The 213842-nt window shown below is 37.6% G+C and overlaps 5 protein-coding genes, 1 long non-coding RNA gene and 1 other non-coding gene across 12 annotated transcripts; 3 read left to right on the forward strand and 4 right to left on the reverse strand.

Moving 5' to 3' along the window:
* Positions 1-25342: 25342 nt before the first annotated feature.
* LOC120426258 (Bardet-Biedl syndrome 1 protein homolog) lies at positions 25343-27661 on the reverse strand. Its single transcript, XM_039590998.2, has 4 exons — positions 27467-27661; positions 27056-27324; positions 25536-26998; positions 25343-25475 (listed from the first exon to the last, which is right to left on the reverse strand). Exons 1-4 carry the CDS (start codon positions 27475-27477, stop codon positions 25407-25409), a joined length of 1812 nt encoding a protein of 603 aa, XP_039446932.2. The 5' UTR covers positions 27478-27661; the 3' UTR covers positions 25343-25406.
* Positions 27662-35946: 8285 nt separating this feature from the next.
* LOC120426394 (acyl-CoA-binding protein homolog) lies at positions 35947-43364 on the forward strand. The gene is made up of 3 exons (XM_039591153.2): positions 35947-35985; positions 42618-42663; positions 42981-43364. The coding sequence occupies exons 2-3, from the start codon at positions 42649-42651 to the stop codon at positions 43227-43229; spliced, it is 264 nt and encodes an 87-aa protein (XP_039447087.1). The 5' UTR covers positions 35947-35985; positions 42618-42648; the 3' UTR covers positions 43230-43364.
* An 8036-nt stretch (positions 43365-51400) lies between these two features.
* On the forward strand, positions 51401-89017 carry LOC120425899 (protein melted). Its single transcript, XM_039590519.2, has 6 exons — positions 51401-51681; positions 75560-76049; positions 81032-81280; positions 81341-83896; positions 83956-84138; positions 88208-89017. The coding sequence occupies exons 2-6, from the start codon at positions 75945-75947 to the stop codon at positions 88280-88282; spliced, it is 3168 nt and encodes a 1055-aa protein (XP_039446453.1). The 5' UTR covers positions 51401-51681; positions 75560-75944; the 3' UTR covers positions 88283-89017.
* Positions 89018-89862: 845 nt separating this feature from the next.
* Positions 89863-91128, reverse strand: LOC120426117 (uncharacterized). The gene is made up of 2 exons (XM_039590821.2): positions 90489-91128; positions 89863-90427 (listed from the first exon to the last, which is right to left on the reverse strand). Exons 1-2 carry the CDS (start codon positions 91038-91040, stop codon positions 89957-89959), a joined length of 1023 nt encoding a protein of 340 aa, XP_039446755.1. The 5' UTR covers positions 91041-91128; the 3' UTR covers positions 89863-89956.
* Positions 91129-92969: 1841 nt separating this feature from the next.
* Positions 92970-198518, reverse strand: LOC120425745 (talin-2). 6 transcript variants are annotated; one of them, XM_039590390.2, is made up of 12 exons: positions 198383-198518; positions 166886-167161; positions 130999-131864; positions 119461-119964; positions 119305-119396; positions 118613-118701; positions 117447-118110; positions 113354-117388; positions 113027-113217; positions 107888-108532; positions 100861-102041; positions 92970-94427 (listed from the first exon to the last, which is right to left on the reverse strand). In XM_039590390.2, exons 3-12 carry the CDS (start codon positions 131808-131810, stop codon positions 93983-93985), a joined length of 8658 nt encoding a protein of 2885 aa, XP_039446324.1. In that variant the 5' UTR covers positions 131811-131864; positions 166886-167161; positions 198383-198518; the 3' UTR covers positions 92970-93982. The 6 variants fall into 6 exon arrangements, with proteins under 6 accessions (XP_039446324.1, XP_039446306.1, XP_039446297.1 ...); XM_039590372.2 differs by lacking the exon at positions 198383-198518 and having other exon boundaries at positions 92970-94118; positions 166886-167116; XM_039590363.2 differs by lacking the exon at positions 198383-198518 and having other exon boundaries at positions 92970-94121; positions 166886-167116.
* LOC120425807 (uncharacterized) lies at positions 102103-106566 on the forward strand. The gene is made up of 2 exons (XR_005606598.2): positions 102103-105415; positions 105485-106566. It is a non-coding gene; the product is annotated as an uncharacterized LOC120425807 (long non-coding RNA).
* Positions 198519-212642: 14124 nt separating the features above from the next.
* Trnay-gua (transfer RNA tyrosine (anticodon GUA)) lies at positions 212643-212750 on the reverse strand. The gene is made up of 2 exons: positions 212714-212750; positions 212643-212678 (listed from the first exon to the last, which is right to left on the reverse strand). It is a non-coding gene; the product is annotated as a tRNA-Tyr (tRNA).
* Between the last annotated feature and the right edge of the window lie 1092 nt (positions 212751-213842).

Below are 213842 nucleotides of genomic sequence, written 5' to 3' on the forward strand. Positions count from 1 at the left end.
TACGGTAGTCGATTTGCGAAATCGTGGAGAACTATTCAATAGGTTCCTGAAATTATTGTTTAATCTACTGCCATATTTCAACACAACATTTTAGAACATTTGTGATGCAATCAGATTGTAATGAACAGTTTGCGAACAAGTTCCCTGCAAAAAGTATCAGTTTTGGTCAAATATCAGCAGATGCACAGTTTAAAAAAAAGCGAATTTCTTTAAATTTTCTGGATTCAAATTCCTTTCACACGATGCACACCGCCTAGTCAGATATTTGTAATGATGAAAATAGTTTGCTAAAAAAAAGGAAATAATATTTTAATTAAACTATTTGTATGATAGTTATTTAATACGAAACGAAGTTATTTAATAAGAATCATTAAAAACACTATAAGCAGTGTTTATCGTGTGAAAGGGATTAAAATATAGGAATTTCAAAGAAAGTCGCTTTTTATTTTACAAATTGTATGCATTTGCTTACAAAATTGAATAGTTATGCTTCAAAATCTGAAAAATTTTGCTCTAAAATTGTTTTTTTACATTCCAGAAATCTCCCGTTTACCATCTTTCCCTTCCCTTGCCTTGCCAAAACATTCAATCATCTATTATTTAAAAAAATATCAAATATGAACTAAATATTTACTAAACCGAAAAAAAAAATTATTTGAAAACTTGAATTAAAAAATAATCACCAATATTTAAATATTCACTTTTGGCATGGAATCGATTAGCAGCCACAAAAAAGTGAAGATTTTGTGTTTAGACCCAAATTTACGCTAATGTGTTTTTAACAGCTGATTGTTGTGCTCGAAAAATGACAAGTATTTTAGCGTTCAGTTAAATTTCAAACACTGAGTAGTTACAATGTTTCGAGTTTTACTTTTATCAAGTCATTTCCTGCTGGTCTGGTGCCAAATGGTTCCAAATGTAATTTGGCAAGTTCGACATTCAAAACCGTAATTAATCGCTTTTCTTTTCCAAAACAGCCATCGAACAGAATCGACGTGCAATCTTTTAGGCTGGATCCGTCGTGTGACACCAGTTTTATCGACTTTGGCGGTCTGCGAATTGTTCAATTGGCCGACAACCGAAAACAACTTTCCGGAAGCTTTCACTTGCAACAGACTATTGACGGAGAACACTTTTTCGTAGAATCATTTTTGGTTAGAGTCGAAGATGGTGATGACATGTTTATAAGTTCTTACGGAATCAATCTGTGTACAGACCCTTTAATGTTTGATTGGCACATGAATAACGTTGAACCACGAGTCTCCGAGTGTCCCTTACCGAATGGAACATATGTCGTTTCAGATTTAACTCTAAAAAATTCAACGCTATTGTTTATGCCCAGAAGAAAATACTACCTTAAAGTAGATCTGTATCGCGATTGGTATCGAATTTGCTATGCCACAATATATTTTAACATTGTCAATGGTGACTGATTTTTTAAGGAGAATAAAGATTTTTTTTTTTTTGGTGGAAATAAAAACTGTATGGTTCACTGGATAAAAAATATGTTCTGACATTCTCGAATAAAAAAATATATTCACAGCCTCCACATTGGGCAGCTCTCCGCCTTTTAAAACCAAATCTTTCCGTCGGCAGTTTCTTGCGTGCATTTTCAATTAGCAATTTTATGACTGTAAAAAAAACGCCAGCATCACTAGTTTTGCGGAGAAATTTGCCCCAACCCATCAACAACAACCACAAAGACGGTGACGCCGCCGTCTGTTTACGGAAATTTATTACACCACACACCTCTGAGCGGCAAGCAAGCTGGAGAGACCTTGCCTCAACAACAGTGACAATAATGCGATGCGCGAAAATTCATTTCTCTTTCGCCAAAACTGCAACACAGTGAAAAGAGCTCCGAGCTGAGACTGAGTTGTGAGTTGCAGGCAACACGTGAGAAAATCATTCCCCACTTTTCCACCCACTCACCCCGTTCACCTTTTTTTCCCACCGTGTCTCGCACTCTAGAAATTCGAACAAGCTTTCGAGCTAGAGAGTGAGGAAATATACACAACATTTACAGCAAGCAACAAGTTTCCTTCTTTTTTGAACAAAAAAAATCATAAAAAATCATGTTTTAATTTATCTTTAATTAATTTTTCATTTTTTGCCTTTTATTTATTTGTTAAAATTTTGTGTCACAGTGTTGAACCGCCTTCAACCGTAAGTCAGCAGATCTAACACGGGAACTTCTCTCCGATTCCAGTTTTCCAACTTTCCATACGAAGGTCACACAATCAGCGGGAAGTGGTTCCCTTGCCTTTCTTGGGTGGCAAATGACCGGTTTTTCGGGGGGAAACCAATAGATTATCTCACGGAAGAAATTTCACTCAAATGTGCAATATTGGCATTGCTAGGTGCAAAAGCGTGCGTGGCAAACAAGTATCTCAATTGACCTTAATGGAACTCCACTGAAGTGTGGGTGATAAAGTGTCTTGAAATGCTAGAAAAAACGCTAGCCAATTAACCCTCGATGAATTTCAAAATGCGTGAAAATGTATTTCTATACCAAATTATGATCCCAAAACAATTTTTTAATTAATTTTGGAATCTTTGATATTGTATATTGTTAGTGTGACTTTGGAAGACATGACTATGAAATACATTCTCGCTAACTTTTTCAAAAGATTTTTTTAAATGCAAAAATATACTGGAAGAATATTAAAAATACAAAAAAGTTAAAATGAGATATTCTATTGAAAGCCACATTTAGTAAAAAGTTAAAACACAAATAAATAAAAAAAATATGAAAAAGTTAAATTTAAAAAAATAAATACACAGAACAGAAGTTTTTCGAAAAAAATATAAAAATTTAAATTACTTTCAACATTGAAAAAAATAATTTAAAAAAGGATTTGAAATTGCATTTTAAACCAGTTCTACTGTTTTGCAGTTATAAATTTAAAAAGCAAGATCTACGCAAAAAAAATACAAATATATTTTCGACAGTTCACTAAAATTCCAAAGATTTTTAAACAAACTCAAACATGGTAAAAAAGATTCTAAACGCAGAGGAGATTTTGAAAAGCATTAAAAAAAAATGTCCCTTAATTTTTTGGGCCGATTTTGAAAAAACTTCGTTCAATCAGCAAGATAGCAAAAGATAAAATTTAGGAAATTTGCTTTTCATTCATAAAATATTTCAAAATTGTAAAAAAATAACATTTTTTGGATATAAATTTAAAACGCCTTTTTCTTGAAAACCACATTTTGCAGCAAAAAAATGCTATTTTTATCACGAAAAACAAAAAACGGAAATTCTAATATACGTTTTTTTTTTGGAAATTAGCTTTGTGTGGTAAAAAGAAGAAGAAATAACAATATCGTATTTTTTCTAATTCTTAAAGTTCTAATCATAGTCAACAATATTGCTGAAGACACCATATCAATCATAAAATTGCTTTCCAAGATACAATATTTTTGATTTCCACAAGTCCATTTTGTGTGACCAACTAGCAAAATTTGACTTGTATGTAAAAGCTAATGATGCAGATTGGCTTTTTTTCAGCATAGGGAATGCATGGAAAAAGTTTCATTCGGTGCAAAAAATGCAAAATTGAAAATCTCAAAAATTTGCAATATATTAAAGAATTACTCTGAAGACTTAAGGGGTTATATACGAGCAATTCCAGCCCAAAGCAGGATTTTTTTAGGTACTTTTTTCAACCCTCTCCGATTTCAATGAAACTTTGTAGACATGTTATGCTACGCTTATATAAGCCATTTTTGTGTATATGCAGCCATTTTCACTCGATAATGACATTTGAGAAGGACGTAAGTGTTTTAAATATTTTTGTAATTCGGAATTAAACCCTCTACTGCCCAATTTTTTTTCAATTTTTTTTATTTCTCCCGTGTTCAGAAGATCATTTTGAGCAACTTTTGTTCTACGAAAAACTTCACTTCTCTTGTTTTGTGTTATTCTTGTTTTATTTTTAGTATTTTAATTTTCATTTATCTTGTTTAGTTTATGTTTGTTTTTGGTAGTATTTGACCTATTCTACCACCTCCTATCATTACATTTTGGCTATCTAATTTTTTCATGTTTTTTACAGTCACTTTTTAAATTTTATGCTTTTTTGTCTCAATTTCTGCTATGAAATGGCACTATTATCATTTAAATTGTAAAAAATGCGTTAAGGCATAGTCTGGGGCACTAGAAAAATTACTGCATACTTCTTTTGACTTAAATTATAGGAAATGTTAGTAAAAAACATAGCCAAAGTTGATCCCAAAAAAAATGTCATTTTTTAAAACATTGGCAAAGTCACATAAAACAAGTAAAACTTCCAACCCATAAATTTCTGAAATTTTAAGAGTTCTTCTTTCCAATGCTTTTTAAAGAGCAAAAATTGGTTGAAAAATGGATTTTTGGCGATTTTGTAAATCGAAGCCCGTCCAAAGACGGGGTTGGGTTGTAGAGAGTTAAATATTGCTGTAGCTCTAAGCCGTTGCATCGACCAAAAAGTGGTCAGACAAACTTGTAGGAAATTTGCCGGGCTTTCCGAAAAAAATACACTGAAGGAAAAAAACACGCCATTTTTATGAGATTTTTGGTTTTAAGTTTAAAATTCAAACTTAAAGGTGAGCCCACGATTTTTTTTCTTTCAAAAATTTTGTGAAAATAGCCTAAGATGTTACGAAAAGTCTCACAAAAAATGCAGGATGGAGCAACTCACCTAAAAAAATACGAAAATCATTTACTTAAACTGTTTTTTTGAATAGTGCTCTAAACGTCAAAATTTTCAAAAACCGAATACGGTAATCGATTTTCCAGCGAATTTTACATAAAAGTTTTCATATTGACCACTATCCTAAGTCCAATCCTTGTGAAGTTACAGCGATGATATATAGCGGAATTAAAAGGAACAACTCGTCTCTTTGTATTCATAGTAATGCATTCTGCTAAAACGCTCAACCAAACCACAAGTTACAGCGGTTTTAAAAATAAAAATGTTGAAAAAAATGTTTTTTTTATGGTTTTTGACATTTTCTATATGAAAACTTGATTATTCAGTCTCTTAAATATTTTTACCGGAAAGCTCGTCCAATTTCCCATAAGATTGTCTTTGACCACATTTCAATTGGAAGTATGGGCTCACAGATATAAGCTAATTGCATTACTCATAACTGAAAACTGAATATTTTTTTCAGTGTAGTTCAGTGGATGGTAGTAACCTGGATAGTAAATTAGTTTAAATCATTAAAAAAATAGTTATTTATTTCGAAAAGCAAACAAACCTGATGAAATTGAAGGATATAGCTTTCTCAACAAACTTTGACTTTTGATAAGGTCGGGTTTGAGAGCAACAATCTAATCGTAATATCTTGTACTTCTATTGAAACGAAACCAACTAATCAATTATTTTCTCTACAAATCATCAATCGGTAACATCAGAAGCTCAAATCGAGTCCACACAACCGTTGAGCTCGATTCGCTTACTCATTCTTAAACTATGCCGCAAGTCCATCGCAATCTTTGCAACGCATGATTCGTACCGATTGGCCATTTCCCTCCCTTTTTTTTGCAGACGATCCGTTCCAGTGCAAAGCCTCAACAACAACAAAAAAGGCAGCGTCGAAAAACAGGTTAAACCAACTTTGCATTCTTTCTTCTGGGTCCACTCAATCTTGCCCAGCGTTCCGGGCATCAGGGCTGCTGTGGGCCTCCCGGTATGATGAGTCATACCCCGCGTGGTCCAGAGCACTTTCTTTAATGGCTTCATTTTACGACCTTGTTGTTGCTTTGGAATGTTTCTTGATGCCGCGCGTACGGAGTAGTTTCGATCTACGAGCAGTACGCGATGATCTACGACCTGCTGCGGACAAATTGAGGGGAACTCTCGGCGGGTAATTAAACGGCCTGGCATAATAAGAGCAAAAAAAAATCGTTTTCGTTAAGTGTTTATCTAGATTTCGATTTAGTTCCAGGTGTTTCGTTACCGCTTTCGGTAATTTATTCTTACGTGATCTATAAAAAAGCTAATTTAAATAACTGAACTCGCGATTTGGGGACGAACAACTGAAAAGAGAAACAGCAAACCGGATGATTAATCTTGTTTCAAATTTTGTCCCATTAGTACCAAATGACTCATTTCAGCTGACCATTCTGCGGATATTAGTTCGCTAAACGGATGATGCCCAATGGAGAGAAAGAAGTTGAATAATTGGCAAGGGGTTTAAGTATCTGTAAGAAACCCAGTCGTATTTGAATATGGTCAAGTCACTATGGTTATGGTTAGGCTGATGGTGAGGGAACGTGACTAGGTCATCCGCGGTGAATGTTTGAAGGTTGCTGGAGCCGGAGTTGTGGCGTGAATCGATGATGATCGGTTTCAACTTTGAGTGAGTCATTCGCAGGATTACCCGGAGGGGCTAGTTGAACGGTAGCCTTGGATGATTGAGGCAATTGACACATTCATTTCATATGTAACTTAATAGCTGAATTAACTAGTTGAACTTATGAAGAAAACATACACATTTGCATAACCCAACTTACTTAATACATTCGTACATCGTATGACCTGCCTGATTAACCTTAAATTTTCCCACACAAATCTCAACCCCCGGGGCGTTGCATTTCCTTGACATGTGACACACAGCTTTGCTAAAGATCTGCAAGACATCAAAACTCCAAAGACAAACAAATGCGGCTTGGGTAAGATTTGACCCAACAACCTGCAAGCAGGTATGCCACACACAATGAAAAATGCAACTCTTCTCCAAATGACTTAATAGCTAAAGAGAGTCTTCTGCAACACCAAACTGCTCGACTGCTGGACGCAGAAAACTACACACTTTAATAAGTTTTACCGAATTCGGTAGTTGAAAAATCGGTATATTTTAGATCGGTAATCCATCTGTCAAAATGAACAAAGTTTTACCGAATATCGGTTGTACGTAGAGCGTCCAATTTCCCGTCCCGGGAAAAAAATCTCGGGAATTCCCGAAAAAAAATATTTCCCGTTTCCCGGAAAATTTGTAAATTTCCCGGGAATTCCCAAAATTCAAGCGGAAGTACACATTTTCTTAAATTTTTGGAACCATTTTTTTGAAAATGCTCTGAAAAAATAATAAATGAGCAAACTCAACATGATTTTGTTCAATTAGGGGAAATATGCCCATTTTAAGCCTATTAAGCGGTCGTGTTTGAATGATTCTGGATAATCTGGATTGTTCCTTGAAATTCACTTAAACCAAGTACACCAACGAGTAGAGCTACTTTTTGTGAACATTTCTGTTTATTTTCACTTTTATTAAAAGTTATGCTATTCCTTTTACAAGCATTTAAAAAAAACATTTCAAAAATGCATTCTAATCAGTCGAGTGCATTGGGCCACGACCATTTTTCTTTTTTCAGCTTAGTTCTTTTTTTCTTCCAGCGCTCTTTTGGGTCTGCTTAGTGCTGCCAAAATTGATGAAATTTTAAGCAAACACTCACGAAAAGTAGCATTTATAGCGAAAGTTTCCTGGCAGCACTTGCTCACTCTAACAGGCGCTGCACCAGCATGTTGGTGGTGTTGGTGGCCACCCTTTGTTCTTTATTTGCCTTCGCTCCTCGCTCGGTTTTCTTCAGCCTTCGATTGGAATGGGTATTCAAAATTCAAACGTCAGAAGACTTAGCGCGTTTGTTTTTTTTTTATGGTGCTTGCTAACTATTTACATTTTTCGGGATTTTTTTTCAAGTGAGTGACTAACTAATGTGCAAAAGAACATGTTGCCGGTAGTTGGAAGCAATTTTTTTTATCTTAAGCGCTTTTAAATCGTTAGCGCAAGTGAAAAGATATTGATGGCGACTTTCGTTAAGCAGTTAACCTCTGATCTTGCGTGTGGATGTGTGTGCCACCAAAATGATGAGAAATGGTCTCGCAAAATAGAAATTATGATCAAAAGTGCATTGAATTTAATCTTTTAGGCCAGTAAACGGCATAAATTTGCGTGCTTACTCGAAGCGGTGCTGTTTCTGGTAAGTTGATAGCCTAAATAGTATTTTTGGAGCTTTAATCGAGAATCAAACTCTCCATGTGACGAAAATAGGTGTTTGATTAGAAAGGGTATATTTCCCCTAAATGTATGTTTGGTTTATAAATAATTAATCAGATTATCAGAGATTATGATATCAGGATTTATTTCTGATAATATTAATTTCTGAAGCAGCTGAGAACAGATCTTGCTTATTGAGTATTAAATTATTACAATTAGGTAAGCTTCTAACAGATTGATGTTATTTCATCAAAACAATATTAACTCCTTAACCCAAATTAAAATTGAGTTTTTTTTACGTTTTTGTTTACCATGATCAAATGAGATGAAAATCTAATTGGTGCAGAAAGAATTAATTCAATTGGTTGAATACCTAGTATTAAAGAAACTACAATTTTAAGTAAAAGAATTATGGAGCACTGGTGCAACTACAGGTGTAAGAGGGTAAAAGTGAAAAAATAGAAGACTTTTTGTGGAATGATGTTAATTTATCGTATAATTTAAATCATGTTGCATAATAATGAAAAATATCATTGAAAAATTACTTTAAGAGGTTCTCAAAAAATGCAAAATATATTCAAAGCTTGCTTCAAATATTTGAAAACATTGGGTTGTTTGGAGTAAAACCAACACTAAAAAGCTTTACCATTTGTTCAAGAGCTGAAACCAGTATTTGTCATGAAAAACATAATCCCTGCATGTTTATTTTTTCTCATTTCACGAAACTTGTCACAGAGGCAAGTTTAAAATACATTTTGTGATTGTGAATTATGGATTCATTTGACTCACAGTTTCTCATCAAAAAACTTTACCAAATTCGGTAAAAAAAATATTAGTGTATACCGTAAGTTTAATTAATTAACGTCAATTTGTCTCCTTTCGATAGTGGTTATCATAAGTGAGTAACTGCAGAATCTGGAACTATAATTTTTTTTGAATGTCGTATTTTGTCCACTTTTCAAACAAGATTCACCCACTGTACCCAAATAGGTTTGTCCCAAGAAAACAAACAATCGTTCCGTCAGGCTCGCCAAGATAGACCAAGTCGGATTCGGACATGGACCAAGATATTGTGCGCCCCCCAATCGCTTTGTTTTCCCACGTACTGAACCCCGTTGTTAGACAACCAACAGGTCATGTCAAGAAGGTACATGGCCGCAACCGTAAGCTGCTATCAAAGGGTTTGCAGCGTCTTTTTCTTAGAACTTGGAAGATTTTCAAAGCAAAGCTGGTACTTGATGTTAGTTCTAAACAGCGACACACGTTCTGTACACACTGACTGGATTATGCTTATCAAAAAGGAGCATAATCACGCGGAACTAAGTCAGTCACCTGGTGGACAACACTCTGGACGCAAGTCACAACATTCCTGCGCATTACGTGTCGTACTCGTTAATTAACTATCGTGTACTAAGGGCGCTTTTTAAAACAGCTAGGGTAACTGTCCTGATATCGGGCCTAGCACTACACAATATTACAATTACATCAACAAATGAGTAAATAATCATTTTTTCCAGTGTAAAACAACTTGACAGTGTAAGCTTTCTTCCGCAGACCCAACATAGGGACATCTACCCTACCACACACCAAGAGCTCCCCCCATAACAACGAAGCTTCGCACTGTAAATAGGAGCACATGCAGTTTTAATGAGCGATGATGACGGAGAAGGTGTTCGCGAAGAAGTACCACCTTCTTGGAAAGGAGATTTCCAATTCACTTTCGATTAAGCGGCAATCGGCCACGTGCGTTACGTTCGGCGTTCGATTTGGACGACAGAAGTGACCAATCGGGTTCGTGGTGGCGTTTCAGCGGTGTCTTATTGGTTATCTGGAGCCTCCATGTAAGACAGTCGACATATGTAAAACAAATTGATAGGATTCTTTGGTGAACAATCCGATTTGAGATTCGTTACACTTAAACGAAAATCTCTCAAAAATATCATTTGAATATTTAAATTTGAGTCGAACAGCTCTCAACGAGAGCGCACTCACACACGTTAACTATGCGTGCGGTACGCGACGTTGCGTCACCAATACAACTATACTTTGAGCGCGTCGCTGTTGACAGTGGCTTGCTACGTTCTCCCATAATTTGAAAGTAATCAACTGCATCAAAAGAAATTTCTTAGCAGCAGTGATTGACACTTTCTGTTATCATTCTTTTCACCTGATGAAATCGTTATCAGTGCCACCTACTCATCAATAGATACCGGGTTGAAACGTAGCTCGAAAAGCACGTGGAGAAATTCCACCGAAACAAATATTTTGATAACTCTACTCAAATATTTTGTTTACTCAATAGGAAAAAAAAAGTAGATCAAACTTTTCCCCTTCCAACCGTGTACAAAAGTCGATACGAGAAGCCAACCCTCAACATAACAGACGGCGACGACGAAACCACAAAGGTAGGACAATTCGCTGACTTGGCAAGATAAAAAAAAGCATGAATAAAAACAGGCACAACCCGCTCTCAGGCTTCATTCAAGGTCGATTGTTTGTTATTTTTTACTACAGGCAAACTCACACAAACCCCCTAACAAACACATGTGCGCTGTGAATTGAAGTGGTTCAGGCAAATAGTCCGTCAATACTGAAAACAAGTCAGGCTGCGAATCTGAATAGTTTGCAGAGTTTAGCTGTTTCTTTTGTTGTTGCTACACTACACACAACTTTATCGATATTGGGTCTTTGTTCCTCTCCCCCCCGAAGGGGTGGTGGTGGTGGGAACGCAGATGTCGAGTTGTCTGTGGTTGTTTTGCCTGCCAGCCAGCCAGGAATTTACTTCCCGGTTTGAGCGCGCGTTCGTGTCTGGCAGTGATTGGAATTCATCCACGACCTGACGACTGTTGCTGATATTGGGAGCATTTCGTTTGGGGAGGAGTTGCTACTGTCGTGGCAAGACGGTGGGCCGTAAGGAAAGAGATAATTATAATACGTACAGTTTGATATTAAATTTATATAATCAATTGCTTGCATTAAATTATGGCAACGCATTTTATACACCCACAGAAATTTAGTGTTGCTGAAATTGTCATCCTGGGGTTTCTACATCGAATGATATCCTTCCTATTAAAATATATATTTGTATATTTGAAACCAATCTGCAATCTTCACCAATACGTGCTTGATCAAAAAATTATTATTCACCGATTCAATCCTCAATCTTAATAGTTTATTGACGACTAAATTGAATTTGATTTAAACATTTAAAAATATTTAAAAAAATACCAACCAGAATTTCAATGAAAATATTTGTTGGGAATTAGATATTATTCTGATGACTCCAATAATTATGTTAATTATTTTGCTTTTGCATTATAATTTAACCTTTAAGTTAAAGGTTAACTTTAAGTTCTAGATTAAATTTTCAAAACAACCTATCCCTCATGGGTTTCCTATGCAGATAGGGCCTTTTGAAAATTTAATCGAGAGTTATAAATTTAAACCTTCAAGTAAAAGGGTGCACAGTAGGGTGACAATTAAAAAAAAATACATCAGGGATACCCTCTGATTCGATTCCTTAGGCAAAAATAAGTATCTGTGCAAATTTTGAGCCAAATCGGTAAAGGTTTAGGGGTCGTTTTTTACCGTTGAAGTTTACATGGGGAAAATCGCAAAAATGTATGCAGAAAAACATCGTTTTAATATTTTTCTGCCAGGTGGCGCGGGTCTCGCCCAAAATTTTCCAAGAGTGAGATTCTTGTAGGAAATTTAATTTCCTACAACTTTGTCGAAGGGTGCAAAACGATCCGAGTTGATCCTGATTCTCGATAATTTTTCTAGTAAAAAATATTTTCTTATGTACCGTAAAACGGGGTGACTTTGATAGCCGGGGTGACTTTGATAAGTTTGAGATTTTTTCGCAAAATGAAGAGTACAAATAAAATACGTACGGAATTGTATTGAATCATACTGACCGGGGTAGAGAAAGGTTCAAGGTACTTCTAGAAGAAGTTGTCATTAAATTTTGAATAGTTAAAAAGTTAGTTAACCATAATAAAGAAAACGTTGATGAATAGCATTATTTTCAGATTCTCAAAGTGTCATAATTTTCTCAATGAACATGATTTCAAATCGGAAAACGGAATGCATTTTCGGATTCTTCGGACAATTTTCCACTAGGAGAATGAAAACGAAGTTTGTATATAATAAATATCATGTGTTTTTGTAACATCGTTTAACAAAATCTTCATATTTATAGGCATTTTCAGTAGAACAAATTTCATTCAAAATGTGAAAACTTTTGATTCGTGCTTCAAATTCTGTTAAAAATGCAATATGAATCGATAATTTTATAAACAAAACTTTTTTTAACAAATTTTAGGCAAAATTCTGACTTTTTAACAATTTTACCTAAAATTTATATGTTTTTTGTTAAAAAGCTTAAAAACATAGTAAACTTAATATAAACATTGATTTTTTTGTTAAAAACTATATCAGCAACCTTGGCAATCGTACATTCGACGTAAAAATAACATTAGAACACCTTTAACCTGATTTTAACAACAAAAACTATGACTATCAAAGTCACCCCGGTATTCAAAATAAGAATTTTTAACGCAACTATTTTTGTAACCACTATTGAAAAAACCTTTTTTCAAAAATACTGCATGGACCTTGTGTGGCCTACCCTAGTACATGTTTCAAAAAAAAAAAAAGTCTTGAGAAAACCCTTACCAGTTGGAAAATATTCCAAACATAAATTAAAATCCTATCAATGTCACCCCGGTTTACGGTACTTCTTATATACCCCTTATATTCTTTCAAGTATATAAGCCAATTTCTTTTCATCGCATTGCTAATATTTCATCAGGATCAACTCGGATCTTCTTGCACCCTTCGACAAAGTTGCAGGAAATTAAATTTCCTACAAGAATCTCACACTTGGACAATTTTGAGCGAGACCTGCGCCACCTGCTGCCAAAATCCTGAAGCGATGTTTTTCCTCATACATTTTAGCGATTTTCCCCATATAAACTTCAACGATAAAAAGCGACCCCTTAGCCTTAACCGATTTGACTCAAAATTGGCACAGTAACTAAAGAATCGATCCAGGGGGTATCTCTTCAGATTTCCCAAAATTTTCATTTTTTCTTGTCACCCTAGTGCACAGCAACCCAGGAAGTTGCTGTCTCCTTATTCCAAAATTGTCACACTTACGGACCCAATTTTGCAACAATTAGATTGTAAACAAAGTCAAACTCCGTTGTAAATAATTTTGAAAACAGTAATTTAGGGGATGAATAAAAAATCATATCGATAGTTCCCGAAACTTTGAAGATACTAAAATGTTTGTAATAAATTGCTTGGTGCAAAAGCTCTGGTTGATGTGCACCGTTAAGAAGAAAACAATTGAAATATTATTCTCTGCGTTGTGTATAATTTGCAAACTCGCCTTCTACCATTACGGTTTTCTGAGAAAACAAAATAATCATCGGCGAGTGTGCGTAAACAAGGAAAAGCAAAGAAAATAGTAAATAAGTAATAAGATTATTCAAAGTCCCATACAAACCTTCCGATGATCGGATTATCGAAAATTCGGAAAATCGAAACTTCGTAAAATCGAAAAAAATATCGAGTGTATACAGACATTTGTTATTTTTAGGATAGAAAAATCTGTAAAATACAGGTTTTTTTTTGTATATCTGGCATGGCTGCTCACAAGCCATAGTAATGATCAAGGTAAAGTGTCTTTAATAAAACTAATAATAAAAATAGTAATGATCGCTATACCCTCTGATATTTTGGAGCAAGAATCATCAAACGATTTTTTTTTCTATCACTCATTTACATTTAAACTAAGAGCAGTGTTCATAGTTTAAGCGTATTCAATTGTTTGATTGCTAGCACAAGATTCAAATGAATTATAAATTTCCAAGCTATCACAGTGTGAATCCCCGCCCGGTCGGATTCTCTCCATCACCACGACCACGATGCTAACTTTTATCAAGCTTCTGTTTGCAAACAAACAAGTGTCCGAAAACAGACATTGTATGTGGTAGCACTCACACCGAGGTTTGTAAGAGATTACATCCGTGAAGTATGATTTTGTTAATAAAGATTGAATTACCTAAGGTTTTCTTTAAATTAATATTTTTTGTTTTTGTAATCCTGAATCATGCAAAATAAAGAAGAAAAAACTATGAAAACAATTTAGTAAAAAACAGATTACAACAAACCTTAACCTTTTAATGTACTTTGCTGAAAATCAAACACGTGATTAAGGTAGCTAACTCTGCTCTAACTCAATTTTGAATGCCATACGGTGCTATTTACTTATCAAATATTGAATTGACAAAATAAACCTAAAGCTTAAAAAACACAATAATGTGGAAGCAAACTATTTGATTTGACATTATAGAGAATTGAATTTGAGTTGTGGATCGGTATGAACAAAAAGGATTGTGAATGGAATTTATATCCCTCAATATTAGGAAATAATTTACCGACTTACATTTTTTCAGAGTTCTGATCCGTCTTTACAAGAATCCATTCAAGTTTATCACCAAAGTGGTCCGAAGAATGCAGCATCAATATCCAACCTGGGGTAACGGTGCACTCTGACATAAAATCATTCAAAACTTGCCGGAAGGCTCACACGCTGATTCACCAATTTCGTCTCACTCGATTCTTTTGAGGTCATTAACAAAAATTTCGACCGCCACACTCACGCACATGGGACACTTTGCCACTCTGCTCTGCTCTCTTTCTTTTCCACTATCTTCTTTTTTCTCTGTTTCACTCAAAACATCGACGTGGGATAAGAGGAAAATTGACGAAATTGGGTGTAATCACCAGATTACCATTCATTGGGGGATGTTTATTTATGAATTATTCACGTTTATCGGGTGCGCGGGTTTTTCCTTTGTTTTCCTCTCTGAATTATTCCTTTTGGGTCAGTTTGGCTTACAATCGATTAATCCAGTGGAATGGAGGAAAAAACTGACTTTCATTAAGGTCCCAAAATTACGCAAGGCGGGACCTTTCACCTGGGCACCGCAAAATCAATATTTCACACGACTTCCGATGAAAGTTTCTTCCTCTACCTCGGCACCTCGAAATCACACACGCACACCACTGTGAAATTTCAGGTGACAACGACGATATCGCGGAACCGACTTACAGCGCACGAAGGCACGACCGATCTGCTCAGCTTCGCGCACGAACCCAAACTGAGAGGCCCACCGACACAAAAGCTCTCGTCGCGCGGCACTTGGAGGTTGCGGAAAGAAGTGCCCAATGAAGTGAATCAAAACACACAGCCCGAGAGAAGAGCCGAAGTGTGCCGGCTTAGCGGGGAAGGGAAGTTGTGTTACTTAAATATGTTTTAACTTTAAGAAAGAATTTGATTTAAAATTTAAACTATTTTATTTTTTAATTCTTCTATTTTTTTTTATTTTAACAGCTACAGTTACTAACTCCCCTCCCCTATCGTGATATCAGTTAACTTTCGCGGCTCGCGGGAGGTTTTGTTGTGGGAAGTGCACCCATACTAACATAACAGACAAACAGCATGTTGGGACTACTACACAGCAGTGATCACAGCAGCTGGAGAGCCTGCTACTAAAGTGGTTCGGAAAAGAATCAAGCAAACAAGACACAATATTTAACGCGACAAAGCCCAAAGAATGAAATTTCCGAAGATGTCAAACTCACTGTCACACACTTTTCCTATACCTTTAACATGGGCTGTCACCATTACCTATTTTTTCAACATTTTTATTTTTAAAACCGCTGTAACTTCAAAACGATTGGTCTTCGGACAATGGTCAATATGGAGACTTTTATGTAAAATTGTCTGGAGAATCGATTCCCGTATTCGGTTTTTGAAAATTTTGACGTTTAGAGCACTTTTCAAAATCAATTTCAATAAATGATTTCTGTATTCGTGAGTCTTTTCGTAACATCTTAAGCTTAAAAATTGGACAAAAAAAAATCGCGGGCTCACCTTCAAATTTTACTTTTAAACTTAAAAATCACAAAATTTCATAAAAGTGGCGTATTTTTATCTTTCAGTGCATTTTTTTTAAGGCCCGTCAAATTTCCTACTAGTTTGTGTTTGTCCACTTTTTGATACGATGCAACGGCTTCAAGATACAGCAATATTTAAATTCCAAATAACAAAAATATTGAAAACACTTACGCCCTCCTCAAATGTCATTATCGAGTGCAACTGGCCTCATATACACAAAAATGGCTTACATAAACGTAGGATAACATGTCTACAAAGTTTCATTGAAATCGGAGAGGGTCCGGTACAACCGATTTCCTATTTGACATGGAATTGTTCAACTTGGACTTTATCAAAATTTCTCTAAAGTACTTTTTGATTGCAAATTTGATTTGACATCGAAAAATTAAGTTGAAAAATTTTTGCGACCAATATTTCGATTAAAAAAAATCAGTATTGATCAAAAAATTCGTAACTCAGTCAAAGATTTTTTGCGCATTCTGGTAATTTCTGAAAAGTAATCCCCACGGGACTGTATGGGCGTAGCCTTGGAGCACAGTGTGGAAATTAACGTTCTTAGATATTTTTGGTTGTACCGGGCAGCAATCAAATTGTCTAAGAATATTGAATTGACCATTATGGCACCCCCTACAGCGTGGTGCAGACACGTAATGCTATGCTATGCTATGCTATGCTATTCTGGTAATTTCTGAAAAGTTGGCATTTGATGTCCCCTAAAACATATCACAAAAAAAAAATCAAAATAGTGTTTTTTGCAAATCAAATTGTAGTGACAAAAAGTGAAATTAAAAATCACCAAAAATTTTTTTTAACAATGTATCATTTTTTTCAGTGCAATCCTACAACATTGCCGAAGACACCAAATCGATCAAAAAATTCCTTCAAAAGATACAGATTTTTGATTTTTCAAGCATCATTTTTGTATGGATAGCCGCCAAATGTGTATGGAAAATAGTATGGACAAGCTAATGATGTAAAATGGCTTCGGTATGCCAAAGGCACCAAAAAAGTTTCAGCCGGATTAAAAATTACAATAATTAAAATTAAAGAAAAATGACTTATTTCGTAGAGAATTGCTCAGCTTCAAAAAAAATAAACAAAATATATCAATTATTTCATTAAAATATTTATTAAAGGTTTTGGTCTCAAAATTAAAAATCTGTGAAAATTTCAAATTTATCCATAATTATTTAGTTTGCCTCCATTTGCAAATCATTTTTAAAGTTTTTGTCCCTGGAATCTGACCAATGTCGAGGGGGAGGGACTAAAAAAATTTAAATTACAAGTGTTTTAAAATGCATTTTACACCTGTCCAGTTGTTTTGCAATCATTAGTTTTCAAAATATGTAAGCACTGATGAAAAAATAATGATGAAGAAAAATACTTTTGCTGTACTTTTGGAATTTCACTTTAAAATGCAAAATATTTTAAAGCAACAACACAGAAAATGCATTTCAAATTGTTTGTAGTTGATTAGACAACGGCCTTATAAAGAAAAAAAATAAAGGGATGGGGAGAAAAAAAACTTGTAATAAAATTAAGTAAATCTTTCTCAGTTCCTGAGGGGAACACCCTTGTAGAGTATCGGGGCCGGCGCTTTGTAAAGCGGTTTCAGTGGCAATTTCATTCTCAACTTAATGTAAAAAAAAGCGCTTTACCACTAGGCTACGTGGCTCGGTCAATTAAAATTAGCATAAGGATTAACACGTTCCGACTTATTTTTTAAATTTTGACCAGAATTTTAAAATTGACAAAAAAATGAAAATAAAAACTAATGAATTCTTTGATATTTTGTCAACTTTAGGTTTTGACCTTTTTTTTACAATCTTTAAAAAAGCTTTCCTCAAGTATGACCAAATTATAACATATATAATCAAACTTCTGGAACAATACCATTCGATCAACCATTGCTCTCCACCGACGTTTTAACAAAGCTCAATCAGCATTCCACTCACGGCGCTGTCCATATACAGAGAAAGTGATTGAATTCAATTATAAATATTTCCACAGAACGCCAACCTTTGCAAAACGCGAACACACCGCCGAAGCTTGATTCCTGCTTTTCAACACAACCGCGCGTAGTGTCCAGGGAAAAGATTAGCGCTGCGCGTAAAATCTCGCTAACCTTCTCCAGCAGCAGCTGCAACCTGGCTAATTTATGACCATTTGCAGTGGGACTTGCACATTACCAGTTTGACAAAGGTGGAAGAGTCGCTTAGTCATTTGAAAATTTCGAATTATTGGAAATCTCTAGCATCACACCACAAAATTTGCACTCCGTCATCGACCATACAGATCTGCATAACATGGACACGATTACTTAGCGACTTCTATTTCCCGCAGCACTCATCTGAGTTGAGATCATTCTCGCGACATCGTTCGAGGATCAAGTTCCAGTCTCCAGAAGAACTTTTTTGCGATAGTCACGGCGATGATAATCGCAAAAGTGTCTGATTTCGTACCTCAACGCTCTGTCACTTGAGTCGTTCTTGATCATTCTGGGACGATCACCAAGCGAGTTAAGATTTCAATCTTGGGGCGTGCTTCGCGATGGGAGTAACCGCAGCCAAGTCAATGGCCTCCATTTCTGCGCTGGAGTTCTACGCTCAGTGAGTCTTGTGTTGGTGTTTGCCATCGATCAGCTCAAGTTTCTTCTGTCGAGCGATGTGTGCATACATACGAACTCATTAGCGCAAACTTGATCGTAGACTGGTATTCTAGATTCGGTGAAGTAGCGAGCAACTGAAAGTTGCAGTAAAGATGTACGATGTCTTCAATTTCGGTCTATGACCGTGACGATCAGCCGTACTGGTGGCGTTTTCACGATTGAACGGTTGTAAAAATGACGCAGATTCCGATCTTGAGTACGGAGATTCGTCAGTGTCGTGAACCCAGTGGGTCAAATCACATCATCGGTATACCAAACCGGTAATGCTCGACGATGCGGCACAGAAGCAGAATGATTCCGCGATTGTTATTTTCTAAGTAATCCCTCCTCAGAGCTGGATTGGAATGGTCTCCACAAGGCCAGACTGGAATTACCTGGTTTTGCGGCGTCACTGTCTTGGTTGAGCTGGCGGTTTGTGTAGGTGGTTGGAACATCAGCAAATTTTGTAGCAAAAACGGGTTCAACAGGCTCATCTGCATGATTTACATGTCTTTAATGAGACATCAAGCAAAACATTGACCAGCAACCAGCTGATCCAGTTCCAATCGGTGACTCCCTGAACTACCAACCTAAACGAGAGTGAAAACAGGTGATTAAGTTGACTTTCTTCATGCGCGAAACATGCGCTACTGATCGCCCGTTGATGATCAAGGTCGTACGCGACCCTTCCTCCGGTGTGACGGATTGCAAGCCTATTAATCAATATTTATGAACATCATCAGCGTGGTATCCTCAGCCATTGGCAGTACATGCACATTATCTACCAGGTACAAGTACAAACATACGTGATTTCGAGAGGCTCGACCGATAACCGCGGTGAAGAGTTGCTGGGCGCGATGTCTACTTGACTGATATGGGGGGACTTTCTTCCCGATGAGTTGCACCCCGGTAGAGAACCTGTTTTGCAGCTGTAGTCATTCTTTGAACTTCATAAACTTCAATCGAGCGGGACTGGAACGCTTACTACAGCATGACCTATACCCTTAACGTAAACGCTACCAGGGCAGACGGTAATAACAAAATTCATGCCATTTTAATAACAAATACTGTTAAAATAACATAAAGTGTTATGGAATCTTCTTGAAAAATCCATTTTTGCATAAGAGTTGAATAACAATTTGTGTTATCATAATAAAATTTGTTATTGGTCTGATATTGGTTGAAAGCCAAAACAACTTTGGAATAACAGTTTTTGTTATGGAAGAATACCTCCAACTGTTATTGGGATGATCGGATTAGTTGTTAAAATAACAAAAAAATAATAACAAAGATTTGTTCGAACAATAACATAAAATGTTATTAGTCTGGTATTACAATAACAATCCAATAAAAAAAAATCATAACGGCGAATAACAAAACTTGTTATAAATAACATAAAATGTAATTGTGCTAGTATTTTCAATCATCAAAAAATGTTATTCCAAAGTTATTTCCGTCTGCTCGGGTAGTGAGATCGCCAATTCTTTATAATAAATTTATAATATTCGAGAAATTTGAGTTCTTCCTCACTAGATAAACATTGTTTGCAGTTTCAGCCGTCAATTTCCCGCCACAGCATGTGGCATTTCCCCAGGGGGTAGCAAAGAAGCCGCCATCTTGGAAGTTCAGAAAACAAACACTGAGAATCAGTGTTATACATATTATTTTGGTAACACGAAGTGTGTTATCCGATTCGCAGAAATTTGTTGTTTGCTCGAAAAGGGCCGGTTCATTGGCTAGTGTTTTTATTTCTTCTAAATTTGGCTGAATTCTAATTACGCGCGAGGAATAAATCCGGTAGTGTTTATCTCACAAGAAAAATTGTCAGCCGTGAATATAATTTGCTTCGGTTAAATGCGAGAGATGAAGAGGAAAAATTGGGTTGATTTGAATGAGCTACTGATCTCATTGATATTCTGAATTGAATGTGGGGAAAGTGGTTCGAGGAAACTGACCAAAAAATGATCCACATGATATGAAGAAAATTGACGGAAGAAAAAACCAATAGTTTGTTTTGTTTGGCTGGATAAACAAATTAAAGTATTAAAAATAACTATCTAGTGAAGAGTATTTGCTCTGGCAAGAGAGGGATACATGTGTTGGGATTTGGAAGGCAACATGATGGAGATAGAAGCTTTCTCACTTGTGGAGGTGAGGCGTATGAACGATTAGCTGGTTCGCTGCAGTACTGGCGTGCTGGCTCTTCCAATGTTTTTTTCCTCAGAGAAGAGAAGAGAAGAGAGGAGAAGCATAAAATCACAAAGCCCCAAAATGACCGGATGACCTGCAGAACTCGGGTGAGATCTATCCTTTTTATGTTTCTAGAGTCTGACAAGCAGTGTATGAGTGTGTTTGGCTGTGTTTGTGTATGTATTGAATGGCCAAGGAAAGCAACGCCTTGTTTGTGTGTAAGAGGGCAGGATGACAGCTCGAATTCTGTGTCACCTGCCACAGTTGATTCGTGTGGTCGTTTGAATTAGAATTTGTCTGCAAGTTTACAGATATCTAGAGTCGGCTGCAAATCGCCATGACGCCTTCACATTTCGTTAAAAAATTGCGCTCTTGATTTTTTTTCCTCGCTTGGGTAGTTATTAAACATTAAGCGCGCATTTTGTTTATTGATTCGATTCCAGGGAGCAGGCCACGTGGTCACTCTGCAGGATTGATATTTTTGCATCCTATTTTTCGCATGTAGATATCCTTTTTTAGTGTATTTATTAAAAAATTAAATATGCTGATTAATCCCATTACACAAAAAAATATTTAAATGCTAACTAGTTAAATGCTTTTTGAATCGGTCGTTTTAATATAAGTTCTAACTCTCACATTTAAATAAAACAAATGAATAAATAAATATTTGATGTTCACTCCGCATTGCTGTAAGAGTTTAAATTCAAGATTCTAATTATGCGTTAAATCATCTTTAACCTCGAATTTCGCTTAAACACATAATAAATTATAGACAAATATATAAACTTCGCTTTACTCTTACAGTCGATAGCTTGAGTTTAACAGCAGACATGTTAAAACTGTGTTTAATCAGCATTGTTTTTACCTGAGAAAATGGTTAGTTTAGTATTACTACAGACAATTTAATCATGCACGGCTTCGTCGCGTTGTATCTGCCGTGACTTTAAATCGAATATATATAAATCATGCATCTTGTATACTGTACAATCATCTGTATAAGTTTAATAACCAAAAACCTAAATATACTTGACTTGCCCGCAATACCTTTCGGGGTATATCCTAGGGTTCTACCTCTCCTACTAACATTGAGTCCAAAACCTCCCTACAAACATCTATACCACTAAGGTGACGTAGGGGTCCCTGCGCACTTTAGATAGGTGTTTACTAACATTCCTTCATTTCCCCGAGGATAGCTTGGACCCGGCGTGGACCCCCTTATGCCCTGGGCTGTATTACACACTCATCAAAAGATGAAGACATGGTATCTCCCGTGTTGGATTATTGTTCCGGATGAGGGTCTAACACAACCAGACCAAACAGTGGGATAAGCGTTGTGGAGCCTTCCGGTGGTGGGGCGTCCTCCAAATGCTAATGCTAATGCTAATGCTAACACGAAGTGTGTTATCCTGGTAGAACTCAAAAGTCCCATCCCATAAATGTGTAAAAGCAAACTGAAAAATGTGTGATGCCGATTCTCAGTGTACGGCAAAAAAGGTAAACAGAAAAATCCCTTTTTTATATGAAATTTCAACCAATATTGGAATGTAATCTCGATTAATATGATAGAATTTGCCATCAGCAACACAATTCACGTGTTTTTCTTCAAAAAAATATTTTTTAAATTGCGAAAAAATTGAAAATCAAAAACCTAAACATTGATTTGTTTTGCGCTACCATTTGACAGCTAGTGCTTTTGTTGTGGGCTCTAATTTGACAACCGTACCAATGTCGACTGTTGTCAGCTTGCTTTGGTCGGAATAGAGTTGTCATCGAGCGGGACTCGAACGCTTACTACAGCATGACCTGCTCCCTTAACGTTAGCTCCAGTGAGATCGCCATTTCTTGATTTTTTTTTTAATTTAAATTTTTCCTGATTAGTTAAACATTGTTGCCAAGTAGCTTTCGGTTTAAGCCGCCGATTTCCCGCCACAGCATGTGGCATTTCCCCAACAGCGAAATTGAAAATAAACAAATTTCAAGAGAAATCATAAAACAACACAAAATTGGACCCGCAACCTGCTGCACGACATCGCGCTGCTATATCGTGACTTTTTACGACACATCTTTCACTTTCGGATGTTGGGAGACTTTACTGTCGACCTTTACCTGATGTAATGCGCACTTGCTCTGGGGACCCCTCGCAAGTGCTCGCATAATCGTGAAGAATTTGAACAGTTATGCGGCGCTATTACGTTGCCCAAAGTCTGTATCTTCAACCGCACTTTGGAGACAACTACCCGCTCATTAGAGGTGTGAGGTACGCAACATGTTGCACAAAATGTTTCTCAATTTCGGTCTCATTACAACTCGAATGACTGGAAGTGTGTACAATTTTCGCAACAAATCACTTTACGACCCTGATTGCACCCTTTCACTTTCCGGGCACTCGATTGGTGTTTGCACGTTGGCGTTGGAGATATGCTTCGAGGAAGAGGAACTCTCGAGAGGTCGAACCTCTCGGTAATCTAATCGCGTCCACTACCGGAGCGTCGTTACGCCCGTCAAGGTCAGTCAAGAAGGTGTGCGAGGCGACGTTGATAGATGATGGTCGCCAGCGTCCAGAAAACCGCGTTGATTGCACTCTTCACGGGTTTGAGGGTTGCGGTTTGGTATTGCGGGTCTAAGATCAATCGGGTACCCTGGGGGGTTGCACGCCACTCTCCGTAGTGGTTTCTATTCCACTCGGAGCAGCAATTTAGCTGGGCACCTGGTCACTTGGGTACCCTCGCGAGTTGACGTGTGCCGTGTCCATCCATCAAAAGCAGGTTTTGTTGGGGTAATTGATTTCACCCAATGGTTTAGTAAGAGCTTTGTGGTTTTACGACCCTTTAACGTGTGCAATTACGCTTTGAACAAGTTTATTTTTATTTTCTTCAATGCACAGTGGTCCGAAACCAAAATCTAGCGTGACAAAATTGATAGCGGCCACACGTTAAGATTTAGAGCTTTGGTGTCTTCGGGACAAATGATCAGGGTCGATTGGGGCATCTTTTGGTATGGTGGACATTAGGGTGGTCCAAATTTTAGGGTGGTTCAGAATTTTTATTTTGGCGGGATGACGAGATAGCGCTTTGGTGTCTTCAGAAAAGTTGTAGAGAACACTATTCTGAGCAACTTTGCTGAAGAGCACAAAGCTCTATCTTCAAACGGGAAGTTTCTAGAGCCATTTTTGTAATTTAGGTTGAAGTGTTTATGAAAAAATGAGTTTTTTGAATTTATCAACTCAGGCTTGTGTCGTAGCGAATTGAAGTCTTCTAGACATTTGTAGAGCTTATCAAAACACACATTTATTTTCCAAGAGAGCAAAAATCGGACCTTTAAAACGAAAGTTATAGCCAAAATACGACGAAAAAGACGCCATTTTGAAATGTGAATAACTCGAAAAAGTGGTAGAGTTTGACCTCTCGCTTAGAAGCATCTGAAAGTACACATTCTAAAGTACATTTGCTGAAAATATCTCGGAGGTCTTTTTTGTTAAACTTATTTAATCTCAATTTGAAAATGAGCATTTTTTAATCGTTTTTTGCCCATAACTTTTGATAGAATTGACCAAAATTCATTTTTCAAGAATAAAAATGTTCATTTTGACAAGCTCTACAATTGTCTAGAAGAACCCAAAAATATACAAAATGATCTAGTGGTTGTAAAAGAAGAAACAAGTTTTGGCGGAAATATTTCAGGAATCAACAAAATAATTAATCTTTTATTCCTGAAATATTTCAGCCAAAACTTGTTTCTTCTTTTACAACCACTAGATCATTTTGTACATTTTTGGGCCCTTCTAGACAATTGTAGAGCTTGTCAAAATGAACATTTTTATTCTTGAAAAATGAATTTTGGTCAATTCTATCAAAAGTTATGGACAAAAAACGATTTAAAAATGCTCATTTTCAAATTGAGATTAAATAAGTTTAACAAAAAAGACCTCCGAGATATTTTCAGCAAATGTACTTTAGAATGTGTACTTTCAGATGCTTCTAAGAGCGAGGTCAAACTCTACCACTTTTTCGAGTTATTCACATTTCAAAATGGCGTCTTTTTCGTCGTATTTTGGCTATAACTTTCGTTTTAAAGGTCCGATTTTTGCTCTCTTGGAAGATAAATGTGTGTTTTGATAAGCTCTACAAATGTCTAGAAGACACCAACTCGCTACGACACAAGCCTGAGTTGATAAATTCAAAAAACTCATTTTTTCATAAACACTTCAACCTAAATTACAAAAATGGCTCTAGAAACTTCCCGTTTGAAGATAGAGCTTTGTGCTCTTCAGCAAAGTTGCTCAGAATAGTGTTCTCTACAACTTTTCTCAAGACACCAAAGCGCTATCTCGTCATCCCGCCAAAGTAAAAATTCTGAACCACCCTAAAATTTGGACCACCCTAATGTCCAACATACCAAAAGATGCCCCAATTGACCCTGATCATTTGTCCCGAAGACACCAAAGCTCTAAATCTTAACGTGTGGCCGCTATCAATTTTGTCACGCTAGATTTTGGTTTCGGACCACTGTGCAATGGAGGAAGAAACTATTTGAAATGCTGTAAACGAGTCGTCATTAAGTTACTGGGTTAATAAGGCTATGATCCAACTTTATTCAGCAAAATTTTCCTACTTAAAACGAACCCAGCTGCTGCGGCTCGGGCTGCGGCATCACCACGGTCGACGCAATTAGCGGTTTGCTCTGAAACGGAAAACAATTATCAGTCCCTTGCCAAGGGCGCGCCGCCCAACCTCGACTTACATGGCCAGTTTTGAAGATCAGCACTCGGATGAACGAGTTCTCCGGGGTGAGATCTACCGGGGGTAGCCCGTCGCCGGGGTCCGTAACGACGGTGATCTTAAAGTCCAGCTTCAGCGGTGCTCCCGGCACCAACATGGGGAGTTCGAGGTAGGGTCGATCGACCTGATAGTGCCGATGATCGGCCTGGATCAGGATGTTCAAATTGGTGGCCTCTTTCCGGGCGGAGATGTTCTCCAGGACGAGGAACAGCTTGAACACCGGTCCAAGGCCGAGCACCTCGGCGGCCATTTTGATCGCGGCCAGGCCGACGTCCCCGGACATGTTGCTGTCGGCGGAGCTGATGACGTCCACGGTGGCACGGGCCGCCGTGAGGCGCATCCGCCACAGTTCCGACTGGAACGAGTTGTGGATCGTGGCGGCGTGTTCCTTCTCGCGCAAGGTTTGCTCGACGAAGATCTTGGTCTTTTTAGGGATCTGCAGATTGCCGGACGCCTCCTCGCAGGCCGTCTTGACGTCGTAGATGTTCTCCGTCGTCGGGAACTCGGCCGTCCGTTTGAGGATCTTCACGATCAGCGAACCGTCGGAAGTGACCAGGATCAGTACGTGCTCCTCCTGGCCGAGGCGGCCGAACGTGAGGGCGGACACGGTCTCCGGAGCGTAGAACTGATCGACCAGCTTCTTCTGACAGTAGAACTGGACCAGACCTCCGCGGAGCGCCACACAGACCAGATTGATGCCCAGGTGGGGCAGACACACCGGCGTCATGCAAACCGCCGGCTGGGGCAACGTTACCGACCACAGCTTCTTGCCCTTTTTCGAGTAGCAAAGCAGATAATTGTCCATGCACACCACGACAATTGTCTGATCGATCGGCAGCAGTGCCAGCCCGGCGGCCGGATTTTCCAGCTTCACGATGTGCTGCCCGACGAGCCAACCTTTGCGCAAGAGGCACAGCGAACCTTCCCGCGTCGAGATCACCAACCTGAAGTCGATGTCGTACTGGCCACTGGCCGAGATGATACTCGGAGTACCCTGAAACGAGCATACACGGGCCTGGTGAAGTACTACAAAGGCCTGGGTGTCCAGGATTAGCAACTCTCCGGACTCTGTAGCCAGGATGAGACAGGACGCCGACTTAGTCTCGTTCGAGGTCTTCTTGATCGAGGCCATAGCAGTGATGACCGACAAACGTTCCAATGTTGTATCGGCGTTTGTTTTGATGAACGAGGCTCGACTGTCCTCGGGGAGTGCACACAGTTCCTGCGATAGCTCGGTCATCCTGGATAGATCCAACGTTCTAAGGGTATCGATAAGAGCATCAACGTTTTCCGGCTTCTCAATCGGTAACTTCTTCCAGACGTCCCGTTCAAGCGGATCAATGTCCAAACCAGGGATGGTAAACTTGTAGTAAGGTTTCATATTCCGGTAGAACAGTACCGATGAAGCTATGGCCACAGCAATGACTAAAATTAAATACCCAATAAGTTACGAAATTACAACCCCAAACCCAACAAAAATACTCGGAATCCTCGGTTCCTGCTCGCTAATGTAAAAACTCTCCACGGCCGCCGGAATCCCCGGCAGATTCTGCTCGCTGGTCAAGTTCGTCCCCTTGTACACCTTCAGCTTGGGCTTGGCATCAAAGTCAAACAGCGGCACGTCGACAATCACCAGCTGGTAGTAGTTATCGTTCTTCAGGTCGCACAGCGACATACAAGCCGGCAGGGTATGCAACGCGGCCGTCCCATCGCACTGCGCGTCCAGCCACTTCTCGGTGGCTTTCGTTTTGCTGCAAAAAAGGGTTCGGTGTCATAACCGCGTTTCGCGCTGCTTTCTTCAACCCATCTGGCCGTAATTATCCCCCGCGAGAAAGCCCTCAATCCAATGCCAACCCCGTACCGGAATTGCGTAACTAATCAGATTGGGCTTACCTTAGAAACATGACGAATATCCCGGAGAGACCCTAATCCGGACAACTCGGATTCGCTGCACTTTTGCTACGGGAAAATCTTTGTCACGAATCGTTGTTGGTTGGTTGGGGATTTGTTTGAACCCGACCGGTTACCGTTGGAAACAACAACGTGACTTGGACCTGGCCAGGTGGTGCGAGGGTGGGTGCTGCGCAGAATGGGATGCGCAAAAGTTTTGCCCCTTTTTTGGCGGGAAGGTAGCGATGGGAAAACAACTCGTTTTCGAGGTGCCGACCGACAGCGCGGTGGACAAATATGGGCGATGTTGTATTTTCCACCACCCTCTCTATCTGCATAATTGTGTGCTTTTCGCTTTCTGTGAATGAAAGTGAAATGGCAGAGGATGCAGCGGAAATCGTGCGCGGGAAATAACGCTGGAAATTGGTAATGGGTGCTTTAGAATTCAGATTTTGTTGTTGTTGGAAACGTGCAAAGTATACAATTACTGACACTTTCAATGTTTATATTACATTGAATTGCATAAATATAAAAAAAATATTTTAAAACGAACATAGAAAAACGAATCATTATTTAGGATTTTTGATCTTTGAACTGCTGATTAGAAACTAAAATAACAACTAATAATTATTGATACTTCAGTTTATTGCAATACTTCGATACAAGCATAACTTAAATTTTGTTTATGGTTAAAGCCGTTGCAAATATTTTTTTGAAGTTTACGTCCCTCGACTCTGGCCAAAGTCGAGAGGGCGGGGCAGGGGTGGCAAAAAAATAAATAAATATAAAATATTAAATTTCAAGCCATGGTTTTAACATTTGAATGAAAAAAGTGTTTTAAAATGTATTTTACACCTGTCCAGATGATTTGCAATCTTTAGTTTTAAAAATATCAAAGTATTGGCGAAACATTTTTTTTGTCCAAAACTAAACTTTTTGCAGTACTGTACAACGGAACTTCACAAAATAAAATATTGTTGATCGATCTCAAATATGCTAACTATGATTTTATTTTTCCATTCAAATTTTGAAGTTTTTTGAAAAAAAAATGTTTTGTCCCCTGATTTTTCGGACTAATTTTAAAGAGGGCGACATAAACTTCAAAAATATTTGCAACGGCCTAATACAAATTTTATTAAAAGCTGTTGTCTCCCAATATTTCAATTTTTCCCCAAAAATCGGTTTTCCAATGAACTTTTTCATATTATGCTATTTTTAACATCAATGTATTGAGCATTTGTTTGATACATTTTGCTTCAAAATTTTAAAAAGAAAACTTGAAAATTAAGAATCAGTTTTCGATGGATATTTATTTTTTCCAACTTATGGGCAAATTTCAACTGTTTTTTTCTTGCAGGGTTAAAAATATTGGTTGCGAAAAAATCCACTAAATTCATCCTGTTGGCAATCTAAACAACCATATGTACAGAGAAATATTCTATAAATTTTGTCAGAAATGTTGTAAAATTTTACTTGATTATTTTTTCAAAATGTATATAAAAAATGATCTTTTAGGCCGATGCAAATATTTAAAAAAGTTTTTGTCCCTCGGCCCTGGCCGAGGTCAAGGGGGGGGGGCAAAAAAATAAAAAAAAAATAAAAAATTTAAATAACAAGCCATAGTCTTCACATTTAAATGAAAAAAGTGTTTTAGAATGCATTTTACACTAGTTCAGTTGTTTTGCAATCATTAGTTTTCAAAAAATCTAAGATCTGACAAAAACAAAAATTGCATCGAAAAAAAAATTGCATCGAAAATTTTCAAAAAATCTTAAGATTTTTTAATAAACCCAAACATGCTAAAAATGTTTTTAAACGCAGGAGAATGTATTTTAATTTGATTTCAGCTGGTTGCACTTGAATTTTCATTGAAATTTTGAAGTTTATTGTAAAAATATTTTTTTTGCCCCCTGATTTTTCGGGCCAATTTTGAAGGGGGGGGGGGGGGGTGACAAAAACTTTAAAAAATATTTGTACCAGCCTTAAAACAATGAAAAATTGAAATTAAATGCCATTAAAAAAAACCAGGGCTGTGGAGTCGGAGTCGGAGTCGGAGCCGGAGTCGGTGGAGTCGAGTCTTTTTGGGAAGCCTGGAGTCGGAGTCGGAGTCGGAGTCGTAAAAACTCGAACAGCTGGAGTCGGAGTCGGAGCCGGAGTCGGCTAAATTTTATTAGCTGGAGTCGGAGTCGGAGTCGGAGCCGAAAATTTCTGATTACCCGGAGTTGGAGTCGGAGTCGGAGTTATCTTAAATTCAACAAAAAATATGTTTATTTTTTATTTTTTTAGTATTTGCTATAAAACAGATTAATTTACAAAACTTCTTATATTTTTAATTGTTTTTTCAAGTTGCATGCGCTGCGTTGCCATTTTTATTTTTAGAGATCACTAAATGATAACCTGTTAATCAGCTCTTACCCAAGTATGTAGCATCATAATAACTCAAAAAAAAAAACAGTATTGGTTTTGTTGTCAGAAATATTTAATTGCCGATATTTATGTACCCTTTAAACACAAATTTGACCAAATTTAATCTAGTTCTTTCTGAAAAAAGTACACACACAGTCATCTTATACCCCGATAGCGAGTGTCTTGGTGGTTTTAAGTAATCCAATGCTCAGGAAAAAAGTTACGAAGTACAAAAAAAATATATATATATAAATAATAATCAATATTTATGGAAATCGAAAACAAAAAATTCACTGACAGGATAACTCTTCCAATAAATATTCAACGATCATAACAATCTATTACTTGGAAATCAACATGCGTATTTTGATTATAACTTTGTACAAAAAATTAAAAGTGTCGCGCTTAAAATATTTCAAACTGTTATCAAATATAAAAAAAATTTGCAACTAATTTTGAAAATCATCATTGAATATGTTAAATACCTATATCGATTATCTTAATGTTTACTATTTCTCTACTAAAATCTGAGAATGTTGATCCTTAGGCAAACTATTTTGATATTTTTGCAAATTATCGTTGAACAAATCTCAAGATTTCAGGATATGACATGGATTTTTGTTTTTTATCCAATTCTAAGTTTTTTCATATATTTTCATGGAGGCGCACGACCATTCATAAAGCTACGTTTTAGGTGAAGATTCAAGAAGTATCGCGTGCCTCCTTTTAAACATGGAAAAAAAAAGTCAAATAAATCCAAAATTCCGAAGTAAAATATTTTCGAGGTTACGGATATTTGAAAAGGACCCCTTAAGCGTCTTTACCACGAAGATTTTTTTTAAAGATACATTGATTTGTAATAATAAACTTCTTCAGCCTTGGCGTGATGTCCCTGCACGTCTTAAAAATTTCAACGGAGCTTTAACAAATAGTTTCGTTTAAAATTGTTATGTAAAAATACAAGGTGACTATGATAGTCACTGTGCTTCTTATAATATGTCAACTTAAAAGTGAGCAAATTGAATTTATATGTTAAATCAATCATAAAGGCCAGCTTTCTTTTAATGATCATTAAAAAATAACAATTTAATATTTTAGCTTTTGATCAATTTAATGAAAATTTGCGTTTTTTTATTTCTGTTTCAATAACGTCTAAAACTTGTAAAACTAGAAACTTTTTTCCGGTTTTTTCCACTTAAAGAGTTTTTAAATAATCCTATTTATCAATGTTTTCGAAATAATAGTAAACTAACTTTTGAAATATTTAAAAATATGTGGAGTCGGAGTCGGAGTCGGAGCCAACCATTTTTTGAAAGCTGGAGTCGGAGTCGGAGTCGGAGTCGGCTAGAGTTGGTGGGCCGGAGTTGGAGTCGGAGTCGGAGTCGGTTGGATCTGAAAGCCGGAGCCGGAGTCGGAGTCGGAGTCGGCTAATCCCAGAAAGCCGGAGTCGGAGTCGGAGTCGGAGTCGCTTGAAATATGACCCGACTCCGCAGCCCTGAAAAAAACATTTTCAAATTGAATTGCAATCAAACAATGTAATTTAATGTAAAAATGAAGAAAATAAAAAAAACGAAAAAAAAATGTTCTTGATTCATTTGTTCCGGGTTTCCCGAAATTGAAAAAAATACACATTTCAGTCTTGGTATTAAAATTAGGCTGCGAAAAGAGTGGAACAGTTGAATATAAGGTAATTGAAAGGATTTATAAATTGTATGTGGCATACATTTGACTTATTAAGAAAAATTGTTAAAATTTCAGTGTACAGATCCGTAGAATGTCAAATTTTCAATATCTTTTGAGTGTGTGGTTAAGTATATTTAAAAGATTGGGTGTCTTATTTCCGTTATTTTATAAATTATTTTAATATCGAAATAAATGTTTACAAATTGTTATTATTTCACAGGTACCGGCATCATGGACAAATCTAACGAATTGAGACAGTTGTTGAATCTTTTGTTTTATACAATGTTTCAATATTTTTGATTGATTTCGGTAAAAACAGGAACAGAACAACAAAATTAGTACACCGATTTCCAAATTTAATGCTGTAAAATCTTCTGTCCTATAGGATATTAGACAGTAGTCCTGGTTTTCCTCAGTTGGCCGGATGACTTAAATGAAGATAAACGATTATTTCTAGATTTTTTAAATAGGTCCTATAAACATATAAAACACAATAGTTTCCTTTTCAAAAAAAAAACTCTAGATTTGAAAAATATTAGTTTTACAAAAATCTAATTCTGAACGGATATAAGATTAACATTGACTAGATATCAGATAAGAGCAGTTCTCTAGGATTTCGGTCATTCGATTTTTTTGTATTTTTTAATCCGACTGAAACTTTTTTGGTGCCTTCGGTACACCCAAAGAAGCCATTTTGCATCATTAGTTTGTCCATATAATTTTCCATACACATTTGGCAGCTGTCCATACAAAAATGATGTATGAAAATTCAAAAATCTGTATCTTTTGAAGGAATTTTTTGATCGATTTGGTGTCTTCGGCAAAGTTGTAGGTATGAATACGGACTACACTGGAGAAAAATGATACACGGTAAAAAAAATGGTGATTTTTTTTATTTAACTTTTTATCACTAAAACTTGATTTGCAAAAAAAAACTATTTTTAATTTTTTTTATTTTTTGATATGTTTTAGAGGCCATCAAATGCCAACTTTTCAGAAATTTGCAGGTTGTGCAAAAAATCTTTGACCGAGTTATAAATTTTTTAATCAATACTGATTTTTTCAAAAAATCGAAATTTTGGTCGCAAGAATTTTTCAACTTAATTTTTTGATGTAAAATTGAATTTGCATTCAAAAAGTACTTTAGTGAAATTTTGATGAGGTGCACCGTTTTCAAGCTATAGCCATTTTTATGTAACTTTTTTCAAAATAGTCGCAGTTTTTCATTTTTTAAAATTAGTGCACATGTTTGTCCACTTTTGAAAAAAATATTTTTGAAAAGCTGAAAAAATTCTCTATATTTTGCTTCTTCGGACTTTGTCGATACGACCTTTAGTTGCTGAGATATTGCAATGCAAAGGTTTAAAAACAGGAAAATTGATGTTTTCTAAATCTCACCCAAAAAACCCACCATTTTTCAATGTCGATATCTCAGCAACTAATGGTCCGATTTTCAATGTTAATATATGAAACATTTGTGAAATTTTCCGATCTTTTCGAAAACAACATTTCAAAATTTTCAAATCAAGACTTACATTTCAAAAGGGCCAAACATTCAATATTACGCCCTTTTAAAATGTTAGTCTTGATTTGAAAATTTTGAAAATATTGTTTTCGAAAAGATCGGAAAATTTCACAAATGTTTCATATTTTAACATTGAAAATCGGACCATTAGTTGCTGAGATATCGACATTAGAAAATGGTGGGTTGTTTGGGTGAGACTTAGAAAACATAAATTTTCCTGTTTTTAAACCATTGCATTGCAATATCTCAGCAACTAAAGGTCGTATCAACAAAGTCCGAAGAAGCAAAATAAAGAGAATTTTCTCAGCTTTTCAAAAATATTTTTTTCAAAAGTGGGCAAACATGTGCACTAATTTAAAAAAATGAAAAACTGCGACTATTTCGAAAAAAGTTACATAAAAATGGCTATAACTTGAAAATGGTGCACTTTATCAAAATTTCACTAAAGTACTTTTTGATGGCAAATTCAATTTTACATCGAAAAATAAAGTTGAAAAAATTTTGCGACCCAGATTTCGATTTTTTGAAAAAATCAGTATTGCTTAAAAAATTCATAACTCGGTCAATGATTTTTTGCACAACCTGCAAATTTCTGAAAAGTTGGCATTTGATGTCCTCTAAAACATATCAAAAAATAAAAAAAAATTAAAATAGTGTTTTTTTCGCAAATCAAGTTTTAGTGATAAAAAGTTAATTGAAAAAATCACAAATTTTTTTTTACCGTGTATCATTTTTTTCCAGTGTAGTCCGTATCCATACCTACACTTTTGCCGAAGACACCAAATCGATCAAAAAATTCTTTCAAAAGATACAGATTTTTGAATTTTCATGCATCATTTTTGTATGGACAGCTGCCAAATTTGTATGGAAAATTATATGGACAAACTAATGATGCAAAATGGCTTCTTTGGGTATACCGAAGGCACCAAAAAAGTTTCAGTCGGATTTAAAAAATACAAAAATTAAAATTGAAGAAAAAAGACCGATTTCGTAGAGAATTGCTCATAGACAAAACATTTTTGTTAAATTTTTTTAGTCATATTAAAAGAAATAAAATTTGTTTTTCTAGATATTAAAAAAAATAAGAAGCTGCTTTTTTTTGGTGTCATCTAGTATCCTTGGAAACGAACTTGATTTTCAATATATGTGAATCAATAATTTTTTTAATTTTCATTTTTTAAAGGGTTAAAATGGATGAAAATAAACATTTTTATGCATGTTTCTATTGTGAAATTGTCTCAGAAACAAGAATATGATAAAATTATCACCAGAAAATGGGATCTAAGGGTCCCCCGAGCAAAAATTTACAACCATAAAATTAACTTAAAGTAAAAGTGTCTATTTAATATGTTAAACTGCCTTACCCAAAGCGTTCTCAGTCTCAGATTGTAGTTTCAGATGTCCCCTACAAGCTGCAGGTCGATCCGAGTTGATATCTGGATGGAACACTTTTTTATTTGAGTTTGAAAATTATGCTATTTTTTCACTAAAATGCAAATAACTCCCTTTAGATTTAACCAATTGGGATGCTTCTTCCTGCAATTTGTTGCATTTTTTAAGCCCTTTCAGATGTATTTTGAATTTTGAAATTTAATTGAATTTTGCCTAAATTATAGCCTTTTTAACATTTTTGACATTTTTGAACCTTCAAACTTTGTGTCCCGATTTGCCCCACTTCCCGATGACCTAGAGCGCTCATATTTTGGCCAGATGCTAGTTTTATGTACAAACAACCCCTAAAAATTTCAGGCAGATTGATGAGGTCGATGCGAAATGGGTATGCTTTGCTCGTGGACTCGGTCTTAATTATTTGATTTCTAGCTATAAAAACGTAACAAAGATTTAACAAACAATTTAGCATTTCAAAAATATTCAGGGATCCCGAGAATCACAAGGATTTAAAAAATAGAATCCCGTTTTTCGGTAAATTCAAAACTCATGAAAATTAGACGCCCTAGTTTCGATCAAATGAAAACAACTCTTTTTAAAATAGCTGTTTCATTATCTGTGATCCGGCTCGTGTCTGCTTAAGCATTATTGCATGCAAAAGTTTCATTTATCAGCGCTTTTCGATTGCGCCTGAATGTAGGTTCAGCATTGCTTCGAAACTTGCTACAAACGCTTGGAGTGAATTCAGTTTCTCATTAAATGACCACCCATGGACAGATTGTTTTTACGAAGAAGAAATTTAAGTCTTCTTTCATGTCAAATTATTTGAGATTTTAGTTGTAAAATTCTTCATTAATTGAATGTTAAGGAATTAAATGTTCCTTATATGCGAATGCGAATCTTACTGCATGGAAAAATTATATACAAAAACTGAATATTTGAAATTGCTTGATCACTTACAATTAAGTTTTTTAGTTGAAGGTGCTGTCGGCCAAAATTGGAAAACAGATGGTTATAACTTCTGATTCAATACAAATCGTTCGGATATATATTTGCTTAATCAATGTAACCCAAAACTAAAAATATAAATAAAACAAATTTCCAATTTGTTTAGAGATGCTTTGCTTTATTTTCTAATTAGCACTAATTCATAAAACTAACAAAAATTTCCCGTGCACGCTCGATCTAACCTTGACTGAATTGCAGTCCCCGGTTCAACGTTCTTGTATGGTGGTACCATACTAGCTGAGCGTGTGCACTAGCACAAGACAAGAACAGTCACACCGTCTTGAAACGCTCAAGTCACTAACTAAAAACAACCACCGGAACACGATTCGTTGATAACACGCACCAATACAACCGGCATTCAATCTAATCAACACAGTTTTTTTCCCCAACATCACCCGACGACGCCGGTGGAGCCGCCTGGCGGCGAGTTTCCAAACCTCGATCTTCCCCAACTTTGGCGCCTTTCCGACATCGCACTTCTCAGTCCAGTTCAGTCCACCGGTCAGTTAAGGTGCGTTTCGCGGGTTTTAATTTGGCACAGAGGTTTTGGATTAAGCTTAGCATTAGCATAAAATTGGCACAAATCTCAACAGGTCAGCCTATTGTGACGACATTGGTCTGTTTCCCACAAAGTTTGCAATTTTTGTCCATAAAACGTGGAAAACTGTGGCGCGTGGGCGCGCGCGGAAAAGCGTCCCATGGTTGGTTGCACCTTAAGCGGAGTGAAGCAAAGTGTAAATTATTTCTTTTGGTCATGGGAAAACGAACATCTGTCCAGCTAACCGTGCTGGAAAACAACTGTTCAACCAGTGACAAATCATATTTCTAAGCTTGAATTGACCTCAGTGGATCCAAAATAATTGCATAATTGCGCGCACATCAGGCGATGACTCGATGATCATCAAGGTGAAAGTAACAAATTGAGCATAAGTTCGGTAGTTGGTTTGGATTGCGGTGCCAAATTATTAATTTGAAAGTTCAATGGCTTTCTAACACGTGCACCCGAGTGTTTCGTACTGTGCGCGTGTGTGAATTGTTTATGAACCGTCATCGGCTCGTGTCGCACGCAGTCAAGAGTTTGAAATGAACTGACGATACTTAAAGCACGCGCTGAATAATATGAAAATGACCTGATGGGTTAAGAGTCCGATTAGATTTAAACTGGTTTGCCTTGCTCGTGTCAAACAGCGATTTTTTTAGCGGTTGTCAAAAGTGATTGACATGTTGCAATGTTGATGACCTCCTCACTGAGGCAATGAAATCAAGCTTAAAATCTAGAGTTTTTTTTGTTAGGTCCTATAAACATATGAAAGACAATAGTTTATTGGTCCTTTTCAAAAAAAACTCTGGAAATGAACTTTTTGTAAAGTTTCCTAGAGCCACAATCAAACTGAGCACCGACTTCTCAACTCAATCTCAATCTCAGTATTGTTTTTATCGATCATAGCAGGGTTTATTCTATTCGGCTGGAAATCTCATAAGGCCTATATTAAAACTTATAGTTTTCATACAATTTTGAATGTGACGAATGACCAATTTAGGTTTAAGTCACGTTAATAAAATAAACAACAAAATAAATTTTTGAAAAATAAATGATTTAAGACATAGTCACAGGGACGATAATCGCAAAAAAGGTGTTCAAATTATCACTCTGCACTTCACGTTGATCGTGCTATCTTGTCGCAGGTGCCTGTTTTGCAATTCTCTGCCAAGACCGAGAATGGATTTTATTAGTACTGTTTTATTTAACTCAAACATTGTGGGGGTTATTTTGTGCCATTGGTTCACCCATACAAGCCTCCATACAATTTTGACAGCTGTCCATACAAAAATGTTACGTAAATATTGGAAAATCTGTTTCTATTCAATGAATTTTCTGTCTTCGGCAAAGTTGCAGGTATTGTTGAGGACTATTCAGAAAAAATAGGCATACGGAAAAAAAATTTAAGATTTTTTAATTAACTTTTTTTTAGAAAAAACTAAATTTCCCATTATACGTATTTTTTGATATTCGAGATTTTTTGATACGTTTTAGGGAACAAAAACCCGCAACTTTTGAGCCATTCCAAGTAACATTTCAGGCTTTATCATAGCTGTTACAACCGCTATAAAACCTATCAGCCAAAACCAACATTAACACTTGTAGCCCCAATGGGGTCAAAAAAGTTGGAAATGCATTTTCACCGGCTCATACAACCATCGGAAAAAAGTTGGAAATGCCTTTTTTTATTTAACTCAACGTGAAGACTTCCATCATTGTCATGATTTTTCGTTCAAAGATATAAATTTTGCATCGCTTTCAATATTTTGGCAAAATTCCATCAACAAGTTGTTTAGACTAGTTCCCTACACATGCTGATTCCTTTTGGTAACGATTATCCCATTCCTTGCAAAGTTATGGAAATCGCCATTAATCAATGATTGCCAACTAAGACGTCAATGACTGTGCCACACAATTACATAAATTTTGAAACACAATTGATTTAGATCAAAAATTCCTTCAGTGGCTTCAAGAAAGCATCAACCGGCACATGCTGATTCCTTTTGGTGCTGAAATTCATTAATATGAATTATATACAGAATATTTTATAGTAATGATCAATTTTCTCCGAAAATGATCAACGGCTTCACCTTAAGGTAGACGCATCTGTTTTGGATCTACCTTATTGGAGGTGATTCTTGACATTCTTCCGGATCGAATGCAACAAGAATCATCCAAATCGGTTGAGTTTTCGCCGAGATACAGCCGGTTGAAGTTGCATTTCCAACTTTTTTGACCCCCTTGGTGCTTCGCGTAAGTTTTGACCCCGTTGGTGCTACAAGTGTTAAGACCACTTAGTCGTAACAAGATCCCCAGAACCCTGCTGAACCCCTCTTAAAACCCAAAAGGACCTTCGCAAAAAGGTTGTCACGGCCCATTTAAAACTTACACAGAAGTTCAAGGCTTTACAACTGAATCCTAACAAACACCTCAATGCCTTGATGAAACCTTTGTTAACCCTCTAGTGCCCAAATTTTGTTTTTCGAAAATTTTTATTTTTCCCGTGTTCAGGAAGTCATTTTGAGCAACTTTTGTTCTACAAAAAACTTAACTTATCTTGTTTTATGTTTTTCTTGTTTCATTTTTAGTATTTTAATTTGCATTTATCTTGTTTAGTTTATGTTTGTTTTTAGTAGTATTTGACCTATTCTACCACCTCCTATCATTACATTTTGCCTATCTAATTTTTTCATGTTTTTACAGTCACTTTTTCAATTTTTTGCTTGTTTTTCACATTTTCTGCTATAAAATGGCACCATTATCATTTAAATTGTAAAAAAATGCGTAGAGGCATAGTCTGGGACACTACAAAAATTACTGCATACTTCTTTTTACTTAAAATATAGGAAATGTTAGTAAAAACACAGCCAAAGTTGATCCCTAAACAAATGACATTTTTAAAAACCTTGGCAAAGTCACATAAAACAAGTAAAACTTCCAACCCATAAATTTTCTAAAATTATACGAGTTCTTCTTTCCAATGCTTTTTAAAGATCAAAAATTGGTTGAAAATTTGATTTTTAGTGATTTTTTGAATCGAAGCCCGTCTAAAGGCGGGGTTGGGTTGTAGAGGGTTAAAACCCAGTCAGGAATTATGATAAAATTACATTTCATACATTTTACATTTTACATTTCATTACACTTCAAACGTCTTATAGCAAACAGGTTTTATTCTGGCAAAAAAATAAGTCGTCGTCCTGCCAAATTATTTAATGGAGATGTTTGTCAAAAATGGCGATGATTATATGATAGATATTGGAGTAAATTAAAATAATGTCAAAGCTTATTCCTCGCGATTGGTGACTCAAATTCAGCAGCGGTTTACGTTATTTCTTTTTTTTTCTGTCAAGATGGCGGACAATCATATTCAATAAGACCACGCGTTCAGCGCCATATTTAAACATTACTATTTGGCTGCGTCAAATGCTCTTTTAGGAACTTATGGTTTTAAGTAAGTTTTTTGCATGTCTTAAGGCATTTGACAGCAACACCCTTGGTTTGAATGAAGCATGCGATACAACCATTTGACATAGCATTGTCATCTGGTTTTCAAGACTCTCTTAAAACTTTCACAAAACCTTATTAAAAGCCGGTTGGCTTTTATTTTCACCAAGTTTAATGTCCGAGGCCGAAATAAAACTATTAAGCAATCATGATGCTTCCATAAAACCTCAATAAAACTAGGTGGTGGTTAAATGGTTGATTACTTGGGGCAAAATTCTGCCTAATTTCAGCTTTTTAGTTTCCCCCTTCAATGCACATAGTTATTATTTGATCTGTAAGTGTATTAAGCAATGTTTTCAACATATCTTAGTATTTTTCTTTCGAAGCTTCTTTTGCATCCTGGCGAGCTAAAGTTTGTTCAGCCGTTCCAGAGAAAACGTATAGAATTGTTAATTAATTTATAATTATTTCAAAAACTGCTCTAAAATTTTGAGTAAAACACATTTGATTTGTTTTAGCACTATTTTCAGGGACTGCTCGGTTGTATGATTAAATGTTTATAAAAAAAAAACTTTGAATTCAGGCTCGTTTGTAATAAATAGAGGTCCCGCCCGTGTGGATCAATCGGACCGCGCACTGGACTCTCAATCCAGAGGTCGCTGGTTCGAATCCCGCGGCGGGCGCTCTAAAATTCTTTGTGTAAATATGGGTATTCGGCGCCGTCGCTCCGTGCCATACTTTCATACACTTAGGAGCCCAGGGCGGCGAAGTCCTTGTAGATAAAAAAAAGGAAGACACTAGTGGTTGGTACTAGCAATGGTGGCCGACAGCTATAAAGTCAACTTCGTTTTTGTAATAAATACATATAAAGTGTCAACATTTTAGATGAATTGCTCCTGACAAAAAATTACTCATTCCTGAAATTGTTTGTTTCAATAAAGAAAAAATGAACCAACTAGAAGTTAAATATAACCACTACCAGGCTATTTCTGCAGTTTCATCGTTGACGCATATCGTCCACATGATTTAATAACCTATCTAAAAACACAAACTTTTTGCATGATTCTCCAAACATTCTTGTAGAATACAAATAAGAAATCCTCCAAATGACGCAAGTAAGTAATGTCCACCAAACTGGAAACCTTCGCGAGCCGAGATTCCATCAAGCGTTTAGGGACAAGTACTAAGCTTGCACTTAATACACTCGCTAAGTACCTTGTCGCTGCTCTCGAAAAACCCATCACGCCTAAACTGTTGGCTAGCGTATAGTTTACCTCCACTTGCGTAACCGTATAACAGTAGGTATGTATACTTCACCTACTAATGCTGCATATTAATTGCACTTGATAATATTTTTTCATGTTTGCACAAAAGACGTTCCTCTTCACCTTGCTGATCCAAATAGCTGACAATGAGGATAAAAATGATTTAAAAAAAATGTTGTGATTATAATGTTCAATTGCTTTTTATGTTAACTTCGTATATACCTTGACTAAAAATAGGGAACAATGACCAGCAGTTGGAAAAAAAAAATATTTTGTATAAAATTTTGATAAACCTGTCGAATCCGAATTTCAACAAAAAAATCTTCAACGTTTCGTTCTGCCATGTTTTCTTCTTTAAGGTCTTATGACCCCCTTTTAAAACATTTCTTTAGCTCTCCAACATCAAACGAAATAACTTCTGTCGATATGTCAACAGCGCGGGCATTAACCTGTCATCCATGAAATGACATAGCGTCGATAACCATCGATTGCAAGTTGCGAGTGAACTTGTTGTTTTTTGTCATCGCGACCACGATTAGATATTCTAATCATTTTCCGAGCTCCATCAACTGCCAGGGCGACGGTCGCTTAGCCTGAGTTGAGCGAGTACGAAGTTCATCAAGGTTTCGCCGACGATATGAATTATGGTCAACGGAAACAAATTGGCGCTTCATCGTTGCGAAACCGTAACTTGGAGTAAATGCATTTTTTTTTTTCAATGTTTATGCAATTTTATTAGTTTGTTATTGTATATATATTTTTATTTTTATTTCTCTTATAAGATTAATTTTAAATTTTACAAACTTCTAAAACTTCACGGCATAATGACCATGTCAAACGTGATGGCAACGTGCTACTTTAGCCGGTCCAAGATTGACCATCACCGGCTTCTGAGTTGGCTTGACAGGCCAATAGGAGGTAAATAATATATAAAAAAAACGCCACAGTCTAATTACGAATGAACACACGCGTTTTCAACCTTCCATTAAGGTGCGAGTACTTGTAGCTGATAAAGTGCAGCCAGGTTGGACGGCTGGACCGAAAGTTGCCAGTTGCCAAGGTTTTGGATTCGGCACGAACCGGCACGAACATCAAAGTGTGCGGGTTGGTAACTTATGACTTTTATGGCTCACTGTTTATGATAGCATTGGATGAGTTGCTAGATTTGATCGCGATATGGATGAGTATGATTTTATATAATATTTGCCAATGTGAAAGGAAATATTGTTCGCGAAGATTTACCACTTTTTTAGGGCAAAATTATGCCATTTTCAGTGAGTTTATAGCAGTTTCTGTTTTTTTTTATTAAGGTATATGTTTCTCTTTCGAATCATGCTCATGATCCAATTTTTATTATTACCAATCGAAAAGTCAATCTTGAGAATCTTGACGGCAAAATAACATTCATGCGGGGAAACAAAAGTTTCACAGAAAAAAATCATATTCAAAGGATGTTTTCGGAATTGCATAAAATTTTGTATTTAACTCACTGCAAAACTTGATTTTATCAGCACTTTTCGTATTTATCCAATGTACGACTCATTCTGAAGAAAAACTGGTTTTCACAACTTGTTGCATAAACTAGTAAACAAGAAAAAACAAAAAAAATGGCAAATAGTAATGATAAACCAAATAAATACATAAAAATAAACATAAACTAAACATGACAAATGTAAATTCAAAAACAACAAATGAAGCAAGAAAAGCAAGAGAAGTAAAGTATTTCATATAACAAAAGTTGCTCTAAAATTGACCTCCTGAACAAGGGAAAAATAAAAAATTGGGCATTATAAGGTTAATAGTACAATGTAACAAAAGTCATCAATACAAATCAACTATAATGAATATAAATGAAAATGATTTATTGAATTTTTAATCTTTTGCTCATTCCAGCTTTAAATAGACCTCAACCCAATTATCAACCATGTCTTTGGATCAGGTAAATACACAAAAGTTCACCCAAGGATTATTTCCTCGTTCGAACTTAATTTCACCTTCCATATGGTCCGATCCATTCAAAAGTCAATTGAACAAACAGTTGCATAAGCCATTTTTATACACTAACACACCCATTATAAAATTGATAACAGTTCATCAACAAATTGGAGCACTCCGATAAGAAATTCACACCGCCGCTGAGTCAGACTCAATCTTTTCGTTTTTAAATAAAGCTTTCTGAGTGTTTGATAACACCGTCTGACTCAATTTCTGATAAGTCGTTACTAAGCAACTTTTCCCCCCTCCCAAAATTTACAGAAGTTCACCGAGTCCGCCGAGAAGGTCAAAACCTTCACGAAGCGTCCCACCGACCAGGAACTGCTGGAGCTGTACGCCCTGTTCAAGCAGGCCTCCGTCGGGGACAACACCACCGACAAGCCCGGCATGTTCGACCTGAAGGGTAAGGCCAAGTGGCAGGCGTGGACGGACAAGAAGGGAACCGGCCAGGACGCTGCCAAGGAGGCGTACATCAAGCTGGTGGAGGAGCTGAGCGCCAAGTATGCGTGATTTGCGGTGGAAGTTGCAAAGTCAATTGGGGGCATTGGCGAAGTTTGGTGACGACAGCTCTATTTAAACTTGTTAAGCGTAAGATTTTTTTGTTAACTTTCCATGAAATAAACATTTTGGTGGACATTTGAAAAATAAAACCTTTTTTTTCTATGAAAGAAACGATTAGAAATCAATTTTTGAACCAATTTTGAATCTTGAAAGTGCAATAGAAAATATTGGGTATCATAATTGTACTTGTTTTATAAGACTTTGCCAATGTTTTGAAAAATGTGTATTTATTAGGTGAATTTGGGCCGTTTTATGTTAAACTAATATTCCCTTCTGTCATGCCGGAATTAATTAGCAATAATTTTTGTTTAGATTTGTTTGAATACAATTGGTTGCAATTTAAAAATGATAAAAACAAAAAAAAAATTGATTGAAGATTGAAGACAAAGTGACTTGAAAAATAAATACAGCAAATATTTTAGCAAAGGATAATAATAATTATTGGAGTTTGTAGAACAGGTATAAAACTATCAACAGAAAACAAATGCTAAACCAGATAAATACATTTAACAACATTCAAAAACGATTGAAGAAAAACATAAAACAAAAATGGAAAGTTTTCAGTATGACAAAAGTTGCTCAAAAATACATCTAAAAAACAGGAAAAATACAAGAATAGAGAAAAAATATTTTTGATTTGATTTTTTATTGTTTGATCAGTAAATATAGATTAGCAAACTAAATTGTCAAAAAATAGAAGCACTTAGTATTAAAAATTATTATTAAAAAAATGAATTTATTTAATTATTTATTAATTAAATGTTTAAGAGCGAGTCCACGAGCAAAGCATACCCATCTCGCATCGACCTCACCAATCTGCCTGAAATTCTCAGGGGTTGTTTGTACATACAAAACTAGCATCTGGCCAAAATATGAGCATTCCAGGTCAACGGAAAGTGGGGCAAATCGGGACACAAACTTTTAATGTTCAAAAACGTCAAAAATCTTAAAAAGGCTATAACTTAGGCAAAATTCAATTTAATTTCAAAATTCAAAAAAATGCAACATAATGCAGGGAGAAGCATCCCAATTGGTTAAATTTAAAGGGAGTTATTGGTATTTAGTGAAAAAATAGCTACTAGCTAATAGTTTCTTAATTTTTTTAACTTTGATTTTTTAAAGGGTAAAAATGGATGAAAATAAACATTTTTATGCATGTTTCTATTGTAAAATTGACTCAGGAACACGAATATGATGAAATTATCACCGAAAAATTTGATCTAACCCCCGAGCAAAAATTCACAATAAAAAAATTCACAAAAAAAAGTGTATTTTTAACATGTTAAACTGCCTTACCCAAAGCGATCTCAGTCTCAGATGGTAGTCCCAGATGTCCCCTACAAGCTGCAGGTCAAACCGAGTTAATATCTGGATGGAACACTTTTTTATTTGAGTTTGAAAATTGTGCTTTTTTTTCATTAAATGCCAATTACTCCCTTTAGATTTAACCAATTGGGATGCTTTTCCCTGCATTGTGTTGCATTTTTTAAGCCCTTTCAGGTGCATTTTGAATTTTGCAATTATATTGAATTTTGCCTAAGTTATAGCCTTTTTAAGATATTTGACGTTTTTGTACCTTAAAACGTTGTGTCCCGATTTTCCCCACTTCTCGTTGACCTAGAGCACTCAAATTTTGGCCAGATTCTATTTTTGTATGTACAAACAACCCCTGAAAATTTCAGGCAGATTGGTGAGGTCCAAACGACGTCCCATACAAAGAGGTATGCCTTGTTCGTGGACTCGCTCTTAATGTGTCATTTAAAAAGCATGAGGTCAAAGGTTCAAGAAACTAACTGAATGTTGTTAAAAAATTTATCAAAAAGCCATTCTGAAATACTGGTTATAACTTTTTCCATTTTTAATTTTTTTTTTCAGACATTTGCAAACTGTGAAAAATGGTTCACAAATTAAAAACAGGCATAAAAATAGCTAATAATGCATTAAAAATTTAATACTTGTTTTTTTTTTAATATTAAGCTTAGAATTTTATTACAAAAATACTAAGCAAAGATAAGTGCTTTGAAAATACTTCAAACGAATAAAGCCTAGCATAGCATAGCATAGCATAGCATAACGGGTCTGCACCACGCTGTAGGGGGTGCCACAATGGTCAATTCAATATTCTTAGACAATTTGATTGCTGCCCGGTACATCCAAAAATATCTAAGAACGTAAATTTCCACACTGTGCTCCAAGGCTACGCCCATACAGTCCCGTGGGGATTTGGGAGGGGATGTTTTTTTGTTCACTAGTGGCAAAAGTGCAGGGAACCCATCCCAAGTAACAATTTAAGTTTTTTTACTTTCTTAAAGATAGATTCAAGTTATCTTAGCCAAAAAATATCATAAAGCCAAACTTTCTCCAGAACAACAATAAATCAGCGTTAAACCTGAGTTAAGAGCAAAGTGGACTATTTTAGGAGGTTATCAAGAGCGTTTATGCGGAGTAATTTAAAACTAAGCAACTTTGACGTTGATTTTTACAATACTCCGCAAATGCTCTTTATTGCTATTCTAAAACTTATTCTCAAGCTTCAAAAATTTATAACATCATAGAAGAGATCTTCAAGACTGTAATAAAGTGAACTTAAACTTATTTGCTCTCGTTGATGATAAAAAAGATTTGTCGAAGAAAAACCAGTTCTGAATTTTATTTCGTGAAATCTATTTAATCTTTTCGAAATTAATTCACAAATGGCCGATGAACTTAAGCTTACACCGATAATTATATTATAATAACCAAATAAATATAACTGTGACTTTACGCAGCCATTTTTATCGTAAAATTCTTGCCATAAAAATTTCACTGATCAATTTTCTTAGATACCTCGAAAAAATATGCATCGAAGGTATGAATCTTTCAAAATGACTATGATTTGAATTTTTAATGGAACAATTAATTCTACATCAGCAGAAAAATCAACATGGCTTCCGTTTTTGGGCGTTATATTTTCATGTTAATATGGCTGATCTCATCAAATCTATTCTCTCTTACTCAAAGCAGTTATTAGAGCTATGTTTCTTGAGAAGCTCTTGTTCAAGATTAAGTAAGAACATGTAGACTGCAGTAAGCTTTAATGCGGTTTTATCGCAGAGTAAAACGCGTAGTATTGCGACCGTAGCGCATGCACATATTTGTTTGCAGGAGGTAGATCCGAAAAAGATTTTTGGAAATGCTTTTTTGTCGTTAGATTAAAATAATGGTGTTAATTATTTTTATTTTTATTTATTCATTGAACGGCCGCGACTTTTGAAGAAAACACTGATCTCGCACTTGAATCTAAATGTAAGGACGAGTACTGGACACGGATTCACCGGCAGGTTGGTGTTTTGCTCGCACCTCATTCGACAGCCTTGACGAGAGCCTTGGCCACTTCAACAGCAATTCAGCCTCGGCGCGTTCCACATTAGTAGAGGCCGACGAAAGTTTGCCCTGGGCGCCGGAAAGGAGCTCGCGGCACGCACCGGCATCCAGATCCTCAACCGGGTGGGCTTCTTCGGCCAGCACCTGTCGAAAAAAAATCACAGGGTTTTCCCTTTAAAAACGTTGAAATAACGAACATTTTTAGTCACAGTAATCAACACGAAACCAATAAAAACACTAGCACTCCGCGGGACATTTTTCTCCATTCTCGAAACGCCTAATTCTGGTCCGGATGCGTCGTGCCGATTTTGCGTGTCGGAGAGGTCACTAAACTGACTAACTGTACGAATATTCAGTGATTTGACAGATCAAGTTCAAAGACTCTTGAATTATGCTTTCATTAAACGGAGAAGTTTTAGTTCAGTTTTAAGGCAGTTTTGGCAATGTAAAATGGTCTTAAAAATAACCTCTCTGGGATAACTTCAAGTCAAACAACGAAGAGTTAGAGCGTCCAATTTTCCCGGGTTTTAAATTTCCCGGGAAACGGGAAAAATATTTTTGGAATCCCGGGAATTCCCGGGATCCCGGGAAATTTTTAAATCAGTAATAATATTTGTGTTTTCATTCTATTTGTTATGGTTTCACGCTTAAAATCATAGAATTAGCTTAATAATATTAACTAGTGATAATCCACACTTCAATCTTAATTAGAAGGACTGTTTTTTAATAGCCTTAAAAAAATTAAAAATTGTTTTTTTTGTTCTTTGAGGTGTTACAATTTTTTATTCCAATATGATTATTTTTTTTTTATTTGCGAATCAAATTGCATATGTCTTTTATATTTTTTTTCTTTTATATATATTTTTATAAGACATGACTAAAACAGCTTAAAAAAATTATTTTATATGTTTAAAAAACAAAAAACGACAACAAATAAAATGATACCAGTCAATGTAAAATTTTAGATACGTTTTGGATTCATTGCTTTATATAAAATTTATTTTATAAATTATCTTCAAGTTACTACCGCCAACCAGGGGAAAATCAGGACTACAGTCTTAATAGGTACAGAAGATTTAAGAGCAATACATTTGGAAGTCGGTGTACTGATTGTTTTGCTCTGTTCCTGTTTAACCGAAGTCTTCCAAAACATTATGCATTTTTTTTACTTAAATAGCTGTCTATATTCGTTACATTTGTCTTTATTTGCCCCAGATACCGGTGTTTGATTAAAAATAATTTAATATGAGATTGTCTTTTCAAATTAAAAATCGAAAACATACGTAGATGTATCCAGTCTTTCAAAATTGAAATAAACTAAAAGAGAAAAAAAATATAGCGCTAGGCATTTTTCGGACCAGATAATTAAAATTATAATATTATAATATTTTTTCCTGAAAAGCCAAATTAATGCAGATATTTGCCGAATACAAATTTTAATTCATTTTGTCGATTACTAAGTATTCAACTATTCATCAATTTTAATGCTTCTTATCGATTACTTAGTATTCAACTGTTCTACTATTTCCACAACAAAATCTGAATTTCCAGACCAAAACATGATATATTTTTTTTCAATTTCGGGAATTCCCGGGACAAATTACAGAAAATCCCGGGATTCGGGAATTCCCGGTTTTGAAAAAATCCCGGGATTTTTGTCCCGGGAATTCCCGGGATGGACGCACTACGAAGAGTGACATAAAACTATGTGTCATGCTTCTAAAGTGCTCTTGAAGATACTTTTAAGAGATTTCTATCGTAAATCTTTAAAGTTTTGTTCAATATCATCACAACACCGAGTAGCAAATTTTAAATCTTTTATAAAACCTGCTAAGAAGTAGAAGCATTTTGCTTGTTACTTGGGATGCGACTTTTAAAAGTGAACGGAATATTTTTGGGAGGTTTGGAATGGGGGTTAGGAGAATTTCTTTGAGCCGATGAAAATGGTTGAATGCGTAATGTATTAAATGATTTGGAAGTTTGTACGGGTAAATGTGAGTCTTGAGTGTATTATATAATAAGCATGTAGTTTTATAAAAACAATAAATGAAACAAATATAATACATATAATAAATATAATAAATAAAATCAAGATGATTCCAGGAAGCTGTAAAAAATTGCAGTAATTTAAAATATGAATGCTCCAGATGGTTCCCATGCTGTTCTAGAAAGTTTCATTAATTTAAACAATTTGATCATATATGATATGAGGAGATGGTATGTTACAGGAAAGGAGAAGGATGAGGAATAATATGAACGATTATATAAATCATATAGTATGTTGATAAATTTACATGCAGACAGTAAAATTACCACAATCCCTCACCCCATACGAACAGCGACCACTTCAAACGAATAAAGCCTCTACAAATTTTAATTACAGTTAGCAAATCACAAAAAATGTGTTTTTTCTATTTTTTTTTATTTTATCCGAATTCAATGTAGCATTTTTAGGGTTATTTTTGAGCTCAACGACTTTAAAGAGACAACGTAATAATTTTTACCTGATTCGATTATCCCAATATTTGATTGTCCAAAGTAGATTTTTACGAGTTTCTTAACAACAATTAATTTAATTTATTGATTAATCAACAATTAATATATTTTTTTTAAATGTCTTTAGACCGAAAAATGAGAATAATCGATGGAAAATTAACATTTTGGTCACTTAACTATCGAATAAATAGATTTTTCAATGAAAGAAATTTAAATTGTACAAATAATAAATTATTGTATGACCCAACATCTTTGGAAACATAAAACGAAAACAATATGAAATTTGTTTTAAATGAGTGTATAAATACGACGAGTGCTGAAAATATCAAGTGTCGTAACGAACACAACATTTTTTCATATTCGGAAAATAAACTTTGTTTCTCCTTTGGATATTTAAGATAAGTGTCCAACTCCAAAACAATATCGAGAAGTATTTATTTTCGATACAAGTTTTACAAGTACAACTTTTTAGCACTGTAACGGATGCTGAGATAGTAGTTTATGCAACAAGTTGCAAAAAGAGGATTTTTTTAGCACGAGTCGTACATTTATCCAACGAGGTTCACCGAGTTGGATAAATACGAAGAGTGCTGAAAAAATCAAGTTTTGCAACGAGTTCCATAAAACATTTTTTGCAATTCCGAAAAACACCCATTGAGTGAAATTTTAAGTCAAATTTTCATGTATTTTGTCAATAAATCGTTTGAATCAAAAAAATGTTGAAAAGTTTTACTTTTCGAAACAAGTGCTGAAAAGTTCAACTTTTCAGCACCCATTTCAGTGCTGAAAAGTAGAACTTTTCAGCATTTATTTTGAAAAGTGTTGCTATTCGATTCTGTTATTTTTGGTACAGAAAAGTAGGCTATTTCGTCGTTCAAGAATGACAGGAAAAGTAAGTAGTTTCACGACGGAATTGCAAAAAGTATTTTTAAGTACTCAGTTATTCAAGAAAAAAAAGTAAGTAGTTTAACAACGAAATAAAATAAAAACAATATTTGATTGCATAAAACATATTCCTTGAAATATAAATGTATCCCCCTACACCAAAAAACGTTCGCAAATTCATTCAACTATGTCTTTCTGGTCAGCTGGCACACAGGTCACACAGGTAAACGCCCCGATGTAGACTTTCTGCTTTGCTACCCCGATAACGGTTGCACCCCGTTCAACCACGTCTGTATTTTTCGTGTTTTTATGAATGAGTACGAGCGCGCGCAATGCAACCCTCAAAAAGGAAACTGCAACTCGAGAGAGGGTGAGCGTTGCAAGCACGCACACTCATACTCTCGCAGTAGGCCATGAATGAATTAGGTTCGACACGTGTGCAACAACCCTTAGTTCTTTACGGGGGTTGCAGAGCCTACTGCTGCACGCACACTTGCTTCGTAATGAATTAATTTCGCAAATATTATGTTTATTATTTAATTTTATTGTTTTTATTTTTCATGCATATTCTTACTAGGGGAACAGCATCTAATTCTAGCGTGCCTCTAATGTTGGCAGGTCAGAACTTTGACATTCAATTAAAGCTAATTAAAAGCGTTTTCAACTGAAATCGAGTGATATCTAGCTCAATAAGAAGTGAGCAAGCAAGTTTCTATCAAAAGTTTTGCAAAATTAGTTGTTAAAATAGTAAAAATGAGCAATTTGGACGGAATTAGGAGCGAGTGCTTAACCTGCCAAACATACGAGAATTTCCCCTACTAAATCGTTTTAGACAACATTTTAATATATTTTTTTTTCAGAGGTGTATTTTAATATCAGAAAAAAAGTTGTTTCAATTTTGATTCTTTCTTCTGAAACATCTTGATTTTATTAAAGCGAGTAGAACCCCTGGCGCAACACACTTTTCTCTCATCGCGTCCATGCCATTCATACAGGTGTGCGCGACCGGTCCGCTCTCGCAAGCACGCTCTCCTCTCTCTCTCTATCCCATTCTAGTCAGGCTTCATTGACCAGCGCGCCGCCACAGACTTCGGGGGCCATTCGCAGTGCAACACTCTCTCATTCGTGCTGCCAAACTCGACCGAGTGACAGCTCACCGTCCGTCGTCGTCGCTTGCTTCGCGGGGTTGTGTCGTTCGTCGTTCGCAAATTTCGCCGTGCCTAAGTTGGTCAATTTAGGCTCAAATTTGGTCAAACTTTGGGGTTTAACAGTGAATATCGGGTGGTGAAATTGAACGAGTTAGGTTTTCTGGTGTAATCAAGTGTGTTTGGGGCTGTACGAGTGATTTCCAGTGAAAACATGGCCCAGTCCCGTTGAAAGGTGCTGCCAAAGAAGAAGAAGAATCGGTGGAGCAACAGTGTGGTGAGGTGTAAAGTTATTTCTCCAACACAAACACGAAGGAGCGTGCGGCGGCCAGCGGGTTTTTGGGGGTGCGCGTGGTGGTGTGCGTACCATCCGGACTCACCTGTCAACTTTCTATCACAACACAGCAGCAGCAGCAGCAACAACAACCTGGACGGAGAGATTCAACAAAGCTGCTTGCGTTGCTTGCTTCGATGTGTTGTTGCTGTTGCATGGCGAATCCAGATCCAGTGAAGTAAGCTTGCAACTTGTTGTTTGTGTTATGATTCAACCCGCTTTGTCACTGGTGTGGGTGTGTTTACAAATGTTTTTTTTTTTTTTGCTGTTTTCATTCTGGAAGGCTCGTGCAGGCTTGCCTTATAACTGTATTCGCCAATATCGTACTCTGCACGGAGGAGGAATTACCATGTTTACGACCTGTTAATTTTCGAGTGGTTTGGAATGTTTTGGTTTACTTGAGGGCTTTTGTTAATTTGATTTGGTTAACCGCGGTGGATTTTCTTGAAATAATTCGAACTGTCAAAAATCCACCAAAACATCTACCACATTGATCACACAAAAAACTGTGGTAGAAAAGTATCCACCGGTAGATCCTTTGGTGGATTTTTGACAGTTCGAATTATTTCAAGAAAATCCACCGCGGTTAACCGCCCTTTGGACTTGTTTTTTGAACCAGGTATGCACCGATGTCTAGGTACCGCGATCAGCGGCAGACAATCGGCAGCATTAGTGCGTTTCAAGACATTGAATCAATGTTCCTTGATTTTAAAACATTCCATAAAAAAAAAATGACTTTATTTAAAGATATTTTTTTTTAATAACTGATCTACCCAAATTCACAGACATATCTCTTAAATTAGTCTGAATGAACATAACAATATGTTCGCTCATATTTTATTTTCTGAAAAAGCTGTTGAACATTTTAATTAACGAAGAAACGCAAAAAATGTGTATTAAAAACAAGAACTAATTATTTAGCAAGAACAACGTTTTATTGCAATCTTTTTAAGCAATTAATACGTCTTGTGCCGATCTACAAATTGCTTTATACCAGATCTCTTTACACCAGGTTATTCAGATTAATTTTTTTTTTTTTTTGAAAAAGTTTAGTTTTGTTTCTTTAGGTTACCTTTTCTTTTATGTATGGTAATATTCAACAAGAGGGCAAAAGAATAGATTTCAAGCCCTTTTTTTTAATTTTGAAGCAAAGAGTATACCAAAATGCTTTCCCGAGCAGACGGAAATAACTTGGGAAGGTCAGTTTTTGATATTGTGAGAAGATCGAAATATGTTATTGGGATGATCGGATTAGTTGTTAAAATAACAAAAATCAATAACAAAGATTTGTTCGAAGAATAACTTAAACTGTTATTAAGTTGTTATTGCAATAACAAACCAATAACACAGAAGGAATCATGAAGGAATAACAAGATTTGTTATTTTGTGCGGAGAGGTGGAGCAGCATAATAACAAAAAATGTTATTGAACTGGTATGTCTCCATAACAAAAAAAGTTATTGTTTTGGTTTATTTGTAATTTGCAAATAAACCTGCAGTTGCCATAACTCCTCTGTACTAGTCAGGGCTGCAGAGTTGGGTACCTCCAAGCGACTTTGAATCTATACTTGAAGACAACTCCGACTCTGGATGCAGGATATGACGTCAACGACGACTTCAGCTCTCCAAAAATACCCGACTTCAGAGACTCCGACTCCAAGTAAAAGTTGCTGAAAATTTGCTGAATCCGATGCAGTCTCCGAGGTCTCACTCCAGCTCGAACTTCAACGTCAGCTCCGACTTCCTGGCTCTGTGAAAATAATAACAGTTTTTGTTATTCACACTTCAAAAATTCTCAATAAATAAATCAATTCCGTTAGGGAATATAACAAAATTAAAAAAAAAATGAACTCTCAAAAGTTAATTTTATCGGATTAATTTTAGCTTGAAACCCCATTTCATGGTGAAATAAATGACCCCGATGAAATTGGTCAAAATTAATTCATAGTTCTAGCCAATTTTAGTAAAATCCCTTAGGGGGTATATCAAATAATTAAAAAAATCAACTTTCAAAATTTCAACTTTTTAGAATAATTTTAGCTTAAGGACCCCATTTCATGACCAAAATAATGACCCTGACAAAATTGGTCAAAATTATCCCATAGTTCTAACCATTTTAAACAAAGTCCTTTAGGGGGTATCAAAAACCATCGGGGGAATAGTCCAAACTATATTACTACTAAAAGAGATGTAGTTACCACATACTTAACCATTATCATATAGTTACGGCACTATACAAAACCATAACGAAACTGATCGTCAAATGATGACGTTTTTATTGAAGTAAATCTAATGATTCTAACTATTTTTGAACTATTTGGGGTACAATAACCTTACACTAAACAGTTCGGATTGTTTAGACAACGTGACTCAACGAAAAAATGTACAAGTCCAAATAGTTCAAACAATTTATCAACTTTATTGAGAACAATATAGCAAAATTCCACAGATTTTAGATTTTTATAGTCAGAACCTGTAAGAACTAAAAACCTACTATAAATGCTATAGTAGAACACAATTGATGGCGGCCACATTTTTTTCGATATGTTTGTATAATCCAAATAATTTGTCAACTTACATGAAGTAAAATTACTATACACCATACTATTTTGAATTAAAAATTTCTATAAGTCCAAATAGTTCAAACAATATTTCAACAGTATGGAGTACAATTACAGTTTGTTATATAATCCAACTATATGTTAAACGATTGGTACAAAAATTTCAACTTTTATCAAGTAAATTGATCACAGTCGATTCCTCTGGATGATAGAGAACCTTCAACACCCCCACTTCTCCTCAGATTATCAGAAAACTCCCCAAAAGAAGAAAAATGTTACGAGGGCTCATGAAATTGACTTTCACTATTCCAGAAAAAGTAGGCATGCTGTTCTTACCATACACCAAAAATATGTGTACTACATGGTGGACTATTACTGTTCACTATAAAATGAGTCAATTGTTTGGACTACTTGGACTTATCGAAAAATACTTGCCCCCGAGCTTGCTCCCTTCTAACAAAACATGTCACCAAAACCACTGAAAAACCACCAACAGATATAGATCAATCGGATAAGGCGGCAGCAGTTCGGCAGCAACGTAAATAACATCACATATAATGGCGGTAAACATTCACCAACTTTCGATAGAACTTAAAAATCAAATTTGATTATATCCGAAGTAGTTATCACAACAATTGTAGGGTTCATTTTTGCGGTCTTTTTTAAAGTGTCGGCAAAGTAGTGTCGGTAAAGTAGTTTTTCAGAAACTATATAGGGAATAGTAAATTTTTTGGGCAATGACTATTTGACGTAAAATCCAAGTTTATAAAAATATTTACATATGTATGAAAACCTCATATAGTTTTCTGCCTAACAACTAATTTCTCATATAGTAAAATCGACCAAAACTATTTTGGGAATGGAATTAATGGTTTGATATATCGTACATATATAGTTGGGTTACAATTTAATGAATAGTAGAGACCATTTGATAAATAGTTGAGTAACTATTTGTCATAAAGTAGTTATATAGTTCATGACTATGCGGGATATCAAAAAATTAAAAAAATCAACTTTCAAAATTTCAACTTTTCAGAATAATTTTAGCTTAAGGACCCCATTTCATGGCCAAAATAATGACCCCGACGAAATTGGTCAAAATTATCCCATAGTTCTAACCATTTTAAACAAAGTCCTTTAGGGGGTATATCAAATAATTAGAAAAATCAACTTTTAAAATTTCAACTTTTCAGAATAATTTTAGCTTAAGGACCCCATTTCATGGCCAAAATAATGACCCAGACGAAATTGGTCAAAATTATCCCAAAGTTCTAACCATTTTAAACAAAGTCCTTTAGGGGGTATATCAAATAATTAAAAAAATCAACTTTCAAAATTTCAACTTTTTAGAATAATTTTAGCTTAAGGACCCCATTTCATGGCCAAAATAATGACCCTGACGAAATTGGTCAAAATTATCCCATAGTTCTAACCATTTTAAACAAAGTCCTTTAGGGGGTATATCAAATAATTAAAAAAATCAACTTTCAAAATTTCAACTTTTAAGAATAATTTTAGCTTAAGGACCCCATTTCATGGCCAAAATAATGACCCCAACGAAATTGGTCATAATTATCCCATAGTTCTAGCCAATTTTAGCAAAGTCCCTTAGGGAGTATATCAAATAATTAAAAAAATCAGCTTCCAAAATTTCAACTTTTTAAAATAATTTTAGCTTAAGGACCCCATTTCATGGCCAAGATAATGACCCCGACGAAATTAGACAAAATTATCCCAAAGATCTAAACATATTTAACAAAAGAAAAAATAATAACAGATTGTGTTATGGACACTTAGAAACTTTTCCATTTGTGCGATTTATGGTAATTTTATTCCTAAGTCAGTATACCGAACGAATAACAAATTTTGTTATTAGGAGATTTTTTGAAATGTATAACATTTCCTCTTATTAGCGTGTTATTAAACATTTTCAATATAATATCACTTCAATACCAAATTTTGTTATTTTATCAGAAACTGTTATTTTTTGTTCTTCTTTATGTTGAACTTCAGGATAAAATAATAACACTTTTTGTTATTTTAACAGGATTTGTTATTGAAATATTATTGATTTTGTTATTACCGTCTGCCCGGGTTATACATTATTAAAATTATGTTACTACCAAAAATTTGCAAAACTATCAATGAATTTATGAAAATATTATCCCGGTTCTGTTTCCGGTCTCAAAATTAAAAGTTTGCAAAAAGTCCTGCAGTATTATGTCTGATTTAAAATACCAAAATAAACGTTATACAATGAATAAGAAATAGTTTACGAATCAGTTTTTTAAGTTTATAAATGAAAACGTAAATTTTCGGCAATATTTTGTCGCCAGATTTTTTGGGGAATTTTTCGGGACAAAAAACTTGAAAAAAACATTAACCTCGAGGTCTGCGACCATTGCTAATTTTATTTAAAGTTTTGGCATTCCTAAATAAGGAGTCATGGTTTCAATATTATTATTTTTTCAATAATTTTTATTCAATTGTTTTGCAATCATTAGTTTAAAAAAAATCTCAGTATTGACAAAAACTTATTTCTTTGCGAAAAGAAAAGTTAAAAAAATACTTCCCCTTCAAACTCGGGAATCCCCGGAAAATTTTTGGTGAGATTAAGACATACAAAAATGCTGAAATTTGTATGACCCAATTTCACTTCCCAGACTCAATGTCACCCCTGATGACGGTAGTCTTAAATATTGGGTGGCATTTGAAGTTAAAATATTTGTTATCGATCTCCTGAACAATTTCCAACAAAATGCAATCTGAACAAGGTTTATTTGATTTAACATAACACATTTCATTCAACGTAGAACCTTATGTAGTATTGGAGTTTATTTCATCTTCAGCCAAATGAAATATAATTAGATATATAATATTGCGCCTTGCAGCGATTTCTAGAGTTTTGTGTCAATCGTGCTAGGCCTAGATTTTTTCATCACACTGCTTTACAGGACTGAGAACTGTCAACTTTGCGCACTTTGCACCTCAGTAGAGTGCTGCGGGATAATTTTCATCACAGTTGGCAAACTGATTTTCCATCACACCATCAACACTAAACAAGTGTAATGCATCGACTTCTGATCCCAATCTAGACACCAAGCTGTGGTAGCCGAGGCAGTAAGTCATTGAGATGGTCTGTTAAAGTTTCCTGGCTCGATTCTCGTAATTGGAACTTAGAGTTTTTTTTTTTTTTGACAGGTTATTTTTTTCTAATGAGCTCAAGGGCATAATTCTATCGGCCACATCGAGATGTGTTCGCTGAGTCCGTAAATGGTACCATGAATTGGCTATACAAAATAATTAATAGTTCTGGCTAAAATCAATACTTCGTAGACGTAAGAAGCCTTTACATTTTGCAGTAAAAAAAGTTGTTACCTTATTGGTGCTCGAACCGAAAGAACATATTTTTAAAAGACTTTATTGGAAAATATTACATGTATTAAATGGCATTGGTACATTGGACAAGCTCCAGGGTAGCAAAGAGTAACAAATCAACCTCTCCATCGGCGAAATTAGAGCATTCGTCCATCTCGTATTGATCGTATTGATCGGTAGCGTGAATCCCGGGCAGCTTCTCTCCGCCGCTGTCTGTCGCCTCCTCATATGAGGACCGTAGAGGACGATAACCCTCAGGCCACTGGCCTTCATCGCCATGAAGGGACCCCTCTCGGCAGCACAGGATCAGCGGGTACTGAAGACGCCTGTCCGCAACGTAGCCAGCAACGCGCGCTGGTTGTCCACCATCCGTCCGGCAAAAAGTCAAAGATCCATCGTAAGCCTCCGCAACATGCATCCTTGCATCCCGACACCGGAAACCACGATTCCGGAACAAGCCTTCGTCTCTTGAATCACTTAGCCGGTCCGTAAAACTTTCTCTGGTTTGTACGAGCCATTAGGTTCTGAACTTCCAAATATAAATAAATAAATAGCATGCCATAGCAACGGATATTTTCGTCATCACTGTGAAGAAAAATCACTGTGATGAAAAAATACTGTGATGAAAATAATTGCGCAACACTCTAGTAAAGTGCAAAATGCGCAATATTTAATTGGAATCTAAAGCTAGCTTCCTCCAAGTTTGGTCAAAATCCATCAGGGTTAAGTCCTAATGTGTCAGTTAATATGGAATAACCCACAGTCAAAATAGAGAAGACAAGTTTTTTAGTTATGCAAAAACCCATCAATGTTTTACAATTCAATTTAACTTTCGAAACTACATTACCAAAAGTGGATGTAAGTCACCTGGCAAGTGCATGTATCGATTCCCTTTAACGATACGTGATCGGAAATCGCAAATTTTCGCAATTTTCCAAACAGCAAACAAAGTTAAAAGTCAGCAGCAGCGCCCAAACCAAACCAACCGTGACGATTTCGAATTCTATTTGCACTAGTGGGTTGATCAAACAAGGGTAGATGGTGCCTTGATGGACTTGGGCAATCTATTTTTTTCCGAACGATTTTCGGCAAGGTCCAACATTGGTGTGAGCCCAACGGGATAGCAGATAACTTGGAAGCCACGGGACGACACGGATCGAATTACAAACCCCAACCAAACGAGTCTCTCTGGTCTAGCTTGAGAGAGAGTGAGCGGATCGCTAAAGGTGAAAACGTGAAGAAACTAATATTATTGATATTTTACGATGATGATTATTATAAGCCGGTTGCCGGAGGGGGTCCAGTTCGGATAAATGATAATGTGGGGGTAACAGGTGGGGTGAGGTATCCACTGGGACGGAAAAGTTTGCCCAAGATGGGACGGAAAAGGTGGATTAACCAGCATTACGAGGTTGTTCTATGCTTCAGCTAACAAGCGATATATTCAAATTTGGATGTAATGTTTGTGTAACATTTCAACGACCAATTTCGCAAAATTGACGAGCACCGCCTCAAGAAAATTCGACATAAAAGTTGAAGCTTTTAGCAACTCCCACAACGCACAAAATTCCACATTCTGCGAAATTATCTATCTGTATGGTTATGACTCTGGCCCCCCTCGGGGACTCGCATCGTTCGTTCTGAGTTCAGATTTGGCCAGAAACCGGGCCATCGTCAATGTGTCACGTCGTGTATTCATCGTCGACGTGCGGTTTCACTGACACGTTGTTGCTTTGCTTTGCTTGCAGAAGAAGAACTAGGCAGCAGAACCGACGAGACGAGACGGAGCGCGTTGCACCACCAACATGCCATAGCAGTTGAAATCGGGACAAAATGTGGGACAACCAGCTGGACCGGTTTTCCCTCCGCAGTCCTAATGCTGATTGGTTTGAGAGAGGGGGAGCTATACATTTAGGTTGATTAGGATCGGATGTGGGCTGAGACCGGGCTGGGCTGGGACCTGAGACTGCGGGGACAGATCTGGGGGTGTCCCGATTGGATTGGAAATGGGGGCTTGTTTGGAGTTTGATGGGGCCATCCGTGGCAACGTATTCACGAAAAGATGAGCCCAGCTGCATTGGTATTTCTGAATGTTTGAAATAACCATAAGCACACTCATTGCTCCGAATGAGCAACTTTTGAATATTTTGTTCAAATTCTTAGTTGACGCTGAATTCGATGCTATCGTCTTGTTGTTATCGCATGCTCTAAATAACTCAACATGAATTTCTGAGAATACAGCAAAGTCATGTGTGGTGAATTTTTGGAATCCACGTCAGTTAAACTTACTAATCAACACAACAGTTTCTGTAGGCTCTCAGCAGAGTCTAGGACGAGTTTTGTATCAATATTTTATGAGTCTGTAAAACATAGACACATCAAAGCAAAATCATGCTATTGAGCAATTCATTGAGGCTTCATCAATTGATATTTTTTTATTTTAGGTTTGGCTGAACCTTTGTGGGTATTTTCTCCATGACTAAAACAGACACCATTTAAGCAATTCGCCCGAAATTTCGGATTTGGATTTTATTTTTATTTTTTTCAATTGGCTCCACCTTTTTAGGGGACTTTCCTATGACCAAAGAAGCCAATTTGTGTTATTGGTTCACCAATACTCCACTTACTTTCTCCATTTGATTTTGATTTTCCACACAAAAATGGTACCGTAAACCGGGATTACTTTGATAGGATTTCAATTTGTTTTTGGAATATTTTCCAACAGGTAAGGTTTTTCTCAAGATTATTATTTTTAAAACATGTACTGGGGTAGGCTACACAAAGTCCATGCACTTTTTTGTAAAAAAAAGTTTTTTCAGTAGTGTTTAGAAAAATAGTTACGTTAAAAATTCCTAGTTTAAATTCCGGGGTGACTTTGATAGTCATAGTTTTTCTTGTTAAAATCATATATAAGATGTTCAAACCTTATTTGTACGTTAAATGTACCATTACTTAAGTAGCTGATATATTTTTTTAGAAAAAAAAATCAAGTTTATATTTAGCTAACTAAGTTTATAAGCTTTTTAACAAAATACATATAAATTTTAGGTAAAATTGTTAAAAAGGCGGAATTTTGCGAATTTTGTGAAATTTTTTTAAACTAGTTCTGTTTATAAAATTATCGACATATATTGCATTTTAAACTGAATTCGAAGCACGAATCACAAGTTTTCACATTTTACATGAAATTTGTTCAATTAAAATTGCCTATAAATTTTGAGATTTCTTTAAATTGTGTTTCAAAAACACACATGATTTATTATTTACAAACTTATTTCACCTTATCCTAGTAAAAAATTGTCCAAAGAATCTGAAAATGCATTCCGTTTTCCGATTCAAAATCATGTTCATTGAAAAAATCACGACACTTTGAGAAGTTTAAAATAATGACATTCTTCAACAATTATTTAACTATAGTTAACTAACTTTTTAAACTTTTCAAAATTGTATGAAAAGTTCTTCTTGAGATACTTTGAACACTTCTATATCACGGTCAGTATGATTCTAAACCATTCCGAACGTATTTTAATTCTACTCTTCATTTTGCGGAAGTATCGCAAGCCTATCAAAGTCACCCCGTTTTACGGTACGTAAAAAATCAAAAATCTGTAGGTCTATTCCCGTACTGCAGAATTCTGCAATTCTGCACAAAATCGGCAGCAGAGCGTTCCCGTACTTTACTGCAACAAAAATAATTTTTCTCTCAGGCAGAACCTCTGCAATGAGAGAGGTTGAAGTTGCAGCAAAACCGTTCCCGTACTTATCTGCAAGCTCTCTCTTCTCTTTCGTGTTGAAAAGTAACTGCAAGTTGGTGTGAGTACACGCTTACATAAAATTGGCAAGTTGGGTTAAATTAAGCATTTTATTATTATGTAGTTGTAATAAATTTTATGTTTTGAAGGGACGTTTGTATATTTGGAATTGATGGATTTTGGGGTATTTTTTTAATGTCTGGTTTTATTGAGAACTATATTTTATGTAAACGATTTCAGGCTTAGTTCATTAATGTTGGCTAATAACCCAACAAACAATTTGTATCATAAAAACAAAAAGTTTTTAAAAACTTTTAAAAGACACATTTCTTTTGAGTTTAATATATTTTTAATAAATATTTGTTTGAGAAATGATTTTTGATCTTAAATTGTTTTTGAACAGACTAAATATGTGTGTTAAAATAATAGGTAAATTTAATTGGCAAATAATAAATTGTACCTGTGATGGTGCTACCAACTTGTATTCTTAAATGAACCAAAATATTAAATGTATTTTGTTGAACTTTCAATGAAGGAATCATAAAAAAATATAAGGCTGTACCAAACAAATAATAAATATAATTGATTATATAATTTGTAATTTGTTGTTTTATTGGGTACGATAACTTGTTAGTTAAACTATGTATCAAGTCAAGGAGGGAACCAGCCAGAAATGACCATAATTTTTTTGCTGAAACATAAGTAACGTTGTTTACACATCATATTTTATATTATTTTAAATTGATTTAAATTTTATTAAAAAATATACGGTATACTTAAATTCTCAAAATTCTTAAATTCTTAAATTCTTAAATTCTTAAATTCTTAAATTCTTAAATTCTTAAATTCTTAAATTCTTAAATTCTTAAATTCTTAAATTCTTAAATTCTTAAATTCTTAAATTCTTAAATTCTTAAATTCTTAAATTCTTAAATTCTTAAATTCTTAAATTCTTAAATTCCTAAATTCTTAAATTCTTATTTTCTTATTTTCTTATTTTCTTATTTCCTTATTTTCTTATTTTCTTATATTCTAAAATTCTTAAATGCCGCCATCTTGAATAATAAAAAATACACTTATTTTGGAGTCATATTCTAGGTTAGAAATGCATATTTAGAGGATTTAGAGATTAGAAATTTTGTAAAGGTCTTCGGATAATAGAGTACAAACTGTTTCTATTTTTTATAATTTAGTTTTAATTTTTTTTATTTACAACATTTTTTTTAAATTTTTTAACCTTAAATGTTGAATTTTTGATGTTTTGAACTCTTAAATAACCAAAATTTTGTATTTTTTATTTCGAATTCAAAATATTTGAATTTTTAAGGTCTAATTTTAATATTTTCAACCTTATTTTTTAAGCTTCGAATTTGTGATTTTTTTCTGAAATAAATATTTGCATTTTAAATTTCTCAAATACCTGATTTATCTTTTTTTTAGTTTCTGAATTAACAAATATTAGTTTTTTTATATTTTCATTTATGATTTTCTAAATTTCCGAGTTTCTAAATTTTTGTGTTTCCTTATTTTTGAGTTTGTGATCCATTTACTTTCTAATATTTTTCAATTTTGCTGCGTCGCCGTTGTTCTTCCACGTAACATCCATAATTTGTCCTTAGTTATCCTTAGTAAAAAATCCTTCAAATGGTCTGCTATCAAAACATGTATTTATGATCCCTTCTATATTAAACCTTTGTTTGTAATTTTTTTAAATTATATTTGTTAAACATACCTGCAACTCTCATTTCTATTTTTTTACCTAATGTAAAAGTTTTGAATTGTTTCTAATGTATAATTTCTACCTAAGCATAAGCATCTTTTAAATAAAATGTTGAGTTGCATAAAAAATAAGTCCCCGTACCGCTTTCAATTACAATTTTTGTTAATCCCTTTTAAAAAAAAATTAGAAAAAACTTTAATACCCAATTTGAGTAAATCCACTCAACTGTGTACAATATTGCAGAAAAAGTACTGGAACGCGCTACCCAGGCAAAAGTTTTGCGGCCTCTCTCCTTGCAGAACTTCTGCAAAAGAGAGAGATGAAGAGAGCGAGCTGAAAAGTACGGGAACGTGCTGCAAAAAAGTGACTTATGCTGGCTGCAGAATTCTGCAGAAGTTGCAGAAATTTTGCAATTCTGCAGGTACGGGAATAAACCTTGTATCTTTGAAAGAATTTTCTGATCGGTTTGGTGTCTTCGGCAAAGTTGTAGGACCATTAAAAAAATACAAAAAAAAAATTGAAATTTGTTGATGTGTTTTAAGGTCTAAAACTAGTGCGTCCATCCCGGGAATTCCAGGGACAAAATTCCCGGGATTTTTCCAAAACCGGGAATTCCCGAATTCCGGGATTTTTTTTATATTTTGTCCCGGGAATTCTCGAAATTGAAAAAAAAAATCAAAATGCCTATCGCTTTTTTAAAAGACTAGGTATTATATTTACGTATATTTATTAATTTGAAGTTGAAAAAAAAACATTTATATTTCATTCAGCACCAGCATCTGGAGCAAATCAGTACAAAAGTAACGAATTAAGACAGATGTTTGAGCAATTTTTTGCATAATGTTTTGAATTTTTTTATTGATTTAGATTGAAACAATAACAGAACAAATCAATTAGTACACATTTCCAAATTTATTGCTCTAAAATCTCCTGTACCTATTCAGACTGTAGTCCAGATTTTCCGCAGTTGGCAGTAGTGACTTAAAGATAATTGTTAAATATGTTAATGTAAAACATCAGATTCTAAACTTATCAACAATTTTACATTGATCATTTTATCATTTTATCTGTTTTCGTTTCTTGTCTCTTGTGGTCGAGTCATATAAAAAAAATACAAAGGAAATATATTAATACGAAACTTATTTATTTTGAATCACATTGGAAATGTTGGTTCATTTAATATCCAAAGCACAACAAAGAACAAAAAAACTTTTTTTAATGTATTTTAATCTATTAAATAAAAAAACTACTGTCCTTGTTTGGATTGAATTGTAGATGATCACCAACTAACAGTATTGAGCGTATTCTTTGATTTTAAGCTTGAAAAACATAACAAATATGATGCAAACATAAATTTTTTGACTGTTTCAAAAATTTCCCGGGATCTCGGGGGTTCCCGGGATTCAGAAAATAATTTTTCCCGTTTCCCGGAAAAATTGGACGCCCTAGCAAAAACCTGCAACTTTAGTGCTACAAAAAAGTATGGTTTCTGAAATACAGTAAATAAAAGAAAAAGAAACAAAAAAATAAAGTTTTTTAAGTCTCATCTAAACAGCCTTTTATTTTCTAGTACCAATATCTCAGAAACTAATGTTGTAAAATAAAATAATAATATTTTTTTTATCTTTTCTCAATATTAAATTTTCTTTTGTTTATTTTTCTTTTATTATATTTTCAGGAATGGATTTTATTTAAAAAAATTAAAACCTGTAATTCTTTTGTTGAAATTATACTTCAAGTGGCAATGTCTTAAAGATGGTGCACTAGGATGTAACAAAAATGACTTTTTGGCGGGCATTCAGGGGTTTGTTCCGGTGGGCATACTGAGCCCAAATCCCAAATATGAGCTTGATTGGACGTAACAGGAGCTGGCGCTCCGCCCTTCAATTTTAAATGGGATTTAACCCGTAAAAAAAGATTTTTACAAAAATGTCACTTTTTGAGGCATTTTGGCCACTAATGCGTTTACCAAAAACATCAATGGCGTGTAGGCCAGATCCTTTCGCATCTTTTGGTACATATAACATTGAAGTTTGGAGCACCCTGGAGCTCGGTACAGACCTTCAAAGTTTGGCATTTTTTCGAAAAATCGGTCCCAGCAAAATCAAATGGCGTCTCGGGCGTCGCGAGGTGCGACGCATATCTTTTTTGCCGGGGCCAATTTTTCGAAAAAAATGCCAAACTTTGAAGGTCTGTACCGAGCTCCAGGGTGCTCCAAACTTCAATGTTATATGTACCAAAAGATGCGCAAGGATCTGGCCTACACGCCATTGATGTTTTTGGTAAACGCATTAGTGGCCAAAATGCCTCAAAAAGTGACATTTTTGTAAAAATCTTTTTTTACGGGTTAAATCCCATTTAAAATTGAAGGGCGGAGCGCCAGCTCCTGTTACGTCCAATCAAGCTCATATTTGGGATTTGGGCTCAGTATGCCCACCGGAACAAACCCCTGAATGCCCGCCAAAAAGTCATTTTTGTTACATCCTAATGGTGCACATCACTAAAAAATGTGTAAAGTACATTTTGATTGCAATTTCGTGTACATTAAAAACTGAAGTCAACTTTTTTTAGAGTAAAATTTATATTTTAAATAAAAAATTTTGTCCATGCTTTTTTATGACTTAAAAATTGTGATTTTTTGTCCCCATATCAAAAATTTCAAAAATTAAAAAAAATTACGGGATTTGGATTTTTTTTAAAGTCAATTAAAAAATCCCCAAGTTATTTTTCTTCCGTGTTCTATTTTTTTCTGAATAGTCTTCATCAATACCTACAATTCTACCGAAGACACCAAACCGATGAGAAAAATTATTCAAAAGATACAGATTTTCGAATATTTACGTATAATTTTTGTATGGACAGTTGCCAAAAAATGTATAACGCCTTGTATGGGTGAACAAATTACACAAAATGGCTTCTTTGGTCATAGGAAATGCCCTCAATAAGTTTGAGCCAATTCAAAAAATAAACAAAAGTAGTGGTATCTTAGTACTTAAAGATTCCTGAAAATGAAGCTAAATTACGATACGAAATATTAAAAAAGATAATCAAAATTCATCTAAAAGTTCTTGAAGGAATAGAAATTGGAAAAATCAATCTCTTCTTGATTATTGCATTGGCAACCATTTATATTGAAGAAAATAGCAAATTTTCATTCCTCTGCCAGCGTTTAGTTTGGCACGAAAAACACAAATAACCTATAGGAAATCTTAAAAAAAACTCTAGATTTTCTAGAATCAGTGATGATCGGAGGTAACCGGCTCCTCATTAGGAATGGTTATGCTCAAGCAAAGTCAAATCCTCTAAAGTATCACTTAGATGAAATTGTTAACAATTTCGATTGAATAACATTTTCGTTGCTATTTAGCTTTTTTTTAATAATATTTAATAAACTATTAAATAAATATGTCACAAAAGTTGAATCACCAAACAAGCTTAACCCTCTCCTTCCAGAAGCAATGACGCAATGCTGCTTCTTAAAATCTCCCACATGTAGCAATAACAGTGCCGCTATTTCATCAAGAAAAAAATAATGTCATGCCGAAAAAGCTCCATTCTGTATTCCATTCGCGCTCCTTCCAAAATTCCCCCCTCAACTCTTCTTCTATTTGGTTAATTCCATTCTGAAAACTGGAAAAGAAAAAAATAAATACCGCTCACCTCAACTCACCTGTGCATTCCCACCCTCACCCTGATCCACCAATCGCTCAATTGCGCTTGTCAAACAAATAACCAATCATTTTGGCAAACGAACAACGCGACGGATCATGGGAGTGGATACAGCTGAAGAAATTCGACAAAAGAAAAACATCAGGGAGAGTTCTCTTCTCGGAACTTTCAGCATCGCTTAGAGTGTGAGGTGACTGGTCTCGTTCGTTCTTTTCCATCTTGGAATGAATTTGACAGAAAAGGAAATTGAATTTTTATGAGCTTTTTATTATTTGATGCGATACAAATATTGTGGAAGTAATTTTTAGAAATTTGGCTTTCTTCCTTTACGTCGGAAACATTGAATCCTAAGTGGTTTAAGGTTTTTTTGAATTCGAAATTTAGTTATTAAATTGATCAATTGAGGATTCACATAGTTTCACACGTGTAAGCACAAATCACCACCCCCTAAAAAGCCCACTTTGCGTTATTTGATTGAATTATCTACTCTGCCATTATCACTGCCAGACTGTTAGGCTTCTTTTGATTTTTTTCTTCTACTCATCTCAAACGGAGAAACGCCTCAAGGACGGGCCCCAAAACAGCAGAATGTCGGGCTGTTGCGAGTGGAGTGCTTCAAATTCAATCAAAAGCGTGTATCCCATTTCACGTAATCATTTCGCTTGTTATGCTATCTTCTGAAGAGCAGCAATAAAGGGAAAATCCTATTATTTTGGAGATAGTTTTGGCGAATCTGAGGAGTGTCAGCAATACTGACAAGCTTTTTTTTACCGTTTTTAGGAAATACGTTTTTCAATATTTTTAAAGATTATTCCTTTAACATATTAACATCACAAATTAATTTCAATCAGCAAACAAGCTTAACCCTCTCTTTCCAGAAGCAGTGGCATAACTATAAATCTTCAGGTTTGAAGACACAGGTGTAGAGAAGACCAAAGTTGTTAGAAATCAATCCGTTATGCTAATGATACTGTTTCGTATCGCATCTCTAAGCCGCCGCCAGCCGCATCCCACAGTAGGGTGGTTCTGAAAAGTAGATTTTTTGTTGCGTCGAAATGTTTGTTAAGAGCAATTCGTAACGTTTTTGCAATTAGACTATTCTGTATAATTTTTAATTGAATGCATCTTTATCCATCAATGAATAGAAACCATTTAGCATCATCAGTATCCATCAAATCTGCGGATTTGCGGGGGAAAAACGATTAACTGAAAAAAATCTAGTTCAAAACGATATCGATAAACCTCGTTGGATAAGTGACTCGTGCTGAAAAGCCTTCTTTTTGCAACTTGGTCCATAAACTACTATTTCAAACTCCATTTATGTGCTTGTTTTTAGCTCTTGTTTTGAAAAGTAATACTTTTCGATACTGTTTTGAAGTTTGCAAATTGATCATTTTGGTCGATTTGGTCATTTTGATCATTTTGGTCATTTTGGTCATTTTTGTCATTTTGGTCATTTTGATCATTTTGATCATTTTGATCATTTTGATCATTTTGATCATTTTGATCATTTTGATCATTTTGATCATTTTGATCATTTTGATCATTTTGATCATTTTGATCATTTTGATCATTTTGATCATTTCGATCATTTTGATCATTTTGATCATTTTGATCATTTTGATCATTTTGATCATTTTGATCATTTTGATCATTTTGGTCATTTTGGTCATTTTGATCATTTTGGTCATTATGGTCTTTTTTGTCATTTTGGTCATTTTGGTCATTTTGGTCATTTTGGTCATTTTGGTAATTTTGGTCATTTTGATCATTTTGATCATTTTGATCATTTTGATCATTTCGATCATTTTATCATTTTGATCATTTTGATCATTTTGATCATTTTAATCATTTTGATCATTTTGATCATTTTGATCATTCTGGTCGTTTTGGCAATTTTGATCATTTTGATCATTCTGGTCGTTTCTTGTCCTCCTTTTTTTCAACAAATATAAATAGCATTTTTATTTTTTAAGACAGACAAAAAAAACAGTGAAAAACATGTTTTTACAAAAAAAATTTGAGTGGTAAAAGTTGTTTTGATAGTTGTGCTCTAATTAAATGTGTTAAGACAATCACACCGTCTTTGCAGACTGAATACTAATATTAAACTGGACAAACATTGAACGAAAAGCTCCAGGAAGATAAGGCGGGAATCGAACTCGCGCTGCATAGCAACTTAGGGATCGGCAGCCGAAGTCGTTAACCACAAGGACCTCAAAAAAAAGACAAAACTCAAAATCGGTTCGAGAAATTTTGTTTTTGGCCATAATGTTTTCGTGGGAAATTGCTGAATTCAAGCAATAAGTCTATTTGCAATTTTGACAAAGAACTTTGTCCTAAGGGCACTGTCTACGGGTGTCAATCCAAAATTTTGCGAAGCGAAAGTGTAACGATTTGTGTCGTCTTTCAAATGCTTATATCTTCCCCCCCCTATCAAACAATCTTTATGTTTTACCCACCAAACGACAGAGGAAGTCTTAAAGTACAAGTAGACTACCTCGTAAAGTTGATAAAACTTTGTTAAAGTACTTAAAAGTTAAGACGAAAATAAAAAATCAGACCGGAGTAATCCCGGTCGCTGATTGGTTGAGCGCAACCTTTCCCGAACACATTAATCAGATTCAAGTATCTAGCACTTAGCAAATTTTGCTCTCTGCCACTGCTTCGAAAGTGTCGAGCCGTCACAGCCAAGCGAGGTTATAAAAGAGCGCCGCGCCACCGGTCGAAGCTCAAACAAGTCCGAAGCTTTGCACGAGGAGGATCGAGAAGCAGCAGCAGTACAGCAGAGCCGCCGAGAGGAAGGAGAGAATTGTTCTGGAAAGAGAGGCAGAGCAGGCACTGGAGGGAAAATTGCCGGCAACTTGGAGCAAACTTGGAGTGTCATCATCGCATGGTTTTATCAACGTCATAGGACGTTAAAATGGCCCTTTTCAGAGCCAATTCACACGAAAGAGTATTCTTCAAAAATCTGGTTGGGTACGGTAGTGAGTGTTTGTGTGTGCGGAAGGGAAATCGAGAGGCAAGTTTGGTGCTTGAAAGAGCACCGAATTACGCATACACACAAACGCGGGCTGGAGAGCTTCATTTGTGTGCATCTGGTTTCTGCAGTGCAGCTACCTGTCGCCCTACACGAGTTTGCTCACACCTAGTGGCCACAATTCGGAGGGGCCCGAGTCCCCGGGGGGTGTTCCGATGAGGGAAAATTTTCCGAACCATAAGAGTTGGGGCAATATGGGTATCAAACTTTATGGTTTTTGATACTGGACATGAAATTTGACATTTCGGCAGTAGTGGCCACAATCCGGAGTGGCCGGAGGCCCCGCGGATGTTCCGATGGCGGACATTTGCCGAACCATAAGAGTTGGGGCAATATGGGTATCAAACTTTATGGTTTCCGATACTGGACATGAAAAGTTGCATTTGGCCATTATCTAAAACTAAGCAGTAAAAATAAATTGAAGTAATAAATAGATTGCTGCGAAGCATTTTTTTGTGCCGCTGCGAAAATCTGTTTCTGGAAATTTAAAAAAAAAACTATTTTGTAATCAATTAGAACCCTGAAAAGGGCAGTTTTAATGTTTGCTGTTAAAATTTACTTTCCTGCCGATTGCTTGCAACAGCCTTGCAAAAACATTTCAGCATCTTGGTAACTTTCGAGTGGTGAGTGAAAGTCGATTGATTTCACCTTGAATTCTATTTTAGCTCCACTTGCAATTTCCGTCCCCTCAGTTTGATAGGACGTAATTATATGGGAATCATGGAGAAATTTGGACCGGACATTCTAATCGAAAATTTCAACAATCATCTTGCAAAGTTCTTTGTCATACTGGTCATGTGTAACATAACCACCTGCACCTTTTTTTTTAAGATAAACTTGATAGTGTCTATTTAAGATATGTTTTTCACTTTCAAAATTCAAACTATTTTGTTTCATTGTTGAATGTTTAGAATTTGACTTTATCATACCTTTTCTTTTTTTCTCTATTAAAAAATATAAAAATTTAAATAACAAGCCACAATTTCCATTTCATAAAAAAGGTATGGAAAATGTATTTCTCGATTAAATTTTCAAAAGGTCCTATCTGCATAGGAAACCCATGAGGGATAGGTTGTTTTGAAAATTTAATCTAGATTTCACAGCAGTACGGTCGGTTTGCATCATTAGTTTTCAAAATATCTAAGTTTTAACGAAAATATTTTTTTGCGGTTTTGTCCATCGAAAATTCAACAAAACTCCAAATATTTTTAAGCAAGGTCAAACATGTTAAACATTGTTATAAACGCAGGGGAATTCATTTTAAATTGTTGTCAGCAAATTGCACTTAAAATTTATTTGAATTTTCGAGATTTTTGAATTAAAATGTTTGCCCCTGATTTTTCGGTCCGTTTTTAAAAGAGGGGAGACCAAAAATTTATGTTTATGATGAAACTGACCAAATTAGAAAAAAATAAATCGCAAATACCATACAATAAGCATAAATTTGTTTATTTTTTTAAAAATAAATCATTAATATTTTGCTATTGAAACATTTTTTCCAACTTCTAATTTCATCCAAACAATATTCAACAAAACATTTCTACCGACCACCCCACTTTCTTTCCATGGAAACCATGCGTCTTGTCTGAACCACTTTGCTTCCGCTCGCTTTTCCCGCAACCACAGAGAAGAAGTTTTTCGCGCCACCACACCCAATGCCAACCTGATGTTGATGGGTTGTTGCCACAACAACCGCAGCATCTCATCTTCATCGCGAGCAGGAGCTGCCACTTTTTTCACTTTTTTTTTTCCTCCGATGGAAGTTGGCGGCGGCTGTTTAACATGCTAAAGATGCTGCTGAATGAGATGAGATGGAATGAGATGTGAGTGCGGGAGAGACAGACAGACAGACAGACAGAGAGTACATAAATACTGCGTTGAAACGTGAAGGCCCTAGAGCGTGCCCCAAAGTTTTGGCATTCCACGCGTGGCCAGAATCCGTTACACTAAGCAGTCCGTTTAGCGGGGCAACACTTGGGTAGAGAGAGCGCAAATGTGGAAGAGAAACAGAACAAACAAATGCAAAAGTTTGAAAACAAAAAAGGAAAACGGGAAGAAGAAAAGCCGGAGAGCTGAGAATGTTTGAATTTCTTGTTTCGAATTGTGCGGGATTCTTAAATTTAATATAATTTTAAATTTTTGTGTTAGCATTTTTGAGCACTGGCACACCTTAAAGCTTAACCCTCTACTGCCCAAATTTTTTTTTCAAAAATTTTTATTTTTCCCGTGTTCAGGAGGTCATTTTGAGCAACTTTTGTTCTACGAAAAACTTTACTTCTCTTGTTTTATGTTTTTCTTGTTTCATTTTTAGTATTTTAATTTGCATTTATCTTGCTTAGTTTATGTTTGTTTTTGGTAGTATTTGGCCTACTCTACCACCTTCTATCATTACATTTTGCCTATCTAATTTTTTCATGTTTTTACAGTAACTTTTTCAATTTTTTGCATGATTTTCACATTTTCTGCTATAAAATGAAACCATTATCATTTAAATTGTAAATAAATGCGTAGAGGCATAGTCTGGGGCACTAGAAAAATTACTGCATACTTCTTTTTACTTAAAATATAGCAAATGTTAGTAAAAAACACAGCCAAAGTTGACCCCTAAAAAAATTACATTTTTAAAAACATTGGAAAAGTCACATAAAACAAGTCAAACTTGCAACCCTTAAATTTTCCAAAATTTTAAAAGTTCTTCTTTCCAATGCTTTTTGAAGATCAAAAATTGGTTGAAAATGGATTTTTGGCGATTTTTTAAATCGAAGCCCGTCTAGAGGCGGGGTTGGGTTGTAGAGGGTTAAACTGTTTTAGGGTCACAAAAAAAATCTGATGGAATGAAAAAAGCTCATAATGTCACTTGGGTTTTCTATAACTTCAGATCACCTAAATATTTCATGATTTGAGCAAACTATAGAAAAATTTAGTTTTGAAGTTTGCTGAAGAGTAACAAGAGCAAACGAATCTCTTAAAATATTGGATAAAATTGATGATCGAGTTCCACTTTCGTTGTTAAACCTAAAAACGCTCAACTTTCTTGTTGTCAATATCGAAGGGACCATTAAGGAAAAGAACCAGAGTTTTTCTTTACATTTTCGCATATTTCGCGATTTTTAAACTTGCATCTTTTTATTTGGATGAAATTACATTCCCTAAGTCAAAAGAAGCATTAGCTTTTCCATATCCATTCCATCACAATTATGCAACCTAGTCATACAAAATGGATACGAAAATATATGAATTTTTGTATCTTAAGATGGAATTTTTATTACCAATTTGGTGTGTTGAACAAAGTTGTAGATTATAATTAGGACAATTCGAAAAAAAATATTTTCACTCTAAAAAATACCCATTTCTTTATTTAAGTTTTTTTTACTAAAAGTTGGATTCCCAAAATACGTATTTTTTATTTTTCAAAAAGGCATCTTTTGAGCCATGCTGGTGCAAAACCTGTGGGTCTCGTGGCGCAGGGGTAGCGGCTTCGGCTGCCGATCCCGATGATGCTATGAGACGCGGGTTCGATTCCCGCCTTATCCACTGAGCTTCTATCGGATGGTGAAGTAAAACGTCGGTCCCGGTTTCTCCTGTCTCGTCAGAGGCGCTGGAGCAGAAATCCCACGTTAGAGGAAGGCCATGCCCCGGGGGGCGTAGTGCCAATAGTTTCGTTTTTTGGTGCAAAACCTAGTTCCGGAGCTATGATTTTTTGAAAAGAAAAATGAAAAAAATATCTAATATGTGGTCAAACATTTTTAACTCAATTATTTTTAAAAGCTATATTAAATTTGAAATCGAAAAATACGTTACCGAATTTTTGGTGAAGTGCACCGATTTGGAGTTATAGTCAAAATGAAACCTCTGTAAAATTTCATGGTTTTAAAATTATCTATTTGTAAACCTTTTCAAAAGTTAAGCTTGACTTTAAAATTTTGAAATTATTTTCATTGAAATAATCATTTCACAAAAGTTTCTTTATCTAACATTTAAAAAATCAAGCCAATAATATCCGAAATATCTCCATTTAAAATTACAGGCTAGTTAAATGATACTTATAAACACTCATTATCATCGATTCGAATTCTTTGTAAGACTGTCTCAGAGATAAAATTGCAGGAAATTTTCTAAGGTTTCAGAAATAAAAAAAATAAAAACCTATTCAAAGAACTATCCATGTTTTTAAAAATGTAATCACCGAAATATTTGGTAAAGAATATTATGCTATATTAAAGGAATATAAAATACCTTGAAATATATTTGCATATTTGGACTCAGATTCGGACTTTTTTTATTTTTTAAGAGCTGCTTATGTTTTAAAGAACGGAAAAACGGACGGATTTATTCATGCTTTTTTTTCATTTTCTCATTATCAACCTTTTGTCCATAAGACCTTTTGTCCGTTCGACAACACCGTAAACCGGGGTGACATTGATAGAATTTCAATTTATTTTTGAAATATTTTTTACAACTTTTTTTTGTGTTTGTAAAAAATGTACATGCAGTGTGTAATATTAAGTGTTTATTTTGACGAAGGTGATGTGCATGCTTTTGCATGCGATTTTACCATCGGATTTTTTGCTGTGTGGTTATTCTTGTAAAAATCTGATTTAATGTGTTCAAATTTTATGTTTACGACAGATGTACCATCACTAAGGTGTCTGATACAGCTTTTAAGAAAAAAAAATCAATGTTTATAAATCGTTAACTAAGTTTATAAGATTTTTAACAAAATACATATTAATTTTAGATAAAATTGTTAAAAAGTCAAAATTTTGCCTAAAATTCATTAAAACTAGTTTTGTTTAAAAAATTATTGAATCATATTACACGCTAAACTGAAATCGAAGCAAGAATCAAAAGTTTTCACTTTTATATGACATTTGTTCTACTGAAAATGCCTATACATCGGCAGATTTTTTTAATTATGTTTCAAAAACACATAATATCAATTATTTACAAAATTATTTTACCTTCTCCTAGTGAAAAATTGTCCAAAGAATCCGAAAATGCATTCCATTTTCCGATTCGAAATTATGTTCATTGAGAAAAACATGACACTTTAAGAATATAAAAATAATGCTGTAGAACCCTGTAGAATATTTTTGAAAATTTTGAGAATGCCGGGAAAATTTCATTTTTTTTCTTGACATTGTGGAATTTATTGCAACAAACTTGATTTAACACTGGAACGCCCAACGCATGTCCAACTTACACGGACGCCCAAGCCTCCCAAAAAAGTTGGAACGGTAACTTCAACTCGCTGATTCTCGGGCATTACTCAACCAATCGGGACGATTCTTGTTTCCAGCGATTTGTAAGGATGTCTAGATGATCCTAAAATTTTGCAGAACTTGATTTGAACAAATCTGTAATTTCTGCGACCGAAAACATCGTTCCAACTTTTTTTAAAACGACTGCCTCCGCGGAATTTTTGGCGAATTATTTTTTACACGCGGAAAAAAAAAGTTGGAACGATGTTTTTGATCGCAAAAATTACAGATTTGATCAAATTAAGTTCTGCAAAGTTCTAGAATTATCTAGACATCCTAACAAATCACTGGAAAGCAGAATCATCTTGATTGGTTGAGTTATGCCCGAGAACTATTGAGTTGAAGTTACCGTTCCAACTTTTTTGGAGCCTTGGGCGTTGGAATGTTAAAAATAAGTTAACTCATTAAATACTAATAAACTCAAACAAAATATTTTGGTTTACATCTATATAAAATTCTCAATTATTAGTTTATTCAAAGAGGGTTTACATGTTACTATTAAAAGTTTCACAAAAAAAGTATAAAGTAAAATTGATTAAAATTGCACAACCACACCACACCCACTGTGCATCGTCAACGCCAATCTAAATTTAACCCCACGGCGCGCCGTCTACAGTATCATTAATCTCCAAACTTAATCCGCGACTTTCCTCGCTCTCGGTTTTATTTTTCGCAGATTCTGACACGCCGACGAGGCCACACCGCCAGAATAGCTTCCAGACCGACCGCCAGCGCAATGCACCCCGATCGCTTGGTTTCGTTGGCCCACCGATTGGCACTCCATTAGTAGTCCCAAGTGAGAGGAAAAGCCGGCATGTCTTCAACGTCGTCGCGGGAAACCCTCCATCGTCGTCCGCGGTGTCACCCCAGAACGAACCAAGGCCGCAGTTTGTGATGAAGCTATTTTCAAGTGAGATCACCGAAACGAGTCGCGGTGGGTCGTGTTCAAAAATTAACGTCCATGTTTGAATAGTTCAACCCAAGTGCAGTGTGTGCATGCGAGAGAGAGAGAGTGAATCTCTATTTAGTGAGTGAGTGAAGAATTTAGAGTTGATGCCAAGATGCACGACCTGTTCACAACGGTTCTGTCCAAGCGGGACCTGTCGCGGGCCGGCGAACTCTTCTCGGTGGCCGACTACGAGATCGTTAATGACCTGAATGAAGTGGTGAGTATATCCTACACAGGCGAGCAAGCACGTGTGTTTTATGTTATGGTTGTCAGGTGTGATCCGTGGTGGCAAGGTTCTAATTGGACGTGAAAAGTGTGTTTTGAAATATTTGGGAGGTTTGGAATGCGTTGAGTTTTTGTTGTCAGTTCAACCAAATTCTGATTTTTTGTTTTTTTTTTGCATTTTCAAGAAAAACGTTGTTTTATTCAAAAATTCAAACTTTGGCAAAATCCTATCCCTTTTTTTCAATAATATTGTTTAAATAGTTGTCGTCTTTTTAATATTTCCATAAAACTTTAATTGTTTGTCCATCCTTTCACATTTTTTATTTTATTTAAAAGTCTACAAGCCGGGACCGTGGTGTAGGGATAAGCGTGATTGCCTCTCACCCAGTCGGCCTGGGTTTGATCCCAGAAGGCCCCGGTGGCAAATTTTGAGACGAGATTTGTCTGATCACGCCTTCCGTCGGAAGGGAAGTAAATGTTGGTCCCGGTCTAACCTAGAGGTTAGGTCGTTAGCTCAGTCCAGGTGTAGGAGTCGTCTCCCTGGGTCCTGCCTCGGTGGAGTCGCTGGTAGGCAGTTGGACTCACAATCCAAAGGTCGTCAGTTCGAATCCCGGGGTGGATGGAAGCTTAGGTGTAAAAAGAGGTTTGCAATTGCCTCAACAATCAAGCCTTCGGACACCTAGTTTCGAGTAGGAATCTCGTAATCGAGAACGCCAAGGCAATGCTGTAGAGCGAATAATTTGATTTGATTTTTTGAAAAGTCTGAAAATTCGAAATTTAAATTAACCTTCGACTGCCCAAATTTTTTTTCGAAATTTTTTATTTGTTCCGTGCGTTGGGAATAGTCTGGGACACTACAAAAATTACTACATACTTCTTTTTACAGAAAATATAGGAAATGTTAGTAAACAAAACACAGCCAAAGTTGACCCCTTACAAAAAATACATTTTTAAAAACATTGGCAAAGTCACATAAAACAAGTTAACCTTCCAACCCTGAAATTTTCTAAAATTTTAACAGCTCTTCTTTTCAATGCTTTTTAAAGATAAAAAATTGATTGAAGCCCGTCTAGCGGCGGGGTTAGGTTGTAGAGCGTTAAAAGAATTTAAAAAAAATATTCAAAAATTTAAAAATGTTTGACCTTGGAAAAAAAATCAAATTCTAAGATTTTAGAATTAAACAAAGTGAAAATGAATCTGGTACGTTTCGCCGAATATCGTTTCGCCGAATGGACATTTCGCCGAAGGTCGTTTCGCCGAATGGACATTTCGCCGAATTAAAAAAAAAGATTAAAATTAAAGGTAAACAAAAATATAAAAACACCAAAATTACCAAAAGCTAAAACAAAGAACGATTCATGTTTGAAAGAATGCAAAAACTCTCAAACCCTTTTTTATACTTTTTTATCCTTTTCTTTTTTTTATTTTTTCCTTTTTCGTGTCCATTCGGCGAAAAGTCCATTCGGCGAAACGACCCATTCGACGAAACGACCTTCGGCGAAATGTCCATTCGGCGAAACGAAATTCGGTGAAATGTCCCGCACCCGTGAAAATTCAACACATTAAAATTTTTAAAAATCAAAATTCAAAAATAAAAAATCGACAAAACAAAAAAAAATAAAAAAAATAGAAAATTCAAAAAATTAAAGATTTGGATTTGAAAAAAACTATGATTTCAAAATTTTAAAAAATGAAAGGCTTTGAATTAAAAAAAATATTTGTTTTCAAATTCAATAAAAAAAAATATGAAATTCTGAATTCCTATAGTTTAAAAATTCCAAAATTATAGATATTCAGAAATTTGCAAATGCAATAATTTCAAGATTCAACAATTTAAAAATTTCAAAATTTCATAATTCAACTAATTGAAAAATCTAAAATTGAAAGAATCGGATATTCAAAAATTGTAAAATTGAAACCCAAAAAATCAAAAGTTTCAAAATAAAAAAAAATTAATCAAAATGTTAAAATTCATAAAATTAAATATGTGAGAATTCAAAACTTAAGCGTTAAATGTTAAAAATATAAACAGTTCTACTCGATTATCCGAAGTTCTAACAAAAATTTCACTCTGAATAATCTAATCACGAAATTTTTATTTTATCAATTTTAAGGTGTCTGCTTAAAATATAACTGGAAAAATGCTCCGAAGTTAATTGATCTCAATGAAATTATTGTAAAAATGACGGCATTTAAGAATTTGAGCATTTGAAAACTTACATATTTTAGGATGTAAGGATTTTCAAATGTTTTAATTAATTTTTTTAATGATAAAATTTTAAAGCTCCTAAAAATTTGAAATTTTTGAAATTTTACATTTTGGATTATTTTAATTTCGCTAAATGACACAAAAAAAATAAAGGTTTTTCCCTATTTTTTTAACCTTTTTATCAAAATTTAACGGAACCACTTCTCAATTGCAAATTTTATTTTGCATTACTAACAGAAATATTTTAAAAAAAAATCTCAACATTCATAACCTTTTAAGTGAAATAGCGATAACTAGTATTGTTGTCAAACAAACCCCTAACTTGTGAATATATTTTTTTGTGATTGTCTGCTTTACAGCTTTACGGAAAATAGTTACGCTATGAACAATGTTACTACTAAGTTACAAAAAAATTTAAAAAGAAATAAAATGCCTTCTGGGTGGTTGCAAATTCGAAAAGAATATTAAAATTCCCAAAAAATGTCATGTCTAACAGTTGAGTAACGAAAAATAACAGAGGTTTTAAAACTATTTTTGCCTATTAATATAAAAAAATACATGTTTTCAGAATTTTACAATTCTCTTAACAACAAATTTCCAAATCATTAACATTTCGAGCTACAAATTGAGTATTATCCACAAATGACGCAGCATTTTCGAGAGGAGTCGCGACTTTAAATTACGTATTGCTGCAAAAGAACCTTCTGTTGTGGTAAATGAAAAAGAATTAGTGTCACGTTACACCAAACCGCTATGATACGATGTTAAATTTAAAATTAACCCTCTACTGCCCAAAGACACAAAAAAAATAAAGGTTTTTCCCTATTTTTTTAACCTTTTTATCAAAATTTAACGGAACCACTTCTCAATTGCGAATTTTATTTTGCATTACTAACAGAAATATTTTAAAAAAAATCTCAACATTCATAACCTTTTAAGTGAAATAGCGATAACTAGTATTGTTGTCAAACAAACCCCTAACTTGTGAATATATTTTTTTGTGATTGTCTGCTTTACAGCTTTACGGAAAATAGTTACGCTATGAACAATGTTACTACTAAGTTACAAAAAAATTTAAAAAGAAATAAAATGTCTTCTGGGTGGTTGCAAATTCGAAAAGAATATTAAAATTCCCAAAAAATGTCATGTCTAACAGTTGAGTAACGAAAAATAACAGAGGTTTTAAAACTATTTTTGCCTATTAATATAAAAAAATACATGTTTTCAGAATTTTACAATTCTCTTAACAACAAATTTCCAAATCATTAACATTTCGAGCTACAAATTGAGTATTATCCACAAATGACGCAGCATTTTCGAGAGGAGTCGCGACTTTAAATTACGTATTGCTGCAAAAGAACCTTCTGTTGTGGTAAATGAAAAAGAATTAGTGTCACGTTACACCAAACCGCTATGATACGATGTTAAATTTAAAATTAACCCTCTACTGCCCAAATTTTTTTTTTCGAAAATATATATTTTTCCCGTGATCAGGAGGTCATTTTGAGCAACTTTTTTTCTACGAAAAACTTTACTTCTCTTGTTTTATGTTTTTCTTGTTTCATTTTTAGTATTTTAATTTGCATTTATCTTGTTTAGTTTATGTTTGTTTTTGGTAGTATTTGGCCTACTCTACCACCTAATATAATTACATTTCGCCTGTCTAATTTTTTCATGTTTTTACAGTCACTTTTTCAATTTTTTGCATGTTTTTCACATTTTCTGCTATAGAATCGCACCATCATCATTTAAATTGCAAAAAAATGCGTAGAGGCATAGTCTGGGACACTACAAAAATTACTGCATACTTCTATTTGCTGAAAATATAGGAAATTTTAGTAAAAACACAGCCAAATTGACCCCTAAAAAAATTACATTTTTAAAAACATTGGCAAAGTCACATAAGGCCGATGCAAATATTTAAAAAAGTTTTTGTCCCTCGGCCCTGGCCGAGGTCAAGGGGGGGGCAAAAAAATAAAAAAATATAAAAATTTAAATAACAAGCCATAGTCTTCACATTTAAATGAAAAAAGTGTTTTAAAATGCATTTTACACTAGTTCAGTTGTTTTGCAATCATTAGTTTTCAAAAAATCTAAGATCTGACAAAAACAAAAATTGTATCGAAAAAAAAAGATTTTGCATCGAAAATTTTCAAAAAATCTTAAGATTTTTTATTAAACCCAAACATGCTAAAAATGATTTTAAACGCAGGAGAATGTATTTTAATTTGATTTAAGCTGGTTGCACTTGAATTTTCATTGAAATTTTGAAGTTTATTGTAAAAATATTTTTTTGCCCCCTGATTTTTAGGGCCAATTTTGAAGGGGGGGGTGACAAAAACTTTTAAAAATATTTGTACCAGCCTAAAACAAGTTAAACTTCCAACCCTTAAATTTTCTAAAATTTTGAGAGTTCTTCTTTCCAATGCTTTTTAAAAATCAAAAATCGGTTGGGAAATTGATTTTTGGCGATTTTTTAGATCGAAGCCCGTCTAAAGGCGGGGTTAGGTTGTAGAGGGTTAACATATTTAGATACACGGAGAAAAAACATTCCCAAAATCGGTTAGCAAAACCGTATGATGAAATTTGAAAACTTTGTTCGTGGTTCCGAATTTAATGCACGCTTGTTGACGATTTTGAGAACTGTTTTTTTCTCCGTGTAATTAAAATATATTTAAGTTTATGCTTCTTGTCAATCCTTTGACGCCCGTACATAATATGTTTCAAATACTTGTTATAACATCATCATCAACACTTAAACACAGCTCGACGAAATATCCACGATCATCAGCCACGAGGACTACCTGCAGAACAGCAACGACCAGTCGGTGATCGAGATCTGCATCAACCGCGTCACGTCATGCATCAAGAAGACCTGCACCATCGAGAAGCACTGCGCCGGCCTGGTCGGGCTGCTCGAGACCTGCCTCAAGTACAACCTGAAGCCGTCCAGCCGGGAGTTGGACCCGCCCCACGCCAAGATTTCCTCCGACATCATTTCGAGCATCTTTCTGGTGAGCATTTTTTTTTTTTTTGTCTAGGGGAAATTGTCTAAGCTACTTCTTAAATTTTAGAACTACAACAAAAAGCACGTGATGGAGGTGACACTGCCGGTGGCCGTCAAGTTCCTGAACAAGGGCAACCTGGAGTTGTCACGGAATCTGGCAAGTTATCTTTCGTCGGCGGCGATCGAGTATTCGTACCTGTTGTCGCCACACGTCGCCCTGATTCTGGAATCGCTGCTCAACGGTAACTACGGCCTGTGCCACGTGCTGTCGCAGATTTACGAGGCTGCTCCCGAGCAGATCAACGCCGAGGCCGAGCGATTCGTCGAGATCATTCCCAAGTGTGAGCTGCAGGAGCAGATTGTGATCCTGCAGCTGTTGGTGGCGATCGCCAAGAATAAGCCGGGTTCGCTGGTTGAGTGCATTCCACAGCTGTTTGAGTTGGCTCAGAAGGCGCCAATTTCGACGGCGGTGATGTTGGTGATTTTGAAGTTGTCCGAGTTTAAGCCGATCAAGATGAGCGAGTACAGTGAGTCGGTGAAGAATGTGGCGTTGGTGGTTCCGCAGACGATCGGGTTTGCGGCGCAGATCTTGTCAGCGATTGGCAAATCAAGCAAGGATCGTGCCCAGGTGGCACTGGACTTTGTGTTGGAATATCTCCCGAAGGCGGATCGACCGCTACAAACAATCCTGCTCAACGAGGCCACCAAGTTGTGCACCAAATATCCGGTACTCTTCACCGACAAGGTCACTTCCGTGGTTCGGCAACGCCAGCTGAACAACAATCAGATCAAGCAGACACCCGGAGGAGTGACCATAGTGAATTTGAACTCTTCCGCGACCCTACCGGTAACGACAACGACTGCCACCACCGTAACAACCCCGCCAGTCACGCTGGACACGCGGCCAATCTTTTCCAAAACGCCAAACGTGGCCGTGATGACGTCGTCGACCGCCGCAACTCCAACATCTGCTACCAGCAACGGTCACACGACGGTCATCAACACCTCGAACGGAACCACCACGACCTCGACCTCGATCCATCCGGCGCTGCTGACGAACTTTATGAACTCGGCAAATAGCACGCCTGTCGCGGTTCCGCCGACGCCGCCCCACACGGGTTACACGAGGCGAGCGAAGCTGGGCGATTCGAGGAGCACCGGCAGGTTGCACTCCGGTGGAGGTGGGAACAAAAGCATGACCCGGTTAAACATTGCCGGAGGATCGGTTGGTGGACTGCACAAGTCGATGACGCGGTTGAGCTCGTCGCAGTTGATTGGACAGTACAACGGTGGTGATATCGTACTTGACGAGTCTGGCAAACCGCTACCTCCGTCCGGTCCGGGAACAAACAACCGTGCCAGTGTCATCGACGGCAGCAGCATCAGTGCCGGAGGTGGTTCCAACTCGAACAGCAATATCCTGAACAGTCATTCCAGTGGCAACGTTGCGATTGCGTTGGCCGCCAACAAAAACAACAGCGTGGCCAACTTCAGCTCGCCGGTTCCACCCCCGCTGAGTCAGCACGTGATGATCACCGGAGAGAACAAGTGGGGCATTCCGCAGACGAAGATCACCTCGGGAGGTGTAACGGTGACGACTTCGCCAACGCGCGGACAACGACCGTACTCACAGGGACCAAACACGCTTATGGGATCGGCTGGAGCGCTGGGGAAGAACTCACTCGGCGGGTTGAACCAGTCGACGGGGTCGATCGGGATGGTTCAGGTTCATCATGCTTCACCGGCATCGCCGACAATGTTCAACAACCATTCCCAGCAGACATCGCCCCAGCTGACAACGCACTCGTTAGACTCGAATGAAGACTCGGGGAACCAGGTGAGTGTTTCCGGTCCGGCGACGAAGGTCACCCCGAGAAGGAACGACAACCGAAGTGTGACACTGCTCAACGCAGGGACGGTCAATCAGCGAATGAGCGTGTTTGAACCTTACCCAATGCGGGACACGATCCAACACTTTTGCGAGAAGCATCTGGACAAGATCAAAGCCTTCACGGAGAGCGTTGCCCAGCGATTGCCCCCGCCGGCCAAGTGTATCATCGAGGAACGTCGCGCCAAAAAGACGGCCAAACTGCACTTTGCCTGCCAAGTCCGCGGCCCGCACTGTCTCTACTCGCGGACCATGTTCACCATGCGGACTCGCAACCCGCGAACCTGGATTCACCTGATGTTCCTTGACCTCCAGGCCCGTGCCCCGCAAAACGCTCTCAGCAGTTGGGATCCGAGCGTGAGTCGACTCAAGCACTGCTGGGACACGCTCAAGTGCGAGACACGAACCTTCATCACGCTAGTCACGAGCGCCTTCCCCAACGTCAAGGAGCAAGAAGCGTTGGTCAACGAACTTCGCAACGCGGGCTTCTTCGACGTGTTCGAGCTCGGTGCCGTCAGCAGCACGCCGGAAGGGGCCAGCACCGAGGATCTGCAGTTCCAGTGGGGCTGCTTCCTGTGCAACCACCCGGAAAAGGCGATGGGATTCCTGCACGGCAACAATCAACCGGTCATCGAGGGGCAGCTCAAGGAAAAGAAGGGCAAGTGGCGGTTGTTCCGACGGTGGCGCACCCGCTACTTCACCCTGTCCGGAGCGCATCTGTCCTGCAAGGGATCGGTGAGTACAAACCCCACTTTCAAATCCAACAAAATTAACTAAAATTCGATTGTTTTTAGACCGGCGGCGAAAGCATCGACGTGAACCAGATCCGGTCGGTGAAGGTGAGTCGCGGGGCGCGCAACATTCCGAAGGCGTTCGAGATCTTCACCGGCGATCAGACGTTGATACTGAAGCCGAAGGACGGGAACAAGGCGGAGGAGTGGGTGCAGTGCTTGAGTATCGTGCTGGCGCATTCGCAGGTGAGTGGATCGTTAAAGGGTAGCGCCATAAAGAAACATTTTAGGCTTTGCAGATATTTGGCACCAGTTTTCATTTATGAATTTAGAATTAAAAATTCTTTATTCAAAGAGTTTTGGAATGTTCAATAAGTCGATGCCCGTGTGCTATATTTTTCTATATAGATAAGAATCCCAGCAAGATAAGTACAAGAGCACAGCACACAGGCTTCTAAATTTTAATCAGATTTTTTTTTAAAGGGTACTTTCAATCCTCAAAAAGGATACTTTCTATCCTTTTTTAAAGTTCACCCGGCGTCAGCCTTTTAAAAGGGTATGTCAAATTTAGTACATTTTCGATACCCTTTTAAAGAATGACGACGGGTGAACTTAAAAAAAGGATACTTTTTACTTTGAGTGTAGGTTTGGATAAGGACTACACTGAAAAAAATGATACACGGTAAAAAAAATTGGTGATTTTGCATTTCACTTTTTGTCACTAAAACTTGATTTGCAAAAAAATCTCTTTTTTTTTTTTTGTTTTCTGGTATATTTTAGGAGACAACAAATGCCAACTTTTGGGAAATTTTCAGAACGAGCAAAAAATTTTTGAACGCGAGATGAATTTTTGAATCAATACTGATTTTTTCAAAAAATCGAAATATTGGTCGCAATAATTTTTCAACTTCATTTTTCGATGTAAAATCGAATTTGCAATCAAAAAGTACTTTAGTGAAATTTTGATAAAGTGCACTGTTTTCAAAATATAGCCATTTTTAGATAACTTTTTTGAAAATAGTCGCTGTTATTCATTTTTCAGAATTAGTGCCCATGTTTGCCCACTTTTGAAAAAAAATATTTTTGAAATGCTAAGAAAATTGTCTATATTTTGCTTTTTTGAACTTTGTTGATACGACCCTTAGTTGCTGAGAATTGCCATGCAAAGGTTTGAAAACTGGAAAATCGATGTTTTTTAAGTCTCACCCAAACAACCCATAATTATCTAACGTCGATATCTCAGCAACTAATGGTCCGATTTTCAATGTTAAAATATGAAACATTCGTGAAATTTTCCGATCTCTTCAAAATCAATATTTTCAAAAAAAATCAAGACTATCATTTCAAAAGGACGTGATATTGATTTTTTTACCTTATAAAAAATTAAAACCAGATTCAAGAAAATTAAAAAAAAACAATAAAAAAAATTAAAAGTATCAAAGATTAAAAAAAAAAACAAAATTCAAAAAAAATCAAGAAATTGGACCGGTGGTGTAGTGGTAAGCGTGGTTGCATCTCACCTCAGTTGGACTGAGTGGAATTTTTGTTAAATTTTCTCAACATTTTAAATACAAATATTTAGGCATTGCAAACATTTTTCAAAGTTGATGTCACCTTTCCCTTAAAAATCGGCCCGGAAAATCAGGGGCAAAACAATATTATCAGAAAACTTTAAAATTTTAATGAAATAAAAATAGAAAAAAAAACATTTTTTTTATTTGCTAATTTTACAAATAAAATTTTTTAAGAATAAATGTTTTTTTTTATTATTTTAAAACAAATTCAAAGTATGGAAGATTAAAAATATAAAAACAATATTTAGAAAGTATCAAGAATCGGAACCGGTGGTGTAGTGGTAAGCGCGGTGGCCACTCACCCCAGTTTTTGAAGTAAATGTTGGCCCTGGTCTTACCTACACAGATAAAAAATGATGGTAATATTCATCAGGAAATGATGACAGATTTTGTGGTAAAAAAAATTATTAATTTTACCCCAGAAAATGATGAATTTTTATCAGTTTTTGATGAATATTCATCAGGTTCACATTTTTACACATTTTTTATGTATTACTGCGGACGTCAATAATTAGAGTTCACGCGCGGTGACACGACCGCAAGATAATGGTCGCATGACAGCCGCATGACAACCGCAGAACAAATTATTGAGGAGAAAATCGTGACGTCAGAAATGAACTCAAATCACTCATAGTTCATTCTGTGAGTGACTTTAACAGTTTGGCCTAGTTTGACAGGTACATTGTCCTTAGTTTTCTGTGAGAGAGAAAAGGAGGCGAATACTTTATGAAAATCATACCTGTCAAAATTCCTAGCCTCAAAATTTTGTCGCGAGTTGCTTTTCTCCTCTATTGGCTGTTGTCAAATGTTGCCTTGAGTTTTGAGCTGACTTTTTGGAAAATATTAAAAACAAACCAAGTTGACAGCCAAATCAACGCAGAATTTCAGTTCAACTTGCTGATTTTTACACTGCGGTAATAGAGGAGAAAATCGTGACGTCAGGAATGAACTCAAATCACTCAAAGTTCATTTTGTGAGTGACTTTAACATTTTGGCCTAGTTTGACAGCTACATTGTCCCCAGTTTTTCTGTGGGAGAGAAAAGGAGGCGAATAGGAGCGGCCGTGGCTGACTGGTTACGGTGTTCGCTTTGTAAGCGAATGGTTCTGGGTTCGATTCCCATCTGCTCCCAACGAGAAAGTTAAGAACACATAAATTTGAAATGATGAATATGAACGAAAAATCAAAGTCGCTCAAGGCGGGGTTCGAGCATCCGTCCTTTGGATTGGTAAGCAAAAATGCTAACCACTAGGCCATGACGACTTGGTGAGCGTGGACTGGAATTAGGAATACTGTTACAGAGAGCGAGTTGTGGCGCTATAACCACGGCAAATAGTGTCCAGGGCATTCGTGGAAATACAATGTCCCATCCCAGAGGGTCCCGGAGTACCAAACCTTCTTAGCATGGCGCTCCCAACGAATACAACCAAAATCTCGGAGCGTATGGTGGTGTGTCCCCACGCTTCTTCCTCCCCTGTCGATTCAGAATTGTGTTGTTGTTCGAACACTCTGTGCTCAAACTCAACCCAATTACGAATCATCTCTGCGTTACGGCTTTACGCAGTAGGCCTGGCCGCTTTAACGCTTGTGATGTTTCAATGCATTCTAATGCAATGGCACACTGCAAATGTTAATAAATGACAAGAAGAGTGCTAGGCGTCATCTAACCTAAGGCACTCTCCAGGATCCCTTCGAAAGATTGGCTGCGCTAGGGTCTGATTAGATTAGATTAGATTAGGGAGAGAAAAGGAGGCGAATACTTTATAAAACTCATACCTGTCAAAATTCCAGGCTCAAAATTTTGTCGCGAGTTGCTTTTCTTCTCTATAAGGCGGCAATAATCTCCTGTCACTCACAGCGAAGGAAAAACGTGATTTTATCTCGCAATAAGCAATAATATTACTCAAAAACAGAGGTAATATTCAACCTACCAAATTTTCAACATTCCAAAACTCAACTTTTTTTTTCTGTGTAGAGGTTATGCCGTTAGCTCAGTTCAGGTCATTTCCCTGGGTCCTGTCTCGGTAGAGTCGCTGGTAGGCAGTTGGACTCACAATCCAAAGGTCGTCAGATTGAATTCTGAGGCGAATGGAAGTTTAGATGTTCGGACACCTAGTTTCAAGAAGGAATCTCGAAATCGAGGACGCCAAGGCGCAATACCTGTAGAGAGAACAATTTTACATATTTGGTTTTTGAAGAGTTTTGAAAATTAAAAAAAAAAATGATATTTAAATTTTTAAATTTTTAAATAATGTTTCGTACACATCGAGATTTTCTTGAACGTCAGTTGTTGATAGTAGATCGATAAATTCTGGAATGTGATAAACACCACGTTGTTTTGGGTCGTTGAGCTTAACTGTACACATCAACCAGAGTCCCGAATATAATTCCAGAGTTTGTTTTGATTTGAAAAGGTCATATAAGCTATTGTCTTTCATATGTTAATAAGACCTAATAAAAAAAGTCGAGAATTTAAACGCTTTCTTTAAAATTGTAAACAAAAAAAAATATTCAAATTATTTCAGGATTGGGTCCAAAAAAATCAAATCAAATTATTCGCTCTACAGCATTGCCTTGGCCTTCTCGGTTGGGTCCATAATTCCAATTTTTTATATAAGAAGAATAAACTTCCCTGGTTGCTGTGTACCCTTGAATATAATTCGAAAAGAATACTTACTTAATCTCAATAATTTATTATTTTCAAAAAAAACTGATCAAATTTTATTTTCCCATGAACATCAGGCCCGTGACAGTCCCACGACCCGCACCAACAGTCTCCCGGCACGAAGCCTCGGCAACAGTCGGACCGTGTTCTAGGCTAAACATATCACATTTTACGCAGCACCCTTAACGAACGTGAAGACTTATGGAATATCGAGTACTTAATGTTGTCACATCCTACCTATAGAATCAGCATTTCCTTCCACATTAAGGTCAATAGGAATCAAACAAGCCAATCAAAACATGAATGTTACTTAATTTAAGGACAATCCGTCGTCGCCGTGATGATAAGTAAAGTATATTTAAAGACATATGATAACAACTAAGAGCAATGAACGTTACTAGCCAGTTAGGATACTTAAAGTGTAAGCAGCCAAACAAGAGTAAAAAAAAATCTAACGTGTCAATTTAAAATTGATTTCAAGTGAGAAGCATCATAAAAATGCGAAATACTATCATAACTTTTAACGAACCCCCGTTTTGCATCAAGTTATCTCGTGAATTCTATTTATTGGTAAATTTTCGACCTGGTCTTCCCACTTCCCTCGTTTCTATTAACTAGTGAGTATGTCACGTTGACGTTTTACATGTCAAGAATAAGAAGATTCGAATTGTTAAGTTTTCTATGCCCTATAATTAAAAATAACACCTCTACCACATATCGAAGCAACCCTTGAGCATGAATGTACCACGCGGCCGCTGATATTGTTCGAAACAAGCCGTTTTGATAAACTAAAATTACAAAAAAGAAAAACTGAGCAGATTACTCTATTTATTACATGGATAAAAGTGACAGTAAATTAATCAATTGATAAATGTTGACAAAAATAAGCTGAGCGTGATTCTTTGAAAGAAAAGGCCCTGCAACAAATACATACTTTAACTTTTGGAGGATCTTGGTTTTAATGTTCGCTTTGCTTGGTTTTAATGTTGAGAATTAAGCAGATATTAGACAATGACAAGCAAACAAACAAACTCACACCTTTTCGTGTTTGACCTGTTTAACAGTTTGCCAAACTCGCAAACAACTCAAACTGTATCCAGGTTTTTAAGCGAAGATGGCGTTCGAATGGTGAACGTCCGACATGTCAAAATCACGCAGTGGTACCAATATTCCGAAAAAAGTGTGCCATGGCATGACAGCCACATTCGTTTTCTAATGTTGGTGCTACTGTGCGATTTTGACATTTCGGATGTTCACCATTCGAACGCCATCTTCGCTTAAAAACCTGGATTGGCTGATGCACGGACAGATTTGTTTACATTTTTTTGACACTCCCCGCAAACGTCAAACAATACAAAATTTCTGCCAGATCTTTTCCGAAAGAGAGCCGGAAAAAGAAGCTGATTTGACGTTTGCTGAGGGTGCCTAAAATTTTGGTTATGTTCCTGCTTGTGAAAAGCAGTGCAGGCTGACGTTTCTGCAAACAAATGCAGGCAAACAAAAAAAGCAGGCCAACTGTCAAAAAGTGCAAGTTTGTTTGTCGTAATCTTAAAAACCTGCTTAAGAAAAAACTGTTTTTGTCCTTGATTCGAATAAATTAAGTTCTTAAAAAACTTTTGGATAGGTAACTGAAACTTCGGATAATTAAGGCTTCAGATAATCGAGTCTGGACCTAGGTCAGGACTAAAAATGCAGAAAAAATATTAAATTCAATTTACAATTCTGTCTGTTTATTTATTTAAAAAACAGCTGGCTTAAATTAACGATTTTCGATAGTCAATGTTTATATAATACACGCAACTTTTCAGTTTCGACTGCGAAACTCTCTACCTACAACTTCCGTTGCCAGACAGCCCTCGATCCTGGAGCTGCTGATGTTCCTGCTTGAATTTGGTCAGTTTCATAATCGTTCCGCGACGTCTCTTGACCACGACAAAGTCCTGAGACTGGTCCGGCGCCGGTGCTGAGTTAACCCGCTTGCCGTTGACGTTGCGATCAACCTCATCCGAGGTGGAATTGATCTGAGGGGCGATGTCGTTGGTCTTGTTAATATTTTCCCGGTTCAACTTCAGATAGTGGCGCAGCCGGCGGTTGATGCGTTTGGGACCGGCCGCCTTCCAGGATTCGCTCAAGACCCCCAAAAAGGCCTTATAATCGCCAAGTGAAATACACTGCTGTGGAGTTTCTTCCGGGGTTACGAAAAGTTTCAGGGCGAACGTCCGGTCGAAGGTTTTGCAAAATTCGACCAATCCATTTGGGTTCCAACCGTCAGGATTTTGGGATTCGAGGGTGATGTTCTGTAAAAAAAAATAATCTAAAGTGATGATAACCAACTTAGTACACACTAACTGCTCTTACCAGATCCGTGAAATGCGCATGTTCCTCGGCCAATCGGGAGATTTCATCCAACTGCTTGAGTTGCTCTACGCTATTGATCGGAAAGTAGTCCTTCGGGTTCCACTGCTCTGTGTAGATCATGTCTCCCGACAACTCCAAAGGCACCTTTTCCATCTCTCCCTGTCCATCAATAATCTTCACAACCAAGGCATCCGATCGCTGATCCACGCTCCGCTTGACCTCCTCCAACTCACTACGCATCGCACCAATCTGCTCGGACAGCGTTCCAAACTGAACGTTTTGTTGTTCCTTTATGTCCCGCAGCGTGAGCAGCACTTCCATGATAAATCCGGACACCTCCATGACCGGTCCCACGGACCCACCGTCGTCGGAAGGTCCCCCGTTACCGTTGAGCGTATAGCGGTGCATTTCTTGGTCGTGTTTGGTCAGCCCTTCGGCACTGGCACTGACGAGGTCACAGTTCAGACACGGGAACCTGTTGTGGCGGATGGTTAGGTGGTCCACGCGTGAGGCCACCGGGTGCAGCTCGCGACAGTACGGACAGGGCCACATATTTTTTCGATCGAATTCTGCGAACACTTTGCGATTCTTCCGATCAGATCACGCGTTTGTTGACTTTTGTTTTGACAGATGAGTTTCTATTGTTCTCTTTCCTTAAGAATAGGAACAGGTTGAAAATGGAAAATGATGATCATTTGGAACATTTGGAATCAAGGCTGCATTTAATGAGCGATCGCGATTCAGGGGTTGTTTGTACATATAAAACTAGCATCTTTCCAAAAATATGAGCACTCTAGGTTAACGGGAAGTGGGGCAAATCGGGACACAAAGTTTGAAGGTAAAAAAACGTCAAAAATCTTTAAAAGGCTATAGCTTAGGCAAAATTCGATTAAATTTCAAAATTCAAAATGCATCTGAAAGGGATTAACAAATGCAACAAAATGCGGAGTGAAGCATCTAAATTGGTTAAATCTAAAGAAAGTTATTGGCATTTTAGTGGAAAAAGCAAAATTTTCAAACTAAAATAAAAAAGTGTTATATCCAGATATCAACTCGATTAGACCTGGAGCTTGTAGGGGACATCTAGGACTACCATCTGAGACTGATAACGCTTTGACACTTTTTCTATTAGTGAATTTTGTAGGTGTAAATTTTTGCTCGGGGGACCCTTTAGATTTAATTTCCTGGTGATAATTTTATCAAATTCGTGTTCCTGAGCCAATTTCACAATGGAAACATGCATAACAATGTTTATTTTCATCCATTTCAACCCATCCATCCATTTCAGTGCTGAAAAGTAAAACTTTTCAGCATTGTTTTGAAAAGGGTTACTATTCGATTCTGTTATTTTTGGCAGCGGAGTCAGTTGCACATGACATTTGAGAACGGCATAAATTATTTAAATATTTCAAAACCGTTAAATCTTATCAAAAAGTGGTCAAAGACAAAACTTGTAGGAGATTTGACAGGCTTTTTGAAAAATATATAAAGTGAAATAAAAATACACGTCACTTCTATGAGATTATTTGATTTTTATGTTTTAAAGTCAAATTTAATGTTGAGCAGGGATAAATACAACAACTGATGAAAAAATCAAGTTTTGCAGCGAGTTCCATACAACGTTTTTTGCAATTCCGAAAACACCCTTTGAACAGAATTATAGGACAAATGTCCATATGCATTGAGTCAATGAATCGTTTAATTCAAATAAATGTTGAAAAGTATAACTTTAAATGAAAAATACTAAGACATTTTAAAAACATAGATGAATACACTTACAGATCCAATGAAAACGTTGTTTGCTGATTTGAAGGGCTCGGGAACACAGAGCTCACAACTGCAAATATTTGTCTATGCATTTTCGGAATAAGTTACGTAAAATATACAAAAATGGTGAATATCTATTAACAGGATTCTGAGATAAGACTCTTTGAAAAAAAAAATCGGATTTGAGTATATCAATCGAACTTAAACTACCATGCATCCCCATCGAAAAGAGTTTTCAAAACATTTGCTGGAGACGCATGGTGCTTCAAGGTAAATTCAATTTATTTTTTTCATAAAATCATATCTCAGAATTCTGTTAATAGATATTCACCATTTTTGATATGTTACGTAAAACATCCTAAGAAATCATAGAAACATATTTCCAGATTTGAGCTATTTGGTCTGCAAGTAGAATAATAAAAATAAAAAATATTGTCATTGTCAATTTAAAATAAAATTGATCAACTTGCCAAATCAATCTTGACAGGCTTTTGTGTGATCAAAAGTGTGAGATCGGTTTGATTTTAAGTGGGAAAACACTTGATTGAAAGGAACTTGACAAAACCATTGATAAATGGCACTGTTTTTATTTATTAGATAATTCTTATTTAATCTATAATAAACATTAGGTAATTGTTTTTTAATTTGAAACAATAGTTTGTGAGCCATACCGAGGAAAATTGTGATATTTCACCGTACCCAATGAAAGAGCAATTTTTATATATTTCACTTAAAGCACTTTATTGGTTAAAAATTACTCGTTTTTTGTTCTAGTATTATACTGCATATTTTTTGCGTTTCGCGTTTCTTGCACAAGTGTTTTTTTTTTGTTGCGTTTTTATTTTATTAAAACAGCGCAAAGTTTTGCCCAAAAATGTTTTGGTTTTCGGCAAACCTTCACAATACCACTTTTAAAAGTAATAAAAATATTCTTTATTAGAGAAAAATAAAATACTCGTTACTGTGTTCATATCCATGCTATTATCTAAGGGGAGACGGGGGGAAAAAGTTATTTTATTTCACGTATAAAAATTTGGCTATTACTCGTGTGAAGCTAACGATTGTCCGTGCAAAGCTTCAAATGCACACTTTTTTAATATTTTTTTCGTTTTGCGGAACAGAGAATGGCACTTTGCGTTGGCATATTTATTTATTTTTTAAGGCAAACGGTGTGTTTTAAATTTATTTTTAAAATTTCAAAACCAACATTTGTGAAGAGGCACGTTAGTGGTGTGTAAAAAAGAAACGTTTTTTTTTGCGAATAAAACTCGAACGATTGTGCGCATAAAAACTGTTATAAAACGTAGTTTAGTGTGTGTTCGGGTGGCACTTTGTGAATTTCTTACTTGTTTCGAACAACGGACAATAAATGTATTTTTTTATTCGTTATACATTGTGTTTTAAAAAACATTTCACGTTAGTTACTTGGCATTTTTGTTAATAAAATTAGAGGCACTACTATTTTTCTTCTCCACTTAAGTCTAGGCTCGTAAGTAAGTTTTAACAATTTAACCTTTTTCTCTCATTAAAAAACGGCGCGCACAATGGAAGCTATCGATTTTAGCCACTACGTCGCGGTTAAAACAGGCACATTTTGGGATCGTTACAATCTACAGATTTCCCCACCTCTCTTTTTTTTCTATACACTCACAATCCGGTAAACAATTACAACAATAACAATTACCACGTGGGAGGGTCGCACATGTTGCTCAGGGCGGATCCAACGCTCACTTCCACTCGCCACCGCTGGACTTCATCGTCGACGACGTGGACGAAGTCGTCATGTGGATCTTCTTGGTGATGACCTGCTGTTGTTGATGGGAGGAGGACGACGAGAACCGCTGCTCCGCCGACGATTGGCTGCTGCTGTCGAGAACATTAACCATTGTAGTACCATTGTTACCGCTACTACTACTACTAATCGCGGCGGCTGGGTTTAGTGGGCTGGTGCGAAAATGCTGCTGACTTTGCTGGAGGAGCTGGTGCTGTTGCTGTTGTTGAAGGTGGTGATGGTGCTGCCGAAGCTGCACCTGATCGTGATTCTCTAGGTTTAGTTTGGCGAACTGCTGCTCTACATTCATTAGGTTGTTGGTGGTTGACGGGGTGTTGGTGGTGGTGTTAGGGGCTGGATTAGTAGTGGCGGTTGCTGTTGGAAAGACACGCGTTTCGTATCTGCATGGCGAGAAAGAACGTGAACGGGTGATTTATATTAGACAAATTTTGATGGGTAATTAACACTACAAAGTTTACGCATAAAAAACGTTGGTTGCAGGAAAGTGGTACATAATTTGGAATGGAGGACATTCGTGGAAAGGGCAAAACTACATATTTTAGTCACATTCTCTTATTATCCAATACATATTGCATAGATTCTTTAGAATTATTTTCATCATCGATAGAAGAATTTCACTGCGCTCTAAAAAATCATAGAGAGAAATTCAAAACAAAATGGATAGATTTTGAGATTTTCTGGATTAAATTCGTTTGCAAATTTTCGTGTAAACCGTTAGATGCCACTAAATGTGCTGTCTTTTTTACAAATTCAAAGTAATAAGGGAATTCTCTGGGAAGTTAAATTCATTTTTTTTCTCATTTCTGGTAAAACCAAACTCTTTTTGCCTTCCTCACTAAGGAAAGGCTATAAAATCACTCGGAATTTGAAATGAAATCAAAATTTCATAGTCCTCCAGGGACTGAAAATGCGTGAAATGCGTCAGCATTCATCATTGACAAAAAAAAAATGACGCAAAGCGTGTGTTCAACCGAACGCACGCGAAGTTGAAACGAGCAAAACCGAGCTCGGCACTCAATCAGTCGCGCGACACCAAGGCACGTGCTCTCTCTTTCTTTCTCTCTCAACGCTCTCTCACTCTTGCTGTGTACGTGGTGACAGCAGTCATTTGAATGTAGAAGGTGTTTGGAATTTTCATAAAATGTCAATCGGAAGGCGAACGGAGCGCTCAGTCACTGTTCACTTAAATGTCGAAAAATCACAAGCCTGGTTTAGAATAATTCACGAAAGGTTTTTTTTAAATATTGAATTTGATTATTTTGATAATTCTATCGGGAATAATCTCATCGACGATAACGGACAATAACTCATTTTCGATTTTTTTCTAAAATTGACCTAATCCATCCATATTATGTTGAAATGTCAATGCTTGCACTAAAAATATAGGGGAGAGTGGGGAGACTTGATCCCCTTTTTTTGTATCGCACATAACTCTGTCAATTTCAAACAAAATTATGAACTTTTTGCATGAATTGAAAGCTTAAGAGCGAGTTTTTCACCAATGTGTAATAGGTCGTATCGAGGTGCTCCGATTTGGATAAAAATTTCAGCGTTTGTTTGTTAATACATTAGATGAACTCATGCCAAATATGAGCCCTCTACGACAAAGGGAAGTGGGGTAAAACGGGCTTTGAAGTTTAAAGTCGAAAAAACATAAAAAATCTTAAAATTGCTCGCATTTCCGAAAAACTTCATCAATTCCAACTCTCTTAGATGCATTCGAAAGGTTAGTTTGAAGATCTGAAATTGGGGATTTTGTATGAATTGGGGGGGTTAGGGGGAGATGTAGGGGATTTGTAGGGGTTTTGGGTGGGGGGGTTTTAAGGTTGTTAGGGGGATTATGAATAATAAAAATGTAAAATGTGGATTTTGTGTGTTGGATGTGATAGATTGAAGTAGGTGGTAGGTGGGGAATTGAGATGGGGGAATGTGGGGGAGTTGGATAGTTATATTTTTGGGTATTAGTGTGGGGGGGAAAGGGTGGAAGAATGTGAGATAGGGGGGGGAGATTTGGGGGATGTGTATTGAAGGGGTATGTGATTGTATAGGTTGGGTTGTTGGTGGTGGGGTTGGGGGTGGTTTTTTTTTGGTTTGATTTGTTGGGGTTTTTTTTGTTGAGGTGGTTAAAGGGTGATTTAGATTTGGAGTTGGTTGGTTGAGTTGTGAGGTGGGTAAATTAGAAGTATTTTTTTTATTTTGTGGGGGTTTTGATGGTTTGGATGGGGGTAATTGATTTGGTTATTAGAATTGTAGGAGTTAGGTAGGTTTGGGAAGTGTGGAAGTTGTGGTATTTTGGGTGTAATTTTTGGGAAGAGTGGGAAGTATGGATTTTTAGTTAGGGGTTTTGGGGGGGAGTTTTTTTGAGTTTTTAGTGTGTTTTTAGGAGTGGGAATTTTGGGTTGTAAGGTAGGTGTGAATGGTTGGTAAGTGAGGGGGTAAGTGTGTGGTGGGGGGTGAGGGGGATTTTTGTGTGGTTGGGGTTTTTTTGAATGGGGGTTATGGTTGGGATTTTGAGTGTTTTTTGATTTAATTGAAGGTGGAGTGGGATATGGGGGTTGGGAGGATTTTGTAAGGGAGTTGGATGAGTTTGTGGGGGTTGGTGGTTGGGGTAGTTTGGATGATTGGGGTTTGGGGGGTGGGGGGGGGTAAGATTTAGGATTTGAAAGGGGTTAAAATAGGAAAGGGGGAGGTGTGGGAGATGTGGGGGATGGTGGATGAGATGGTGTGTATTTATTTAAGGTTTGGGGATGAATTTGAGGGTGATAAGAGGTGTATAAGAGTGTTATTTAAGGCTATTTGGGTATTTTGTAGAAGAGGTTTATGGATTAGTGGTGGGAGGGTTGGGGTGGGGATAATTGTTTATATGAGTTGATGGAATTAGGGGTTTATTGTGGGTTGTAACTGGGGAATTTTGGTGGGGGTTGGGGATGGAAAAAGTATTATGGGGTTTTTGAGGTTTATTGGGGAGGTGGATTGAATTTAGGGGTTGGGGAGTGTTGGTATGATTGGGATATGTTTAAGGTAGGGGGGGGATTTTGTGTTATTGGGTGATGGTTTTGTGGGTTTTTAGGTTTTGTGGTGGGGGGTGTAATTTTGGTGATGGGGTATTTTGAGGTTTGGGGGGGGTATTTTAGGGGGTTTTTGGGGATTTAGGATGTTGGGTGGTATTAGTGTAGTTTGTTTAGTGGTGTTTTAAATAAATTGGTGGTTGAGGGTGAGGTGGAATGGTAGGTTTTTGGATGGTGATTGAGAAAGTTTAGATAGGGGGGTTTATTGGGTGGGTTTTTGTGTGGTAGTGTTTGGGTTATGATTTGAGGTTGGGGGGGTGGGGTGTTGGGGTGATTTATTGGATGGTGTTTTTTGTGGGGGGGTTGTTGGGGGGTGGGGGGAGTGTATGTGATTTTATTTGTTTTTTGTGAGAGGGTTGGGGGGGATGATAGGGGGTGTTTTTGGGGGTTAGATTGATTTTAGTGGGGTTTGGGGGGAGGGGGGGTGTATTGGTGGGTGGATTGGGAGATATTAGGGAGTGTTATTTGATTTGGGGGTATAATATTGGGTATGTGGTATGAGGGTGATTGGGAAAAGGTGATTGAAGAAATATATAGAAAATAGGTGGTTGGGAGGTTTTTTGTTGTAGGGTTTAGTTATATATTAGTAATGGGAGGAGGTTTTGTATATTTGGGGATGATTTAGTGGAGCTGTGTGTGGGTATGGTAATGGGGAGGAGGGGGGGGGGGTAGGGGACATATAATATAATATTAAATTTGAGCATATGTTTATAATTGGAAGGAATGTATATGTTTTTAATTATGATAAGTATGGGGTGTTGAGTTTTATATGTGTTTGGGGTGATTGGATATTGCTATTAGTGGTAAAATTTTTTAAGTTTTGGTATATATGGCTGTATTGTTTAATATGTGAAATACGGGTATTAAATTAGTAAGTTTGAATATTTGCCGATTCAGGAATCGAACAATATAATCGATGTGTTGGTGTTGAATAGATTTAGTATAGAGTTAACAGAATCTTTCATAAGAATAGAGCAAAATGGAGTGATTTATTTGGAATGGTGTTGTATATAATAGAAATGGTAAAGTGATATGGTTGATTATGTATATTATAGATGTTTTATTTTTGGTAATGTTGATTGTGGAATATTGATGGGATTTTATTAATTAGGAGATACGAAAGTCAGAATATATTTTTAGTGATTATATTATTTAGGATTTTAGTTTATGTATGTGTGTTAAATTATTTAAAGTAAATTTGGGTGTTGAGATAGAGGGAGGTATCAATGGTTAGAAATTTGTAATTTTGCTAGCAGGTTAAATTTATGGATATTTTAGGAATGATGGTCTGCATTTATTTGGGAGATGTGGGGAAAAAATGAATATTGGTATAAGTGTAGGATGATAAGAGGTATGGATTATGAGAGTTAATTGCGGTAAATGTGAATTGATTAATAGTGATTTTGGAGATTGTTAGTTATTTTGGGTATTTATGGAGATATAAATTGAATTGTGTATGAATGGATAGCTTGATGAGTGATAGTAACATTTTGATTATGTTGGATTTTGGGTGGTTGGGTAAATATTTATTTTACTGGATGTTATTTGTTAGTGAATAAGTGTTAATTGATTTGTGTTTGAGGAGGGGGGGTTAATAATGGAGTTTTCAACTTGATCAAATTGACTGAAATTCATTATAAGAAGGATAATCGGAGGGTTATAGAGATTCGCAAGTTTTGAATTGGGGTAACTACAAAAGTAGTGAATGTTGTCTGTCGGACACATTGCTAGTACCAAATACAAATGTTAAGGAAGGGGTGAGAATTGACTGAGACGCCTGGAGACCGAATTATTTGGAAAGTTTGGAAAGGTGCTAGGAGAAAGATTTCCAATTTGAATACTAATATATTTAGAGAGACAGAAGAGGATTCAGTAAAGCGACTATCTGGTTTGTGATCATGAGCGCGGTCCGATTGATCCACACGGGCGGGACAATGTTACTACGGAAATGTGAAAAAGCATACCAATTTTCGCTTTTGATGGCCATATTGTGGATGGAGCTACTAGTTGGATTTTGTGGCACCTTCTCACGGTCATTGGAAACGGTCGTGGATAGACCTAGGGATTCCCGATTGGTGTGAAAATTTCAATTATGTAATATAAAAATTATGGATAAAAATTTTGATTTTTTATCACTTCTCCGACATCCGGAATAATTGTTGAAACATGCTTGTCAATTTTTTATTCAGTCGGAAAAATATAATTTTTTTTGAAAAAAGTTTCAAAACATGGTTAAACATGATCTTTCCTAATTCTGGCTCGATGCCGCCATCATGCGACCGCGTGCTCCGTTTGTTTGTCAACAAAGCTGGAGCTGGATGGTTAGACGAAGTGAGGGAGGAGCGGTTTTGACATTGTTATGCCCACCTCTTTCGTCGGTCGCTGAACCGACGGTCGTTTCCAACGACTGAGTCCAGTTAGGAACTGATCGTACAATATGGAAATTTGAGTATTTTCGAAAAATACGGTATTTTGTGAAGAACTCTAATAAAAGTGAAAAAACATACAAGATTTTTTTTATTATTTATGCTTTGAAAATCGCTACATTATCAAAAAATATATTCTTAGTGAGAGCACTGATAATTTAACATAATATGGGTGGATTCAGTAAATTTTAGAAAGATTTAAATAATCGTCGATAAGATTATCAATGGTAGAATGTTCCAATAACGATAACCATTATCGCTATCGTTAGAGTATTATCGACGATAAATTCATCGATTAACAACCTTGGTAAAAACAGCTGTCAAAAATTGCAGGAAAGTTTCTCTTTAGAAATAATTTTCAAAAAATAATAAAGATGGAAGAACTTTTTTTTTAATTATTTCAATATTTAAGATAAAAAAATCAGAAATTTTCACAAATCCTCGAATTAAAAACAATAGAGCAATTCTCTACAATATCGGCCGATTTCGACCATTTTTTTTATTTGGCTCAAACTGTGGGTGGGGGCTTCCTCTGCAAATTAAATTTAGCATAAAAAAATCAGGTCATACAATTTTTTTGTATTAAATTTCGATTTTTTTTCCAAAAGTCATTATTTTTTCTAAAAATCTTAACTCGGTGGCAGAATGGCTCAAAATTTTTGTGTTTTTGTCCCCCAAAACTTATCAAAAAATCTCGAAAATAAACAAAATATTTATTATGGGAAATTTGATTTTTTTGAAAAAAAAGGTTGAAAATAAATCGGCATTTTTTCGTGTACCTATTTTTTCTGAATATTCATCAACAATGCTTACAACTTTGCGGAAGAAACTAAATTGAACAGAAAATTCATTCAAAAGTTACAGATTTTCGAATATTTACGTACCATTTTTGTATGGACAGCTGCCAAAATTGTATGGAGACTTGTATGTGTTAACCAATGGCACAAAATAGCTTCTTTGGTCTTAGAAAAGGCCCCCACAAAGTTTGAGCCAAATAAAAAAATAAAATAAAAATCCATTGCCGGTTTTGCTATGAAATTCCTCAATTGGTGTTGGAGTTTCAGATTTTGAAACTCAATAAAGGTCATCTCTTTATCAAAAGACTGTTAAGTTTTACTAAAATGACTGGTTTAGCAAGCAATTAGCATTCACTGTGATGTGATGATAGTTTAATTAAATTAATTTATTAGAATTCAACGTTCCACTGTTACTAGCTTGGTTAAAGTTTTACCCTTGCTTATTAAATATTAACTCTAAAAGTTATCCATTCCAAATTAGCCCCTTCAATAAAAATTTCACCCTTTCGCAAGCCCAATTACCTCGTGGTAAATCCTTCGTAATTCTGCGGCGCCGGTGCTCCGGTCCCATTGCTCGTGGTACTCGTCGTCGTCGTCGTAATGGTTCCATACCCTCCTGCCTGCTGTTGCTGCTGCGTCGGCGACCCTCGGAACGAACTCAACGGCTGCTGCACCTTGTTCTGCAGATCCTGCACGGCGGCGTCAAACTGCGTTCGGTTGAACTTTCCTGCGCTTAGGTTGGAGTTTTCCACGCGGGTCGTTTCGTACGTTCGGTTGAGGATTGAGGGGGACACGAGGGCTGTCGGGGATTTGATGGTGTCCGATTGGTAGGGCTTTGGGACGGCGTTGGCTGTGAGGAGCGGGGATCTTTGGAAGGACGAAGTTGTGGTGGTGGTTGAGGAGGATTGTTGTTGGTGATTTTGTTGTTGGGGGTTTCGCGGGAAGGTTCCGGTTGATCCGGCGGGGCTGTTGATGACGGGGGAGGGCGAGTAGGTGCCGGGTTTGGGGAGCGTGTGTGGTTTCGGGGTGGTCGTGACTTGGTAGCCGGTGAAGGTTGGAGGTTGGACGCCGCCTTCGTCGCTGCTGTCGGTGGCGAAGCCTCCGGCGAGTTTTTGACGGTACTTGAGGTGGCGGATTGCGATCAGTTTGTTCTGGGCTTCCATGAGCTGGCGTTCGCGCATGAGCACCTCGGAGCGGGCGTTGATCTCCTGGGCCATTCCGTCGACCATGTTGCGGTTAAGCTTCAGCGTGTGTTCCTCTTCGCCCTCGATGGCTTGCTGGGCGGCTTGGACGAGCTTGTCGGTGGACTTGATGACGGCATTGCCAGCGGCTTGCAGTCTGCGGCCGGTCTCCGAGTTGGGGTCGGACTTGACCTTGCAAGCGATCAATAGCTGAGCGGTTGAGCTGGCGACCTGTTTGGCGGTTGAAATCAACGTTTCTTCGGTTCCTGTGCCCTGGACCAGATGTTGGGCGGCCTCTACCAAGCTGTGGGTAGCGGCTGCGACCAGACGGGCAGCGGAAATGAGACCTTCAGACCATTGACCATCGTCGGACGAGGTCAGGGGTCGTCGAGCGACCTTGCCTTGGTCTACGAGCTCGCGTTGAGCGGCGTTCGCCGCACGGACCAAAGCCGACGAAGCTGCCATGATGCCCTTGGCCGCCTCCAGAATCATCTCGTCAAAGTTCAGATTCTCGTCCGTTTCCTGTTGAGGGCAAACAAAGAAGATCAGTTGGGGGAAGAACCTACAATTAGTTATAAACTAGCTACCCGAGCAGACGGAAATAACTTGGGAAGGTCAGTTTTTGATATTGTGAGAAGATCAAAATCCGTTATTGGGATGATCGGATTAGTTGTTAAAATAACAAATTTCCATAACAAAGATTTGTTCGAAAAATAACTAAAATTGTTATTGCTCTGTTATTACAATAACATTCTAATAACATAGAATCCAGAACAATAGAATAACAAGGTTAGTTATTCTGAGCGATGGATGGGGTGCACCCAAATAACAAAAAGTGTTATTTATATGGATTGATTGCATAACAAAAAGTGTTATTATTTTGTCACATGGAAAGTTGCCTGAGCAGAAGTTTGTAACAGAAACAAAAACAGAAAAAATAACTAAAAATATCAAAATTGTATCAAAAATAGATTGAAATATTTTTTTGCTGTATCAAAATCTGTTTTTAGATAGCTGTGCATTCGAATTATTTGAGGCTAGTAAACTTTGCTACAGCTCAAAGCTTTTTGATCCCAAAAAAATAGATTCCAGTGCACCCCTCCTAATTTTGAACCCAACTTCCCCCCCCCCCCACCACGCTTTCACTTTTTCAAAAAAAAAGCCCTTCAAATATAATAACAAGTATTTAAATAGTTTAAAATAATTATTTTGCAACATTTTACAAACTTTCAATGCCTGGGACATTTTGGGGAGAATTAAGAACATAATTAAGTCCAGTAAAGTTGTATACGGATAAAGCCAAATAAATTTAAAGAAAAGGGAAAAAGTCCTTTGTTTATGTATTGCTTGATTATTGTAACAAAATGTTTCAAAATGTTTCAAAATGATTACACTGACCTACAAAAATTGACAAAAATGACTGCGCAGCCTCAACTCGAACACACTTTGAATTTTTTCAAAAATATTTAGACGGGACCGAATAGTTTTTCTCAAAAGTTTGTATGGAGAATCAGGGCGGTTCGTCGCTGCTGAATACAAGCAAAAATTGCATGCAATATGTGGGACTAGCGAACAGCATTCTCCATACAAATTTTGAAGAAAAACCATTCCGCCATGTCTAAATATTTTTGAAAAAATCAAAGTACACGTCTTTCTGAGCCTACGCAGAAATTTTGTTGGTCGGTGTTACTATCGCATCTTTTAAAAGCTACAATTTACTTTTAAAAATTCATCCAGCATTTTTTTTTTTTTGCTATGATGAATTTTCAACATACAATCAATAGAAAAAAAGTGATAGGTTCACCTCGAATAATTATTTTAACTTACTTTGACCATCTGGAAATCCATCTTTCAGGCTAAGGATTGTGTTAGGTTTTTTTTATCAGTCCATTGGGCGCCAGTTTGAATCCAGTGTGCGCAAAAAGTTTTCTCCAACATAAAATACCAGATTGATTTTTAGTTTCCAGTCCTGCGAAAAAGAGAAAAATAAAAACACAAAGAATCAATTCTTCAATGACAATTTGACCGTATAAAGTATGGGAAATGAGCCCATTCTAATAAAATTTCTAATCTGCAATTGGTCATCTAATTACGGTTTAGTCAACATTAGGTGCTCGATGGAAAAACATGTCTTTTGGCTAATAAATATCTCAATCCTGAAGGTTTGACTTGAGAGATACAATAAACCATTTTTTTTTGCTTTTAAATACCCTTGACTTTTTGCTTTTAAATACCCTTGACTCGAGGCGGTTTCACAAAAACACCTAAAAAGCTTAAAAAATTAATCGAAAAAAAAAATTGATATCGAATAATCGAATCGAAAAACTGCTTTGTTTACAACTGGCGCTTAGGACCTTTTAAAACAAACCCGAGATTTCCTCCTGGAGGGAGATGAGGAGGATAAGAACGAGGACAGTGAAGAAGAGAAATTGAAAAAGAAGGAGAAAGTGGTGGAATAGTTAAATATACTTATCTAATTAACCACGCCTGCTGATAGAGGAACTTTCGTTGAGGAACAACAACAACTCGACAACTGACCAGGGTTTCAAACGGGATGTTCACGATCAGGTTGAATCCAACAAATTGTCGTCGGCACCGGCAGTCTGAACCGTCAGTCAGTCGGATTTTTCCGGAAGAATCTTCAGACAAAAACACGCCGAGTTCAGAACCCCAAATCTGAGAAGAAACCTTTATCAACAAACAGAATGGCATGTTTGTTTACAAAGACAAAATTTCGTGGTTTTCCAGTTGATTTGTTTAGATTGAAAGGAAAGTTCCGGAATGTGAACAATCCCCTTTAAGCCTCACGTAAGATTCATAAGATTAAAGAACCAGGCTCATTTCAAAACAAACAAACTAATCAACTAGAATCCAACCAATTTTGTCCTTTTACAAAATCGGATTGATCAAGGATCAACTTACCCGCTCGAAGGATTCGCACACGGTGGAGGAACAATCCCGGAATCGGCTGCCACCTTCGTTGCAAATTTCCTTCTCAGGAGGTTTTGATCCAGCTGGGCGAGAATCTGGTGCATTTGTTTTCAGGTCAGGCGCCGCGAAAACAATCAAACCTGGCCGAAGCTTGTTGCATGAGCAGTAAACATCATTTTATTTTTTTTTTACATTATTAATCACTTTAAAAAAAACACACACACACACACACACACACGGGGATTTGCCACAGACTTCCGCTAAATCGATTCCCGCCTCCTCCAGTGAAAGATTCCTCTCGCACAGCCAAAATAATACACCTGAATACGATTTTTCAGGCTTCAATTCCACCGCGGACATAAACAAACACGACGGAACCGGATTCAGGACACAGCTTTGTCTTCACTTCACTTTTTCCAGCAACGATTGTAAACAAACAAACAAACGCGAAAAGTTGAACGCAAAGTTCGCGGCGACGACCGACATAAACAAAAAGCCAGCTGCGATTGTTGTTTTGACATTTCCCAGAGCGAGCGCTCGCACACTCGTCGTGTCCGACGTCGCGCGGGGGGCAGAAAAAAAGAGATCGCGGTATTGCGCGTTGCACGAAAAACTTTACTGGCGGACGTTTTGATATAATAAACATTATTTGCCACTTTTGTTCACACGAATTCTAATGTTTATTTTTCTGTAGAAGAATAACACTTTTACTATTGTATTCAAACCAACAATTTGCCGGATAGTTTTGTTTATGGAGCCAAAAAGTTAAGTAAAATTTATTGCTTTTTGAAAAGAATTGCAAAGGACAATACCACCATCAAGACACAGTACTGCCATCTTCGGTCAATATTTGATTGAGGTTTGTATCTTGGCTTAAAGTGATCGATCAGTTCTGTTCAAATATGACGTGAGATGTCAGTACCGTTTCGAACAGTCGAAGATTTTCCAAAACAAATGGTCAAAATGTGAGTCGTAAATTTCAAAATTATTTTATGCCAATTCAGGATAACCAATTGTAGTATTGTTTACTTCAGTGTCGTCGCTATTTCAAGAAGGCCAAGCCGATCGTCAATTTTGGCAAAAAGGCGCCGCGGTGTAGCTACCGTTCAACGACGGAGGACGTCGCTTCCAGTGTTTGTCGAAGTTCCTGCGGAGTACTTGCAGCATCTGGATCAAACCGGCCAGTGAATGAACAAGTACGAGCGCCCAGAGTTTACGAGCGTACGAGTTTGTGGCCACCGAGAACTACTGCCGGAACAATACCCCGCCGAAGTCACCGGCGATGGAATTCGTGATTAACGTGTCGTAGTCCGTCATGCCCATGCTGGACGGTTTACTTGTCGATCCGGAAGAGTCCACCGACGTGATCGACTGATGCAGCATGTTTGAAGACACGAGTGAAACCGGGACCATCCGACTGCCGGCCTGGAAGCGCTCAAGGCGTCGGACTGCGCCGGCAGCTATACGTGTACAACTCGTCCCTGCTAATTGTGGAAGCGCCCGGCAAGCTGAATGCTCGCGACAACCGCAAGCCGCTCGGCACGGACAAGGGGAAGACGGTGCTGAACGAGTGGAGATCTATCTTGTGGGAGAAATAGTTGGTTTAATTGAGTCCTTCCCCTTCAGCAGCGCCCCAGTCGCCACTGCGTGTACAACGAGCTCGGCTAGGAGTGTGTCGGTGCGGGCGTTACCGTGGTTCTGTTTATCATGAGCAACTTGTACATCGATTTGGCGACCATCGGACAGGTGCCCGGATGACCGGAGGTGATATCTACAAGTACATTTTCTTCCAGATAAGAAGCCTGAGTGTACTGGTTTAACTGATCGCTTCAACCTTCTTTCTCGTAAGCCGATATCGCACGCAGCTGCTGGAGAACAACCTGATAAAGGACACTCGCGTCTGATCGCGTTCGATACGGTGATGCGCGTGCGTATCTCCCTCGACATCCGGCCGAATTCTTTGGGCACTTCTTCATGTGGCGATCGAGACCAAGCACAACGATAAGCTGACCGACAAGAACGTGTTCGCAAAGCGCGTGCTTTAGGGGGGCGTGAGCCGTTAATGTTAGCCACTCGATTTATCTAATGATGTCAATAAAGTTGACTTTGACACTAACTTGTCAGTTACTTGTAGTTGGTCGTGTTTATATGTTCCGAAAATTATAAATCTTCTAATCTTGATTTTTTTTAAAAGAGTTCAATTTATAAATTTTTAATCCTTAAATAAAAGATTGCAAACAAAAATCTTCGACCAATAAGTATTAATCGTCAAATTTCTGTCGTAGACTATAATCGGTATAAAATTAAGGATGAGTCATGAGTTTGTTGACTTTTTGTTTTTGGTTACAATGTTTTGTAATCGGGGAAATACTGGAATTTTTATCCAATTTATTACTCCATCCAAGAAAAAGCGGTTGTTTTTGTCTTTCAATTCGCTCTGTGAAATAAAAACAGGGCAGAAATAGTTACCAATATGCACAAAACATTTTTGAAAATGTCCAAGGAATGAGGAAAATGATCACTTACACATCAACAGCAATTCCTCTACTTTATTTCATTTAGTTTTTTTTAAAATAGTTAACCAGAGTTTTTTTGAATCCACAGTGCAGCATTTTAATACTTTCTAAATTTTATTTTCTTAATTTAACAGATTCAGTAAATATTTTGATACAAAATACAACAGATTCAGTAACTATTTTGATACAAAATACAAAAAGTATATTTTTTTTGAAACTCCTGTTACGACCTCCGGCTCGGGTATATGCGACCTCGGGTATAACTTAAACTGTTATTATCATCTTATTCCTCATTTCCAATGCAATATCGAACCAATAACAGTTCCTGTTATTATGTAATAAAATAGAAAAACATAACTTAAACTGTTATTATCATCTTATTTCACATTTCCAATGGAATATCAAACCAATAACAGTTCCTGTTATTATGGAATTAAATGGAAAAACATAACTTAAACTGTTATTATTATATTATTCCACATTTCCAATTGAATATCATCCCAATAACATTGTTTGTTAAAATAACAGAAACAGTTATTATTTTTTCTTCCAAAATTTATTTACAAGAATATTCAATAACAGTTTTTGTTATTTTAACAAAATTTGTTATTGAAAAGACATGAATTTTGTTATTACCGTCTGCCCGGGTAATAATCCGTTACCACCTTATATATGTACACACGTGCGTTTCTTTGTTCACCAAGAAGACAACGATGACCACAGTAATAATATGTTTGATTCCTGGGTGATAATATAAAATTTAACAACCAAGAATATCAAACATATCTCACCGGAATCACCCTCCACCAGGACAGAGATTGTTCGAAACAGTAGAGAAGATTTAGAAACTTTCACCATAAACACTAACACCCATCTCCACCTTAACCTAAACTATGTCCTACAATTTATCCAAAAACTCACCTTAACCTCCGCCTGTCGTCGCGGTCGCAGGCTGGCCAACTTCTTGGCCGCGGCCTCAATCGAAGCGGCCGCCCCCAGCAGCTCATTCTCCGCGATAACCGTCGGATCGTCCGGATCGACCCAGTCCGAACCCTTCAACAGCTGCGCCATCCCAACCAAATCGGTAACGCACTTGGCCACCCTCCGCGACAGCTGCATCCGCTCGTCCGCCGAACAGTGCTTCAGCACACCCTCCAGCAGATCCCGGTACGAAATCGCCACCGCCGACCCCGCGTCCAGCGTCCTCTGTCTCAGCTCCTGCGTCTCCGCACAGGACCACGCGACCGACTTGCAAACCGCCAGCATGTCCGAGATCGTCTTCCTGCCCAAATTGGCCGCCGCCGTAATGTCCGTCTGCAGGTTCGAAGTCCCCGCGGCAACGGCCTTTGCCGTCGCGGCCGTCACGTGCTTGGTCACCGTAATGAGGTCTTCCGGTCGGGACAGCTGCTGCATGCTGGACCGGTGGACGTCCGGAGCAAACTGCATCGAGCGGATCTCCTGCGTGATGGCGTCCACGGTAGCTTCCATTGCGCGCGTGCCACGCGTGTGCTCGTCCTCGACGGCCTTAACAGTTTTCAGCAACGAGGTGACGTTCATCACCATGACCTGCGAGGGTTGGAAAAGCGATTGAGAAAAACAATTAGTTAAATGTTATAATTTGTTAGGATTTGTTGTGAAAAAACGTGTTAAAAAGTTGATCGAAAAGTGTGTCAAAGATTCTTAGAATGACTTAGTTGAAATGAATTTAATGATTTTTGAAGAGCTCAAATCAGTTTCGTTGTGTTAAAATCTCAAGACTTTATGATACAGAAATTGATGAAAATAAAGTTAATTGGCTAACAAAATCGCTTTACTGAATACAGTAAAGACTCGATTATCCGAAGTTTCGATTATCCCAAGTTCGATTATCCGAAGGTCTGTATGAGACTTCGAATAATCGAAGCACGAACATTTTTTGTATTCTAATTATTTTGAACATCAAATTCGAGGTCTACAATCCAATTTTAGTCAAATTTGAATGGTTGATTGCCTACAAAATTTAGGAATGCATTTTTTCAATGCTTTTTTTGTGATTCGATTATTCGAAGTGAAATTTTGCCAAGGCCTTCGGATAAACGAGTCTGGACTGTATTTGATAAAAATTATATTAGCCCATTAAATATTTTAATTTTTGTTTTTGTTTTAAATTTTTCTCAAAAAATTAAAGGTCAAAATCTAGGGCAAAATAATCATTTGCTATTAAGACACAAATCTAGAGTTTTATATTTGAAAAGGTCTTATAGACATAGGGAATCCCATAGCTTGTAACACCCTATTTAAAAAACCTCTTAAATTTTTTGTTGAAAAACATGTACATTAGGGTGACAATAAAAAAACGACAGCAGGGATGATTCGATTCCTTAGGTGAAAATATGTAATTGTGAAAATTTTGAGCGAAATCGGTTCAGGGGTTGCTTTTTGGGACCATCCATAAATCACGTGGGCACTTTTTTGGAAGCCAGCCTCTTGCGATTTCCCAAAATTTTATTTTTTCTTCTTGTCACCCTAATGTACCCTAATGTGGCTAAACTTTCAATATTACGCCCTTTTGAAATGCTAGTCTCGAAGAGATCAGAAAATTTCACAAATGTTTCATATTTTAACAATTAAAATCGGACCATTAGTTGCTGAGATATCGATATTAGAAAATGGTGGGTTGTTTGGGTGAGACTTAGAAAACATAAATTTTCCTGCTTTTTAAACCTTTGCATGGCAATATCTCAGCAACTAAAGGTCGTATCAACAAAGTTAAAAAATGAAAAATATAGAGAATTTTCTCAGCACTTCAAAAATATTTTTTTTTTCAAAGGTGGGCAAACAAATTAGTGCACAATTTTAAAAATGAAAAACTGCCAATGTTTTCAATAAATTTACCTAAAAATTGCCTTAACGGTGCACTTTATCAAATTTTCATTAAAAAGTACTTTTTGATTGCAAATTTGATTTTAACATTAAAAAGAAGTTGATAAAATTTTGAGACCAATATTTCGGTTTTTTTTTTAAATCAGTAATGATTCATAAATTCATAACTCGTTCAAAGATTTTTTGCCAATTCTGAAAATTTCTCAATGGTTGACATTTGATTTCCCCTAAAACATATTAAAAAAATAGTGTTTTTTGCATATCAAGTTTTAGTGACAAAAAGTGAAATTAAAAATCACCAAAAAAAATTTTTACCGAGTAGCTGTCAAATTTGTAAGGAAAATTACATGAACAAACTAATGATGCAGAATGGTTTATTTGGGCATATACCAAAGGCACCAAAAAAGTTTCAGCCGGATTTAAATATTTTGTAGAATCAGCCTGTACGAGGTTTGATTCAACAAAATTTTTGTTGAATATAATCAACGCTGATTTTGCGTTGAAACAAGAGTTTCTCAATTCAACAAAAATCTTTTGTTGTTTTGAAAAAGTTGCTTTGACGTTTAGCGTTGATTCAACAAAAATCTTGATTTTCAAATCAACAAAACGTTTTGTTGATTCAAATATGCCTTATTTTTCTGCTTGTACAAAAAAAAATCGAATGACCGAAATCTCAGAGAATTGCTCATATTGAGTATTATCAAAATAATTCTATCGGTCCGCCCTTTTACGTGTTACTCAATCAATTAAATTTTAATTATTATTATTTTTTTAGAATGCAAATTTCAAATTTAATATTCTGTGAAAATTTGTTTGAATTTTATTAAATTGAGTTGCTCAATTTTCAACGAGTTCACAGTATAAGCACAAACAAGTTCTTCTTCAAATCCAATTTTACATGAAAAATGTGTGAATAATGATGCATAATTCTTATTTTCTATTCAGAATTGTTCAATAGAAATGTAAATACATATTTTTTTATGATACAACACATAATGTTTGATTTTCTAATTTCCAATACTGTTTCTAAGCAGCATTTATTACAACCATTTCGATCAACTTTTCAACAACAAAAACAAAAAAAAGTACACAGATAACGAAAACACAGATAAACAATTAATCAATAATTTACCTACAACTTCGGAGTGAATTTGTCTTACTGAATCGTGGCATTTGCTTTCGAGACTTTTTTTGTGTGCTACTGGAAGGCTTAATTAATTGGACCAGAAAAAGGGGTTCTTGAAGGATTTGAGGGGTGCAAACTTCCAAACAAAACGCGCTCAAAGCTTCACATTTAATTTTGAACAGTTTATTATTGAAAAGCGGTGTTTTTAGATAAATACGTGAATGTGGTGCTTATAATGTTTTAAAATAAGATATGATTCTTAAGTACTAAACATTGAATAGAGAAAAATAAAGTAATCTGGGATAAATGCACGCTCAAAGCTACTGTAATACTAGTCTAGCAGAAAACGATTACGATTTTCCTCTGCGTTCACGCGCACTGGATATGGCACTTAAGCTACACAGACTTTGCGAAAAAAGACCAATTTCCGCCGATTCTCAGAAGACTCCGTCGAAGAGCGTCGGTGCGGTGGAGAGAACGCGCAAGAATTCCTCCTCCTGATCGGAGAGCCACCATGCGGTGCCCGCTCGAAACGCTAGTGCGTCCTGCAGTGCTGCCTGTTTTGTGATTTTTTTTTTTCGTTTGATTAGGAAAGGGAAATCGAGAGAGGGATCTTTTTGTAGCGCCAATTTTCAACAATGAAGGGAAATAGAGGGGAATGGGACAGAGATCTAATGCACGTGCACACACTCTCACACGTGGTTTCCGGGCGGTCATAGAAACGGATTTCAGAACAGATATGGCACATCAAAAGGGCGATGTTCGGGACAAGGACAGCTTCTCTACTTGCTAACCCACGTGGACGTGGAAGTGGCGGACGAACTTCGACTGCTCTCGCGGTACTCGGATACCTGGGAGAGGCAAAGTGCCCTAATCATCTGCGAAGAAGGAATAGAAAAACAGGACAGGGTGTGGTTTGAGTACGATTGGATGGACCACGCAGGATGATACCGGCAGGCAGGAAACAGAGAACCCGACGCACCCGGACAGGCCATTCCAAGAAAACCCAATTCGTCCTCGTCCCAGCAGAAGCATTCAAAGTAGAGAAAGTTGTCTTTTACCCTGTGTTGGTACGCGCAGCCAGTGTTAATTTCAAATCTACCGTTTGTCGTACGCGCTCAACTTTACCCAAGTGGATGCAGTTAGATATCTATTCAGTCTATGGTAAACCGGGTTGCGCTACTGAAACATAGGTGGCACTGGGGTTAGCTAGGAGAAGATACTTTTTACAACATGCACTGGCGTATTTCGCAATAGTTCACGATTTTCTCTAAAATTGTGCAAGCATTTACAGAATAATTTATATTTGAATCTTCATGCAGCTTTCCATCCCAAAATATACAGCATGTAACTACTAGCTGGACTAGTGCTTCCCTAACATGCTGTTAGTATTCGCAGGAACACGTGTGTCTGTCTCAATTGCCATATCCATCGCGGTGATCAAGAGTTTGATTCAAACTGAGAATCTTGCGCCAGCGAAATTCAATTCAACTAGTGCAGTGTTGCCAGATTTTTGGTTCGTGACATGCCATCTATAATCTTTTTTCCTTCCGTGATTCAGTAAATTATCAATTAATTGTTTTTGCGTGAGTTTGTGTTTAAAAATCCATCAACGTTTAATCCCAGTCTTGAACCTTTTCACAAAAAGTGTGTCAGAAAAATCAGTCTCAAAATCCAGTCGATTAATTTATTAATTTGTGCTTACGAATTGGACAAGCAAAGCGTTACTTTTTTCGAATTGATTGTTGGTTTGGAGCGGAAGCTGATTAAAACGGGGGTATTAGAACGTCATTACTTGCGGTTATTCAACAAATTTGCACTTTTCGGCCACCAAAATATTAGAACGCATTACGGTTTTGGGGATTAATCACAACATTTGTTTTGTTTTAAATTGTCAGCTCAACAATGTTTTCGAAAATACATAATAAAAATTAGAAAATTGTTTATGAATAATATCACAGAAATTTAGTTCGAGATTCAAGAAGGGATTAAGTAGATAGAGTGAGGATATTTGGAGTAATGTAAAGAAATAAGGAGGAGAAAATAAAACAAATACAGAAAAAACAACATACCTTAGCGCTATCTTTCAAATCATTCATAGCCGGGTCGTTAATGGGTTTACCAGATGCAAGCTTAGTAGCGTTTATTAGCTCACCGAGTGCAGCGGCCACATCTTTCACCGCGTTCATCACCATGACTTGCGAGTCGGGCTGGTTGGAGCCGAGCGAAGCCGCTCCGTGCTTGACCGCTTCCGCCAGTTGCACTGGAAATTTGCAAAAAAAAAGTTTGTTTATTTGACAGTTCAGTTGAACAGTCTGTAGTTTTTCAGTCTTTGGTACGATTTGTTTATGTTTTACAATCGCCACAGACAAAACAGACAAAATCACAGATCTACTCACAAATGGTAGTAACAGCGTTCTGCGCGGCGGCCGCCAGCTGGTCCTGCGTTCCGGCAGCACCGGCCACCAAAATCTTGGTGTCCTCCACCAGCGCCTTGGCCGTCTTCAGAATGTGCTCCCGATGGTCCGAGAAGCGACCCTCGTCTTCGGAGTGCAGCGTACCGGCCGTCGCGAACATGATCGTCGTGTCCAGATCGCTGATGATCGCCGACACCGTGCTGGAAGCGTTGATGCAGGCCTGCGTTCCACGAGAACCGGCTTGCAGCGCTGCCAGCACTTGGGAAACCTTTTCGGAGACGTCACGAGCTCCACGGGAGATCTCCACCAGGCCGGAGCTGTCATCTTTGCGGATTCCGGCGGTTGACTGGATCAGAACATTCACCGAGCGACCAAGATCTTGAACGGTGTTACGAATACGGATGGCAACATCCGGAGAGGTCGTCAAAGCAGACGCTCCTACCGAATCTTGCGCAAGCTGAGAGTAGTGATGGGTCATCTCGACCGATAGCTGGGCTAGCTTGGAAGGATCGATGGCGGCCTTTGCGTTGATTTCGTTGGCGTAACGAGCGATCTCCTTCGCTGATTGTACCATGCGAGTCTGGTAGTCCACATAGGTGTCGTTGATCGACGCTCCCAAGAACGACTGACGCTTGTCGGTAATACGTGACATTGAGCGAGAGATCTGCTCCATCAACCCAGTCACGACGCCATTCTCCGTAGACAAACGCTCAACGGTGGCGTTCAACTCTTGAATTGCTTCACGTGTAGCTTCCACGGCCTCGTCCAACTCTGGATGACAATGGGAAGCTCGAGGGTTACCACCGGCATTCTTTGCCACCTGGACCAGCTGCGAACAACACTCTACCACCGACTTGACCTGATCGATGAGCACCGACTGCTGTCCCGAGTGAACCACGTGCGAACACGCTCCGATAACTCCATTTGTCAGCGGAACCACGTGCTTCGCGATCTGGTTCACGGCGTGTCCCAGACTTTCGGCATTCTTCTTAGCCGACGACTTGACCGGCTCCAAACGATCGATCAGCTCCGATGCGGCGTTCAACGACTGGTTGGTGAATCCTTGCAAATTGTTCTCCTTGCGCTGCGGCAGTCCATCGACTCCGACGGCCAAAGCGGCCGAGTTCAAATCACGGGCGCATTCCTTCAGCACTTCCAACACCTGATCGCACTGCAGCTGTCCAGGTGCCTTCTCACGGATGCTCGACGCCAGCTTCTTGATACTCTCGGACACGTTACGGCTGTGAATTGCTAGCTGTTGCCACACCGGTGGATCGGTTGGGGTCATGGCGAGTACCTTGGCCGTCTTCACCATATCAATCGCACCATCCAGGATTCCACGGCCAGCCTGTAGGATCGGTTCCTGAGCCTTGCGACCTTCCGACGAGATGCGCGCAGGGATCGAGATAAACTCGGATGAGTTGGCAAACTGACACAGGGATGAAACGGCTTCCAGCAGCGGCTCGGTAGCTCCAGCGCATCGTGCTCTCGAAACCGGACTGTAGTCTTTGTCCAGTGCCTTAATCTCACGGACCAAATCCGCCGTTGAGTTGGCGACCTCCTTCGCTGCCTGGACAAAGTGACGCTTGGCCACCGGGTTGGTGGTGGTTGAACTTGCGTTACGACAGGCGTTGCACAGCGCTGAGGTGTGCTTTGCGATGATGGTTGCAGCGGACAGAACTTGCTGCTGAGAGGACGCTGGTCCTCGAAGGACTTCGCAGCTTTGACGGATCGCTTGCGACGCACGGGCGAACTGCGCTTGATCGACCAACCCCGGACGACCTCCAACGCTTGTTGGGTTGGAAATTCCTACCAAGTAAGCAGCCTGCGAAGCAGACTCGATCAATCCTCGGATCGAGTCGGATACCGAGTCAACCGAATGTCCAAACTCGACGTGCTTCGACAGCTTGGCGTTGTTGGCAATTCCGGTCATGCCGTCTCCCAGCGTTCTGGACTTTTCCATAACCGTGTCCAAACAGTCAAAGTACCCCTGATCCGTCAGTGGTTCCTGAGCCGATTCCAGCAGCGGTCTAAGCGATTCAATGCTACGAATAGCGCTGTCACATTCCTTCTGTCCAGGAGCAGCCTGCGTGCACACGTTCACCAGTCGGTTAATGCTCTCCGTTACCATCCGAGCTGCGGACGACAGTTCGTTCTTGGCGTTCGGCCTGTCCGGATCTCCAGCGACGAATTTCGCAGTTCCCAGCAGACTCATCGATTGGTTTGAAACACCTCGCAGTGAGTTGACGATCTCTTCCCGCGCACGATCTTCCGGCGTTTGTCCGGCCATTTCCAGCGTTACGGTCATCAGCTCCTTGTACGCGTGGTAGAACTCCTGGCTGGTGTTGGCCAGCTTGATGGAACTGTCGTACGAGTGGGCGACCTGTCCTCCAGCGGAGTTCAAGTTGTCAGCAGCGCTCTTCAGCTCGTTCTGCAAATGACCAAACGCACGGCTTGACGGTGGGTACTCCCCGGTATCCAAGATAGCCCTCAAATCAGCCATGTTCTCGAACGCCTCGCTAATGTCCTTCACCCCTGGGAAACAATCGATCGTTCTGCCTAGCGAATGCTTGGTACGCTTGATCGCCGCAACCAGTTCGTCTTGATTGCCAAGGTTCTGCAGCGTTCTCTGCGCTTCCTCGATCACTCGCATCGAATCCTGGATGACCTCGTCGGCGCAATCGACCACGATCGGGTTCTTGGTGGTAGCGACCACTCCGCGGACACTCTTGGTGTACTCGCCTAGGGCGAGAGCGGCATCTCTTCCGGCAACGCCAGCGTACGGACGGTTGCCCTGCTGGACGGCAGACATCAGCTGGTACAGGGTGGAATCGACACTGTTGCTTGCCGCCGCAAGCTGCTTGAAGCAGGAGTCAGCCGTCTCACCTGGCAGTGGACGAAGGTTGCCTTCCTGGCTAGCTTGGCGTGTATCGTTCAGGACGTTCCTCAAGTTACGAACGGCTTCCAGTGCGGCGTCCAGTTCGTTTCCTCCGCAGGCTTCGCGAGCGCGATGAGCGGCTGAACGGAGGTCGTGGATCGAGTGGGTTAGGTTCAGTGCGCAACGGGATAGCTGCTGTGAAGCGGTTTGATCCATGACGGTTGGCTGGAGATCGCGGGCCGATTGGGCAACCTGTGCTCCTGGTTCCAGGAACATTTCAGCGGCGTCGATCAATCCGAGTTGAGCGTTCGGGTCATCGGGACGGGAAAGGGTGTTCTTGACTCCGGCGACCAAGCGAGGGATCTGATCGGCAACGGTTTGACAATCCTGGAGGAGAATCTCCTTCGTTTGCACGTCATTGCTGTGCATCAGGGCGTTCTGGGCAGCGGTGATGCACTGAGTTGCGGCGGAAGCAGCTTGCTTCGAGCACTGCTCCAGACGGTTGATCAGCTTGCGCTTGATGGCTGGAGTGTTGGCGGTTGTGGTCGTGATCACGCGAAGTTCTTCCGCGGCGAAACGCAGCGTGTCCTGATGTTCGGAGTTGTGCGGGTTGTTGGCGCACAGTCTGGCAGCTTCTACCATACGGGCGGTAGCGTCCGCAAGTTGTTTAGCTGCTTCCAGCAGCTTGCGTTGCATGTTTGAATCATCCTGCCGTTCGGCTTCTCCCTTGATGCTCTGAATGAGCTGTGCCGTAGCTTGGCCCAGCTTCTGCGCCTGCAGGATCATCTCCTGCGGGTTGGTCGCCGATACCAGAATGTCCGTAGCGACCAGCACCTCTTCGACCGGATTGTCATCGACGCGACGTGCCTTCTCGCGGGAACTCAGCTTGATGTGCTCCAGCAGTTCGGCCAGCGTCTTGGACACGTCCTTGGCGGCGCCCATCAGATCTCCACGCAGCTGCTGATTGTCGGTAGCGTCGTTGCAGACCTCTACCAGATGAGCGACGGCCTTGGCAACTTCGCGTGCCGCCGACTCGAGCTGTTCCCGGCAAGCCGGACTCTGGATCGTAGGAGCAACAACACGGGCACAAGCTACCAGCTGACTGGTGGCCAGGGCACACTGACTGGCAGCGGAAATTACTGAAAGGAAGGTTATTATTAGTGATCTTGTCGTAAATAATGTTGAAGAAAATCGCACCTCTATTCCTGGTCGCCTCATCGTCCGTAACGGCAGCGATCGACTTGGCCTTCAGCACCAGTGCCGCCGTCGTGTTGGCAACGGCCTTGGCCAACCCAAGCAGCATATCGTGCAGCTCGCGGCTCTCCATGCTCTCCTCACCCATCGTACTTAGCACAAATCCGCTAGCCTCTCCGACGCGGCTTGCCGCATTCAGCAGGTTCTGGCGCGGTTCCTTGCTTTCCGGTTCGGCCGACTTGAGCAGATCGCTGAACGCCGAGCACAGCTTGCGGGTCGCCTCCAGCAGCTTGTCCCCGGTGCAGTCGTCGTCCATGAGGGCGGCAATCAGCCGAACCTCCTTGGTGACCTCCGGGATGCTCTGGGTGATTTGCGAGACGGCCGCTCCGACGGCATCGTGATCGATTTCGTCCGGCTGAGAAGCGGTCACGACCTGGGCCGTCGCAGCGTTCATCGTGGCCAGATGGGTCGTGACCGTTTGCTTCGAGGTGTCGAGCGTTTCTTCGCGCCACTGCATCGAGCCCGGGTCAGTTCCCAGCTGCGGCAGTTGGGCCTTGCTCTTGAGGTCTTCCTCAGCCTTGTTGATGGCATCCTGGCCGGCCGAGATGTACCCGACGAGGGCACGCTGGGGTTCCGAGAGGACCGTGCTGATTCGGGTTTGTTGCAACTGTTTTGAAGGAGGGAAATTTCTTTGTTTTAATTGGACCGCTTGAATTTGTTAGTTTTAGCGTCTAATTTGTTAGTCTATCATTTTGAGTAATTTTTTGCTTAACATGTCTATTTCCATACTGATCATCGGAACTCCGAAAGCATCCGACATGAATTTCTCTCCAAATTTTCGCATTCTGCTTTGTGTCGCTATTCTACAATCGCATTGAGCTGCTACAGAATGAAACAGAAAAGGGAACGTGCAAAACTGTACAATAATGAGATTCTGACGGATTCGTATGGTAATAGACATGAAGCTTTACAAGTTTCGCTACAAAATTTAGAATGATAAATTGTCAATTCACCTACGCCTGTGGATTAGTTTTGTTAAAATTCACAAGGAGCAGCGTGAAAAAAGAGAGATTGTTTTGACTAGGTTAGTTTTGATGATTTTAAAATTTCGGTCGGTTGATAAAAATTAAAATAAATTAAATAAACTATAATGAACTAAAAATACAAACCATGGGCGGCTGATGGGCCAGGTTGACCTGTCCGACGATGGCACCGTACTGCATCGATTGCATCTCACCAGTGCCATAGGGACGTTCACCTGTGTGCGCGTTTTCGGGCCACATGTCAAATCAAATTTTACAGATTCAGGTGAAATTAAAATCGGCAAAATAAATAAAACGATAAAGAGAAAAATTTAAATTAAATGAAAAATAAAACAAACGACAATTTTTGAAGCAGACTTGAATGAAAATGTGTGCGGACACAGATAATGGTGTAATGAAAAAGATGTCGGTGTATGTGTGACGATATGTCTGTATGTGTGTGCACTGACGAACAGTGATGCTCCCCCATATGAATCGTGTGAGTGATGGACGGGCAACATCCCTTCGCCCCTTCTTTTTGGTCGATCGGTTATCTTTTGCAGCCCATCATCGGTCGTCGGAGAGAAAAGAGTTGCGGTTCAGGGGGTGGTCACGCGGCGCAAGGGTTGACGCAAGCTATCTGGGACAGCTTTTAATACCTAGTCACAGACGTTCTCGGTTTGATGGATTTCATTGTTGAGACAGAGATTAGAAATTTATGTTCGTTCAGGTTTCGTTCTGCTTTTGAGCACCGTAAAATTGAGTTTTAAAACTATCCCGCGACTCTTTTCATTCTGAGGACATGAGGTCAAAGAAACTACAACATTCGCGCTACTCACCATCGTATCCACGCATCACGGCCGGTTTGGCGATCGACTGGGTTTCAACCTTGCCCGGTCCGGTAGTCTCTTCGTGCTGCAGGAAGGTGGCCCTTTACGGATGAAAACAAATATGATTAGTATAAATTCAAACTCCACGCAGCAATAACCACTCACTTTGACGGCGCCACACTCTCCTCCACCATGGTCGACCCCTCGTCGCCCTCGATGCCAAAGTGATCCTTGGCTTGCTTCTTCTTCAGGATGATGTCGATGTAGCCGGCAATCAGCTGCACGATCTGCTCGGCCTCCGTCGTCTGCACCGAGTAGTACTGGTCGGCGTAGTCGCCAAAGTCCAGCGTGAACGTGTTCGGCGAAGCGCCCCACCGCCGCACCGTCGTCAGCGGCCACGTCTTCAGGATCTCCTTGGTGTGCTCGTCCAGCCGGAGCACCGAGCTCTTGGTGACGCCGAGCAGCCGCGGAACCAGCTTGTTCTTGCCGGTCATCTTCTCCTTGACCAGGAAGAACGTCACGCCGTACGTGGGCAGCTCGCGGGCCGTCTTGGTGTACAGATACTTGGCGTCCAGGTCGGACAGACCGACGTGCCGGCGGTGCTCGTTGAAGATCTTCTTCTCGATGTTCTTGACGCGCACGTACGAGCCCGGCAGGAACTCGCGGAGGCTGTTGGTAGAAAATGAGGGGTTTAGCCATTTTCTTCACGTGGTTTACGTGGCATAATTTAGTTGTTTAGTAGTTGAGCGAACAACAATTTCGCTGGTGAAAATTGGGTTGACTTTCAGATAACCGCAACGATTCCGGTTCGTAGTCGTACATCAATACCTTGACTTTCGACCTCTTGCGGATATATTTGAAAAATAACCTTTTGAAAGGTAATTTTCTATTGCAAGCATTCAATCTAAGAGGGTTAAATGGATTTAAGAAAAATTAAATAGTATGATTCGCTTTTCGTACATATTACGTGCAATTATGATGCTGTATGCAACAGCGAAAACTTTCCAAATTTTCCTTACAAACAATGAAGCAACCCCATTCAGTCTACCATAGTTTTTTAGCTTCCTCGCCCAATTTGGGTCTTAAAATTAAGCTTATTGTTTACAGCGAAAAAGCTGATTTTTCTGAGAAAAATGACCCTTTGTACGACAACAAAGAGTTTAATAGTAGTTTATGCAACAAGTTGCAAAAAGAGGATTTTTTCAGCACGAGTCGTACATTTATCCAACGAGGTTCACCGAGTTGGATAAATACGAAGAGTGATGATAAAATCAAGTTTTGCAACGAGTTCCATACAACATTTTTTGCAATTCCAAAAAACATACACTGAGTGAAATTTTATGTCAAATTTTCATGTATTTTGTCAATAAATCGTTTAAATCAAAAAATGTTGAAAAGTGTTACTTTTCAAAACAAGTGCTGAAAAGTTCAACTTTTCAGCACCCATTTGAGTGCTGAAAAGTAGAACTTTTCAGCATTTATTTTGAAATATGTTGCTATTCGATTCTGTTATTTTTGGTTCAGAAAAGTAGGCTATTTCGTCGTTCAAGAATGACAGGAAAAGTAAGTAGTTTCACGACGGAATTGCAAAAAATAGATTTTTAAATCAATTTTGAAAAATAAACCTCACGGTCCTTCTTGACAGAAAAGGTCCTACTTGACAGCTCTTTCCAAGGGGTTGATCCATCGAAAAAATGTTGGCTTGTCAACTTTTTTTTTGCATTCAAATTAAAAAAAGTGATCAGAAATGGGTTATTAGCGTGTTTTACATAAGACTTTAGGGCAATATTGAAAATTTGCAAAAAAAAAACCTTTTGATTTTCGTTAACTTGTGTAATTAGTTCGATTTGTTTAAACAAATCAATGAAATCTTTCCTGCAAATTAATCTGTTACTTAGATTTATTTTTTAAATCGGTTCAAAATTTCAAAAGTTTAATAATTTTGGTTAAAAGACTATTCACAAATTATTTTTGTAATACTAAGTAGCATTAGTTGAATCGTTTTGATATCATTTAGCTTTTAAGTTTTAACTTTAATTTTTTTATAGATTTAAAAATCTATAAGATTTAGAGGTGGGCAAAACGGCTCTTTTTTAGGAGCCGCTCATTTTCGTTCGTTCATTAAAAAGAGCCGCTCTTTGGAACGGCTCGTTCGCTCTTTTTCAAAATTTGGATGGAAAGGGTTTTTTAAAAAATCGTGTGTTGTTTCACTTTGGACTTCTATAAATTATTCGATTAACAAAAAATAAAACTGAAAACGAGAAGATGCCCTTGAAAACCATAGGTCTTGGTGGTCTCTATCTCAAGATTTCTACTCGAACCTAAACACTGGAGTAATTGAATGGCATCCAAACTTAAATCTAGGATGCTGGAGAAAATGTAATTAATTTTAAAATTGCGCTCATTTCAGCAAGAATTGAACTAATGCAGATATTTTATTTGAAAAAAATATTCAATGAACTCTTTTCTATAAATGCTGAAGTTTAATCGGACAAAAGAATATTTTTTCCAAAATCTCTAAACTATTCAGTAGATTTTTGGTAATATTTTACGAATTAAGTAATTTGAAATGCTCAAATTTGTATTGTTGTGTTTAGAAAATCATTAACTTTTGGGATTATGTAATTTTTATAAGCATTGAATTACTTGAAATTGCAAAAAGACCGGAGTTTAAAAAGAACCGCGGTTCTTTTTTGGTGAGCCACGGTTGAGCGGCTCGCTTTTTTTGCCCACCTCTAAGATTGAAGAACATTAGATTTGCATTAATTTTCCTATTCATTTCATACATTCTAGACCTGATTATTTGAAATCCTCACCATGATTTCAAATCAGACAATCGAATCACGAAACAATATTTCTGGAGTTTTTTTTCTTTGAAAAGGTCCTATAAACCAAATTTTTATTTTTTGCTTTTAGGGTGCTTTTGAATACCCCTGACTCAAGGCGGTAAACACACCCAAAAAGCAAAAATTGAAAATTTGGTTTATAGGACCTCTTAAAAAAAAACTCCAGATTTGTGTCATATTTTCAAGTTGAAAATTTACCTCATAAATGCTCCAAAATCAGCTACCCCGTGCAGAAAGTTGTATGTTGGGAAACACTTCCTTATATTTCAGGAAAACTTGCTCTGACATCAAAACAAGATTTTTAAATTTGAAAATAAAAAGTCTAAGTTTTCTACTATGAATAAAAAAACAGAATGTTTTAAACATATGGCTAGGTCCCAAAAACCTTGTTTTAATTTCAAAACTACTTCAATTTCAAAACTACTTGATGTACAAAAATTGAAAGCAGAGAAGTAAAACAAACGTCAATTTAATTTTGCAAATTAAAGTTCTTACATTCCTTTTATTCAATAAAAAAAATAAAATGCTCGGAAAACTTATAAAAAATCCCAAATTTCAAAAAAGTAACAAAAAACTATGAAACTCCTTAAAATCTTGTCATGTACCTCAACTCAACAATTTTTTAAATTGTTGAAAAATATTGAAATGGCCGAGAGCCAACATCTCAGAAAAGTCCACAAAATCAAAAATTTTGTTATAGTATTGTAGGAGAGAGTGGGGAGTCTTATTCCCCTTTTCGGTATCGCACATAACTCTGTCAATTTCTCACAAAACTATGAACTATTTAGCATGAGTTGAATGCTTAAACATTCAACAATGTTTGAGTGATAAGAGTATTTCATCAGATGAACTCTTCGAATCATGCCAAGTGTTTTTACAAAATATTTTAAACCGGCATTTTCAAAATGTTATGGGTAACTTGATCCTCCTTTCAACATTTTGAAGAAATTTTAAGCAAAATGTTTCTTATTCATCCATCTTGATTTTTTATATGTTACAGCAATTTTACATAAAACCTGTACTTTTGTGTTCAAAATATAACAAGTTTGGTATTGAGCTTTATTTTTACAAAACATTTGAAAAATGCTTCAAACTGCAGTAAGTTATGTACAACTATACTAAAGGAAACTATGTACGAAAACCCAGCTCAATTAATTAAGCTTGAGGCTGATTCCAGTGACTGTAAAAATGCAGCAATCAAGTCTCCCTAAGTGCACTATTTTAAACAATTGATTGTAAAAATAGTATGACGATAAATTTAACGTCAAGTGCGTATGGGTTTTGGAGTTAATAAGTTGATCAAACAATTCGTGCGCAAAAAATATATTTTGAATAAATTTTCAGTGTTTTCTATACCCTTGGAGGTTTTTTGCAGCACTTTTAAAAAATTTTTTGTAACTCAATCTAAACATTTTTTAATTTATTGTTTGTTTTTTTATAATGAGTTTTAGTCAATTTCGCACAACTTTCAAGAATAAACCTAATTTTCTAACCCACATGCTGACGAGATACAGGCTTGAGATCAAGTGTCCCCGGGGATCAAGTCTCCCCACTCTCCCCTAATGATCGGACTTAAATTTCCTGAAATTTCAACGATTTTTCCGAAATGTTGGTTCCAAACAAAAATAAACATCAAATGTTTCCAAATTCCCAAAAATCACGGCTTAAATAAAAAGTAACAATTTTTCTACAAATTTGTTAGAAATAGTTTATGTCAGCTATGCTTCCGTCTTCCGAGAATTCTTGATGACAAATGAAAAACCAGCTCGATCGGCAACACTGGTTGCTGCGATCGACACACCCAACGCGACACCCCTCGTCGCCGCCTGCGATGACAGCAAGGAACGATCGAGAAGGTGGGAATTGGCGCGCAACGGAAGCGCGCGCAAAACGAGCAGAAGGAGGAGAGAAAGAGAGAGAGAAGTGGAGATTTTTCACTCCAGTTCGCGACGCGTTCAAGTAAAGACGTGTTTTGTACATAGTGATCAGAATAAAAGTTTTTGTTAGGAAAGAGAATTCCGCAAAGTGTTTTGATCACCCGGAGAAAATCCCTAATACAGTCCACCCGAAGATCCAGTTGGGAGATTTGGCCCCAACATTTGGCCCTTACGAACCGGATAGACAGTGCCTATCGGTAAGTTCGTCGGAATCGGAGAATTCCGGAGTGTCGCGAGGAGTGAAGTGTCCGGAAGTCGCTAATCCCGGAGGGCGTTTCACGTGGCCCAGACAGCGTGAAAGTGACGCGGTTGTGTGGAGGTTCCAGCAACGCGCGAGACAGTGCACCGGAAGAGGTCGGATTGGCCGCCGGTAGTGCGAAGTGCCGACAGTGGTCGCGATTGGCCACCGAAGCAGAACATTGCGTGGACGGTAGCGTTGCTACTCGAGCAGAAAAGTGCGTGGAAGGTGGTCCGAAAAAACCACTGGAGCAAAAAGTGAAAAGTGTTCGGTGAAAAGAGCGTGGGCCGCCATCTTGAAAACGCCAGCAAGAGAGTGTTCGGCGAGAAGAGAGCGTGCGCCGCCATCTTGGAATCCGAAGAGAAAAGTGAAAAGTGAGCTGCATCCCGGCGGATGTGGCGTAGTTTCCTGGGGTTGAACACCGAGCCGAAAGTAGAACCGGAAGAAGGCGAGGAATCTGAGCAAGAAGCCAGTGTTCAGAAGAAACCGGAACCGGAAGACCGTAAGCCCGTGGTGGTTCAACTTCCGCTGACTCCGAAGCAACGGCACACGGAGAGCAAGCGGAAAATGGCGGACGAAGAAGTGCAGGCGTTGCTGAACAGGCGCGGACATGTGAAGGGCAAGTTGACGCGGGTCAGGACTGTCCTCGGCCAGCCTGGAATCCCAGCATCGCGGATCGTAGTCTGCAAGGCGAACGCTGAAAAGTACTACGGTGAGTACAACAGCCTTAACAACAATATTATGGACGCAAGGTTGTCGGAAGAGCAGAGGACCGAGAACGCCGAACGGTTCTTGGACTTCGAGCAGCTCTACGACGAGGTGCTGGAGAAGATCGTTGAGCTCACAGCACCACCGAATCGTGCCCAAGCGGTCGTCCCTGCCGGACAGGCTGGTCAGCAGGTGATTGTCCAGCAGACGCCCTTGCGTGCACCGATTCCAACGTTTGACGGCCAGTACGAGAACTGGCCGAAGTTCAAGTCGATGTTCCTGGAGCTGATGAAGAACTCGCCAGACTCGGACGCCATCAAGCTGCACTACTTGGACAAGTCCCTGGTGGGTGCGGCGACGGGCATGATCGACACGAAGACGCTTCAGGACAACAATTATGCGCACGCGTGGGAGATCCTCGAGGACCGGTACGAGAACCGACGCCTGATCATCGACATCCACATCAACGGGATCTTGCAGCTAAAAAGGATGGCGAAGAAGTCATCAAAGGAACTGCGAGAGCTGTACGAGGAGTGTTCGAGACACGTTGAGAACTTACGGTACCACAAGCAGGAGCTGCTGGGTGTATCGGAGTTGTTCGTCGTCAACATTCTGTCGTCTTGCTTGGATCGTGAGACACGCGAGCAGTGGGAAGCTACCGTCAAGAAGGGTGAACTCCCGAAGTATGCGCAGACGATCGAATTCTTGAAGCAGCGGTGCGCCATCCTGGAACGGTGCGAGTTAGCTGCCCCTGCGTCGTATGCGGTCCGGTCGGCAGTTCCCAAGGCGGTGCAGTCCTCGAAGCCATCGGCGAAGATCACCTCGGCAGCCGCGACATCCAACGAGGCCGAGTGCGATCTGTGTGACGGGTCTCACGCGAACTACAAGTGTGGCTCGTTCCGCGGCATGAGTGTTGCGGAGAGATGGTCGAAGGTGCGTGACGCGAGGCTGTGCTACAACTGCTTGCGCAAGGGTCACCGAGTTGGACAGTGTCCGTCGGATCGATCCTGTAAGTGCGGTGAGAAGCACCACAGCTTGTTGCACCAGGAGAAGAACCAGCAGCAAACCAAGCCGAAGCCAGAAGCGGCTCCGGTATCAGCGAAGGCGCCGTCGGCAGTGTCATCCGCCAGCGTGAAGGCTGGTCCCAGCGACACGGGTGCGCCGGAAGTGAACGACGACAACGAGCAGCAGGCAACCTCGTGCTTCAGCAGTGGAGCGCTGAAGTCACCGCAGCAGGTTCTGCTGCAGACAGCGATCATCAACGTTACGGACAAGGCCGGCAGGTTCCATCCGTGTCGAACGTTGTTGGATTCCGGTTCCCAGGCGCACATTTTGTCGGAGGCGATGGCACGAACCCTCGGTCTAACATTCGAAAAGTGCAACGTGACGGTCGTTGGAGCCAACGCAGTGAAGACGCAAGCAAAGAAGGGAGTCAACCTTACCTTCTCGTCGAGGTACTATGAGTTCCAAGACAACATCTCGTGCCTGATTTCGGACAAGCCAACGGGACGGATACCGTCGGCAAGAATCGAGACAGCTGCTTGGCACATCCCAAGTGACGTGTTCCTGGCAGACCCGAAGTTCAGCGAGCCGCACGAGATCGACCTGGTCATGGCGTCGAACTACGTGTGGGACTTGCTGCGAACGGATCGAGTGAAACTGGCGAACGGCACCGTGACTCTGCGTGAAACCGATCTGGGCTGGATCGTGACCGGCGTGTACGACCCGTTCCAGCAGCTGAGTTGCCAAGTCGTCCACTCGAACATTACGCTGAAGGATCAGCTGAACAACGCCATCGAGAAGTTCTGGCTGGTTGAAGAACTAGCAGACAAGCAACTTCAAACCAACGAAGAACAGGAAGTGGAAGAGCACTTTCGTGACACCCACGGCCGTGACGGAAGTGGTCGCTTCGTCGTCCAGTTGCCGTTCAAGGACGAGGTTCTTGAGCTGGGCGACAACCGAGTCCAGGCGTTGAGGAGATTCAACCTGCTGGAGCGCCGTCTGTTGCGCAACCCGGAACTCCGAGAGCAGTACACGGCGTTCGTCGAGGAGTACGAGGTGCTGGGTCACTGCAAGGAGATTTCTGAGCATCAAGATTCACCAGAAGTGCGTAAGTACTACCTGCCGCACCACGCTGTGCTCAAACCGTCAAGTTCGTCCACGAAGCTGCGGGTGGTTTTCGACGCCAGCGCCAAGGCCGGCAAGTACTCCCTGAACGATGTGTTGAAGGTGGGACCGACCGTCCAGAATGACCTGTTCTCCATCGTTCTGCGGTTCCGTCGCCATCCGGTCGCATTCACCGCCGACGTGGTGAAGATGTATCGGCAGGTGCGTGTGCATCCGAGCGATACGCCGTACCAGCGAATCTTCTGGAGGAAGGACCCGAACGAGCGCTTGCGAGTGCTTGAGCTGAACACCGTGACCTACGGAACGGCGAGCGCCCCGTTCCTCGCAACGCGGTGTCTGGTGGAGCAGGCGGAGTCGGCGAAAGGCCGGTTCCCAGCAGCCGCCAAGATCGTGATCGAGGACATGTATGTCGACGACATGCTGTCCGGAGCCAGCAACGAGAAGGAAGCAGTGAAACTTGTGCTGGAAGTGAAGAAGATCCTGAAAGAGGGAGGTTTCCCAGTGAAAAAGTGGTGCTCTAACTCAGAGCAAGTGCTAAAGTGTGTGCCTGAAGAAGATCGGGAGAAGCCGAAACCGATCGAAGAATATAGTGCGAACGAAGCCATTAAGGCTCTGGGTGTCCTGTGGGACCCACGCGAGGATGAGTTTCGTTTTGTGAACTGTTTGGAAGAGTGCGACGACAAACCAGTTTCGAAGGCGAAAGTGTTTTCGGACATCCTGAAAGTGTTTGACCCGCTGGGCTTCGTAGCCCCAGTCATCGTGCTGGCCAAAGTGTTTATGCAGAAGTTGTGGGCCAGCAAGATGGACTGGGCTACCGAACTAAACGAAGAGCTTTTGTGTGAGTGGTTCGAGATTCGAGAGTCTCTAACAGCGCTGAACGACATTCGTGTGCCACGATGCGTCGTGGTGCCCAACACGGTTCTGCACGAGCTGCACGGGTTCGCTGACGCGTCGACCGTTGCCTACGGGGCCAACGTCTACCTGCGCTGTATCCGCGGGAATGGGTCGGCCGAGGCCAACCTGTTGTGCGCGAAATCCCGAGTGGCTCCACTGAAGAAGCTGTCCGTGCCGAACCTGGAGCTGTGTGCAGCGCTGTTGCTTGCGCGGCTCGTCGTGAAGGTCATCGAAACGCTGGATCTGAAGCTGTCCGCAATCGAGCTGTATTCGGACAGCCAGATTGTGCTCGCATGGCTGAAGAAGGATCCGAATCTCCTGGAGACCTTCGTGCGTAACCGCGTCATCCAGATCTTCAACCTCACAGGTAAGTTCCGATGGAATTACGTGAGGTCAGCCGACAATCCGGCAGACATCGTCTCTCGAGGGATGAGTCCCAAACTCTTGAGTCGGTGTCCGAAGTGGTGGAAGAGTCTTCTACCGCTGACGAGCGCTGCCTATGTTCCTGAAGAACCCCCCGAACTCGAGGACGACGAGCTGCCAGGGCTGGTAGCCATCGTCTACAAAGTCACCGTCTTCGAGGAGATGCCGGTGTTTAAACGGTTCGGCGAGTTCCGGAAACTCCAGCGCGTGATCTGCTACGTGCGCAGATTCGTCCAGAACTGCAGGAACAAGAAGTCTGGACAACCAAGGACGACGTGCGCCTACGTGACAGTTCCTGAAACGAGAGCGGCGTTACAGTCCATCATTTGGTCGATTCAAATGGCAGCCTTACCAGATGAGTTTTATCTAGCGAAGACCGCACAAACATCCAGCCAGCTCGCGAGCCTGGCACCAATCGTCGACGAGGACGGTCTGCTGAGAGTCGGCGGACGTCTGGAACATTCGAGCCTCCCGTACGAGGCTAAGCATCCCGTGATCCTGCCCCGTCATCACGTGACTACGTTGCTGGTCCGAGCGCTGCATGTGGAGAACCTGCATGTCGGCCCCTCCGGACTCCTGGCCATCGTTCGACAGCAGTACTGGCCGCTGAAGGCGCGCAACGTAGTTCGCGACGTGACTCGCAAGTGCCTGCAGTGCTTTAAGGCCAACCCACGCAGGATTGAACAGTTCATGGGACAGCTTCCAGCGGAACGAGTGAACGTTGCAGCCCCCTTCGAGTACACCGGCGTGGACTACGCTGGACCTGTGACGGTGAAACAAGGCAAGTACAGACCTAAACTTACCAAAGCCTACATCGCCGTGTTCGTCTGTCTGGTCACCAAGAACATCCACCTGGAATTGGTGTCAGACTTGACAACCGAGGCCTTCTTGGCCGCCCTAGATCGCTTCGTCAACCGACGAGGCATGGTGCGCAAGATCTTCTCCGACAACGCGACGAATTTCGTCGGGGCGTCACGATCTTTGCGCGAAATGCACGAGCTCTTCAAGCAGGACCTTCTGAAGCGCGGAATCCAGGATTTGCTCGTGCCCAAGGCAATCGAGTGGAGCTTCATCCCGCCCAGGGCTCCCAACTTCGGCGGATTGTGGGAGGCGGGCGTGAAGAGCGTCAAGACACACCTGAAACGAACGCTGCAGAATGCGGTGCTTACCTTCGAAGAATTTGCTACCATCTTGACGCACGTTGAAGCGGTCTTGAACTCTCGGCCGCTCTTCAGCTTGTCGGACAGCCCCGGAGATCCCCTTCCGATAACTCCGGCGCATCTTCAACTCGGCAGGCCGCTGCGTCCTGTCGCCAAGCCCTCCCGTAGCGGTGTCGCGGACAACCGTCTGAACCGCTGGGAGTACCTGGACAAGCTTCGTGAGGACTTCTGGGGCCGCTGGTCCAGAGAGTACCTAACAAGTCTGCAGAACCGTGCGAAGTGGACCAAGAAATCGCACAATCTGCAGCCCGGAATGCTGGTCCTCCTCGTCGAGGACAACCTTCCGTCGCAGACCTGGAAGGTCGGCATCATCGTCGAGACTTACCCCGGAATGGACGCGCTGGTGCGTGTCGTGGACGTGAAAACCGGTTCTGGAGCAGTCTTCAAGCGGTCGGTATCCAAACTGGCACCCTTGCCGACCGTGGACAACGACCGGCTTCTGGAGCGCTTCGGTGCTTCAGATTAGCTGGAATGCAGCCGCGGGGGAGAATGTCAGCTATGCTTCCGTCTTCCGAGAATTCTTGATGACAAATGAAAAACCAGCTCGATCGGCAACACTGGTTGCTGCGATCGACACACCCAACGCGACACCCCTCGTCGCCGCCTGCGATGACAGCAAGGAACGATCGAGAAGGTGGGAATTGGCGCGCAACGGAAGCGCGCGCAAAACGAGCAGAAGGAGGAGAGAAAGAGAGAGAGAAGTGGAGATTTTTCACTCCAGTTCGCGACGCGTTCAAGTAAAGACGTGTTTTGTACATAGTGATCAGAATAAAAGTTTTTGTTAGGAAAGAGAATTCCGCAAAGTGTTTTGATCACCCGGAGAAAATCCCTAATACAGTCCACCCGAAGATCCAGTTGGGAGATTTGGCCCCAACAGTTTATTTTTCGTAAAAATATATTTTCATAAAAGGCTGAAAAATTAACAAAAAAAAATTAATTCGTTTTCCAATCCAAACCAATTATTATTTATAAAATTATGTATTAAAACAATACATACCATTTATTAATGTTTTCGAAAAAATAGCTAACTAACTTTCTTTTTAAACATTTAAGAATATGTTGAAAACTGAGAACGAGTGAGAAAGTAATTGCAGGAGGATTTGTTAAATTTTTAGAGTGATTTACAAAATACAATACAAAAATATAAAATAAAATTTTAATTCGTCTTTTGCATAACTAGCATTTCAGCTTGTTGTAATTTTTGTGGGTAAAAATTATCAGTAAAAGTGAAAATTAATCAATCTTAAAATGAAGAAAATATTTCGGAATGGGATTGAAAAATATATGTAGTAAAAACAATTTGTACTCACTCCAAAAATCCCGGCTTGTGCTTGCTCTCGTTGTAGTCGCCAAACTGAATCTGCACCTGGATGCCGGCAAACTCGCACGCCTTCTCCTGCGTAACCGGATGCGTCCCGTCCAGGATGGCATCCCGGGCCTGCACGTACAGCAGATTCAGCTGCACGGGATCGCGCGAGTCGATGTTCTGGTCGGAGTAGAAGAACTTTCGCCTCAGCAGCACCGTTTCCGACTCGTCGATGCCCTGCTCGCGCAGGGTTTTTCCCACGTCGACCCAGTTGATTTCGTCGTCGGTGCGGAGCTTCTTGCGCAGCGATTCCATCTTGGAGTCACGCTCCTTCTCGGCGACCTTCCGGCGCAGGGTCAGGGTGCCCATGTTGGACTTGTTGTCGGGGAGATTTTCGTTCTGGGATTCGGGGTCTTCGCGGACGAGGCCGTACTCTTCGTGGTTTGTGATGCCGATCTTGGTGCAGATGACGACCATGAGCTGGGACACGGGCTGGGAATCGTCCACGAGGATGGTTTTGATGGCACCGTCGAGCATTCGGACGCGCAGATTGCGGTGCTTCCTTCGGTACTCCAGCATGTCCAGATTGCGGAGTAGGTAGTAGCCCAGGTTGCGGGCCGGCTCGAGCCAGACGCCCTGCCGGGTGTCCTCATCGGCCAGGAAGAGGCCAAATTCCTGCGCCTGGCCCTGGACCGCTTCGGCGAATTTGTCCTTGATGATGCGACAGGCGTCGAAGACGGTCGTGTTCGGGTCAAACTGGATCGTCTTTGTGACCCGGCCACCCTCCAGGCTGATCCGGAGCGAAAGGGCCGACATTTTCTGCTGCTGCTGGCGGCAACGGCACGCGACGGCTGCGGTTCGTGAGTGACACTGCAAAAAGGGGCGAGACAAGGGAAGAAATTAGATTACGACTCGTCGTTGTTGTCGGGGCAAAAATCGATAAATTTAAATGTGGATTTTGCTTTCACAATGCGGTGTGTGCTTTTTTTTCAACGCTCTAATTTCAACACGAAGCAGGTCCTAATGACAACGCCCAGGCCGAGCCACGAGGAGGAGGGGGAGGACATCATGAATGATGGGCGAGCGTGAAAATGAATGTTGAGTTCTTCCGCCTTCTCCCACTCTTTTCAGTTGAAGGGAAAACTTTCCCATAAATTGTGTTTTTGCCGGTCGTCCTCGTCATCCGGTGAGAGATGAGGGGTAATGAGCGGAATTCCAGGCAAGAAGCCGCGGTGCCGCAGCAGCAGTTAAAGTTGAGCGGATTCCGGAAAATTTTCCCCCCTCGGACGATGGCGAAGCCGCGGTAATTTTATATCCTTGAAGGATTTTTGAGATTATTGGGGTTGGGGGGCAGGTGGCACCTGCTCATGCTGGGGAACTTGTGGGTAGGAAGTAAAAGCGATTTGGCAAACGGTGAAATAAATTAATCTAAATTCATTTAGCGTGATCGAAGAAGTTGTTGAACATCGTTGAAAAAATGGAAGCGGAAATGCTTCAGACCAAGCTTGCGGGAAGTTGTTGGTCAATAGTGACATCGTGTTATAATTTATATTTTTTCTTTTACTACAAATATACTTTTTTTATTGTTTTGGATTTTTTTTTATTATTATTTAAGGTTAAATTACCTTGTCAATTTTTTTTTTCAAATAACCCAAAACCAAATCATTCAATTTTGAAGAAAATTCTTGTTTTCTTTTAAAACCACAAATACACTCTTGCCGGAAAAAAAAAGTTATACAAAAACAAATATGTACACCTTTTTCACGCTGAACCAATATTAACACACTTCTATTGATCTGTTTTCACTTCTTTATGTTTGCTGCTTGGAGCAAAAAATAGAAGAGGGTGAATGAAAAGCGCTCGTCAATCGATTTGAACCCCTCCGGATTAGGACGAGTCCTTCGGATGGTGCCATATGTTGTACGGCATTGTTGGCTTACTTTCCGTCACAATTCCGTAACATGGAAAAAGCCCTTCTTCTGTGGATTATCAACTGAAGAAGGTATTTCAAACCAGTAGAACATCAATCATAATTAGAAGATTCAGAATGAAAATTGGCGAAGAAAAATTACGAAAAAAAAAAAATCAATTTTCCCTGCCCTGTCCTGCTTCCCCTTAACCAAACAGATTACCCTGAAAATGAGCTGAGATTGTCTTCCAAATAAAAATCGCTTGAATATGATATCGACTTCGAGTGCGAAAACAGTAACATGATCCCGAAAGACGACGTGCTTCAGCACAAAGAAAAATATTTGATTATGAAATTCAATTAGGCCTTCAACGGATGGCGGTGAGGACAGGCAGATTGATGAGGGAGTTTCTCCCAAATCTAAGAAAAAAAAAACTTTCACTTTCCCGAAGAAATATCTCTAATTAAAGCAGTTTCCCTTGATTTTTCCCAGACAAAAGATAATCAAAACTGTGTAGCACCATAATAACCCCTTAATACATAGAATAACCCTTAACGCTTTCCCTTTTGGCTCATTTTATTGATTTATGCTATGGGCACGAACTCCTTCAACATTTCACCAAGAAAGAGGACATCAACCAGCCGTGCCATGTGGCCGTCGCCATCCCTTTCAAGCGCAATCTCGGTGATTCAGACGGAGAGGATAATGTTCAAAATTATCTGTCACCAGAAGGAAATCGGTCCCCTTAAACATGGCACATGGTTTGGCTGCCCGTCACACGCTTCAACAAACTGTCAAGTACATCTTGGCAGCCGTTTGTGTGCGCCCCCAACCCCCCTCAGAATGGGTGGGCGGCCCAACAAGATCAGAACAGTTTCGGTCAACGATTATAATAATTTCCAACAGATAACTACAACACTCTGTTGCTGTTTTTGGTGGTCATACGCGGTGACGGCGGCAGCATGTGCTGTGTGGTTCAACGTCATTATTGGTCGGTTTTTCGGAGGAAGGGTTGAAGCATTTACTAATTAGTCTATGGTTTAAATATGTTTCATAAACATTTAATTATATTTTTTTTATCTTGATAATTTCAATTTTTGTATTGTTAAATTTGGTGACTAAGTCTTGCAAATTCGTAACTATTTCATTTAAATTTTTTTTTAAATTTTACAAACTTTTTTAAAATTTGATTTATTTTTTTACAATTTCAAATCAAAGGATAGAGATAGTACTTTATTCTAAAAGGACGTTGTGCATAGTTTTTAAAGTGGATGTGCTTCCTCTCCTTAAAAAAAAAATAGCAATAAAAATCTATTCAATAAACTTGAAAATTACATTGTAAAAAGAACCAAAATCAACTAAAAACAGCTCAAACAAATTATTTGCTAAAAAAATATTGAATTAGATATTTGGCAAACATTTTTTTCTTTTAGTTTTTGAAGCAAATTGCAGTTTGTTAAACATATTTAAAGTTTTAAAATATTTAATATTTTTTATGTTATTTTTTTGAAATTTTGGTGAAAACAAATTGAATAAAGTTTAATACGGACAAGATTTCCACTCTAATAGGGTGATCGGGAATGTCGGGAAATTATCCAGAATACGTAATAAATCGGGAAAAAGCTGGGAATCCCATGCATACAAACTTCTTTTCTAACTCTTGAAATGTTTGTAATATTTTGTACAATTTTCAAATTATTTACACTCAATTCGTCTTCAACACTTATCTTAAAATTTAAAGTTCCTTTCACTATTTTAATTTATTTAGACATTTAAATTCACAATAAGGCCATTGCTAATTTTGTTTTAAGTAAAAAAAGGACACAAAAAGAAATATGCTAAAAATTTAAAATATCATTGAAATAAACTATTGCAAACTATTAAGAATATATTTTGTAACGTATATTTGAGCATTTTTAATCAAAAATGAAGGAATTCATATCTTAAAAAAAAATTTTTTGGGGCCGCAACTCGGAATGAGACGCTAAACTTTAAGAAAAAAATACATGACTTCATTGATATTTTGCAATTCCTTACATTAGCATAATTATAGTAATATAGTAGTAAATATGCATTATGGGATACTTTTTTTTAATTAAAATTTGAGATTAATATTATGGTGATTAGCGTGAAGTTATGATTCTGTTTCATTTTGTCACATCGCTGAAAAATTTGAAAAAAAAAATCCAACTTGAGTTTGGCAATTGTTTTATTGCTGAAAAAATAAGATGCGGATAACACCATAAAATTGTAATGATTTTAAAAATAAAATAAAAAGAAATGCAAAATCTAAGATTTTGATTTTGATTAAAACTTATTTTAAAAGATTACCTGGAATTTGAAAATTAAATTTAAGGATATCCATTGAATTTCTTATCAATTACAAATGTTTCCCATTTGTTCTTGGTTGTGCCTAAACAAAAGCAAAAAAACTTTTTAAATGTACCCAAAGTCAAGGTTTGCTTTGGTCGAATAATTTTATTTTTTTAAATTTTTATTTATCAAGATTTTCTTTCCCATGTACATCATCTATCAGTTAAAATATGATTTGTTACAATCGGTAACTTTTCACCACAATTTTAATTACATGCAATTTCAATTAATTCATTTTTTTTAAATGAACACAGTGAAAAAAATCATGGTAATATTACCATGTCATTACCATATCTTTTACGTCAGAAAATTAATTTGTAATTTTACCTCTGAAAATGTGTAGTTTTACCACTTTTTTGTTGTAATGTCACTTTTTCAGTCTAAATTTAGGGAAAATTACATAATTAAAGAGGTAATATTGAACCTTCCAAATTTACACTTTTCTTTACTGTGTAGGAGGCCCTACATTTACAAAAGGGTTAGCTTAAAGCTAACTTCGAGTAATTTTGTATAAGAACAGTTATTTCTCTGGTCAAAACCTTGCCTTGACAGTCAGACAAAAATTCTAGATTACATTTTCAAAAGGTTCTATCTGAATAGGAAACCCATGACTCATAGGTTGTTTTGAAAATTTACTCTAGAATCACAGAAAAAAATCAATTCTCGTAATCGTAAATTAATTTCACGAATGTGAGAACCACGAAGGAATTTATTCATGAGTATGGTGCATTTGCACTATAAACGTGCATACATTCCTTCGTGGTTCTCGCATTCGTGAATTTAATTCACAATTACGAGAATTGATTTTTTTCCGTGATTAATCAAAGTTCATATGTGTGGTCCAAAATTTGTAAATATTCTTGTTTGATTCGAAAGCTAAATTCTTCTCTACATATTTATGAAAACTAATTATTATATTTTGATCATATCTAGAACAAAATGCTTGCAGAATAGTTTGGAAATTGAATAACTTTTATCACGTGAAAAAAAGCCAATTCCAACCTTATTAGTGTTTACTTAGTCCTTGCCATTGCTCAAATATCACCCCTCGGTTATTAATTAAGACCCTGGCCGCCCTCATCGAATGCAACGATGGGTAGGATTTCGGTCACATGTTGACCGTTTGCCTGGCGCGCGTTCCGTCCCGTTCGTGTACATAATTATATGTGTTGCTCTTCCCCTGGTTAGGTCAACCTTCAGGTCAACGGGAGAGCAGGGGTAAAGGGCCCAAGGATCGTTATCACACAACTATATCCTTCAATGGTGCGTGAGAATGATATGTTTATGGTTATGCCGCTTTTCCCGAACCCCCCGCACAACACCCCTCGAATTGTAACAATCTGGGTATGAACGCGCGCACACACACAGACAAACAGACCGAGACGGTCATTGGAAACATTCGGTGAATGTTTCTGTGTGTACATTTGTACGAGTGTGTTTGTTTGTGTGCGCACACACTTTTGTGATGTTTATTCCGGTGCGAGCGTGATTGTTGCTCTGCGATAGTTCTGCTCACTTTGGACAAGGATCGCAGGACGAAAGGTGTGTGTTTGTGCAGGCGGAATCAACAATAAAGCTCATGATTTACGATTCCGGGTGTTTTCCGCCCTCCCTCTTCAAATTTAGCGTCCATAACCCACTGAAACACTGTTGAAAATTGTTTGATGAAATCCAAAAAATAAATATTTCAGAGGTTTTAGTTTTTTAAGGAAAACAAAGTTTTTTAAAGTTAAATTTTTACCAGTGTACAATTATTTTCCCAGCAATCGCCAAGTTATAGTTGAAACCGGCTGGAAAAGGGATTATGCACCTACAGCCAACCGTGCGTGCATCTGTGCGAAAACCCCTCGGTTGAGCGACCTCTGGTGGCCAAAACTGTTGGTTGCGCCTGAATGTATACAAAAATCATTGGCGGCGCCTGTTGACACCACCTACCACCGCGTGGGCGTGAAACTGGGTTCGCGGGGGTGCGAATAATTTATCTCCAAATCGCGCGGTTCGTCGCGTGGTACACACATAATTCATCATTTTTGGCTTTTGTGTGCGGTGGTCGTGGAGTGGGGTTCTATTTTTTCTGATTTTGGGAACTGTTTGCGATGGTTCTACCAGATTCTGCTACAATGATTGATGTTCATCAACACGGAGCGGTACAATTCTGATGTGTCAATTGGGTGTGGATATCTGCGGATATTTTATGATGTGTGACGCCCAGCGAACGGAGCTGATTCTGGTTAATTGATTGTGTCACTCAATAACAAAAAATATGTATGCGTTTGAGATTAGTTTCACAAGAAAGCAGCATTTTTAAACAAGTCATAATGAATAAAATACATAAGAATTCATTAGTCAACTGGTTTGTAACAGGTCTTATCAGCCATCCCGACTTTTATAACTCATTTGGATTTTTCTCTAGATCAAACAGATTTTTTTAAGTTTTTGAGCTGAGGGCATTTGATAAATGTTTTTTTTTTTGTAAATTTAGGCCGTTGCAAATATTTTTTAAAGTTTATGTCTCTCGCCTCTGACCAAAGTCGAGGAAGGGCAAAAAAAAATTTAAAAATTGAATTTTTGAGCCATGGTTTTAACATTTGAATGAAAAAAATGTTTTAAAATGCATTATACACCTGTCCAGTTGTTTTGCAATCATTAGTTTCAAAAATTTCTAAGCATTGACGAAAATTTTATTTTTTGCGAAAAAAAAAAGTTTTCGCGATGCTGTGCACTGGAATTTCACAAAAAATCAAAATATTTTTAATCCAGCCCAAACATGCTAAACATGATTATCAATTCAGAAAAATACATTTTAGATTATTTTCAGTTGATTTAACTTCTATTTTCATTATTTTTTTGCCCCCTGATTTTTCGGACAATTTTTGAAGAGGGGAGGGGGGCGACTTAAACTTTGAAAAATATTTGCAACGGCCTTATTGCATCCGATAAAAACGACGAGATGAGTTATTTTTAGTATTTTAATATCTTTATCTTTTGTGTGCTATTGTATTGTATTTTTACATTTTTCTATTTGTTGTATTTGAAATTTTCAGGGTGGCCACTTAAGTCGGGAAATCGGGAAAGTCGAGAAAAAGTTGGGAATTTGCCAAAATCCGCAAAATCTGGAAAAAGTCGGGAATTCTAAGCATACTAGCTTGAAAATTATTTTTCAACTCTTAAATAATTTTATATTACAATTTTCAAATTAAATTCACTTAAATCTTCTTTAATAACTTACATTAAATAAAAGGTTCCTTTCACATATTCAATCTGTTTGAAAATGAGAAGGGTTTTTAAGACATTAAAAATCCAAATAAATATAGGATGCATTTGACACAAATTTGCATAATATTTTATTATTGTTTAACTAAATTTATTAAGTCATTTAAAATATTATTATTCCAAATGTCACCCTTAAATTTTTTGTGGGTATGGGTAAATAACTAAAGATAAAGCATGATTTTCAGTTGTCGGAAAACTTAAATATCGAATAAAATTAAAGCGTTGTTTAAAAAACATGAAAAAGTACTGAAATTGCAAAAAAATATCCAAGAAATTTTGATTTAAGTTATTGCAAATATGTTTAAAAATATGTCTCTTAAAACATTTCACTTAAAATAAGTTGTAAAACATGGAACCCTATCAAAATGAATTTTTCATTGAAAAAAAATTTAAACATTTGAATACTGACAACTAGATAAATCAACATTGATTCAAAAATTCAATATCAAAATTTACAAAATTGATAAGGGAACTGGTAAAAACTTTTTTTAACGAAAATTCTTTGAAATAATAATAATAATAATCACGTTTTAAGCGTTCTATGATTTTTATGAATTTTCAATTCAGTTATCTTTAACTTTTTGCCATTTTCAGTTGAAACGAAGAATCAGAAACTATACGTTATCCAACTTTAAAAATAAACATTGAAATTGAAAGTATTGTTCAGCTTCGGTTATTTTTCAAAGACTGATTGACTGACTGACTGATTGATTTTTTTCGTTTCTACTCTGAATCAAAATAATGAGTGCTTCCATTTTTGAAGTATTTTTTTAGGAATGTTGAAATTTTTTTTAAATTTATTTAAGGTTTGTTTTTGATAGTTGATATTGATTTTAAAAAAAGAATTTTTGGTTGAAATCATTCTTTAGATAAGAAATACATATTATTTGAGTTTTTAGAAAAGTCGGGAATTTGAAAATGGGATTTGAGTGGGCACCCTGTATTTGTTGTATTCGTTGTATTTGTTGTATTTGTTGTTTTCGGTTATTTTTCAAAGACTAATTGACTGACTGACTGATTGATTTTTTTGTTTCTACTCTGAATCAAAATAATGAGTGCTTCCATTTTTGAAGTATTTTTTAGGAATTTGTTGTTTTGTTTCTGTTTTTTCGAAAATGTTTAAATTTTTTTTTTAATTTATTTAAAATCTGTTTTTGATGGTTGATATTGACTTTTTTATAAAGAGTTTTTGTTTGAAATCATTCTTTAGATAAGAAATACCTATTATTTGAGTTTCTGGAAAAGTCGGGAATTTGAAAATGGGATTTGAGTGGTCACCCTGTATTTGTTGTATTTGTTGTATTTGTTGTATTTGTTGTATTTGTTGTATTTGGTGTATTTTTATTTAGTGAGTGTTGTCAATAGAGAGATGAAGACTAATTGGCTAATCTCCTAAAGATACGTGCTCCTAAGTGATTATTTATTGAGTTTGAAGAATTTTAAAAGTTTCTATGACTTTTGGGTTGAATAAAAATGACAACTAAACTTTACATAAAGTACCTAATCAACCACATACCACTTAATGATGCCACTTTTCCCTCCATTAAGATGCGTGCCTCAGATTTAAGCTTCCAAAATATAACTCAACTTTAACTACCCCCAGATTATCCGATCCTGGGCAGGGCAATAAAGCTTGCAATGAAAATTTATTACACTTCTTCTTCTTCTTCCAAGCATACCATCCAGAATTACCCACTTTGTCCTTTGCCCGGTCACGGGCGGTAAATATCCTTCAGCATCCCACACTGCTCTGGAACCGATGGCAGTCAAATGACATTGAACTCCTGAAATCCTCGTCCAAGATCCGCTCCACCACCAGGAGGGTAGTAATATGGCTTTTTAATGAGTTTTGAACTTAATTAATTTCACTTTCTAATCCGACAGTCGTCCATCCCCTTGAAGGGGGGTAGGTGGGACTTGATATCCAAAGAGGATCAAGGTAATTATTCATCCTTGAATGGGTTCGATGGCCATTGCCGGAACCGACGACGACGACGGCGGTAGAATGGTGCACTTGGGACCATTATCGGCCAGTTCACTCCGCTCGATAATCCCGTCCAGTGTCGGGAAGGCACGATTCCGGCTGCAACTGCACCGAGCACTGTCGTTGGGGGTAGTTTTGAAGTTTAAAGGGATTATTTTGACGCCTAAATGTATACTGCATTGCGCCTAAAGTTATACCATTTTGTATGGTTGCCTGGACAAAGTCACCCAACTCAACGGTGCTTCAAGCCTTCAATGTGCACAATGTTTAGCAGAAGAGGATATCGATCCCTGTAGGATAATCTAATAAATGAAGTCCAACGTGAGGACACGTTGTCATCATCTACCAGCAAAGTCCCCAAAGAGTGGAATGTCCTTACTCTCGCTTTCCAACACCCCCTAACACTTCCGGAAACAGCTTGTTTTTCAGCATTCGAACAAAAATTTCGAGTTGATTGCGATGAAAGCGACGGCCACTTTATCGAACCTTTTGAGAGAACCTTAAAGGCTTCCCCCCATCCATCCCGATTGTTCCGGTTGCGGTCAAACAAAAACCGAACCGCTTTTTTCCTCCACCCTTGGGAGGGTTTTTCCCGGCGCACTTGACAGAAGAGTGTCGTCTGTGTGGGTGAGCTGTGGTGGTGGTGGTGAAACGCACACCATCGCCTACTGGAAAAACGGAGTCTTCGTGCCCGGAAGGGGGGTGAAGATGCTTAAATTCCAGGGAAATCGGATGGGATTTTTTCTTCCCGAAGGGCTAGTGGTGGTGGTGGTTGGGAAATGTGGCAACGTGGGGATGCTGATGCCGGTTGGAGAAGGTTGGAGAGGGCTTGATAAGGGTGGGAATTAGGAAATTTTGAAATTTTCGATACAGCGTTATCTGCTATTTCAGAAAAAATCATTGATTTTTTATTGAAAATAAATATTTGTTAATAATATTCAATAATCAATTGGATAACTATTTTTTACTACCTTGCAATAGTTCATATTTCCCGTTTATGACCTCTATCTTGTCTAAAGCATTTAAAGAAACTTTTAATCAAGATTGCAAACATATTTAGATTTGCAAATAGGATTAATTTGGAATAGTATGATTATTTAATTTGATTACATTAATTTTCCTACAAAAAAATCTTTGAACAAAGTGTTAGCTTTTTCACCATACCCTGTTAAGTGTATTCCTCATATTATACATATTAGGGTGGGTCATTTTTTTCGAAAGTTCTCGGATCCGGCTGAAATAAAGACCATCTTGTAGAGGGGACCCATAGAGACTCTCAAACGAAATTTGAGCTCATTTGGTTGAAAACTGGCTTGTCGCTCGGGGGTTAAAGTTTACATGGAAATTACTATGGGAAATGCGTGATTTTACTTCAAACGCTCCTACAAGCTAAGCGACAAACTTTAACCCACACTTACACTAGGTAGCCGTGTCGGGGGTGGTCTAAGGAACATTTTTCTCTAAGGGTTCATGGTCATCCGATCAACCCTGAGCTTGCGCAAAGCCGAAACATCCGGCGACGCCGAAATCCTTCTAAATCCCGGTTTTAACGGTCAACGCATGCTACGAAACTTTGATTGAAGCATCACATGAATGAATGAGAAACACGACGCCAAACGTCAACTTGCTAAAATTTAAGCGCAAAACAACGGTTCGCCGTCGATTCCGCTGGCCCGTCGTCAAATTCAGCGCAAGTTGGTGTCCGGAAGCGCGCTGCAAAAGAGACATGACAAGCTGGCCACACCACAGCGGCAGAATTTTAGTGCGTACTTGCGGACGCCAGTAGCAGCGTCAATCGAAAAAAGTCTAGAACATGAAAACCTTTCAATAACCGTCACTTTAAATTTCAGACAGTTGTGTCGTGAGAACGCAGATATAATCAACATTGACCGCTCGCTGCCCAACATCGTGAAAAAATGGCAGCAGAATCATCCAGCATCCAGGAAACGCCCGCAAAACCGACAAATGTTGGGGAGCTGTTGCCACAGAAGGGGGAGGAAAGCGGCCAATCCAACGCGGAAAGCATCACCGGCAAGGCAGGAAAGGCAATCTGGTCCTTCGATGTTCAGTCCGTTGCAAAGGGCGTTTCAGGGACTCAAACCGGCTGTAGCCCGAACTAACGTGTGCCGTGTTGTACACGAAGGCCACCAAAATATTCGTGCGGGATGTGGATCGACAAGAGTCAGATCCAGAACGAAGATCGTGAACCGGTGATGGAAGTGATTGTATGGCCGATCAGTTTTATCGCGTCAAACACGAAATAGAAGTTACGAATGTATTTATTATTTTGTGGTTGAAATAAATTCATAAGCAGTTTGTTCTTGAGTACCTCCTTTAGAAGCAATTTAGCTAATTGTCTATCATGTGGATCAGCTTCTAAGCATCTTCCTCGAGCATATGCTCTCGCTTGACCTTCTGGGTGGCGGCACAAGGCACAATTGCCCCCAATACTCGCAACCATTCTGCCGGAAGAGCATCGACGTGTGGTTCGCAAAGGATGTCAACTGTCCGCCGCCGGGTTGAACAAGGCACGTCGGAGTGCATTCCGACGTCACCAAAACGCTGTGCAGTAGGTTCCTCATCTCCCCATTGATGGATCTTGTCCAATCGCCATTATCCACTTCTGATCTTGCACGGACATTCGCCGCAACAAACACTTCCCGTGCCGTTAGCCTATGTCCGAATTGTTCCGGAACGTAACTACTTCGTCCCGCTATCTACCGGAAGTCGATGCACGCAATGATGCGAACTGTTCTCGGTCAACACCGTGGCCACTAGCCAATGACCAAGCTGCAACGCGCGGGTCGTAAATGTTGGTGAGCAAGTGTGTTGACGTTTGGCGTCGTGTTTCTCATTCATTCATGTGATGCTTCAATCAAAGTTTCGTAGCATGCGTTGACCGTTAAAACCGGGATTTAGAAGGATTTCGGCGTCGCCGGATGTTTCGGCTTTGCGCAAGCTCAGGGTTGATCGGATGACCATGAACCCTTAGAGCAAAATGTTCCTTAGACCACCCCCGACACGGCTACCTAGTGTAAGTGTGGGTTAAAGTTTGTCGCTTAGCTTGTAGGAGCGTTTGAAGTAAAATCACGCATTTCCCATAGTAATTTCCATGTAAACTTTAACCCCCGAGCGACAAGCCAGTTTTCAACCAAATGAGCTCAAATTTCGTTTGAGAGTCTCTATGGGTCCCTTCTACAAGATGGTCTTTATTTCAGCCGGATCCGAGAACTTTCGAAAAAAATGACCCACCCTAATACATATTAAAGTATCGAGAAATTAGAAGTGAGAGTGTGTGCGTGCAACATGGAGTTAAACTTTTCAAAGTGTCATGGTAACCTTCACAGCAACTTCATAGAAAGTTTAACTCCATGTTGCACACACTCTCACTTTTAATTTCTCGATACAGTTCAGACTCAATTATCCGAAGCCTCGATTATCCGAAGTCTCGATTATCCGAAGTCTCGATTATCCGAAGGATTGTGGACAAATTCGTATTTTTCTATTTTCTTATTTTAAACATCAAATTCGAGTTCTGCAATCCCATTTTAGTCAAATTTTAACAGTTTATTAAATAATAAAATGCATTTTTTTAATATCTCGTCACCGCCATCTTGATTTATACATTTGAAATCACTTTAGCTAAGTCCCGTTAAGGTGAAGCCGTTGATCATTTTCGAAGAAAATTGATCATCACTCTAAAATTCTCTGTATTGAATTCAGTTTAACGAATTTCGCCACCAAAATGAATCAGCATGTGCCGGTTGTTGCCTTCTTGAAGCCACTGAAAGAATTTTTGGTCTAAATCAAATGTGTTTCAAAATTTATATAATTTTGTGGTACAATCATTGACGTCCTAGTTTGCAATCATTAATGACGATTTGCATAACTTTGCAAGGAATGGGGCAATCGTTACCAAAAGGAATCAGCATGTGTAGGGCACTATTCTAAACAACTTGTAGAAGGAATTCTGTCAAAATATTGATAGCGACGCAAAATTTATATCTTTGAACGAAAAATCATGGCAATGATGGAAGTCTTCACGTTAAATAAAATGTGTACCAGCCTTATCCGAAGTTTCGATTATCCGAAGTGAAATTTTGCCAAGTCCTTCGGATAATCGAATCTGGACTGTAATTCAAAATAGAAATATCTGGCCTGCAAATATTCTATGAAATGAAATCAAATCATGAAAATGGATAATTAATTATCCGAAAGTTATTTCAAGTATTTATCCAATTCCAGTAAAATTTGCCCAAAAAAAGTCAAATTTTCACTTTAAAAAAATACTCACATACTCAGAAACAGTTCACTCATTTTACATTTCTAGAGTTTTTTTTTAAAAAAAGGTCCAATAAGCTATTGTCTTTAAAAAAAGGTCCAATAAGCTATTGTCTTTCATATGTTTATAGGACCTTTCCAAAAAAAAATATTTTTTTTCTAATTTTATGTTTAATTTGAAAACCACCCTTTTTGTATCAGTTTAAATAATTTTTGACAATAACTTTTCACCAACTTTATCAAACTTCATGACATTTTTTAAAGAATAGAACACAAACAATGTTTTAAAAATATTGATTTTAGTTTGAAAGATCACCAAATATCACGAAAGCTTGTTTTTTAAACCTTGAAAACTGGAGCAATTGTTGTACAGTTGATAAGAAGCACATCTTAATCTCAGTTGATCGTAAATATTTATCCCTTTTTTTTCAACATGCGAAAAAAATGATTCATCAAAAACTAAAAACTTTGGTTTAATTTTTTTGTTCAAAAAGTCAATTCAATTGCAAATTTGATTTTTTAAGCTAATAAATCATAAAAACGGCAGATTATCGATATTAAACAAAAAAAAACTACAAACAAAATTTATCAAAAAATTATCCAAACAAGTGTGTTTAACCCTTAATTAAAATTGTATTGAGTTTTTCAGTTAACAAAGTTTTTGCTTATACACAGCATTAATTTTCAAAATTTTATTAAGTTCTTGAATGTTTCCTCAAATTGTTATTAAATTTCCAATTAGCTTGAGCGTATTTTTGACGTTCTAAAAATAGTGAAACGCTGTAAAATTGTTGAAGAAAATGTTTAAAACAAGGTATTTTAATCAAATAGCTTTTATAATATTAGATAAATACCAACAAAGCTTCAAAAAATGGTTCCCTGTCACTGTCGACCACCAGCCGTCAACACCAGGACAAAGTTGAGATATCCCAAGCTGTACTAGTCCTGCCCGGATTCGATATTAACAGAGCAAAAAAGGGACACCGAAAGGGTGGGTGGGCACCGCACCGTGCAAAGATGTGAAAAATAGCAGGAAATTTATGCTCCGATGGTCCTCCCAACGCTTTTCCTTTTCTTTCTTTCAACGTGGTGCTGAACGAGCGAGTGATAATATATTATCGCGTCGACCTTTCTGATGCAGCAAAATTTGAATATTGAATTCCGTGAGTTATGACCACCCACCTCGCCACGGCATTTGCTATTCAGATTCGTTCGAAACAACAGCCATCAAATTAAGTGGATTAGATTTAAAGTTAGCCATCGTTGCGTTTTTTTCCAACAGATGGCGCGCGAGCGCCATACAACAAAGCCTACCTTTAGGCGTTCAACTTTTTTTTCGCTTCTAATCCCGATTGTATAACACAAATCGTCTGTTTGCTCTGCACCGTGTATCGATTGCTGGAAACTCTTTTTGCGGTGATGAAAAATTGCGGAAAATTTATCGGCCCTCTCGCTTTAATCACGGATCCAGGTCGGAAGCGTACACTGAACCGTACGCGAAAACTAGGCTGCTGGGCAAACAAAGGGGGAAAAACCACCACCGGGGAAAGTCGTCGTCGTCGGAATCATTTGAAAGAAAGCAGAAGGTTGCATGAAATTATCATAATTTGAAACGCTGCAGGAAAAGAACAATTTCGCCTCGCAATGGTATGCATATGTAAAAGGGAGGCTCTTTTTTTTTTGTTCGCGCTGAATGCTTTTTGTCTCTTCTGTGTGTCTGGGATAAAAAATTGCCCCCGCATGTAGGCTATAGTTTTGTGCTGGCATCCATTCTCGGGTGAAGATAAAAGCCACGAGATGGCGCTGTGCTGTGATATGTGTGATGAGCGATGAGGGATGTGCACATATAGACAGGGCGAAACATGCGATTCTAACGCGTGGAATGCTGCTACTAATGCCGCGAGCGCCTGCAAGGTAGGCACACTGCTGGTCACCTTCCGGGAGTCCCACTCCTCGAAACCGCCCGCATCTTCCAGCGGTGGTTCGCCCTCATCGTCGGAATCGAGCTCGTCGGATTTTCGCCGAAAGGACCAACTTTTGGACCGACGTCGGCGTCGCTGCCGCCAATCGGGGTCACTTGGACGGCGCCGGGCCGCCGCCCGCAGCAGCAAAAATGGTCCACAATCGTCCTCGGTGGCACAGGGGCACAATGCCCGTGCCAGGTGCCCGATCGGGGTCGTCGCGTGGACACCAAACATGATGATGTCACACACGCACGCACGCACTCACTCACTTGCAGGTAGAGAACACTTCCAGAGCAGCCCTCACACTAATACACGCACACACACGCGACACCAACACTTGACAAACTTCGATGTTCCGAATCTGGTTGAAAATCGATACCAAGCAAACGGGAAGAGCAGTTATCCTGACCAGGTCCCGACACCGACTGAATCGAGTGATGCTGGCAGCATCCCGATCTCCCCCTTCGAACCACACGAGAGCTTCTTCTGCACAGACTCCGCGACTTCACCAATACACACACGAGCGAACGCGTGGCTGTGCGCGTGACTGCGGGAGGAAAATGCAATTGTTCCGATTTGCCACCCTCCTCGTTTGGAGAAAATGAGAGCATCTCATGCACCACATGCACTCTGGTGCGAGAACTCACCAATACCAAAGCGAAAGTGGTAACTCATGGGTGACGATGAGTTCCCCTCTTTTCGCCAGACAGAAAGCCACAGCTTATTTACAATCAAACCCAATTCATCGAGAAGAATTTATATTCCTGTCGCGACGTTCCGCACGTTCCGGAAAAGCTCCGGAAAACTCCTGAAGTTCGCCTCTCAGCGTGTCCATCAAGTGGACGGTGTGCCGTGTGGGATGCCTACCTCGCAGGCTTCAACAAAAAAACGTTACTTAATCCACCTTAAGGTGGTTGGTGCCTTCCTCGCATTCATGTTGTATTTAAGGTTGTATTTACAAATTAATTTAAGAGCTTTTTTTATTTTTTTTTTCAATCATCTTTTTATAATTATTGATTTTACTTGAACAGCAATTTTCAATTCTTTTTTTACCAACTCTTCAAAATAAAGGAGAAAAGTCTCATGAGTTCGTGTAAATCTTTGTCGAGACAAAATGATGCAGCAACATAATTAATACAGAATTTTTCCAGAAGAGACGCAGACACTGCTTAAGCAATGTGGCAACCGGGCGATACGCATGCAAGGGGGTGTGGCTGCCAATCCCCCGCGTGGTCAGACCAAAATCCCTACGCATGCTGCGCGACTCTCGCGCGTAAGCAAAAAGACCCGGCCTTTGAGGTTATGCAAAAATCACCCTTTTTTGTAGATACAAAAAAAACTTTTTCTTGGCATAACTTTAAAAGTACTTCACTAAACAGAATAAAATTTAATAGGGTCTTAGGGGACCCCAAAACGAACAGAATAAGGCGGATCCGGCCAAAATCGGTTCAGCCAGTTATGAGATAATCGTGTGAAAAAAATCATGTCTACACACATCCCCACAGACATTTGTTCAGAATTTGATTCTGAGTCGATAGGTATACGTGAAGGTTTATCTAGGACTCGTATTTAAGAAGTTCATTTTTCGAGTGATTTTATAGCCTTGCCTCAGTGAGGTGAGGAAGGCAAAAAGGGAGTTCAACAACATAAATTAAGCTCCTTTTTGCGGCAGGCTCATCCTTAACCTCGTTGGAAGTTTTTCTCCATCGTTGTAAAAATATTTATCTTTTCCGACGAGACAAACCCGGGCTTGGGGATGGCACTGGTGCGCCATCTGTCGCAAGCAGGAATTAAATTTTTGGTTTTGAAGAAATGCACGCCTGCAAGTATGCAATCCATCTATACATATCAACTCAAATTATGAGAAAATGTCTGTGCGTGTTTGGAAATGCTGATAAAAATATACACTGAAATTCTCGGCTTTGGCTGAACGAATTTTGTCCGGATTTGTTTCATTCGGTCCAGTTTTGGTTCCTATCGCTTGATGTTGAATATTATGAACTTTTGAAAGGTAGTTTACAAGTTCGACAAAGAAAAAAAATTAAATCGATGCAAAAAATGTGCAAAATGTCGCGGTCTTGATTCAGCGTGTAGCTTACGCTGCCATTCGTTTTGAGTGAGCGTGTAGCTTACGCTGTTATTTGTTCAGCACACCACCATATATATGAATTATATAAGGCAGTTTTTTTTTCAATTTTTTATGTCGGATCATGCTATTTTTGATTTTAAATTTTAAAAAATACAAAAAAATTGCAATTTTGCAACCAATTGGCAACACTGCCTCCAGCAACGCTGGCAACGGCTGTGGCAGAGAAGTGCATAAACATAACTCATTCCGTCCAGCACCCCCTACATTACCCCCCTCCTCAAAGTACTTAGGATAGTAAAGCAAAATGTGCCCGGGACAGGCAGGGTCCCACTTTAATTTAAACGACCCGCCCGTTGTCACTGGCTCCTTGAAGTCGGGGGCGGGGGGGTTGCCTAACTCGAAGGCGTCCCGTGCCGGCAATAAAGTTTGATGATTTACGCCCAAATGTAGTTAATTGTATCAATCGTGGTGGTGACGAGAGTGCCAACTTAATGGGGTAGAATAATCGCTTTATGGCTTCTTCTTCAACTTTTTTTGTTCGAAACAAACGTCACGCAGCAATTACACAGAATTGCATACCTTTGGGCTCTGCATTCGCTGTTTTCGCGCTGTAATGAGCTGAGCGGTGAAGCCTGGCTTTCGCCGAAATGTATGCAAACACAATGCAGCGACGCGGGGGCTTCTGGACAGTGTGTCGTTCGCGCCAGTTCTCGTGAACCTGCAGGTCATGGGGCATGATGTCCGCTGCACTTTTAGTCTGAACTGGGGCTGGGGTCTACATTTGCTGGTGTCACTTGGCGAGGATAATAACTATAATGAGACTACACGGAAAAAAATGTGTAATCTTCAACGAAATCACAATATTTTAAACAATGCGTTTAACTTTATCGTGAATTTCGACATTTTCTTGGCAAATGTTTACATAAAAATTCACGGCTGTAAAAAAAACATTTTCCGTGTGACATTGTCACACAAACTTGTGGACCACCCGTTCAAAATGGGTCCCTTTCTCCACACAGAACATTCCGGCCAGAAGCAGCTTTTCCGCGAAACGGGACTCTTGTTTCGCGGAAAAAATTGTTGTGACATGGGGAAATTTTGGTCGACCAGTACCTCGGGGTACGGGTCTGCGACGAGATCTGCCACTGATGGTGGGGCATGTTGTCCGGGGAACTGCCATTGATTGGTTCAAGCTTCGGGTGGGAAAAAATCATTGGGTGATGTCCTAGTTTTGTTTGTTCCTGAAGGGCTGGCGCGGTTCTAACAGGATGTTATTTTTAGACTTTGATCAGAGTTTTTCTATTGCTCAGTTGCTCCTCGTTGAAATTTGAGAATTTTATTGAATGTGCCACAAAAAGCTTGAAAGACATCAAATTGTCACCACAGCAAGATTTATGTCAGTCATTAAGGTCAATTTTCGACCACTTCTGAACACCCCGCAGATCGTCAATTGATTTCAACTCAATTGAGCCGTAAAATCTCACTTTTATTGGTCAATTACAATCTCAAAGTTCCCCGTTGCTACCGCAAGCCTACACCATCAACAACGCCCAAGATAAGCGTCATCGATGGACGCACCCCCGCAAGTCGTCATCCCTCGGTTGACCTGTTTCCGGCCAAAACTTGACACTCTAATTAGCTGAGCACAGCTCACGCGAATTCAATATCTCACCATGGAGATCATCTCACTTTCGCGCGCGCGTTAATTCGCAGTTGGGGCGTCGCCATAATTACCGGAATGTTTCTGAAGGTTGAACACTAACCAGACGCGATGCGTTAGCTCGCCGCGCTCACGCTGACAACGGTCACTAATTGGAAATGATTTTCCCCGGGAATCATCCCCCCTCAAACCCATGGCTTCACTGCGGGAGGGCGTCCATTTTTCCATTGTTTGCTCAAGGAAAATGGGAAAGTGGCAACAACTGAGTTGTTGTTGCTTGAACCCACCCTCCTCCCTTCAGGATTTTCGGCCATGACGGCGGCGGAAATTTGATTCCTCTCTGTGCTGAAAGAGCTCGACGCGGAGATGTATCAATCAAGATCGGTTTCAGAAAGGCAACAACACTTGGGATATCGAGGCGGAAAGATACGGTTGCCGATGGTTCCGGACAGAAGGATTAGTCGGATGGTGGGGGAGGGCGGGGGGCTTTGGGGAGCCATCCATTCGTAATGTGGCGGTAATCGATGTCTTAATTAATTTTCGCTGAGACAAAGATGCACACTGGAAAAAGATTGGTCAAAATTTGCGATTCTAAATTTGGGAAGCCAAGCAATATTTAAGTATTTAAAACATTGTTTCAGAAGAACAGATTAAAATTATAAGATTTGAGACTTATTTTTAACTATCACACTAGTTATGGGATTATCAATCAACGTTTGTCTGCATTTTTTTTCTTTTTCATCGACGAAAATGACACGACGTGAAAAACCGTGAAGGAAATCTCTCCAAAACTCTCAAAACAAATTCGATTAGTAGACGATATTTTCATAAATCTATCTGTCAATATAATTTTGGTATGCTTCAGGGATTATTCATTAACAACATGAATAGTAAAGGGAAGCAAATCCGGTCGGTGTCAAATTCCAACCAATAGTCCAAATTTATTAGTTTTGATGAAAACAGAGTGATTTTGAATGTGCGATTAATTTCATTGTTGAGCATTCATTTCACCAACATTTGCTTTCTGGAAGGTTCTTTAAGGCCTTGATAATTATTTTTGACTGAAATTAACATATTCGTTGAAAAAAAAATCTATCGTCAACTATTCTGAATACATTGCAAAATGCTAATATATGGAGGCTAACATTTCAAAAGGGCACATACCTTTTGTTAACAAGAGTATATCCCCCATTTGGCCCGCGGGCCAAATGTGGCCCGCGAGGTGATTTTTTGTGGCCTGCGGACCCATTTTGGATGATCATGTAAATTGGCCATTTGATCATTTGTATAATGATTTATTTATATTTTTTAAATGAATATTCAAAACCTTTTTATGCTATTTTTTTATTTTTGTTGATCCAAAACTAATGGTTTATCCATATTGTGATCCTTTTTATACGATACAAATATTATATTATAGTTACAATGTGAGCAAAAATATTTAGTGAAATTCAAGAAAACATTCATCAAACATTTCCGGAAATGATTTATGAAACGTTCAAATCTGACTTACTTTGTACTTAGAATGCTTTTTCCACCTTGGGATTCAAACTCATAAAAGTTGGATAACGAATAACGAAACGAATGCTTGGCTACGAACTGATTCAGGCAGACAAATTATTGTTGAAATCGAAGGAATGAGGCTGCTGTCTTTCAAAATGTTCGGCAATGCACCGCACTTTTTTTTTTTCTTTAATATTGAATGTTAATTGTTGAAATTCTGGCATATAATTTTAATTTTTACATATTTTTTTGCTTTTATTTGCACTCACTAAAACTTTTATAAATATTTGCAGAGGACTAATAGTTGGACAGTAATTTTGCAACGATTTTTCATTTGTTACACTTAATTTAAAGATAAACACATTTTTATCAGATTTTAAGTCACTGTTTTCAATAGAATACATGCAATTTCCATAAATACACCAGCACATTCAACTTATTCCCATTTTTTACCAGAACTTTTAAAACAATAAAACTGATTTAAACTGTATTCTATTGTTTTGTATTATTTTCAAATAGAATTTTTTTTCAAAATATAACAGAAATTTTAATAAACTTCAACTTATTGATGTAATTTTTAGTCATTTAAATTAAAATAACGAAATTTATTTTTTTAAATTAACTATATTGTACATTTGGCCCGCAAGCTAATTTGAGTTTCAAATTTGGCCCGGCATCCAAAAACTTTGAGCACCACTGGTACATCCCTTTCACTCAAATGACAGTGAATACATAAGGTCAGTGTTGGAATTCGAGCGAGAAGAAGGAAAGCATTTCTCACTCGCGAGCGAGGAAGAGAACTTGTATTACTTTTCTCTTCTCGCTCGCGCTCGCATTTTCGTTCGCGTTCTCGCTCTCGCCGCGAGCGCTCGCGAGCGCCTCGTGCTAGCCGTTCGTCCAAAGCTAGCAATTTGTTTATTTGGCTTCTGAATACGAACCAGGCGATGGTATAGAGGTGTAACTTCAATCGTTGTGTTGTTTTTTTTTTTCGTTTCTGACACGTTCAACTTCTCGCGAACGGGCAATTCTGGCTCGCGAGAAAGCCCGTTCGCGAACGGAGGAGAGCACGGGAAATCGGTGAGTTTCTCTCGGCAGCTCGAGACTCGCGGCGAGAACTCGAGAGAGAGAAATTTTTCTCGCGAGAGCGCGATAAATACCAACACTGCATAAGGTGAAGTTAAAAATTAACACTAAAATATCCAGAATTATTAATTTTTTTATCACATTTGACATTTAAGTCTTTGAATAGGTTTGGTCCACGTGGCAAAATTCTTTTCTTGTTTAGTTTAATAATACAATCCAAAGATTGATTTTAAAAGTATTAAATATTTTTTTAGCTAGAATAATTATTGAAATTTGTTTGAAAAAAACCCTCAATTAATAGTCAGGACCCGGTGCCTGCGATTCCCGTTACAGTTTATATGGTATTCCAATAAGAATGTAACAGAAAAATCAGGCATCGGGTCCAGACTGTTAAGGGCTTGTTAAGGGCAAAGCTTCTTAGCCATCATATCAAAAATTGGCTGAATGGATTTTAGCCGGAGATGTTTCATACGGTTCAGTTTTTGTTCCCATAAGCCCCTATTGAAAATGATTAAGTTTGGTGAAGTTCTTTAAAAATTAAATCCAAATAAAGATTTTTGAAGAACTAACATAAATCGAAACCTTCAAAACATTCAACCTTTCGTGGTATTATTTGGGAACTCCATTCGCAAAAAAAATCAAACAGAAAGCTCAAATTCAAACAGAAAGCTTTTGCAGTTGATTTTATGAGGAAAGCAGCCGTTACTAAGTTGGTTTGAATAATATTTTTTAATTCTTTTTTTTTACAAAATAGAATTTTTTAAGTCGATATAGTTTTTTGTTTCTTTTAACTTTTAAAATCTCACTGTGTATCGTGAAACGAATTACACTCCGCGCCAAATCCACCAAACCAAACCCGAAATTATTTAATCGAAAAAGCTCGTCCCCACTGCTCGTTCTAATTTCCGCGACCCAGCGTCACAGCGGGAAAGCTGTTTTCTTTCGCGTCTAATTTTCGGCGCCCGGATTACACCGGAATGTCCCCGCCGAAAAATGCACACACTAATTGAGGACAATGGAACGGTTCCATTTCCGGGCGGAGCCGCCGCCAAGAGGGGAGAAATTGATTTTAAAAGGATTATTTTTCCATTAAGTTCAGCTCAAAATTGAATTTGTTTTAATCAATGTGACACAGCAGCAGCGAGCAGCGGTGTTTTGAGCAGGACTTTCCCGGCAGGGATGCTCCAGTCTGGCATTAAGGAGATTCTTAAGATGGTGAAAAATAGCACGTTGATGAGCAAACTGGTGGGGAGAGCCTATTTTGTCCTGGTTGGAGATTCCTGCCGTGGGAGGAGACGATGGAATCGGCAGGAGGTCAAAACTATGGAGGAAATTCCAGCGTGACTCGGTGAAAATTCTCATTTAGATTAGTATTAAAATATATATCAGGCAACAGATATTGTCGATACTATAAAGGTATTGGAAATTGAGACAAAAGTCTTGGGATCGAATCCCGACTCTTTCTCTCTTTTTTGACAGCATAACTTTTTTTTTTTTGACCGAACCTGAGAGTAGAATGCTCTCAGTTTGTTCACTCTACATTTCTACTCTCAAACTGAGGTCTTTTTCCTCTCGGAAGGGCAAACTTTCGTATTTCATACAATTCGCACAAAAAGCAGCAACCACTTGACACGCGAAAGATGGCAGCACCGTAACGGTTACATAACTCTTCACACCGGTTGCTCTTTTTGTCATCCGGGCAGAACTGTCCCAGTAGAGTCGAGTGTGGGTGATAAAGTGTCATCGAAACGCCAACACACTTTCGGGGCGGGGTGGCGGTGTTGGCGCCAAGACAAAGTTGTTTGCTGCTTCGGAAAAGCATAAATAATGACACGATTACGGGGCGGGGGACGGAATATCGAAATATCTGACCAAGAAGTGTCATGTCTGTTTTCGATTTATGGCTCTTTTGGGAAGATTTCAAGGGAGTTTGCTTTTTTGGGTTATTCTTTGCATTGTTGGTGAAATCTTTAATGATTTTCCGATTGGTGAGCACAATGTGCTTGAATTAAATTTTGCCAAAAATCACAAAAATAGCTTGAATTGGAAAAGGAAGAACTTAACCTCAACTCAATTTCCTTTTCCTCAATAAACACACCGAGCTGGAAAATCAAATCATGCACTTCAGTGGAATGCATCTAAACAAAATAAACAACCCTCCTCAAACTCTTACTTACCACCGAAAGTCACCATCGCGTCCCGTAGCGTTTCCCTCCGTGTCCGGAAAATCGCAACCCGCGGCCGTATTTGTGTCAATCTTCCTCTTTATTTCTACGTTTGTTTACGTGTTTACTTATGTATTACGGCTTCTGGTTTCCCTTTTCCTTAAAATTAACTTAAAGGCACTCTGCAGTATTGGCACTTCTTCTCGTCGATAAATGTCAATAAACTTGCTCTGTTTTAAAAAGAAAAGTTTCAAAAAAAGTGAGCCTTCCAGGCGCGACACAAAGAAGTCACAAAGCTTCTTGTTCCGAGTATTTTGCTCTATTTGAGCAAATAGAGCAAAGAGAAGAAAAAATCACTCCGGAAAAGTCTAAAGCCGCCCACAAAGAGGGAACTTGTGTGGAAAGTTGTTTAATTTTATGAGTTCTTAGAGTGCGCTATTTGAAAGTGTGTGTGTGTGAGAGGGAGGGGGTGATTTGACCTCAGCACTTGCCTTGCCAATCGGTTTCACTGAGACGATGAATGGTGGTGCCTTCAAACCCCCTTCTAAAGTTGAAGAGGGTAGTTTTTTTCCCTCCGTGTATGGCTTTGAAAGGATGTATTTTGATAGATATCAAGTTTGATATCACGACACTATGTTATTGTTAAGGGGATTCAATTTGAAACTTTTTAATCTTCAGTTTCTGGAATATCCGAAGTCTCGTTTAACCGAAGATCGATAATTCACCAATTTTACATGATTTATCGAAAAATAAAAAAAAATATTAACTTGGCTATGGCTGAACGAATTTTGACTGGATTTGTTACATTCGCTCCAGTGTCGAGTCCCACAGGTATTAAAAATTGTAAAGTTTATTTTAGTTTATCAATAGTTATGAAAATAAACAATTTTTTACGGGTTGTATTCAAATAACTTCCATAGATTAGTTTTTGCAAGCATTCAGGCGTAATCAAATACAAACAGAAAGCTTTCTGCTATTGATTTGTAAGGAAGGCATCAATCACTGAGGTTGTTTATAAATAGTTTTGTAATTATAACATTTGTCTCAGTTTTGAGCTTGAATATATAATTTTTACATTTATCGGAAAATCTCAAAACAAAATATTTGGCCTGCAATTCCAGAAAAAATCTTGATTATATCCGTTCCATTTTCAAAGATTGCAAATATTTTGAAAAAATGTTTTAATGATTTTATATATTTAATTTTTATTTTTATAACAATTTTTTAAATATGTTTTGGAATCTAATAACTCAAGAATCATTTGTTTAAACATATTTCAAACCCAAAGTCAACCCCTGGCAACCCGGCCGGAACGCTGTCTGTGGTGGCTCGTTGACTGATTTTGCTCTGGCTGGCAAAAACTGTCAAAATCGCGCGCGCCAAACCAAACCATCCTTTTTCTTTGTGGTGGGGCGAACTTTGGCACTTTTCACTCCCACACACACCACCCCAATAAAAGTTGACACCGTGGGAAAATGTGCCACCAAAATGGTGCTAATTTCTGTTTGATTTTTAGTTTGCAGTACGAAGTTTTTTTTTTTCGGGAAAACGAATTTTAATTAGCATCAGAATGACTAAATTAGCCAGGAAAACCAGGCTCAAGGAAAACTTTTCAGTGTGGCCGCTACAAAATCTGCTCCACAGTATGATGGGTGGGTGCAGAAGGGTGGAAAATCGGAAAACAATAGCAGTTTCTGACTGGCTGGCGTTGATTTTTCCTCTTCACCACCGACAGTGACTTTTCCCCCCGCAGAAAACGTGTGTGTGGGCCGGGGAAAGCCAACCGAGCAAAAGTTTTATTAAATTTTGTAAATTAGTTTTGAAGAGTTTTCCCACCCACACACTCGAACTACAGTGGAAGCATTTTGAACGTGCGGATTCTTTCGGTGTTTGATCTAGGGTGACACTTTTTTATGAAAGGGAAAATTTTTTTTTGTTTATTTAACATTTATTTGTGGCAAAACTGGATCTAACCCAATATTTTTTTTTGAAAATTGAAGATACTCAATTAAACAATAAGTTTAATGATAAACTATCTTAATATTCTTTAGAAAGAATCCTTTACAAAGGCAGATTTACCAGAAAATTATTTTATTCAAAACAAAAAAAAAATTCTTCAATTCAAAATTAAATTTGCAACACCCTAACCGCCACGTGTGAAGCGTTCCCCGCTTTTATTTCATCAGGAAAAGCCCTTCCTGATTAAGTTGCGAAAGAGTTCAAGTGCCCCCTCTGGTGCGGAACTACCCAAAAAGTTTTTTCGCGCCCTCGACCCCAGACTGCCATTTATCTCCGGGAGCTTTTAAGGAAAGAATATAAAAAAAAAGTTTTCCCTTCAAAGCTCGAAGCAACCCTTTCAAACGAGCCAGCGAAAAAAAACGGTGAAATTGATACAGAAAGTGGCCACCCCCGCACGCAGAAACAGCAGCAGGAGGTTGGGACCTGAAAATGAAATCACGAGAACAATCGACTTCCACATGGTTGACTCTTAATTTGTTGGAACATCGTTTTAACTTTGTCAGTTCCCTGTGTTTTTCGCGGGCGGTTTTTGACTTTTTCATTTTGGGAAAGGAAAATCACTCACTTTTCAAACAGAACTGGCAACGCAATTGAAACCGTTTAAGTACACTTGGGGAAATATCAGCAACAACAAATCGCGTAACACATGGCAAACTTTAACAAACAGTTTTTTTGGGGGCACTTGTGGTGAACAACAACTTCAACAAACTAACAAATCCTTCCCGCGAGGTCGGTCACTTTTGTCACTTCTTCGGTAGAAACAGGAATCCTTCGGGACACACACTCGGCCGGGAGTGCGAACCCCGCGGGATGAACTTAGAACTCTTGTCCTCTCGGGACAACGGTTAGGCCTAGAATGACGACAGTCTAGGGATGCTGGCGAAGGGCTCACGTCGTTGGCGCTCCGGCTCGGACGGTCTGGTTCCTCTATTTACTATAGAGTGTCCCCCGTCGCAACACAGGCGCACTTCTAAGGCACCGAGAGAGAGAGAAAGAGAGGGACTCACCAACACCATCACACCGCACCACCCCTCGGGTTGTGGTTGATCCTGCTGGAGTGTCAAGTGAGGTTTAGAAAGTAATCCTGCGAGGAACTGGGAACACAAAAAAACATCCCTCCTAGTCGTCCCCTATTGGAATGGTATTGGTGTCACCCAACACCATCTAAGCAACCGCGATGGAAAAACTGCATCACGCACCAACACTAGCAAAACAAAGTCACCCTTTGCCAGAGTGACGATTTTCCACTGTGCCTCTCGCTCATTCACCCCTCGTGGCGTTGTAACACACAGCGCGTTACACACCACCCCACCAATACCAACACCAACGCCACGGCAAACCTACAGGATGAGTCGATTTATCATCGCCTAATCACCCTCCCTCTCGCCCATCAAGAAGGCTTTGGGGTGAAAGCACTCACCAACACCAATGGCGCAACACACACACCCGGCGCGGAAAATCCCATTAGTCACTCACGCAGACCACCACTATTGTTGTGTGAGTGTGCTGTGTATTGTATTTTTTCCTCCTCAAATGGAAAGAAAATCCAACAAACCCCCCCCTCACCCCCGCCCAACCCGACGCCCACCGATAATGTCAAAGTTCCCTTTCGATGAGGCGTTTTCTTACACTTTTTTTTCGTCGTCTTCTTTTTCGGCTTTTGGAGACGATTCACTCTACACATATAACTATGTACACGTTGTCAAAATATGATAATGCATTTTTGTGTTTCGACTGCCACCCCCCAAATTGTGGGCTGTCTACGAATAGAAGGAAAATCCACCGGAAATGACGAAGTTGTAAATTTTGCTTTGACTTTGAATTATAACTTTTTTTTTTATTTTAATCAGAGCTGAAACACGCCATTTCAAACATGAACAGAAAATGTATTTTTTTTAGATTGAAAGAATGGTACCGTCAACTGGGGTGAACCTGGACATATGGGGCGAATTGGGACAACAGTTTTACACCAACACCATGTAGGAGAACAATATTTTGAATTTTCTGGTTGGTTTCTGTTAGAACAGACTCAAACCAACAACATGTGTACATCCATTTCCAAATTTAAAACCATTAAATGCTCTAAACACTGCTGTCCCTATTCAGACTCTAGTTCCGATTCGCCCCAGATGACGGTAATAGAACGGTCCAGACGGTCCAGACTTGATTGACCGAAAACCTAAAAAAATCATTTCGCGTATTCGAATCTTCGGATGATTGAACACAATTTTTTTTCATTTTATTTTTGGATTGGTGGGCTCAAGTGTTAACCCAAAAAGGCTTAAAAATGATTTGAAACTTTTAAATCCAAGATGGCGGTGATAAAATATCGAGAAAATGAATTTTGAATGGTATCAATCAACCTCTCAAGTTTGACTAAGATGTCTTGCAAAACTTGAATTTCATGTTAAAAGTGAAAAAAATATAAAAAAAATCCTTTATTTGATTATTAAATTTTTTTGAAACCTTAACCTTATTATACTTGTATAACTAATTTGGCTTACAAATTGTGGAAATAATCATATGTTATTCGAAATTGAAGACAACAAACCTTAATTCTTTAATTTTCAATTTGTTTGTACTTTAAAATTATTTTCCTGAAAGAAAAAAAGGAATCACGACTTCTTTTACAGTAGTTCCAGCAACGATTGTAAAACATTTTCAGACAATACAATACAATAAAACCATCTACAGTTTGTATTTTAAAAACGACTGCTTTTTTTATTTTATTTCTACATAATCCATTATTAATTTATGTTGCTTTTATGACTCTAACTAAATCAATTTATCTCTTAAAATTTAATCAGAATGAAAGTAGGCCAATACAAATTATTTGTGAAAGTGTTTTCCAAAATTTAGGAGGAATTTAATATTAAAACTTGAATAACTAAAATAATTTATTGTAAACTGATGTATGCAAATTTTGTAAAGGGTTTATACTTTTTGCTTTTGTTTATTTGGGTCATTTTTAATATATTTTTAAATAAACTCTTAAAAAATATTACCATCAATTCATAGCCCTCTTAAAATGTAATGTCTGATTTTTTTTAAATAAATCGTTAGTAAGAAAATACATAAAAATTTCTATTTATAGCAAATCGGTTCAACAGACACAGAGTTCAGTTTTAAAATGCATTATCTCTGTAATTATTTTTTACGACTTTCAAAGTCGAAATTAAAAAATGAAGAGAATCTTTTCAGTCACTTGAAACCAATATTTTCCGAAATGGACGCAATTTTACACTTTCAAATAATGAAAAATATACTTTATTACACCTGAAATTATCTCTCAAACGGCTAAACTTAGAAACGGCGTATATTTTATTTCGCTATTAAACATTTGTTTTGAAAATGTTGTAGAGTACATTTTATTCTTTGCTTTACATGCTTTACAAAAGTTGCCTTCATTTTTCTCCTAAAAAAAAGTTTTTTGGAATTTTTTTTTTTTGGACGTTGAAAAGTAAAACAAAAAAGAGTATTTTATCTGATTTGTCTTTGCGAACTACAAATTTTACGAGGACACCACATCGAGAAACACAGAAAACCCCTTAGATTTTCGAATATTTACATTCCATTTCAGTATGGATAGCTGCCAAAATTGTATGAAGACTTGTTAAGAAACTCCAATCATGCAAAATGGCTTCTTTGGTCATAGGGAAACCCCTCAATAAACATTCAGCCAAATCAAAAAATTCCAATAAAATCCATTTCCGATTTTCTGAGCATGAGCATGAGCATGAGAGACCACCCATGGTTGTCCTTCTCCGTTGCTGAACAGGACCGTAATATCCTATCAATACAACTGACCATACGCTTAAACTATCTAATGGTGTTTCCCTTATCAACAGCATGTATGAATGCGTTGAAAAGATAAAACATCAAGATCATTAAAACTAGATCTGAAGCAAATAGGTAACAGTCATTGGCCACCAACGGCGCCCGCCATGTCAGTTTGTAGATCTCGGGGGGATTGGGACGGGAATGTTAGTTAGCACAGGTTGCTACAAAGGGTGGGTTCTATACGATATCCACACCCCCACGTGTGCCGGAAAACTACTTCTACTTGGGATTTTGTTAGTGGGAAACGGTAATGGCCAGGATTCATCATAAAGGATGATGATGCGACCCAATAATCAATAAATTTTGTTTAATGATGTGATGTATTATGCATTCTCAAGGCAAACAGTCGAAGGATGCGGATGAGATTATTCCCGGTTATTTGGTGTTGAGTTTAGCATAAATGATTCAATCTTAGACAGCCGGCTGTGGAAAGATAAAACCAAATAAAATGCGAAAACGCGAAACCGCTCGGACCGAAAAACACACACAATCGGGGGGGAAACAAAGACGGAAACGGCAACGAAAATCCGGCTTGTTTACCGCGACGCGAACCGTTCAAATTCTCCAAAGCAACTGTCAAACATCCCGAAATCACCCGGGTCGAAATACACACACAATCGGGGGGGAAACAAAGACGGAAACGGCAACGAAAATCCGGCTTGTTTACCGCGACGCGAACCGTTCAAATTCTCCAAAGCAACTGTCAAACATCCCGAAATCACCCGGGTCGAAATACACACACAATCGGGGGGGAAACAAAGACGGAAACGGCAGCGAAAATCCGGCTTGTTTACCGCGACGCGAACCGTTCAAATTCTCCAAAGCAACTTTCAAACATCCCGAAATCACCCGGGTCGAAATACACACACAATCGGGGGGGAAACAAAGACGGAAACGGCAACGAAAATCCGGCTTGTTTACCGCGACGCGAACCGTTCAAATTCTCCAAAGCAACTGTCAAACATCCCGAAATCACCCGGGTCGAAATACACACACAATCGGGGGGGAAACATAGACGGAAACGGCAACGAAAATCCGGCTTGTTTACCGCGACGCGAACCGTTCAAATTCTCCAAAGCAACTGTCAAACATCCCGAAATCACCCGGGTCGAAATACACACACAATCGGGGGGGAAACAAAGACGGAAACGGCAGCGAAAATCCGGCTTGTTTACCGCGACGCGAACCGTTCAAATTCTCCAAAGCAACTGTCAAACATCCCGAAATCACCCGGGTCGAAATACACACACAATCGGGGGGGAAACAAAGACGGAAACGGCAACGAAAATCCGGCTTGTTTACCGCGACGCGAACCGTTCAAATTCTCCAAAGCAACTGTCAAACATCCCGAAATCACCCGGGTCGAAATACACACACAATCGGGGGGGAAACAAAGACGGAAACGGCAGCGAAAATCCGGCTTGTTTACCGCGACGCGAACCGTTCAAATTCTCCAAAGCAACTGTCAAACATCCCGAAATCACCCGGGTCGAAATACACACACAATCGGGGGGGAAACAAAGACGGAAACGGCAACGAAAATCCGGCTTGTTTACCGCGACGCGAACCGTTCAAATTCTCCAAAGCAACTGTCAAACATCCCGAAATCACCCGGGTCGAAATACACACACAATCGGGGGGGAAACAAAGACGGAAACGGCAGCGAAAATCCGGCTTGTTTACCGCGACGCGAACCGTTCAAATTCTCCAAAGCAACTGTCAAACATCCCGAAATCACCCGGGTCGAAATACACACACAATCGGGGGGGAAACAAAGACGGAAACGGCAGCGAAAATCCGGCTTGTTTACCGCGACGCGAACCGTTCAAATTCTCCATATAGCAACTGTCAAACATCCCGAAATCACCCGGGTCGAAATACACACACAATCGGGGGGGAAACAAAGACGGAAACGGCAGCGAAAATCCGGCTTGTTTACCGCGACGCGAACCGTTCAAATTCTCCAAAGCAACTGTCAAACATCCCGAAATCACCCGGGTCGAAATACACACACAATCGGGGGGGAAACAAAGACGGAAACGGCAACGAAAATCCGGCTTGTTTACCGCGACGCGAACCGTTCAAATTCTCCAAAGCAACTGTCAAACATCCCGAAATCACCCGGGTCGAAATACACACACAATCGGGGGGGAAACAAAGACGGAAACGGCAACGAAAATCCGGCTTGTTTACCGCGACGCGAACCGTTCAAATTCTCCAAAGCAACTGTCAAACATCCCGAAATCACCCGGGTCGAAATACACACACAATCGGGGGGGAAACAAAGACGGAAACGGCAGCGAAAATCCGGCTTGTTTACCGCGACGCGAACCGTTCAAATTCTCCAAAGCAACTGTCAAACATCCCGAAATCACCCGGGTCGAAATACACACACAATCGGGGGGGAAACAAAGACGGAAACGGCAGCGAAAATCCGGCTTGTTTACCGCGACGCGAACCGTTCAAATTCTCCAAAGCAACTCAATAAAATCCATTTCCGATTTTCTGGTGCAAAACTGCTTGCAATTTAATTTTCTATCAAGCAATCGAAACTTTTATCTCAACACGCTACCGAAGCATCTGTCAGAGTATTTATTACAATATTTATTAGAATTCTTTAGTAAAACTAAAAAGTAATTTATTTTATTTCAATATTTTTTTGAGAAATTTTCATTTTTATTGTCATGTTGATTTGCCAGCTACCATGGAACAGTAGAAAAAGCACATTGGCTTTGGGTGGCCACCTCTCGACCCTTGCCTAAGCTGACCGACCGACCGAAAGCTTGTCACCCCGGGGTTGACCACTGCTGCTAGCCTGGCTTCCCTGGCTATTTTGGGTTTGCACAGACACATGTCACAGGACGACGCCATGTGTGAGTGTGTTTTTCTTGTGGTTTTTACCCTAAAATTGCATAGTTGGCTCATATGGAATGGTGAAAAGTAATTGTTGTAAATTTGCTTTATCATTAAATTAAAATTGCTGGAATAAAAAAAACTGTATGTAAGGCTTTTCCAATTTGATTTTCAGTTTCAGTTAGAAACTGTCCAAAAATGACCTCAGTAAACCAACAAGCAGCTGGAATTCTAATTTCCAGCCTTATCGTTTTTATCAGTTCCCATCATGATAACACCATATCCCACATGTATGCAAAACCCAACCATACTAACAAGAATATTCTCCTCAAAATAGGAAGTGAAACAATGCAGATTTGAGGAAATGATTATCTGGGAGGTGTTCAAAGGCCCTCTCCAGCAGTGGAGGTGGAAAACAAACCCACCCACAAGTTTCCTTCCATGACGCAGCATCAGTAAGCGCAAGAAGCACACAGAGTTCAAAGGGACAATCCACGTGGACCAAAATTACCTGATGGCACCGAGGACGGAAATGTGTCGTGGTTTTTCCGCCGACAATGGGTCCCGGGCGGAAAAAGCAATTTCGCGTTCCTGTGTGAGATAACGCTTTCTTTCGTTTTTTTTTGTGATTGCAGTTCAAGGTTCTGTAGAAATTTACTTTGGTGTGTAGTCAACAAAGTTCCAGCTAAAAATATTATGAAATGTAGTTTTTAAATCACAAATTCGATGAATTTTGAAAAAAAATAATCCAAGCGCCCACGCAGGTCCAACAAGTAACAAGCGACACACTATAAAAATCCGATTCATTACGGTGCTGATGCTGCAGCAGTTGTTCCTGCTTGGCACGGTAAACCCTCCACCACGCGGACATTCTCCGAGGTAACCACGCAAATTCCGGTACACAGAAGTTGCTGCTGCTGTGTGGGCATGCCGACCTATGGCTGTCCTAGGGTGTTTGTTAACCCTCAAATGCCGTACAACTAAAGTGAAGTTTAACAGCAAAAACATCTGTTTTGGTGCCAACAATAAGATCAGTTGTTCTAGTTCAATATGAGCAGTTCTCTCAGAATCCCGGAAATGGATTTCATTTGTGTTTCTCGATTTGGCTCAAACTTTTTTGGGGCCTTCCCTATGACCAAAGAAGCCATTTTGTGTCATTGGTTCAACCATACAAGACTCCATACAATTTTGGCAGCTGTCCATACAAAAATGGTAATCATTCGATAATCTGTATCTTTTGAAGGAATTTGATCGATTTGGTGTCTCTGGCAATGTTGTAGGGTTGATAAGGACTATTCAGCAAAATAGGTACAAGAAAAAAAAATGTTTGTCGAATTAAAAATTAATTTCTTCACAAACTTTACATTTCCCGAAATCTCTATTTTTTTTTGTTTTTGAAATTTTAAAATATGTCTTAGGGACAGGATCCCACAACTTTTGAGCCTTAGAGAAAACATTTTGCTGCCGAGTAATGATTTTTTTTAAATTGGGTGGTTTAGAAAAAAAATCTTCCTATAAAAAAATTGTTGATTACAGTTTTTAATTTAAAATCATATTTTCAATCAAAAAATACTTTACAGAAATTTTGAAAAAGTGCACCGTTAGCTAAAAAATTGCAGTTTTTGATTTTAAATAATAATGCCATGGAGTAACCATTTCCAAAAATATTTTTTTCGAAGGGTTCAGAAAATTTCCTAAAATTTCATCCAAGAAACATTGAAGATCTGGACCATCAGATAAAAGAAACAAAAACAGAAAAAATATGTTTTCAAAATCTCACCTAACAGCCCCCCATTTTCTAATTCTAATATCTCAGCTTATAATGGTCCAATTTTCAATGTTAAAAACTGAAACATTTGTGAAATTTTCTGATCTCTTAAAACAAAAAAAAATGTTGGAACATTTCAAAAGGGCGTAATATTGAAGAAAATCCTTTATGTTATACATTCTAAGAAAGATTAAAAAAGTAAAAAAAATGATTCTTAATGTGGCAATCATTGATAAGCTAAATGAAGAAAACATATAAGAGAACAATGCTTTCGAACGTATCGTACTTTATGCTCTCAACCCGAACTCTGTAAATTTTTACTCCCAATCTGAGCGCATTTCCCTCTCGGATGAGTAGTGCTGCGCTGCTTTGGGTGTAACTAACAGTATTTTGGAAGAAAAAAAAGTAAGTTGTTTTTAGAAAGCTTCTGGTTGATGCTTCTAGTAATTTTTGAATGTTGCTTGAGGGGTTATTTAAAAATATTTAGTTTTTATTTAAACTAACATTACTTTTACAAAAATTCGTCCATGATATTTTTTCACACCAGTGAAAAAAAATTGATAGCTCGAAAAATAATTTGAGAAATTTACAAAAAAAAAACCCTTCAAACTGAAGGTTATCACCGTTCCGGAAGCTTCCGGTAGCGTCCCCCCGCACGGCGCTCCTGAAAAAGGAAGAAAAACCACTCGGAAGCTGTGTGTCGCGACGGGCTGGCGCCAAACCAGTAGCAGCAGCTTTGGTTGCTCCACGGGAAAGCTCCGAGGAGGGGTCCAGGGGCAACATGGAAAACACATTCACCATGGCACCAGGAGGACCACCATAAGATGGTGTAGCAGAAGAGAGTTCAGAGCAGTTCAATGGGACGGTCGGTGGGTGGAAAAATCAAACACTAGCTTTTCTCACGTGGTGGTGGGTGGCTGGATTTATGGGCGATATTTGAGGGTCGTCACCATGGCGTTGAAGCTGCCCACTTGTTTCTTATTTGTTCGTGATATAAGTAGTTGAACTGATTCCGGATAAAATTGAAAGATTTTATTTTTAATTATGAGTAAAAAATTATATTGAAACACACCGCGAAAGCTCCACCACTTGAACCTCAGTAATATGTCAAGAAAATTTCACTTACCTTGGTCTAATAAATTTGTCTGCGGTCGGTTGCTTGTTTCTCGCGGTTGTCCTTCTTAGTTATTTCGGAAAAAAGAAAGGATGTCTCTACGTTGATGTGCTCCCTGGGAAAAGTTTCGTTGCTTCTTCAAGCGGCTTTGAGTTTTGTGTCTGTGCGGGATTTTATATGGCGCCAAATATGTCTCGTTGCTGGATGGTGTTGGTGGTTGGTTTTTTTCTTCTAGTTGTTCCACCCGCGCTGGATCTTGTTGTTATTCAGCTTGGTTTCAAGGTATTTCTGTAAGGGAAAGAGAAAGGAAGGAAAATTGTTTAAAATGATGGAGGTAGAATAGTTTTTGTGAGAAAATCATTTATTTACAATTGGAAATCTATTCAAATAAAACGAGAAAAGGCTTTGAAATGTAAAAGTATTACTTTAGTTGTCTTTTGATACAACATTTGATTGCTTTTTTAGGAGTCACGTGTTTAAAAAAAAATATTTGCGGTAGAAGGATAAGGAACCATTCACAATCCTTATACCTTATAGTTAAGATATCTAAATTTAAGCATTTTTTTCATTCTCAAATTTTAATGGGTAATTTTCACAGTAGAAAAATGCTTGACTCTATAAAATACCATGCGTTTCCTTCGAAACCAAATTTAAAGCTACTCTCGAGTATCATCCAAATGTCATTAGCAACAAGCCATTGCGCCCTCAAATGGTCCCTTAAATGGCCCTCCCCTTCACGACACTTCACAGTATGTCCAATGTTACGAAATGGTTGGCCCCGCGTTGACAATTCTGGGTCACATCACCATCGTAATAAATATCGTAGGGCTTACCGCAAAAGTCTAAGCCCGGGGGCGTCCACCATAAACGATCTATCGGCTACTCCGCACACTCTCTCTTCGGGGGTTGATTGACTGCCGTTTGGCTTAAAAATCTGACGTCAGCGCCTACACATCCGGACCCCGCCAAGGTCGCGACCAATTACTCGCCCCAAACCGGTTCGTCGTCAATTATTGGTGTTAATTTGAAGCATCAACAAAGGGACTCACGGTTGCTTTTCTCGAGAAATTGACCTACTTTCAGCAGGGTGATTAATCACGCGGCTTAATTGCAGACGGCGTCTGGTGGTCATTTTAAGGTGCTGCTCACCTGACTCAGAGTAGTCTCTCAGAACAGCAATGAAAACATTTTTCCTGGCAGGCAGTTAGACTAGTTAGACCGAGCAAAGTGCAACGGTACCGGGAACGTACCTATTATACGTATAAATAAAGATGAAAGTCCGACGAGGACGTACCGGCGGCGCGTTGCCAAATTGGGCGTCGCGACGTCACGTCACACTGGGACAGATGAGGTAGGATTTGGTTGAAAGTGGTTTTGCTGGCAACATTTTGCGGAACTGTCCTTTGGGTTGACGACGGTTCGGGTGCAGTTTTAATGGCCAGTGGATAATTGAAATCTGTTTTGAGTAGGTGCGTTCAAGGAATTACATTCATGTTAAATTTACTAAATATATTCTCACTTAGGTATTCTCACTGGTCTTTTTATTCCTTCTGAAAGTTTCGTCGAAATATTTCATGATTCGAGCATGATACAGATACAGTTTTTTTGGTCATCTGAGAACCGATTCCATCAAATAAACTATGAATAATGGGCAATTTTTATTTTGACGATAAAAATTTTGAAAATTGAGCCAAAAAGGTTGGGCAGGCCTGATTTAAGTTGTAAAAAAATGCGTAGAGGCCTAGTCTGGACACAAGAAAAATTATTGCATACTTCTTTTTACTTGAAATATAGGAAATGATAGTAAAAAACACAGCCAAAGTTGACCCCTAAAAAATGACATTTTTAAAACATTGGCAAAGTCACATAAAACAAGTAAAGCTTCCAACCCTAAAACTTTCTAAAATTTTAAGAGTTCTTCTATCCAATGCTTTTAAAGATTAAACATTGATTGAAAGTTGGATTTTTGGCGATTTTAAAAATCGAAGCACGTCTAAAGGCGGGGTTGAGTTGTAGTGGGTTAACCCTCTAAGACTCATTCCGCTTCTAGACGAACTAAAAATCCATTTGTTGAACTTATTTTGAATCTTCAAAAAGAACGGGAACTCTTATTTTTTTTTAGAAAATCTTGGATTTGATAAATTTAATTTTCAAAAATACCATTAACAATCACAAACCTGCCAAAGTTTCGGTTGAACAAGCTAAATCAGAGCAGATACGTGATATTTGTACACAAAAAATATTTAGTAATCTAAGAATTCTTGTAAAAAATATATTTTTACACTGTTTTATGATTTAAATTTCTGAATAAATCCTATATATTCAAAAACTCGGACAAAACTTAATTTTCAAATTGTATAGCGGTTTGCAACCTTCTACAAAGTTGATTCTTGTCTTATTTTGCACATTTTGATCAGTAAATGACACATGAAACACATCATTTGATAAGTTTTATCAACCGTTAGTATAAAGTTTCCAATAAATAATAAAGGAATTTTAAATCACAAAGCATAAAATAGAGATATCTCAGAAATTTCCCGATGAAACATTTCGCTCTCAGAAGCATTCGAAAGCTGAGAAAATTTCCTATAAGACACTTTTGAAAGTAGCGATGACTATTTTTTCCTGAAAAGTTTGTTCTAGAAAACACGCCGTGAAGGGCAAACATAAAAACACGTTTTTCTCGAAACGTCAAAAAGTGATGTGAAACTTCGAAATTGGAATTTCATGATTCTCATGAGCCAGAATCAACAAAAATGTAAAGTTGAAAACAACTCGTTAGACAAAAATGTGATTTTTTCAGTTTTACGCAAGGTTTTTGTAGTTTTGAAAATTTTTACAGTGCCACAACTATCTATGAAGCCGTTACAAATATTTTCACAAGATCGTAGATAACCCGGATATCTGCGTCTTTAATTTGAACCTTTTTAAAAGCTTTCACAAAATTTTAAGACACTAAGTGTATTGTGATGCATTAAACATGAAATATTATTTTCCACAAATGTGATACGTAAAACGCAGTTATGAAAAGCACAATAAGTCCATCTACCATCATTGACATTCAAATCATTCAAGTCATGTTCAAACCAACAAAAACAGCAAAAAACACAATCTCACCAATTATGCAAACATTCGCCATTATTCCGGGGGATCAACAACACAGCATCTCAGTGCCAGTAAATTGTAGATTGATGCGTGTGTGTTCACTACCGTTTTGTTTGAGGTCATACCAAACCGCCACCCACAACTTCTTGGTCCCAGCAGCCACTGTGGGTGTGCCTTTTAACAATGTCCGTCCACTCTCCTTGGCATCGCTCATATGATTCTGCTGTTGATGCATTCTATGCAAATTATCCTTGGACGCAAAACGCAAATAGTTGTTGTTTCTCGCTTTATGCTGGGCGAAACATTCAGAAAGCATTGTGTCGCCACCAGCGAGGGCGCATCCACAGCGAACGAAACAAAAATGAGCACTCGAGAACGAAAAAATAAATAAATCTGATTTTGATAAGTAAACGATAAAAACAAGCCCCAGCGTGGATCGCACAAATGGGGACACTTTTCGGGGAGGGAGACGACCCCAGGACCGAGGGAAATAAATAAATTTTCCCTCCACAGTGGGAGGGAGAGAAAACACTCGGCAGTGGGTTGCACCCACTCACTCGCACGCGAGCCCAACCGGGTGGCACCCAGAGAAGGAAAAAAAAAGTGCAAAAATAAAATAACGGAATCACATTAAAAGCTCTGCTGGAAAAATAGATCCCAGCTTTCTGTGAGGGGGGTTGGGGATCTTGGGGGAGACGGGGTTGGAAGCTGTATTTTCTGGCGCCAGCCAGACGGACGCCGGATAGTTGCCACGGCATCCTGGAATCTCCCGCTCTATTCGCGCAGCTAAGGGAGGGTACAGATGGGGTGGCAATGTCAGAAGCAAGGCTCTCAGGATCAGCCCAAGTTTGGCTCTTGCGTGTGAACGTATGTGTGTTGGTGAAGCTTTTCTGATGGGGCTAATCTGGCAATCACGTGGAAAATCAGAGCAAAGTGATCCGGAGTGTGTGCCGGAGTAGTTTAGCTTGATTGTTCTAGAAGCGTTCAGTTGAATGTTTGACCTTTTTTTTGTTGTTGTTGCGGAGCTGGGTTATTTATTTAATACGATACAATTTCTCTTGTAGTACTGCCATGATAAGCGGAGTATGCCTTATAACTTAATTGGCAATCGTTAATTGGATGATTTTTTGACGTCTCTAACTAAACGGAATTGATTTAATTAAAGGTTTGAAACAATTCTATCCTCATCAAATTGTTATCTATAAGACGTAATTTCTGTATGTTTGGCAGGTTTCAGTTCGTCCAAATCAAAAGTTCTCACAATACAAACACACTATTTTGTACAACTTTTGATATCGTTGGAAAACGCTCTTAGAAGCTGTAATCTAACATCAAAGTGCTAATATGTCAACTTCAGATGCCCATTGGAAATACATGCTTTTTCTCTTTATCCCTATGACATTATTTTATAAAACTTCTTTAGCTAAATCTGGTGACAAATTTATAAACTTTTGATTAAAAACCATATTTTTTTGTTGAATTAATCATAACTTAAATGTTTCTCAAAAAAAGATTTTTTTTTAATAAATTGATTGTAATGAAAATACCTATAAATTGCAAGATTTTTTTCATAAATTATGTTTAAACAACATTTTGTCGTATTAAATTCATACTTTTAATTTTCCAAAAAGCCTTCTTGATGGTCACCCCAAATTTTCACCGGTAAAGTGAATTTCAAATTGTACAAGCAAAAACTATCTCAAATGCATTAAACATTATAACAGTTATGCTACTACCAAAACAAATTGCAATATCAATAATCTAAGAAAACGAAATATTTCATAAAGTAGTCACTTTTTCCATTCCAATTTCAATTTTCATCAATAATTTTTTTAGCTCCTAGATTTTGTGAGGTATTTTTTCTCATTTTTTTATATTTTGGATGACGTTTTTTGTAATATTTGTATATTTTTTTTATAAAGATACGCAAAAATTAAAAAAAAAACTTGTGTCTTGTACAATTTACTAAAAGCCAAAATAAAATTACTTTCACAAACTTTAAAAATGTTCCAAAAACACGGGCATTAAATATATTTTGAGCAGAGCATGAACATGAGCATGGTTGACTGCCAATGAGCTGCTACTCCGTTATTGACAGATCAGCTGAAGTTAAACAATGAATCAAAAATGATCAGTGGGAGCCAACTATCCGTTCACTGTTTAACCTCTGAAGATCCCTACTTTATTAGTCAATACCGGCGGCCTCCCAAGAAGCCTGCAGTTCAACGAAAGGGAGGAATGTTAGTCCGATAGTTGAAGTTGCAGACTCATCAAGCACATAGTTTTTCGCTATATACTTGTTGATACCGCATGAGACCGTTGAATCCACAGCATCTCCTTCAAGCATCACGTGATTATTATTTTTTGGGTTAGTAGGATAAGGTATTGGCTTTTCGATGCCTCCCGAGCTACGACGCTATGGGGAGGACTTTCATAACAGACCCGTCGGCGAGCCTTCCGAGCAACGATGCTATGGGGAGGTCTTTCTGGTTACCACACAAAATCACTCACACACAGTTTTTTTGCTTCACTATTAACTTGACGATCCAAAATGTCAGTGCGTCTTTCGATCACCGGCAATTTTTTTTTTCACCGCAAAAAAATAAAACCTTATTCAAAAATTTAAAACACAATCCAACCGACGCCGTGCCTTCCGATCAACGATGATATAGGAAGGGCTTTGAAAATCAGAAAAATCACTTTTCACTCCGAATATTTTTTTACGACCACGCGCTCCCTTTGCCAATTATCCACTGATGACGCTGCACTTTCAGAGGGTAATCTTCTCCTCGCATCACACAATTCACGATAAAAATGCGAAACAAAAGGCACAAAAAAAATCACTTTTCACTCCGATTTTTTTTACGACCACGCGCTCCCTTTGCCAATTATGCACTCAAAACACGGGCATTAAATATATTTTTTAGAAAAACTGAAATTTCAAAGAAACTAGAAGTATTGTTGTTTATATCATGACTATAACCCTTTAAGACTCAACCCCACCTTTAGACAGGCTTCGATCCAAAAAAAACGATACCAAAAAATCAAATATTTTCTTTTATCTTCAAAAAGCTTTGGAAACTACTCAAACCGATAAAATAAATTTAAAATTATTTATGAAAAAAATATTGGAGTTTGTAAAATAGGTTTATAATTACAAATATAAAACTAAAACTTAAAAAGATAAGATCGTATGGAAAAACTCAAAATGAATGAAGAAAAACATAAAACAAAACAAGTTTTTTTTTAAGTTGGGTAGTAGAGGGTTTGGCGTTGAATTGAAAATTTTATGAATGATCAATTTTAAAACCCGTCTTTGTTTTTTTCCATATAGTTGACATCATCATCATTCTTTTCACCTCAAAAATTTTAAGTTAAAAAAAATCTGTTTTAAATAGTAATAAGAAATATAAAATAATTGTTTTATTTTTCAAATTGTTTAATAGCTACTTTTGAGAGACATTGCGATAATTGAAATAATTTATTAAATTGTGATTAAAATTGCAGATATTTCATTTAATTAAAAAAAAGGTTTTATTCTTATTGTAATGGTCTCCGTTACACTGGACATCGTTTCCTAACAACATCTAATTACTCCACTCACATAAGGAGTGCAATCCAAAAATAATTCCTCGCATATGCTCTGAAAGGAGGCGGCCAACAAGTGCAACCCCTCTTCGCACTTCACTTGTCTCAAAAATATGGCAAACACTTTTTGTGCACAACAACAGTTCGAACATTCGCTTTTACGATCTGTGTTATGACTTTGGCTGGGTAATTTCAGAAAAAGCGCAGAAGGCAGGAAAAATTCCGCTACAATGTGTTCTGATTTTTCCAGTCAATCCGCAATGCATAGCTCAAAGGGGAAAAAGAAGGGGGTTGCACCGCTGCAAACAACAATAAACACATTCAGCAAAGTGTGCGGGAAAAGCGCGCGGAAAAACAGGGCGGCATCGCGAGATAAACTCGGCAAGATAAAAACCGACATGCCGCGCGCGGCCCTCAAAGCCACTTTGTGAGCGAGGTGTCGACAGTAAGTACACTTTGTACACTAAATGCTTTCGATTATGTCGGCGCGAACAGTCTGGAATGCTGGCACTGTTGGTGGTGCTCGCGGTTGACTTGAAGTCGGTCTGGAAGCAGTATTTGCTGTTTCGACAGATATGATCTGGCGAATTGCGGAAATGGAACTCTTGGTGGTTCATTGGAACGATTCTGATGCCGAAATTGTTTAAAAACAGTATTTGAACGCAACTCCACGCCAGTTATAATCAATTTGATTAACTACTCGAAACCCAAATAATTCTAACACGATACTCAAATTTGTCACACATCTCAAAGATCGTGACCCGATTCCAAACTGGGTGACGTTGATTAGCTACCGTTAAACTTGACTGCTGACTGACAGTCTCGTTTGTAACGTTATACCCACTAATCTCCAAAAACCCAAACAAGCCACCGCTCAGCGATTTTCCCGCAATGTTGTTTCAGACCAACACTGTAAAATAAACATCGCGTTGTGACGATCGTCAACAGAGTCACCCTAGTTAGTATACGTGTGGCAGCTGGAATGAGAAAGGAGAGCGAAAACATAAAAACTCTCGCAAGATCGAGTGACGTCAATTTCCGTTGGCAGCGCGCGAAGGATACCAAAAATAGATCTCGCGCCACACGACAAAACTACGGAGACGGGTTCCCCACCGGGTGTGCAATCGGAGAAAAAAGTCACGCAAAAATATTATGACTTCCTGCTCTAATACACCTTTGCCAAGCGAGTATATAGTTGTGGCAGATTTACACGTCATCTGTTCGGCAGCTGAGAAGTGGTACAGTAGGAGTTTGAATTTTACAAGTTAAAAAGTTCGAAAACTGATTAAAAAATTGCCAAAATCATCACTCTTTCACATTTTTTCATAAAATCATTATTATTACCAATTTAAATCAAATTTTGGTCATTCACATTGTTTTTACATGTAATTGACTCCTCTCTGACTTCAATTCAATCACAACACAGTATAAAAAAATATTTTCCTGTTCCTGAGGGGAACACCCGTGAAGAGTATCGGGGCCGGCATTACAAAGCGGATTCAGTGACAGTTTATTAATCAACTTAATGTTAACATGTTAAGGTTAATATTAAGATTCCATAGGTTGTCTTCCTAAGGCAGGGGTGACCAAAGTATGGCCCGCGGGCCAAATGTGGCCCGCGAGGTGGTTTTTTGTGGCCCGCGGACCCGTTTTGAATGATCATGTGAAATGGCCCTTTGACCCATCAGTAAAGTGATTTTACAATTCTTGAAAATTAAGGTTTAGTTTATTCTTTTTTGATAACCTTATATGTTTTTTTTATAATATAAAACTACTATTATTTAGTAGAAGAAGGTTTCTACTCCCGTATTCACACAAGTGACATCTGGGTTACGAATCTGCGTGCCTAACTTCTGGTCCAAGCAGACCAAAATTTATTGAATTGGAGGAATATTTATTGAAAAATCAATTAGCAACGATAGCATTATACAAAAAAAAACTACTCCATTATTGTAATTTTTAAAATATGTTTAAAAAAATCAATGAAAACACAAGTGCTTTTATTATATTTGTGAAATTACGATTATCTTCAGCCACAAACTTTTCAACCATCCCTCGGCTTTGGCCAGACTGTGATTATAAACTTGTTATAAGCATATTGTATAACCTGATTTCAATGTATGTTGAGGCATGAATATTGAAATGAAAAGCTCAAGAATTTTTTTTTTGCTTACTTTTGATACAGTAGATTTAAATAAACAAATTTGTTGGAAAAATGTAAGTTTTTGTTCTATAATATTGAAATGATAATGTCAAAAAATATCTCTAATTTTAAAAAAAAAACTTCAGCTGATACATGTATTTTTCAGTTTTAATGTTAAATCATAACGTGATTTCAGTTAATAAAATAAGCATTTTTTCACATTTGGCCCGCAAGCTCACGTGAGCATCAAATTTGGCCCGCCATTCAATAACCAGGGTTGTTACGGACGGCGCGGATCGCGCGGATGGCGCGGATGGCGCGTATCGCGCGGATCTGGCGCGGATTTATTGGCTAATTTTGTTCAGGCGCGGATTTCGCGCGGATAGCAATTTTCATAAATAAAATAATTGAGAAAGATAGAATTTCTTTCAAGTTACAAAGGAAATATTATAAGCAATTAAATAAATTCAATCTCTTTCTTTGAGTGCAAAAACATCAATTTCTAAGAAGTTGTTAATGAAGAAAATTTTCTTCTGAAAATTATTCATTGTTTTTTTTTTTCTTAATACGAATCTTCAAAATAATCTTCAAGGAGCGTTTATTTTTAAAAATGTATTAGGATTTCTTATATAAATTTTACATAACATTACAACTTATAATTTTTGTTAACATTTGCTGACCTGGTTTACATATTTTTCTATAATTATTCACATGATGCATTTAATTTTTATCTTCTGACTCATATTTTAAACTTTTTCCGTAGATTTAAACATAAGGATGTACATAAATGATTCTTAGGGTATGTTCCGGATTGGATTTAACCCTTTGATTTTTTTTTGATCGGTACAGGAATCCAAAGTTTCCAAGGCATTTTTTAATATAGCAAACAATAAATATTGAGTGAGCATATTAATTACAATTTCAAAATTCGAAAAATTACAGAATTTCAAAAAGCTTTAGATCTTTTTAGATTTTTTAAGTTTTTTCAATCTTAAACTTAAATTTTGCAATTTGTGGTTTATTAAAAATTGAAAGATTCTGTTGCCACTTTGATTTACTAGATAGAATTGGTTCTAATCCCAATTATCAAAACATGACGAAATCCACTTAGCAATATGCTAAAATCTCCGTCTAAAATTGAAAATTTCAGAATTTACATATTCAATTATACAAAAAAATAGAATTCATAAATTTAAATTGCCAAAACTTGCAGACTCAAAAACATAAAAAAAATATGAATTCTCACATTGAAAAATTAAAAAAAAAATTAACATGGATTTTTTTAAATTCTTAAATTCTTAATTTTTTAAGAAAGTTTTTACGTTATTAAATTATAAAATTATTAAATTTTTAATTTTTGAATTATTGAATTATTAAATTATAAAATTACTAAATTATTGAATTATTAAATTATTAAATTATTAAATTATTAAATTATTAAATTATTAAGTTATTAAATTATTAAATTATTAAATTATTAAATTATTAAATTATTAAATTATTAAATTATTAAATTATTAAATTATTAAATTATTAAATTATTAAATTATTAAATTATTAAGTTATTAAATTATTAAATTATTAAATTATTAAATTATTAAATTATTAAATTATTAAATTATTAAATTATTAAATTATTAAATTATTAAATTATTAAATTATTAAATTATTAAATTATTAAATTATTAAATTATTAAATTATTAAATTATTAAATTATTAAATTATTAAATTATTAAATTATTAAATTATTAAATTATTAAATTATTAAATTATTAAATTATTAAATTATTAAATTATTAAATTATTAAATTATTAAATTATTAAATTATTAAATTATTAAATTATTAAATTATTAAATTATTAAATTATTAAATTATTAAATTATTAAATTATTAAATTATTAAATTATTAAATTATTAAATTATTAAATTATTAAATTATTAAATTATTAAATTATTAAATTATTAAATTATTAAATTATTAAATTATTAAATTATTAAATTATTAAATTATTAAATTATTAAATTATTAAATTATTAAATTATTAAATTATTAAATTATTAAATTATTAAATTATTAAATTATTAAATTATTAAATTATTAAATTATTAAATTATTAAATTATTAAATTATTAAATTATTAAATTATTAAATTATTAAATTATTAAATTATTAAATTATTAAATTATTAAATTATTAAATTATTAAATTATTAAATTATTAAATTATTAAATTATTAAATTATTAAATTATTAAATTATTAAAATATTAAATTATTAAATTATTTAATTATTAAATTATTAAATTATTAAATTATTAAATTATTAAATTATTAAATTATTAAATTATTAAATTATTAAATTATTAAATTATTAAATTATTAAATTATTAAATTATTAAATTATTAAATTATTAAATTATTAAATTATTAAATTATTAAATTATTAAATTATTAAATTATTAAATTATTAAATTATTAAATTATTAAATTATTAAATTATTAAATTATTAAATTATTAAATTATTAAATTATTAAATTATTAAATTATTAAATTATTAAATTATTAAAATATTAAATTATTAAATTATTAAATTATTAAATTATTAAATTATTAAATTGTTAAATAACTACGATTCATTTTCGGAGTCATAATTATAGTTTAGAGAAAGTAAAATAAATTTCGTGTTTCGATTTATAAAATAAATTTCGTGTTTCGATTTTCCAGAGTAAAATTTTGGTGAGAATTATCAAGTACAAAATCCCTAGATTTTATAATTTGGTTATTTATTTTAGGGTTTTAAATTTTTGAATTTCATTTTTTTTCCTGAATTTGTTTTTAAAGCAACGATATTTAAAGTGTTACAAAAAATGATAATATTGTTTCAGAAACGGCAGAAAAGGTTCCACTTGGTGCAGGTGGGATATGAATCCACAACTGATCAAAATTTTATTCATTATGTTACTCTCTTCCATGTTTGTCGCGATTTTTTTTATATGGCGCGGATTTCGCGCAGATTGGGTTTTGGGGTCGGCGCGGATCTGGCGCGGATTTTTTTTCGACTTTTCCGTAACAACCCTGAATAACTTTGAGCACCCCTGTCCTAAGGTGTCTTGATAAAATAAAAAAAAATAATAATTGAACAAACAAACCATAGTCCCATTGCACTGATTGCACTTAAATTTCAATGGAAATTTAGAAGTTTTTTGAAAAAAAAAATTTTTTGCCCCCTGGATTTTCGAGCCAACTTTGGGGGGGGGGGGGGGGAGGGGTCGTGAGAAAAACTTTAAATAAAATGTGTACCAGCCTTATAAAATAGATTATCTTAGTTAGGCCAATGCAAATCTGTTTATGTCGTCCTGTTCATTTATAAATGTTACAAGACGTCAGATGGCATAAAAAGATTTTGTTTACAAAAAATAACTTAACAAAAATCTGTTCAAATGAGACCCCATTGTACTGAAAACAAATTGTTATAAATTTGTCCGCTCTATGTTTATTTCCATGTAAATTCGAGATTCTTTTGAAAGGTAGCAAAAATATTAAAAAAAGAAATATTTTCTCTATGAAGATTATTTTAAATTATAATCATTTAAAGACAACTTTAATTGATAATATTGTATTAAAAACATTTTTCCTTCAAAATGTTGAGTTTCCGAAAATATCATTTTTTTTTTGTGAACTACTTTTCTGCCAAGTCAATTTTGTTTAAAAGCAATTTGACTTGGCAGAGAAGTGTTTGAAGTACCTCAAGAAGTTGTTTACAACTTTTGAAAAATTTTATACGTTATTTTGAAGATTATTTAAATATTTTTCTCAATAAATTCGAACCGGAACATTGTTACGGACATTTTTAAGCAACATTTAAAATTCGTCTCAATAACACCTTGAACTTGCAACAAGTGTTATTGAAACAGAATTCAAAATTATATTCAAATATTTCAATTATTTTCATAAGAACAAGTTTTTTTTTTAATTTGAAGAAAAAATCATGCTATAAAATTGGTTTTGGTGACAACAATTTATATTTTCAATGAAGATATTAAATTCTAACAATTTTTGTCTTCCTCACCTCAATGAGGAAAGACTATAAAATCACTCGAAAAATGGACTTCTTTATTTTCTTCGTAGACCCACCTTCACGTATACCTATCGACTCAGAATCAAATTCTGAACAAATGTCTGTGCGTGTGTCTGGATGTAAGTCCGTGCACCGAAAAATATGCACACGATTATCTCCGGACAGGCTGAACCGATTTGGACCGTTTTGGTCTCACAAGACCCTAGTTAATATTATTAAGTTTAGAAAAGTACTTCAAAAGTTATGCTAAAAAAACGATTTGGCTAGAGTTTGAAATATTATAAAAAAGGGTGGTTTTTGTAAGAAAACCCGTCATGCTATATATTGTTGTATTTGAAAGACCTACCCAACGCGTTCAAAAGATTGAAGATCTGACAACCCCATCAAAAGTTATGAGCACTTAAGAGTTATTTATAAACTTTTTTGAGGCCGGATCTCAAATATTTTGATAAAAAAAGTTGTCCGGATCTATCATGCGATTCATCGTTGGATAGGTAATCAAAAGACCTTTCCAACGAGCCCAAAAGATTGAAGATCTGACAACCCTATCAATAGTTATAAGTACTTTAGTGTTTTTAATAAACTTTTTTTGAAGCCGGATCTCAGATATTTTGAATATAAAAAAATATGCGAGGAAGGCACCAACCACTTAAAGGTGGATTAAGTAACGTTTTTATTTTTCAAAACATGGAACTAACAATTAACTGGACCTAAAATTGAAATACTTGTTTTTTTTGAAAGTTAATGAACAAAGTAAACACGCTGAACACTGAACATTGAATAGTTTTTTTTTTAAATAAAGCATTAAATGTAGCTTTACTAATGATCAATTGACGTAATTAATTCAATTTGCACACTTTTTGGCTAAAATTTGAAGGAAACACAGTGACTATCAAAGTCACCGACATTTTGTGCCTTACAACAGTCCATGTCTTAAAAATACAAATCTCAAGACAATTTTCACCAAATTAATAATATTTTATAAACAGAATGAAATCCTATTAATTGTTTTAATTTTTTTCCCTCAAGCGTGATAAAAAAAAATCAAACATAATTTCAAAAAGTTTTAAACAAAAGGTATTCATCACAAATTGATATATTATCGAAGTTTTGCTACTGTTAACATTTAATGAAATATCTAGATTTTTTTCTGTTTGTACTGAAAATTTACGTTTTTTCCTGATTTCAGATCAGATTCAGATTAAAAATATGTAAAATACTTACATAATTTACAATAATTTGTCATTATTAGTGGCTAACTTATTTTATTCGAATATTTCAACGAGCAATTCTCTACAAAATAAGCCTTTTACACAAATCTGTTTTTTTTGTAATTTTTTAAAATCTGTATTTTATGAAGGAATTTTTATATCAATGTTCTACAACTTTAATGGATGAATACCAGAACAAATCAATTGAAACACGGATATTTTTTTTAAACACTATTTTAAAATTTGCTCTACTAGTATCATATCCAAATGGTAAACGGATTCAGGTACATCAACTAATAGCACCATGCTTGGTTTAATCGATCTGGGAAAAATATTTTTGTTTTTTTTATTAAATCTTAATTATTTGACGTGGTATGGCAGCACAAGTACAAAATTCAAAAATTATATTAAATTTTCATTTGCTTAAATAATAAAATAAAGATTACCTAAAATTATAATTCAAATAGTTACTCATTTAAAAGATTAAACTTTTGTTTCTACCGATGGACCACCCCCTCGTATAGAGGGATCCAATGTGCCAACCTACGCCTAGATCTCGATCCAACTTGGTCATCGACGGAACCATATTGGCTCTGCCACCATCAAAACTGAAACTGAAACTCGCTTTCCGATACATACGCGTTCGATTGGTGCTCGATCGGAATATTTATAAGCCCGACCAGATGAGATGGTTTGACCGGATTGGAGGTAAATTTTGCACCTCAAATAACCTATTTTTTGTTTAAAATCACGCAGCACCCACTTGACTCTACAAAGTTGATCTTGGCGGACCCGTAGACTTTTCCCGCTCTCTCGATTAGCACAGCAGGTTTTGTTGAACTCGTTCAGGAAATTTTGTTGTGGGCTGTGCGATCAATGACAATTTTGCCGAGCCACTCGCGAGAACGTAGCAAGATCCGCTGAATACGCCGCCGCGAGGGGGGCCAAGTTCAGTTATTTTTGCAGAGGCGCGCGCCACTATGAATGGAGTAGTTTGTTTCTGAGCCGCTGGCGTCGCAGCCGAGTATGCAAAGGTGATATCACTCCGCGACGATAAGTTATGAATGAAAACGTTCAGCGCGAGGTATAAAGTAAGTCAACAAAATTCAAACCAACTGTTGGCGGTGGCGTCGCGACGCAATCTCGGGGTTTTCCCCTTGAAGTTGTGGTCATCGAGAAAAAATAGAGAGCGAAAAAAAGTGTGATGAAAAAGAAGCCAAAAGCAGGGAAATGTTTACACATTGTAGCACACCGTTTCTGGCTTACCAAATTCATGACGCTTTGACCGGCGGACAGGGGCTGCTATTTTTAGCGACTAACTTGGCAAAGGAAAATGCCCCAAACATCAATCGGACACCGCGTCCAAGTTGGACAGTGGTTGAAAATGTTTCTAAAATCGTATACTAGTTATAATTCATCAAGTTTTTAATCGAAATCTTATCCAATCAGCCAAGGGAATTCTGGACAATGCTTCAGGTTAGTTGACGCCTAGCATTCTTCTTGTCAATTATTAACATTTGTAGTGCTCCCTTGCGTGTCAATGCATTGAAACATCACAAACGTCAAAGCAGTCAAGCCTACTGCGTTAAAATTACCGCAGAGATGATTCTTTGAACTGGGTTGAATTTAGAAACAAGGTTGTGCTCTACCTCTCAGCTACCATCAAGTCTCGGCTCTTTTCTTGAATTTTGACCAGTCCCAGCAAATCTTGGTGTGGCCATGTGACGCCCGAGTAAAAGTGATCTCAAAATCTGACAAATGTGCGAGCGGCAGACATTTCAAGCGGTCGCACGCGCTCGTTACTGACAGTTATGGTTGAATAAATCCCAGAATCAACCACTAATACTAAACCACCTTCTGGCTACTACCGGTGGTGTCTCCTCGGCGACGTGTCTGCCAGAGATGTAGTAAGCCGTTTAATCGAAGTCTCTTTACGATAAGCTTATCGCGCTTTCCAAGGTGGAGAAACTAAGCCGGGCTGGCGGCGGCACCAGGTAGAATAGTTCGCAGACTAATCTACCCAGAGAGTGGCGCCCCGCTTGGTTCAAGGTATTCTCGCGCGCGGTATCGCGTCTTTATGACACCATAAATTGCATTTCAAACGAATGTCACAGAGCCATTTGCGAGCCGGGTCGGGTCAAGCTCACAGGCCATTTCAATATCGTGCAAATTATTTGTCTCTCTCTACTCCATCATGTCCGGCTGTCTGTCGTAATCGACAAACATCCTTCAAGCCCGTGACTTGATACATGTTTGCTTTATGTGACAGCAAGATAAACACTATCGCGTTTCGAGCGAGTGAAAGAGAGAGAGACTCCCTCCTCAGACATCCAAGCTGGCTCTGTGCGATGTCTCAAGTGGTTTAGGCTTTCCATTGATTTCTGATGAAGGAAAAGTGGTGAATTGTCAGCGATTCTGTAAGGAAAGTTTGACAATTAAATCTCGATTAAATTTTCAAAAGGTCCTATCTGCATAGGAAACCCATGAGGGATAGGTTGTTTTGAAAATTTAATCTAGAAATACAGAAAAATGAGAAAATCGTTAGAAGCTAAATGTACAGTTTTTCCGCACACAACAAAATCAAACCATTAGAGATTGGAAAGGAACAAGATTACCATACTGATAAACTACACATTTTTGCATGTAATATTACATAAATGTTCATAAAAGAATGCAAAATTTATTTTACATCCGGGCATTTTACATGCAGCTGAATTATTACTTTTGTTTTGCTGTATAACATATTTAAAACGTGCCCTTTTAAAATGTTATAACCGAATTCTTAAAATTTGATCTGCAAACAGCAGGCACCAGGCAAGATTCCGCGTAATTTACAATCAGATCTGGCGATGGTGCAGGCATTTTACTGCAGAACTCAATCTTATGGTGCGCCATCGTGACGAAATGTTGTTTACGCAGTTCAGCATTTGTGATCAGGAAGGCACTTTCAAGTGAAATTAAATATCCTCCACAGTGGTTTGATGATCCTTGGTGGTGATAGTGAAACTTGATTCACAGTTTTATGAGAACGGATCATTGCATTTAAACGTAAAGTTTATGCTTGCAACTAGTTTATTTTCTTGATAATCTTGATATTCGGAATTTTATAAAATATTTATTCACAAAAAAAACTTGAAGACCTGCAAGTTTTTTCCATCTTCTGATGCATTAGAATTCTCAGCAAATATTTCACGTTGGCGATAAAATCAATTCGGTTCGTTTGTTCAATTGTCGTTGGGAAATCATAAAACAACAAACAATAAAAATTATTATTGTTTGCAGGCTCGTGTGCGCCACAAAACTCAACTATATTGGTGCCATATATACCGCGTCGTCAATTGACTGATCATAAATTAACTATTCACAATATGCGCACGCTGCCCATCGCCATAGAGAATCGCCCTTCTTTATTGAGTTGTCAATTGATGGTTCAGCACGGTGTTTGCATTCATCATTGTTCTATGCCGAATCCGTACCAAACAACTGTGTCAGAAATGGCTCGAAAGTCATTACCAATTCTTCTTGGGCAGCTTTTTTTCTTATTTCCCATCAGTTTACTATTAATAGTAATCACGATTTAGTTAGTCACTTGACGCCACACACTTCGTCACCCTTGTCTGCCCCTTAGACAAGACACTGGCATTGAACTTTTTTCTTTATTTCTAGCTCATCTCCTGGCACACTTACTTCGTCTAGTGCCAGCTCTAAGCTGCTGAATCATTGATTGTTTATTTTTGAGGTTCTTTGAACCAGGTCGTTAGTCATCTGCGAACGAAAGATCCGCGACTAGGTGGTGACGTCGAGATCTAAAACTTGAAGCAAAGTGGTTGCGTTTTACGAGTGTCTACAAATTCCAAGCAAAACGAGATAACAAACCACGCTTGAACGCCCGGAATTCCAACGCTACGCGTCGCGCGACTTGGTTTGGGTTTCGGCACGGACCAGCGCGAAGTTACGCGCGCGCAAAATGATAAATCAGCAAACTACCGTTTGACGGTGCAGTGCAAAAGTTGGCTTGGATTTGAATTTGACTGGCAGCGCATTCGCATTGGTTGTTGACAACTCGACAAATTGACGAAAGTGGATACGAAAACAAAAAGGTTTGCTAAAGCAAGTCACAAAAAACGGAATATAGATTACTCGCATAAATTAATGTGCAAAGAATTGACGATGGAAAAAAAATCAATTATGCAAAAACAGCGTAAAATTTGCAACAAAAAAACCAATTCGAGTCACAAAACACTAAAAGAGTCTCAATTTTGAAGAAATAATTCAGAGACAGGTGGAAGAAAAATCATTTCTTCCTTTTGAGTTACTTTCCAAAAAAGCCTTCGCAATGACCAAATTTAAAAAATAAAAACAAATTTAACAGCTGTTGTCTACAAAAAAGTATTCAAGCAGCTGTATCTTAAGGACGTAATTTCTGATAAATTTGTTGTCTTCGACAATGTTGTGGAATTAGGTAAGGACAGTTCGGGAAAAATAGATACATTCTAAAATATACTAATATTTTATTTCACATTTAAATACAAAAGAAATAGTTTGTGCAAAACATTAATTATGTTTTTTTAAGGAATAAAAAAGACAACCTAGGAAGGGCAAATAATATTTGGCAGTGCTACCATTTTTTGGATAAAACATATTTTAGAAAAAAATAAAAAAAGAAAAAAGTCTTTAAATAACACAGTCCAACAAGATTTTGTCTCTGAGACGAGTATATGTGTTCCTAGTAGAATTTTGCCTGCTGAATCCGAATCCGGGTCCAGAATTGCTCCAAATGGTCCCAATTTTGAGATACACCCGTTTGAAATGTTAGTTTAGGCCAAAATTAGCTACTTTGTCGACTATTTTACAAAAGAACTATTGAATAAACAAATAAACCAATACATGTGTCTTAAAGTTCACGTTTTCCCCTTTCTTAAAAACACCCCTGGTTTTTCAAATTTGATTGTTTCTACGCATATTTATAGCCATTTCAAAATTATATTTTCAGTTGGTTCTCATTCAAATTTTTCCAACTTGCATGCAAGTCAAATTCTAATTTTAAAATGGCTTTAAATATGCGTAGAAACAATCAAATTTTAAAAACCAGGGGTGTTTCAGAAAGGGGAGAACGTGAACTTTAAGATACATGCATTGGTTTATTTGTATTATGTAAAATAGTCGACAAAGTAGCAAATTTTGGCCTAAACTAGCATTTCAAACGGGTGTATCTTAAAATTGGGACCATTTGGAGCAATTCTGGACCCGAATTCGGATTCAGCAGGCAAAAATCTACTAGGAACACATATTCTCGTCTCAGAGACAAGAAACATTTGACTTTTTGTTGAACTGTGTAATTAGCGTTGCAATAGTTGCTCAAGTCTGGATTTTTTTCTAGAAAGGTTCAGAAAATTCCCTATAAATTTATTTAAGAAACTGAGTTTGATCCAAATTTTCGGATTTTTCCGATAAAAATACAAGCAGAATTTTAAATTCAGGACTAACATTTGAAAAGAGCTCAAGTTGTATAATAAGGATGTTATATCCGATTTTTCTTCTAAAATGACAGTGATTTATTTCGACCATATTTTTTAATATAGTTTAAAAAATTGCTGCTCAACCATATATTTTTCGCTTTGTTAAGCATAGCAAAAAGTGGTCTTTTAGATGTCTAAAGCAGTGTTTCTCAACCTTTTGCGATCCATTCCCCCCTTGACTGATTTGCAATAACTTCATCCCCCCCCCCTCCCCCTCCCTTATTTTTAATTTATTGGTTTCAATGCACAAATATAATTACATTTTTTTATGTTTGCAAATAGATTACAATTTTCATAACAAATTAAAGTGTAAAATACGCAATAAACTTTAGTAGGTATTTGAAAACGTTTTTTTTAAACTTACAGTCATTTTGACAATTTCGCAGGTTTGAATTTGATTGATTGTTTGTTTATTTGATATTTTTTTCTTGAACAAGAAAAGCCACTATTCTAGTCTTCTTTTCGTTTAAATTAGAATGAATAAATACAATTATAAAAAATTTATAAATATAAAAAAAAATTTAATTGTCTGCGGCAGAAGACAAATTACCCTCAAAAAAGTGAAGAACTCAAACAATCTTAAATAATATTTGAAAAACTTTTTTTCATTTTCCAATTATTTTTCAAAAAATTGTTCTTGTTAAAAAGTGTACAATAATCTCATATAAACCTGCAAAAAAAACTCAGTCTCAAAAAAATTTCTTGTGTCCAAAAAAATACAAATGTCTGAGGAATATCTAAAAAAACATTTTATTGTTCCAAGAAATGTCAAAATTAACAGAAATTGAAACTTTAATAATTATTTTTTGGGAAAAAACAAATGTTGTTATTACTAATCAAAGAAACTGAAAGTTGCAAAGAATTTGTCAGATAAAGACATTGAATTTCTATTGAACCGTCATTCCCCCCTAGAATGGCCAAATTCCCCCCCAGGGGGGAATTCCTCACCGGTTGAGAAACACTGTTGTAGATAAAAGGAAGACACTAGTGGTTGGTACTAGCAATAATGGCCGACAGCTATGAAGTCCACTTCGTTTTTTAATTGCAAAAGAAAGGTGATTTGGTGATTTTGTTAAATACGAGCAGAATCAAAAAGAGCAATATAGGGTTGATTGCAATAATCTTGTTAAGTTGAAATATAAATTGTAAAAAGTATTTGGAAAAAAAATACAGCAGCTGAGAAAATTATCTCACTTTTATGATTCTTGTAGCTTGAAGCAAATCGGATCTTGACAGATAAAAAAAACCTCACAGAACAATACGGAACCAGCAAATTGCTTGTAAGAAAAACAAAAAACAACAATCGACACTCCCCTGGGGAGAGCACAGGAAATGCGCGTGCCATAACGTTCGAAACGTGTGCTACAACCTACAACCATCATCATCCGTAAGGTAGCCCGCCCAATAGTGAACCCTTTTTCCCGCTGTTGATCCACCATTAACCCGCAACCGATAATTACCACGTCCAGATTGACGGAACGAATGAACGGCGCACATCGCCCGCCGAGAAAACGGTTGCAGCTAATGATGGGTCCGTGAAAAGCCGAAACGGTGTGGAAAATCGATAATTTTCCTCCAATCGACTTTTGGGTGGTTCAGTCGCCGGCACATGTGGTTGTGGATATTTCCACAAAACAAAACAACTATCCGACCCAGAGGTTGAATCGGAGAAGAATTGCTGCAATCGACAACTTACAGTGAGTCGCGGGGTGTGGGGAAATTTTCCGGCCGTTTTGGTCCAATTTTAATTTTGGTTCAGCCAGCAGCAGTAGCAACTCCCAACCGACGATCACCTTTGAGAAACGTTGTTGCGTTGGTCGGCTTTGCTTTCCGCAGATCTCGAACTAGCGAAGAAGACGTGGGCAAATCGAGCCGTGTGTAGGTGGTTTGATTTGTCTCACCAGAACCGAATGTTGCCACTTCGGACTTGATCTTCGCTTATATATTTTTATAATTTTGAAATATGTGTATTTCCACTGGCACTGGTCGAAATTTTCATCACTTTTCGATACGATTGGCTTCAGGGACACCGAAAAAAAACAATTTCAGAACGGGTTTGCCGAAAACCAGCTAATTTGCTTCACAGTAATAAAACAAACACAACACTTCAACAGAGAGATACACCAGTAGGGAATCGAAAAACAACCTGCAAATCACACAAAGAACACCCTGAAACACAAACACAACTCCTCCTCAACGCCAAGACATGACGTCACCCCGTCGATATCGCACAACCCAAGACTCGACTTAAGTCGACTTGCAGAGATAGGGGTAGGTCTGCGATATCGCTTAACGAACGAACCAACTGTTGAAACAACTCGAGGGAAGTTTGCACTATAAGGGTGATAAGAGCCTTTAAGAACTTCCTTCGCACAATTCTCCCCAAAAAAGTGCACCTTCTGCAACGCAAGAATCACCTGCAGCTAATTACACCACTGCTGCCCACGGATTCGATTCGTGTGGGTCGGTTTCGGACTTAAGTCGCGGACGAATGACGGAGCTCGCAGAAAATCGCGCGCGACTAGCGGTACGTACGGACAGTTACTGAGCAGCGTTTGAGCCAGTGCGCCGCGCTCAACTCGAAGCTACAGTTGTTGCTCAGCTCAGTGGGTGACGACGATGACGATGAGAGCATAACTTGCCTCTTGATTTCGAGCAGTTTGATTGAGTCAGTCAGTAGCAGAGATGATGTGAGGGTTCGATTTTTTACTGACGAAAACATGTGGGAAAATTTATCGAAAAATGAACGTGTTCAAAATTACATTCATAGTCTTTCTTGAAATATTTTAAACTGCAATCTGTAATTTTCAGAAGGTATGTCTTTAATTTTCGAGACTGTATAATACAATTTGGCCTTAAGAGTCGAGATTTCGGAACAGTGTTGCCAGATCATCTCATTTTATGACTTATTGGAAAAGTTTTTCAAACATCTGTCCAACGATGTAAATAAATTTATTCCTGTTAGTTAGATCCATCCAAATTTACAATTTCTTGCCTGTAAAACATCAAAATTTTTAACCTAAGTGCTCATAACATTTGACAGTGTTTCCAGATCATCAAAAAGTATTCGTCGATTTTCTGGGAATGGAAAAAATGCCAAATAATTTTAAACGAGCATAAAAAAAAAACAAAATCATTCCATAACCAATTCAAAAATATAGTTTTGCACAGCAAAAAAATACATATCAAAAGAAATATTTAAATATCACTTAAGTGGTCATAACTTGAGACAGGATTGCCAGATCTTCGAAATTTTAGACTCGTTGGAAAGTCTCTCAATTACCTATCCAACCATATGTCGGATGATGGATACATCCAGATCCTATCCTATCCAACTATGATGGTATTTGAGTCTATTTCTTGCCACTTTTCTTACATCAGGATACTTTTGAACTACCGTAAAACGGGGTGACTTTGATAGCCGGGGTGACTTTGATAGGTTTGCGATTTTTCCGCAAAATGAAAAGTACAATTAAAAAACGTACGGAATGGTTTAGAATCATACTGACCGTGGTAGAGAAGTGTTCAAAGTACTTCAAAAAGAACTTTTCATAAAATTTTGAAAAGTTCAAAAAGTTAGTCAACTATAGTTAAGAAAATGTTGATGAAAGTCATTATTTTAAACTTCTCAAAGTGTCATGATTTTCTCAATGAACATGATTTTGAATCGGAAAACGGAATGCATTTTCGGATTCTTTGGAAAATTTTCCACTAGGAGAAGGTTAAATAACTTTGTAAATAATAAATAATATGTGTTTTTGAAACACAGCTTAGGCCGATGCAAATATTTAAAAAAGTTTTTGTCCCTCGGCCCTGGCCGAGGTCAAGGGGGGGGCAAAAAAATAAAAAAATATAATAATTTAAATAACAAGCCATAGTCTTCACATTTAAATGAAAAAAGTGTTTTAAAATGCATTTTACACTAGTACAGTTGTTTTGCAATCATTAGTTTTCAAAAAATCTAAGATCTGACAAAAACAAAAATTGTATCGAAAAAAAAGATTTTGCATCGAAAATTTTCAAAAAATCTTAATATTTTTTAATAAACCCAAACATGCTAAAAATGATTTTAAACGCAGAAGAATGTATTTTAATTTGATTTCAGCTGGTTGCACTTGAATTTTCATTGAAATTTTGAAGTTTATTGTAAAAATATTTTTTTTGCCCCCTGATTTTTCGGGCCAATTTTGAAGGGGGGGGGTGACAAAAACTTTTAAAAATATTTGTACCAGCCTTAACAAAAATCTCAAAATTTATAGGCAATTTCAGTTGAAAAAAATTCATGTCAAATGTGAAAACTTGTGATTCGTGTTTTGAATTCATATAAAATGCAATATAAATCGATAATTTTATGAACAAAACTAGTTTTAACAAATTTCAGGCAAAATTCCGACTTTTTAACAATTTTACCTAAAATTTATATGTATTTTATTAAAAAGCTTATAAAGTTAGTTAACTCATTATAAACAGTGATTTTTTTCTTAAAAACTGTATCAGCAACCTTAGTGATGGTACATTTAACGTACAAATAAAGTTTGAACATCTTAAATATGATTTTAACAAGAAAAAATATGACTATCAAAGTCACCCCGGAATTTAAACTAAGAGTTTTTAACGTAACTATTTTTCTAAACACTATTGAAAAAACTTTTTTTCCAAAATAGCACTGGACTTTGTGTGGCCTACCCCAGTACATGTTTTAAAAATAATAATCTTGAGAAAAACCTTACCTGTTGGAAAATATTCAAAAAACAAATTGAAATCCTATCAAAGTCACCCCGGTTTACGGTACTTATCGAAACTTCAAACTGTATAAAACTCAATCAATGGGGCCCACACATACATACATTTGCTAAGTTTTCTGAGTCGATATGTATACATGAAGGTGGGTCTACGAAGTTCTTATAAATAGTTCATTTTCCGAGCAGGATTATAGCCAAAAAACTGTGGAAATTGACCAAGTTTTTTTTACTTTGTTGGTGGACCGGTGGTTGCTGAGATACAGACCTATAAATTTTAAATTTTTGTGAAAATGAATTTTTTCTCAGTGTAACTAAGGTTGCCAGGTTGCCAGATAAATCTGGAAGTGCCAGATTTTCCAAGTGTCAACCAGAATAAAGACATATCAATCTCTGTTCTAGATATAACCAGATTTTTCATTATTGCAAATTTTGAAAACTTTTTAAACAAAAGTAACGCGCTAAATACAAAATCGAAAAAAAGTAAATATTTGATTTAATTTCAATATAATACAATATATAAGTAAATCTTTCCCTGTTCCTGAGGGGAACACCCGTTTAGAGTATCGGGGCCGGCATTTACAAAGCGGATTCAGTGACAGTTTATTAATTAACTTAATGTTAACATGTTAAGGTTAATGTTAACATTCCATAGGTTGTCTTCCTAAGGTGTCTTGATAAGGTCCAGTTTGTGACGATACACTACTTTCCCTTTACTAAGCAATCGAATCCAGAAGGGAAAAGATCACCAGTTGTGATGGTCCGAGCCGGGATTTGAACCCTGATCTACCGCTTACCAGGCGGAAGCGTTACCACTGGGCTACGTGGCTCGGTCAATACAATATATACCCCATTCATAATTGTTAAATTTTTGTCTGTCAGATTTTTCAAGATTTTATATAGGGACCATTCACCACGTGGACACCTTAGAGGGGGGGGGGGGAGTGGGGGGTTTTGCAATTGTCCACGCTTCATACAAAACATATTTTTGTTTTATTTTTGGGATGTTGAGATTTGCAAAAAAGTGTCCACGTGGTTTATGGATGCTCCCATAGGTACTTGGCCATATATTTTCAATTTTGACCTGACAGTCCTGAGTGTAGCCTACATTAAATCAACTATCGTTTTCTTGAAAATTGTTGGTTCGATTTTCATTGCTGAAAAAATAAACTTTTTAGGCAAAAACACTTATTTTTAACATTAAAAAATGATAACAAAAATAGAAACAAAATATTTCAAGCCCTTTTAGATTGCAAAATTGATTTTGCATCTAAAAACGATCTTTGAAATTTTGAGAGTTCTGTTACATTTTGGCCAAAATCGTAAATTTTTAACTTCAAATTTGTTTTTTTTTTACTTTTAAGTTAATTGTATTAAGGGGTTACATACATGTAGAAAATCACAAAATTTCATATTACAGAAAATTTATTAAATCCACTGATGATTTTCAATCACTCCTAAAAGTTTCATGAAGATATTTCATGATTTAACTGAGTTAGAGACGATTTAAGCTCAGAATTTTGCCATGCGCAAAGCCAACTGTCTAACTTTCTGAGCGTTTTTCTCTGAACACCAAGTTGATTTACGGGTGCCACGATATCTCGAGATGGGACGGACCAAATTGGCTGAAATTTTGGGTGAAGACTCCCAAGATATGTCCCGTGTGCATGACGAAGCCCGATTTTGAAATTTTGAATTTTCAAAAATTACAAAAATCAAAAACTGGCGATTTTTTATATGAAAAACAGAAAAATATTTTTATCTTTTTTTTAAATAAACTTTTTGAAAATCGGCCTTCGTCATGCACACGGGACCGGTTTAACGAGTCTTCACCAAAATTTTGAGCCGATTTGGTCGAAGCAATGTTGAGATATCGTGGCACCCGTTTTTTGAAACTGCTAACTTCAAGTAGCTATATCTCGGCCAAGACACAACCAAATATCTTCAAATTTGTTTTGTTAATAGATGAAAATGTATATTTTAATGCCTTGAAAACAAAAAAGTTTAAGTGTGTGCGCAAACCATCCTCTGACATTTTTGCCGCTTTACATGTATGTAACCCCTTAACTCTTGCACAAATTCAAATGTATTAACTCTTGCATCAATTCAAAGAGGTTAAGAGTTTACTGGTTCGAAGGAGAATTAATTGAGCAAGTGAAGAACATTCCATTGGGTCAAGTCAGATATTGTAGGATGATCGTTGATCATATCTGCATATGAAATCAAAAAGTTTTATAGAAACTATGTACAAAACAAAATAACAGCTTTAAAACCAGCCGCATTCAAAAATTAAACATTGCAAATGATATTTGTCCATACCTCTAAATTTGAACTCATTTCACGAATCCATGACAAAATTATACACTACCGCAATACCTCCTTCAAAATAATAAATAAATTATACCGTTGCTAATTCGAGCCCGCATCAATTCCGAAATAAATCAACGGGTGAAGCTAATACCCTAAAATTTCCCCATAAACTTCGCATTAGAGAAACCAACCCTCCCGTTTAGAGTGCAACCGGATTGCGGATTGCAAGGTAGCAATTTTCACCTCTGCCGCACAGTGGTGACCATCACACGCAATCCGGCTACCTGTTACTTTGGCCAAATAACCGGTAATCACGGCGTCATGTAAGGGTGCCCACGTGTGTGTGCGTGCATCTCTGATAAATGCAATCATAAAATATGCACTCGGGACTCTTCGCGGACTTGGCTCTTGACTCGGTCGTGGAAAGTGGCCCCGGCCAGACTTGGAGGCACTCTTTGGACAACCGGTTCGCCTTGGCAGGGCCACGTTGCTGACTTTTTTTTTCGCTCACTTGTTCAATCTTAATTTATTTTCCCCGTACAAATCGCGAACAAGACGCTTGTGAACCACTTTCCAACGGACTCCACACACACGCTGCGGGGTAACATATGGAACTTGCTCTGAACACCACCGGTCGGTTATGAATGGAGTTGACTTTTCCTCTCGACACTCGATCCAGATCATCAGATCTGGCGGGGTGGGCGCAACGCAAGGCCACACAGGAGGAAGCTGGGCTGGAGAGAGACGGGCGCGGCGCTAAATTCCGCAACCACACTCACTTGTTGTCTCAGACGCGTCGAGAGTACGGCCGGCTTATTCCGCGGCCATTGCTGACATATCGAAAGTGAACTCACTGGAAGCGAACTAATTTGCGCGCGACTGGTTAGGTGGAATTTCGCGTGAAGCTCTCCCAAATGTGGGGCGAAATTAAATTCCTTCCGAGGTCGTTGTGGGGCCCCCCACTTTGCCGTGCGGTCGTAAACGTTGGGGAAGGTCGTGAAACTCCCACGAACTCCAGAGGCCCTCTGGGGCAGGTAGAGGTGTCGAGGCGTTGGCGTTGATTTTATGATTCAAGTCGTGGCCGCTGAGGGCTGGCACGAAATCGTGGATATTGGCCAATTGGTGATCCCACAGTTTGAGATCGGCGTGACGTGACGTTATAGTTACATGAAAAATGATATCATGAATTATGGCAACTCCAATGAATTTGTTACATATCGTTCATGATCTAAGAACAGCTTCAAGTTCGTTGATTTCATTCGGAGTTTCCCAGAATGGTATACACGAATCATCTTTGGAATTCGCCACAAGTTTTGGCGTATTACACATGCATGAAATTTTTTTTTTTTTTTTTAATTTATATTTATTTAGATTTTCTCTTCCATTTACATTCATTCAGTTAAAATATTATTGAGTGTCCAATCACAATCGATGACTTTTCACCTCAATTTTAAATACTAGCAACTTTTATTTATTCATGAAATATTGTAGCTTTCGCTATTCAGTGATTTCAAATGTAGGAGGGAAAAGGGATACCTTAAAACTAACTTATAAACTATATAAAGAGCGGATCAATGCAACTGAAGACTGCAATGATTTTTGTCGAAATGCATCAATTATCTTATTGGACATAACATCCAAAGTGTCAACTTCGGCTAATTGATGAAGTTCACTGGTGCTGAACCAGGGAGGAAGTTTCAGAATCATTTTCAGAATTTTGTTCTGAATCCTCTGAAGTTTTTTCTTCCTGGTTAGGCAACAGCTTGTCCAGATCGGCACAGCATAAAGCATGGCAGGTCTGAAAATTTGTTTATAAATTAACAGTTTATTCTTGAGACAAAGTCTAGAATTCCTGTTTATAAGTGGATACAAACATTTAATATATTTGTTACATTTAACCTGGATACACATGCATGAAATATTTTTCCCCAAACAAAACTGTACTGTAAAATAAATTATGTTGAAGCTATAAATAGTGACCTTATCGCAATTAAGAGAAAAGCACGTAACCTCAAGCAGTTATTAGACTATGACAAGCGAACAAACGAACTCGCACTTTGTCGTGTTAGACAGTTCGCCAAACTCACAATCAATGCAAAATGTATGCAGGCTGATGGCCTATCTACAATCACTTAGCTTAGGATAGTTGAGTTAAGTAAAATAGATAAGTTATTAAGAAAAGTACGCATCTTACGGCCGTCATCTAGAACAACTTAAAAAAACGTTGCTATGCAGTTGTTTTTTTTACCTTTGATATGGAAACGTCAACTTACCGTAGGTTTTGATATTTTCCAAACCATACGTGAAGTTTCTAATTTGATTACTTTTCCATTGATTCAAATACCTAAGCTAAGTGCAATTTTCTAAGCAAAGTGATTGTAAATAGGCCATGACGTTTCTGCAAACAAATAAAACAAGCAAACTGTCAAAAAAACGAGTTTGTTGGATTGTTTAATATAGTCTAATACCTCCTTTATGCCGATGAGCGGTACCGATTTCTGATTGAGTATGGGGTGGCCTTTGGAGGGAGGAGTTTATTTTTTTTTTAAACAAATTTTTAGATCAAAACTTATAAGCTATAACCCAGCAAAATATTGAGCTGCGCTGCTTTTTTTTCTTTCTATTTTTGAAAACATAAAAAAAAGTTGTTAAAAAAAATTTCTTCATTTTTAGATGCGAAATTGGAATCTACCCGAGCAGACGGAAATAACTTGGGAATAACATTTTTTGATATTTGAAAATACTAAGCCAATATCATTTTCTGTTATTTATAACAAGATTTGTTATTCACCGCTATGATTTTTTTTTATTGGATTGTTATTGTAATAACAGACTTATAACATTTTTAGTTATTCTTCGAACAAATCTTTGTTATTATTTTTTGTTATTTTAACAACTAATCCGATCATCCCAACAACAGTTGGAGGTTTTCTTCCATAACAAAAAATGTTATTCCAAAGTTGTTTAGGCTTACAACCAATATCATACCAATAACAAATTTTGTTATGATAACATAAACGGTTATTAAACCCTTATACAAAAAATGATTTTTCAAGAATATTCCATAACACTTTTTGTTATTTTAACAGTATTTGTTATTGGAATGGCATGAATTTTGTTATTACCGTCTGTCCGGGTATAACAAAAACTTTCAATGTAAATTCACCATCAGTTTGTTTTTTTTGCGATCATTTTGCAATTTTTCGATTTTCTCAATGGTTTTTGACAGCTCGAAGATTTCTAAGAGCACATTGAAAATCTTCAGATTTAGTGTATACTAACATAACTTCTTTATCTGTACAAAAAAATTCTCATAAGCAACACAGGAAATCCTATTGTTTATATGACCTTTTAAAGACTCTAGACATGTAAAAACATTAAGTAACTAGATGAATCTACAAAACTTTCATAAATGTACATTGTACATGCCATGCTGACCAATTCAAAAGCTTCCCCAGTATAGTACCAGCGTCCATTTGGCTTTTCCCTCCCAATGGGTTCTAAAAATACAACCAGATGATTTCATATTCGGCCAAAATTAGCATCCTCCTGTACCGCAAAAGTGCGACTATACGCTGCTAATGTACGAGACGGTGATGTTTCATTGAGCGTTTTATTTAGTATATTTACTCTTTTTTTGTTATTTTCATCCCGAGTAAACCGACGACTAAGGCGACGTGAACACAGGACGTCAGCAAAAGAGCGTCGCTTTTTGCCTTTAAATTGGGGTGATTCATCAAGTGTAAGTGTCTACCGGTTCTAATACAACCGTTGAGTTAGACGTTCGAAAATTGTCAAATTACTCCATATCATGAAACAAGTCGCTTTACAGATTTCAAGTCGCTACGAGTTTTACGATGAACACAGAACATACTAAGTAAGCATCTATTTGTAGGATCATTTTAATGTAAACATAACGTTCGACCACGCTGCACTAGCGGTGCAACATTTAAGAAGACCCGTAGAGGTGCGTATAGCCAGATGTATTCAAGTTCTAAGAAGTTTAATATTTGTATTAAATTCTCTCTAACATAAGTTGGCAACGCTACCAAGAAGGTCCCGACTGCCATTTGGTCGTGTGCCATCGAGGCAGAGTTTTATCGTCATCTCATTACGTACATCGAATTATGAATCACTCTCCACTTCCGCTGGATCCACGATGGTCGAGAGTTACAACTAAATTTAAACATATGTGCGGCGTTCTTGACAGTAGTGCCAGATTTCTTATTAGATTCGTGGGGCCGGACGTCCTTGAGATCTCACAGACAGATCAAGCAGCTGAAATTCTTATTTTCAAATCGAAACTGGTTGACCCGAGCTCAAACCCTGTCGATTCCAATGGAAGCTGCAACTTATGTCTCATTTGCCAAATAAGGAACACAACGGAGATATACCGTATATTCTGCATATTGTGCTTTCGTTGTGTATTTGTCTCAAACTTCGATAAACAATTTTCTGGCTAATTGAATTTACGTAAGCGTATTCCAGCAGAACCACCCCTCCGTCCGAGCAAAAAAATAATATTTATTTTTAACATTTTTATCATTTCTTACACACTAAGCAAAAAAAAACACCAAACCCAGCTCAGCAGTGCGAAAAATCGTATGAGCAAGTAGGTGATATACACTCTGGCCACACAGCCGAAAGAGACAGGAAAAAATGGCGGCTCAATGTTATTTCAGCAATCGTCGTCTGAGCCGTCCTTCCGCGGCCAGATGCAGCCGTTCCGGCCGGATTTTCGCCCACCTCGATCGTTTCTGGCCGCGAATTCAACCACTTTCGCTAGATTATACCTTTAAAAACTCGCACGTACCTTTTTTACCGAGCCATAGGGCTTTTTCGCAGGGAAAAACACGTAAAAATTAGCACTTTTGACACAAAACGCCCTAAAACTGACATGTACACACACTCATCACAGAAAGTCAGGCCTCGCACACAGCCTCACTCGCGGAGAGAGAGCGAGATCTTCTCTGCAGTCCTCATGACTACCGTGAACCTCCTTCGCACACACTGGCAGCCACGTTGGTTTGGTGTGTGATGTTTACTTTTTTTCCATTCAATACACGCACAAAAGCGCCGCAACGCTGAAGTAATCAACGTGAGTATATTTACATTTGCTAGCCTGAGGTTGTGTGCCAAATGCTCTCTCGCTCTCTTTATACAGTGATGGAAGCATGCGCAGATTTACTGCCTGGATCAATGAGAGCGAAAGCAAGAGAGCCGCAGAATAGTTTGTGTTAGTGTCAAATTATGAATCAAGTGGATAGAAGAGAAATGTCAAAATCGATAACACCGAGGAACGTCACTGTCAGCGCTTCTCAATGGAACAGAAGTCGGCTGAACGAGGGTTTAGCAAGGGAGATGTTAAGGTGTGGGTGCACTCTATTCAGAGGTAGACGAACATGATGTTTTATTTAAAAATCAAACTTGTTTTATAAAACAAGAGCAACATGGTTACAATTAAAGTTATTGAATGATTCCATAAATATCCTGGAACAAACAGAGAATTTTCGTTGCTATTCCTATTTTTTTAATATTCCAAATCAAATACGTACGGAATGGTATGGAATCATATTGACCGTATTAGAGAAATAATTCAAAAAGCAGCTTTTATGTTTTTTTTTAAAAGTTTCAAAATTTAGTTAACTATAATTAAGCAAATGTTGATGAATTGCATTATTTTGATATCCTTAAAGTGTCATGATTTTCTCAATGAAAATGATTTCGAAACGGGAAACTGAATGCATTTTTGGATTCTTTGGAAAATTGGGTCCTAAAATGAAGCTTTAATTTGTGATATTATTGTTCACAACAATAAAGCTTATTTTTCTGAGTACAATGACACTTTGTACGACCGCAAAGGATTCAAAATGGATTTTCAAATCAATTTTGGAAAATTTATCTCGCGGTCCTTCTTGACAGAAAAGTTTCTACTTGACAGCTCTTTCCAAGGGACCATACCCGAGCATGGGTAAATAACAAGGGAAATGCGTAATAATACCTTTCTCTGGTATCAATACCAAATTTTGGTATTGGTAATTCCTCTGAAACTATGGGAAAATTTTGACCAATTTTGACAAAATAAATAATTTTGCGCTAAAATGATGTCTCAAAGCGAATGCTTTCATTGAAAACCGGAAATTTCAAACTTGATTTTAAACATTTTTGATATAGCCCCTAAAGAAATGACTTGAAATTGTGAAAAATTTTCTAAGTCAGGTCAGGGTGAAAGCGAATGCTTTCATTGAAAACCGGAAATTTCAAACTTGATTTTAAACATTTTTGATATAAACCCCAAAAGAAATGACTTGAAATTGTGGAAAATTTTCTAAGTCAGGATTGCACATTTTGGTATTATTTTGGTATTAAAGTGTTCTATCAAATTCCTCTGAAACTATGGGAAAATTTTGACCAATTTTGACAAAATAATTAATTTTGCGCTAAAATGATGTCTCAAAGCGAATGCTTTCATTGAAAACCGGAAATTTCAAACTTGATTTCAAACATTTTTGATATACCCCCTAAAGAAATGACTTGACATTGTGGAAAAATTTATAAGGCAGGATACCACATTTTGGTATTGAAAGGTTTCATCAAATTCCTCTGAAACTATGGGATTTTTTTTTATAAATTTTGATGAGATAATTAATTTTGCGCTAAAATGACTTGAAACCCAAAAGTGTTAAAGCTGATTTTACATTTTTTTTATATACCCACTAAGATTTTTTTTTAAACGTTGAAATTTCTCTAAGTTGGGATAACCAAATACTTTGAAAAACGAGTTAATCGACAGATTATAACATTTTGGTGAATTTCAATCCAGTTTCATTTTAATAACACTTATTTTTCAATCTTGTTATTTTTTAGAATCTTCAAGAACTTCAAGCACAGGCCGTTCATCAATGACAAATGCATTCGATGTGGTGAAGAATATCACTAAGAACAACATGGAATGATCAGGTGAGTAGATTTGACTGTTGCATATGGATCATTTCCGTTTTTTCACTAACTGCAACTGTTGCACTAAAAATGGTATGAAAATACCAAATTTAGGTATTTCTTGTGCCAGCGACCAAAATGTGCTCTTGGTTGCCCAGTAATAGATGGTAAAATACCATGAAATCATACCAAAATCATGTATTTGGAAGACCACAGGAATACCAAAATCTGATTTTCCAAGGGCGCGGGAATACCTAAAAATTAAACCATGGCAATACCAAGTTTTGGTATTTAAGCAATGTTCAAAAATCCAGAAGACCTCAACTTGGTATTGAAATGGTTTTATTTTGAGGTATTATTTTACCCTTGGAATAACATGGTTTGGTATTGTTGTGCCCTTCCACATACTAGACTTTGGTATGATTTCATGGTATTTTACCATCTATTACTGGGCAACCAAGGGCACATTTTGGTCCCTGTTATTTGCCCAAGTAATACCAAAATTTGGTATTCCCGTGTTATTTACCCCTGCTCGGGTAGTCGATCCATTGAAAAAATGTTATCTTGTCAATTTATTTTTTTTGCAATTAAATGAAAAAAAAGTGATCAGAAATGGTTTTTATTCGTGTTTTTTACCGTTGTACATAAAAATTTACATAGGGCTTTAGGGCCCTATTTTCCACTAGGAGAAGGTAAAATAAGTTTGTAAATAATAAAAGTTTTTGAAAAAAACGCCAAATTTCTAAGCATTTTCAGTAGAACAAATTTTATATAACATATAAAAACGTTTGATTTGTGCTTCGAATTCAGTTTAAAATGCAATATTAATTGATTATTTTATAAACAAAGCTAGTTCTAACGAGTTTTAGGCAAAATTCTGCTCTTTTAAAAAAAATAGTGTAATTTATATGTTTTTAGTTAAAAATTCTAATAAACTTAGTGAGCAAAACATAAACATTTTTTTTTCTTAAAACCTTATCAACAACATTAGTGACGGTACATTTGGCGTAAAAATACAATTTAATCACCTTAAACCTGATTTTAACAGGAAAAACTGTGACTATCAAAGTCACCTCGGATTTCAAAACAAGAATTTTCAACGCATCAAATTTTTCTCATGCTCCATATGGTTGTCTTGCCCCACTTTCCCCTACCGACAATTAATTAACATAGTACTGGCAATCGTGCACGCATGCCGGCAATATTTGTTTGGTTGAAATTGTAATTTTTTGTTGTTTTATTCCATTGTTTTTATCCCAAGATCACATGGTGCTGCCATCTTTTTTTTTTTTTTTTTTTTGAATGCAAAAGTGGCAGAATGCTTAGTTATTGTCTAAAAATAGATTGCGTCCCAGCAAAATGAAGTCGATCAAATAATCGATTTCGTTGGAGGATAGGTGGAAAACGTTGTCTAAAATGACAACGCCATCCCCCTATAATGTTTTGAACCAATTAATCTGATTAAGATTTTGCTTTTAAATAATAAACAAAAGGGTTTTTTAAAGCGTGAGCTTGATGAAAAAGGTTGCAAAACAAAATTTTATGGTATAAAATTTGAGCAGTATTGATCAAATACAACTTATTTACAGTCAAACAGAGTTGAAATTTACGATTTTAAAAGTTGGAGTTTTGGAGAACGATGTTGTTTTGAAATAATCTTCAGAATGAAAGATTTTTTTCGATTTTGATTCCCTTCGACATGTTCTTCATGCTCATGAGAATTTAGATATATCATAAGCTGGGCAAGGTACTCAAAAATGGCAAAAAACAACAATGCTTTGATTTTACGGGTTAAATCCCATTTAAACTTCTTAGCTAGAGAGGCATCTTTTGTTAGAACCAATCAAGCTCAAATTTGAGATTCAGGCTCAGTATCATGCCATGAAATGTAATGCGGATTCAATTGAATTTTATTTTAAAAAAATCAGTTGAATACTGAACTAATTCGATGAATGTGTGAAAATATAGAAAATAGTTAATATTAAAGTTTCAACCCAAATAACAATGCAACTTAACATAAGATAGTTGTTAACACAAATTAGAAATTTCTGAATGATAAATATCAATTAGAAATTATATTCGGGTAATTCTCTACCAACTCACACGAAATCGGGAAAAGTTGCCCCGACCCCTCTTCGATTTGCGTGAAACTTTGTCCTAAGGGGTAACTTTTGTCCCTGATCACGAATCCGAGGTCCGTTTTTTGATATCTCGTGACGGAGGGGCGGTACGACCCCTTCCATTTTTGAACATGCGAAAAAAGAGGTGTTTTTCAATAATTTGCAGCCTGAAACGGTGATGAGATAGAAATTTGGTGTCAAAGGGACTTTTATGTAAAATTAGACGCCCGATTTGATGACGTACTCAGAATTCCGAAAAAACGTATTTTTCATCGAAAAAAACACTAAAAAAGTTTTAAAAATTCTCCCATTTTCCGTTACTCGACTGTAAAAAATTTTGGAACATGTCATTTTATGGGAAATTTAATGTACTTTTCGAATCTACATTGTCCCAGAAGGGTCATTTTTTCATTTAGAACAAAATTTTTCATTTTAAAATTTCGTGTTTTTTCTAACTTAGCAGGGTTATTTTTTAGAGTGTAGCAATGTTCTACAAAGTTGTAGAGCAGACAATAACAAAAATTTTGATGTATAGACATAAGGGGTTTGCTTATAAACATCACGAGTTATCGCGATTTTACGAAAAAAAAGTTTTGAAAAAGTTGGTCGTCATCGATCATGGCCGTTCATGGTCACCCGCGACAGACACGGACCACGAAACAAAAAGAAACGCAAAAAGTAACTTTTTCAAAACTTTTTTTCGTAAAATCGCAATAACTCGTGATGTTTATAAGCAAACCCCTTATGTCTCTATATCAAAATTTTTGTAATTGTCTGCTCTACAACTTTGTAGAACATTGTTACATTCTAAAAAATAACCCTGCAAAGTTTGAAAAAACACGAAATTTTAAAATGAAAAATTTTGTTCTAAATGAAAAAATGACCCTTCTGGGACAATGTAGATTCGAAAAGTACATTAAATTTCCCATAAAATGACATGTTCCAAAAATTTTTACAGTCGAGTAACGGAAAATGGGAGAATTTTTAAAACTTTTTTAGTGTTTTTTTCGATGAAAAATACGTTTTTTCGGAATTCTGAGTACGCCATCAAATCGGGCGTCTAATTTTACATAAAAGTCCCTTTGACACCAAATTTCTATCTCATCACCGTTTCAGGCTGCAAATTATTGAAAAACACCTCTTTTTTCGCATGTTCAAAAATGGAAGGGGTCGTACCGCCCCTCCGTCACGAGATATCAAAAAACGGACCTCGGATTCGTGATCAGGGACAAAAGTTACCCCTTAGGACAAAGTTTCACGCAAATCGAAGAGGGGTCGGGGCAACTGCTGAGTGAGTTGGCGGAGAATTACCCATTCATATTAAAACTTTGCCGCACTGCTTTTATGTTCCAAAACATGTACTTAATTTCAAGATTAAAAGCTTTTAAAAATAGTTTAGGTTTTGATGGTATGCTTTTTTGGGCAGTAAACTATAGAAACGCAACATAAGCTATCCCGAAAAAAAAACATTCAATTCATTTCACGTGCTCACCCATTCATTGAAGTCTCCCGGCAGTGAAAACCCGAAATCACGTGACTCAGCCAGCCAGCCAGCGCCCACCTTTTCCAGCTCGCGAAAAAACCTCACCAAAATCCCGGGGAATTTCGATCCTCCAAGGTAAAATGGTCGTCGCCCGGGAAAATCCACTATATAGCTGTCTATCTCTAGCACACACAAGCACACCACTTTCGGGAAACCTATCACTACCACGCCACGTGTAACGACAACCAGTGGCGGAGAAGCCAAGGAAAAGAAGTCGTTTGCTGCAGGATTTTCCCCCCATGTCAGGACAAAATCATTTCAACGGCAAAAAGCTGCGCACGGGCAGAATCTAGAATTTTCGAGGTTGGATCTCCTCCCATCGAGCCAAAGAAACACATTTGGAACTCGGCGTTGGGTTGGAGGTACATAAAAGGAAAAATCCTCAAACTCAGCAAAAGAAGACAGTAGCAACTTGAGAGGTTTTCCCAACCTCCAAAGAAGCAATAAGAAGCATTATCTTCTATCTACATCACAAGAAGTACATAAAGAAGCCCCGAAAGGGCCATAAATTTTCTGCAGAACGGCGCACAATTTTCTGCAACTTCCTTCCGAGACGGTTTCCGTTTTAGCTGGAAGTGGAAGAAAAAAAAACGTAGTCCCCCACAAAAACCCATTTTGTTTCGCCATTTGAAGCCATAAAAGAAAATTGATTGTCTCTCGCGCTGTTGTAATGGCGGGCATTACATAAGGTGTTCTGGCTCGCTCCGGCCAGAATTTCGTAAAAAATAGCAATACCAGACTCTGCTGGCTGCTGGGGAGTTTGACGCATGCCCACCTGGGGACGACCTCCCGGAAGGTCATGAGCGCGGCCAGAGGCCAGGATCGTGCAGCCAAAGTGACGCCGCCCTAGCGTCGGGGTCATATTTTTGAAGTGGGGGTTGGAAACAAAATGTCGGGCTTCGGTTACCAAACTGGCTTCACGACTGGAAATGTATTACAATTATGATAAATATAAACTACAGTACAAGTTTGAAATCAAACATTTTTTTTATTTTTTTATTTTTTAAAATACTTGTTGTTTTTTTTTAACCAACCCATATTCTAATAAAAATTATAGAAGCGTATATCGATTAATAACATTAGAATGATTACAATTTATATATTTTGTAATGATTTGAGTCGAGGAAAAAATTTTGAATAAAAAACTGAATTAAAAAATCTGGCCTATGCGTTTGAAACTTCTAAAAACAATGTAGCAAACGTTTTCAAATGGATAACAAACATGTTCACATCAACAGTAGAATTGCATAATGATTGTTTTTGCTTCACTGCAACATTTTTACTGTTCTATGAACGTAGTTCAACAGAAATAGTAATGAATGCAACCGATTAAAAATTTGGTTTTTTTTTTTCAGCACAAGTCGTACATATAATTACGACGAGTGCTGGAAAATAGAGTTTTGCAAAGATTTTTTTTTGCAATTGATAAAACCTTTAAATAAAGTTTAAGGTTGAATTTTTCTGATTGATTTGGTGTCTTGGACAAGGTTGTAAGTTATAATTAGGAGTTTTAAGAAAAATAAGTACACGGAAAAATATCCCAAGTTTTTTATTTGACTTTATTTCGCCAACAGTTGAATTTCCAAAATACGTATTTTTTTTTGTTTCAATGTGTTTTAAGGAATCATACAATGCATCTGAGCAATTCTCTACGAAATCGGACTTTTTTCTTTAATTTTAATTTTTGTAATTTTTTATTTGGCTGAAACTTTTTTAGTGCCTTCGGTATGCCCAAAGATGCCATTTTGCATAATAAGTTTGTCTATATAATTTTCCATTCAAATTTGGCAGCTGCCCATACAAAAATTATGAATGAAAATTCAAAAATCTGTATCTTTTGAAGGATTTTTTTTTTATCGATATAGTGTCTTCGGCAAAGATGTAGGTATAGATAAAACCTACACTGAAAAATATGTTACACAATAAAAAAAATTGTGATATTTAATTTCAATCACGAAAACTTGATTTGCAAAAAAACAATATTTTTATTTTTTTTATTTTCTGATATGTTTTAGGAGACATCAAACGCCAACTTTTCAAAAATGTCCAGAACGGGCAAAAAATCTTTAACCGAGTTATGAACTTTTGAATCAATACTGATTTAAAAAAAATCGAAATTTTGGTCGCAAAAAATTTTTGAACTTAATTTTTTGATGTTAATTCGTATTTGCAATCAAAAAGTACTTTTGTGAAATTTTAAAAAATTGCCCCGTTTTCCAGTTATAGCCTTTTTTAGATAACTTCTTTGAAAATAGTTGCAGTTATTTTTAAATTAGTGCCCATGTTTGCCCACTTTGGAAAAAATAAAAAAAATTATAAAAAAGCTGAGAAAATACTATATATTTTGCCTTTATTAACTTTGTTGATACGACGATATCGATATCTCAGCAACTAATGGTCCGATTTTAAATGTTAAAATATGAAACATTTGTGAAATTTTTCGATATTCTCGAAATAGTAGTTTATGCAACAAGTTGCAAAAAGAGGATTTTTTCAGCACGAGTCGTACATTTATCCAACGAGGTTCACCGAGTTGGATAAATACGACGAGTGCTGAAAAAATCAAGTTTTGCAACAAGTTCCATACAACATTTTTTGCAATTTCGAAAAACACCCATTGAGTGAAATTTTAAGTCGAATTTTCATGTATTTTGTCAGTAAATCGTTTAAATCAAACAAATGTTGAAAAGTGTTACTTTTCGAAACAAGTGCTGAAAAGTAGAACTTTTCAGCATTTATTTTGAAATGTGTTGCTATTCGATTCTGTTATTTTTGGTACAGAAAAGTAGGCTTTTTCGTCGTTCAAGAATGACAGGAAAAGTATGTAGTTTCACGACGGAATTGCAAAAACAATATTTTCAATTTTTTTTTAAATCAAGTCTAACATTTCAAAAGGGTGTAATTTTGAATTTTTGGCCCTTTGGCACCGTTTTTGAGTTATAGATATTTGTTGTTATTTTTTAAGGAAAAATGTTTATTTTTGTAATTTAAGAATATTTTATGAAGTAAAAGCACCTTCGCAAAAAAGGCTGAGAAAATTTCCTACATTACTTTGTTGATCGGATACAGCGTTTTGAAGGTTGAATTAATTTAAAGGTTTTGTCCCTCAGCTACGGTCGATATAAGGGGAGGGCGCAAAAAAGCTAAATTTCAAATTTCAAGCATTATTTTAAAATGAGCAAATTATCACAAAAAGCTTTATAAATCATTACATTTACGCTACTGTCATAAATTATCAAATTATCATCGAATTCATGAACATATTTTTTCCCTAAGTTTCACAAAATTCCCGATTTGTGGTCCCGAAAATTCAAATTTGTTTAAAGATTAAAAAGCTCTTATATGATGGAAAATGCGTAAATAAGCGTTATGCTAATTTTTTTAAATAGTTTACACTGTATTTTAGAAAGTTTTTTTCAATTAAAAAAAAATTGGATGGAAAAAATTTGTACTTCCTGATTTTCTGGAGTTATTTTGAAGGGGATGGTCATTAACTTGAAATAAAATTTACATTGGCCTAAATAAAGTTTAAAAGTAACAGCAATACCCTATGTTTTTTCAACATCTTTAATAAAGAATTTGTAATCTTTATAAAAAACCTTTAAATTACGCTTATATGGCTGAATTTGTTTATAAAAAAAGTTTTAGCAGAAGTGAAAAATGCACACAAAAAAGCTATAAGTTTTTACTTATTTTAATTAGATAAATTTACAAAGGCCGTTGTAAACATTGTTCATAATTTACAAAATCTTTTAAATACACTTTTTGAAGACTGATGATTTCAAGACGCTTTTAATGGTTCATAATGCATTTTACACACCCTTTTCTCATTAAAATGTTAAAACCTGGGTTTGTTATTTGAGTTTTTGGTATTTTTTTATCTTTTAAAAATATTAAAAAAAATTGCAAATTACAATAAAAAAAATATATGATAAATAAATAAATTACCGAAGTACAATTATTTGGCAAGTCATTTTCATGCTGGCTCAATAGGTCACTTGTAACAAGTTACAAGACCCCCAACAACATTGCCGGAAAACCGCTCCCATCGAATTTGCGTCATCACGCGCGCTCTGGCAGGGCCACGTGGAGTGAGTCCTTCTCCTTCTGTTGGCGAATCCCCACACATAACAACCACAACGGGTCTGGCCGCGGAATCATCGTCCCCAGCAGCAGCAGCAAGTCCTTTTTCCAAGTCAGAGGAGCTAGCTGTCTTTTTCCCGACAAGTGAAACCGACAGCGTGAAAAACTTGCCCGCCATTCTGGCGCCACATTTATTGCGGAGCAATTTTATTCTTGGGGCATTTGTATTTGTACGATTTTTTTTTCTTCTCTTTTGTATGGAACCAGCAATCATGCCATGTGGAGGATTTTTGTTAGCATTGGCAGAAATCTTTCCATTTTTATTTCACTCAACACAAAACGACGCAAAGTCAAGCAATCATAACTTTTGATAGCATATCGTCGTAACTGGATTAGTGCGCGCAATGCTCCTCTGGAGGTAATTTAGAAGTCATTTGAGGAGATTGGATTCAAACGGTTCCATCCGGCATCGGGATTGGAATCGTCCGGAATGGTGCCATAAACATGGTCCTAGTGGTCTTCAACGACTGCAATTGTCCTCCAAATGGCAACGACGATGGTGACTCATCTGCGAAGTGATTTCATCCCCAAAGGAAAAAATCCCAGAAAGAACGCGAAGTAGTTGCCCCATCTTATCAGATTTGCAATTCATACGAGATTCGACAATCATTTTTCTTTCCGTATTCCGGGAGGGAAGACAACATCTGAAGGGTGCAAAACGCCATAAATGAGACACATTTGTCTAAATTATGCATTCTACCATGTTCAAGAAGTCAGTGCAGCAATATCTCACTGCAGAGATCCTTCGATAGAGATATGTCCAAACAAGTCGGAAAAACTTGGTCCCAACCCGGGAAGAAAAACTCGCCGGAAGATGGAAGCAATTGATTTGTTTTTATTTATTGCAGATTTCGTCGATTTAGGGGCGATATCGTTCGATTCACTGGCCGATTCGTTTCGGCTGGAAGATTTGGCATGTTCTCGGTACTAGTATATTGTGTTGTATTTTTGGCTTGGTACAAGGGTGCAAATCGGGACGATGACGACGATTGAGTGGATTGGATGCGCCTTCGAGACGGGTGAAATCCACTGAACCGGAGCAAATTTTTGCCTTGGCTGGTCATAAATTTTGATTGTGAGAGCAAGCGATTGATGTACATCATATGAGAGATAATGTACAATTTTAGATAAAACAAATTTAATTTTAGAATTTTTAAATATTTGCAATTGAAATATAGAACTGTGTAATGTCACTCTTTCAGTCTGAATTGAGGTAAAATTACATCATAAAAGATGTAATATTCAACCTCCAAAATTACACCTTCGAAATTTACATAATTTTTTCACTGTGACTAGATATTTTTAGCATTTCTGAAAGAGCACATGATTTTGAAATAACCTGCATCCTTAACTCAAAAGTGATAAAAGTGCATAGGGGACATTTATGCGAACAGGTGCCGTTTAACTTTTCCAAGTGAAACTTACTTTCAACAAAAACTAACTAGAAGCCGAAAATAAAAAAGTATTTTCTTATAATACATTTAAATCAGCTAGTAGTTTTAAGCACAGACAGTATGTGCTTTAAATTTGTGATTCATTTATTTAAAAATTTTATGCAGAATTTATTGAAAAAAGAACATTTAATTGTAGGCTTCTGGTTATTCATTTAATGTTCGACAAATTTAACAATCGACCTAAAGAAATCCTCACTTTTTTAAGCAACAGAATCAGAACGGAAAAAAATTATGCAAAAAAAATCAATTATTTAAGCATTTATGGAAAATGTGTTTTGGCCAGATATCTGGTTTGGTTGTTTTATATATTTATTTCTACCAAAATCGCTTTGTTTAGTTGCACAATTTGCCCAACTGAATCTTTTGCTTAAAATTTATATTTGGTCTTTTAAATTTGCCTTTTCACAATGAATTTTATTAGGACGTCAAATTTTTCCGGAATTTTTGAACCAGTCATCAGATCATTTTGCAATATATTAGTTGTTTTTTAAAGATTGGAATCATAGAATTCATTTACAAACTTTTTTGTTATGACTAGAATATCTAAATCATATTTTTATTACATTGATGATGTATTAAAATAGAAAAGAAACGGAAAGAAAGAAAATGACATCAAGTCAATTTTAAATTTAAGATAATTTTAGAATTTAGAGTTTTGTTTATCAAACATGTTTTAAAAAGTTATTCATATCCATTTATAAAATGTCAGTAGATTTCACAGCAATTAACTTGGTTTCAACAGCTGTCCCAATTCGTTACATTAGTTCTGATTCACTCAAGATACTGGTACCTATAGAATAATGATTAAACATTATACAACTTTTTTGCCTTTCTTACTAAAGAAAGGTATAGGTTTTACTTTAAGGCTGGACGTCATTTCCAGCTTCGTAAATATGTCGATTCAGCATGAATTTTAATCGGAGAAATCGTCAAAAAATCACACTGCACCGATTTTCGACGCTTCGTCGCCAAGTTGTCAAGTTGAGCTTCGAATGCTGGCGCGAGAATGCTGGCGCATATATTTTGTGGCTCGACTTATACTCGTTTTGTAGTAGCTTGTCTACCGATGTTTCCTACAACATGTTTGATATCGTAGCTTTTCGGTTTGTTTTGCTCTGTCCTGTTCTGCATAACTGTCCAATGTTTATGCAAAAACTTTTGTGACATAGGACACTCATCTGGCTACAATCAATTTGTTTCCCGTGCGCTCCTAAAATCGCCTAAATGTAGACTTCATTTTCGTAATTTTATTTAACAGGGTTCATTGGATTCCAATAGGAGCTTTCCAAGCTTTCATCGTTTATATCGTTTTCAAAGTTTTCAATGCTGGCGACGCCAATGGCTTTCTACATAAGGTTCTCGCGATTGAGTGTGTAGTGGTGCGGTTGTTGAAAATAGCTATCTCTGACTCTCTCACTTTCTTAGAAGCTAAATGGCTAGCTTCCCTGCACCGTGCGGCACACGCGGTTCACCGAAGCTAAGAAACCAAAACCGCGGTGTGCGTTGCCACTGGCGCATCGGAAGCTTGCTATGATCGCGTTTGTCATAAAATAAATAAATAAATCATATCATTTATAATACTTTGCTTTCATCATAAGACTTTCTTTTGTGCTGACGTTATAAATAAACATAGTCGATGTTATGAATTGAAAAAAGTTCTACCATTGTTATATTCTTTAGTAAGAAAGGCTCTATCTCACCCCAGGTGGGATTAAATCGGGTTTTTATATTTAAAATCAAAAAGAGTGGTTTTATATCTATATATATAAAAAATTTAAACGGTTTTGTTCGAACGCGAATCAGTTCAATACGGAGCGTCGGATCGAGGTGCTCTTTGTTGCGTTGGGTTCGTATAAGCCCAAGGAAGGTTCTTACGCCAAAAAGTGGCAACTTTGGCCACTCTGGAACCGATTCCGGAAAATCTGCAGATTGTATGGAAAAAGTTGCGTAAAGTCAAATTTTGATCATAGGAGGCTGAACAAGGAAAAAGCTAAAAACGTCAACAAACGAAAAAAGGAAAAGACGAAGTTTTTCGGGTAAGGCTTGTTGATCATAAATTTGAATTTGATTCAAAGATATTTAGTAACTTTTTACAGTAGCGTAAATAACTGAAATAATATTTAAAGCATTATGTGATTCTTTTTTGTATAAACATTTTGAAAAAAAGAGTTTTGTTTAGTTTGAACAAGTTTTTTCAATGAAAATTTCTTTTTTTTTCTTTTGGATTAAAAATTGTAGGGGTTGGAGTCAAACCATGAAATTTGAATTTGCTTTTACCCTTTCAGGCCAGAATTTTGAAATAGTAGTTTATGCAACAAGTTGCAAAATGAGGATTTTTTCAGCACGAGTCGTACATTTATCCAACGAGGTTCACCGAGTTGGATAAATACGAAGAGTGCTGAAAAAATCAAGTTTTGCAACGAGTTCCATACAACATTTTTTGCAATTTCGAAAAACACCCATTGAGTGAAATTTTAAGTCAAATTTTTACGTATTTTGTCAATAAATCGTTTAAATCAAAAAAATGTTGAAAAATGTTACTTTTCGAAACAAGTGCTGAAAAGTTCAACTTTTCAGCACCCATTTCAGTGCTGAAAAGTAGAACTTGTCAGCATTTATTTTGAAAAGTGTTGCCATTCGATTCTGTTATTTTTGGTACAGAAAAGTAGGCTTTTTCGTCGTTCAAGAATGACAGGAAAAGTAAGTAGTTTCACGACGGAATTGCAAAAAAAATGATTTTTGATCATTATGACCCATCAGGTCTGAAGGGTTAAAGCTAATTTTGAATTGATTTATAATAAATGTACATTATCAAAACCGTATTTGCCGAATTTATTCATTGCCTGTCCTGTTGATTAAAATAAAAAGAAAATCTCCTTCGAACCGGATTTGAACCAGTGACCTATGGATTACTGCCTGCTTGACTCAGCGCCAAATTTCAGCCTCTACAGTCCACCGCTCTACCAACTGAGCTATCGAAGGTTGTGTATTGAATAACGCTGGTGATAACGCTTAACACAAAATGATTCTTATTAATTTTGGTTTCAAATGCCGATCATAATGAAAAAAGTTTGAACAGGGTGCAACCATTAAAATTGCTTAATCTTCATGAAAATTTCGATGAAAATCAGCATTATAACTTATCACAAAGATCGACCACCTTTCAATCAAACCCACTTGTCACGTTGCCTTTCTGCCTCCTCTCAGTAATCAAACTTCAGCTTGTTCACGTGCAATGAACCACATCGACGACGGCAGCATCCCAACAGCAAGCATGAGATCCATTATCTGTCCCGTGATGCAAAACAAGACTCATCATCCGGCCCCTGTTTTCACAACAACGCCGCATGTCATCCGACTGCTCTGTCTCTCCACAGGATTCAGGGAACCGTCCGGGATGATGCCATTCATCGTCAGTCACCATGGCAAGGCCCATAAATGGGAACCGTAATTTATGCGGCCACCCCCGCCCCGGGTTCTGCGTGCCACTTCATTAGGTTTCATAGAGCGCGAGCACTGCGAGGTTGCGTAAAAAATTGAGTTTTTAAAATTGCAGATTCCAGACCCCAGATATGAGTCCGGGAGCAATAAAGTAAATTTATTTTATCAGCTGGCAAAATCGGACGGAGGAAACTATTTGTGAATTTTAGTCATTGGGGAGGAGGTCCAGCGAATCCACGAAAAACGAGAAGGGAGTTTTGTTCTAATGATCAGATGACGGAAAACGCAACGACGTCCCATCTCTTGACTTCATCAACTGTTTGCCGATGCGTGGACGTCCTCGCTGACAAAATACAAAAAAGACAGGGGGAAGAACTTGTCCCGAAAATTGTCACTTCAGGAGGGATATTCACTTCTAAAGGATAAGGATGTAATATTCTCAATGGGACTTCTAGTTGAGTAACGACCAGGACTGGCAAATGAACTGATTTATGTGGTGTAATTTGGTTTTAAGTCGTTTCAAATTAATTGTTGATTGTGTGGTGAGCAGTGAAAACGAGCTGCTAAACTCTGCCGTGGAGGATTCTCTGAGGGAAGCCAATGAATTGCTCCCCAGAGAGGGGATGGATTTTT

The sequence above is a fragment of the Culex pipiens genome, chromosome 3 (assembly GCF_016801865.2).
Source record: "Culex pipiens pallens isolate TS chromosome 3, TS_CPP_V2, whole genome shotgun sequence".
Classification (NCBI taxonomy): Eukaryota; Metazoa; Arthropoda; class Insecta; order Diptera; family Culicidae; genus Culex; species Culex pipiens.

Excerpts from the sequence above, each read along its gene's own strand:
- LOC120426258 (XM_039590998.2), bottom strand. Across the intron at positions 26,999-27,055 it reads GCAGGAACCGAGGATTCCGA|TCATTGCTGTGGCCATAGCT; the intron begins GTATTTTTGTTG and ends ATTTAATTTTAG. Across the intron at positions 25,476-25,535 it reads TGATCTTCAAAACTGGCCAT|AGCAAACCGCTAATTGCGTC; the intron begins GTAAGTCGAGGT and ends TTTCCGTTTCAG.
- LOC120425899 (XM_039590519.2), top strand. The coding sequence starts at position 75,945 with ATGCACGACCTGTTCACAACGGTTCTGTCCAAGCGGGACCTGTCGCGG. Across the intron at positions 76,050-81,031 it reads TTAATGACCTGAATGAAGTG|CTCGACGAAATATCCACGAT; the intron begins GTGAGTATATCC and ends ACTTAAACACAG. Across the intron at positions 81,281-81,340 it reads TCATTTCGAGCATCTTTCTG|AACTACAACAAAAAGCACGT; the intron begins GTGAGCATTTTT and ends CTTAAATTTTAG.
- LOC120426117 (XM_039590821.2), bottom strand. The coding sequence starts at position 91,040 with ATGTGGCCCTGTCCGTACTGTCGCGAGCTGCACCCGGTGGCCTCACGC. Across the intron at positions 90,428-90,488 it reads ATGCGCATTTCACGGATCTG|AACATCACCCTCGAATCCCA; the intron begins GTAAGAGCAGTT and ends TTTTTTTTACAG.
- LOC120425745 (XM_039590390.2), bottom strand. The coding sequence starts at position 131,810 with ATGTCGGCCCTTTCGCTCCGGATCAGCCTGGAGGGTGGCCGGGTCACA. Across the intron at positions 118,702-119,304 it reads CGTGATGCGTGGATACGATG|GTGAACGTCCCTATGGCACT; the intron begins GTGAGTAGCGCG and ends ACGCGCACACAG. Across the intron at positions 102,042-107,887 it reads GACGACAGGCGGAGGTTAAG|GAAACGGACGAGAATCTGAA; the intron begins GTGAGTTTTTGG and ends TGCCCTCAACAG.